Source organism: Pseudorca crassidens, chromosome 11 (assembly GCF_039906515.1).
Source record: "Pseudorca crassidens isolate mPseCra1 chromosome 11, mPseCra1.hap1, whole genome shotgun sequence".
Classification (NCBI taxonomy): Eukaryota; Metazoa; Chordata; class Mammalia; order Artiodactyla; family Delphinidae; genus Pseudorca; species Pseudorca crassidens.
Window position 1 is genome coordinate 95,996,169 of NC_090306.1, and position 263,534 is coordinate 96,259,702.

General features: G+C 53.9%; 12 protein-coding genes, 4 long non-coding RNA genes, 1 other non-coding gene and 1 pseudogene across 34 annotated transcripts; 12 read left to right on the plus strand and 6 right to left on the minus strand.

Annotated features, from left to right (window-relative positions):
- Positions 1-4,947: 4,947 nt before the first annotated feature.
- Positions 4,948-7,190, plus strand: H1-0 (H1.0 linker histone). The gene has a single exon (XM_067698024.1). The coding sequence runs from the start codon at positions 5,239-5,241 to the stop codon at positions 5,821-5,823; it is 585 nt and encodes a 194-aa protein (XP_067554125.1). The 5' UTR covers positions 4,948-5,238; the 3' UTR covers positions 5,824-7,190.
- Positions 7,191-7,672: 482 nt separating this feature from the next.
- GCAT (glycine C-acetyltransferase) lies at positions 7,673-13,897 on the plus strand. Its single transcript, XM_067698020.1, has 9 exons — positions 7,673-7,916; positions 9,400-9,530; positions 10,752-10,853; positions 11,330-11,476; positions 12,053-12,207; positions 12,343-12,425; positions 12,621-12,792; positions 13,175-13,296; positions 13,576-13,897. Exons 1-9 carry the CDS (start codon positions 7,718-7,720, stop codon positions 13,725-13,727), a joined length of 1,263 nt encoding a protein of 420 aa, XP_067554121.1. The 5' UTR covers positions 7,673-7,717; the 3' UTR covers positions 13,728-13,897.
- GALR3 (galanin receptor 3) lies at positions 13,177-20,437 on the plus strand. Of its 3 annotated transcripts, none has more exons than XM_067698023.1 (3): positions 13,177-13,296; positions 18,658-19,035; positions 19,659-20,437. In XM_067698023.1, the coding sequence occupies exons 2-3, from the start codon at positions 18,677-18,679 to the stop codon at positions 20,428-20,430; spliced, it is 1,131 nt and encodes a 376-aa protein (XP_067554124.1). In that variant the 5' UTR covers positions 13,177-13,296; positions 18,658-18,676; the 3' UTR covers positions 20,431-20,437. The 3 variants fall into 3 exon arrangements, with proteins under 3 accessions (XP_067554124.1, XP_067554122.1, XP_067554123.1); XM_067698021.1 differs by lacking the exon at positions 13,177-13,296 and adding an exon at positions 14,037-18,381; XM_067698022.1 differs by lacking the exon at positions 13,177-13,296 and adding an exon at positions 14,037-17,511.
- Positions 20,438-28,839: 8,402 nt separating this feature from the next.
- On the minus strand, positions 28,840-40,377 carry ANKRD54 (ankyrin repeat domain 54). 3 transcript variants are annotated; one of them, XM_067698026.1, is made up of 8 exons: positions 39,949-40,377; positions 38,247-38,294; positions 33,791-33,889; positions 31,371-31,437; positions 30,822-30,869; positions 30,627-30,751; positions 30,312-30,419; positions 28,840-29,974 (listed from the first exon to the last, which is right to left on the minus strand). In XM_067698026.1, exons 1-7 carry the CDS (start codon positions 40,271-40,273, stop codon positions 30,352-30,354), a joined length of 780 nt encoding a protein of 259 aa, XP_067554127.1. In that variant the 5' UTR covers positions 40,274-40,377; the 3' UTR covers positions 28,840-29,974; positions 30,312-30,351. The 3 variants fall into 3 exon arrangements, with proteins under 3 accessions (XP_067554127.1, XP_067554126.1, XP_067554128.1); XM_067698025.1 differs by having other exon boundaries at positions 31,371-31,442; positions 39,949-40,376; XM_067698027.1 differs by having other exon boundaries at positions 31,371-31,442; positions 33,791-33,884; positions 39,949-40,088.
- Positions 40,378-49,871: 9,494 nt separating this feature from the next.
- Positions 49,872-70,581, plus strand: EIF3L (eukaryotic translation initiation factor 3 subunit L). Of its 2 annotated transcripts, XM_067698028.1 has the most exons (13): positions 49,872-49,983; positions 50,530-50,578; positions 51,479-51,689; positions 52,989-53,068; positions 55,846-55,907; positions 59,112-59,181; positions 59,381-59,454; positions 61,997-62,168; positions 63,894-64,048; positions 64,820-64,990; positions 65,803-66,300; positions 69,083-69,163; positions 70,360-70,581. In XM_067698028.1, the coding sequence occupies exons 1-13, from the start codon at positions 49,951-49,953 to the stop codon at positions 70,396-70,398; spliced, it is 1,695 nt and encodes a 564-aa protein (XP_067554129.1). In that variant the 5' UTR covers positions 49,872-49,950; the 3' UTR covers positions 70,399-70,581. The 2 variants fall into 2 exon arrangements, with proteins under 2 accessions (XP_067554129.1, XP_067554130.1); XM_067698029.1 differs by lacking the exons at positions 49,872-49,983; positions 50,530-50,578; positions 52,989-53,068.
- Positions 70,582-76,040: 5,459 nt separating this feature from the next.
- LOC137202451 (uncharacterized) lies at positions 76,041-82,874 on the plus strand. The gene is made up of 3 exons (XR_010932623.1): positions 76,041-76,083; positions 76,945-77,038; positions 82,484-82,874. It is a non-coding gene; the product is annotated as an uncharacterized lncRNA (long non-coding RNA).
- Positions 82,875-84,903: 2,029 nt separating this feature from the next.
- Positions 84,904-84,976, plus strand: TRNAG-CCC (transfer RNA glycine (anticodon CCC)). The gene has a single exon. It is a non-coding gene; the product is annotated as a tRNA-Gly (tRNA).
- A 2,417-nt stretch (positions 84,977-87,393) lies between these two features.
- MICALL1 (MICAL like 1) lies at positions 87,394-115,533 on the plus strand. Of its 5 annotated transcripts, none has more exons than XM_067698031.1 (17): positions 87,394-87,897; positions 92,111-92,159; positions 92,601-92,742; positions 97,496-97,584; positions 98,706-98,848; positions 100,441-100,886; positions 102,462-102,519; positions 103,194-103,552; positions 104,984-105,393; positions 107,998-108,132; positions 108,748-108,874; positions 109,010-109,100; positions 109,247-109,320; positions 112,346-112,460; positions 112,631-112,677; positions 113,717-113,775; positions 114,836-115,533. In XM_067698031.1, the coding sequence occupies exons 1-17, from the start codon at positions 87,752-87,754 to the stop codon at positions 114,950-114,952; spliced, it is 2,607 nt and encodes an 868-aa protein (XP_067554132.1). In that variant the 5' UTR covers positions 87,394-87,751; the 3' UTR covers positions 114,953-115,533. The 5 variants fall into 5 exon arrangements, with proteins under 5 accessions (XP_067554132.1, XP_067554136.1, XP_067554131.1 ...); XM_067698035.1 differs by having other exon boundaries at positions 104,984-105,088; positions 108,044-108,132; XM_067698030.1 differs by having other exon boundaries at positions 87,396-87,897; positions 104,984-105,399.
- A 762-nt stretch (positions 115,534-116,295) lies between these two features.
- C11H22orf23 (chromosome 11 C22orf23 homolog) lies at positions 116,296-123,787 on the minus strand. 3 transcript variants are annotated; one of them, XM_067698043.1, is made up of 7 exons: positions 123,591-123,787; positions 123,180-123,290; positions 122,131-122,193; positions 118,457-118,639; positions 117,621-117,752; positions 117,338-117,438; positions 116,296-117,146 (listed from the first exon to the last, which is right to left on the minus strand). In XM_067698043.1, the coding sequence occupies exons 2-7, from the start codon at positions 123,280-123,282 to the stop codon at positions 117,075-117,077; spliced, it is 654 nt and encodes a 217-aa protein (XP_067554144.1). In that variant the 5' UTR covers positions 123,283-123,290; positions 123,591-123,787; the 3' UTR covers positions 116,296-117,074. The 3 variants fall into 3 exon arrangements, with proteins under 3 accessions (XP_067554144.1, XP_067554141.1, XP_067554142.1); XM_067698040.1 differs by lacking the exon at positions 116,296-117,146 and having other exon boundaries at positions 117,288-117,752; XM_067698041.1 differs by lacking the exons at positions 116,296-117,146; positions 123,591-123,787 and having other exon boundaries at positions 117,288-117,752; positions 122,131-122,228; positions 123,180-123,277.
- A 17-nt stretch (positions 123,788-123,804) lies between these two features.
- POLR2F (RNA polymerase II, I and III subunit F) lies at positions 123,805-135,453 on the plus strand. Of its 2 annotated transcripts, none has more exons than XM_067698045.1 (5): positions 123,805-123,961; positions 125,255-125,324; positions 130,479-130,609; positions 134,666-134,768; positions 135,273-135,453. In XM_067698045.1, exons 1-5 carry the CDS (start codon positions 123,942-123,944, stop codon positions 135,312-135,314), a joined length of 366 nt encoding a protein of 121 aa, XP_067554146.1. In that variant the 5' UTR covers positions 123,805-123,941; the 3' UTR covers positions 135,315-135,453. The 2 variants fall into 2 exon arrangements, with proteins under 2 accessions (XP_067554146.1, XP_067554145.1); XM_067698044.1 differs by having other exon boundaries at positions 123,806-123,961; positions 134,697-134,768.
- Positions 135,454-139,250: 3,797 nt separating this feature from the next.
- SOX10 (SRY-box transcription factor 10) lies at positions 139,251-149,664 on the minus strand. Its single transcript, XM_067698036.1, has 4 exons — positions 149,453-149,664; positions 148,444-148,955; positions 143,555-143,823; positions 139,251-141,167 (listed from the first exon to the last, which is right to left on the minus strand). The coding sequence occupies exons 2-4, from the start codon at positions 148,875-148,877 to the stop codon at positions 140,464-140,466; spliced, it is 1,407 nt and encodes a 468-aa protein (XP_067554137.1). The 5' UTR covers positions 148,878-148,955; positions 149,453-149,664; the 3' UTR covers positions 139,251-140,463.
- Positions 149,665-151,153: 1,489 nt separating this feature from the next.
- LOC137202458 (uncharacterized) lies at positions 151,154-203,216 on the plus strand. Its single transcript, XR_010932626.1, has 5 exons — positions 151,154-151,380; positions 188,386-188,589; positions 189,744-189,933; positions 193,371-195,472; positions 195,505-203,216. It is a non-coding gene; the product is annotated as an uncharacterized lncRNA (long non-coding RNA).
- On the plus strand, positions 151,386-153,037 carry LOC137202695 (uncharacterized; annotated as a pseudogene).
- A 7,118-nt stretch (positions 203,217-210,334) lies between the features above and the next one.
- On the plus strand, positions 210,335-227,296 carry PICK1 (protein interacting with PRKCA 1). 3 transcript variants are annotated; one of them, XM_067698039.1, is made up of 13 exons: positions 210,335-210,660; positions 210,911-211,008; positions 212,141-212,252; positions 215,734-215,862; positions 217,694-217,760; positions 219,061-219,150; positions 221,517-221,570; positions 222,326-222,388; positions 223,354-223,487; positions 223,880-223,972; positions 224,793-224,843; positions 225,849-225,993; positions 226,458-227,296. In XM_067698039.1, exons 2-13 carry the CDS (start codon positions 210,968-210,970, stop codon positions 226,730-226,732), a joined length of 1,254 nt encoding a protein of 417 aa, XP_067554140.1. In that variant the 5' UTR covers positions 210,335-210,660; positions 210,911-210,967; the 3' UTR covers positions 226,733-227,296. The 3 variants fall into 3 exon arrangements, with proteins under 3 accessions (XP_067554140.1, XP_067554139.1, XP_067554138.1); XM_067698038.1 differs by having other exon boundaries at positions 210,335-210,607; XM_067698037.1 differs by having other exon boundaries at positions 210,336-210,758.
- On the minus strand, positions 213,420-219,513 carry LOC137202457 (uncharacterized). Of its 2 annotated transcripts, none has more exons than XR_010932625.1 (3): positions 219,051-219,513; positions 214,507-214,956; positions 213,420-214,255 (listed from the first exon to the last, which is right to left on the minus strand). It is a non-coding gene; the product is annotated as an uncharacterized lncRNA (long non-coding RNA). The 2 variants fall into 2 exon arrangements; XR_010932624.1 differs by having other exon boundaries at positions 213,421-214,264; positions 219,051-219,508.
- Positions 227,297-229,248: 1,952 nt separating the features above from the next.
- Positions 229,249-234,732, minus strand: SLC16A8 (solute carrier family 16 member 8). Of its 2 annotated transcripts, XM_067698048.1 has the most exons (4): positions 233,625-234,732; positions 232,747-232,890; positions 231,684-232,505; positions 229,249-229,780 (listed from the first exon to the last, which is right to left on the minus strand). In XM_067698048.1, the coding sequence occupies exons 1-4, from the start codon at positions 233,836-233,838 to the stop codon at positions 229,464-229,466; spliced, it is 1,497 nt and encodes a 498-aa protein (XP_067554149.1). In that variant the 5' UTR covers positions 233,839-234,732; the 3' UTR covers positions 229,249-229,463. The 2 variants fall into 2 exon arrangements, with proteins under 2 accessions (XP_067554149.1, XP_067554151.1); XM_067698050.1 differs by lacking the exons at positions 232,747-232,890; positions 233,625-234,732 and having other exon boundaries at positions 231,784-231,888.
- A 1,120-nt stretch (positions 234,733-235,852) lies between these two features.
- BAIAP2L2 (BAR/IMD domain containing adaptor protein 2 like 2) lies at positions 235,853-262,962 on the minus strand. 2 transcript variants are annotated; one of them, XM_067698046.1, is made up of 14 exons: positions 262,799-262,962; positions 261,628-261,703; positions 260,836-260,922; positions 260,292-260,353; positions 251,587-251,658; positions 251,247-251,363; positions 250,280-250,426; positions 240,703-240,855; positions 240,243-240,381; positions 239,853-240,075; positions 237,584-237,742; positions 237,045-237,252; positions 236,537-236,580; positions 235,853-236,242 (listed from the first exon to the last, which is right to left on the minus strand). In XM_067698046.1, exons 1-14 carry the CDS (start codon positions 262,847-262,849, stop codon positions 236,104-236,106), a joined length of 1,677 nt encoding a protein of 558 aa, XP_067554147.1. In that variant the 5' UTR covers positions 262,850-262,962; the 3' UTR covers positions 235,853-236,103. The 2 variants fall into 2 exon arrangements, with proteins under 2 accessions (XP_067554147.1, XP_067554148.1); XM_067698047.1 differs by having other exon boundaries at positions 235,853-236,336; positions 262,799-262,959.
- LOC137202461 (uncharacterized) lies at positions 237,739-241,435 on the plus strand. The gene is made up of 2 exons (XR_010932627.1): positions 237,739-239,418; positions 240,826-241,435. It is a non-coding gene; the product is annotated as an uncharacterized lncRNA (long non-coding RNA).
- Positions 262,963-263,534: the final 572 nt, after the last annotated feature.

The following is a 263,534-nucleotide window of genomic DNA, read 5'->3' on the forward strand; positions in this document are numbered from 1 at the left end:
TTGTTCAGGTCCAAATCTGTGGGGTCCTCCTGGGACTTGACCACTTCCCACCCCCTCCACTGCTGCCACCTGGGCCAAACTACCATGATCGCTCACCTGGATTACTGCAACAGCCTCCCAACCCTCTTCTGTCTTTGCACTCTGCAGCTTCTTTTCCACACAGTAGCCAGAGTTGACTATGATTAACTATTTTTTAAAATAAATTTATTTACTTTTGGCTGCTCTGGGTCTTCGTTGCTGCGCGCGGGCTTTCTCTAGTTGCGGTGAGTGGGGGCTACTCTTCGTTGCGGTGCGCAGGCTTCTCATGGCGGTGGCTTCTCTTGTTGCAGAACACGGGCTCTAGGTGTGCGGGCTTCAGTAGTTGCAGCACGTGGGCTCAGTAGTTGTGGCTTGCGGGCTCTAGAGTGCAGGCTCAGTAGTGGTGGTGCACAGGCTTAGTTGCTCTGCAGCATGTGGGATCTTCCTGGACCAGGGCTAGAAACGGTGTCCCCTGCATTGGCAGGCGGATTCTTAACCACTGTGCCACCAGGGAAGTCCTATGATTAACTATTGCCTGGGTCCCACCATGTCCCACCTCTGCTCAAAACTCTGCAATGGTTCCCACTTCACTCAGAGTAAAAGTCAAAGTCCCTACAATGGTCCCCCAAACCCTACATGACCTGTGCCTCCTTTACTTCCCAGACCTTACCTTTTAAAAAACTCATCTCTTCCTACTGTCCTCCTTAATTCAGCCACCCTGTACACTCCTGCCATAGGGCCTTTGCACTGGCTGTTCCCTCTGCTTGGAAGATTCTTCCTCCAAGAATAAGAATGGCTCCCTTTCTCACCTCCTTTGAATCTGTTCACATGTCAGCTTCTTCTTCTCTGACCACCCTATTTAAAATTGCAAACACCCTCTCATCACTCACCCTCACCCGGCTCTAATTTTGTCTTTGCAATTATGGCTTTCCAACATACTATATAACGGACTTATCTTTTTTAAAAATATTTATTTATTTGGTTGCATCGGGTCTAGTTGCGGCAGGCTGGCTCCTTAGTTGCGGCATGCATGTGGGATCTAGTTCCCGGACCAGGTATCGAACCCGGGCCCCTTGCATTGGGGGTGTAGAGTCTTAACCACTGCACCATCAGGGAAGTCCCTATAATGGACTTCTTTATTTTATAAGTTTATTGATTTATTTTTGGCTGCGTTGGGTCTTCATTGCTGCACACGGGCTTTCTCTAGTTGCAGCAAGTGGGGGCTACTTTTCATTGTGGTGCGTGGGCTTCTCATTGTGGTGGCTTCTCTTGTTGCGAAGCATGGGCTCTAGGTGCGTGGGCTTCAGTAGTTGTGGCTTGCGGGCTCTAGAGCGCAGGCTCAGTAGTTGTGGCACATAGGCTCAGTAGTTGTGGTGCATGGGCTTAGTTGCTCCGCAGCATGTGGGATCATCCCGGACCAGGGCTCAAACCCGTGTCCCCTGCATTGGCAGGCGGATTCCTAACCACTGAGCCACCAGGGAAGTCCCTGGACTTCTTTATTTAGTCTATTGCTTATCTATCTTCTCCACTAGAATGTCAGCTCTACAAGGGCAGGGATCTCTTGTCTCTTGTTCACAGCCCTATCCCAGTGCCTATCCCAGTGCCTGGCACATATCAAGTGAACACCTTAGAGTTCCAAAGACCAGAATGAATGCATGTCTGCAGTGGGAAAGTCATTGGCTGGGGAGTCTGTCACCTGTCACCCTCCTTCCTCCAGGTTGACCCACCTTGGACAAGTCATTTAGCCATCGTAGACATCCTCTCTGAAAACTGGAGATGTTATATATCCCTTGAATGTGCTCAGTAAATGCTGGCACACTCACACATGCATATTAGTAAAAACAGGACCCCTGGCATTCTAGTACGATTTACGCTTTTCCATACAGGATTTCATTTCACCCTCACACCAACCCCAGATGTAGGTAGAGCCCCTTTCTGATAGGTGAAAACACTGAGGGCTCTTTTGACAAGTGAAAAAACAGCAGAGAGGCCTGGGCCCCTCCCTAAGTGAATGAACAGGCGATGTCTGACCCCCCTCCCCACGCCTGGGGCGGCCCGGCGTTCTGAGGCTCGAGAGGGTCCCAGGAGGGTCTCAGTGCGGGGCTCGCCATCGGGAGACTACATTTCCCAGGAGGAATTGCCCGCAGCTCTGCGGCTCCCGAATTTTTAAAGGGCTCGCGTTAAATGGGGCGGAGGGAGTTCTGCCGTCTGCCGGCCGGTAAACGGCTCTAAGCTGGGTGGGGACCCGAGACCGTCCTGCGAGGGTACGCGGGCCGGGCCGAACTCAAGAAGCCCCCCGAGTCTGCAGTGTCAGCGAGGCGAGGTGAGGCCAAGCCAATCTGGAAGCAGCCGGTCCTCTTCGTGCCCACCTCGGCCTCGGACTCTATGCCCAACTCCCGGGGAACCCCTCCCAACACCCCCTTCCCCTCAAGTTCTCCCGAACGGGGGGAGGGGCGGTGAATCTCATCGCCAGCAGGGAGAAGAGCTGTCCACCGGCGGTAAAAGCCCCCGAGACCCCGAGGCGACCCCTCCCTCCATTTCTGGCTTCAGTTCTGGGAGAGAATTTACAGGTTGCTGGGATGGGCGGGGACTCGGGATGTGAGAGCTACAAAACGAAGTGAAGGCCTGCGGGCGCCGGGAGCTGAGCCTCGCAGTGCGCCCCCCATCCGTCCTTCCTAGTCCCGTGGCCTCCACTGTAGATGAGGGTGATGGGGGGAGTGATCGCGTTACCTGCCTCCCCAGGCAGGAGGCGCAAAGGATCAGGAAACGGGTGGAGAGCGCTGTGCAAATAAAATGATTTCATCATGGTGCCACTGGACTCGTTCAGTCCTTATTTTTAGACACCCAGGGACCTGGGATGCGGGGATGACATGTCTCTGGGAGCACAGGGTGGAACGACATCTCGGACCTGGGGCTGACTATGTGGATGCCTATTTTCCCATCTAGATCTTAGTGGGAACCAGAAGAATTGTCTTTGAAAATAACCAAAACAAACCCACCAGAATGTTGTGTTTTCAAATCAGGAAACTTCGGGGTAATTGACAACATCCAAATAAGAAGGTTGACCTTTTAAACTAAACCTGGCCCTTCCTGGCTTCTCTTCCCCGCCTGCGACACCAAGATAAGCCCGGGAGAAGGCATCCCATACCGATACCGAGTCTCAGGACTCCCCCTCCCCTTTCCCAATCATTTGGATTAATCCATCCCTTGCTGTGTGTGTGTGTGTGGGGGGGGACCCATTAATTTCCCTGGCCTCAGAGACTCCCAAGTCCAGTAGGAGCCCTTCCCCCAACATCTCCCAGTTACGACCAGTCCCCCCATCTAAACCTTCCAACCCTTCCCCTCCCTCTTCCTCAATAGCTGGTGTCTGCAAACAGCTCCGGGACCGTACAGGAGAGCCGCCTTCATAATTTTGACCAGCTATAACCCCCCACTACCAGCGTATTGTTTAAGTGAAGAGTGGCCGCCTCTTTGCTTAGGGAATAAAAGCGGGTTGTTGTGGGAGGAGGCTCAGAGAGCGAGCATCCTAGAATCTCAACCCAGGGCCCCTGCCAAGCGGGACCCTGCGGGACCTTGCACGTGAGTAGGACGTCTGTTGCAGACAAGGGGTCCCAGGAACTCTGGGGTCCCATCTGCTGGCCTCTAGACCGCTAAAGCCCCTCTGAGCCCCCAAGGTTCCCTACAGATGGTGGCGCCCCTTGCTTTTCTCATCTATACCTGCCAAGCAGCACGGGAAAAGATGTATACATTTTAACAAAGACATCGCATCTTCCCAGCAAAATGGCGGTGGTCCGGGCCACGGCTCCCTGAACAACTCACACTTTCCGAGGATTAGTCAGGACTCAAGCAGCGCGACCCCCTCCTCGACCTCCCCGCTAGAGCCCCATTTTCCCAAGCTCCCAAAGCTCTCAGGGCCTCTCCTCATCCCAGGGGCCCCCAAGACAGTCTTTGGTTAGAGCCTGCGGGGCAGCTCCTTCATTGTGGACCGCCCCCCTCACTGCCTTCAGGGAGCCTTGGGAGGGGGACTGGATCCCCAGGCTGGGCCCTAGGGGTAGGGGCAGCGAGCTCTGTCTCTGACACCCCAAAACTCCTAGGCTGAGGGAGGACTATAAATGAATTCTCAGTTAGGACATATGGAGGATGTGGGGGTCTTTGAGGAGAAGAGGCGGCTCGGAGACCCCTCCTCATTCCCTCAGGGGACCCGGGCAGCATTCGGGGTTCGGTCTCAGGAGAGAACCTCGACGTAGAGGTCAGGGGGCGCGCTGGGGGAGCGAAGACAGAGGAGGGGGAAGGGACAAAGTTTGAAAGTGCCCTTCCAACTCTTCCAGGGAAAGTTTGCTTAGGGGCCCCATGGACAGAGAGAGGGTAGAGGTGCGGGGGGCCCGGTGGCGGGATGACCCCCGAGAGGTGACCGGACCCCGGGGGAGGGACCCCTCCCCCCTGTCCCGGCTCGGCCCGGCTGGGAGTCGCCCGGCTCGGGGCCGCGTGTGTTAGTTGGGGCCGCTTTCGGGCCGCTCCGCCAGGCTGGGGGGTCCCGCCGCGGGCCGGGAGCGGGGTCCCCGGTAGCCCCAGGGGGGAGCTTTGCTACGGGGGGTTTCCCGCACCGGGGCTCCCCGGCCCCGCAGAGCCAGCCCCCGGCAAAGGGGAAATGTGCCGGCGCGCCAGCGGTCCTTGGCGCCGTTTGGGGCGCGTGGCGGGCGCGGGGGGCGGCGGCCGGGCCGGCGGGACGCCCGGTGGGGGAGCCCAGAGAGCCAGGCAGCGTCCCCGGGCGGCGGCGGGGAGCGGGAAGGCCCGGGCCGGGGGGAAAGGTCGGATTTGCTCAGCGGAAGAAACACAGATGGCGGCGGCGCGGCGCCATTCCGGGCCGGGAGCAGGCAGCCAGCAGCCCTGTCCTCACCGCGGTCCGCCCGCCGCCGCTAAATACCCGGATGCGCCGCCCGAGCGCCAGACGCGGAGCTGGGAAAAGGGAGGCAGAGGAGGCGGAGGCGGAGGCAGACCCGGGCGCCGAGACCGACCGACAGACCGGCGAGCCTGGGCCACGCAGACCCGGCCCAGCGAGTCCCCCCCCGCGACCCGAGCAAGGTCCCCGAGAGACGGCCTCGGACTGGCTTGGGAGCCAGAGGCACCAGAGCAGATCCCGAATCAGGCTTTCCTGGGCTTCCGACGAGGGCTGGCCCTTTGGAAGGTGCCTTCTTCAACAGCAGGACCAGGCAGGCCACCATGACCGAGAACTCCACATCCACCCCTGCGGCCAAGCCCAAGAGGGCCAAGGCCTCCAAGAAGTCCACAGACCACCCCAAGTATTCAGACATGATCGTGGCTGCCATCCAGGCGGAGAAGAACCGTGCTGGCTCTTCGCGCCAGTCCATCCAGAAGTACATTAAGAGCCACTACAAGGTGGGTGAGAACGCCGACTCCCAGATCAAGTTGTCCATCAAGCGCTTGGTCACCACTGGGGTCCTCAAACAGACCAAAGGCGTGGGTGCCTCGGGGTCTTTCCGGCTGGCCAAGAGCGACGAGCCCAAGAGGTCAGTGGCCTTCAAGAAGACGAAGAAGGAAGTCAAGAAGGTGGCCACGCCAAAGAAGGCCGCCAAGCCCAAGAAGGCTGCCTCGAAAGCCCCAAGCAAGAAGCCCAAAGCCACCCCAGTCAAGAAGGCCAAGAAGAAGCCGGCTGCCACGCCCAGGAAAACCAAAAGACCCAAGACTGTCAAAGCCAAGCCAGTCAAGGCATCCAAGCCTAAGAAGGCCAAACCCGTGAAGCCCAAAGCCAAGTCCAGTGCCAAGAGGGCCGGCAAGAAGAAGTGACAACGAGGCTCTCCTTGTGGACACTCCTGCCTGTCTCCTATTTTCTGTAAATACTTTTCTCCTTTTTTCTCTCTTGATCCTCATCTGCAGCCCTTTGCCCCCTTTCCTTCTGACTTTATAAAGAGACAGTTTGTATTCCTCAGAAATTAGGGAATAATTCATTTCTCCTTAACCAATCATGCCAGGACAGCAACAACAAATCTCATCTCTGTAATGATGAGAATGTACTTATATTTTGTTTTGTTGATTTGTTACTAATATGCTTATGGGTTTGGGGATTTGGGTGGGTTTGTGTGTTTTGTTTAGTTAGATGGCTGGTTCACTCTGAAGGTCAAAGTCGTGGGGAGGGGGAGAATGGGCAAGGCAGCTTCTTGAGGCTAGATGACAGCGAGCCCAGGAATTGTAAGGTTTGTAGGAATACCTGTGAGGCCATCGAGTTTTCTTTAAGTTGAGCACTGCTTGTGAGAGTTTCAGAACCTAGGCGCGGAGGAGAGGGGTGGCAGCAGCTGGACGGCAGAGGAGGGAGGTGGAAAAAATACTCTCTCTAGGCTGGCTTCCACCTCCCGGTGGTGAGCAGTGGGGCGTCCAAATCCAGTTTCCTTGTCACTTCTGTTAAGTCTGCCCCAGTGGCCTCCCTATTGTCCTAGAGACGTGGAGGGGGTTGAAGTGACAGCTGGTCTGAGAAACTGTGGCTTCTCTCAGCTGGAAACTAGCCACTGGAAGTGGGGGGTGGGGGTGGGGGGTGGTCTTTGGCTTCCGAAAGTCTCCTGTTAAACAGGAGTGGAAACTTTGGGGGAAGGGTGGAGAGTCATTCAGCCAAGTGCCTCAGTGTGCCCTGTTGAAACTTGGGTTTTTCCACACAATTGGATTGTATCCTAGGAGGACCTTTTTGCTTTCCCCCTGATTTTTGGTTCCTCCTGTACAAGAGGTGGCTTTGCTTAGCAGTCTGGTGGGGCTCCAGCCCTGCCGCCCACCACTTAAAAACCTCCCGACCTCTTTACTTCTGAGTCTTTTATAAGTAGTTGTAGACGGGGGAGGAGGGGAGGGAGGGGAGTGGACAGTAAGACATACTGCAGTCGAGTTTGAATCGCTAAGTAGTTGTAGAGAGCTAGGTCTGTGTGATGTCTGTGTATATGTATATATACATATCTAGGGCTAGTACTTACGTTTCACACCCGGGAGCTGGGAGAAAAAACCTGTACAGTCGTCTTTCCCTTGTTTTTAATAAAACAGAAAAACGTGCAATTGCGCGTCCCCCCCCCCCCCGCCTCCTTTTTGTTTGTAAACAAGTGTTATTTGTGCCTGGAAGAATTTGCTGTCTTTGTAATTTTCAAACTTTAAAATAAAATTGAAAAAGAAAAACCTGAGCGATGTGTTTTTCCGTACTTCTAAGACTGGAGGAAAATGCGGAGCAATTGGACTGGCGATCAGTGGGGGAAATCGGGGGGCGTTTGCACCTGAGAACCGGGGAGGGTTCCAAGAGCTCAACAAAACCCGGGAAACGCTAGGGCCGGAGCGCACAGAATATGCCTCAGCCTGCTTCTAGGTGTCTGCTTCCGGCGTCCAGAGGGCATCCCCTAACCTTCCGAGAGGTGGGTGTGGAGGCAGGGCATGGGAATGGGGTGGGGGTCTGGTGGGCCCGGCCCTGACTTGCCTTCCAACCCCCGTCGCCTCCCCTCCCCCCACACGGACAGCTCCAGTCTCAACTTACAAATCAATTCACTTTAGTCCACTGCAGATCCCGCCAGGCCCCGCCCGCCTATCCCGGGCTCCGCCCCCCCTGCCCCGTAGCTGAACCCCTCTCACTCCTATTGGCTGCCGGAGCCCGGCCCCCGCCACGTGATCAGGCCGCGGCCGCAGTGCGCAAGGCCGGGAGTGGGCAGGCGAGGTGGGCATGATGTGGGCTGGCCGCGTCTTCCGCGCTGCGCTCTCCGGGGCCCCCCGCGGCCACCGCGCGCAGTCAGCGCTGGCTCAGCTGCGTGGCATCCTGGAGGAGGAACTGGAAGGCATCCGCGGAGCTGGCACCTGGAAGAGTGAGCGGGTCATCACGTCCCGTCAGGGGCCGCGCATCCACGTGGACGGCACCTCCGGAGGTAACTCCCCCTCCTGGGAATCCTCAGACCTGGCCGGGTGTTCGAGGGCCGTTCCGAGGCTTTCGCTGAAATGCGAGGTCCTGGAGGCAGTGGGCGGGCGGGAGCGCACACGTAGCCGCTGGACCGTTTCCCGTCTATCAGACCGACTTGCCGCTTCCCACAGTTAACTCTAACCTGGTTAGACCAGTTTCCACGGAGGCAGGTGATTTGCCCTTTGAGCACCTTTCTGGCTTAGAGGGCAGGGCTGGATCGATCCAACCCTATGAAAACGTGAGAAACAGAGACAGCTGGCTCCCACCGTACCGCTCAAGGAAGGGTGGTAGGAAGGTGGCAACAAGAAATCCCGCATTTCTGGAGCTGCTGCTTTGTTCAGGCTTCTACTAATTGCTTCACGTGGACTCCTGCAAACGTCAGAACGTGGGAATGACTAATCCCGTTTACAGACGAAGAAGCTGAGGCTCAGAGATGTGAAGTGGCTTGCCTAAAAGCCCCCAGCTAGCTGCAGGCAGAGCTGGGCTTTGGCCTAGATCTTCTGGTATATTGGAGCTGGAAGGTCAGCTAAATGGCCATAGAGACCAACCTCCTGGCCAAAATCACAGGGAGCAAGGGGCTCAAGGGCTGTTGCAGAAGTCATACCATGAATTGGCCCACCAGGCCTCCCTGGTTTCTGTCTCATCAGTGGTCACTGCCCGTCTTGTCTGTGCCAGACCCCAGGTGGGTGCTGGTTACAAACAGTCCCCCCCAAACTGCCTTCTGCCAAGGAAATAGGCATGGAATCCTTGGGGCTCTTGTGCTCATTTGAAAAACAGGGGCCCTAGGAATTCACTACCTTTCCCCAGGGAAGCTTGGAGCAGGGCAAAAAATGGAAAATTAGCAGACCTAGGTTCTCATCGTGTTTTTGCCTCTCCCAAGCTGAGTAAACCTTGCCCTCTTGAAGCCTTAGTTTCCTCCCCGGGTCACCTGTGTTCACTTTGCGCTTTATAATTCAAGGGTCAAGGTCTCAGAGGCAACCCTGCTGGGCATGCAGTTCTGTACCAGGCAGCAAAGTCAACTGTGTAGAGTTTGGGGACCAAGGCAGGCATCTGACGCAGCCCTCTTCTTTTACCCATGAGGAAACCAAGGCCCAGATGAGGGGTTGGTGGTGGTCTTCAGGGACAGAAGAAGCCAGTGAGGAAGGGCTGGTTCCTCTGGGTGAATGTGATCCAAAGCCAGAGTTTAAACTTCTCATCTTTCAAGGTGTAGCCCTGAGAGTCATTTTCTAACCCTCCCTCTCCTGCAGCTGTTGGATTTGGTGCTTCCGAGGGGCTCCCAGCTCCCCATCCTGGCCTCTGCCCCAGAACAGACTATACTGTGTAGTTGTTGCCTCCTCAAGGGTGAATCCAGGTTCATGTCCTCTCTGAGTCCCCAGGGCCTAGTACTGACACCTTTCCAGGCCCTTCTTGGCCCTGAGCTGCTGTGTCCGTTCCCCCGTCCTCCACCTCAGGAATCCTTAACTTCTGTGCCAACAACTACTTGGGCCTGAGCAGCCACCCCGAGGTCATCCAGGCAGGTCTGCAGGCCCTGGAGGAGTTTGGAGCTGGCCTTAGCTCTGTCCGCTTCATCTGTGGCACCCAGGTACACAGTAGGTGTTGCCCAGGCCGGGGATGGGCGGGGGAGGAAGGGGGGTGGTCCCCAGCGTTGGGCGCTGACTCCAGATGTCTGCTTCTGCCGTTAGCATCCCACTAGAGCTGTCCACTAGAAAGGCTGGGTTCAGGCTTCTGTTTTGCTGTGAAGCCTTGGGCAAGAAACTTTCCCTCTCTGAACATCCATTTCCCCACCTGCAAAACAGAGCTCCTTACACCTGTTCCTCCTTGGGAAAGGAAGAAGAGAAGGCAGGGATTAGATTAAGGTTTCCGGAGCTATTCTGCCTGATCTCAGTTCCCAGCACCATTTACTGGTTCTGGTACTGTGGGCAAGTGTCTTAACTTCTCTGTGCCGCAATGCCTTCATTGGTAAAGTGGGGATAGTTTTACTTAACAAAATTATCCCAAATTAAAGAGTTAATACGTGTAAAAATGCTTAGAACAGTGCCTGGCACATAGTAGTGCTCAGTAAATGTTGGTTATTCATTTTATTTTGTAAATGTTACAAAATGAACTTTTATAAACATGAAACTTACAGTGCTTGCTATGAGTCAGGTGCTATTTTAAGAACATTACAAATATTAACTCATTAATGCGTATAATAATCCTACGTGATAAGTGCTGGTTTTGCTCCTGTTATAGAGGTGAGGACACTGAGTCCCAGAGAAATTAAGTGACTTGCCCAGGGCTACACAGCCTGTTGTGGTGGGATTTGAACCCAGATGGCCTAGCTCAAGAGTCAGTGCTGCTGAGTTCTTGTGATTATTATTACTTGTCCTTTCAGAAAGGTGAAGGTGAAATGAATGGAACTCTTGACTCCCGTCCAGGGCACTTTAGACGGGACAGCTTTCAAATCTAAGAAATGGAGGCCCAAGTGAACCTAGAGTTACTTATGTAATCCTCTTTTTTGCCATTAAGCAACAAAGGCACTCAGTTTGATATCGGGGAGACACATCTTCCTTTGCCATTAGCACCCATAATTCTACCATCAACCCCCCATTATAAAACGAAGACCCAACCAGGAAGAAGGGCGCCTAGTGGGCCCCTAATTCCTCAGTGGGAACCATGTGCCAGACTCCTGTTGGCTCTGGGTGCACCTTGTGGTGCAAAAAGGAGGAGGAGGATCTGTTTGTGGCCCTGTGAGCCTCTGTCCCCAGGACTTGTCCCAAGTGGCCCAGAAGGCGTTAACACCTGTTTCACTCACTTACCTCAGAGCATCCACAAGGATCTAGAAGCAAAGATAGCCCGCTTCCACCAGCGGGAGGACGCCATCCTCTATCCCAGCTGCTTTGATGCCAACGCCGGCCTCTTTGAGGTGTGTGAGGCCACGGGTGGGAGTTGGTGAGACCTGCGAGGCTGTGGAAGGCTTGGGAGTGTGCAGTCCAGAGAACTTGGCTGGATGCCCAGTACCACGCCTAGAGGCTCCAGTCAGTGTCTATTTCTTATGGAGATCAAGGGTGGGCCAGTAGGTCTCCAGGAGGAATCCTGGGGCTTACAAGGAGGCCAGCTTCCAGGGCATTTGGAGGATAACCTACTTCAGCTGGAAGGCTGAGGGTGTTAGGGGCCACACATCCACCAAACATGTTCTCATCTCCTTTGGCTAGAGCAAAGGCCCTGATTCAGCCCAGTCCTGGGGCTCTGGGGACCAAGATAGAAGCAGAGGGCTCCTGGCCTCCCTGCCCAGGAGAATGCCCTGGTTGGCAGTGAAATATTGATTAAAGGGGAGTCATAAGGGAGGGAGAGCCCCAAGGTGGTTGGGTGATGGCTCTACTCCTAACTGCCTTCTGCCAGGCTCTGCTGACCCCGGAGGACGCAGTCCTGTCGGATGAGCTGAACCATGCCTCCATCATCGATGGTATCCGTCTGTGCAAGGCCCACAAGTACCGCTACCGCCACCTGGATATGGCCGATCTGGAGGCCAAGCTGCAGGAGGCCCAGGTGGGACAAGGCCTAGCGGTTCTAGGGGCCAGGACTGGGCTTATCCGCAGTCTTGCTGCTGCACCCAGCACTCCCCCCACCCCCACCCCCACCCCCCGGTGAAGGAAGCGAGGCTTACAGAGGCCAACTCCTCACTCACAGGCAAACAGCCTGAAAGTTCGAAACAACCAAGATTTGAACCCAAATTCTCAGACCCAAAGCTTTATTCCGTTGCATAATACTGCCTTGAGTTTTAGTAAGCACCTTATGCATGGCAGTCCCCTGCTAGGCATAAGGGTGGGATGAGCTTATGGGCAGAACTGGCCACACCCCATCCTGCCCTCTGGGAGAGGAGGCTGTGGACATTCTTCCTGCCCAGTGCTGAGTGTGGCTCCAGACTGCCCCGGAAGAGGTGGGTAAAGCTCAGAGAGGCCCCAGTGAAGGAGAGGATGTACCAGCTTCAACATGGTGGTGCTTATGTGCTCACCTCTGTGCTGGGCACTGGGCGAGCTGAGCCTATAGAGCCCCGAGCAGCGCAGAGAGTGAGTGGTTTGGCCCAACTGATGATACCGGCCACCTTCTGTATCTTCCCTGCAGAAGCATCGGCTGCGCCTGGTGGCCACCGATGGGGCCTTTTCCATGGATGGCGACATCGCACCCCTGCAGGAGATCTGTTGCCTTGCCTCTCAATATGGTGCCTTGGTCTTTGTGGACGAATGCCACGCCACTGGCTTCCTGGGGGCCACGGGACGGTGAGAGCACACGGCACCTGAGGCCTTGGGTTGGACTCCAGGGCGGGTGGGAAGCCGGGAGGCCAGCCCCCAAGCCCAATCCGTGATCCTGGGCCCTCAGGTGGCCAGTGGTGGCAGTGGCAACTTTCCTTGCAGGGGCACAGATGAGCTGCTGGGCGTGATGGACCAGGTCACCATCATCAACTCCACACTGGGGAAGGCGCTGGGCGGAGCATCAGGTGCCTACAGGCTTGTGCCCCTGGGCTCCCCTCATCTACGTGCAGGGCCCTGGAAGAGGGAAGGTGGGGAGGGGAGACCTGGGGCTGCAGGGAAGAAGACAGCAGGGACTGTCCTCTTGGGAGGGGCATGGGGTAAGCTCTGGCTCCTGGCCTCTGACTGCCCCCCTCCATCCCCACCTCTGTCCTTGTTCTCAGGGGGCTACACTACAGGGCCTGGGTCCCTGGTGTCCCTGCTACGGCAGCGTGCCCGGCCCTACCTCTTCTCCAACAGTCTGCCACCTGCTGTCGTCGGCTGTGCCTCCAAGGCCCTGGACCTGCTCATGGAGAGCAACGCTGTCATCCAGTCTATGGCGGCCAAGACCCAGCGGTGCGGTCTCGGGCAGGGTGGGGCCAGCGGGGGCGAGGAAGCTGGTGAGGGCCTGCCTTGCGTGCCTGCGCAGGCCCTAGCTCCCTGCCTACGGGTTCTGCCTCTGCCCACCCCACTTCCCCAGGGGGTTGCACTGGGACTCGGCTCTCTTAGCCAAGGGCTGCCTGCTTGCCCACCTCCCTCTTCTCTCTGCCTCTTCCTTCCATTTCCTGGCACATTTCTCTGCAAATGCTCCCCAGCTGCCTCTCTGGGTCTGCATCTCTGTCTTTGTTGGTCCCTCCTGCAGACTTGGCCACAGACCTTGGGTCACATGCCCATCAGGAGAGGGTGTGATTGCTCCACAGCCCTCCAGCTCCCTGTGACACCCAATTTGTGCCCACAGATTCCGCAGTAAGATGGCGGCTGCTGGCTTCACCATCTCGGGAGCCAATCACCCCATCTGCCCTGTGATGCTGGGTGATGCTCGGCTGGCCTCTTGCATGGCGGATGACATGCTGAAGAGAGGTAAAGGGGGCCGGGGCATGAGGAGTGGCTGTGGGTCCTAAAAGAAAAGGAGGGAACCCCTAGACTGTGAATACCCCCCCTTCCCCCTGCCCTACTACCCCTTTTAGACCAGCTGTCTGTCCAAGCTTGAAAACCCTAGGCCATGAGGCAGTCCCATGTCTGAGATCTTGGGCAGCTCCCTTCTCCTCTGTGGTCCTCAGAAAAGGAGGAGCTGTATATCATGCCCCCAAAGCCTGTCTGGCTCTGCTGAGCCCCAGGTTGACTCTCTCTACCCTCCAGGCATCTTTGTCATCGGGTTTAGCTACCCCGTGGTCCCCAAGGGCAAGGCCCGGATCCGGGTCCAGATCTCAGCGGTGCACAGCGAGGAGGACATTGACCGCTGCGTGGAGGCCTTCGTGGAGGTGGGGCGGCTGCACGGGGCACTGCCTTGAGTCCTGGGTAGTGACAAGCAGAGCCAAGGTCCCCCTCCTTCCACAGCGATAGAGAGGGGGGCCTTTGACCAGCCCAGGCCAGAGGCTCTGAACTTGTCAGTCCCGGGGCCGGGCTGGGGTGAGGCCTGTGCTTGTGGCTGTGAGTGTGAAGGAACAGTGTGGAAACTGGCTGTGACGCGTTGGTCTGCTTTATTCTCTCGGAGCAGCCCCAGTCCTGCGCTGGTCGAAGAATCGGCAGGAGCTGGGGCTCTGAGGGCCAGCCCCTGAGGACTGTAATAGATCTCAGAGCTGACCGCCTCCCCCAGAGTAAGATGGGACCCAGGCAGCTCGGGTAATAGAGGCTGGAGCCACTGTTTGGCTCCGTTGGATTCTTTCCCGCTGTAGAGGGCAGCTGAGCCCCAGCCCTGCAGGCCCCTTCCCGCGCCACCCACCCGCCTACTCTGCAGCCTTGGTGGACGCCTCGTCCTCTGCTGCACATCCAAAGGATGGCCTACAGCTGCCCAGATAAGAAGGGGCTGGGCACCCAAACCCATGTTTGGGAGAAGCAGAAGATTCAGCCCCAGAGGAAAGATTGTCTGTCGCTATTGGAGAGGCCCCCGATGGTCTGGAACTCTGTGTTCTAGCCCACTTTGTTCCTGCCTCTGTGGCCTTAGGCAGGCTTCTCCCCCGTGTGTGCCTCAGTTTCCCCCGCTGTACCAAGAGTGGCTGTTATATTGGTATCGGGGCCTTTCCATTTCCGTATTCCCGAGGCCTGCTGGTCTGAGGATCAGCCGCCAGGGGGCGTAGCGAGCTCAGGCTCTGCTATCGCCCCGCCCCCTCCAGACTTCTGGCCTCGGACTCAGCTGTTGCTACAGACCTGCAGGCAAGGCCCCACCCTGCCTTGTCCCCGACCATGGCTCACCGCTTCCCTGCTGAAGATGACTGTCCCCTTCCCGCAGTCGCAACCCGTGGTGCTTCTCTCTCCATTGCCCTCCCCACCTCAGCCTTACGGGCACCTGGTGGGGGTAAAGGATGGGTTCTGAGTCACCGCGCCTCCAGCCTCAGCATGTTGTGGGCTTGGGAAGCTCGTAGTTTGCTGGCGATAGGGCAGGGAGGATGAAAAGGCCCTTCTTCATTAACGATGGGACCATGTTTCTGGCGCCCCCCATCCCCAGCCCCCCCTTCAGCCTGGGTGTCTAGGGATGGACAGTCTGGGTGAGCTCTGGCGCAATCCATCAGGATCTTAATGCTGGGATTCTGAGAATCCTAGCCTGTGCTCCCGAGGAGCTTGAGGCTGGGGTCCAGGAGCTCGGGGTGCTAGGGGATGCAGCCCCATCAGGGGCACAGACACGCGTAGGGCATCTGGCACCAGGTGCACTCCTACAGCAGCAAGTACACACAGCCTGATGCCAGCCCCTGGCCAAGCCAGCAGCTTGACGTGCATGGTCTGCTCAAGCTGGCAGTCCTAGTGGGTGGCCATGAGCAGCCACGGGGGGACAAGTCGCAGTAGGTGAGGCTGAGATAAGGTGGACCTAGGTGAGGTCCATCAGCCAGTGGCGCACAGCGAGCGCCGTTGCGGCCTGTAGTTCCCAGGAGCCGCCGCTGACATTGTGGGGCGATGGCAGTGCCTCGACACCGTGGGCCAGCTTGTCGTGGTAGAGCACCGCGTCATCAGCCGGCTTTCGGCTCAGCATGTGGAGCTGTGCTGGCCCAGGTCCACCGCGGCACAGCCCCTCCGCCACCATCCAGAGGGGTCATAGGAGGTGCCAGCAGGTGCAGTGGCAGCTCTGGGCACACATGCTTGGGCTTGGGCACGTACTGGTCATCGCCAGAGGCCAAGACAGGCTATAGGGCCGAGGGCCCGTCGCGGACAAGCTGCACTTACACACCCTGCAGAGCCTGGGTCTCTGGGGACCACTCCCAAGGCCCATCATCTGTCATCTACGTTGGGTGCAGGGTTCAAGGCCACAGTCACCAGGAGCAGCAGTTGGAGCAAGGGAAGAGGGGTGCCTGGGGCCCGCTGGGACTCGGGCCATAGCGAGGCGCCCTTCCTGCCTTCCCCACAGGTGGTCTCCCTGGTTGCCACCATCCTCCCTCCTCCTCTGCTATCATATCAGCAGCTCAGCCTTGCTGCTGCTGGGAGCTCTGCCCTAGTACTGCCCCTGCCCATCCAGAGCTTAGCCTCCAACAAGGAGGGACATGGTGGGCTGGGGGCTCCCAAGCGGAGGGAGGACGGTGTGTCAGGGACCTCGGGGCTTTCAGGATCCAGGCCTGCCACATTTGTGAGTCCAGGCTTCTGGGAATCTAACAGTGCATTACTTTCATACAGGGTGGTTGTGGACCCCTAAATTCTTAAATCCCACCACACCAAGTCTGGATCCTACAATTCTGCTCTTCAGAGATCACACGATTCTACGATTCTAATTCCTTAATTCAATTTTGATAGCTCTGAATTCAGGTTTGGAGAATCTACGTATGATCCCTAATATCTTCAATTCAGTGAGTCTCTGCTTCCAGAAATTGGGGGATGCGCTGCATCTGGGATGGGTGACATGAGGCTTCAGAGGTGCCTGAGCACTGGTGAAAATCCCAGGGCCCGTGGGAAGCCAGTTCTGAAGAGTCTCTTCCCGGCTCCTCAGGCCTTGGTTACAAGTCCTGTCTTCATCAGCGTCCCCTCAGACTGTTTTCTCTCCCCTTTCACAGACTTCTTGACATTCGCCCCACCCTCCCAGCTTCTAGAAGGACACCACACAGTGCCTACCAGCTCTCCTCTCCCTTAACTCATTACAGACAGCATCCTGGCCCCACTACACTTGTCTAGTTTTCAGCAACCACCTTGTTGCCGAATCCAATGCACCTCACACCCCGGGTGCTGGCCTCTAACCCTCTGGAAGCATGTGGCCATGTGGCCCCCTCCTCCAAGAGGTCCAGACCAGAACCCCATGACTGAATGATACAGCCATTCACCGAGACCTGGTAACCTCTTCGGCTGTTGCCTGGACAAGAGGCTCCTAGTGGCTCACTCATTAAATCGCTCCCCTTCTATTCATCCTTTCAACCCCAGGCCGTAATAAACTAATTACACAATAAATGGGCAGGTCCTGTCCCTGCTCTAGAACCTCCTCTAGTTCCCCATTCCCCTCAGGCTAAAGCCAGACTCTTTGGACAGGCACATAAACCCTGCAGGCTTCGGGCAGACTGAACCCCTAGAACAATCTTAGGGAAACTGATGGGTCTCAGGATTCTCCGGGGCCAGGAAGAGTAGTTCTATCTGAAGTCTGCAGCAAAGGGGCTCCTGGATTCCTAGCATAGGACACCCCACTCAAGACTAGGAGTCCCGGGACTTCCCTGATGGTCCAGTGATTAAGACCCCGCGCTTCCAGTGCAGGGAGTGGTCGGGGAACTAAGATCCCACATGCCACACAGCGTGGCCAAAAAACCCACAAAAGACTAGGGGTCCTTTCTGAGCTTCGGTTGGAGCCCTTCTTGGAGCAGGGAGCAGAGACGATGGGGAAGCAGGACCACAGGAGGTGAGAGGGCCAGGAATGGACTGGGCCCTGGGCACAGAGGGGTTAACTACAAAGCGAGAATCTCAGAGAGCGAGATCAATGGGTTACTCGCTGCAGAAAGAGGCAGAAGCAACGCAGAGAGGCAGAGGAGAGCCGGACAGAAGAGCATGCCATCCGGGGGAAATCAGGGAATGAGGAGGAAGTGGCTACTTCTTCGGAAGGAGTGCCCAAGTCCAGCTCAGCAGAGGAAGGCCAAGGAGAGGAGGGAGCCTTGGGAGGCAGACCTGTACCTGCAGGTAGGCACCAAGGGGTGGCCACTGAGCCAGGAGGCAGCTTCAGCCTGGCCGGTTCGCCCAGGATCAAGCAGGAACCCAGTGCCCAGGGTTGAGGAAGGTGTTGGCCATCCTGGGCTTTGCGGGGACCTGCTGCATGCTGGGGTGGGAGACACAGATAATCACCTTTCCTTCCTCCTCCCTGCCTGGCTCCCTTGCCCTTAATACGTCCAGCCACCCCAGAGGTCCAAGCGTGTAGGGAGACCCCCAGGTAGCAGTCGATATGGGCCATGGGTGGGGCAGGGGTAAACAGTGAGCACAGCTTGCGTAGATGTTCGTGTGCGCACACACACGCGCGTGCACAGATTGTCAGAAGCGCTACCTGTTACAGGCTCTCAGATGAGTGCTCCAGCCTTGGAGTCAGGGTACCAGGGTGGCAACAGTCTCAGACCTGCCACTCAAAGTGTGGTATTGGCCTCCCGTGTCCCCTCTCTGAGCCTCAATTTCCTCATGTGTAAAAAGGGGGCAGTGACTTACATGGTTCTCCCAGCTGTGCCACTGTCATGCTCTCACTAAACTGGACTATCAAATGACTCAGGGACGTCACCCATGTTTGGCTGAATTTGACCTATGTCCCAAAGCCTTCCTTAGGACTTCCCTGGTGGTCCAGTGGTTAAGACTCCACCCTTCCAATGCAGGGGGGCGTGGGTTCGATCCCTAGTCGGGGAACTAAAATCCCACATACCGCTCCCACCTACCGCGTTGTGTGGCTAAAAAAAAAAAAAAGCCTTCCCTGTATTTCAGATCCCCATTGAAAAATCAGCTCCTGGGGTTGGAGCTGCCCCTCCCCCCACCCCACTTTGCCTGTGTCTTTACCTGCATCATCGGTTGAAGGTGCCTATCAACTACCTAATCAGCCCTTCATGCCCTGGGCTAGGGGTGTTCCCCAGGAAATTGAGAAACCCACCTTAGACACCAATGAGACTCTGTCAGGAGCTTGCACAGTGGGTCCCAGTGATAACTTTTGTCTCTGTCCCCACCCCCACCCCCATCCCCCACCAGCTTCCAGCCCATGGGACGTGACCAAGCCCAGGGTGGGGGACTAGACCCCTGAGTTGAGTAACCGGAGCTGGGGGCTCCTGCCTGAGGACTCCAGCTTCTCTTCCTCAGGTGCCTGTCTGATGAGGAGATGGCTGATGCCCAGAACGTTTCGCTGGACAGCCCAGGGAGTATGGGGGCTGTGGCAGTGCCCGTGGTCTTTGCCCTCATCTTCCTGCTGGGCACAGTGGGCAATGGGCTGGTGCTGGCAGTGCTGCTGCAGCCCGGCCTGGGCACCTGGCAGGAGCCGGGCAGCACTACGGATCTGTTCATCCTCAACCTGGCAGTGGCCGATCTCTGCTTCATCCTGTGCTGCGTGCCTTTCCAGGCCGCCATCTACACGCTCGACGCCTGGCTTTTTGGGGCCCTCGTTTGTAAGGCTGTGCACCTGCTCATCTACCTCACCATGTACGCCAGCAGCTTCACGCTGGCGGCTGTCTCGGTGGACAGGTGAGCTGTGTCGGGGACCTGGCCGGGTCTGGGCTGGGGAGGGAAGACCTGAACAGATTCTCATTGGCCTTAGAAAGGAGAGAATGGGGGACCAAAAAGGGACATAGGAGGGGGAAAAGGAACAGCTCCCTGGCCCCCACCAACCACTCCCTGGGCACCTGCAGGGCATGCTTGAGGGGATCATCCTGCCCTCCCCCCAACTCCATTGGGAGCTTCCGGAGAACATCTCTGTGTCCCAAGTGTTAGCTCAGGGCCTGGCACATGATGTTCTGTAAGAGTGAAATGAATGGCAAAAGGAACACACCAATGAATTCATCAGATATTTTATTACCGCCCACACCTGGCTCAGGTTGTGGTCAGACTGGCTTTCATGGCTTGAAACTTGGGGTCAAACCCAGGCTCACTCTCTAGCTGACAACCTCGGGCCGGTCACTTCTCTCTGAGCCTCTGACCCAGCCCCGCTAGGTGCCAGGCGCTGCTCTAAGCGCTTTGCGCGCTGACTCCGTTCATCCCCACAACCTCCATGCGAGGCCGGGCGCGCGATGCCCGCCCACCCCCGAGGTTCAGACACGGGCGTCTAGGCGGCCACCCGCCCGCCTCGCTGACACCGCGCCCGCCCGCAGGTACCTGGCCGTACGGCACCCGCTGCGCTCGCGGGCCCTGCGCACGCCGCGCAACGCCCGCGCCGCCGTGGGTCTGGTCTGGCTGCTGGCGGCGCTCTTCTCGGCGCCCTACCTCAGCTACTACGGCACCGTGCGCTACGGCGCGCTCGAGCTCTGCGTGCCCGCCTGGGAGGACGCGCGCCGCCGCGCCCTCGACGTGGCCACCTTCGCCGCCGGCTACCTGCTGCCCGTGGCCGTGGTGAGCCTGGCCTACGGACGCACGCTGCGCTTCCTGTGGGCGGCCGTCGGTCCCGCCGGCGCGGCGGCGGCCGAGGCCCGGCGCAGAACCACGGGCCGCGCGGGCCGCGCCATGCTGGCGGTGGCAGCGCTCTACGCCCTCTGCTGGGGCCCGCACCACGCGCTCATCCTCTGCTTCTGGTACGGCCGCTTCGCCTTCAGCCCGGCCACCTACGCCTGCCGCCTGGCTTCGCACTGCCTCGCCTACGCCAACTCCTGCCTCAACCCACTGGTCTACGCGCTCGCCTCGCGCCACTTCCGCGCGCGCCTCCGCCGCCTGTGGCCCTGCGGCCGCCGCCGCCCCCGCTGCCCCCCGGGCGCCCGCCGCGCCCTCCGTCGCGTCCGCCCGGCGTCCCCAGGCCCTGCCGGCTGCCTCGGGGACGCTAGGCCTCGCGGGCAGCTGCCGACGGGCGGCGGCTGGGGCGGGGAGCCGGGTCGGGAACCGGTCCGCGGCACAGAGGCTGGCCGGGCCCTACCTGCCCGAGGACCGGAATAAACCTTGTCTGCCTCCACTCTGCCGGGTGTACGTCTGTCTGTCATTCCCCTTCCCCCTGGACAGGACGCCCCTAGGGGATGGGGCCAAAGCCAGGAGCCCTCTGAGGAGGAGTGGCTGAGCTGGGGACAGACGCTAAGTCCACTGAGTGGACATCCCTGGGCGGTGAAAATGGTTCAGCGCAGCCAAGTGCAGGCCCTTAGCTAGGCAGCCCCGAGACGCTGTCCATAACCAGTCTGGCAGGAAGGAGGGCAATCCGCCGGCCCATCTGTATGGGGTGCTACATTTCTCAATCTAATTATCAAAACAGCTTTGCAAGGCAGATACAATCAATTCCACTTTATAGATGTAGACAGCAAGAATCAGAGAGGTTGAGTGGTTTGTCACATAGCTAGTGTTTGGCAGAGGTTGGGTTCAAACCCACTGCTGTTTAACTTTTTCTACTCAGTAGAACCGAATACGGTTTTTCCCTTTTTTTTTTTCTCCTCAGATCCCATGGTTTCCAAGGTTTTTCTTGGTTTTTCCTGATCCTCCATCAGCCCTCCTCCCCAAACCTGCAGCTCCCCACGCTCAACTGGATGCCCTAGAAACCTGAGAGGGCTCCCAGCCCCCTTCCTTAGGAGAGCTCTGTTCAGGTACAGCGAGTGCTGAGGGCTTCCCCCGGCCGGCAAGTCCTAGGTCCACTGCCTGACCCAAACCCCTCGCATTATTCTTTCAGCCATTTGGTGCTCCTGGCTACGGGGAGGCGCTGAGCCACACTCGGGCCCCAGCTGGCCTTCCAGCAGCCCTGATTACCCTGTGGCCCCCTCCCTACCTGTCCCTGCACACAGCTGGGGTAGTCTGTGGTGTGGAAACCTCCTAATTAACCAATAGATCAGCCTCAATGGTTGCGGAGCCACTCACTTCCTCCCTCACCATAAGCCAATAACGTTTATTAGCTTCCGGCTGAGTCCTGAGACCTTCGGCTTCCGCGTCTCTCCAGCACACCTCCCGGCTGCTGGGCACCCTGGGAAGGCCCTCCCTGACAGTGGGCAGCTGCTGAGACCTCATCACTGCCTGCCACCTGCCACAGACCCAGGGGTCAGGACGGCAGTCGTCCTTCTCAGGGGGAGGTTGAGACGCAGCTGGGGAGCGACTGCTGCAAGGGCGCAGCACAGGGGCTGACACCTGGTCCTGTGCTCTTTCTCCCATGTCTCTGCCAAGATGTCCCCGGCTGACTCAGGCTGCAGCAGTGGGAGTGTTTCCTGGAGGGCAGGGGGTGTGATGCTGCCGCTTCCGCAGCCCCCATTGTGGCCTCTGTCTCCCTGAGGCCATCACTCACACCTCGCCTGGCTCATCCGTGCCTCGTACCAGTACCGACCCCAGCAGGCAAGGGATATTATCTCTGTTTTCAGAAGTGAAAACCAAGGCTCAAGGAGATGAGGTACTTGACCGAAGCCAAGTGGCAAATTCGAGACAGAGCCAGGATTCTAACTGGGCGAGAGGGATGGCTCTCAGGGCAGCCCAGGCAGCACTGGAAGAACATCTAAGAGCATCTGACAAGGTCTGCTACACAACAGTGGTGAGTGCCTGCAAAATACAAGTGGGGAAGAAAATCTCCTGGGGTTGGCTTATGCTGTGGTTGGTCCAGTCACCCAGCTGGGGTCACCTCTGTGCGCATGGACAGGGGACCGACTGGGAACAGCCTACCTCTAGGATGGGCAGGAGACACTCGCCCAGCCGGGGAGTGGCAGATCCAGCGCCTGAACCTGCGTGAAACCCCAGGCCCAGGGGAGGGGTCGGTCGGTGGAAGCCCTCCACACACAGTGGCCTGGCAGAGGGACATTCATACAGCCCAGGCCCTTGGCTGGACCCCAAGGCCTCCTGCTTCTGAAGGGGTCTCTCTGGCCCATTGGAACCAGATAAAGAAGCCCAGACACCCCGACTAATGGAGGGCAGTACAGCCTGCCCAGGGTAGGCACACGGCCGGTGTTTGATACATGAGGACAGAGGTGCCAGGGAAGGAAAGACGTGACCCTCTCCTTTCTTCTTTCCTTTATCCCTGAAACGTTTGAGCGCCTGCCCTAAGCTACCCCTGAGAGGAAGCCAGAGACAGCGTGAATTTGGCCTGGTCTCTGCCTTCTGGGAGCTCTCAGTCTAGCCGGAGAGCCAAATACCAAAAGAAGAAAGGATAGCACTGTGTTATGGGGCCATAAGGGAAAAGTACACACAGTTTGAAAGGGCCCAGAGGAGGAAACTCCTGCCTTCCTGGGCGATCGAAGCAGGAGTCCCAGAGGAGACGACATTTAATGTGCATCTTCCTGGGAAGAGGTGGGAAGGGCCTGCCAGGCGGAGCAACAGCCTGTGCCAAGGCAGCACAGGTGGGAGCAGTGAGCGGGCTTGCGCAGCTGAAGCAGGGCGGGGTGGGGCCTGGGGAGCCCGGGAGGGTGGGTGCAGTGAGATCACGTGTGTCGCCTAGGCTAGCTGGGGGCAGGAACTTCATCCTTCAGGCAGGCAGTGATGCCATTGAGGGTTTTCAGGAGGGTAGGTGCCCTAGGGTTGCTGTGTACAGGCTGGGTTGGAGGTGCCAGGTGGGTAGCAAGGAGCCCAATCCAGAGGCTGCTCTGTGAACCCTGGGCCAGGAAAGCTTCCACCAAGGGCCGGGCCTAGGACTAGATTAGTTTTGCCGTGGCTTTGGCAGGAAGATTGATGGCCTGCTGCTGGGCTTGGGCTCGGCCCCTGAGGTTCCTGGGTCTGCTTCAGGGGGCTCATGAAATGCTTGGAAGAGCAGCAGATGGTTGTAATCCTTTGGTGGAGAGAGCCGAGTCCTGCAGGGCCGGAGGCAGGCAATGGGGGCCGGGGTAGAGGCTGAGCGAGCCCTGGCTGCTGCCTCATGGAGAATCCACCTGACCTGAGCCTCCTGCAGGGTCTCAGGCCGGGCTCAGGAAGCCTGGAGGTCCCAGGGAGGAGCTCCTCTTAGTTGGGGGAGATTTGAATTCTGCAGCCCTCTCACCCTCCTGTTTGTGCAGACCTCTTAGGGATGGGCCTGCAACATTCATGTCTGAATACCTACTGAGTACAGAGTTCTCCTGCAGGAAAGAAAGACAGAAGCACAGGGGATTGTGGGAGCCCAGAGGAGGGCCCTAACGAGCTTGGGGAGGCAGAGAAGACTTCCTGGAGGAGCTGACGCCCAAGCCAAGTCCTGAAGTGGGAGTTAGGACAGATGGGGAAAGGAGGATGGGAGAATACACACACAGGCCACCCGGGGTCCTCTACCTGCAGTCTGGCACGGCACGAGGAGCCGAGGGCCTGGGACAGGGTACGCGGGAGCCCCAGCAGGAAGTGAGGTGGGAGAGGTGGGGGGGTGGGCAGCCGCAAAGGATTCTGTAAATCCTGTCTGAAACCGAGACTGTACCTTGTCCTGAGGGCGATGGGGAGCCACGAAAAGGTTTTAAGCAAAAGAGTGACCTGATCAGATGTACTCTTTAGGGAACTCTTTCTGGCTGCAAGGCAGGCTTTTCCCGGGGAGGGAAAGCAGAATGAGACTGGGGGCAGGGAGACCAGTTAGGAGGCTGGTGTGAGAATCCAGAGAGATGAAGACATCCAAGGCTCCGGCAGTGGGTGGGGAGACGTGGACAGACGGGACAAACCCATACGAGGTGCAGCTGTCGGGACTAAGTGGTGATTAACTGTCATGGGCTAAGCGGTGTCCCAGATGACACCCAGCCTCTGGCTTGGGCTCCTGGGGGTGGCAGTGGGGGTGATGCGGGCAGAGGTCTGGGACGGGAGATGCTGAGCTCAGTTGGAACGCGTTGCGACCAGGGGCCTGGGGACACGGCGGGGGTGTCCGCGGGGCGGCGGTGCACTGGGCACCTGCTGTATCTCAGGCCTTGCACTTGCCTCTGGAAGTTGTGTCTCATCTGCCTCAGAGTTTTGAAGATGGAGAAACTGAGGCTCAGAGAGATTAAGTAACCTGCCCAAGATCACACAGCTAGCCTCAAACAGCTGGGGTCTAAATCAGGTTGGTCTGATTTCAGTTCCACGGTCTTTAGGGAGGAGAAGGGGCAGGTAGGAGTCTTTTGAAGGGGAGGGAGGAACCTGAACATGCAAAGGTGACCTCCACCCACAGCCATCCGCCCTGTATAGCAAGCGTGGCCCAGGGTGAAACTCAGCCCCGGGGAGGGTGGGCGAGCTGCGGCCCCCGGTACAGCCACGTTATCCAGCACCTCTCCCTGCCTCGGGCCGACAGGAACGGCACCAGCTATCAACTTCGAGCTGTGAACCTGGGGACACAAATACCAATTAACCACCCCGAGGTTTCCTATTAATGAACATCAGTCCTCAGCGCTGATGCAGGGCTCATTTGCGAGTCGCCAGCTGGATCCAAGACGGCATGAGGCCAGAGGGACAGGCTGTGCAGGGGTGGAATTGTTTCTGGCTTAAGAGGACAAGATTGATTTATTGAGGCGTCTGCTTGCTGCCACCTTGCTTCAGAGGCCTGGGCTCTGTGTAGGGGTGAGACTGAAGCAGGAGGAAGGGGGTGAGGAGGGGATGAGGGGCCAGGGGTGCCAGCCTGGAGTTCCTGGGGGTGCTTCGGACGGCTGTGGCGCTGGGGAGGGTGCCGGACTGGGCATCTGGTGGACCTGCCAGGTCAACTCAGAGAGGTGACGTGGTGCACGGGCTGTGAGTCACATCGTTGGGTTTGAATCCTGGCTCCTGCACTTCGTAGCTGACCTGTCTGTTCCTCAGGACCCGTAGAACTGAGCCATCTGAGCCAGGCTGCGTTCTAGGCACACTGCCTCGGGCTGCTCCCTGGTGCTGCCAGCTATATGCGAGGTTTCAAGGGCTCTCCCGGGCGGACCCTTGCCTCCACCAAAAACCCTCACAATCTGGGAATTCCCTGGCCGCCCAGTGGTTAGGACTCCAAGTATCCACTGCCAGGGGCCCGGGTTTGATCCCTGGTCGGGGAACTAAGATCCTACAAGCCACGTGGTGTGGCCAAAAAAAAAACCACCAACCCCTCACAATCCAACTGGGGAGGCGCGACTCACTGTCTCCGCCCCACTGGGCATGCTGACGGCCAAGTGCTTCTATGACACGTGCCGTCCTCCCCAACCTTCAAAGCAGGAGAGTCACCAGGCTGGCGTGGACCAGTCACAGAGACAAGGGACCACTCCGGCCCCTGGTCTGGGGCTTCAGGTAAGACTCCTTTGCTTCCCTGAGCCTGTTTCCTCAACTGTAAAGGGAACTGATCATATCTCCTTGCAGGCACCGAGGTCTCGGAGTTAGCTTGGGAGCCAGCATCAGGGGGTCTGGGCTAATTCACTTTGGGCCCTATTGCTGGGGGGAGCCAGGGACTTCGTTGGGATTATCCAGGCATCAGTCAGTCCAGCTTCCTGACCTCCTAACCCTGCCCTGGGCTCAGCGTCTGAAGCGATCTGGGGAGCTGGTGGGCTTTTGCCCGGAGCCCGTGGTGCCTGCTCTGGGTAAGGCTGCCTCTGATCTCCAGGGTGGAGGTGACAGCTTGCCTCACCTGCTGTCACCAGGGCACATCTTCAGACCTCAGGATCTCCGCAGCCTGGTCTCACCCCTCTCTCTGGCCAGCCCTTCACGCTCCCGGGCCCTGCATTTTTCCAGGCCATCTCCCGGCCCCAAAGCCAGCTTGTGCCTGTCCATCCGCCAGGCCTGGCTCATGCCGCTCCCAGCTCTCCCACCACCTCGGAAGGCCTGCAATAGTTTGGGCAGCCACCAAAGATCAGCAAAGACCATTCCAGACCCAGCTCAGTCCCGTCACCTCATACTGTCCTCTCTCTCCTCCAGGTGACCTGGTGCAGGCCTTGTCCACCGAGCACACTGTGCAATGTGCTCAGCGAGGAAAGGGCCCACCCCTCCCTGCACAGGGACAGAGACATTCACTCAGGAAGGTCCATCGGTTTCTACTGTGTCTCAGGAGCACTGGGGACGTTGGCACTTTGGGAACCTTGGCAGAGATTCCTGGGCTGGGCTGGGTCCTGCGCTGCTGTCTGACCCCAAGCGAGTTACTCTCTGCCTGAGCCTCAATCTTCTGCATCTATAGAATAGTGGGAGCAAGGGCACTGGCTACCCCTTTGGCTGCAAACGCTAAATCAAAGGGCTTGTGTAAAGGGCCTGCTGGCACACAGTAGGAGCTCAGCAAATGTTGTCGCCCTCAGTTTTAGGAAACTCTGCTTCTGAGAAAGCTCTAATTTCAGGCGTGGTGGAAACAGCACGAGCTTTGGGGGTGGGTCCAGGGTCCAGCCCAGCTGCCTGGTTGGGTCACCCTGGCAAACCTGCATTTTCTCACCCGTCCAAAGCACCAGCAAGGCCGGTTATCTCACAGCATGGTTGGGAGAAGTTGTGAACATCTCCCAGGCATTACCACCGTCTGCCATGGGCAAAGGCAGGGATTTTAGTTTGCTTTTCTTGTTCCCTGTTGTATTCCTACCTGGAACATTGCCCAGCACATGGCAAGTGCTTGATAGGTATTTCCAACGTGAATGAAATGGGAGGTATAAAGCAAAGGACCCTACCCAGCCGGGGAAATCAGCAAACAGGACTTCTTCTTACTGCCCCCCCAACCCCCTGGCCCCCTCCCTGCTCCCCCCACCAACTCGGTAGCTCCCAGAGCAGCTAGTAACAGAGCTAACTCCCGTGTGGGCAGTTCTGCATCCTGCTGTGTCCAGTTCTCCATCCTGCCCTGCTCAGCCCAGTCTGCTCAGGGCCAACTTGTGTGTTTTCTGACTCACCCTAATGTCAGGCTGACTTTAACTGGCTGGATCTTCAGAGAGATTTGGGATTGCAGGAAAAATCTTGGCCACAAAAGGATCGAGGCAGATTGGCTAGCTGCCTGGCCGTCTGGCAAGTGTCTGATGGCTGGCCCCAAAGCCACCTTCATCTGTCAAGCCTTTTGTTCACTGTCTGTAGGCCAGGGTGGGGCTCATAATGGCCCCCTCGCTTGCCCCAGTGGGCATCCTCCTAGTTCCATGGCTACAGGGCCAGGGACGGGTGGGCGGGGCACCACAGGGATGGAGGGTGCTGCAGGGAGGCGCCCCACTTGCCAGGTGGGGATGGCTTGGTCCAGGCCAAGGACTTGCTAGGGGTTAGCCCGTGAGTCTCCGAGGCAGGTTAGTTATCTTAGAAATGCGCAGTCATCTCAGGGCAATTTCACAGTCTCAGCACGCCCCACCTCCTCAGCTCTGCCAATAGAAAGCAGGCTGCCCTGGGGGATAACGGGTCCCAGAAGTGCCCAGGCAGTCCCCAGGATGCCCTGGGCAGGCCTCTCACCTATCTGCTCCCAAAGTTCTGCAGCAAGAGATCCTAACCTCTTCTGAATGTGGACCCTGCTCAGAATAAAAGCTATAGACCCTTTTATCAGTACATGCGTACTCTTCCCACAAAATCTTGCATCGTTTCAGGGGGTTCATACCTCTCTAATGGCCCACTAATTGAACCCCTTAGACCTGAGGTTGAGAAGCCTTGCCTCAAGGCTCTTTAGGGTGATCAGCCCCGGAGGTGTGCTGGAGGGAGGCCCAGAGAAGCAGGCTCACGGAGTTTGAGGTCCCTTCCCTCCCATCCTGCTTCTCCTCTGCCCCGGGCTCTTCCCTGCTCAGCCCCACCCCTGGGGCCAGGGCCAAAGCGGGGCTGTGTCCAGGCACAGGCCCCAGCAGAGCCCCCAGAGGGCAAGCGCTAGCGTGCCCCCTGGGCCTGAGGGGGCAGGCTCACCTGCGGGGGTTAATCACGTGGGCAGGAAGGAAGGGAGAAAGGCCGCCCCGCCCACCCGCCTGTCCCACTCACAGGTCGCTCCTCACCTTCCTCTGGCACACGGCCAGCCCGCAGCCACCCTGCTCACGGCGGCAGCAGCAGCTTGTGTTGCATGGACACACTTTACTGCTTCCTCTGCCCTCCTCTACCCCCAGTTTTGGGGAGGGTACCGTCCCCAACCCTGGCCACCTGGTGGGGCTTGCAGCCTCCCCTCTCCCAGGGTCCTGGAGGCAGCCCCGGGCCTGTACCTCAGCCCCACAGAGAGACCCTTTTTTTCCTTAGGGTCTAGGGAACAGCTGGGTCCCATGAGTTCAGTTCAGGTCTGATCGAGCTGGGATTTGGGAGGCAAGCTCCCCTCCTCTGAAAAGCAGCCAGGATGCCAACTGGGTGAGAGGGAAGGTGGGGCAGAGCCAGAGCAGACAGGGACTGCCGATCTGGAAACAGTCTGTCTTTACTCTGCAGTAGAATGGTTCCTGGGAGAGGGCTGGGCACAGCAGGCCCTCCCTTCAGGCTTCCTGCTGTGGCAGATCCCTTCCAGGAGGGGGCGCCGCCTTTGGCGTGTTGGAGTCCCAAGGGGAATAATGTCTGCTCCTATCGGGGCAGAAGTGGCAGGGGGTGGCGGGGTGGGGCTTCTTTGCAATGAGTTTTTGGGCCTTCAAACAACACAAATTTATTCTCTTATGGTTCTGGCAGTCAGAATCTGAGATCTCTCTGGGCTAAAGTCAAGGTGTCGGCAGGCCGGTCCCTTCTGGAAGCTCTGAAGGGAGAATCCATTTCCCCGCCTTTTCCAGCTTCTGGAGGCCGCCTGCATTCCTTGGCTTGTGACACCCTCCTCGAGTTACTCCGATTTCTTGCTTCCGTCACCACATCTCCTGCTTCCTCTCTGAGCTCCTACTTCCCTCTAATAAGGATCCGTGTGATTATATCAGGCCCGCCTGGATAATCCAGGACAGTCGCCTTGTCTAAAGACCCTTAATTTAATAACATCTGCAAAGTCCCTTTTGTCATTTAAGGTAATGTTCACAGGTTCCTGGGATCAGTACATGGCCATCCTGGGGGACACTCCTCCACCTACTACAACTAGGCTGCAGAATGGCGACCCCCTCCTGGTGTTTCAATGATTGGGAGAAAAAAGGCTGGGGATTCCCTGCTTTGGGTTCAGCCGGGCCCTTCCTAACCTTGTATTTCTAAGGTCTAGGCTTCACCAACCCCCTCCTTCCAACCAGAGAAACTCACTGCCATGTCTCCTTGAAAGTCCGGTGACAAGCCTAAATCTAAGTGCTGGTGAGAGGTGCGGGGCCAGCCCAGAAGCCCTCTAGGCCAGAGGGTGCCCGCCCTAAGCCAAACCCTGCTGGCCACAACGAGCCCACGGTTGGAGACAGAGAAGGGTCTGGGGCCTGCCGAGGGTGCCAGGGAGGCCATGGGACGAGTGAGGCCTGCTAGGATAGCGCGTCGGCCAGAGCTGAGTGAGGCGTGGCTGCGGCGCCGTGGGAGCCGAAGGAAGACGCTGTGGGCTGTGGTCCCGGCCTCCAGGGACGATGGAGACCGCGGCTGGGAGTGGCGCTGAGGTCAGTGAGGGAGCATCTCTGCCTCACAGCAGCTGGGGGCGAGGGCCTCGGCAGACAAAGTCCCAGGCACTGGGCTTTTCCTTTGTAATGAGAGGGCAGTGGGGCGGGGGAGAGCGGCGGAGCGGGAGGGCAGGGAGCCTCTCTTGCTACCTCTTCTCCATGTTCTGCATCTGCAAACTGAGGGAGGTGAAGCTGGCCAGCAGGTCGGTCACTTCATCCACCTGCGGGATGAAACCGAGGCTCTGTTATGGGGTGCCCCCGGGTCCCCCCAGCAGCACCACAGGCATGGAGGGCAGACACTGTCTCTCCCCGCAGGGCATGTGGTGGCTTCACCATGACTAGGGAGCTGCTGTCTGAGGCTGAATCCTTGCTGCCAGGTGGTCTCAGACCGCCCCAGAGAGAAGGGCCCGGGAAGCTTCAAAGGAAGTGGACAGAGGCTCTGAGGTCCACAGTGGGCGACAGGCCTGCAGCCACGCCTTTCTCCTGCGTCAGAGCAGGGGTAGGCTGGCCCTGAGGCTCCGGCCAGGGCCTGGGTCTGGACCTGCAGCTGCGGCTCACCTGCTCTTTGGTGCTTGTCATCTGGAGGCGGGTGCAGAGGTCATCCAGCCGCTCCCGCTGCTCGTGCCGCCCCAGGCGCTCCAGGTACTCCCTCAGCATCTGGATGATCTGAAACCGGAGGGTGGGCTGAGGGTGTGCTGGGAGGCACAGAGCGGCCTGATGCTGCTGCCGAGGGGCACAGTGGAACAGGTGCCAGCTGGGGTCCGCGTGAAGCCACCCAGGAGCCCTGGTGCCGAAGGCGGGCGTGTCTGTGGTTCGGGCAGCACCTGCCCAGGGTTTGCTCGGGGCCGCAGCTCAGCTGAGGGGGGCGCTCACCTGCTTCACCTCCAGCCGCACGGCTTCCAGGCACTGGGAGTGGCCTTCCTGCAGGATGTTGAGCTTCGACTTGGCCAGGTGCAGGGGCGTGCGGCCCGCTCGGTCCAGGGCATCTACCCGGGCCCCTGTGGGCAGGCAGAGGTGAGCATGCTGGGGGTGAGGGGGAGAGAGGGAGAAGGGGAGGAGACCACTCACCTCCTCGCAGCAGTGTGGTGATGACAGGGACGTGGTTGGTGCAGGCCGCTGAGGGAGAAGAACAGGGACTGAGAGTCCAGGACCACTGGGGCTTGGCCTGGGTGCCCACCGGAGGAGCAGGACTGTCTCTGAGGGTCCCGATGCCAGGTCACGCCCCCTGAGAAGGCATCCCCAAGGCAGCAACTGGGAGGGACTCGGTGATCAAATCCGACTCCCTCCCTGTACAGCTGGGGAAACTGAGGCTTGGAGACGGGACCTGCCTCACCGTGAGCCACAGTGTGAGTCAGCCGCAAGGCGGGAACCTCCCCTAACAGAGCTGCTGCTGAGTCAGCTCAGGTTGTAAAATCAGCTCTGCTCAGGGCACAGCCAACTGGTGATGGATGGGGACAGCCACGGGACACAGTCCGAGGGGAGTGTGGCCCTGGGGGCTCAGGCTCCCCCCAGATGACAGCAGAGCCTGCTGGGAGCCTGCAGGACCCCAGGCTCTCCATCAGAGGAGCCTGTCTGTGCTGCAGAGAAGGGTGTCTCGGCAGCTCGCCAGGCACTTACCCAGGTGCAGTGGTGTGTTCCCCAGCCCGTCTCGCTGATTGGGGTCGGCTCCATGGTCCAGAAGCAGCTGCACTGGAAACAGGAAAACCCAAGAGGAGCTGTTGGGGGCTTCTATGAGCAGCACCCTAACCCCACCCGTGACCTAGCTAAAGAGGCTCGCTCAAAGTGGGGGACACTGAAAGCTCACACAGTCCCCCACGCTGTTTCATCCACTCACTCACTGGCTCATTCGCCCCTAAGGCTCATGTGCAGGACTCTACGGCCAGGAACTGAGGATTCTGGGAGGGCCCCCTGGCCTATGCAGGCATTACGGGACTGAGACTCTAGGGGTTAAAGAAAGTTCTTCCAATAGCAGTGGCTGCTAGTGAAGGCTCTCAAGGGCATTTTCTGCTCCTTCCACAGCCAAGCACCAGAGTGGGAATTAGGCCAATAGAAGATGCTGAGCACCCCCTCCTCACGAGTCTATACGTCACATCAGGGGCGGGCTGTGGTGTCACCAGGGCTCACCAGTTACCCAGATGGATGTGCAGGCAGACTAACTCACATGAGGAGGCCAATCTGAGCCTCACAACATATACAGAAACTAATTCAGGAGGGACCATGACCTAAATGTGAAAGCTATAACAGTCAGGCCTGTAGAAGAGAACGGGAGAATATCTTCACAACCTTGGGACAGGCAAAGATTTCCGAAACAGGTCACAAAAATACTAACCATAAAAAAGAAAAGATTGATAAATTGGAATCATTAAAATTAAGAACTTGTGGGACTTTCCTAGTGGCGCAGTGGATAAGAATCCGCCTGCCAATGCAGGGCACACAGGTTCGATCCCTGGTGCAGAAGATTCCACATGCCGTGGAGCAACTAAGCCCGTGCACCACAACTACTGAGCCTGCGAGCCACTACTACTGAAGCCCGCACTCCTAGAGCCTGTGCTCCGCAGCAAGAGAAACCACCGCAATGAAAAGCCTGTGCACCGCAACAAAGAGTAGCCCCCGCTCGCCACAACTAGAGAAAGCCCGTGTGCAGCAATGAAGACCCAACGCAGCCAAATATAAATAAATAAATAAAAATAAATAAAATTAAAATTAAGAACTTGTGTTCATCAAATGAGAACATTCAGAGAACAAACAGGCAAGCTGAGAAAGTCATTTATATTTAATAAATGATTTATGTCCAGAATATATGGAGAATTTCTACAAATCAATAAGAAAAAGATAGGCAACTTGTTAAAAAAATGGACAAGAGACTTGAACAGATACTCCACAAAAGAGGATACAAAAATGGCCAATAAATACCTGAAGATGTGCTCAACATTACTGACCATCAGAGAAACGCAAGTTAAACCACAAGGAGATACCACTATACCAGAAGGGCTAAAATTTAAAAGAGATAATACCAAGCACTGCCAAGGATGTGGGAAAATGTGGAACTCTCTCACAGTGCTGGTGGGAGTGTACATGGGTAGAACCATCTTTGGGAAAAGTTCGGTAGTACACGCTAGCTAAACATGTGTGTACCCCAGTGACCCAACAATTCTAACACAGATAAGTGCTTATATCCATCAGGTCACATGTACAAAAATGTTCCTAGCAGCTTTGCTCCTCCTAATAGTCCAGACCTGGAAAAAACACAAATGCCCATCAATAGTAGAACGGGTGAACCGTGGTCCGTCACGCGATGAAACACCAGCCAGCAATGAGAGCAAAGAACTACCATTACTCACAACCTTCAGGGATGAGTCTCAAGAATATACTTCCTTTTCTTGTATTTTGGCCGCGCAGCATGTGGGATCCTAGTTCCCCGACTAGGGACAGAACCCTCCCCCATGCATTGGAAGCGCAGAGACTTAACCACTGGACCACCAGGGAAGTCCCTCAAGGATATAATTTTGAGTGAAAGAATTCAAGATACAAAAGAGTGCATATTCTGTGCTTCCATTTATGTGAAATTGAAAAACAGGCAAAACTAATCTATGGTGATCAAGGTCCACGCAGGGGTAAGGACTGGAAGGGGCATGAGGCAGGCTGCTGGGTGCTGAAAATATTCTATATTTTGATCCAGGAGGCGGTTACAGCAGTGTATACACACAGAAAGCTCACTGTTTATAAGTTATACCACGTCCAAAAAAAAACTTATAAAAAAGGGGGGGCTGTCCCGCTGCTGCCCTTAGCACTGAGTAAATGCTGCCTGAACGTCTTGAAGGACTGGTCCGACCTCAGAGGCAATCATATTCTTTCCCCTGGTGGACCCCTGGCCCGGTCTGGCAGTGCCAGTTCCACAGGCTAAAGGAGTGAGAGGGGCTGGGTCTTCCTTATATCCAGCACCCGGCTGAGCAGACAGCAGATCCTCCCCCAGCCCCTCTGAAGTGATGCTACTCGCCCAGCCTCCCTCCCTCCCCCTCCCCCTCCCCAGGACTCACCAATCTGGTCATTGCCGTTGCAGGAGGCAAAGTGTAGGGCTGTGCGGCCCTTGTCGTCAGCTGCACAGGGATCCGCGCCATCTTCCAGCAGCTGCTGCACTGACACCACGAAGACAGAGGGAGCAAGTGGAGAGAGCGGCAGTGTTAGCCAGGCTGCAGCCCCAGGGGATAGATGGGGATGCTCAGGGGCCCTTCCAGGCAAGGCATTGACAATGTTTGGGAGAGCCAGTCCCTCCTAGATGCTGGCCCCACGGGGACTGCCATGACAAGGGACTTGTTCTCCTGAGGACACAACTGAGGGCCCGTATTCTGGGTGCTCAAACTACGTGTCTAGGGATAAAACATCATAGAAGAATCTCGGCCCTCAGGGTCAGAAATTTGGGAGCCGTGGAAGTCCCCGGCGTAGACTCGGGCCCCGCCCCTCTCCCTGCATCTGGCTGCACATCCATTCCAGCTGGACACAGCCGAGCGAGCTGTGGGCTGATTCTTACTTTGCTCCCAGGAGGCAGCCCTTTAGAGTGGACGGAGCACAGGCTCTGCCACACAGACCAAGTCCCAGGCTAAACTAAGCAAAAAGGAAAGGAGTTCATTGCCAACAGCACGGGGCAGTGGGAAGGCCTAGATTTAGGCCCCCGTTCACCAGCGAATGGGAGGAATCTCTGCCCTGCTAACCTCCAGAGTTGCTGTAATGAGAATAATGGATGAGCAATTCCTTCCTTGAAAAGTACAGAGCCATTATAAAATGTGAGGCATTGTGCATTACACGTCCACGTCAACTGAAAGGCAGAACTTACCGCCAAACATCATTCAGAGCAAGAAACAAAATGCTCTAGTAAGCCCCCAGCAAAGCTCTCAAGGACTTGAGTCCTTCCAAATGAAATCCAGGTATCTCCTGCTTTGTGAATCTCTCTCATCTCCTCAAGCTGAGTGAGCTGCCCCCTCTCCTGCATCCCCATAGTGCCCTGTTCATCCTGCTACTCTCATATTCACATGCTGTGCTCTTTTAGAGTAACTACGACTGTAGACGGAGCACCAGCCAGGCGTCAGGTACCTGACTGCCAAACCCCTCAACCACTCAGCACAGTATCACATCCATGGTACAGATCAGGAGACAGACTCCAGCCCAAGCCAACAGGAGGCCAAGCTGGGATAGGAACCCAGGTTTCTCTGGCTCGAGAACTTACACCTCTCCAACTAAATACAGGACTTCAGTTTCCTCGGGTTTTTTTTTTTTTTTTTAGAAGTGGTGTTGCTTTATACTCTTCTTCTCCAACTATTCTGTAGGTTTTTTGTTTTGTTTCTTAATATCTTGGACCAAGATATGACTTGCCTGCTCCATGAATGTTGCTGACTGACTGAATAAATGAACGAATGAAGGTGGTGGGAAAGGGTTATGAGAGTGGAGGAGAAGGAGAAGCTTCCAGTCACCTCTGTGTTCATCACCAAACGAGGGCCAGTATCCAAGAGATAGAGCAAAGCTAAAATAGTCAGTTCCAGTTCTGTGATTTGTGCAGCTACAGGCTTTATGGAAAGCACTTCAGCAACATCTATCAGAAGCCATCAAGATGGGCGTATCCTTTGAGGTAACAACCCCATTCCTGGGAAATTATCTTAAAAATGAAAAGCCAGTGTGCAAACATGTGACTGACTAAATAACTCTTGCTTTGTCCCTCTGAAGGCATCGTGTGCGTCCACTACAAATTGTGGTTATAACTGAGGCATGGAATTGCAAGGTGATTTCTACTTTTTACTTTATAAGCTTCAAAAAAATTGTACAGCTACATATTCATTCTATAAATAGGAAAGAATAACGCTTCCGTTTTGAAAAGACAAATGGTTATGAAGACTATGAAAAATGTTTATGATACACAAAACATTATGCGGGCTACAAAATTGTGTATACAGCACAGTTTGCAAGCCCTTCAAGAAACTTCCTCTGTATAGGAAAAAGGACAGGAAGGATATTCACCAAAATATTAACAGAGATTCCTTTGCTGACATTAAGGATGTTTTTCATGAAGATTTTTCTAATTTTCAAAACATTTTAAATGCACATATTATTTTCACATTTAAAATCTTTTAAATGATTATGAATTCACAGAAAGGCACTTACGATTTAACGATAGCAGGGTATAAACTTTACATCCACTGTAATTGCTAACCTATACCAAAAAAACCAACAAACATGCAGAGCAAGATTAAACAAAATGCTAACCATACAGGAAAAGGAATGAAGAGGCCAATCTACAGCCACTTTCGCTGTCAGAGTCCTGCAAGGGCCTGGTAAATCTAAGAGCCACTTAGATTTGAAGATGGGTGTGTCACAGACTCTGAATGGAAAATTACAGCATTTCCACCAAAATAATAAAACCATCATGTGGACACCTGATTCAAGATAAACTAGATGTGGAACTTCCCTGGTGGCGCAAAGGCTAAGAATCCGCCTGCCAATGCAGGGGACACGGGTTCAAGCCCTGGACCAGGAAGATCCCACATGCTGCGGAGCAACTAAGCCCGTGTGCCACAACTAGTGAGACTACGCTCCAGAGCCCACGTGCCACAACTACTGAAGCCCACATGCCTAGGGCCTGTGCTCCACAACAAAGAGAAGCCACCACAATGAGAAGCCCTCGCACCACAACGAAGAGTAGCCCCTGCTCACCACAGCTAGAGAAAGCCCGTGCACAGCAACAAAGACCCAACGCAGCCAAAAATAAATTTAAAAAAAAAAGATAAACTAGAATATAGCCAGTATTTTATAATAACTATAAATGGAGTATAACCTGTAAAAATTGTGAATCTCTATACTGTACACTTGTAACTTATATAATATTGTACATCAACTATACTTCAATTTAAAAAAGAGAGAGGGACTTCCCTGGTGGCCCAGTAGTTAAGAATCTGCCTTCCGATGCAGGGTACGTGGATTCGATCCCTGGTCAGGGAACTAAGATCCCACATGCCACAGGGCAACTAACCCAAGCGCCACAACTACTGAGCTCACGCGCCTCAACTAGAGAGCCTGCAGGCCACAACCTACAGAGCCCATGTGCCGTAACCTACAGAGTCCATGTGCTCTGGAACCCGTGCGCCACAACTACAGAGCCCACGTGCCCTGGAGCTTGCATGCCACGACTAGAGAAGAGAAAACCCACACGTTACAACTAGAGAGAAGCCCATGCGTCGCAACAAAAGATCCCGCATGCCTCAACTAAGACCCAACGCGGCCGGAAAAAAAAAAAAAAAAAACTAATTAATAAATCTTTAAGTAAATAAATGTGAGAAAGAAAATAAAAGAAAATAAACCCATTTAAAAAAAAAAGATAAACTAGACTTTCTGTGAAACGGAGGTATAATTAAAATATTCTCTGGCCACACACTCAAGATATTAAAAAGAGAACACATCATCTTTCCTTGAAAAGCTATATAGGTTGCTACCCAAATATTCCACAATATTAAAGTTCATGGAAAAGAGATAAAAGTGGAGAGCGCTGGAAACCCCTCCAGTTTCCAGGCCTGCTCACTATGCTCTGCCAGGGATAAGGGACCCACTCTAGGCCTGTGTTTTAACGCCCAGCTCCCTGAGGGGAACGACCTTCTCTCCACGCCTGCTATAAACGGGCTCTTATCCCTCGGCTGACTTTGAAGATGAAGGTAGAAAACTACGAGGTGGAAAAGGCGGGGAAACAGATCTCCCTTGAGCCTCCAGAAAGAAATACAGACACTTTGATTTCAGCCTGGTGAGACCTGTGTTAGACTTCCGACCTATAGAACTGTCTGATGATAAACTTGTGTTGTTTTACATTATCTTTGTGGTAATTTGTTACAGCGGCCAAAGAAAACCCATATACCACTTTTCCCTGATTCACAGAAAGAATTGTCAGTGAACACAATTAAAATTTTTTTCCTATAGCTTGTCTTGTAGCTTTGATGCTGCTACTGCCCTGTCAGCTAGCAAATGGTGAAGAGCAACAACAAAAAACAAAGTGGTGTCCTGCTAGGAGCCTCTCCCATGCCTTTCAGATGTTCTGTCAACTAAAGTTTGAGAACCACTGACCCAACTACCACAAGGCCTCAGGGAGCAGTTGAAGGTGGTGGCTCTCCTGGCACTTCAAATAGACTGTTCATTCCCATTAACCACAAGTTCCAAAAAGCTCCTACTCTGCGGCTGGGTGCCAGGGATACAAAAGCAGACATGGTCCCCACCATCATGGAGCCCACAGGATGATAAACACTATGACATCAGGAAGTACAGGGTGACAGGGAAGCATGGGAAGAGTGAGCATCTGAGCCAGACTTGTCATCTGCAAGATGACTGCAGTTATACAATAAGTACAGCGAGCCTGGTCCTAGGGGTGAGCCAGCAGAATTCAAGCACTGTCTTCCCAGATGTTGGTTACCTGGATTCTTCCTTCCCCGACCAGACCCGGGAGCTGGACTCACTCTGCACACTCACCTGTTTCCACATCGTTGGCATTGGCTGAGTCCCTCAGCCTCTTCAGAGCTGTGAAGACAATAAGAGTGCCAGTTAAAAAAAAAAAAAAAACCAGCAATGGCCATGATGAAGCAAAAAGTGATGGCTTCCTAGCTACCCACCACTCAGCCACAATGGCATCTAAAGAGAAAGAGAGGGCTTCCCCGGTGGCGCAGAGGTTGAGAGTCCGCCTGCCGATGCAGGGGACAAGGGTTCGTGCCCCGGTCCAGGAAGATCCCACATGCCGTGGAGCGGCTGGGCCCGTGAGCCATGGCCATTGAGCCTGCGCGTCTGGACCCTGTGCTCCACAGGGGGAGAGGCCACAACAGTGAGACGCCCGCGTACCGCAAAAAAAAAAAAAAAAAAAAAGAGAAAGAGAGGGGCCAGGATACAAGTGACACTACCTCGGGAACCAGGAGAAACCTGAAAGGTGACACAGCTAGTGCAAAAGCCACATTTTGTAGCAAATCCTCCAAGGCCTTTGGAGGCAGATCTTGGCTCTGCCACTTGTCGGAGCTGGGTGACCGTGAACAAGTTAGTTAACCCCCTGGGCCTCAGGTCTATCACCTGCAAAACAAGGTTGAGCTCTTTCCTGACAGGCCTGAGTTGTTGCAAAGACCAAATGAGGTGATTTACACGGAAGCGCTCTGTGAGCTGGTTACACAGATAATCTTATACCCTCTTTCAAAACAGACCACTCCCAAATGACTTACTTAAATTTGATGATTCCTATGGAGAAACTTTTTTCTCCACAATGACACTACCTGTATATTAGAGGCTAATAGAAAGCAATGCCTTTATCATCAGAGAAATGGACAAAAATTGCAATTCATATATATAACGATTCCTTACATTCATATAGCACTTTCAAATTTTCATTTAATCTTCATAACACCACTAAGATACAAGTAGGTATTAAAGGGCCCCTAAAAGTCCCCATTCTTAAAACTTTCAGGGTTTCCATGGCATCCATAAAATGTAAAAGACAATATGGTAGAAGTACCAGAGCAGGAGTTCTAATACCAGCATAGCCAATTTCTAGCTATGTGACTTGGAGCAAGACAATTTCTCTGAACCTCAGTTTCACCTTCAGTAAAATGGGAACAGTATCTGGATCTCAGTGAGTTATGACGAGGATCAGAAATGATCAGAAACCACCCAACAGTGTTTGGCACACAACAAAGGCAGAATAATAACTATATATTCCTTACCTTACTTAATAACTCTGGCAACATCCCTGTAAAGCATACCATACCCATTCTACAGATGAGAAAACTAAAGCTGAAAGGTTCTACAGTTTGCCTAAGACCTAAATGAGATAGAAAAGTCCAATCCAGGTCTGTGCATTTAAAGAAGTAAGTTGGTAGGACTTGGCTCTGATATCATAATATTCTCCAGTATCCCATTTATTATCTACAAATAAACACCTGGAGTCAGGAAAAGTTTCTATTCAAGAACTACCAAATGTGAAAAGCCACCGGGACTGGTTCTGAGCGGGAAGACTACTTTTTTTACACTCATGGTCCTTAGCAGCTATAATTCTACTATTGGTACTGAAAGTGGACTCAGGGGTCACTCCAGGTCCGTAACTCAGACGTCGGAGGACACCATCCTGAACGGGCTGGGGAGATCAGGGCCCGATTCTCAGCCGAGGGCCAGCCCCGCCTCCCGCCGCGCTCCTCACCGTGCACCTCCTTGCCCGTGGGCCCGAGCCGGCGGTGGGGCCTGGCGGCGCGCTTCAGCCGTCCGGAGGGGATCTTACAGAGCAGCTCATCGCGGGGCTCCGCCTCCTGCTGCCACAGGACGTGAAGGTAGCGTAGCGGGGACTGGGCCCCACCGGCCGCTCGGCCCGGGAGCCCCGCGCCGCCGCCCAGCGCAGACCCGAAGTCGGCGAAGGAGAAGAGGCCCTCGGGGCCCGTCAACGGCTCTGGCGCCACCGCGCACTCGCCATCCGAGCTCGAGCGGCCAGAGCGCGACTCTTCGTCCGCGCCCCCGGCGGCGGCTGCCATGGCAACGGCTCCGTGCTGGCCTGGCCGCGGGAGCCTCGTGCTTGTGGGACCGACCGACCCGCTTCCCTCCGCCCTAAGGCTCGCTGTCAGAGGACAAGCGGGCGGGCCTGGCCTGCAACCACGGCAACCGAACGGGGGGCGGGCTCGGGCCGCAAGCGGGGCAGTTCCGGACCAATGAAAACCCTTCCAGCCTAAACCCCACCCCCTACAGCCAAACGGGAGTGGTACGGGCCGAAGAACTTGGTTCGCTGCAGCGTGACTGACGGATATAAGAACCAATCATAAATTTGAGATGCCCAAGTCTTCGCCGTACGTCCCTAAGCGGAGCCAATAAAACAGCGGAGTTTAAGACACTTTTTTTCTTCCCATTTCTCCCATCGGATCAAGGGAAAGATAACTGGCAGATGCCCTAGCCAGTCATGTTAAGATGATTTGCAGCCAATCACAAAGGAAAGTGAAGAAGGCAAAGGAAAGGGATTGAGAGATAAGAAAATGTGTAAATCAATGACCGTTAAAAAAAAAAAAAAACACAGAACTTCCCACAAATACAGAATGTAAGTAGGAAAGTGAGAATATGTTAAAATGTGGGGCTAGCAACACGAACTGTGGAGTGATAGTTTCTAAATGCGATAGATCCCGTTCGTTCTCTCGGTAACTCTGGGGTTGATCACTGATTTACAAAGAATTCTATAATTCAACACCAGAGCGACCGACGCTTGAGTCCGAGAGCCAGTCACTGACCCAGGTAATTCTCTGTGCTAGGTCCTGGACGCAGAATCAGACTCGGTGCCTTCTGAGACGCTCAAGTGGGATGGGAGAAGTCAGAGCCGGAAGCGGAAGTGTACCGCAAACAGCTGATGATGAGCTTAGCAACCACTCCCAGGTGCACTGTTTTGTAGAATTTTCACAACCCTGAATCCCACAAACACTTCTATAAAGTGAGCAAGGAGGACCATCCCTATTTTATAGACGAGGAGCTGAAACCAGAGAGATCACGGACTTGTTCATGGAGGCCCAGCTCTCTTGAGAGGAAGGCTGTATCCAGGAAAAAGTTGTTCCTTGTCATTCAACGCAGTGAAAATATAATCTTGGGCTTCCCTGGTGGCGCAGTGGTTAAGAATTCGCCTGCCAATCCAGGGGACACAGGTTGGAGCCCTGGTCCGGGAAGATCCCACATGCCGCAGAGCAACTAAGCCCGTGCGCCACAACTACTGAGCCGGCGCTCTGGAGCCCGCGAGCAGCAACTACTGAAGCTCTTGCGCCTGGAGCCGGTGCTCCGCAGCAAGAGAAGCCACCGCAATGAGAAGCCCGCGCACCTCAACAAATAGTAGCCCCCCGCTCGCCACAACTAGAGAAAACCCTGCGCAGCAGCGAAGACCCAACTCAGCCAAAAATAAATAAAGAAAATTAGAAAAACAAAAAGAAAATGTAATCTTTCTCTGACAGTTGAAAAACACTTTCAGATTTTGCAGTGTTCTCAGAACACCACTATGAGGTTTATCATTGTAATGTATGGAGAAAAATGTTTATTTGAATTCTTCTCCTCTGCCCGATGCGGGAGAAGGACATATGCCAACTCCACTTGTAGCTAGAAGGAAACCGAGGAAAGAAATAAACATTGAACGCGTACCATTTACCAAGTGCTTGATATGTATTTTACCATTTAGTTCTCCTTCACAAGAGTCTTAGCAGGTAGATATTATTATACCCACTTTGCAGATTAGGAAATTGTAGTCCCTAGATGTCATATGAATTGTCCAGGGGTACGGGACTAGAAATTTGGAGGACTGGGATTTGAACCCAGAAAAGTCTTCTCTTTCCATCACGCTGATCTCTTTAATGAAGAGCCTACTGGAAATCTGCCTCCAGAAAATTTAAGTGACATCTGGATATGTATACCTCACTCCTGCTGAATGTACCCTGAAATAACTTTATTATTCATTTCTCCTCTTTTTCCATGTAATAACCTCCAAAATAGTCGTCATTCCTCCAGTCCCTCTGTGAAGAACCAAAGGTGTACTTGCTGTCTAAAGTACAATTCTCTTCACATTTCTAGGATCTGCTCGCCCACTGAGCTCAGGCTAAAGTCCAAACCTTTTATCCTAGCAGTCAAGACCCTTGATGATTCTGACCCAGTTGTCTTTGCAATCAGTGTCTTTCTCCTACCAGTGGGTCTTCAAACCATCTGGTCTACAAAGATGTTTGCATTGTCAGAAATCTTTTAATTTAAACAGGATCCCTAAACATCTAGGGGTGACTGTTACTTCTAATTTTTTAAATCAACTTTGTTGAAGTACATAGCCCAACCCTCTGTGTGTTGCAAGAACCACTTGTTATTTTGGACTGGAAGAACGGGATGTGGGTTGAATGTGGACCCAGTTAGCCGCACCAGCAGGATTTTAGACTGGAACTTGGGTCTATGAAGTTGTATTCCCTCATAATGCCTGGCTCAGCAACTGGCACCAGCATGTTGTAGCTATTTGACTGACTGACTGACTAATTAAATGAATGAATGAGTAAAAATAGTAGCCCAGCGGTTAAGACCATGAGTTTTGTTGGTTTGTTTTAATATATTTATTTATTTATTTTTGGCTGAGTTGGGTCCTCGTTCCTGCACGTGGGCTTTTCTCTGGTTGTGGCAAGTGGGGGCTACTCTTCATTGTGGTGCGCGGGCTTCAGTAGTTGTGGCTCGTGGGCTCTAGAATGCAGGCTCAGTAGTTGTGGCTCGCAGGCTTAGTTGCTCCGCGGCATGTGGGACCTTCCCGGACGAGGGCTCAACCACTGTGCCACCAGGGAAGCCTCAGACCACCAGTTTTGAAGCCACAAATGAGTGGGTTTATAGCTTTGAGCAAGTGACTTTCCTTTGCTTATCTTCAGTTTCCTTATCCATAAAATGAAGGTAAGAGTACTACCTATATCGGACATCCCTGGTAGCGCAGTGGTTAAGAATCCGCCTGCCAAGGCACGGGACATGGGTTCGAGCCCTGGTCCGGGAAGATCCCATGTGCCGTGGAGCGACTAAGCCCGTGCGCCACAACTACTGAAGCCTGCGCGCCTAGAGCCCGTGCTCCGCAACAAGAGAAGCCACCGCAAGGAGAAGTTTACACACTGCAATGAACAGTAGCCCCCACTTGCCGCAACTAGAGAAAGCCAGCGCGCAGCAACAAAGACCCAATGCAGCCAAAAATAAATAGATACATAAATAAATAAAAGAGTAGTACCTATATCATGTGGTTATCACAAGGACTAAATAATATAATGTGAGTAAAGCACCTAGTACAGAGCTGGGTACAGAATTAGGGCTCAAAATATGGTAGCTATTGTTCTTATTATAAAAAGTTCAGATGCAGGCTAGGGCCCATGCAAATCCTACGCAACTGTGGGCACATAACACTGGCACGAACTTGACCTAAGGGTGCTGCAAGCGTGCATACACAAGTCATTTATGTTTGGTCAATTAGCAAATAGAACATGAAGCACTTAACAGGAGACAAAGAAAGTACCTGTAATGTTGCTTTGGGGGAAAAGCTTCTGCCTGGGAGTCCAAGAGCTTGTGTTCTAAGTCCTACTCTGCCGTGACTCACCTCATGATTTGGGGGCAACTGTTTCCTTTCTTTGGGCTTCAATCTTCCCATCAGAAGGTTTTGTTCTAGGTCAGCTACTGACACTGGCTCAGGCTGGCTTAGGCTTTCCTTTTATTCTTTCCCTCATCCTGTTGGCCTACACAGTATTTTATTTTTTTGCTTTTGTTTTATATTTTATTTCTTTGTATCAACAGGGGCACAAGAGAAAAGATCAAAAAGCAGGTTGTCCCTGCTGTCTCAATGCCACCAGCCGCTTCCTTCCCGTGGCTTCAGATGTGATAAAGAAAGCTGTGGCTTTCTGTAGTTTCATTCACAGTCCTTTTTTTTTTTTCCAAAATACCACAAATGTACTTTATTTCTTCCCATTCACCTAAAGCAAGTTAATTAATTAATCAAAATAATCAGTGAATTTTCTTTTTTTTAATGCCCAAATCACAGTTTATTATGTTTTTTTTAAAAAATATCTTTATTGGAGTATAATTGCTTTACAATGTTGTGTTAGTTTCTGCTGTACAACAAAGGGAATCAGCTGTATGTACACATAAATCCCCATATCCCCGCCCTCTTGCGCCTCCCTCCCACCCTCCCTATCCCACCCCTCTAGATGGTCACAAAGCATCTAGCTGACCTCCCTGTGTTATGCAGCAGCTTCCCAGTAGCCATCCATTTTACCTTTGGTAGTTTATGTATGTCTGCTACTCTCTCACTTCGTCCCAGCTTCCCCTCCTCCCCACCCTCCGCCCTCCCCCCCAGCCCCGTGCCCTCAAGTCCGTTCTCTATGTCTGCGTCTTTATTCCTGCCCTGCCACGAAGTTCATCAGAAACATTTTTTTAGATTCCATGTATGCTACACAATATTTAAGAGCAATTTGAACTAGTTGCCAACATATAAAAATTGAGAGCTTTAACATAAAACTTTTGATTTCCAGATTCTCTTAAAAATGAGAAGAGGGAATTCCCTGGTGGTCCAGTGGTTAGGACTATGCACTTTCACTGCCGAGGGCTGGGGTTCAGTCCCTGGTGGGGAACTAAGATGCCCCAAGCCGCGCAGTATGGCCGAAAAAAATAAAAAAGAGACAGAAGATATGGCAATACAGGACTAGTTGGCTGGAGCTGCACAGCAACTCTCCTCTTGAGATGGGGCGTGCTGCAGTCCCCACCACTCTCCACTCTCTGTTACCTCCACATTGAGGCCTAAATACAATTGCCATTTATCCTCATACTTTTCATACTTGTGATGTTGTTTTTCTTTTTTTTCTTCGCGCCACACGGCTTGTGGGATCTTAGTTCCCCGACCAGGGATTGAACCCACGCCCCCTGCAGTGGAAGCTCGGAGTTGTAACCACTGGACCGCCAGGGAATTCCCAGTGACGTTGTTTTTCTTAAATGGAGTTAACAGGAAATTAAAATATCGCTTGTCTTTATCAAACGTGGAGTAATGGAAACTAGTGTGGAGGAAAATTATTTAGTGTCTAAAAACATGACATACAGTGATTATGTGACTTCTTAATGTCATGCTAGAGTATTTCTAATAAACCCACATAAGGGACATCTGACTCTCTGGGGAAGTTTAACTTTGACTAACAATTGACTGGGACTCAGTGATGTCTTATAAATCTGTAAAGTTAGAAGTTAGCTTTTAGGAAACTGATAAAGTGCAATAATTTTTGTATGTCCAATGGAGAAGATAACCCCAAAGGTTATGGTTTTATTATTCTGTAGGGCAGGAAACAGATTTGGATCTAATTTAGTAATTGTATTTCATCCTTCCTTTGCCCATTAACTATTCTCAAATTCTTTTCAAGCCAGCTCTGTCATACTGTTGTTTCCTTTATTAATGATTAAATAAGCTCACTATTGGTAGGAGAATTACGTTTTTAATCTCTTAGTGGCATTAATCTTTTGTCTATTGTGTAAGTTCCAAAACTTTTTGGTTAGTAATTTGTTGTTAATTTTACTTATAATTTTTTTTATAAATTTATTTATTTATGGCTGCATTGGGTCTTCATTGCTGTGCACGGGCTTTCTTTTTGCAGCAAGTGGGGGCTACTCTTCGTTGTGGTGCATGGGCTTCTCACTGTGGTGGCTTCTCTTGTTGTGGAGCACGGGCTCTAGGCGCGCAGGCTTCAGTAGTTGTGGCAGGTGGGCTCAGTAGTTGTGGCTTGCGGGCTCTAGAGCACAGGCTCAGTAGTTGTGGCACACGGGCTTAGTTGCTCTGTGGCATGTGGGATCTTCCCGGTCCGGGGCTCGAACCCGTGTCCCCTGCATTGGCAGGCAGATTCTTAACCACTGCGCCACCAGGGAAGTCCCTACTTATAATTTTTAAATCAAATTTATTGAGGTATAAAGTATATACAGTAAAATCCACACACACACAAGGGGATTAAGTGCACAAGGCTGGTGATTTTTGACAAATGTATACACTTAGGTGACTATCACCCCAATCAAGATATATAGCATGACGATTATATTTTTAACAATTTGAGAATTGATCTATTGATCTTTTAGACTGCAGAGAGAGGGCACTGTATTTTAAGAAAAGTAAGTGAATATTTATTTGCAGGCAAGAACAACAGTCTTCGATATTCTCTGTGAAAGAAGGCTACAACTTAACATGCACTCAGGAAACATTGTTCTTTTCTATCTAGTGGATTCCTATACCAGATCATCCCTAAAGACACTTCTAGCTCTGATTTGTAAAGACTCAGCTACTGGCCTCTCAAGGCCTACATACTCCTGCCCCAAAAGGCAGTGAGCAGAGGCTTCTGAGATCATCTCAGGAGAGGGAAACAAACCAGACAGTACATGAACTACAAACAAACTAGAGATTCTTGGGAAGTGGGGCTTGAACTTTGAACATAGCTGAAGAACCCAGGACGACTATAAAACATAACTAATGGCTTTTCTGAGTCAGAATTTCCTGCCTCAAATCCCAAGCAAAAGAAGATCAAGAGAAATAGGGTAGCTTTTCAGCTGCTGAATCCTCTCAGCCAACTCTCCCAGGTAAAATTATTCCAGGAGTTTTGTTCTGCCCACAGTTTCTTTCCCTTTGAAGTTCTGGTTTTCCATTAACCAGGGAGACTTAGAAAATCAAACACCCGGTGATCAAACATTTCATAGTCTACAACGGGGTGCAGCTGCTCTCAGGTCAAAGTTGGATTTCTAAGCAGACTAAATGTGCTGCCAAGCAATGTCCGAAATTTCCATTCAAACGCAATTCTACAAATAGGGAGAACTGGAAGCAGGAACGGTGAGGAAGCTGCTACAATACAAATGAGGTGATAGTGGCTTAGACTAGAACGATAGCGGCAAGGTGGTGAGAATTGAGTCTGGGAACACTTTTTTTTTTTTTTTTTTTTTTTTTTTTTTGCGGTACGCGGGCCTCTCATGCTGTGGCCTCTCTCGTTGCGGAGCACGGGCTCCAGACGCGCAGGCTCAGTGGCCATGGCTCACGGGCCCAGCCGCTCCGCAGCATGTGGGATCCTCCCGGACCGGGGCACGAACCCGCATCCCCTGCATCGGCAGGCGGACTCTCAACCACTGCACCACCAAGGAAGCCCCGAGTCTGGGAACATTTTGAAGGTAGTGCCAAGCAAGGGCAGATGCATTGAATGTGTGCTGTGAGGAAGACTCAAGACAAGGGTGGCGGTTTCCCTGGTGGTGCAGTGGTTGAGAGTCTGCCTGCTAATGCAGGGGACAACGGGTTCGAGACCTGGTCTGGGAGGATCCCACATGCCGCGGAGCGACTAGGCCCGTGAGCCACAACTACTGAACCTGCGCGTCTGGAGCCTGTGCTCCGCAACAAGAGAGGCCGCGATAGTGAGAGGCCCGCGCACCGCGATGAAGAGTGGCCCCCGCTTGCCACAACTAGAGAAAGCCCTCGCACGGAAACGAAGACCCAACACAGCAAAAATAAATTAATTAATTAATAAACTCCTACCCCCAACGTCTAAAAAAAAAAAAAAAGACAAGGGTGGTTCTGAGTCTTTGGCCTGAGGGACTGAAAGAATGGAGTTGCCCTTAAATGGGGAGAACTGTGAGAGGAACAAGGTTGAGGTAAAAAAATCAGAAGCTTGGTTTGGAAGTGTTACGTTTGAGGGCCTATTAGACATTCAGATACTCACATGGGCCATGAGTCCACTTCATGGGTGGGGTCTGGGATGGAGATAAAAATGTGGGGAGTCAATGGCAGATGGAGGATATTTAAACTGGACTGGATAAGCCACCCAGGAAGGGAAGGTAAACAGAGGAGACCCAAGGACCAACCCCAGGGAGGAGGGTCAGTCCACTATTTAGTGATTGGAGAGGAGGAATCCACAAAGGAAAGTGAAAAAGAGTAGCCAGTGAGGAAGGTCCTCCCAGAGCCTTTACTATTCTCTAAGTTAGGGTATGCATTCTGGAAGAGGTAGAAAGTCCTAAATAAATAAATAAAATATATGTTAGATGGTTATAAACAAGGGATACATGTTTCTGGTGACTGAAGCTTACATGAAGAATAAAGAACAGAAAATGACAAAACCAAAACTAGGCAGGAAGGAGAATATTTATTTAGAACAAGAAATCACAACACAAATTGTGGGAGAAATCTTGCAGTTACAAACTGCAATTTGTAATTTGAAAAAGCTGACAACACAAACATCACAAAATCCAGAAACGAATTTAATTTTCTTGAACACGTCCATAATATATTTTTCTTAAGGTTACATTAACTTTGATCACCTCTTTAGAAAACAACAATTTCGTATCATTTTCCACAATGAGAATGGAAAGATAATTTAGTCTTTCCTCTAACATGTCAGATCAAAAATTTTTTATTACTGTATTTTAGAAAAAATTTCTTCTGAGTTCACAATTCTTTTCTAGTAATGTTATGAACATTTGGGGAGTTGTCAAAGTCGAGGGCAAACTGTATCAAATTTTTGTCATAGATTAACTGTAATTTCAGGTAATTTCAAGCCTTCTAGTGCCCTGATTAACGTTAAATACTTATTTCGTTGAAGACACTCATTGATCACAGCGGGCTAGGTGTATCTTACACACGGAAGGCCAGCAATAACTATTCACGCTAGAGTGTCACATAAATATATCCTACTAAACTCAAATGTTCCCAACAGGATTTCCTTTAGCTGAATCCCAAACGCCACTAGACACAAGGGGAAGTGTGACAGGGGAGAAATTGGAGTAGAGGAGCACGTTGCTGGGTTACCCTCCTTGCGCCGACGAAGAGTCTCGATGGGTCCTTAAGCTTAGTTCCACGACGGTTATCACCTCTAGGTAACAGACAACGAGGGAACGCAAAGCAAAAACGCGGTACAAGGAGTTGGGGCGTGGCAGTGCTATTCTAAATGGCTAAACTAAGGCCCTTGACCTACATATCGGTTTGTGTTGGTTTGTTTTATAACCCACTCCCTAACTCCAGGGTTTCTTCAGGAGCCCAACCCACCCCCATGCCCGATTCCGAACACCACCCACAGCGCTCAAGGCTGCACGAGAGGGTGGGTCCCACGACACTCTCCTCACATCACAGCTGGCTTCATCTTTGCCTGCTCCAACCTTAACGTCCAAAGTCGGCGGGCGCCTTTTCTCAATGCCCTCTCACTGTATTGGACTAAGCCTCAACTTTTACACCCAGTAAGTTTAGACTTTTGAGGGCGGAACGTTTGAAGACTTTTTTTTTTTTTGCCGCAGGCAAACCTCTTGCAGCTAAATCCACGATCAGGCCCCCCCATATCCGATTTTCCCTTCATGCGAGAGGGCGGCCGAGGAAGCTGTCAGCCATCTTTTGAGTGGCATTACTTCTTGTTCCAACTACTTTGCCCATCCTTTATTAAGCCGAAATATTTAATGTGTTTAATTCTAAATTTTTGCGAGTATTATAGAATCACCTTCCTTGTGGAGCCTCTATTTGAAGGAGGAATAATGTATGGGGTTGTTGCTTTCGCCCTTCCAAACATGGCTGCCTTAGATTTCCGGCGGCTTCGGAAGAGTTTCCGGTTTCCCGGCAGCCTCGAGGGGGCTGGACTTCCGGCGTCAAGAGGCAGGCGAGGCCCGCCTTTTCCGTTCTTTCCGGCCTAGGTCCGCGAGCGGTGCAGCCATGTCGTATCCTGCCGACGATTACGAGTCTGAGGTAATCTGGTCTAGAGCGTGTGCGGAGCTCCGCGACAGGGGCAGGGCTCTTTGGATGCTGGGCCCCGCGGGGAGACGGTGTCCGGGCCTCTCCGGGAGCACTCGCGGGCCGCGACCAGCCCCAGCCGGCCTCCCCGCTTGCACGTTCCTCATGCTGTTGCCACCCGCAGCTCCCGGCTCTTGATCAGCCCGTCTCGGCCCGCCCATCTCGTGTGTCCGGTCCCCTGGTCCTCTCCTTTTCCAAGTCCGGGAACGGAGGCTAGTTATAGGATTCTGTGTGTCTGTAACTGCACTCTGATTTCTAATGGTCTGGGTTCAGTCTTGTCAGGCCCCGCAGATTCCCACAGCCTCTTGTGCTTTGCTCTACCTTATTGCAGCCGTAACGCGGTATTGTCATTGTCTGTTTATTCTCCCTTTTCTCACAGGCGTGTGAGTTCCTCAAAGAACGAGACTGTGTCTTACCCACCTTTGTATCTTTAGAACCTAGAACGAGCATTTTGGATTCACGAGCTGGTGACTGTCTTGTGTGTGTCTCTTTCGTTTCTAGGCTGCCTACGATCCCTATGCTTACCCGGGCGACTATGATATGCACACAGGTGAGTCTGCAGGTTTGTCTGGCCGGCTTCTAGGGATTGACACCTTTTTGGATGTCTCAGAGCAGCTCTGACGGGCACCTGCTTAAAACTTGGTCTTGATGGTCCAGGTTTAGAGTCAGTTACTAGCTCTCACCACGAGAGCTATTAAACCAGGCCTTATTCATGGTCCACCTCAAAGTCCCAGAAGGGAAGGGTTACTGTCCTGACTGTGGTTTCCCTGTTGAAGCTATTAGTTGAAGAAGAAAATCTTGTGAAAAATTAAAGTAATTGAAACCAAGTCGAAGTGAAATCTTTTTTGGAAGGTTTTTGATGTTTCCTGAGTTGTTACAGTAACTTGGTTTGATTTAGCACTTATTAAGTGCCATGTGTTGTTCTGGGTACTTGGGGTGAAGTATTTCATTTACCCCTTACAGCAGTTCTCCAAAGACATAAATTAACATTACAGGTGAGAAAACTTGAGGACAGAGAAGTTTAGTTACTTGCACCAAGTCATATGGGTAGAAAATGGCAGTCATTCGTTTATTCAAAAAATATTAAGTGCCTACTACTTGCTGCCCTACGCACCGTTCCCCCCCGCCCCCCATAGCTGTTCCAGGTCTTGAAGGTACACCTGGGTGCAAGACAGACAGGGTTCTTGCTTTCATAGATGTTAGGTTCTGGTGCGGGAAACAATAAGCAAATAAATAACTTCAATAAATAAAATAAATAAGTAGTGGGAAAATGTTCTGAGGAAACAGGCCCGTGGGGATTGCGAGTGACCTGGAGAGGATTTATATTTCTGAGTGTTTAAAAGGGAATTGTACCCGATTTTATAGACTTGAGTTTTGTTTAGCGGATGGCCTTGCCCTTTTGTTATGTTCTGAATGTGGATTTGAAGTATTTATTGTATCTAATCTCTAGGAGATCCGAAGCAGGATCTGGCTTATGAACGTCAGTATGAACAGCAGACCTATCAGGTGATCCCTGAAGTGATCAAAAATTTCATCCAGTATTTCCACAAAACTGTCTCAGACTTAATTGACCAGAAAGTGTATGAGCTACAGGCCAGTCGTGTCTCCAGCGATGTCATTGACCAGAAGGTATATGAGATCCAGGACATCTATGAGAACAGGTATGGGCCACTGGCTGAAATGATCTCTTACTGGGTGAGACTGGCTTAGTAATGCAGTCTCTAAAAAGGGGTGATGTTTATTCATTTCTCTGTAAAGAGAGTGCCCGAGGGGTTTCTGTGATTCTTCGGGGGCTAGGGACATGTTATTTTGTTGAACTCATTGCCCAGAACTTGTACAAGGCCTAAAATAATACCATGACTATCAATAATTATAATAGCAATAATATGTATGATCATTACAGATCAGGCAATGTTCGGAGCGCTTTTTCTGTATTTACTGATTTACCCTTCCCAGTAACCCCATGAAGTAGGTTCTGTTGTTTTCCTCATTTTATAGATGAGAAAACAAAGCACAGAAAGGATAAATCTCATAGCTAGCTAAGTGGATGTGCTGAGTTTTGAACCTGTCCAGTCTGTCACCAGAACCTAATTTCTAAACTGTGCTGGACAACTTCTCAACACAAAACAGGGTGAGCTGAGCTCTGAGTGGTTGCTTCTGGATTTTATTTTATTTTTTATTTTGTTTGCTGTTCGCGGGCCTCTCACTGTTGTGGCCTCTCCCGTTGCAGAGCACAGGCTCCAGATGCACGGGCTCAGCGGCCATGGCTCACGGGCCCAGCCGCTCCGCGGCATGTGGGATCTTCCCGGACCGGGGCACGAACCCTTGTCCCCTGCATCGGCAGGTGGACTCTCAACCACTGCGCCACCAGGGAAGCCCTGCTTCTGGTTTTGAGGGGACGGCCCTTATGTAATGGGCGTTAGAAATGAGACAGGTCAATCAGAGTTGGATAGTCAGGAAAGACTTCATCAAGGAAATAGGGTTGTGAAGCATCTTGGGCATCAGTGTTTGCGTTGGATGCTTGAGGGCTGTTGTGGCATCAGACTGCAACAAATAGACTGATTTGCTTCCATGTTTGGAGAGGGGGAGGAGGCACAGTGCTCCAGGAAGTGGAAGGGGAGGTGGAAAGCTGAGGGAGGGGGGTGGGGGTGTCTAAAAGGTAGTTCTCAAGTCAGGGAACAGTAAGCAGTGGAATATGACTAGAGTTCATGATACAGAGGCAGGAGATGATCCTGAAGAGCTTGGTAGGTGCCTAGCTGATGTAAAAGAAATGTTTCACCTTATTAAGAAAGATTGTCTGGGGTGAGGAAAGTTGTAGACTTCGAGGCTCTGGCCCTGGCTCTGTTTCCGTGACTCCTTCCCTTTTCAGAGTTTGGGTACTTATTTATAAAATATGAGGATTGTCTCTTCTCAGATCCTTCCTGTTTTGGAGTTCTAGAATATTTTTTCTTGATTTTCAGCTGGACCAAGTTGACTGAAAGATTTTTCAAGAATACACCTTGGCCTGAGGCTGAAACCATTGCTCCACAGGTTGGCAACGGTAGGTGTGAGTGTTTTGTGTCCTGTGTGTTGGATGGGATCCTATGACTGAGGCTCATTAGAAAGCTCAGGACGATCTGTGTCTGTTTTGGTCGCCGTTTTATTTCCCCAGGGTTTGGTACATAGTAAATTCCTTAGTAAATAACTTGTTGAATGAAAACTGAGTAGATGAAGAGGGGACAGAGGTGTTTCACATGTCGTGAAAACTGAAGTTGGGATTTTTGTCTTGACTGGTTTCCTTTTCCCTCTGTAATTTTTGGGGTCATTACAGTTGCTCCAGAATGGGCTCTCTGGCCTCCTCTCACATTTCACTTTCTGATGGTGTCTTTTATATATGGTGTGAAGTAAGAAGAGCCAACTCATTCTTTTGCATGTGATTAGCCAGCTGTCCCAGTACTAATTTTCAGAAAGACCATTCTTTTTCCATTGAATTGTCTTGGCACTTCCCGAAATCTGTTATCATGTAAATGTAGAGGTTTATTTCTAGACTGTCACTTTGATTCCATTGATCTATGTCTGTCCTTATGCTTGTACCAACCACACTGTCTAAATGATTGTAGCTTTGGAGTAAGTTTTGAAATTGGCAAGTGTAAATCCTCCACCTTTGCTCTTTTTCAAAATTGCTTTGGGTCTTCTGAGTCCCTTGAATTTCCATGTGAATTTTAGGATCAGCTTGTCAATTTCTGCAAAGAAGCCAGCTTGGATTTTGATAGAAATTATGTGGGATCTGAAGATCAATTTGAGAAAGTATTGCCATTTAACAATATTAAGTCCTGTAATCCATGGACATGGATGTCTTTCCATTTATTTAGGTGTTTGATTTCTTTCAACAGTGTTTTGTAGTTTTTTAACGTACAAGTCTTTCACTTCTTTTGTTACAGCTAACATTTTTTGAATACTAAACATTAGCATCATCATCGTTACTCAGGTTTAGAACTCATTCTTTTTTTTTTTTTTGGCCACACAGTGCGGCCTGCAGGATCTTAATTCCCCGACCAGGGATTGAACCCGTGCCCCCTGCATTGTGAGTGCAGACTCTTAACCACTGGACCTCCAGGGAAGTCCTAGAACTCACTCTTTTTTTTTTCTTTTAATTTAATTTATTTTTTATACAGCAGGTTATTAGTTATCTATTTTATACATATTAGTGTATATATGTCAATCCCAATCTCCCAGTTCATCCCACCACCACCATCCCCACCACTTTCCCCCCTTAGTGTCCATAACGTTTGCTAGAACTCAATCTTAAATGTGTTTCCGTGTTGCTCAGACATTACGCTCTGTTTAATATTTTGCCTATAAAGAATATAATATTATGTATGTTGAGCACAACAGGAGTCCTGTAATACATGTTTTTAAACAGGTAAGGATTCACAGGACTCAAAGTATGAAAGATTTGGTATAAAAATCCCCCTCCCATTTCTATCCCAAGTTGTCTGTTTTTCTCTCTGGAGCCATCTAGTGTTCACCATTTTCTTGTTTATCCTTCCTCTGATACTCTATGCATATATAAGCAATTAGGAATAACTTTTTCCTTTTTTACAAAGACTAGATAGATGCTCCTTTCTTTCCATTTTTAAAATTTATTGTATTTTTGGAGAGTATTCTGCACCTCCAGGATTCCCAAGACCCTCCCCAGGTTTGATTATTTGCTAGGAGGATTCACAGGACTCAGTCCGACAGCTGTGGGGCTTTCTATGGAGCTACCAGAGCAGATCATTACAGACTCAATGTCCAGGCATTTTATTGGGGGCTGGTCGTGTAGGCACATCCTCTGCCTAGCATGTACTGAAATTCCAGACTCCCAGAAGGAAAGCAGGTGTTCAGTATAAACCATGTTGTTTGCACAAACAGTTTAGGGATAGCAGACCACCCTTATGAGATTGGTGGGAAACCCTCCTGAAATCTAGGTTCCCAGCTGCCAAGCAAGGACCAACTTTACCAGCAGGCCTTTTTAAGGCTAATAGTCTCAGACCTGTATGTTAACTTCTGCACAACATTGATATCCAAAGAGCTCATCCCTGCTTTTTTAAAATTAATTAATTTATTTATTTTTGGCTGCATCGGGTCTTCGTTGCTGCGCGCCGGCTTTCTCTAGTTGTGGCCAGAGGGGGCTGCTCTTCGTTGCGGTGCGCGGGCTTCTCATTGCGGTGGCTTCTCTTGTTGTGGAGCATGGGCTCTAGGTGCACGGGCTTCAGTAGTTGTGGCACTCAGGCTCAGTAGTTGTGGCTCATGGGCTCTAGAGAGCAGGCTCAGTAGCTGTGGCACACGGGCTTAGTTGCTCCGTGGCATGTGGGATCTTCCCGGACCAGGGCTCGAACCCGTGTCCCCTGCATTGGCAGGCGGATTCTTAACCACTGTGCCACCAGGGAAGTCCCCGCCTTCTTTCTTTTTAATGGTTGCATCATATCAATAGGATAAATTCCTTAAAATAGGATGTCTAAGTCAAAGATCCCCATGTATTTGCAGTTTTGATCCTGTCATATCGCCTTCCGTGGAGCCATTAGTATTTACATCTTGGTTTAAGCAACTGTATGGCAAAAATATCTAAGTGGTGAAGGGAAATGGGCCTGAATGAGATTAAGATGAGGTTGAAAGGATAAAGTGGGAGATGAAGTTTCTCGTTGCATGTATTCTTGGGGTGTAAGTGTTAGAATTTTGATGTTGTTTGGTTTCTGAAATCACATTTACCACTTTACTTCCCACCACAGGCTAAAACTGCCAGAAGACCCCGGTTGTCTGGTGGATTACTAAAGCACCCTCTGCCATCTCTTTCAGATGCCGTCTTTCTGATTCTGTACAAAGAATTATACTACAGGCACATATATGCCAAAGTCAGTGTGAGTATCTAAACGTTGCCGGCAGTTTTTAAACTATGCCATTTTTGTCCCTGGCAAACAGTTGCTAGTTTATATTGGTTCAGTGTCCAAGAGTGGTTGGCATGTTTTCTGAGCTTTCTTTTAAGAAAGGATGGAGGGAATGATTGAACCCAGGAAGCTGGGTGTCTGTTTCAGGCAAATGGTACCACTGCATAGCCTGTCCATCCTTTTTAATTTCTTTATCCCCACAGTTCTTGACTGGACACTTACCACATGCACTGGGTTGCAGGACGTCATCCTAAAAGTGTGTTCCCAGGTACCTTCGGATGCCTCCGCTTGGAATGCCCTTGCTTTTTCCCTTTAGTGCATTGCCACTGAGCCTCCTGCCCTCTGAGAAATACATACAACTGTCGCTGTGTGCCAGGCACAATTCTAGGCACTTGGCACACATCTGCATGTCTCTAGTCCTCATGGTGATCCTGCAAAGTAGGCAGACGGAGGCGCAGAGAGGTTGCTTTTTCTCAAATTCATGCAGCTAGTAAATGGCAGAATTCTTTGAAGCTAGGCCGGATTCTTTTCTTCCTGATTTCTAAATTTTAGAGTGCCCTAAGTCTCTTAAAATACTGTCTACACTGTTTACAGGCATACCTTGGAGGTATTGCAGGTTTGGTTCCAGACCACTGCAATAAAGTGCATGTCGCAATAAAGCCAGTCCCATGAATTTTTTGGTTCCCAAGTGCATATAAAAGTTATGCTAGGGACTTCCCTGGTGGTCCAGCAGTAAGGAATCCACCTTACAATGCAGGGAATGCAGGTTCGATCCCTGGTTGGGGAACTAAGATCCCACATGCCGTGGGGCAGCTAAGCCTGCGTGCCACAACTAAGACCCGACACAGCCAAAAATTTGTTTTTAAATAAATAATCTTAAAAAAAAAAAAGTTGGGCTTCCCTGGTGGCGCAGTGGTTGAGAGCCCGCCTGCCGATGCAGGGGACACGGGTTCGTGCCCCGGTCCGGAAGATCCCACATGCCGCGGAGCGGCTGGGCCCGTGAGCCATGGCCGCTGAGCCTGCGCGTCTGGAGCCTGTGCTCTGCAACGGGAGAGGCCACAACAGTGAGAGGCCGGCGTATCGCAAAAAATAAAAAAAAAAAAAAAAAAAAAAAAGTTATGTTACACTGTACTGTAGTCTGTTAGGTGTGCATATAGCATTGTATCTTTTAAAAATGCACATACCTACCCTGGTTCAAGGCATTATTATCTGTTGCCTGAATGACGGCATAACTGCTCACCTGGTGTCAGTTTCCACTCTTGCCCGCTTACGTTTATTGTCAACCTAGTAACCATGGTGATCCTTTTAAAACATAGTCTCATCAAGTCACCCCCTTCCTCACAATCCTACCGTGACTTCCCATCATACTTAGAATAAAATCCCAAGTCTTAGTCATGGTCCTGCTTGACCTGGCCCCAGACTTCCTTGCCAGTCTCACTTCCTGCATCTTTCCCTCCTTCCCTTGGCTCCTAGCCATACTATGTGACACTTCAGAGCACCTGTCACTCTCTGACATTGTCTTATTTATTTGGGTTTTGTTTGCTTCCCCCACTAGAGGGTAAACTCCAGCAGGGCACGGACTTTGTCTTGTTCGCTGCTCTAATCCAGTGTCTGATCCCCCACGTTGACACGTGAATTGTTGGAGCGTGTATGTGCGTGTGTAAATTAAAGAAACTGCCACCACAGTCTCCTTAGGGTATTTCCATCTAAAGAGTTCCCAGCTTCTCACACTCACTCTCATCCCCCTGAGGATGACTTGACCTGACAAGAGCTCTGGCCTTGGCCCAGGAGCCCCCCACCATCAGTGGCGGTAGGTGAAGGAGTTCTTGTTGCCAAAGTAATGCGGGGGGCCATGTTTTTCTGGCATCCCAGTGAGCTCTCTGACTACCTCATTTGATAGAAAGTAAAGATTCTCTTCTGTCATTGATGCTATGGCTCAGGTACTTTGCAGGCTGGGCTAGTAATCTAGCCAGCCTGTATAACATGGCTTTCGGCAGAACGTGGCATCAGAACCCATAGTATGGCTGGTTGCCACCTCTGATCTTTCCTCTGGTCTGTAGATGAAGATTCAGCAGAAGTTTGTTGACCCTGTGATCTCTTCACTAGGTACCAGATGGGGCAGTTTCACGTACATGATGGTGGGGAGTTGGAGGGGGAGGTTTTCATTGAAAGAGCATTTACTGTATTAGGCACTTTCACTTCATAATCTCATTTTTCAGAGGGATTAAGTACCTTGTCAGACCCCACAGTTAGTAAGCAGTGGGGCTACGACTCCAAGGCAGTGTTCTTTCTACTCCATCACAACATACACCATACATCACGTTGTTCCCCAGCTCAGAACTCTTCAGTGGTTCTGTTGCCAGCCACATGAAGTCTAGATCAGGGGTCAGCAGCCTGCTGTGTACAGGGCCAGATAGAGAGTATTCTAGGCTTTGAGGGCTGTAATGGTCTCTGTCGAATCTATTCAGCTTTGTAGCAGCCATGACAGTGAGTACACATGGCTGTGTGCCAGTTAAGGTTCTTATTTACAAAAACAGGTGGTGGTGGATTTGCTGACCCCCGGCTTAATTCTTGTTTGGCACTGTAAGACCTCTGCATTTCTGGCCCAATGTAGCCCAGTGTAGCATTGTCTGCCTTACTCCCTAACCTTCAAGCACCACTATTTTACTTCTTTGCCTTCATTAGTCCTGTTTTTCCTGAAACACCTTCCCCTCACTCTTCTGCCTTGCCCGATCTATATGCCTGATCTTTAATGGTCAGTTAAAGTTTTTGGTATAAAACTTGACCGTTGGCGTCAGGTATTCGGTGCCCCTTTGAACTGCTGTAGCACTTAACTATCTTCCCTGTCACTTGAGTGCTCTCACATGCTAAGAAGGGGAGAGCTGACGTCAATTCTCATATATAGTTGACCCTTGAACAACACGGGTTGGCACTATGCGGGTCCACTTATATGCAGGTATTTTCAATAAATATTTATAGTGTTATAGGATCCACCATTGGTTAAATCTGCAGATGTGGAGGGTCAACGATACATTATACACAGATTATACAGAGATTTCTGACCAAAACCCCTGTGTTTTCAAGGATCAGCCGTATTTGTTTTCAACTGTCAGTGGCAGGCCATGAGTAGAACGCATTTAGATTAAATGTGTCCTCCTTTCTCTGCTTTCTTTACAGGGGGGACCCTCCTTGGAGCAGAGGTTTGAATCCTATTACAACTACTGCAATCTCTTCAACTACATTCTCAGTGAGTCTGAGGTTATGATGAGACCTCGTATTGGCCTTCAGCTCTTTTTAGCAGGATTTTAATGTGCAGGTGGGGAGAGGGGGAAGTCTTGTGGTTCATAGTCCGTTTAAGAGAGAAATTACAAAATGCGTTCTGCAGCCTTACTGAATGGGCATATAGTCAGTGATCGAGTCTGACCTTTCTGTGGTCTCTTGCCCAGATGCTGATGGTCCTGCTCCCCTCGAACTTCCCAACCAGTGGCTCTGGGATATCATCGATGAGTTCATCTACCAGGTATCTGGTCACCCTTGGCCTAATTTGAAATGACTGGTCCAGACAAGGAGCAGCTGTTACCATTGTTTGTGTTGTTGAAAAGATCATGGTGTATAGCCACCCTAGGGTAGTGTGAAATACCCTGTGGAAGTGGCCTCTGTGTTGTGGTGTTTTGAATCAGTGAGGTCTAAGAGCTCCATTCTGACCTCAGAAGTCTGGAGAACTGAGCTCCTGACATTCACCACGTTCTTAACTGACCTTGAGAGGTGGTCTGGCAGGAAGAACACAGGTTTCCAGGCTTTGGAGTCAGCTAGGAGTGGGTACTTGTCTGGGGGCTGCTACCTGGTGGCTCTGTAGTGATGATGTGTTACTTAGCTCTCTGAGCCTCACTTTCCTCGCCTACAGGAGAAAAATTCTATATCTTGATTGTGGTGCTGGTGATGTGAGTATATGTTGGATCAGAATGAAAGAACATTTTTATCAAAAGGGAAAAATTACCTGTCTCAGAGTGCTGTTGCTAAAAACCATAAAATAATTGATTTTGGAAAAACATCTTTTCCATGTTTTACAGGGATGGCACAGTTCTTACTAGGTATTTCAGGAGAAATCAGTTTCCTAATAAAGCAGTTATTTGAGCCCCATGGATCAAAGAGACTTTGAGTACAGAGTGCTGATAAGTTGTGATTGGTGAGCTGAGGAAACCTTCCTAGGGCACTTTGAGAAAGAGGCTTCCTGCTCAAGACAGGCTTCAGTCCTTTATGCAGTGAAGGCCACAAACCACACTGGCCTCGTTTGCCCTCTCTGGCTCCTTGGCTTGTTATTTGGCGTAATTTTAGAAGATTGGCTGTCCTGTTGGCTAGCAGCAAGTCAGCGAGGATCATCTGTGCTAAGGTTCTTCATCCGTCTTAAAATAATCCTAATTCCCTGGGCTTAACTGGTGTTCTCTTAAGGAGTTTAAGTGCTCTTGCTTCTAACAAAGACTGGCCAGTGTGGGCCAGGTGTGATGCCACCAGCCAGTCTTTGTGAAAAGTGAGAGCACTGTAAGCCGCTTAAGAAGAAAACACCAGTTAAACCGCATGGGGTGAGGGGCTCTTCCCCACCGCTCTCTTCTTTATTCTTGTTGTTTTTTGTCTTTTTTAAAATTTAAAAAAAAAAAAAAATTTTTTTTTTTTTGCTCCTTATTCCCCACCACTCTTTCATTTATTTGTATTGATGCAGCAATATATGAACGTGTTGCTATTGTTGAGATTTTTTTTTTTAACTGCAGATAAAGTGAAAGTGTCTTCCTTCCTTGCCTTTACAGAGGCATCAATTACTCTCTGGAAAGCTAGTCATCGTATAGAGACCTGCCTTGTTCTTTCGTGCCATGTACATGGTGTACCACTCTTCTGGTGTATGTGTTACAGATAAAGTCTATTTCTAGGGATGATTATAAGTAGAATTGTTGGCTGAAGGATATTTGCTTTTAAAATTATTTTATAAATTTGTTTATTTTATTTATTTATTTTTGGCTGCATTGGGTCTTCGTTGCTGTGCGTGGGCTTTCTCTAGTTGCTACTCTTCATTGCGGTGTGCGGGCTTCTCACTGTGGTGGCTTCTCTTGTTGCGGAGCACGGGCTCTAGGAGCGCGGGCTTTGGTAGTTTTAGCACGTGGGCTCAATAGTTGTGGCTCGTGGGCTCTAGAGCGCAGGCTCAGTAGTTGTGGCGCACGGGCTTAGTTGCTCCGCGGCATGTGGGATCTTCCCAGGCAAGGGATTGAACCTGTGTCCTCTGCATTGGCAGGTGGATTCTTAACCACTGCGCCACCAGGGAAGCCCCGATACTATTTGTTTATTGTAAATTTGGAAACGTTTTCTCCTGCGCTCTTGGAGGAGGATGATATTTCAGAGTTGAAAAGTAATCTTAGGTCATCTAGAACCTAGATTCTAGGTCCCTGGTTTCCAAACCTGTGCATGCACCAGAAATCAACCAGGGAGCTTTTAATTCTGACAGAGTAACTAGGTCTCCTGTGCTAGTCTCTGGGTGACAGATGGAGCCAGCCCAGTGCTGGTCCCAGATAGAAACCCTGCCCCAAACAAATAGCTGTGGTATGTACCCTATATGTGCCTTACACTTGTCCAGGCTCTGTGGTTGGGACAGGGGTGACTCAGACTGGGTTCCTGTCACAGGTGAATTGATGGTCAGCTCTGGAAGGGAAGACACACATGCAGGTACCTGCCCCATCTCTACCACGTATGAGTAGATCTGTTGTAAGCCACCTGATTCTGGTGGCCAGGCTGATGGCACTGTGATGCCCAGAGACGTTAAGTACTTTAGACTATGTTTGACTCCAAATTGAATGTTTTTTCCCACAAATTACCTCTCATTTTAGAGCTTTTTGCTTAGCTGTGGAATAAGTAACATAGTAATGAACAAATCCGCAGCTTAATCAAAGATGGCTTTGAAAGAACCAGTAGTGCACAGACTGGCGTAGTGGGAGAAGTGGTAGCAGTAGCGTGTTGTGTGCTGTGCTGTCCCTTTGGCGTTAATGCCACTGCTGCACGTTTCCCTTCTTCCTCAACAGTTTCAGTCGTTTAGTCAGTACCGCTGTAAGACTGCCAAGAAGTCAGAGGAGGAGATCGACTTCCTTCGTTCCAATCCCAAAATCTGGAATGTTCACAGTGTCCTCAATGTCCTTCACTCCCTTGTAGACAAGTCCAACATCAACCGACAGCTGGAGGTGTACACAAGTGGAGGTGAGTGCTGCCTGCCATCTGTGCCTCATGAGTAGAGGCCGCGGGTAGTGCGGAGGAGCGACGGGCTGCTCCTCTTTGGTATTTGGGTGTGAACAGGAGCCGAGGGCTGATTTGGGGGCTGCTGGGCTTGGCAGTCTGTTGGCCGACAGACTGAACAAGCACTTCCTGAGAGCTGCATTTGTAAACACTTCTACTCCCTCTCCAGGGCCTTTGTTTAGATAAGCACTTCTCAAACTTTTTGGTGTGAGGACCACTTTACAGTCTTAAAAGATTAAGAATCACAAGTTTATCTATATACAGATCTTGTTACAGTGAGAAGAGTGGTGTTTTTGCAAACCTCTTTAATGTCTGGCTTCGTAGAAGAGAGCTGGAGTCTCCTGCTTCTTCACTCAGTCTGTGGCAATATGCTGTTTTGGTTGAAGTATCTGAGGGAAATCTGGCCTCACACAGATATTTAATTGGGACAGGGAAGAGAAACTCAATAGCCTTTACAGGTAGCCTGGCTCTTCTCTGGTTCTGCATCAGAAGTTGACAGCGGGTAGTTTCATACAGGTTAGTTGCAGTGTGGAATCTGAAGCCTTATCAGTGAACTTATACTTTGTTACATTAAAGTTTATCGGTTTATCCTGCAGCTTGAATGAATTTTTTTTACTCATGTGTGATTTTGTAAAATACTGATTCATTGAGCTATCAAGATTTTCTGAAAGTTGACACATTTTATTGTACATTTTTGTTGTTGTTGTTGTTTTAATTATTTATTTATTTTGGCTGCGCCAGGTCTTAGTTGTGGCATGCGAACTCATAATTGCGGCATGCATGCAGTATCTAGTTCCCCAACCAGGGATCGAACCTGGGCCCCCTGCATTGGGAGCTCAGAGTCTTACCCACTGGACCACGAGGGAAGTCCCAATTATACGGTTTTTTGAAACCACATCTGTTACTTTGACCATCAGCCTTATCAGATAGGTCTTCATTGGGGAGCTGTTGAGTTCATAGTGGCAGATAGAAGTTTTATGAAATTCTAATTTTTACTTAAAAGCTCAAGTTTTCATTGGCAGCAAACACTGCCAGTTGTTTTCATTGACATCTTAACAAGCTCACTGCACTCATTTTTGAGAAAATACCCATGTCTCTATTCAGTCTGTGTATCAGTTATTTTTTCAATTAAAAATGGGGTTTTGTGGGGAAAAGGAAGTGGCTGGTTCTTTGATTGCAGGTGAGTGGTGGTAAAGAATACAGCGATGACAGTAGAGTTTGGTGCCACTACCCGATTGATGCTAAGTTGTCCATAGTTTTACCCGCATTGTTTTTGCACCATCAGTGCAAATGTCAACTCAGTGAGAAAGGCAAATAGTGTCTTAGGAAGGTAAATAGGAACACACCTAAATAGTGTTATTAGGAAGATAGCTTTGATCTCATGGACTTCCTGAAAGGAGGGGCCTTGCCAAGTAACTCTTATTGATGAGAGGGGTCCCCTCATATTCTTAGGTGTGTATGGTGGGGGGGGCTGCCACACCCCTTAGGTGACTTAGAAATGTAAGCTTAGCATAAGGCCAGGCATGGTGTTGCTTGGTATTTTTTCTAAGGCAGTTATTCCCTATTGCAGGAAGCTTTAGAGACTGGCAGTAGATGAAGAGTTTACTGAGGGTAAACTTCAAGGGTCAGGCTTGCCCTCCTTCCACTGCTTCTGCTGAAGTGCTCACAGTGTCCGTGTGTCTCTCTCAGGTGACCCTGAGAGTGTGGCTGGGGAGTATGGACGGCACTCCCTCTACAAGATGCTTGGCTACTTCAGCCTGGTGGGGCTTCTGCGTCTGCACTCCCTGTTGGGGGATTACTACCAGGCCATCAAGGTGCTGGAGAACATCGAACTGAACAAGAAGGTAATTCATTCCCTGTTTCCTCAGGCCCACCTTCCCAGAGCCAGAAAGTCTGTCTGTCTGCTTCAAGAGAGACTCTGATCTATTATTAGGACAGATTTCATGGAGAATAAAAGAGGATTCCTCCCCAGGTCAGTGGAAAATTGAGACAAGAACTGGGAAAACCACTGCAGGGAAAATCTGAACCTGGACCAGGTGGTTTCTCTTTGGTGCTTAACAATTAAAATATTCAGCAGTCTTTTGATTCTGTTTTCAGACCAGACTGATGCTGGCAGATTTTTACTTTTCAACTTTCACTGAAGAATTAATGAAAGACTTACTTAGTTCTAAGGTGGCACAGGTAATGATACGTTAGCAGTGGTTGTTTTCCTAGCCACAGAAACTTGGTACGTTTTTGTTTGACGTGTGTGTATCTTATCTGTCCTTTTTCTTATAGGGCTATTTGGAAAAGCAAGGACTAGAAAGCAAGAAAGAATGTGAAAGTGAGGTGTAGATGATTTTAGAGCTGAAAGAAATTTTAGGGTTACCTGGTCCAGTCCTTTTCTGTTACAGCCAAGAAAACGGAGTCCTCAGGTCACATAATCAGTAAGTGGTACGATCTGCACTCAGAGCCTCTGACTTCAGAGCCAGGATTCCTCTGGGTAGTTCAGGGCCTCTGCAGGGAGCTCTCAGTGCTTCCACCTCAGCCGACACTAGGCCCCAGCAATTTTCAGATCCTACCTGGGATGAATTGGTCTTGAGATTCATGGCTGCTGCTTCTGCCTCCTTCCACAGAGCATGTATTCTCGTGTGCCCGAGTGCCAGGTTACCACATACTATTATGTCGGTTTTGCATATTTGATGATGCGTCGATACCAGGATGCTATCCGGGTCTTTGCCAACATCCTTCTCTACATCCAGAGGACCAAGAGCATGTTCCAAAGGACCACGTACAAATATGAGATGGTAAGGAGGCCTCTGACCACCTGACACACCTGTGCCAACAGTTTTTGGGTAAACGCCTTCCAAAATTTTGCTCTTCTATGTGCTTTTCCAACAGGATGAGTTTTTAATGGCTCGCCTACTTAAGTGTTTTCTTCGTTACACCTATTACTTCGGATATTAACACCCTGATGATAAGGACAGGATTTTTGTTTCACTTTTATTCCCCAGCAGTGCCTAGAGTGTTCACTGGGCTGTGGGTGTTTAAAATCAGTTAGATGTGGGTACTGCCCTCAAGCAGTTTGCCTGGAGGAGGGTGGATTCAAAACATGCATAGAATTGGGAGCAGGTTTCTAAGCAGAGCAGAGGTGTTGAGACTTGGAAGTGTGGTCATGTAGTAGCACAATAAATCATTTTGGCTAGAAGGCAGGAGAACAGTCCGATTGGGGTGTTAGAGTCTGGGGTGACCTTCACGGCCCAGCTGAAGTATTTAATCTTTATTCTGGAGGTGTTAAGTGCCAGCAGAGATTTCTGGGTGAATTGATCATACTTGGTGTGGAACGATTGACCTGCCAGTGATGTGTAGGGCGGATTGGTGAGACCGAGGCAGAGGTACCAGTAAAGAGTCCAGGAAACAACTACAGAGGACCTGGAACTAGGCCAGAAGTTCCGTAGAGCTAGAGGGAAGGTTGGAGGAGACATTGGGAAAGTTAGCTGAAGGGTGTAAGACAAAGGGAGAAGTCAGAAGGTCTGTACAGAGTGTACTTGGGAGGGTGGTGGGGACCTCAGAAAATCCATTCATTTGACCCTGCACCGGTCTCTCCCCCCACCCCCAGATTAACAAGCAGAATGAGCAGATGCACGCCCTGCTGGCCATCGCCCTCACCATGTACCCCATGCGTATCGATGAGAGCATTCACCTCCAGCTGCGGGAGAAATATGGGGACAAGATGCTACGCATGCAGAAAGGTGACCCACAGGTCTACGAGGAACTTTTCAGCTACTCCTGCCCCAAATTCCTGTCACCTGTAGTGCCCAACTATGACAACGTACACCCCAATTACCACAAGGAGCCCTTCTTACAGCAGCTGAAGGTGTTTTCTGATGAGGTGCAGCAGCAGGCCCAACTCTCAACCATCCGCAGCTTCCTCAAGCTCTACACCACCATGCCTGTGGCCAAGCTGGCCGGCTTCCTGGACCTCACCGAGCAGGAGTTCCGAATCCAGCTTCTTGTCTTCAAACACAAAATGAAGAACCTGGTGTGGACCAGTGGCATCTCTGCCCTCGATGGCGAATTTCAGTCAGCCTCTGAGGTTGACTTCTACATCGATAAGGTATGACTGCCCCTTGGGCTAGGTTCTCAAGGCACCCACTGTTCTGGGCATCTGGGACACATCACTGAACAAAATCAACAAAGATTTTTGCCCTTGTGCTGGTATTCTAGTGTTAAAAAAATGACAAAAAGCGTTATAATTAAGCAAGCATATAGTAGTTTGGAAGTTGCCACGTGCCGTGGAGTAAGTTGGGGTAATGGTGGTGGAAGGCACAGGCTGCAGTATTAAGTAAGGTGCTCAGGGTAGAGTTTGTTGAGAAAGTGAAACCGAAGCTAAGACTTGAAGGAGGTGTGGAAATTAGCAAGCAGATACCTGGAGGAAGAGCATTCCAGGTGGAGGGAGCAGTTAGAGCAAAGGCCCTGAGGCAGGAGCGAGCCCAGACAGCTGCAGTGTGGCTGGAGTGGCCTGAGAGGAGGTTGTGGTGGGAGATGAGGTTGGAGAAGAAGCGGGGAGGGTGCTTAGTAGACTGCTGGAGGTCCTTTAGTGGGTGGGAAGCCATTGTCCTGACTTGTACCACCCTAGATTGGTGCTGCCTGGTTTTGAACTTGATATAATGGGATTATGCAGTATGTGGTATTTTCTATCCAGCTTCTTTTGCTCAACATTGTATTTGAGAGAATCGCCATCCACCGTTGTCCTATGTAGCAGTAGGTCAGTCATGCTTATTGTTCTGTGATGTGTGATGGTCCAAATTCTACTGCAGTTACTGACCACGGTGTTTCCATTCTTCTACTGGTGGACATTTGGGTGGTTTTTGGCTATTGAACAGTATACATAACGGTGTTTTTTGGGGTTTTTTTTTTTGTTTTTTGGGTTTTTTTTGGCTGTGTTGGGTCTTCGTTGCAGCATGCAGGCTTTCTCTAGTTGAGCTGAGTGGGGGCTGCTCTTCATTGTGGCGCACAGGCTTAGTTGCTCCACGGCCTGTGGGATCTTCCCGGACCAGGGCTCAAACTCGTGTCCCCTGCACTGGCAGGCGGATTCTTAACCACTGCACCACCAGGGAAGCACCTATGGGGCAATTTTTTAAAATATCCTACATTTTTGGTTGCTTTCAGAAAGATGTTGGTCTACAATACACATATGTACACAACATCTCTTAGGGATACACAAGCCTAAGAGACAAATAACCTCACAAGACCTATACCATACATGTGTGTGTTTATCCATTGCTAACAACTACTTTTTATTTATTTAATTTAAATACTCTTTTTGAACAACGTTGTAAATCAACTATAATCCAATAAAAAATAATTTTTAAAATTAATTTTTGGCTGACAGTTTTTAATGATAAAATTTGCATAACAAACTTCACCACTTTAAAGGGTGTAATTCCATGATTATTAGTTTGTTCACCGTGTTGTGCAACCATCTCTGCTATCTAATTCCACATTTCCATCATCCCCAAAAGAAATCCCTGCCCATTAACAGCATTCCCCATTCCTCCTTTCCCCCCCCATCCCTGGCAAATCAGGAATCTTCCTGCTGTCTCCGTGGATTTTTCTATTCTTGATATTTTCTAAAAATAGAATCATGAAAGATGTGGATTTTTGCGTTTGATTTCTTTTATTGAGCATCTTTTCAAGTTTAATCCAGGTTGTAGCAGGTATCAGTACTTTATTCCTTTTTACAGCCAAATAACATTCCACTGTTTGGGTATACCATACTTTGTTTATCTGTTCATTAGTTCGTGGACAGTTGAGCTGTTTTCACTTTTTGGCTATTATGGGTAATGCTGCTATGAATTTTTGTGTACAAGTTTTGTGTGAACAATATTCTCTCGGGTATATATACCTAGTTGTGGAATTGCTTGGCCAGTTTGGGTAGTTTGTTTTTGGGAGCTCATCTTGCTAAACCAGATCCTCTCATTTTAGACTTAATGACTTTTTGAAGGCTTGGTGTTTGGCAGAACTTGGCTATCCCTGCCATGAACAGACTCACCAAAAGCAGAAACATGTCTGTCGGGGAAGTTTTTCAATGTTGTTTTTAAGTCATGTTTTTAAATATCAGAACTGTCTGTCCCCTGCCGTATCACGTCAGCTAACTAAAGTCCTTTTTGCATTTATTCCCAATGCCTGACATGTACACGTTCTGTGGCAATATCAGTCATTTGCTCCATCCCTCAATCCCTTTTAGTGGCCCAGCTGAACTGGTCCCAACCGTCTGGATGGTCTTTAATAAAACACTTCTCCCAAGATTTAGCAACTTGGTTATTACAAATAAAATTTTGCTGTGAGGTTATATTCAGGTTAAATTAATAATATGATTTAAATTTCCTACATGAAAATGTTTTTAATTGCATGTTTTTCTTATTGTTCCTTATTGGTTCAGGTTTGTCTTTGGCAAATTACTTTCTATTTTTTTTGCCTTTTTTCATCCTTGACTTGAAAAAAATCCTATCAAAGAGATTCAGAAAGTTCTTGGATCTTAACCTAGATTATGTCATAATTTACAAGTAAAATGGTGCTCAACAAAATATTTTGAGCTAAAAAACAATTTAAAATCTAGACTAATTTGCAACTTTATACTCATAAACAGTGTATAAGAATAAAATGCTATTTTAAATGTTACTATAGCCAAAAGATTCATGTTCGTTAAAAAGACTAGAAAATAAAATAAATGAATTAACAAGAAGAAAATAAAAATCAGCCATCTAAACAGAAAGGGCAGCTCTTGACTGGTAGTGCTCTTCCATAGGGGTCTATCTGGCACTTAGCATCACTGCTGTTTGCAGGCCCGAAAGCGGCTCTCCCTCACCGCTCCTGTCTGGTTGCTTTTCTCATAGGACATGATCCACATCGCAGACACCAAGGTGGCCAGGCGCTATGGGGATTTCTTCATCCGGCAGATTCACAAATTTGAAGAGGTGAGAGGTCTGAGAGAGCGGTGTGTGGGCTGGGGACAGAGGTTAGGAACTGGGTGGGGAGTTATAAATTGTTTATTTCTCATTTCTGTTTTCAAGAAAGCCTGAAATTGGCCCTTTAAGTTTCTGAGCTAGACTGGCTGGCTGCTTGGGGTTTGGGGAGTGGGGTTGGGCCCGTAGGAGTTGCTGTGTCAGCCTTCTCTGGAGCATCTCTTTCCAAGATCTCCCGCTGCGGGTGGCCGGCTCTCTTCTCCCTCCCTGGTATTTCCTAATATGGGTGGATTCACTGCCTGCTCTGACCCATCCCTCACCACTTGGCAGTTACTCTCTGACTTAGACAGGTCTGGCCAGTTTCTGCAAGCTGAGACCATGAAGCTCTGTTCTGACAGACTTGGTGCATTCCACATCCTGCCCTTAGAGAGGTCTTGTGGGTCACTTTTTGTGGCCGTAGCTAGAGCCACTGCGTCTTGGTGCTTTGAGTCCTCCAGCAGAGGTCACTGCTGTGCTGTGGTCTATGCTACCAGACTCCTCCTGCAGGATAATAATAGAGCCCTGACAAGTCTAGTCACCCTGGGTCCCTTTCCTGTCTATAAAACGGGCAGCGCAGTATGGGATGTGTGTTTGTTGAGTGTGAAGGGCAGATAGAACAAGCTGCATGAATTGTGTGACACCATAAGAATGTCAGGTGGAGGACCTAACCGAGCATTTACACATGATAGTAGACAACTCATGCTCATGTCAGAGGGGCAGCCTGGCCTGGTGATCGTGCACACTGTAGGGAAAGGTTTGGTGAAAAAGCCATATCTGACTGGGCTTCCCTGGTGGCACAGTGGTTAAGAATCTGCCTGCCAATGCAAGGGACATGGGTTTGAGCCCTGGCCTGGGAAAATCCCACATGCCGCAGAGTAGCTAAGCCCGTGCGCCTCAACTACTGAACCTGTGCTCAAGAGCCCACAAGCCACAACTAGTGAGCCCACGTGCCACGACTACTGAAGCCTGAGTGCCTAGAGCTCGTGCTCCGCAAGAAGAGAAGCCACTGCAATGAGAAGCCTGCGCACCACAACGAAGAGTAGCCCCTGCTCACCACAACTAGAGAAAGCCCGCATACAGCAATGAAGACCCAACACAGCCAAAAACAAACAAACAAACAAATTTTTTAAAAAAAGCCATATCTGACTTTGCTTTTCTTTCTCTTCTAGCTTAATCGAACCCTGAAGAAGATGGGACAGAGACCCTGAGTATATTCATACTTGACACTACTCAGGAACCTATTTTGATGTCATCATAGGTGGGGAGTGTTTTTGCCACCATGAAGCCTTTACCTAGCTCAGCCATCAGCCAGTCAACTGAGTTGAAGTTTATTTAAATCAGGGAGTGAAATTTTTTAAGTAGGTCTCAATAAAGAATCTTCCTTAGAGTCACATTTGTCATCTCACTATTGTTGGGGAGCATCTGTGGACAAGGGCAACAATATGTAATTTCCCATTTGTCATGAGATACTTTCTCCTGATGCATTCGTCATTGGTGTTTGAATTATTTAATCCCTGGATTCATAAAGCAGTATACAGGACATTTCCATATTCAGTATCTTATCTGCATCTCACAAGACTCCTGTGAGCATTAATGATCTGCCATAATTTGCGTGCATGTTCGTGGAAGTGCTGGGTTTCAGGAAGGAACTACTGAACACCTACTGCCAGGACTGTGCTGAAAGGAATCCATGTACATTGCCTATACTTCACAGCGCAGGTTTAGTGGGATCCCCATTTCACTGATGAGGAAACAGACTCGGGGAGTTAAGTGGCTTGATCGAGGTCACGTAGTTATAAGGAAAAGCAAAGAGTTGGCTCCAAACTCTGCTGTCTTCTGCTCCCAGGTCTCCTGGCTTTTCACACTGAAAACTTTGGTTTATGTCGTGGGCAGCCTCTCCCACCCTCAGTGAGGTTCGGAGCTACTGCTTGTCTGCCGGAACCTTCACGGCCAGTCACAGCTGAGTTGTGTCCGTTTTTCCCTCTCTCTGCCATCCCTCCCTTAAACAACCATATGGGATCTGCCATCTTGGGTATTTCTTTGAGATGGCATCTTCTGCATCCCCAAACCGAGCAGCCCACACTGTTATCAGAGCCAATTTCTAATCTTTTCTAACAAAGCACAGATCATATTGATCTATAATAATAACAAACTTTACTGAAACTGGTTGTCTCAGGTAACTCACACAACCTACCCATCAAAGATCAAGTGTTCCTGGAGCTGTAGAAACTTTATATTCAGGAGTAAGGCCCTCAGAATGGTCTGAACACTGTTCATGCATTGTCTCACTCTGGAGATGGGTAGATGTGGAATCCTGGTTTTATTGATGAGGAAAGTGAGGCTCAGAGTAATTAAATAGCTTGTCCAAGGCCAAAGCAGTAGGTAGTGAAGGCAGGTCTTTCGCTTCTCAAACTTGTGGTTTTCCTTTAGAAAGCCCTACCCTAAGACTGGCAGCAAGAGGTGAAACAGCAATAAATACCCCATCAAAAACTGCATGGTCGGGACATCCCTGGCGGTCCTGTGGTTAGGACTCCGCGCTTCCACTGCAGGGGGCACGGGTTCCATCCCTGGTCTGGGAAGTAAGATCCTGTGTGCCGCGCCGCGTGGTCTATATTAGCTCCAAAGCAAGGGGGTATTTCCTGGAACTTGGATGGGTGTGGCTGATGAGGTTGCTACCCCCCACCCAGTGACAGGGTTGCTGTGAATTCTCAAGCTAGGCTTTGTGCTGGTTCCTTTTGAGTTTTCTGGTTATAAGGGAGCTTGAGAACATGGAAAGAGCCGCTGGCTTGAAGGCATGACACCTAGATTCAAGTCTGAATTGTCTCACTAATTTACTATGTGACCTCTGGGCACACCTGAGGGGCCCTAGAGCCTGCAGCCAGGCAGAGCTGGGCCTGCTCCAGGGACTTGGCATGGGGATGGCAGTGGCTGGAGCTGGGTGAACTGGCTTCCTCCTTATCTGGGGTGTCACCTGTCACTCGGGTGGCCGCCAGTATGGCTCTTGGGGTGGAAGCTCCTGCTTGCAGGAGCCCCGTTCCTTGCATGTAAACAAGGATAGTAGAATCTGCCTTACTGGGCAGTCGTGAGGAATAAGTGAGATGCTCAGTTATTTATTTCTCCCCCGTGCTTGGAATTCATAAGCTCTCCTGTATCCTTGTTTCCTAGTAGTTAATGAATGCTGGTCCCCGAAAAGATACGTCTATGTCCTAACCCCTGGAACTTATCAGTGTGACGTTTGGATAAAGATGTGAGTTCAGGATCTCAAGATGAGTGCACTCTGGATTATCCAGGTGGCCCCTAAATCCAATGACAAGTGTCCTTAGACACAGAGACACACAGGGAGGAGGGGACCACATGAAGACAGGCAGAGATTAGAGAGATGCAGCCGCAAGCTAAGAAACGCCTGGAGCCACCAGAAGCTATGAGAGGCGAGGAAGTGCTCTCCCCTAGAGCTGACACCTTGATTTTGGACTTTTCACCTCCAGAACTGAGAATAAGTTTCTGTTTTAGCCACTAACTTTGTGGTAATTTGCTGCGGCGGCTCTAGGTGTCTAATAGAATGCCTGCTGTGTATCAGGCACATTATAGGATTTTATGCACGGAAGGTTGTATCCTTTTTTCTACAAGTGAGCCAGCCAGGCACTGCTAGGTGAGAGGGAAAAGGAAGTGGGTAAAAAACAAACCCCCTAGAAAACAAATAACAGTTTAATTTTTCAGTTATAAAGAAAAAAAGCCCTTGTCCTTATGGGACTTAAATTCTAATGAGTGGAGACAGGTGGTAAAGCATATATAGTATGTTGGATGGCGAGGTATCTTGTGCAGAAAAATCCAGGGTAGGAGTTACCCCTTTGAATTGGATGGTCAGAAGAGATCACACTAATTGGTATCATTTGGTCAGAGACATGCAGGGGGCAAGGAGGCCGGGGCAAGGAGGCCACATTGCAGATACTTGAAGAAAGTGTTAGGAAGAGGAAACTGCAAGTGCAAAGGCCCTGAGGTCAGAGCATGTTTTGTATGTTGAGAGAATGTAGTGAAAAGGCCAGCTGGAGCAGAGCTAGCAAGGGCGAGGGAGGAAGAGGCCAGAGACCAGTGAAGCTCCTGATCATGGGGAGTCATATAGGCCTTGTCGAGACTGTAAAGGCTGTGACTAAGTCTGAGTTAGGAGGCCATTCTCCACCAGGGAGGTTACACAACTTGTCCAAGTTCCCAGAGCTAAAGAGGACCCAGGACAGAACCCAGGTCAGCCCAGCTCTAAAGGCTGTGCTGTCTCTGGGATGCCATCCTTCCTCCAAAAGGAAGGAAAACGAAAAGCAGCCTCTTAGTTAATATGTAATAAGTCCAAACATTCATAGAGCTCTTGGTAGCTTTCCAGGCACTTCATCTGTTACCTTGCTGGAGTCTAACGAGTGGCAGCATTGGGATCCTGCCAAGCGTTTGGATCGCCAGGCCAGTGCCAGCCAGGCCTTACTGCACCCCCGCCCCCAGTGCCTGTGTACACCCTGGTTCCCTGGCCTTGTTAAGAATGGCCCATGCAGTACCGTCTCTTCTGTACCCACAACCAGTCCTGACATTTGGCACTGGTGACTCATAGGATATAGACGCACCTGAGCACCCCCGGTGTTAACTTGTTTTGATTTCACCACCAGAGTCTCATAATTCATGTCAGAGTCTCCTGTCTCCATCACTAAAATTATGCCAGGTCAAGGTGTGTTGTGTCTCACCCGGTCCCTCAGCACTCTTTTTTTTTTTTCTGCTTCTTAACAGTAAATTTTATTTTTAAATTTAATTTAATTTTTTTTTAGGTTTTGGGGAAAATATTTTATGTGCTTTTTTTTTTTTTTTTTTTTGCGGTACGCGGGTCTCTCACTGTTGTGGCCTCTCCCGTTGCGGAGCACAGGCTCCGGATGCACAGGCTCAGCGGCCATGGCTCACGGGCCCAGCCGCTCCGCGGCATGTGGGATCTTCCCAGACCGGGGCACGAACCTGTGTCCCCTGCATCGGCAGGCGGACTCTCAACCACTGCGCCACCAGGGAAGCCCTTTTATGTGTATTTTATTAATAAAATATAACATGCATTCACTTTTTTTTTCACACACGCACACTGCATTTTATTTTTACAAGAGATAAATAAACTGACACCAAGCATTGTAAGTGGATGACCACAATAAAAGCAACAATGATTGCAATTACCAAACATGAAACACACTCATACTATGTCATAATATTGACATTCAGTCCAGTAATCCTCCACTGTAACAGCTCCTTTACTTTGCAGTGAAAATTGATTTGTATATTTTTTGCCTCTGAGTCCTTGTGGGAATTTTTTTTTTATTCAAACAGAAAGTCACAAAAATTATAATCATCCTCATCAGTTCACTCAGTCCATGTAATTAATTTTTTTTCATCTTGATCTTTTGTTAGCATTTTTATAAATTCATCAGTTTTCCATTAGAGTTCTGAAAATGCTTATTCATTCAGTTCAGCAGTATGGTCAGTTACCAGAAACCTGTCCTCGTCAGAGTCTTTTCCATGAATTCCTTGAAGATGGAACCCTTTTATAGGAACATTTTTGCGAAAGCATCAGAGTACACCCAGAACTGTCTGTAAATGACAAAAGACTTAAAAATGACCACGGTTAAAGATTTGATGAAAGTTCATAATAATGCAATTGACAAGGAAATTTAGTTATTTCTGAGATATACATTTTAAAGTAATAACTAGAATTATGACTTATAACATTATACCAGAACATATAAGATTTTTAGAAATTTCATGTAATGTCTGAAACATTTATATTAACATATTTCCATACAAATAACCCAAAGAAAGTTTCGTATTAGTGGTTCTTTTGTTTGTTTGTTTTTTTATACTGCAGCTTCTTATTAGTCATCAGTTTTATACACACCAGCCTCAGCACCCTTCTTACCAGTAGATGGGCCATTTGAGGAGCTCAAGGTCACACAGAGCCAGTGTGTGAGAGCCTGGCTTGGGCCATTTCCCAGTGTCTTGGCCCATGTCCCGCGGCAGTGCTGGGCAGCCGGCAGCCCTTGTGAGGGGGCAGGCACAGCTGAACTCCGCCTGGTACGGCTTGAGGAACGCAGGGCTTTAAGCAGCTGCAGCCAGCTCGCAGGGTTTTTATTCCAGCTTGCCTGGAGTGGAAGAAGCAGGTTCATAATCCTCCCACGCATAAAGGGAGTGAGGGTTTAATTAGCAGGGAACGAGGAGCTCTGGGTGGTGCCAGTTACCAAAAGTTCCTGCACCGGCAAGAGAAGGCAGCACGGCAAAGTGTGTGGCTCGGGCTTGGCCAGACCTGGGTTTGAATCCCGACTCCACATACTAGCTGTGTAACCATGGGCCAAGTTACTTAGCTTCTCAGTGCCTCACTTTCCTCATCTATAAAATGGGGGTAGCATTTCACTTGATTAAATTATATAAAGTACTTAGCACAGCACCTGGCTGTAGTGTGTGATTAGCGAATGAAGTCCATTATTATTAGCTGGCCATGACCTTGGAAATCACAGGCATAGATTATATGGATCAGCAAGGCTACTTCATGGTGGAGCTGGGACTCGGAGCCTGCAGACTCACCCAGGGGTTTTCTCTACTCCCTGCTCGTTGGTGGACCCAAGGCAAGTCTGTGTAGGGACAGTGTAGAGACCAGTTCACAGAGAGGCTGAGACACTTGTCTAGAGCAGCCCAGCTGTAGAGGAGCTGGGGCTCGTGCAGAGTGTGGCAGCAGGGGTGGAGAGAGGCTGGAGAATTCAAGAGCCATTTGGGAGGTTACAGAGGGCAGGACTTGGCAGTTGGCCAGATATGCAGGGGCAGGGGCGGGGAGATGCCCAGTCTTCTGGCTTTTGCAGCTGCGGAGACAGTGGAACCACGATTGAGATGGGGTGAGTGGGCAGGTTTGAAACAGGAAGGATGTGAAGGTGGGTAGAGAACTGGGTTCAGACAGGAGTTCAAGGACCCTGTGAGACATCCAGGTGGAGATGCCCAGGGTGTAAGACTTGGGCAGAGGCAGTGAACAGCTGGGGCCGGAACCCTGCTCTTCAGACCCCAAGGCTGGAGCTGGTTCCTCGCCACACAGACCAGCCTCTGGTGGCCTTGGCTTCCTTTCCACAGTGTGGACTGGACTGCAAGCCCAAGATGGGGCTTCTCTTCCCGGAATGGCCTTGGCCTTCGGTGGATACTGACCACCTCCTCATCTACAAAATGAGGCACTGAGACCTGCTGTTGTCCGAAGGCTGCGGCCCTGCAGTTCTAGATTTCTGGGTAACATTCTAGGATTAAATGGGCCAGGATCCCCCATGAATGCCTGAGAAAAGGGAGGCAGCAGTTGGGAGCAATGGCCTTTGCAATAAAGAGAATTAGTTGAATGAATGAATGATGAAGGTACAAGGAAGTGAATCAATGGGGTTCATCAAATGAAATGATATAAGTGTATCAATAAGTGATGGTGTGCCTTAAATCCTTTCTAGAAGGCAGATGCATAGAGTGAATAAATGACGAATGTATTCACTCTTCAGCAAATGAAGAGTGTGGGTGTGCTGCACTGGCTCTTCCTCCCGATGGCCTTTCATCCCCGTGTCCACCTGCCATGCACACTGGAGAGGGGCCGGCCTGGGCTGTTGCTTGGGGTCAGGAGCCAGGCTGTGGGGTGGGGGAAGCACATCAGGAAGAGGTCGAGAGGGAGGCAGGGGGCGGCCAATTTGATCCAAAGCCTGACCAGCAATTTTCCTGATGTTTCTGAGAAGGAGGCGGGTACCGGAAGCAGCAAGTCATCCCGGTTCCCGGCTCCACATTCCTATCAAACCTGCGGCTGTATTCCTGGCCCCGCCCTTGATTAAGGTACCTTCCTCCTGTTCCCACCCCCACTCCCATTTCTCTCCCTGGGGCTGGTGGACCTGGAGGGTGGCCTTCTCCACTCTCTGATCAGGCGGGGGGCCTAGATACAAGTCCTGACACTGCCCTCTTAGAAGCTGGGAGATTTCAGGCAGGTTGCTTAACTTCTCTGGGCCTCTGCTTCCTCGTGCATCAAATGGAGTGAGTAGTTCTTCCCCACCTGCCTCCCTGGGCCCCTCTGAGCCTCAGCATATAAAGCTGTCGAGCATGATACAAGTGTTTGCTGTTACCCTTACCCGTCCCAGTTGTGTTGTATTGTGTCACCTGGAGATGAGGTTCGCCCTTGCTAACCTCTCTCTGTTCTATCTACCGGGAAAACAACTCACTCAGAGCTTCTGCAGGAAAGTCTCATGTTCTGTTTCAAATGGGAAGAGCTGCCTTGCTCACAGTTCCGTGTAGACAGTCAGGTAGGTGGGAGACAGACAGTCCTCTTCTAGTGTCTGACAGGTGGCAGGTGCTCTGACCTTCTGGCTGACCGAAATCTCTCCAGCCTGACAGCCCCTTCCTTGTCACTTGGTCCTCAGAGGAGAGGTGACCTTCCTGGGGTAGGGAGGCTCAGAAACTGTTTCCCACCTGCCTGCTTTTGACTTGCAGATCGGGCTGGGTTGATACTGAGGGGTAGTTGAGAGGGCTCCAGGCCCCAGGACCTCAACTGTAACCCCAGTCACCCCTAAAGAGTCCAAGCATAAACGAGGGCTGGCTTTGCAGACCCAACTCTAAGTCAGGCCCCTCTGGCCTCCCTCTCCCTCCTTCCTGCCAAATTTCTGCCCCTGAGCCCCACTGCAGAGCCACAGGAACCCAACTTAGGGCCTAGAACATTCCATCTGCATCTGAGCACCAACCCTGTTAGCCTTCCAGTACTAGTCCTGTTTATTGCCATCGGAAGTGAGCTGGGAGTGAAACAGGAGGGAAGGGGGCAGGGCACAACCTTTGTTTTTGTTTTTGTTTTTGCGGTACGCGGGCCTCTCACTGTTGTGGCCTCTCCCGTTGCGGAGCACAGGCTCTGGACGCACAGGCTCAGCAGCCATGGCTCACGGGCCCAGCCGCTCCGCAGCATGTGGGATCTTCCCGGACCGGGGCACGAACCCGCGTCCCCTGCATCGGCAGGCCGACTCTCAACCACTGCGCCACCAGGGAAGCCCAGGGCACAACCTTTGAAAGAATAACATAGCCCGAGGACATGACATAAACTGATTAAAACCAAATGGGTCCAAGAGAGCAGACAAGTCGACTTCCACTAGACGTTGAGCCTCAGTATATGCTCACCGTAACACATCAGCAAGCTAAAGACACATCCACAGGCGCCATGGCAGTTCCAAGATCAGCCATAAAGATCAAAAAGTGGGCAGTGGCCCACTTCCTGGAAATCCCCACCCCTTCCTGAAATAGCTGGAATACTCCTCCCACTCATTAGCCTATGAAATTACCCACCCCTATAAAAACTGACAACCCAGTACCCTGGTGCCTTTCTCACCTTCTGAGATGGCCCACGCTCTGTCTGTGGAGTGCATTTCTCTCTAAATAAATCCACTTCTTACCTACCACTTTGTCTCTCACTGAATTCTTTCTATGATGAGACATCAAGAACCTGAGCTTCATTAAGTCCTGAAACCAGGTGTGTGATCTCAGTTGGAACACTGTGGGTTTGGGCTGGGTTTGAGTCCCGGCTGCGTGGGTTCGAGTCCCGGCACGTAGGTTCAGGTCCCAATGTGAGGTGCACGGTTTCAGGAGCATTGCTGCCAGGGCTGCCAGGGGCTGCAGACATGGGGCACCTGGGAGGTTCTTGCTCACCAAACTCACAGGTACATAGCAGTGAATGAACTTATGGTGAAAACTAGGTATGCAGGGGTGAACCAGACACGATGCTGGCCTCAGTCCACCAGCGGCACATCCTTGTGGTGAAAGTTCTTTGTGAAGTCAGAAAGAGCCAGACGGCGTCCTGACCATATTTTGACAGCTGTGTGGCTTCGAGAGGGCTTTACCCTCTCAGAGTTTTATCCTTATTAGTAAACAGTGATCATGTGAAGCTCACAGAGTTGTGAGAAACCAGAGGTAATGCACATTAACAAGAAAAACACCACATGGGAATTCCCTGTACGTCCAGTGGTTAGGACCCTGTAATTCCACTGCAGGGGGCACAGGTTCGATCCCTGGTCGGGGAACTAAGTAAGATCCCACATGCTGCGTGGTGCAGCCAAAATTAAAAAAAAAGAAAGAAAGAAAGAAAGAAAGGGGATTCCCTGGTGGCACAGTGGTTGAGAATCTGCCTGCCAATGCAGGGGACACGGGTTCGAGCCCTGGTCTGGGAAGATCCCACATGCCGCGGAGCAACTGGGCCCGTGAGCCACAATTACTGAGCCTGCGCATCTGGAGCCTGTGCTCCGCAGAGAACAAGAGAGGCAGCGATAGTGAGAGGCCCGCGCACCGCGATGAAGAGTGGCCCCCGCTTGCCACAACTAGAGAAAGCCCTCGCACAGAAATGAAGACCCAACGCAGCCATAAATAAATTAATTAATTTAAAAAAAAAAAAAAGAAAGAAAGAAGGAAGAAAACACCACACACACACACACACAATGTCTAGCATACGGTTAGTGTCAGTAAAGGTTATCTATCAGTATATTTTTTTTAACATCTTCATTGGAGTATAACTGCTTTACAATGGTGTGTTAGTTTCTGCTTTATAACAAAGTGAATCAGCTATACATATACATTTTTAAAATATATTTTTAAAAATATTTATTTATTTATTTATTTAGTCTGCATTGGGTCTTCGTTGTGGCACACAGACTCATCGTTGCGGCACGTGGGATCTCTAGTTGTGGCACATTGGCTCTAGAGCGCGCAGGCTCAGTAGTTGTGGTGTGCAGGCTTAGTTTGCCCCTTTACACATGGGATCTTAGTTCCCCAATCGGGGAACAAATCCAAGTACCCTGCATTGGAAGGCAGATTCTTAACCATTGGACCACCAGGAATGTCCCAAGCCATCAATATTCCTAAGGATTGGAGACTTCCTGGTGGTGCAGTGGTTAAAATCCACCTGCCAATGCAGGGGACGTGGGTTCAAGCCCTGGTCTGGGAAGATCCCACGTGCTGCGGAGCAACTAAGCCCGTGCACCACAACTACTGAGCCTGCGCTCTAGAGCCCGCGAGCCACAACTGCTGAGCCCGCGTGTCACAACTACTGAAGCTCGTGCACCTAGAGCCCATGCTCCGCAACAAGAGAAGCCACCGCAATGAGAAGCCTTGAGTAGCCTGTGCACCGCAACGAAGAGTAACCCCTGCTCACCACAACTAGAGCAAGCCCGCACGTAACAAAGAAGACCCAACACAGCCATAAATAAATAAATAAATAAATAAAATATTCTTAAGGATCGGATCTCACAGCCTAATGGGGAGAGACACATATGCACAAATAAATGCCACGCAGTGTGAGCCACTGTTCAAATGCCGTTTCCTCCACACAGCCTTCAGGGATAAAGCCTCAGTCCCCGGACAGGAGATGAGAGGCTCCTTGTGGAAGTGCTATAGCACTTTGTCCATCTCTATATCACCTCCCTTGTCTTGTCTTTCTGTGACTGTTTTTTGTGATTGTTTACATGTCTGTCTCCCACACTGGCCTGCCAGTCCCTCCAGGGTAGGCATGTGGAAATTTCTCTCTGAAATTGGCAAGGATTTCCCTGTAGTTTCCATCTAATTCAAGGGTGGGAATCTGTAAGAAGACCTGGAGCTGTGGTTTCCATCTGGGCCTATCAGGGAAGGCTTCAGGGAGGAGGTGATGGCTTCCATCTGGGCCTATCAGGGAAGGCTTCAGGGAGGAGGTGATGTCTGGGCTGGGCCTTGAAGCCTGTGCAGGATTTGGAACAGCAGCAATACGTGTTTCAGAGGAAGCCAAAAGGGGCGGGGGACAGCGTGGCAGGCTGAGGCCTCCCAAGCATCCTGTAGCACGGAGAGTAAGGGGCTGGGGATGGGTTCAGCCCCAGCTCCCCCTCTAGCTGCCTCTATCATCCTGGGCAAGCACCTCCCCTCCTTGGCTCCAGTCTCCTGTATACTGAGGGGTTTTGCTAAATACTCCCAAAGGGTCCTTTCCAGCCTGGATATTTCAGTGGCTTCTCTGACCTGCCTCCCCTCCGGGGACAGACCCAGAAGGCAAAGTAGGAGTAACTCCCAGCTCAGAGAGAACCCTCCCAGTGACAGACAGCACATGGTCCTCTCTGCTCTGGAGGGTTTAATTGGAGAGTTGTTTCATTTTGGGGTAAGGATTCAAACTTGCTTGCCCAATCCCAGACCGATTTTCCAGAATGTGTATACAGTATGTGGGGAACAGTACGGTCTGTGGAGAATGGCTTGGCATAGCTGCCTATCCGCAGACATTGCTGGGATTCCAGGAAACCGAGGCTCATCCCGGCAGGCCGGGACGGGGGCGCAGGATGCTGTCCTGGCAAGCTCAGGGCATGCCTGTGGCGAAGTGAGGACCAGGAGAGCAGCGAAACCTCCCACATGCCTCCAGGCCCCAGCTTCCGAGGTCCCACAATGTTCCTATTGTCCACAGGGCCCTGCTCCCCCAGGGAGCAGCTCAGAGCCAAGGGCCTGTGTAGGGCCCTGAGAGAAAAGCACAGTGGTCAGACCCACATGGATCTTGGAGTCAGAGAAGCTTAGAAAAATGAAATCCTAGAATTAGAAGCTCACAGGTACTGAGGGTCCGAGCTGTCCAGACTGGAAGGATGGTCCACTTCCTAAAGTCCTGCTCCCTCACCTGTTATTTTTTTCATTATGAAATTATACTTGCTCTGCCTGACTTACCTGGATTTCTTGTCTTCCAGTGACCTGCCGTGGCCCTCTGTGTGAGCAAATCTCCTCTTGCTTATTTGGGGCTGCTTTTGTTTTAAAATTAGAGCCCCTTTCGCTTCTAGCACTGTTAATTAAACTGCAAACGATGTTGTGTTGGTATGAGAAAGTTCATTTGTTTTTTCAAGTGACTGGTTAAGATTATGATCAGAGCAAGAGTCTAAAATTAATCAGCAGCAAATATTGGATGATTCCACTTATAGGAGGTGCCTAGAGGAGTCAAATACACAGAAAGCAGAATAGTGGTTGCCAGGGGTGGGGCAGGGGTGGCGGGCAGGTATTGGGTGTGAGTGCTAATGGGTACAGACTTTGGGGGGTAATGAAAATATTCTAAATAAAATAATGGTTGCACGACCCTGTGAATATACTAAAAACCACGAATTGTTCACAAGAGTGAACTTTATGGTATGTGAATTATATCTCAAAACTGTTATTTTAAAAAGTTATGCCTGCTGTTGTTACAAATTCGGTCCATAATGACTTGTAAAAAGTGAATCTGGGACTTCCCTGGTGGCTCAGTGGTTAAGAATCCATCTGCCAATGCAGGGGACATGGGTTCGAGCCCTGGTCCGGGAACATCCCACATGCCACAGAGCAACTAAGCCCGTGCGCCACAACTACTGAGCCTGCGCTCTACAGCCCGTGAGCCACAACTACTGATGCCCTCTCGCCTAGAGCTCGTGCTCCGCAACAAGAGGAGCCACCGCAATGAGAAGCCCGCGCACCGCAGGGAAGAGTAGCCCCTGCTCGCCGCAACTAGAGAAAGCCTGCGCATAGCAACGAAGACCCAACGCAGCCCAAAATAAATACATACATAAGTTTATTAAAAAAAAGAAAAGTGAGTTTGCCACACCCCCATCTCACTCCCATAGTGAACCATTGACAGCATTTGGGTAGATTTTTTCCTTTCTTTATGATGTTTTAAAATTCCATATATCTGCACATGTACATGTTCATATACATAAGTATACATGATATATATGTTATATATATATAAATTTTGTTTTGCAAAAATGGAATCCTAGTATATCTGTTATTTTACAGCTAGCTTTTTTCACTTCTTTTGAGGATGTATTTCCATGACACTTGTTAAAAAAACTTTTATTGGGCTTCCCTGGTGGTGCAGTGGTTGAGAGTCCGTCTGCTGATGCAGGGGATACGGGTTCGTGCCCCGGTCCGGGAGGATCCCACGTGCCGCGGAGTGGCTGGGCCCGTGAGCCATGGCCGCTGGGCCTGCGCGTCCGGAGCCTCCGCGACGGGAGAGGCCGTGCTCCGCGACGGGAGAGGCCACGGCAGTGAGAGGACCCCGTACCGCAAAAAAAAAAAAAAAAAAATTTTTATTGAAGTATGGTTGATTTACAATGTTGTGTTAATTTCTGCTGTGCCGTAAAGTAACTCAGTTATACACATATATATATTCTTTTTTTTCATATTATTTTCCATTATGGTTTATCACAGGATATTAAATATAGTTTCCTGTGCTATACAGTAGGACCTTGTTGTTTCCAGGATATTTTTTTTGTGTGTGGCCACACCGTGGGCATGTGGGATCCTAATTCCCCGACCAGAACCTGCGCCCCCTGCAATGGGAGCGTGGAGTCTCAACCACTGGAGCGCCAGGGAAATCCCCCAGGACGCTCTTTTTAACAGCTGGTGGTCTTCTGTTTTCCAGCTGTATTGAAACTCAATTATGCTGTCCCTCATGAACATTTAGGTTGCTCCCAGTGCTTTGCTGTTAGCGAACAATGACCATCTTTGTATGTGCATCTTGGGGCCCCTGGGATAGTATTTCTGGAGGATAGAGTCCTAGAAACAGGCCTGCTGCATCCCAAGGTGGGCAAAGGCCCACCTTTTATAGATATTGACATTGAACCTTTGACAGGTGACATATTTATCCAGGGCCTCCCAGCAGGTCAGTGGCAAAGAGAGTAGGTGGTGAGTGAAATGGGGCCAACCAGGCATCACCTCCCACACCCAGGAACGCACAGACACAGGTGGACTTCTGGCTCTGAGAGAGAAGCGGCCCCCAGCCCCCGCCTCTGAGCAGGCGCAGAGTCAGGTGGGGACTCAACAGCCAGAGATTCCCAGAGGCAATGATGACATTCTTTTCCCCCTCAGCTTCTCCAGGTCCCCACCATGGCCATTCCTCTCCCTTTCATCTTTCTGAAATTTACCTTGAGATCTGTGTGTGAAAATAAGTGTAAGCTGTAAGTGCTGGTCATTCATTCACTCAGCCATTCCCACCAGTGCTCATTCGACATCAGCTTCTCCCCCCACTCCCCCCCCCACCCCGTGGGGTTTTTCTTCATTCTGCCTTTGCATCTCCCTCCATCACAGCCCTCCTGCAAAGCAGGCAGGCAGGAAGAATGGGAAGTGGAAAGTATGGCATCCTTTCCCAGACTAGTCAGGGCCCTCCTCTGGACGCCTGCTCTTCCTTCGGGCTTCTTTTTCCTTTGCCCCTTATCATTCTGGACGAAGAGTAGTCACTAGCCTGTCTCACTCACCACACTAGCCAGCACTTCCCTGCCAGGATCCTGCCTCGTGCTATTACTGGGAATAAATTAGAAGGATTCCAACTACCTGCAATGATCTCTCACTGGCTCGCATCCGACTTGCTTTCTTGGGGGATGGGTGTCATTCAGCTCAAATGTTCCCACCACAAAGAGGCCTTCCCTGGAAGCCCCGTCTGTTCCCATGGTTCTCTGTCACAGTGTCTTACTTTATTCTCTTCCAAGCCCCCTTCACCATCTAAAATGATCTTTGTTGCTTTATTTGTTCCCTGCCTGTCTTCTCCATTAGAATGTTAGTTCCATGAGGGCAGGGATCCTGTCTTGTTCACCCTATCTACCCTGGAGCTCCCCAGCCAAGGAGCAGGTACTTGGTCAATATTTGTTGAATCCATGTTTGAATATAAATGCATGCACAAGGTCTGGAAGGTTCGACTTCATACTGACAACCATGGGACTTCCCTGGTGGTCCAGTGGTTAAGACTCTGTACTCCCAGTGCAGGGGGCCCAGGTTCGATCCCTGGTCAGGGAACTAGATCCCGTGTGCATGCCACAACTAGAGACCCAAAGCAGCCAAATAAATAATAAATAAATAAATATTTAAAAAACAAAAAACTGACAACCGTGCCTACATCTTAGGAGGGGACTGGGGTTGAGGGAGACAGTCAAGTAGGAACTTTAGCTTTACTTTAAAATTTTTGATAAGGAGAGTGTATTTACTTCTTAACTGATAGTTAAAAAATAAACACACCAAACGAAGGGCCCAAATCCCTTCGTCCTAATCCTGATATTTTGGTATGATTTTGGGCTGGTGACCTGACTTGCATAGCTGTCTGTGGCTTCTGACCTCACCTGTAAACACGGTCCCACCTCCCACCTGAACCCTGGATTTACAGTCTGCACGGCATTTGTCCATTCATTATCTCACCGGATTACCCACAACCTTGGGACGCAGGCAAGGCAAAGATTATTATCCCAATTTTATAGGGTAAGAAATTAGGGTTCATAGGGGTGGAGTTGTCTGGCCTGTGGTCACACAGCTGTGGTCATGGAGGCCCTTACCTCCTATCATGATGAGCTGACTCAGATAATGAGTTTCCAAACCCCACAAATGGCTAATTAGGGCCCAGAGGCTGGGCTGGGTGAGCTACTATCATGGCAAAGGGATCAAGGTCAGATCTGAAACTGTCTTCAGGGACCTGAAGGGAGCCCCTTGGGCTGGTGAGGAGAGGAATATAATCCCTCCTGGGCTTTAATGAAGAGTACTGGTGGTCTTTGGAGGCCAAGGTGGGTGTGTGAGCCCAAGTCCCTGATTTAATGAGAGTACCTGGAACCCTCCTTTCTTAGAGTTGCTTTCCCACAGGGACAGGGCCGGAGGCAGCAGCGAAGGGTTGGTGAGGGGCCAAGGGGGCTGGCCAGGCAGCCTGGCTCGTGGCAGCCCCTTCCTAGGTAACCTGAAAGTTGGCGTTCTGGGCCAAGATGGTGGCCTCCCAGCTGTGGACAGATCCAGGGTGTGAGGCTGCCCCAGGCTGGCAAGCGGGGGTCCCCTGGGTCATAATTGTATTCCGAGCTGGGACTCAGTGAACCTTTGAGGAGGTGGGATTCCCCAAGTTGGCCTGTTTCCTCCATAATTTACTCACAAAGGTCCAAGGGACAAGCTGGGTACAAAATGTTTTCAATCCATTTTATCACATGTTTACCAGGCACCAGGTATCAATAGTTAGAGTTTATGAGTGAAGACTAATTGTAAGGCACATCTTACTCCTCTCAGCCACTTTGTAAAGCAGGAATTATCCCCATTATTAAGATGTGGCAACTGAGGTTCATGGAGGCACACGGTCACACGGCAGAGTGAGTGGGGAAAGCCAGGATTCGAGCCTGGGTTGGTACACCCCTGTTCTTTCCACTCCTCCAAGGGCTGATGGCTGACAGAGATGAGTAGGATCCCGCTCCTTCCTTTGGGGGGAGTGGTGCGACAGACTCATCCCAGCTAACTATTGCACTGGTCAGAGTGATGTCACTGCCACGGCAGCCTAGTGGAAACTGATTCATCCGGAGGTTGGGAGAGGCCTCTGGGGAGGGTGGCTAACCCAGGTCTGGAAGGGGGAGCAGGAGAATGAGGCTGCAGAGGTTCCAAGGCCAGACACCCAATGTCCCATTAGACAAGGGCCTGCTTCCCATAGGTCCTTCCCATGGGACCCCAACCCCCCCAACCCTAGTCAGGATGCCCCAGTGGGGAGGGGTGAGATCCCTGACCCTACACGGGGGGGGGGGGTAAGGAAAACTCTGCAGGACCCCTTGTCAGGCTCAATACATCACTGAGTGGACACCTGGACCACTGTGGTGGTGGTGGTGGGGGCGTCCCATGGGAAGGGCCCCGGGGTCCCATGGGTGGGAGCATGGAGTCTCCCGGTCCGGCTCTGGGGGGAGGGGAAGGTGGCAGACAGAACTACCTGTAGGTCAAGGGTGTTTTGGAGTGGTGAGACAGGGTGAATGAAGCTAGTGGTCATCTGGGGGTGCTTTGGGGTCTGCAGGGGAACTGCCTGATTGGCCGGGGGTGGGGAGAATGCCTCCGCAAAGTTTCAGGCCAGGGGAATGTGGGGGATTTGCAGGTCCTTAGAGTGGGAAGCACTCAGGATGGGAGGAAGAGGAGACTTCCCGGTGGGCAGCGTGGTGGAGGAAGAAGTCACTGTGGGGAAGGGCTAGTTTGCGGTGGGTGAGGGGTTCAGGGGCCATCCCAGAGTTCTTTGAGGAGTCCACGGCGGGGAGTGGGAAGGGGTGACCGGGATCGCCGAGGAGAGGGGCGGTGGGGTGCTGGGCACGTGAGGCGGGTGGGGGTGCGGGGTCCGCGTCTGGGGGGCGGAGCCACCGCTGGGTGGGGCGCCAGGCCACCGCCCCCTCCCCGCTCCCCCGCGGCGGCGGGCGGGGACCGAGACCAGCGGGACGACCGCGCCCGCGGCCGGCCCACAGCAAGGGGAGCGGGCGGCAGTGAGTAGGCGGCGGCCGGCCGGGCCGGGCCATTCGGGCAGCGGCTGCTCGGGCAGGTCCGGGCAGGGCCGGGCGGGAAGCAGGCAGCAGATCCGGGACCCCGCTCCGGAGCCCGAGCGAGGACTCCGAGGCCGCGGCCCCGCCTCCTCCCCGCCCCGCGCCCGCCGCTAGCGGGTCGCGCCCCGAGCTCCAAGCCGCGCCGGCTGGGCCGCGCCGGAATCATAGCCGCAGCCGTAGCTGGAAGCCGGCCCAAGCCGGGTCCAAGGGTGAAGCCCGGTCCCGGCGGCGCCCGGAGCCGGGCCCGAGCCCCGCGCGGCTCATGGCGGGGCCGCGGGTCGCGCTGCTGGCTTGGTGCCGCCGCCAGTGCGAGGGCTACCGCGGCGTGGACATCCGCGACCTGAGCAGCTCCTTCCGGGACGGCCTGGCCTTCTGCGCCATCCTGCACCGGCACCGGCCCGACCTGCTGTGAGTGCCGGGAGGGCGGGCGGCCGGCCGGGGCGCAGGGCGGCGCGGGCTCGAGCTGGGGACCCCCGCCCCGCTCAGTGACGCGGAGCCGGGGCGGCGGCACGCGCCGCCCCCGGAGGCCGAGACTCCCACTCTCCCGCGGGCCCCCAACGCCTCGCGGAGACCCTCTGACCCAGGGCACCCCTCCCCCACTTGGCCTCTTTGACCCCGCCCACTGGAACACAGCCCGCCTCCCATGCTGGTCTTTCTACTGACGCCCTGGCCCCGCCCACAGGGCACTGATTTCCGCCCAAGGGACACCGAAGCCTCCAAGGCCTTGCCTCTTTGAAGGAGCACCGAGCCCTCCTCGGGGACCCTGGGCCTTTCTTACACTAAACTCTTAAACAGGCACTCTGAGCAGCCCCCTCCACGTGGGGCATTGAGGCCTGTTCCCTCTGTGGGGCCCCCTTGCTTTGATTCCCCCGTGCGATCATGTTTCCAGGGCACTAGCACAGTTCCTGACACAGAGGAATCCCTGGGTTAATAGAGGTCAGATGAATGGATGTAACCCCCTCCCCATTAGGACACAGACCTGTCTCCCCAGGTGTGTTCTGCATGACTCTGCTGTCCTCAGTGGGGCAGGGAGGCTGAATGAATACCCCTGGGGTCTGACCTACAGCCCTAATGGGCTGCTCCAGGGTGTGAAATGGCCTCTTCTTGCCCCCAGGTGCCCAGTGAGGTTCCACGGGAAAATTTATTCAGACCCCAGAACAGTTGACTTGGTGTTTCTATCTCAGCTCCCTCTTCCTTGGGCCCTGGAACCTCTTCATTCATTCATTCATTCATTCATTCATAAAACACTGAGTGCATGTTTATCTGGCAGCTGCCATTCCTTGTACTTCCGGTCTCATCTGCAAACTGGGGACAAGAGTCATGGTCCTTGACTGTCTTGCTTACAGCCCCTCGGACAGGGCTCCCCAAGCCTGACAGGGTCTGGAGTCTTTGTGTGTCTGTTCCACCTCCTGTGCTCCCCAAAGACAGCACCTGGGAGGCTTTGATGAAGGAGGAAAGGAAGGGAAGGATTGCCTCAAGGATTCGATGGTGTAGATGCATTTATTCTGTACCATGTAGGTGGTGGGGTGGGCCCTGGAGGAGAGGGTTTTGGGGGGTGTGGATGCAGAAGCGAACGAGATGAGGTGGAGATGTAGGTGGGCTGCTGCCTCTTGTGGGGCCTGTGGCCCGGGGTAAGGGGGCTCAGGAGCCGCGCCTTGAAGGTTGGAGAAGGAGGGCACCCAGATTGGACCCACGCATTAGAGCGGAGGGCTCAAGGGGTCTTCTGTTTTGGCTGGGGGGCAAGTGGTGAGGCAGGGTTGGCCAGTGTGTGACAGGACTTAGGTGTCAAGCTAAGCCATGCAATGGACCTGAGCCTGCCAGCACAAAGGGCAGGCTGCTTGGTTTCCGGTCAGCTCCTCCATGTCTTAGGTGTGCAACCTTGGGAAAATCACTGGATACCTCCAGGCATCAGTTTCCTGGTCAGTAAAGGGGGGTTGATAATAAGACCTACCTCACAGGATTGTTGGGAGAAATTAAATGGGACAATGAACATTCAATTAACATTAGTTATTATAAGAAGTGTTATTAAGCAGGAAGGGATGATGAAAGAGTCTCATTCCTTCGTTTATTCCACAAATGTCTGCAGGGTTATACTCTGTGCTGGACACTGTGCCTGGTAATGGAAATAGCTACTAACCAACCAAGAGGCAAACCCCACACAGTCCCCCATGGCCTATGCGGGTAACAGATGTATAAGCAGTGCTGATAACTCCACGTGGGAAGTGCTGTATCAAAGGGCTAGGTTGGGAGGGCCTCCCAGCCGTCACATAGACTTCAAGGAGGTAGTAGGAGCTGGGTCAGGGCTGAGGGAAGGGCATTCCCGGCAGAGGGGACCACCTGAGCAGAGACACAGGCGGCACTGTTGGAGCCCATAGCACAGGGCAGGGAGGGCTGGGAGATGTGGCTGGGCCAGAGTGCTTAGGGCTTCCTGCTGGCTAAGGAGGGTGGATGGGGCCACAGGGAGGGATGTGGCTAGAGTTCGTGTGGAGCGGAGGGGGCTTCCCTCCTGCGAAGAGATCCAGAATCAGGTCCAGGCATTCATTTGCAAGGCAGGCCAGCATCTGGGCTGCCAGACCATTGCACGGGAGAAAAACCGAGGCCCGGGTCCTATATGAGGCATAGAGAGGACCTCGGTGATGGCTAGGGAGGATCTCCATGAGAGTAGGGCTGGGGTAGGGGCGAGGGCAAGCACCATCTTCTAAAGTGGTTCAGGCTTCTCGAGCTGTGGGCTCATTCCCCCTCCTCAAATCCAGGCATCTTTAAGCTCCCTTGAGGGACCATGTGGGTTTCATTTTTGTGCTCCTCACCTCCCCCAGAGCCAAACAGAACTTCCCAGCCTTCGAAAACTCTCAGAAAATATGTTTCCAAAGCCTAGATGTTGATTAGGGACGAAGGTAGGGGAGGGAGAAGTGGAGGAAAAATTGTAGTATCGTGGGGACCTTTACAGTTTTCACGCTGTTTCCAGCATTTATGCATTCAGCAGACATTTATGGAGTGCCTGCTAAGGACCGGGCACTGCGGAGGGTGTTGAGTGCGCGCCGTGAACAAAAGGTGACCCTAGCCTTCTAAGAACACTGCTGGGAGACTGAAATAAACGGCCCAGACAAGCTGCTTTTGTCTCATTCGGCCTCAGAACAAGCTTTTGTTGGGGGCTGGGCTGGTGTCATAGTGTCCCCGAGGTTTAGAGAGGTTGTGTAGCTTGCTCAGGGTCACACTCTTAGGCAGTGGCCAAGCAAGGGGAGGAGTTCGGGACCCAGCTGAGGGGAGAAAGAAGCGGTCTGGCCAGAGGTGGCCAAAGGGGCTGAAGTGCATACACAATCCCCTCCCCAGTCCACTCGGCCTTTTGGCCTTCGGCACCTCCTGGGGTTTGCAAACTACCCCTTCCTGCCTTGGCCCACGTTCACTGTACCTTGATCTCTGCCTGGAGAAGTTAGCAGGCAGCTGGGCAGGAGGAGGAGGGCTCTCTTGTGTCTGTGAGGCCGGCCTCTAACAAGCCTGGTCCTCCCCACCAGCCTGGGAGGTGGTACGAGGGCTTCCCCTAGTTTGCAGATGGGAAAATGAAGACCACAAGGACTGCCAACCCGCCCAAGGTCACACAACCTGACCTGGAAGAACAGGGCCTGGGACCCAGACTTTGGAGGCCGTACTGCCTTCTCCGGCCTCTGGGCCCAGGTCTCAGGCAGTCAGGCTGCAGTTTCCAGCCATAGAAGGACAAGGCTTGGGGCGGGTGCACCCAGGAGGCTGCCGAGCAAGAAGGCTGGGTCTCCTCTGCTGGTTTCAGCCACTCCAGCAGCTGGAGCCAGGAGGTGAGGCGGGGAATAAATAAAAGCTAGGTTACTCCGGCAGGCCCTGCCACTTCTCACCTGTCCCAGCTTAGGAACTAGGACACCCTTCACTGCTCCCTGAAGGATGGTGCCCCCAGGAGTGGCTCAGCAGGGTTGGCCGACCGTTCAGTGCCAGCAGCTCTGGAGAATGTACTATTTCCAGGCTGGTTCAGACTTGTTCTACTCCCGGCCCCATTGGAACAACGTTCCTCTTCGGCCTGGGTTAGGGTTTCAGCAAGTTGGTGTGGCTCTCCAGGTTTGTGACATGCAGTGGAAGGAACAGAAATGTGGATTCCCAGGGCGGCTTCCTCTTCCCGGGGTGGCTTCCTCTCTCTGGGCCTCAGTGTCCCTATCTGTAAAGTGGGGTGAATACGTGCCAAGTAGAGTTGAAAATAAATTCCAGACAGGAGCTCAGCCCAGTGCTCAGCGTGAGGCCAGCAATCTGTGGGTGTCCTCGTCGTCACCAGCACTGGTCCTGGTCTTAGTTTTGTCTTTGCCACTGAGTCAGGACATGGCTTCCTGGGGGATAAACTTGAAGCTGGGGCTTTTCAACCCCGCCCCTTCTGAGTGATTTCCAGCCTCTGCTTGGAGGCCCCCAGGGGCCATGTGCTCATTCTCTGCCCCACCTGGCAGCCCCCGCTCTATTAGCACACGTTCCTTGCCTCAGTTTCCTCCTCCACAGTCCCCTCCCCCAACCCTGCTGAGACCCAGGCTGGCTGGGATGTGGTCACCTCCACTGGTCACGCCCCTGCCCCAGCCCTCTCCTCAATGCTCCTCCCCCACTTTGTCTCTTGCAGAGAGTTTGATTCACTTTCCAAGGAGAATGTCTTCGAGAATAACCGTTTGGTGAGTCCCCCAGACAGATGGAAGCCCACGAGGCTGTGTGTTTTGGGAGGGTGTGTGTCGGAGGGCAGGGGTCTTGCAGGGCAGGAGCTGAGGTGAGGGGCTCATGGACCAGCTCCCAGAGCAGCTGCCTTGCACTGGGGCCCTGGCCGCTCCTCTCCCCACCCCCTGCTCCCCTCTGGCCCACTTGTGCCTGGAGCACCAGACCTTCCCCTTCTCCAGGTCACAGTCACCCCTGCCCTCATCGCCCTCATCCCGCTGAGCAAAGCTGGGTCTGTGCAGAGTGGCGCCCACTGACCCTGCCTCATCCTCCTCTTCCTGCTTGTGACTGCTTCTGTGCACCCCTCATCCTTCTCCCACCCCTGCACCTGCCCCCCACCCCACACGTTTCCCCCCCCCCCCCGCCTCAAACCTTCCCCCACCCTGGCATCTGCACGCCCCCAGGCCTTTGAAGTGGCTGAGAAGGAGCTGGGAATCCCTGCTCTCCTGGACCCCAGTGACATGGTCTCCATGAGTGTCCCTGACTGCCTCAGCATCATGACCTACGTGTCCCAATATTACAACCACTTCGCCAGCCCTGGCCAAGGTGAGAGGGGTGCAGCCCTTCAGGGAGGCTGGCTCTGGGGGCGGGGCATGTGTCACACTGTCTTCTGAGGTGCAAACAGGCACAGGGAGGCAGCTCATCATTCATTCACTCACTGAAATATTAATTGAGTAAAATAACACTGTGCTGGGCCCGGGGGGCACAGCGGTGAAGGAGATCGCTGCCTTCGGGGAGCTCATAGCCTGGCGGGGTAGACAGACAACAAACGCGTGAACCAGTAACTGAGTGAAATAATGTCAGAGGAGGGAATTCCCTGGTGGTCCAGTGTTAAGGACTCGGCGCTCCCAGTGCAGGGAGCACGGGTTGAATCCCTGGTCGGGGAACTAAGATCCCACAAGCCACTTGGTGAGGGGAAAAAAAAAAAAAATTAATAATGTCAGAGGAGACAAAGCAGGACGAGTTCATCCGCTGTCTGTGAGTTCACCTCTCTGGCACCCACCCTCACTTCCTGTTTGCAGACACCTCCCTGGGGTTTTTTTTCCTCCAGTGGGGAAGTGGTCCTGTAGGGCTGTTGTGCAGCATCTTCCCCAGCAGTGACCTTCAAGGCCTGAGAACTAAGAGGCTGGGGAATTGTGTGGGGTGGGATAGGGGGGTGGGTGTGGGGGGATGGGAGGCTGCAAGGGTATTTCTCGGCCCTGAGTCAGGTCACTGGGTAGCTACTGAGCCTCCTGCCTGGAGAGTCCCCATGTGGGAATCTCTCCTGGGCCTTGTCTTCCGCAGAGAGGAAATGGGCTCAAAGAGGGGAAGGGAGGAGCTCAAGGTCACACAGCAGGAAAACCAAGTTCAGGTGTCCCGACTCCTGCGCTGTGTCACTGCTGTCAGGGGTCCTCTGGGGGTGGGCACCTTGCCCCTCCACTGCCATGTCAGTCCTTCCTCCAGCCTCTGCTCTCCATTTGGACAATCTCAGCCCATCTCTTAAAAGAAAAGTATTCTAGGAAGTACCGATTTTCTTTTTCTTACTAGGAGTAAAACATGCTTACTGTAGAAAATTAGAACATAGAAAACATAAAAATTAAAAGATTAAAATAATCTGTTATTCCCCATCCCCCCCATAATGCTAGGCATTAATATTATAATTGAACAAATAACATTATATGTATTTTACTAGAAATAAAAATGAAAGTATTTCTCAACTGCCGAGTGTCTGGTGAGAGGCAGGTGGACTGAACGTTTCTGTGCTGCCATTTACTGTCTGGGTGACAGTGGGCCACAGGGTCACCTCTCGGCTCAGGGTCCCCTTTGCAGTGAGGATAAGAACAGCATCCGTCTTGCAGGGTTGATGGGAGTAAATGAGGAAGGATGACCTGTGTCTTGTCCTTATTGAGGACTCAAGGTTACTATTATTATTACTTTTTTATTCCATTGGTTAGAATTTAGCTTGCTCACCTAGAATCACAGTTCAGTCGTATCTTCTGGAGGGTTCCCTGTGGCCAAACCCCGATCTCCCTCTACTAAGCTCTTCTCTGGAGGGCCTCCTTCCGGGGACCCGTGGGCTGGGCAGGTGGGGCAGGGCCCTTGGTAATACTGTCAGTGGTGCCCACTTTGTTCCCGGTCCTCACCAGGCACCCTGGGAGTGAGGTCACCCTGGTGGCCCAGCGCCCCGTGTTCTGCCCGGGGCAAGAGCACCCCCTGGGCCTGTGGGGGCTCCTGGTGCTAAAGGCACAGCTTGTGCTGCCGTACGGCTTGGCCCCTAAATGCAAACCACTTTTATCCCACCTGCTGCTCAACCAGAGGGAATGCAGCGAGGTGTTCCAGCGCTGGAGGCGAAGCTGGCTCTTAGGCTCCCCCAGATGGTCCTCTTCTGTACTTTCTGGGTGAGGGGAGGGATTTCAAGGGTAATTTTGACCAGGCTTGACTTTCACTCTACTGGGTAACTTTGGAAGCTGGCTGTGGCTGAGACAACACCATGCCAACACCGTGCCGTGCTCTCCTTTCATCTCGTGCCAGGCTCCGTGGAGGCCGGTGACCCTGGGCATGTCAGCTGACCCCTGACCTCCAGGAGCCACAGCCTAGTCTGGAACCAGAGTGTGACGGAAGGAAGCCCAGTGGCTGAGGGACTCAGAGGAGGGGTACCTCCCCCCTACCAGGGTGACAGGGGTGGTGTCATCAGGATGAAGCCCAGTTTCTTAGCGGGGCCCCTGAGGGCCTCTCCCCACTTAGCTTAAGCCACTCACTGCCCCTGCTGTAGTCATACTGAATTTCTTGTGCTGCTTTGAATGTATCACATTCCTTTACTGCTAAGCCTTTCTTCTTGGTGATCCTCCAGTCCCTGTCCTCACCCCCATGCTCTGGCACATTCTTTCCTACTCATCCTCTCACCCCACATTTTGCCTCCTCCAAGCAGCCTGCCCTGATATACTCCAGGTGTTCTTATAGCCCCTTGCCCCGTGGTGAACATATAAGACTCTGGTCATAGTATCTCAATTACTCCCTCTCCCCTGTAGACCTGCTACATGACTCCAGCACCTGGCCCTTATTCATTCATTTAACAAATATTTATTTCGCCTCTACTGTGTGCCAGACACTGTGCTAGGTGCTAGGGAGAGAGCTGAGAACGATACAGACTCACAGAGCTTGCAGTCTAAAGGATGGGGGAGGGAGAGAGAGAACAAAGTAATTAATATAATTGCAGATAAGTCCGATAAGCAAACAAAATAAGGTAATGGTATAAAAAGCAACGAGAGGGGCTTCCCTGGTGGCACAGTGGTTGAGAGTCCGCCTGCCGATGCAGGGGACGCGGCTTCGTGCCCCGGTCTGGGAGGATCCCACGTGCCGCGGAGCAGCTGGGCCCGTGAGCCATGGCTGCTGGGCCTGTGCGTCCGGAGAGCCACAGCAGTAAGAGGCCCACGTACCAAAAAAAAAAAAAAAAAAAAGCAACGAGAGGAGGAAGTGGCTATTTCAGGTGAGTAGTCATGGAGGGCTTCTCTGAGGAGGTGACATTTGAGCTAAGCCTTGAACAAGGAGGAGAAGGAGGCCATGTGAAGATCTGGGGAGGAATATTCCAGGCAACGGGGCAGCAGGGGGCCTGTGTGCTCCAGGGGAGTGAGGGGGAAGGAGGAGGTGAGGCCAGGGTTGGGGTGGGGGTAGGGGGTGGGGGGGTGGGGTAGTGGTGGTGGTAGGGAGTGGGCCCAAAATTTTTGACCATGACTCATGGTAAGAAATATGTTTCCCATTATAATCCATGTTCATGTACACATATGTCACTGAAACAAGTTTCAGGAACCGATTCTTCCCCTTAAAACATGAGATGCCCGCAGATCTTTCCTTCTAATTCATCTTTACAATATGCTGGTTGCCATCCACTCAGTCGATTTCAGGGTCCGTTAATGGATTGTGACCTGAGGTGCTGGCAATGCTACCTTAGACCACAGTAAGGAATTTGGATTTTTTTTTTTTTTTTTTTTTGGCCGGGCCTCACAGCTTGCAGGATCTTAGTTCCTCAACCAGGGATCCAACACAGGGCCCCCTGCATTGGAGGCGCCTAACCACTGGACCACCAGGGAATTCCCTGGATTTTATTTTTAAGAATTAGCATAGGCTTCCCTGATGGTGCAGTGGTTGAGAGTCCGCCTGCCGATGCAGGGGACGCGGGTTCGTGCCCTGGTCCGGGAAGATCCCACATGCCGCGGAGCGGCTGGGCCCGTGAGCCATGGCCGCTGAGCCTGCGCGTCCGGAGCCTGTTGCTCCGCAACGGGAGAGGCCACGACAGTGAGAGGCCCGCGTACCGCAAAAAAAAAAAAAGAATTAGCATACAGTAGTATTGATTTATCTTTTGGTATACAGGTCTCTGAATTTGGGGGTTTTATTTTAATCACTGGGTACAGAGTAGGTGCTTAGTGGGTATTTGCTGAAGTAATGAAGGAGCAGAGTCATGGAGGAGGCGGGTGGGCTGGGCGGTGGGTTTCTTCTGGTTCGAGGGCGTGCAGGCAGGGTTCCGGGCTGCACCTGCCCACTTGGGCTTGGGTGGGGCAGCTTCTCGGCCCCAGGGAGCCAGCCCATCTTCCTGAACCTTCAGGCCGGCGCCGTGTGGTTCCTCTTCTTTCCTTCCCTTCACCTGTTCAGCCTCGTGGGCAGGAAGCTACCCGTCCTTTCACATGTTGGGTGCTGATGGTTCTGTGCTTGTCCTGGTGCCTTATTTTATTTTTTAAAAATAAATTTATGTATTTATTTTTGGCTGCGTTGGGTCTTCGTTGCTGCACACGGGCTTTCTCTAGTTGCGGTGAGCGGAGGCTACTCTTCGTTGTGGGGCCCGGGCTTCTCATTGTGGTGGCTTCTCTTGTTGCAGAGCATGGGCCCTAGGCACACGGGGTTCAGTAGCTGTGCCTCGGGGGCTCTAGAGCGCAGGCTCAGTAGTTGTGGCACATGGGCTTAGTTGCTCCGTGGCATGTGGGATCTTCCCAGACCAGGGCTTGAACCCGTGTGCCCTGCACTGGCAGGCAGATTCTTAACCACTGCACCACCAGGGAAGTCCCTGGTGCCTTATTTTTCACGCTGCCCTGTGTGGTGGGAGTCACTGTTCCGCTTTGCGGAGGCCTGGCAGGGTTGGGTAGCTTGCCCTTGGCACTTAGTTTGGAAGGAGGCATCCCCCGCCTGTGTGAAGTGGGAGCCTGGTCCCACTGCGTCGGTGGTCTGCCCTCAGGCGGTAGCCATGGAGCTCAAAGCTCAGGCCAGGTTGGGCCTCCTGGACCTCCAGGGTCTCCAGCTGCCTCAGAGTCTCTTTCTGGTCTCCTGGCAGCCGGGGTCTCATCACCCAGAAAGGGCCTGGCAGCATCCTCCCCGCCATCCAAAGCACCCACTCCCGCGGAACCAGGAGACAGGGCTCAGGTAGGCAGATGCCGGGTGTGGGCAGGTGGGGTGGGGGGACAGCTGCCACTGCCGCGTTCCGCGGGTGTTCTTGGTCCCTTTCCCGTTGGCTTTGGGACTAGATTCTCACAGGCCAGGCCAGGGCGGTAGGGGCAGGGGATGGCAGGCCTGGGAGGGGCCCAGGGCGTCCACAGCACTGACTCCCCATCATGGGACTCACAGGACTCGCCCATGCAGTACGACAAATTCTCCCCTTGGTTCCCGTGAGACAGAGCTTAAACTTCCTAGGGTGATTCTGCTTAGTCCCCTCAGCAACACTGGGAGGTGGGTATTGTGTGTCCTGACGTACAGATGAGGAAACTGAATCTCAGAGAGGTTTGGTCATTTGTTCAAGATCTCTCAGCTGGGAAGTGGGGGCCTCACTGCCAGCCCCCTGCTCCAAGATGCTTAGGGAATGACACCAGCATTTCACATCTGGACAACACTTCACAGTGTGCAGAGGGCTTTTCCCACCTGCTCCCAACTGCGCCTTGCTGGAGGACCTCTTGAGGGACAGGGAGCCCAGCCCACGGTGGGTGTCCAGTGAGCATGTGCAGGGCTGAGACAGGCAGGGGTTATAGGATTCCATTTGGCAGGTAGGAACCCAAGGCTCAGAGACGGAGACAGCTTGCTCAAGGTCACAGTGCTTAGAAGCTGCGAAACTTGGCCTTAAATCTGCTTGGTTCTAGTTGGGGGGACAGAGAAGGCAGACGAGGTGGGCCTAAGAGGGCAGCCACCTGTCAGGCAAGGCCCACCTGTGGGGACGGGAGCGGGACAAGAGCAGCTCAGGCGAAGGGGTTATACAGCCGGAAGCTGCCTTCTTGGCGGACAGGGCCCCAGAAACTGGAAGTCTGGATTTTTGTGTTTCCATCCTGACTCAGTGACCTTGAGCAGGTCTTTCCCCCTTTCTGGACTTCAGTTTCCTCATGTGCAAAGCAGTGACAGTCCCCACCCTCTGCCCTTCTGGGGCTCTGACGGAGTGTGTTAGCACTGCGCACTCTTGGGAGATGGCCACCTTTAGAGCGGGGAACAGGGAGTGTTCTTGAACAGAAAGGCTGGTGACCCCAGCCCCACCCCCAGTCTGCCCACCCCATTCCCTGCAGGGCGATGAGTGCTCCTCGGGCAGCCTGTCAGAGCAGGGCGCCCACCGGACCCCCAGCAGCACGTGTGCGGCCTGCCAGCAGCACGTGCACCTGGTGCAGCGTTACCTGGCCGACGGCAAGCTGTACCACCGGCACTGCTTCCGGTGAGTGGTGGGGACCCTGGGGGGGCGGGGAGCTCCCCTAGATGCAGCACCATGGTGTGCCAAGCCCCTTGGCAGTCTCGTCATACTGGAGCATAAGGCCTAGTGAGGGGAGAAGACTCGGTCAGTCACAGAATTAGAGACAGAAATGGGGCCAGAGCTCTTTGAGACTAAGTAGCTTATGATTAAGGAGCAGAATGTGCTCTAAGAGCTGTTGAAAAAAGAAAGCATTTTCAAAATCTTATTTTATTTTTTTCTTCCTTTTTTTTTTTCTAAAGAAAGCAGTTAAAAAAAGAAATCATAGTAACAACTTGTTTTCAGTGTGTGGTTCCCAGGGGAAGCCAGGTTTAAGAAAAATGGAATAAGAGGCAGGGAAGATATAAATAGCTTAGAGAATGTATGAAAACGTTTTATATGTTAGAAAAAAAATCAGCAAAGAAAATTGAATAGTCCATGGAAACCAGTGACTGGGAGTTATAGTGTGTATTCAGTTGTGGTTTAGAGTATGTGTGTGTGTGTATGTGTGTGTGTGTGTGTGTGTGTGTGTGTGTGTGTGGTGTGTGGTGTGTGGTGTGTGTAGGTGTGTGTGGTGTGTGTTGTGTGTGTTGTGTGTGTGGTGTGTGTGTGTGGTGTGTGTTGTGTGGTTGTGTGTGTTGTGTGTGGTGTGTGTGGTGTGTGGTGTGTGTGGTGTGTGTGTGGTGTGTGGTTGTGTGGTTGTGTGTGGTGTGTGTGTGTGTTGTGTTGTGTGTGGTGTGTGTGTGGTGTTGTGTGTGTGTGTTGTGTGTTTGTGTTGTGTGTGTGTTGTGTGTGTTGTGTGGGTGTGGTTTGGTGTGTGGTGTGGTGTGTGTGGTGTGTGTGTGTGTTTGGTGTGTGTGTTGTGTGTGTTGTGTGTGTGTGGTGTGTGTGTGTGTGCTGTGTGTGTGTGGTGTGTGTGTGGTGTGGTGTGTGTGTGTGTGTGTGTGTGTGTGTGTGTGGTGGCTGGACCTGGAACCCCAGGCACCTGATTGCAGAACTGAGGTGTCATGGGGAAAAATCTCGAGGAAGGAAACCATTGCACAGTCACGTCTGGCCATCAGGGCAGTGTTTTAAATACTTTTTATGGTGACATACGTTTGACACTGTGACCGTTGTAAGTACATCCCTGAAATCAAACTTGTATGAATAGATGCACAACTGGAATTAGAGTTTCATAAAACAAGTGTGATACATTCTGATATATCTTATTTTATTCTATTTCATAACAAAACAAAACAAAAACGTCTGGTTGGTTGAAAACCACTAAATTGATTTCTTGAGCCACTAATGAGTGGCAGCCCGCACACTGGATGGAACCTCCCTAGGAGCTGGGGGAACCTTTGCTTCCTCTTGCAGCAGAAACTGAAGGCGTGTTTCACAATTTATGTTGCTGATTTCACATGGTTTTATTGTTGTGGTGTGATTCTGACATTTACCCTTTTTCTTTTCCGCTGGGAAGTTCTGGGTACTGAGACGGGATCCAGGCTGGCAGTTGGGAGGAGGGGTAGCCAGCACCCTGGGCCGGGCTGCCTGGCTAAGTTGATCCCCCCATCCCACCCCACCCCTGTTTTCCCTGGCAGGTGTCAGCGGTGCTCCAGCACCCTGCTCCCCGGAGCTTACAGGAGTGGGCCAGAGGAGGGCACCTTCGTGTGTGCAGAGCACTGCGCCAGGCTGGGCCCTGGTGGGCGGTCAGGGGCCAGGCCCACACTCCCCCCACAGCCAAAGCAGCAGCAACTTACAGAAGAAGCCAAGGATGTGGAGAGAGGCGGCCCCAGCCCTAATGCAGCTGCAGGGCCCGAGGTGGACGTACCCAAGGCCAGCCTTGAGGGCCGACCCCAGATCCCCACCAAGCCCCAGGTTCCCGGCAAACCACAGGAGCTGGCCAGCACCCCGGGCAGCCGCCCCACACCTGCCCCCAGGAAGGCCTCTGAGAGCACAGTCCTGACGCTCCCCACGCCCCGGCCCCGGTCCAGCCTGCAGCAGGAGAACTTGGTGGAGCAGGGAGGCGGCAGCGGCCTGGTGAATGGTGAGCAAGGGCCCGGCTGGGCGCTTCCTGAGGTGTGCCTGGCGTCTAAATGTACACGTGCCTGGGAGTATTCATGGGGCCGTGCTGTCCTTGCCTGTGTGTGCTGGGGATGTGCTGGGGACGACCGTGGTGCTGGGGTTATTAATTCACGCAGCAAACAGTTACTGAGGCCCCTCGGTGCACGCTCTGTTCTCCATGCTGCAAGGACACAGACCCCTGCCCCATTCTGTGTGCCCAGGATGTGTGTCCTTTTGTGTCCATCTTGTGTGCTTCAGTTTCGGGGTGTAGGGAGTGTACATCATGTGTGCCTGTGTCCCGAGTGTGTCTGGTTCTGTGTCCACACTCAGGTGACCTCCCCTCCCAGGCCCAGCCTGTGTGCTTGTCCACATCTGGATGTCTGGCAGGGGACAGCTCAGGGGCTGGGGGTAGGGGAGGGTGTGTCCCTGGTCAGATGGGCCCCTGGGGCGCTCCCCAGGCTGGCCTGTTCTGTAGTGGAGACCCCTGCCTCACCCCTCATTGTCAGACCTTCCCACATGACCTCCCTGGGCTTCCATGAGCTCATGGAAACATGGTTCCTTGTAACCTGAGACGTGCTGGGCAACTCTTATCAGAGGAGGCCCAGGGGAGGGAGACTCCCAGGGTCTCCCCCTGGGACTTGTTCGTTCTGTTCCGCACTTGTGGAGGCCCGTTCCTGAGCTGGGCACTGGGGATAGAGATACTGTTCAGACCTGTTTGTGCCTTTGAGGTGCTGCCAGTCTCGAGGGAGAGATGGACACAGACATGAGGATTTTGGTAGAATGTAGACGTCTGTTAAGATGGGGGAGCAGAGGCTATGGTGGGGTTCACGGAGGACACTTGGGAGTCAGGGGAGGCTTGCAGGAGGAGGTGACCCTGGGGCTGAGTTGAAACAATATTTCCTGTCTACTTTGGGGAAGTGTCAGAGGGGCACTTGGGTTCCCCCTTCTTTTTGTTTTAAATAAATTTATTTATTTTTGGTTGCCGCGCATGAGCTTTCTCTGGTTGTGGCGAGTGGGGGCTACTCTTTGTTGTGGTGCGCGGGCTTCTCATTGCAGTGGCTTCTCTTGTTGCGGAGCACGGGCTGTAGGCGCGCAGGCTTCTGTAGTTGTGGCTCGCGGGCTCTAGAGCACAGGCTCAGTAGTTGTGGCGCACGGTCTTAGCTGCTCCGCGGCATGTGGGATCTTCCCAGACCAGGGCTTGAACCCGTGTCCCCTGCACTGGCAGGTGGATTCTTGACCACTGCGCCACCAGGGAAGTCCAGGGTTCCCCCTTCTTAACTGAAATACGAATGGGGTCTCTAGGTGTCCTGGCCTTGCCCCTTTGACCTTCTCTACCTGTCACCTTTGGTGTTTATCTAATCTCCCTGAGTGCTGGGCTGGGGAGGTAGGAGGGTGCTGGTGAGGTTGCCGTGGCCACCTGGAGTCCATGACCTGCCAGGTGGGACGGAAGGGCATCCTTGGTAAGGCAGGCACTTGGGCTGGCTCCCTTGGTGCCCCACCGTGCTGCCTGGCTCACAGCTGCCCGTGAAGACCTGTTTCATTCTCCTTTCCCATCTAGGGAAGCTGCATGAACCCCCCATCCCCAAGCCCAGAGGGACACCCAAGCTGTCAGAGAGGTATGCTGGCCCTGAGGGGTTTCAGGGCCCTGGTAGGGGGAAGGGGAGTACCCTGGGGTCTGGGCGGGTAACAAGGCCATGTGACCCACCAGCACACCCTCCCAAGAAGGGGTGGGGCTCATCCCTGGGGGCAGGAGCCTGTGCCCACATCCCCTTCCCTGTGGCTCCCCTGGGACCCCCTCTCCTGTGGGCAGCAATGGTGGTGGAGACGGCTGCCTCTGGGGTCCCTTCACCCCTCCAAGCCTCCGCTGCCTGTGGAACGAGGGAGGCCTAGGCCTCGCTCCTAGAGTCGTCGTGCGAATCAGCAGCAGAGTATAGAAGACCCAGCAGAGCTCAGCGGTACACCTGGCTCAGATCCTCCAGCCCTGGGACCCCGTGTCACAGGCGAGGACATCGGTTGCCAGCTCTTGTTTGGGAGCTGTGTTTCCCCTGTATGGTCCATGAGAGAGAGGGCCGGGGAGAGAGAGCCAGAGACAGAGGAAGGGGAAGGGAGAGGCCCCCTTCTTTCTGTTTCAGCTCTGGGCCCAGACTGGCCCCACTGGGCTGGGGTGGGAGAGGAGAAGGGTGCAGTTTCTCATCCACCCCCTTTGGGCTGCACTCAAGACTGTCTGGGGAGAGAAGGACATGCCCCCCTTGCCTCCTAACCGTTTCTGCTTCTTCCTGCCTCTGTCCAGGACACCAGCCCCCAGGAAAGACCCCCCATGGATCACACTGGTGCAGGCAGAGCCGAAGAAGAAGCCAGCCCCCCTGCCCCCGAGCAGCAGCCCCGGGCCGCCGCCCCCGGGCCGGGACAGCAGGCAGGTGGAGAACGGAGGTGTGCATGAGGTGGCTGGCCCGGAGCCCAAGCCCTACAACCCCTTCGAGGAGGAGCAGGAAGAGCCCCCAGCTGCACCCCGTGCAGCCACCGGCCCTGCCCCGACTCACCCGGAGTCCACACCCAAGTCCCTGCACCCCTGGTACGGCATCACCCCCACGAGCAGCCCCAGGACAAAGAAGCGCCCCGCCCCCCGAGCACCCAGTGCATCCCCCCTTGGTGAGTGCCGTTCTCGGGAGCTCTCCTGACAGTTGGGACTCTGGGGTTGGGCACCTGGGTGAGCCCAGGGCCAGGGAAGGGCACGTGGTGCCACAGGATCCCCTCCAGGCCAGGTGCCGTGTGTGTCATGTCTGTCCTCAATCCTTGAGCAAACCTGTGACGTAGGTATCATACCCCATTTTGTAGGTGAGGAAACTGAGGCACAGAGAGGGTAAGTGATTTGCCCAAAGCCTCACAGCGCTTAAGCAGTGGAGGCAGGATTTGAACCCAGACTCCTGACTATACTCTTAACCCTTTGTAACCCACCTCACAGGGCTCTTGTGAGAATTAAACGTGTTATCCATCAGTGTGCATAACACCAAGTTAGGCTTGTGGAAAGCGCTGGGCAGGGGTTAGCTCCAGCCCTGCCCATCTAGTCACTCTCCTCCAGTTGCCAGGCGCCTCGGGCTCTGACCTGGCTGCGTGGCACGGGTGCTAGTGGCTCTGAGCAGTTCCTCCCCTGTGTCTGTCCTCCGTCTCCCCATCCGGGATATGGAGGTGGTGGGCCAGCTCCCAGGCGCTGTGCCTCCCTCCGCCCAGCCCTCCCTCTCGCCGTCTTGCAATCTTCTCGGGCCCTGTGCCTGGCCACCTTCCACCACGGCTGGGGTCCAGCTGCCTCTGAGACCTCAGTGGGAGCCCCTCAGACAGTGGGTCCGAGGGCACATTAGAGATGACCGGAGGCCGGTGTTCAGGTGGCCCAGGCCCCCCTCTCCGGCCCCTGCTGGTGCCCTGGGACCCTCCAGCTGAGCGTGGTGGGTCAGTTGATTGGAGGTGATTGCCGGGTGGGAGATGCAGCCAATGGGATGAGCTCTGAGTCGGACACAGCTTGGTCCAATCCCAGCCCTTCTCCTCTCTGAGTCTGTTGCCTCCTGGGAAAGCGCAGATGATACTCTGAAGCATGGTGTCCCTCAACGCATGAGGATGAACCTGGCACGGGGCAGTGCCTGGCCTGGCGCCGGCCACCGCCAGGGCTGCCTGCTTCTCCCTCCCACCTCTGCTCGGGTCAGAGGCAGAGAAGGCAGACAGAAGCAAGGCTTTTTTTTGGCCTTTTCAGTCTGGCTTTGCTTTGGGTCACATCAGACGTGGGAGGGGAAGTGGAGGCTGCAGCCACGCTGGATGGGGAAGCGAGGGCCGTAAGGAAACCAGGGCTGCGACGTGCCACGAGGCGCACGCCGGGGCCCGAGGAGCGCAGGGTGACTTGGGATGATTTGTCTGCCAGTGACCTTGGTCCAGTCACAGCTTTGCTGTCCTCTGGGCTCTTGCCTGTCTGGATGTGGAGGACTTGGGTTGCCAGGGCCTGCAGCTCTGTCGAGAGTGGAGCGTGTTAGGTGAGGCCGGAAAGCCTGACTGTGCCCCCTCATGTGGCACCCACTTGTGTGTGTGTTTGTACAGCTCTCCACACCTCCCGCCTGTCACACTCGGAGCCACCCTCAGCCACCCCGTCGCCAGCCCTCAGCGTGGAAAGCCTGTCGTCCGAGAGCTCCGGCCAGCCCCCAAGTGGGGAGCCTCTGGAGCCACCAGTCGTGCCCAAGAGCTCCTCAGAGCCTGCTGTCCATGCCCCGGGCAGCCCTGGCACCTCGGCCAGCCTCTCTGCCAACTCCTCCCTGTCCTCCTCTGGGGAGCTGGTACAGCCCAGTGTGAACCGGACACCTCAAGCCAGCCCTGGCCTTGCCCCCAATACTAGGGGCAGCCCAGGTCCCCCTCCAGCCAAGCCCTGCAGTGGCGCTGCTCCCACCCCTCTCGTGCTGGTTGGAGACAAGAGCCCTGCGCCTTCCCCTGGAACCTCATCCCCACAGCTCCAGGTAAAGGTGAGTGCCTCACCCTCGCTAAAGGCTGCTGTCCTGTCTAGTAGCCGTGGGCCTGGTCTCAGGGCAGGGTCTCTGATCCTTCCATCGTTGCTGGCCCTGACTTGTTGGGTGACCTTGGCTGTGCCCATCTACCCATTCACCACTGCATTCATTGAGGCACGGCTCCCCCTCTCCATCCTTTCATCCATTAGCCAGACCTCCTGTCCATCTGTGCATGTCTCCACTTGCCTGGCCTTCCATGTCTTGAGGCGTCTAGCCCTTATTTACCTGCCTAGCACATGCACGTGCCCATTTGGGACGCATCCACTAGCCACCACTTAACCCACACATCCTTCCGTTCACCCTTCCATTCACTGAGGTCCTATTTGTGCCAGACCCTGGCACAGTGGCGTTGAGACCTTGTCCTTGCCCTCTAGGGGCTCACAAGCTGCTCAGGGAGACAGGCCTAGATGATTGTTCTACAAGGCCGCCTGGGGTAGAGCACAGAGGGGAGGGGATGACTCCCTTCTTGGGGTCATTTTCCTTCTCCAGAGACCTCAGTCTCCCCTCCTGTAGAATGGGGCAGATGGTGTTCATTGAGTCCCTCCTGTGTGTATGGGCTGGCCTGGGCTCCAGAGGTGAGATGACCGTGGCGATCCCTGCCCCCCAGGTGCTCACAGGCAGGTCGGGGTAGGGTACTGGGATGACTGCGCCTTGTGTAGAGTTTGTTTTTGGCGGGGACGGGTAGAGGAGGGGTCGGCCCTCAACAGGCAGAGGGCCGAGGAAACAGCTTTCCTGGGTGCTTCTCTTGTGTGCCACTGCAGGGGTGCGGACAGCCCGTGCTGTGTGCTCCCCTTACCAGGCCCCTTCCCAGGCTGACCCCGTGATCCATCCCCTCTGGGGGCTGCAGTGGGCACGAGGAGGGTCTGCTGGACACCCATCCCTGGCAGCTCATTTTCCACCTGACCTCTGTGGCTGGTGAAGCACTTGTTTCTCAGTGTCACGCCAAGAACCAGGGGTCACCAGGGGTCAGGACAGTCCTCTGGGCACCTAGTTCATGAGGGGGCCTCTCCTGCCACCAGAGTCCCTTTGCACCACCAGGTTCTGATTCTACCTTTTTTCCCGTACTCTGCAGCCCTCTGAGGGCCCGGCTGTAGTCCTGGTCTGACCTACCTGACAGAGGATAAGTCTGGGGAGGAGCCTGAGCTGTTGGTCTGTGCACCTTTCAAATGCCACTTAACCTTCCCTGGCCTGGGCAACTGCCTCCTGTCCAACTCTATCACCACCTGCTGTGTGACCTGGAGAAGGCCCAGCCCATCTCTGGGCCTCAGGATGCTCTGAGGAGCCCCAGGGCTCCTTGCTGTGGGAGGTGGGGGAGGGAGTTGATTTTGGACGCCCCTCCCTTTCCCCCTACAGGCAGCTGCCTTTCAGTCTGTTTCCTGTCCTGAGGTCTGTGAAAGGTTGGTCTGAAGGAGTTCCGTGGCTGAGAACCCTTGAGGGACTCAGGGGCCTTTGGGCTGTTTGGCCCTGCTGGGCCCCTCTGGGTGTGACTGTGGAGGGTGTGGGCAGAGCCCAAGAGGACTTCCTCCTGGGGTGCCCCGTCCCTTACCCTAACCCCAGGATTCGGGGAGAACCCGAGACACTGGGGACAGGAGACAGGCAGGCCCGTTGGGCGGGTGCTGCCCTGTGGGGCCCAGACTATCACCTTGCGGCGCCGGTGGCCTGGGACTTCCCTTGCTTCAGATCCCAGAGCAGCCGCCAGCCTGAAGGATGGCAACCTGAAGGCTGGCACAGGTGAGGTGAGCGGGCTCCTCCCTCCCCCCAGCTGTTGGAAAGCCCGGTAAATACTCCTGGGAACACTCCATGGCCTCCAGTGATGCCTGGGGAGGGTGGTTGGAAGGTGCTGGCACTGCCCACGTGGCAGGCAAGGCCCGTCCCAGTGGGGGGCCTGCCCGGCTGTGCTGGCCTCAGGACAGGGATTACCCCAGAAGGACAGAAAAATGCAGAGCTAGGGCGCAGCAGAGGATGGGCAGGGGGAGCTGGGCAGGAAGGGAGCTACCTTCCTCCTCCCTCTACTGATAGTGGGTTCCCTGTTTTTGCTTTTCCTGGCTGGGGGACCCTGGGCAAGGAGCTGAACCCCGGCATCCCCGCTGGAAAAGGGGTGGTTGTGAGGCCTGGATGAGCTGCTATAGCTCTGTCCCACCCTACACTGCATGTCCTGACCACTGCCCCCAGCGCCGGAGGGCTGCCCCAGCCCGAAATAGAGTCTCACTGCAGCTTGGGCCCTTGGGAAGAGCGTGACCTTGAGCCAGTTACTTAACCTCTCTGAACTCGAGTTTACTCAGCTGTAAAATGGGCACGACACTACCCACCTTGTGGAGTGGTTGTGAGAATTGAACAGGAATGTAGAGAAGTATCCAGTGCGGCGGCAGCACACGGGAGGCGCTGGGAAGTGGAAGTGTTTGTTGAGTGACTGAGTTCCTCAGAGACTGGCTGCTGGGGGATTCTGTCTCTGCCTGATTCCTACCGCCCCGCTTTCCATGGTCCCATGTGATCAAGCTGCCTGGGTCTTACTGACCCCTCCCTGACTTATCTTCTGCCACGTCTCCCTGCCTTTAGTCTTCCTGCAAGGAGAATCCTTTTAACCGGAAGGCATCACCCACAGCGTCCCCAACCGTAAAGAAGGCCACCAAGGGCTCCAAGCCAGCGAGACCGCCTGCCCCAGGACACGGCTTTCCGCTCATCAAACGCAAGGTACAGCTGGGAGCCCCAGACAACTGGCTGCCTGGGCCCCGGCCCCCTCCCTTGGCCGCCTCAGGCTTCCCGTGGGACTCTGCCACAGGATGGGCTGCCTGGGCAGCTTCCCTCAGATGCTGGAGGGGGGGCATGCTTGGGAGGCCCAGCTGGGAGATTTATGAACTTGCAGCCAGGGGGATTCTGAGCAGATTAGCTGCTCTGACCAAAAGCATTGGGTGATGCATTTAAATTGTTACTAATAATAGTTCAAGGATCTGAAGCGTTCACGTGACAAACAGCTTAGAGTGTTCTCAGGTTTCTCTGTCTAATAGGGTCACTTTCGCACGTTGTGATATATTTTCTCGAGTGGCAGAGGAGGGGAGGAAGTTGCCAGAGAGAAGCAGGAAGTTGTATCGCCCTCTGGGCATGCCTGTTGGAGCTGGGACCAGGGGCATGGCAGGGGCGTGGCTGTCCCTACACCCATCCCTTGCCACACCGGGGTGTGGGACGGAGCCAGGGCGCAGGGCCTGTGGAGGCCAGTGCTGGCCGGAGAGAAGAGGGAAGCTCCTGTTCCTGGCGGCCAACAGGTGGGAGGGCGGGCTGACCTTCAGATAACTGGGCGCTGTCGGGCAGGTTCAGGCTGACCAGTACATCCCCGAGGAGGACATCCATGGGGAGATGGACACCATCGAGCGTCAGCTGGATACCCTGGAACACCGTGGGGTCCTGCTGGAGGAGAAGCTGCGCGGTGGAGTGGACGGTGCGGGAGCTGCCGGGGGCCTGGCGGGTGGGACTCGGGTAGGGGGAGCCTCTCTTCCAGGGTAGGAGCCGCCGTGGCCCCTTTGAGGGTGGGGACTGCCTCCAGCCCTGGCCTCAGTGGGCATCTGGTTTCCAGAGGGCCGTGAGGATGACATGCTGGTGGACTGGTTCAAGCTCATCCACGAGAAGCATCTGCTGGTTCGACGGGAGTCCGAGCTCATTTATGTGTGAGTCCTTGCTCCCCTTGGCTCCTGGCTCCTCCCCCCAGGATCCAGAGAGCTTAGGACCGGGAATCTTCACCTTCCTCCCTTATCAGTGACAGCACGGGGCAGGCAGCCGCAGAACTAACAGTCACCTTATTCCCACCTTCCAGCTTCAAGCAGCAGAACCTGGAGCAACGCCAGGCCGACGTGGAGTATGAGCTCCGGTGCCTTCTCAACAAGCCAGGTGAGTGTGGCCACACCCACTCCCCAGACACCTGCGCTGGGGCCTGGTGACATGGAGGAGTGGGCTGGGGAGTGGACAGACCGGGCCCTGATGGGGATGCACGGGCAGAGCCTGGGAACAGGGCAGGGGGTGCTGCCTGGGTCATAACAGGTGAAAACTAAGCTCAAGCCACGACGGGAGAGGGAACGGCATGGCCAGCGTGGGGCTGTGACGTCTGTGGTGTTGGGATGGCAGGCCTGCAGAGAACACCAAGACCAGGAGCAGACTGGCTTGTTGTTTTTAGATGTTGGGGATAGGAGTTTATTAATTAATTAATTTATTTTTGCTGTGTTGCATCTTTGTTTCTGTGCGAGGGCTTTCTCTAGTTGTGGCAAGCGGGGGCCACTCTTCATCGCGGTGCGCGGGTCTCTCACTATCGCGGCCTCTCTTGTTGCGGAGCACAGGCTCCAGACGCACAGGCTCAGTAGTTGTGGCTCACGGGCCCAGTTGCTCTGCGGGATGTGGGATCCTCCCAGACCAGGGCTCGAACCCATGTCCCCTGCATTAGCAGGCAGACTCTCAACCACTGCGCCACCAGGGAAACCCCCTTTTTTTTTTATAAAGTAATTTTTTTAAATATTTTTTTATTTTTTAAAATTTTATTTATTTTTGACTGCATTGGGTCTTTGTTGCTGCGTGTGGACTTTCTCTACTTGTGGCGAGCGGGGGCTACTCTTCGTTGCGGTGCGCGGGCTTCTCATTGCGGTGGCTTCTCTTGTAGTGGAGCAAGGGCTCTAGGCGTGCAGGCTTCAGTAGTTGTAGCACTCGGGCTCAGTAGTTGTAGTGCACAGACGGGCTTAGTTGCTCTGAAGCATGTGGGATCTTCCCGGACCAGGGATCCAACCCATGTCCCCTGCATTGGCAGGCGGATTCTTAACCACTGTGCCACCAGGGAAGTCTCGATTGGCTTGTTTTGGTACCCTCCTCTCCTGGAAGGTGTGGGTGGGCTCCTGGCGGGGAGGGGTCAGGCTCCAGGGCCCAGGGCTGCCTTGCTGCGCGAGGCAGAGCAGGTACCTGTCCAGAGGCAGCTCTGGGCTCATGGCCGTTAGGCCAGAGCATGGCAGGGCTCTGCTGGCGGGGGGAGGGACAGTGGAAGTGCCCCTGCACAGCGTGGCTCAGGGTGACTCTGGGAGGGAGGGATGGGATGTGCTGAGAATGGAGCGGGGCCATGGGAGGATAGGGTGTGGAGTCACACGGCCCTGCGTTCTGCAGCTAACTTGCTGGGGGCCCTTAGGCGGCTTCCTTAGCCCCACCGAGCCTCAGCGGCTTCATGTGTAAGACAGGGATGAAGGTGCCCGCCTGGGAGGGTATTCTAAGGCCCAGGAGCCGGTGCATGTGGAAGCACTCTGTGCCCTATGAGGGGCTGATGGCTGATGGTTTTTATGTGGCTGAGCTGGGGTCTGGCCATGACATGGGGTGAGCACAGCTGTGGGCTGAGAGAGAGCACAGGACTGCGGAGTGTCCAGAGGCTGGAGCCAGGGCTTTTGACCGCTTCCTCTGGCCCAGGTGGTAGGAATCATTGTTCCCATTTAACAGAGGAGGAAATGAAGAGCCCGAGAGGCTGAGAGTCTCGCACATTGGTGGTGGAGCTGGGCTTCTAGCCATGTCTCTGACTTGGGCATGTCCCTGCACACCCAGCCCCTCCTGCCGGCTGGGACAGTGGCCCTGCTTTTCCACTGACCAGGGAGCTTGGGAGGCTGGATGTGACCCAGAGGCAGGAGTGTCCCTGAGGAAGTCACAGAATGTCCCAGCTCTTTGCTGCCACCTATGAATCACTGCCAAATCTCTGGAGGCTGGGGCGTGGCCGCCGCTCAGAGGAAGCCGCAGCGACACCTTGTGGTCGAAATGGGGACAGCACCTCTGTACCCCAGGCCAGCCTGGCCCTGGGCTTTTTGTGTTGCTTCTCCAGTCCTCTGTGTGGTGGCAACACATCGGGGCTTGTCATCCTGTCCTGGTTGTTGCCTTTGGAGGGTGAGACTGGCTTATAAGGCCCCAGGTGGGCTGGAGATCCATAAGACACTGTAAGGGCTGTAGCTTGGATCAAAGCATTCCAAGGCTGGCCGGGTACAAGCACTGGCTCCACCCTTGCTGTGTGACACTGGTCAAGGACTTAACTTCCGCAAGCCTTGGTTTTCCCACACGTAGGTCGGGGACATAACTTACCCAGGCCCCAGATTTGGGAAGCAGCAGAGTAGGATTTGAACTGGGGTGGTGGCTGAAACCCATGTTGTCCCCAGAACTATGCTGGGTCAACGGTTCCAGTTTTGGCAAGAGGTGGTGGTAGGGGCAGGTGTTGCGGAGGGAAGGTCCAGTGTGGGCATCCCTCCCCTGGGAGCCTGTGGGCTGGGTGAGAGGAGTACCGGGGTGCAGGTGGGCCTCTGAGGGAGGTTCTGTAGGATAGCTCAGGTTCTTGAGAGGAGGCTGGAGGGGCAGCAGGTGTCTGAGACATCAGGGACACCTCCTGGCAGGGCTCCCTGCCCCCAGGGACCCCTCTAGTCCACCCTCCTTCATGGCATTAGATGAATGTCCCAATATGCCCCTTGGGTCACATTGCTTCTCCTGCATGAGGACCCCTGGGGTTCCCTGTTATCTCCCCACCCCTGCCCCACTTTGGCCAGCTCGCCATTGGAGGCTCTCAGCAGACCCAGCCTGAATCCTTCCCCCAAGAAACCATCTAGTGAACATTTGTTGAATGAGTGCATGAACATAGCAGGAAACTCTTTGGCACGTGCTCTTCTCTGTTCTCAGAACACGTATTGTGCTGGACCTCCCGGAGCCCCCTTGGAGAGTTTTTTTGGTAGGCAGACTGGTATCCTTGGTCTCTCCTATGACAACCTTCATTTCTCCAAAAATTTGTAATCCCCACCCCTCTGGGCCCCCCTCCCCAGAGTGTCCAGCGTGGGGCTGGTCTGCAGCCACCCTTAGCACTTAGACGTTAGTTCCTCGCTTCCTGGGACTCATGTCCCCAGCTTTTCTCCTCGGGCAGAAAAGGACTGGACAGAAGAGGACCGGGTCCGAGAGAAGGTGCTGATGCAGGAGCTTGTGACCCTCATCGAGCAGCGCAACGCCATCGTCAACTGCCTAGATGAGGACCGGCAGAGGTGACGTGGCTGGGGGAGGGGTTCCCCGGGGCTTCCCGGGGGCGGGGCCCTCACTGCCAGTCATCCCAGCGCCGCCTGCTCAGCCTGCGTGGACTCGGAGTCTGGAGGGGCCTGAGAGATTACCTCGTCCTTCCTCCCGTGGGACACTCAGCTTCCCTTTCTCATTTCAGGGAGGAAGAGGAAGATAAGATGTTGGAAGCCATGATCAAGAAGAAAGGTGAGGCCCCTCCTGGGGTTCTGGCCCACTTGAACTCCTGGAGGGTGGGGGGTAGGTTGGACAGAGGGTTGGAGTGGGCGCTACAGGGACGGTGTGTGCAAACTCCTAGCCCCTGTTTTGCCAAGAAGGCCGTGTGTAGCAAGGCAGGTCACCCTACGGCCAGGAGAGTGGGCGTGGGATGCCCTGGTGCCCACAGGGAGGACGGTGGCATGTGGGAGCATTTACCAGGGCGCGTCTGCCTTAAACTGTGCGTTCCTCCTTGAGATCTGCAGCTGGTGCAGGAGGGGTCTGTGGGACCAAACAGCAGGCCCTCCCGCAGATACGATAGTGCCCAGCATGGTTAAGAGAGCACTGGACTGGGAGGCATGAGCCCTGGGCCTAATCTTGGTTCCACCAGTGACTCATTTGGCGGCCTTGCGGTTAAGTCTGGGCTCCAGTTAGACTGGATTCCGGTCCCAGCTCTGGCACTTCCCAGCGGGGTGGCTTTGAGCCGCTTCACCCCTCTAGGCCTCGCTCTCCTTGTCCGTGGAATGGGGGACAAGGCACGCACCTCCCGGGCATGTGCTGAGGATGACTGAGGTAGTGTGTATAAGGCACTTAGTCCAGGGCCTGGCCCCTGCATAAAGCTCGGTTGGTGCCAGTCTGTTTCAAAACTCCCATTTTCCTCGTCCATAATAAGCTAGGGGCTGGGCGAGATGATTTCTGAGGTCTCCTCTACCTCTGACAGTCAGTGTTCGTGTTGTAACCCACAGAGCTGTGAGCACCAGCCTAGGGGAACCAAGCCCTTTAGAGATGAACGTCTGCCACGCTGTAGGGCTCCCCCATTGCTTTCACGGGCGCTCGTCTCCCGATCCTGCCAAAACACTGGGAAGGGGTAGGGTCTCGTCCTAGAGACAAAGAACTGGAAGCTCAGAAAGGTGAAGGGGCGCACGGTTCCAGGAGAGGGGGTAGCGGTGGGCTGAGCCTGTTGGCCGGCGCTCCTAGGCCATCACCACCACCCCCCGGCCTGCCCCGATCGACTCTCCTCTCCCTTCTGCAGAGTTCCAGAAGGAGGCTGAACCCGAGGGCAAGAAGAAGGGGAAGTTCAAGACCATGAAGGTGCTGAAGCTGCTAGGAAACAAGCGTGATACCAAGAGCAAGTCCCCGGGAGACAAGAGCTAACAGTGCGGGCTGCCAGCTGGGGACTCCACCGCTCCTGACTCGGCCCCCGGGCTGTGCTCTGCCAGGGACGCCCAGCTTCCCTGCAGGATCAGTCGAGGGGAAAGATGACTTAAGGGGAGGGAGCCTCTGGGTGATGGCCTCTCCCTCCTCAGGGTCCTCTGGCTCGTCTGGGCCAAAGAGTTTTCTTCCCTCTCCTCTGAGCCACCGGCAGCTGCGCCTCAGCCCTGCCCAGCCTGGCTGTGATGACCCCAGATGCTGGGACTGACCCAGGGAGCGAGCTGGCTCCTGGGTCCGGGGAGCAGCCGCAGCCGAGCACACCCGCCCTCGTCCCACCCAGCACCTGGCCTGCCGTGCCGGGCAGCTCCTCGGTCCCTCTTCCCTTCTGTGCCACGTGCAGAGGGGAGCCTTACCTGTCAGAGTCTCTGGGTCTTTCTGCCCACGAGGTGGGCCCGGGGTGGGCCTCTGGCCTGGGTCTCCCGCCCCGGCCCTGGTTCTGAGTCTCTGTCTTCCTTTCGGTGCAGGCGGCCCTGACTCTCTTTCTCCTCACTCAGGACCTCTATTTATGAAGTCTCTTAATTAAGTTCGAGGTAGTTACTGTGTCCTCAGACACGAATGGGCCTGGACAGATCCCTCCCTGTGTTGCTCGGAGTTCTAGGAGCTTCCCTCGTCTCCCCTCATTCTGTAGGAGGTCTCTCTGTCCAGGACACCGTGCCGGGGTGGGTGGGAGCCAAGTGCTGAGCCCCCGCAGGGAGGGTCCCGGGGACGCAGGCCCCAGCTGCGGTTCTGGCCCCGCCCCTCGGCCAGGTCAGCAGCAGGCGGGGCTGCTGCCGTAGGTGCTAACCCTGGTCCTTTACCGCACTGCGGCCCGGCCCCTCCTTTAGGGTCTCCCCGCCACCCCAGGGCTGGGGTGCAGTGGACCCACTCCGGGTGGTCATCGCCAGCCTGTCTTCTCACACTCGTCTGTTGTCTGTTCTCTCCCGACTTGTTGCTGCCGAAGGACTCATGGTCGCTCGGCCCCTGGGATGGCTGTGGGAGCGGAGGAGCCGATGGGGGCCACCACCTTCCCCCCACAGAGTGTGCCCAGCAGCTCTTGGTCAAAGCACTGTTGCTGTAAGCTATTTCCGGGGTGCCTCTAGGGCCCCCTTCCCTCAGCCCACCTGTGGGGAGAGGTTGTACTGTATTAATTTGAGAGGGTTTTCCTCCCCGACAATAAATGGAGACCACCTCAGTCGCCAGTGCCCTGCAGCCTCGAGGCGCCTTCCCCTCGCCAGGCCTGCCTTCTTCCCTGCCTCTGCCAGGACTTGAGGCCGGCGTCTCTGCTTGCCCAGGAGGGCGTGGAGGGGCTGTCCACCGCTGGGGGCCCTGGCCCTCACTGCCTGCCCCCCGAGCAGGACCCCTTCCTCTGCAGGGACAGGTGGCTCCCGCGCCTGTGCAGCCCGCGGCCGCCTCCTTCCTGACATGCCTGTTGACCTGCAGCTGGGGTCACCAACTCCAGCGGCAGGTGACGCACGTGAACCGGGCTGGGTGTGTCCTGAGGGACGGCCCCGACACCCGGGTGGTGGGGACTGGGGTGAATGGGGGTGGATACGCCACAACTAGAGGGGAAGTTCTTCCTCATTTAAGTCAACTGTAGCCTGTGGGATGTGGGCCCAGTGGGGCCAGATCTTTCCATTTTTCAAGAGAAACTGGAAATCCCGATGGTGCGTGTGTGTGATTTGTAAATGTCGGCAACCGATGCGAATTTAAATCGAGGGCAGGCTGCTGTGGTGTCATGGGGGGGCCGACTTTGTCCCGGGCTGTCCTGGGTTCTCTGGTTTGCTGCCCCTGGGCCACGTGCTGGGGCCTTCGAGGTGGAGGGCGGCTGTCCTCGTCATGTTGCACCCTTGGCCCTCAGGTTCTGGAGGGTGTGTGGATACAGCTTCTCATGGAGTGTTACAGAGCCCAGCCCTTGGTCTGGTCCTCTCTGTTTGTCTGTTTGAGGCTGCAGGGCCGTGTTTATTCTGCAAACCCAGACTTGGGTCATGTGGCCTGAGAAGATTATATGAATCCCTCCAAGTGGGATGGTTGGTTGAAATTTCTGAAATACTTTGATTTATGGGGACAGAAAAATGACAGAATACTGGAGACCATAAGGCTTGTGGTTGTCAAGACACGGGGACTGCCGTGTGCTGTGCGCCAGGCCTGGGGCGCTGCTCCTGGGGGCGGATGTCTCCTCAGCAGCCCTTTGAGGCAGGCCGCACAGGCGAGCCATCGGAGATGAGGCTGCTGGGCTCAGACCGCACAGGCTGGGAGTGAACTTCCAACGCAGGACCCCTTCCGTCTGGGTCCCTCCTACCCCTTTGGGTTTCTTTCTATGGGCTGTGCGTTTGGTGGAAAGACAGAAAGCTAACTTTTAATCCTGAGTAGGCTACTTGCTAGTTAAATGACTCTGGTCATAGCATCTTGGTGAGCCCCGGTTTTCACATAGGGATAATGTACCATCACAGGCATTTATTGAGAATCAGCTGAGAGTGACACCGGCACCTGCCGTCGTGCCCGGCCATGGGGTGCTCCAGGAGCCTTCGTTCCATTTTCACTTGAAATGTGCAAAGCAGCTAGAAACCAACTGGGCTTGGAAAATTCTAACCCCTTGAACAAATAAGGTTTATCCCTCTGAAAACAAAATGGTGTGTGTAATGACCTACGTTAAATATGTTTTATTAGCCTGTTAATCACAGTGGTTAAATATTTGCCCAAAGCTGTAAGAAGTCAAATAAGTAGGTCCTAAGACAGGTAGGAAGAAAGGAATCATATTCATTACTAAGTTCTGAAAACCTAACGTGCCAGACACAGGGACACGCAGTGGGTGAGGCCGTGGGAAGGGAGCCCAGTGGATGCCCTTAGACATACACCCAAGATGGTGAGACCTGGATCCTTGCTTTCACTGTGTGTGTGGCGCTTTCCCCAAGAAAAGACTCTGTGTGTGTGTATGTGTCTGTACCTGTGACTGGTCTCAGAGGCTCAGCTGACTGAGGATCCCTGGGCAGAGTCTCAAGGAGAATCAGCTCGTTTTCTGAGACGTGGTCCATTTTCTAGGGTGCTATGTGCAGGGTGCCCTAGGTGGGGGCAGATGCTATACAACCATTTACATGGCTGAAGGCTGGGGTGGGTGGGCTGACCTGGGGGTGACCCTGCTTGGCAAGGGGGTGGGCTCCAATGGTAGAGGTTGGGCTCCCCCGCCCCCCTCCGGAGGCAGATTAAGTGGTGGCAAGAGCCTTCCTAAGTTCCTCACTCCTCTTGTGGTCAAGGTCTTCCATTTCCTGTAGTTTCTGCAGAGGGCATCAGGGAAAGCTGGGGATCAGGGAAGGAACTCCAGGAGCCATCGCAGATGGGAGGCTAGAGCCGGACTCCCGAAATGGCCGCAGCTGACCCTTTATTCCTGCTCACATCTCGTCCTCCACACTCACAGGGGTGCATCGCCCCCTCCCCGCCGGCTCCATTTCCCTGTTGCTTCTCCTACCTGCGAGATTTCAGTAAGGATGATCGCTTGGTACTGTCTGCCCTGCCCTAGGGCCTCCATGTCAGCCAGGAATTCTTTCCTCTCCTGGATTTCCTTTACCACTGGAAAGGGAAAGGGCCGTCAGTGTACAGGGCAACGGGGGCCCTCAGGCTCCCAGGAGGGATGGCAGGGACGGCAGGTTGCTTTTCTTGGGAACAGGAAGCAGTTCTGCGGTTGCCCCTCAGGGATTCCCCCCTCCACACACACTCCCCTCCCCAGCGTAACTGGCCCATCAGGGGCTCACGTTCTTCAAACCGGTCCAGCTCAGGGGCTGGGTTCTCCTGTCGCACAGGAGGGGGCTTTTTTTTCCGTTCCACTGGCTCCTTCCCGGTGGCAAAAATATTTTGGAGTCTTCGCTTCTCCTTCTCCAGATCTCCTGTTGGGCCCGGACATGGCCTAGTTAAGGCGTGAAGAGCACCCCCATTCATGGTCCGTGTTCCCAGTTGGGCAGGCTCGCTCCAGGGTAACGTGGGTAGGGCTTCTGCAAACCCAGCACCTTCTACCCTAGGTGCCCCTGAGCTGGTCAGTCATGATAGGCAGGAAGGGGTTGAAAGGACCCACAAGAGAACTTCGTCAAAACCCACACGTTGCCCGGGCGCAGAGCAAGGCTAAGAAAACTCAGTGACTGCCGCAGTGCAGCTGGGATGGGGAGGCTGCCTGGGAGCTGTCGGAGGGGCTAGCCCAAGAGCCATGTCAGGTGCCAAGTAGAAACGGGTGGGGGGGAACGACTCCCTGAAATAGGCTGCAGCGCAGAGGAGCCCTGGGTTCCAGGCACCGTGTGAGCTTCAGAGAGCAGTGGCCGTGATGCCTGACCGCCGAACATTCATCAGAGATGGGCGGAAACCAGTTAATGGTTAAAGAGAGTTCTGGAAAAATGTATGAAAACGAGCACCTAACTGGTTTCCCGTGCACCCTGAATGCCCCCAAGCTAACATGTGCTGAGGTTCAAGAGCATCGGTATAAACAACGTGAGAATTTGATTAGCTGCCCGCTCCGCGCTCTGCGGGCTGCAAGTCTCCCTGCCCCCTACCCCCTCGGAGGGCGGTAGGAGAGGGGCTCTAGTGGAGGCCCCTCACTTACGGGTGGCTTGGGGCTTGAACCGCTCCCGGCTGTAGGCCCCGTTGGCTTGGCACATGCTGGCGGGCCGGAGGTGGGACCGGACGGCCAGGATGGGAGGCAAGTAGATGGCTGGGGCCGGCTGCTTGGAAGGCAACACCCTCTGGCTGGAAGTTGGACTGCACTGTAGGGGGAGAGTGTCTCCTCCTGCGGAAGGAAGGGTCAGGGTGGGGGGGCCCTCCTGGCTTTTTTTTTTTTTAGTTTATAAAAGCGGTCCCTACCTGTTATAACAAGTCAAACAGTACAGAAGGGTCTTCCCTTCTCCCCTCCGAGCCCCCCTCTACGAGAAGCCATGGTAACAAGTTGGTGGTCTCGGCCCATTCTTTTTGTTGCTTACATAAACATGTTCAAAGATACGTGTGCATATGTAAGATTCATGTTTCAAACACTGGATCATACTGTATTCTATTCAGTAATAGACTCTTAACAGTCTATCATGGACATCTTTCCAGATCACTCCATTTATATATAACTTATTTTTTATAGCTGTATACTAGTCCTTAGAAACATTATTTATTCAATGAGTCTCCTAGTTTCAGAAATGCAGGCAATTTCCAGTTTGTTTTTTTTTTAAACTATTTCAAACAATGATGTAATAAACATTCTTGTACATCCAGCCTTCGTCCTGGTGCTTTGGTTTCTATAGACGGATCCCTAAAACCTGCTTGCTCCATGGGCAGGGAGGGGTGGTTTGGATGGTCCCTCCTGTCCATCCCCACTGCCTTGACCCACCCAGACCTGGGGCTCCTCCCCCAGGCCAGCCAAATGTGTCACCTCCTACCTGGTTGACTGGCCCCTCCTCTCAATTGCCTTAAAGCCCAGCTCAGCACAGTCCCCAGCCACTGTTCTGATCTGGCCCCTGTCTACTCCCTTACATTTCCAGCCTTCTATCATCCATCTGGCAAATACGTATTGAGCGTGTACTCTGTGCCAGGCCCAAGGCACTGGGGGTAAAGTGTGAGTAAGATGAAGCCCTGCCCTCGTGGCACGCACATCTGGGGTGTAGATGATGATAAAACAAGTAAAATATATAGTACGTTAGTGACAGTACAGCGATGGAGCACAGGGTGTGTCGGAGCAGAATTTACAGTTATAAACAGGGTAGCCAGGGAAGGCCGCACGGAGACAGAGACATTTGAGGAAAGACCCCAAAGTGGTAAGAGGCCAGCCCTGCAGGTGTTTCAGGGAAGAGCATTCCAGGCAGAGGGAGCGGCAAGGGTAAAGGACCTGAGGTGGGAATGTGCCTGGAGTGCCTGAGGAACAGCCAGGAGGTTAGGGTGCCAGGAGCGGACTGAGCAAGGGGTGGGGTGTAGTGGGACTAGAGGTCAGAGGTCACGGAGGGCAAGCGACATACCGGGCCTCGTAGGCCTCTGGAAAGACTGGCTTTTACTGTGTGTGTGGTGGGAAGCCATCGGAGGCTTCTGAGCAGAGGAATGACATGAGCCCTTTAGCTGCCTTTGAAAATACAGTGTTGGGACTTCCCTGGCTTCCCAGCGGTTAGGACTCTGCACTTCCACTGCAGGGGGCATGGGTTCAATCCCTGGTCCAGGAACTAAGATCCCACAAGCTGCTCGGCACGGCCAAAAAAAAAAAAAAAAATACAGCGTTGGGGGTCGAGGGTACAGGTAGTCACAGTCAGGATATGGTTTGAAGGTCAAGCAGACAGGACTGCTGATGGGTTGGATGTGGGGTCTGGGAGAAAGAGAAAGAGGAGACAGGATGTCTCTGAGGTGTCTGCCCTGAGGAACCGGAAGGATAGAGCTGCCATTATTCCCCACTACCCTTCCCTTCTCACGCCCTCTACCTAGGGCCACACCATGGTTTATCTCTCTTCTCTGAAGAGATGCTGTGCTTTCTAGAATGTTCCTCCTACTCTCTCTGCTATTTCTACCTGTCCAGTACCAAATGCTACCTCTTCCTTTGGCTCAGTCTCAGTAAATAATTATGGCCCAAGTAATTCTGGGAGTTCAGGTGAAGGAGAGGAATTTGTGGCTTGCAACAGAATTTGAACTAAGCCTCAAACCAACAAGTAGGACTTGGTTAAGAAGAGAGGAATAGGGCTTCCCTGGTGGCACAGTGGTTAAGAATCCTCCTGCCAATGCAGGGGACACCGGTTCGAACCCTGGTCCGGGAAGATCCCACATGCCGCAGAGCAACTAAGCCCGTGCACCACAACTACTGAGCCTGTGCTCTAGAGCCCACGAGCCACAACTACTGAGCCCACGTGCCACAACTACTGAAGCCTGTGCGCCTAGAGCTCATGCTCCGTAACAAGAGAAGCCACCGCAATGAGAAGCCCGCGCACCACAAGGAAGAGTTGCCTCCGCTCGCCGCAACTAGAGAAAGCCCACGCGCAGCAGACCCAACGCAGACAAAAATAAATAAATAAGATAAATTAAAAAAAAAAAAAGAAGAGAGGAATAGAGAGATGATTCTAGGAGAAGAAACCAGACTCAACACCAATGCTTGGAGGCACTATTTTAAAGAAAAAACTTTTAAGGAGAGCAAAACTTCCAGGCAAACCGGTGACTTGTGTTGCCCTAACCACTAATGCAATTAGTCCTTCAACTAATGTTGAGCACCTAGGAGCCAAGGTACCATGGTGAACAAGGCAGACCCAGTCCTTGGTCTCCTGGTACTTACTTTTAGTGGAATTTCTAGCATATTCTTTGTAGTCATGTTATAGGGGACCCCAAGTGATTAGTAGATTGCTGAGTATGGAGATTGAGTTATGTGACTCAGCTGTGTTGTGGTGCTAGGCAATGGCGGCCTGAGTTGTCCTTGTCTACAATGAGGAAGGAGATCTGACTTCTGAACTGGTCTGACGGAGCCTCCCTCCCTCTGCCAGTGCTGGGCAGGCACTGTCGATATTTGTCCCTCTGACTTTCCCATCCCCGTGCCTCTGTGGTTGACCAGATGCCTCCTGATAGGTACCTTCTTTCTGGAGAGACGGCAATAGCTATTGGTAGATTCAAGTGAGATTTGGCAGGTTTGGACCTTCTGGCATCCTCTTAAAGGTAACTCTACAGATCTCTGTTCTGATCCACTACGTGTTGATTCAGTTAAATCTCAGAAAGCAAGGTTGTTTTTAAGATCTTAGAGAGCACCTTGTTATTGTGCCCATGTACATTCACTTTTTTGTTTTCCTTGAAAATAAATAATACAATGTGTGGTTAGAGGTGAGCTGTGGAAAGGTTTTGCATACTTTTCCTAAGTTGGAAGCCTGCCAGTAATCTTGTTCCTGCCAGCTAAGCTATGAATGAAAAAATCTATGAATGAGACACACACAGTCCTCTCCTCTGGCGAGCTCATATGGTATGTGTGTAAGAGGGCGGGATTAGTTTGTAGACTTGACAGCGTTCAGAGTATTTGGCTGGGCAGGAAGTCTCGAATGGGCTGTGATCTGTTGGGAAGGTTGGCTGGAGCCAGACTGCAGGAGGGGCTCATGTGCTGTGACCCACGTCGGGGGAAGAAGCAAAGACCCTGCAAAGTCAGTTCCCCAGGAGCAAGAGTCAGAAATACTATTCAATTTTTTTTTCTCTTTTAAAATGAGGTCCCCTACTCCTTAATATGGAGAAGCATGAAAAATGTGGCATAGGATCCCTCTGCCCTGGAAGCTTCTGCAGATGGCCTCTTACGTTTCATGGTGTCCATGATGTGGCGCCGTTGGAAGTTTGTCAGTTTGGATTCCTTCATCATCACTGCAGGACAAAGCACTTCAGTGAGGCTTCCTGAGCTGCAAGCAGATGCCTTTATCTCACCCCACTGAAATTTAACATTGTATCACCTCCTGCCCCCATTCAGCACTTGAGTACTTGGCCGCCCCCACACTGCGGCTTGTGGGATCTTAGTTTCCCGGAACAGGGATTGAAGCCAGGCCCCTGGCAGTGAAAGCGACGGGTCCTGACCACTGGACCGCCAGGGAATTCCCTTCCTTTCCTGCTTTGTTTTTTTTCTATAGCACTCATCACTACCTAAGTTCTATGTACCTTATTATTTGTTACCTTCCTACTAGAATATTAGCTCCATGGGACCAAGAATTTTTGCTTTTCTTTTCTTTTTTTTTTTATTGCTGTATTTTCAGCACCTAGAACGATGTCTAAAGCACATAGTGGGCTTAAATTTTTGTTGTTGTTGAGTGAATGAAGGAATGAATGAACAAGAATTCATTAAGCATGTGCCAGGGGCTGGAGCTACAATTGTAGCTACAAATGTAGCCAAAACAGGCATCCTGTCCTGATGGAGTTCATGAACTAGAGGGGCAGATGGATGTTGATTCAATGTTAATTCAACGGGACACACTAGGTATCTGACTACAGGTTGCCAATGAAGGAAATTGACTACTAAGTATCTGACTATTAAGCCCACAAAGGAAAAGGTATTTGGTAGAGTGCTGGCGCCTAACAGTTGGTTGCACTGTGGTGGCGGGTGGGGAGGAAATAAAGCTTCCCTGGGGAAATTGAACGTGTGATCTAAGGGACGCAGGGGAGTTAACTACTCTAAAATTCTTAGTTCTTTGACTTTTGGCCACTTCCAAGTTGTAGGACCCCTGAATCTTTCTGAACTCCAGGCTTCTTATATGTAAAATGGAAACAGCAATTACTAAACCATAAGTCATGCAGGGGAGAACTGAGTTACAGAGAGTAACTGTGACCGCCGCTCTTCTTGTGTCCTTTAACGCACTGACCTCTGAGCAGCTCGCAGGTCTCTGGGGTGTAAGTGGCCGGCTTGGGGCAGCGCCAGAACCCTGCTCCTTTGGTCACTGTCTCCACCCTCTCCTGGGAAGCCATGGAGGGCTCTGAGGAGGGAAAAACGCAACGACACACCCACTGTCTCCCAGATCCAACCTCTGCTCCCACACCCCCAACACCACCCATAGTTTGGGAGCAGGGATCGGGTCGCAAGAGAATCGTGATGCCGTCTGTGAACATCGCGACAGTGCCCGATCCTCCCACCCAGAACAGATCCACTGGCAGATCCACACGCGTACAGAGACCTCAACCTGACCTGGCGCCTGTGTCAGAGAAGTCCCCTCGGGAGGAAAGGGGCGTTAGGGTAACCGTGCCCGCTGGGTGACACGCCTAAACGGAAACCTCACCCTAAAGTAAGACCCCGGCTGAGTGGTCCCTCCCCACAGAGAGCGGAGGCTGCGCTCAGCAGATCGTAACCAGGGCTCTGAAGCAGCACCCGCGCCGGGGCGCCGCAGAAATACTTTTGAGATCTCAGCGACTAGAGCCCGCAGCTAGCCTGTCTGGCTACCATGGTAACGCGCACGCGCCGCTCGGCGCATGCGCACATTTATCGCCGCGCCTGCCTCCCGGAAGTGATTACCTCTAGGTCACGGCGCAGGCGCAGAGTACGCTTGGCGTCGAGCGAGGCGGAGGCGTGCTCTTTGCTGGTCTCCGCTCGGGTCTGGGGCGCAGAGCCCGGTAGCTGTGGCGCGGGTGTCATGTCAGACAACGAGGACAAGTGAGTGCGGGAGCGAAGTGACTTTTGCGGAGCCTCGCAAGGGGCGGGTGAAGCGGGAGCCTGGGTCGAAGGAAGTTGAGGAGCCAGGTGTCGGGGGGCAGTGTCTGAGGGCACTGGGGGTGCTGAGGGGGCCCGCGGAGCTGGAGAAGGGTAGGGCGGTGAGCCGGCAGCATAGACCCGGCCAGAGGCTGGGCACAGAAAGACCCTGGCTCGAGGGTCCAGAGAGGATCACTGAAAATGGTATCTTTCAGCAAACTTCCGCTGAGTCGGGCTCTCTGTCAATACCTAATAGGTGTATTAGGTATAGTCTCTGCTCTCCAGGTGGGGTCCCTTTCTAGAAGAGGGGACAGGCCCATAGACATAATGCCGGGTCGTGTGAATTGCGTAGTAGGTCTGTAGTATAGAAGTAATCCCGAGGAGGGTCTGGGGAGACTTTGAGGTCGTAAAGGTCTGGGAGGCTTGCAGTAATCCAGGTGAGAAAAGGTAGTGACTTGCACTAGGGTGATAGTAGTAGAAGTGGTGAGAAGTGGTTTTGAAGTCTGGATTTATTTTGAAGCTAGAGCCCAGGAGATTACCTGACGTGTGGTGTTGGAGGAGAGGTCTATCCTGAAGATAAAAATAGGGGAGTTCTCAGCATAAGTATATTAGTCAAAGCTGAGAAACAGAGGAGATCCTCAGGCGGGTGTCAGTAGAGAAGAGGAGATGTCTGCGTGTCAGAGCATCCCAACATGGAGTGCTTCGGGGGAAGAGAGGAGAAACCGGCAAAGGAGACTGAGAAGGAGTAGCCAGTGAGGTGGGAGGACACCAAGAGTGTGAGGTGTCCTTGCAGTCAAGTGAGGAGAGTGTTTTGAGTGAGACGAGTGGTCCTGTGGGCCAACTGACACATCAGGCTAAATGAGAACGAGAATAGTCCATCACATTTAGCAATGTGGAAAACATGAACAAACTTGAAAGGATGGTTTGGGTGGAATCATGGAGGTGAAAGGCTTTGGAGTGAGATGATGACAGAATGGGAAGAGAAGAATCGGAAACAGTGAAGATGGACAACTCTTGCAAGAATTTTGCTCCCAAGGGGAGGATGGAAATAGGGCTCTGTGAGGAGGGAGTAGAAAAGTAAGCTGTTTGTTTTTTTAGACGAGAAACTCAAATGACTTAATGATTTATTAAGTGATTCACTTATTAAGTAGATATTTATTGAGTGCCTCCTATGCTAGTAACTCAGATGAGACACAGATCTCTGCCCTCTTTGATTCTACTAAGTCGTGCTCTAACTGGCTTCTTCTTCTTGTACAGTTTTGATGGCGACGACTTTGATGACGTGGAGGAGGATGAAGGGCTAGATGACTTGGAGAATGCCGAGGAGGTCAGTATCTAGCCTTGGGCTCCCCTCTCTGCAGCCCAAGCTGCTGCATAGCCCAGCCAGTGATGACTGACTGAATGCATCTGCCTCCCGTTTGTGGTCAGGGCACCGCCAGTTAGAGTGAGGAGAGATCTAGTCCTGGGTAGTGGAGGAGCCCCTCAGGGTGGGCCTGAAGGCTTTTGTCCACTTGGAGCACAGCGCATGGCTTCTGGGGCAGTTAGCTTACTGACAGTTGAAATATTCCCTTCATTCATTGAGCAAACATGTGCTGAATGTTTATTACGTACCAGGAGCTCTGCAAGGTGGGGCTACATAAAGAGCAAGGGGGAGAGTGACCTGGGGTAAGGCTGGAGAGGTAAGGGCCAAGACCAGACAGGATTTTGTAGTGTGAAGGTATCGGGAAGCCACTGACAAGTTTTGAGCTGGGGAGCGGCATGATCCAGTGAGGAGTGAATTGGGGAGGAGCAAGGGTGAAAGAGAGCCCAATTAGGGAGCTCTCATAGACCTCCAGGTCAGACCTGTAGCTTGCACTTGGGTGCTGGTAGTGTCGGTGATGGGAAAACGGATGAAAGAGCTATTTTGGTGGTTTGGATATGGGGCTGAGAAAGTGGGAGATGACAGGGATGACTCCCATGTTTCTAGCTTGAGCAACTAGGTGAATGAGTTACTAGCGTCATAGATAAAGTAGGGCTTTCTGTCCCTTGTGACTGATGGAGGGAGAAGTGCTTTATGTCTCTTGGAGAGAGAGTGATCCCTCGATTTTTTTTTTTTTAAGGCTGGGAAGCTGAAGGCCCTCTTGGGATTTCCTGTCTGCCTGGCACTCTGAGGTTATATGTCTCTGAGTCAGAAACCTCCTTCTCTGTCCTTCTGATCCCTTTCCATCCCTGTCCTATTGATTCTGCCTCCTCTGTGTGGTTCGGTCCTGTTTTCGTTTCTCCATTCCTCGTGTCTCAGCCTGGTTTGGATCTTCATTGCTTTTCACCCACGTTACTGCGGAAACGTGTGGCCGGGTTTCCTGCCCTCAGTCTGCTGTTGCCTCTCTGCTGCCAGAGTCGTCGTCTTCCCCTACCACGTGATTGATGACTGTTGGTCTTCCTGAAAGGTCTCTCTGCTTCTGCCCTTTCCACCTACGGAATATTCTCAACAAGGTATCCAGAGCGATCCTTTTAAATCTTAAGTCACTCTGTCTCTCCTCTGTTCAGAATCTGCATCCAGTGGCTTCTTAGCTCATTCAGAGGAAATGCCAAAAAGATGTACAAGGTCCTCCAGGATCCGGCCACCTGCTCCCTCTGGGACCTTATCTCTTCTCGCTGTCCCTGTCATGCCAGGGAGACCCCAGCTCAGAACCTTTGACTGTGCTGTTCCCTCTTCCTTTTCCTTAGGTATGCACGCGACCTGCTCCTCAGCCTCATCAGGTCTTTGTTAAATGTCACCTCGGTGGGGCCTTCCTGACCACCCTGTTTAAAATTGCCACATTAACCCTTTCCTCCAGCATCACCACCCTGGCACGCCCTGTCTTTTCTCTGTTTTTATACCACACATTGTACTTAACTAATTTTGTTTACTGTTTGTCTCAGCTCATTATAATGTAAGTTCTATAGGAGAAAGAATTTTTATCTGTCTTACTGCACTATCCCAAGTGCTTAGAATACTATCTGACATGTAGTAAGCACTCAGTAAATATTTGTTGAGTTAATTCTTTATTATAGAATTTATTCTTCTGCCTATAACCCTGTACACACCTTTTGCTCTAATCACACTCCACAATTAGGTGTCCAGACCTAGTACATTCTCTCCCTCCTCTGTGCCTGTTGCGCATGCATTTCAGCCTGCCTGGAATGCCCTTTCCTTCCTCGTTAGCTTGGCAGCTCCTACTCATCCTTCTAGACCAGCCCAAGTCTCATCTCTGGACTGTATTCGTAACCCCCAGTATGAGGTAGATGTCTCTCACTTTCTTGTTAAGTTTGTGGCACACTTGCATACTTTTTTTTTTGGTTAATTTTTTTTTGAAGTGCTTTGATATTCCATTTTATTTATTTAAATACACACGCTCACACACACAATTACAACTCTGTAAATTAGTGAAATGGCACTCATTGGATGAATTAAATTACAACCAGTAAATGAGTGAACAGGAAAGACAGAGTTAAAGAAGATATTTGCAAAACATATAACTGAGAAAGTACATCTATACAATGAATTCTTACAAATCAATCATAAAAATGCAGAAAATCCAATACAAAAAGGGGCAAGGGATTTGAACAGGTACATCACAAAAGAGAATATCCAAATAGCTAATAAATATATAAAACAGATGCTTAACATCATTAGTCGTCAGGAAACTGGAAAGTAAACCACAAGACACCACTCCACACCCACCGAGATGGCTCAGATTAAACCAGACAAAGCAGACATCTCACAGTGACAACACCAAGTGAGAAGAAAGATGTGGAGCAATTGGAGCAACGTTTATATTATTCTGGTCCGAGTGTAAATTGGGCCAGCGCTCTGGAAAACTCTGTGGAGTTATGTACTAAAGGGGAGTATAGATGTATATTTTTTAGGGACCAGTGATCCCGCTCCTGGGTGTATACCCAACACAGATGCATACTTATGTTGACCAAAAGACATGTACAAGAAAATTCATAGCATAATAGCAAACTAGTCCAAATGCTCATTATAATTGAACGATTATATGGATTGTGGTATATTCCAACCATAAAATCCTAGATGGCTGTGAAAATGAACAAAGTACTGGTAGACACAACAGAATGGATAAATCTACAAATATAACACTGAGTGGAAGAAGCTATATAGAAAACAGTACATAAGGTGTGATTACATGCACAGGAACTTCTTTTTTTTTTTTTAATTTTTAAATTTTATTTATTTTTTTATACAGCAGGTTCTTATTACTCATCAGTTTTATACACATCGGTGTATACATGTCAATCCCAATCGCCCAATTCAGCACACCACCATTCCCACCCCCCCCCGCAGCTTTCCACCCTTGGTGTCCATATGTTTGTTCTCTACATCTGTGTCTCAACTTCTGCCCTGCAAACCGGTTCATCTGTACCATTTTTCTAGGTCCACATACGTGCATTAATATACGATATTTGTTTTTCTCTTTCTGACTTACTTCACTCTGTATGACAGTCTCTAGATCCATCCATGTCTCAGCAAATGACTCAATTTTGTTCCTTTTTATGGCTGAATAATATTCCATTGTATATATGTGCCACATCTTTATCCATTCGTCTGTCGATGGGCATTTAGGTTGCTTCCATGACCTGGCTATTGTAAATAGTGCTGCAGTGAACATTGGGGTGCGTGTGTCTTTTTTTTTTTTTTTAAATAAAGTTATTTATTTGTTTTTTTTTTATTTTTGGCTGCATTAGGTCTTCGTTGCTACGTGCAGGCCTTCTCTAGTTGTGGCGAGTGGGGGCTACTCTTTGTTGTGGTCGTGGGCTTCTCATTGCGGTGGCCTCTCTTGTTGTGGAGCATGGACTCTAGGTGCATAGGCCTCAGTAATTGTGGCATGCGGGCTCAACAGTTGTGGGTCACGGGCTTAGTTGCTCTGCGGCATGTGGGATCTTCCCAGACCAAGGCTCGAACCTGCGTCCCTTGCATTGGCAGGAGGATTCTTAACCACTGCGCCACCAGGGAAGCCCGTGTGTGTCTTTTGAATTATGGTTTTCTCTGGGTATATGCCCAGTAGTGGGATCGTTGGATCATATGGTAATTCTATTTTTAGTTTTTTTTTTTTTTTTGCGGTACATGGGCCTCTCACCATTGTGGCCTCTCCTGTTGCAGAGCACAGGCTCCGGACTCACAGGCTCAGTGGCCATGGCTCATGGGCCTAGCTGCTCCGCGGCATGTGGGATCTTCCCGGACTGGGGCACGAACCTGTGTCCCCTGCATCGGCAGGCGGACTCTCAACCACTACGCCACCAGGGAAACCCTATTTTTAGTTTTTTAAGGAACCTCCATACTGTTCTCCATAGTGGCTGTATCAATTTACATTCCCACCAACAGTGCCAGAGGGTTCCCTTTTCTCCACACCCTCTCGAGCATTTGTTGTTTGTAGATTTTCTGATGATGCCCATTCTAACTGGTGTGAGGTGATACCTCATTGTAGTTTTGATTTGCATTTCTCTAATAATTAGTGTTGTTGAGCAGCTTTTCATGTGCTTCCTGGCCATCTGTATGTCTTCTTTGGAGAAATGTCTATTTAGGTCTTCTGCCCATTTTTGGATTGGGTTGTTTGTTTCTTAAATATTGAGCTGTATGAGCTCTTTATATATTTTGGAGATTAATCCTTTGTCCATTGATTGGTTTGCAAATATTTTGTCCCATTCTGAGGGTTGTCTTTTCGTCTTGTTTGTGGTTTCCTTTGCTGTGCAAAAGCTTTTAAGTTTCATTAGGTCCCATTTGTTTATTTTTGTTTTTATTTCCATTACTGTAGGAGGTGGATCAAAAAAGATCTTGCTGTGATTTATGTCAAAGAGTGTTCTGCCTATGTTTTCCTCTAAGAGTTTTACAGTGTCCGGTCTTACATTTAGGTCTCAAATCCATTTTGAGTTTATTTTTGTGTATGGTGTTAGGGAGTGTTCTAATTTCATTCTTTTACATCACACTTACATACTTTTATAGCACTTGTTGTTTTGTTTACTCTTGTCTTTTTCCCCAGACTATGTATTCTTTGAGAGCAGAAACTCTTAGCTTTCTGTCTCAGCACCTATTATGATGTCTGGCACATGACAGATGCTTAATAAGTGATTGTTAAATATATGAATATGTAAAGATGGGGTGCTTGTTCCTCTTCCTCTTAGGGTGATTTGTTGTCTGTGCTCAAGGACTTCTCTTCTGGATGAGGCAGCTGGCTTTGGACTCCCTGATCATGAGTCCTTTTTTACTAGGTCTGAGACTTTGGCCAAGTTAGCTAACCCTCCAAGCCTCTAGAATGGGCATTGTAATCCCCACCGCATCAGGTTATTGTGAGGATTAAATGAGGTGTTAATAAGGCAGTTGCAGGTCACTGGCACGTAATAAGCAGTAGCGTAGCGGTGGTTATAATCGCTGTCGTCGTCATCCTGCCCCTCACCCCCGATAATGCATCCTGAGATTTTTCCCTCTTTCTTCCTTGGTGTCCAGGAGGGCCAGGAGAATGTTGAGATCCTCCCTTCTGGAGAGCGACCGCAGGCCAACCAGAAGCGAATCACCACACCATATATGACCAAGTATGAGCGAGCCCGTGTGCTGGGCACCCGAGCCCTTCAGATCGCGTGAGTATGAGCCTCCTCACCATCTTTTCCATCAGACAGGCTACGGGGAACCTGCACGCTGTTGGTGCGGCTCAGCCTGGCACCTGACCACAGACCTTCCCTCTTCTCACACGCTGAACAAGGGTGGTGCTGTCCCTGTGTGCCAGGCACTGTGCTAGACCCCCTGCCCGCAGAGAGTTTGTGATCCAGTGGAGAAACCGGACATAAACATCTGAGAAGTCAGATAACAGTACAGTAGAAGAATAGTGATAAGAATACAGAGTGTAACGAGTGCCTGTCAGTTAGGGAAGCAGAAATAAATAAATAAATAGAATAAGATCAGCCCTCGACCGTTGTGGGCTGGTTAGTTGGGGGTGCTGCGGCAGCACCCCCCTGGGCTTAAGGTGGTTCTTAAGTCGATAGACAAGGGCCAGCCCAGAGGAGTGGGGGAGCCCTCCATGTAGAGGTCCCGCTGGAAATGTGAAAGCACAGAGCAGTGGGGGGGGCGTTGGGGATTGGAAATTAGCAGCCTTTCCTTTGTCTCCCAAGCTTGGAGCTAGTTGAAGACGAACAGGATTCAGGAGCTAGCAGTAGGCAGGTGGGGATCGCAACGTGCGACGCTTCCGTGTCCACCCCAACAGCCATGGGCACTGCCGCCGCCAGCGGCCCTGTGTGCAGGTGTCAGCCTGCCTGCTAAGCTTGTGGGCATCGTGGAGGACAGGTCAGGCGGCTTTGAGGAAGCAGGGACTTTTGAAGAGGCTGGACCACAGATGCGTGCTTTCCCCGCCAGGCTCCCTTGTCAGATGAGTTCCTCCTCCGTTGTGGCGAGAGTAAGTGGGAAGACAGAGAGGGAACGGGCATGTTACTGTGGCTCTCGTGGAACATCCTCCGCGGGGAAACGTGATGCCGGGGAAAGGAGCCCTACCCCAGACCTCTTATAAGCTGCTGTGGGAAATGGTGGGTACCTAGAGGAGAGGGTGCTTCAAGTAGGGAGTAGTCGAAACTAGGCTTGAAAGAAAAGCTGGGGCCAGACTTGTGGGACGACGCATGCTGGCGGAGTGGTGATGCTCAGTCTATGCATCCGTCCGTCCCCACCCCGCCCAGGTTTTTAGACAGCATTGGGCTTCATCTCCTCCAGTCTCGTGGAGTGAAGGTGGCCACCGTGTTCACCTCGACAGAGGGCTTTATGGGCGGGCAGCGTCGTTCCTCACCCACTTGGCAGCAGTAGGCGTCCTGCCAGCCTGGTTGTGCTCCTTGCTGGTCTGGGTGAAATGAGAGCTGCACTCAGTTTGATGATTTTGGTATCGCTGGGGTCAGGATCCTCTAGGCCTGCACCGCAGTTATGGTTGCCACTGGCTACATTTGGTCTTTTAAATTTAAGTAAAACTAAATAGAAGTTCAGTGTTTCGGTCTCATTAGCCACACTTCATGAGCCCAGTAGCTCCCTATGGCTACCGTAATGGGTAGTACAGATAGAGGACATTTCCATCATTGCAGAGCACTGATTGGGCAGTGCTTACGTCTGCTAAACATGATCAAGCAGAAAGAATAATTCATAAATTATTTTTCAAACAAACAGACTGTATGCAAGTTAAAGTCTGTCAGCATCGAATAAGATCTAGTGCTTGCACCTGTCGGGGGTGCAGAGATGATCACAATTCCCCAGGTGTCTAGGTGTTTACAGTCTGGTGGGAGAGATGGACCCGTTCTAAATACCCAGAACCCAAGGCGGATGGGATTGCTGCTTTACAAGAGAAACAAAAGAGAGAAGGGAGTAATGGCAGGGGTGACTGGGGAAGCCTCACGAAGAGATTAGAATTAAAGCGAGGTGGTTTTGAACGTATCCCAGGTGCCAGAAACAGTACTAGGAAAGGTCCAGGTAGAGGCAGGCATGTATGGATTGTAGTGGGGGAATGGCAAGTAGCTTGGGGCGCAAGACTGGAAAAGATGTCACTGGTTCATTGAGTGACAGGTTCAGATGGGCTTGCATTTGGTGGACAGTATGGAGCAGGCATTTCAAACACTACCGAGGCCCAGGTCCTGCTTTCCTCGGGGAGCAAGCCTCGGTCTAGCTTAGTCTAGTCTATAGTGCTCTTTCCGACTGAGGGCTAGGGTGCTGTCTGGTGGTTCCCCGGCTGCTGTAAGCCCTTGGACAGCCAGGGCTGGAGCTTATCCTGAGTACGAGGCCTGCAATTCTGCGCTTAGTAGATGCTGAACAGATGTTTCTTGGATATTTGTGGATGAAACCTCTCTCTGGTTCACTAGCCCCACCTGGTGGCTGAATGGTTGCCACAGGTGGAGACGTTCCGGGCACACTCTCACACTTCCTGTGCACATAGTAGGGCTGGATGAATTAATGCTGTTGAGTTATTCGTATCTTGAAAGAAATAAGGCATATGCAGATCAGGGAAAGCATTTTGCCCCATTCTTTAAAGGTTTACATTTTGGGGAAGTTCAAATAATTATTGAGAGAGGATATAGAGAAAGTTAAAGAACTTGGTCTCTGCCCTTGGGAAATTTTCAGGCTTTGGGGAGTAACAGACATCAGAATATTTAGCAATGAAATTAGTAGATTATTTAGTGTGAACTGGTGGCTGTCAGACTGGCTGGTTATGAGAAGCACCTGGGGAGCTTTGCTAATGCAGGTTCTCAGGATCCTTCACTGGAGAGTGAGGGGGAAGGGTCTGGGGAAGGACCTGGGAACCTGTATTTTTAGCATACTTTCCCAGTAATTTTGATGATTATTAGGTTTGGGATCCATTAGTGTAAACTTGAGCTGGAATCAATAAGTGTGGCTTCCTAGAGGAGGTGGGCCTAGAACTGGCCTGTTTGTTTCTAGAGCCTCTGCTGTGGGCCAAGTGTTGTGCTAGGGCTCGGGGTCCTGGGCCACCAGGTCTCGTTGGAAAACTTCAAACACGTAGTCACAGTGTAGTGGTAGTGGTGCCAAGAGAAGCGTATGTAAAATGAGTCAGGGCACTGAGGCCTCTGCAAGTGCTTTCCCGAGTGGAGACATCTGAGCCTCTTGCAGGCCTGTAGGGAGAGGAGGAGCTTGTACGAGGATGCAAAAAAGGAAACAACAGGGTATGTCTAGGGAACTGTAGTAATTTGGTATGGCTGGAATGTGGGGTAAATATAGGCAGGTAGCATGAGAAGGTACTAGAAAGGTAAGCAGGGGCCAGGTGAGGTTCTGCCTGCCTGATGGCTGTGGGGTGTCATGGAAGGGTGGCAAGGAGGTGAGCGCCCCACCACAGGCCCTGTGTAGAGGCTGGAGGAGCAGGACCCTGGGGGTATTGCCAAGTCAGAGAAGGAAAATGAGGCGAGCTGGGCCCCGAGGCAGGGCTGGGGGGTCGAGTTAGAGTGGTCAGAAGGGCGAGCTTTTGCACGTGCGGGTCCTTTGTGCTGGAACACTCTGCTGTGGCTGCAGGCTCAGGAGTCTGTGATGGGCCCTGGGGGAGGCCCGTGGCAGGGGAGCTGACATGACGCACGTCACACGGCCCAGTGATGAAAGCCCACACTTGTCCCGTTCACAGTACCGGGCTTCAGTTTGTGAATCACCAGCTTTTAAAAATAATGGGAGGTGGTGGAGCACAGTAGGGAGGAGCCTTCGGGGTTCAAACCTTGGTTCTACCACTTACTGGCTGTGTGTCCTTAGGCAAGTTACTGACCGTCTGTGCCTCAGTTTCTTCATCAGTGAGACGGAAGTAACAAGCGTGCTCACCTCAGATACAGTACTCTGAAGGGCTGAGAGCAGCCATGCCACCTGCTCTTTGCTTGTTCCAGTAGTGCTTTAGCATCATTGTTGTGTGGGCGTGGCAGGGCTTTTTGTCTTCATTTTCAAATGAGGATAGTGAGATTTGGGGAAGAAACTCAGTATCTTTGGAGGCAAAGTTTAAGTCTAGCGTACAGGCTCCCACTCGCATACCCTCGCTGTCAGTGCCCTGGAACTGCCGCTCCGCATCCGCTGTGCCCGCCTCCCTGGAAGGTGCCCTTTCTGGGTGAGGACTGGGATGCTGATCTGATCCTGTTTGTGAAGCTCCCCCCCGACTTCATGCTGGGCCTTTCTCCCTGTGTTTGTAGTCTCCCCCAACACCTGTCCCTGTACCTACAGGATGTGTGCCCCCGTGATGGTGGAGCTGGAGGGGGAGACAGATCCCTTGCTCATCGCCATGAAAGAGCTCAAGTAAGTCGCCCAGATCATGGTTCACTGCCCCAGAGCCCTGGGAGGCAACCCTTGGGTTCTCTGCTGCTCACCCTTCCCCCACTTCCCTGATGGGGAAGTGTGGTTCTTGTTCCTGTAGACCCTTAGTTTGTTTGGGAGTCAGCCCTGCAGGGAGGAGGAGGGAGGGGGAGGAGGGGGCAGGCAAAGGCGGAGGGGAGGACATTGATGAGACCTTTGCTGTCTGTCCGAATTTCCCTGTTCCTACTGCAGTTGGCCTTACCAACATCCCTCTACGTTTCCCCCTCCTCCCTTCAGCCATGGGATGGCAGAGCCCTTCCAGACTCAAGTGCCACACTCAGAGATGCAGGAACTTTTTTTGTTGTAATTCCTTTCCTACAAAGTGCATTCATAGTCTCAAGAGGATGCTGCTGAGACTTCTCTTGCCTTGCATTCTGCACATCTGTCCCTCTGCTGCAGGGCTGGGGTCACCAGCCCTCATGTACCTTGACTTCTCCCCTGCCACAGGGCCCGAAAGATTCCCATCATCATTCGCCGCTACCTGCCTGACGGGAGCTATGAAGACTGGGGGGTAGACGAGCTTATCATCACCGACTGAGCCGGAATCGTCTTCCTGACTGTGCCTCAGCCCCAGTTCCTAGTCTCATATTCTTTATTCGTGTAAATAATAAATTCTTCAACATTTCAACCCCTCCGCCTCCAGCTGCCTGGGAGGCCTACCCACTTCTTCCGCCCTGCTGCCTGGAGGGTGCACCCATCCCAGTGGCCCTGCGACTGTCAGCTCTTTAGGAAGCACCAGGGGCCCTGACCCCCTGTGGCTCCCCCACGTCCCTCCCTCCATCTCGTAGTCCACCAGAGCAGAGGCTGCTGCAGGAGACACCTCAGCTGCCTTCCCAGCAGACAGACAAGCCTTTGTGCCCAGGGAGCTGGTTGCCACGGAAACCCCCAATTTCCTTTCCAGTGGGGACTGGCTGCAGGGGCTTCTCCCTTCTCAGGAGTATCACAGAGCAGGTCTCATCAAGCCACCCATTGTTTCCTAAGGACCTGCCTCGAGCCTCTTATCGTGGGCTCGGATCCCCTTTCAGGAGCCAGTGCCCCAGCAGGAAGCTTGGGGATGCAGTGATCTCCTGCCCTCCCCGAGAGAGCCCTGCCGGGCAAGTCAGCAGCTGGACCAAGGGCCGAGCACCTGCCCACCCCTGCCTCCCCTCCCCCGCCCCCCCCTCGATCCCCGCTCGTCAGGCCACTCCCCACACACCATCCTTCATGACCCACCTCTCTGGTCTGCCACACCCATACCCTCTCCTTCCCAGCTTCTGGAAGATGTCCTTCCCCTTCTGTGTGGGGCCCCTGCTCCTCCGAGGCCTTCACTAGGATGGGTGCTGGGATGATGGTGGGCAGGGGAGCAGGGCTTCTGGGTTCAAGGCGTGACATTAAATCAGGACTGGAGCTCCCCTTTCTCTGCCCTAGGTTCTAATGGGTCCTGTTCTCTTCACTCTGCTTACCCAATCAATCATGCTGGTTCCTCCCTTTCTCGGGGTTGGCGGGTGGGGGGAACAAATGACAGGGAGAGGGTGTATACTGACACCAACAGGGATAGAAGGGAAAACGGGCTTCCTGAATATTCCAGCCTTGACCTCCCTTCTGCTGCCAGCTCCCCTTCCACGAAGAGGAGGAGCTTGCCTGACCTCTGCAAGAGGCAGGGACCCTGGGTGTGGGTGCCCCCTGGACAGGGTGGGAGTGATGAGCATCCCCAGGAGCGGGAGGGGTGTTTGCTGCTCTGGAGAAGGGTTAATTTGGGGGAGCAGTGGACTTCGCACCCCCTTCCACCCTCCTCCAAGCCTGTGGAATCCTTTAATCAAGTTGGGTGCTGAAATTTCAGCTCTGAAATGCCGCCTTTGTGCTGGCATCCAGGCGGCCGCCCCAGAGTGCGGGGGTCACTTTCTTGGCCCCGTTTCTCTAAATGGTCTCTTTGTTCCTGCTGGACCGCTCAGTATCAGATGTGATTAAAGGGAGATGGGGCTTGGGTGGAGGAGGAGAGAAGCGGCTGGGAGAGGGAGGGGGTTAACCCTTAGGGGATAGGGTGTAGAGGAGTTGGAGAGAGGGGTGTTTTTCCTCCCATTTCCCCCTTCCCATTCTGCTGCTCTTGCACGGAGTCAGCCCCTTCCAGCTCAGCTGGCCAGGCCAGGGCATGGTCCCCTCAGCCCTCTCCCGATACACCTGCCCCTTCTCTGTTTACATGTGGAGCCGCTACTGAGGCCTGAGCTCATCCAGAAGCTCAGGTCTGAGGCATGAGCACAAGCTAGGTCTCCCGACTTCTGTCGGGTTATTTGTTCTTTTGGGCCATTTCCCCTTCTCCCGTATCCCCAGTGACTTTCCAGTGAGCCTCACGAGGTCCTGGAGGTGGTGATTTCATCTTCTTGATGTAGCCCCTCCCACCTGCCCTGCCAGCTCCACGTCCACAATCCCACTGAGCACAGGAGAAGACTGGAAATACTGAACAGACCAGAAATGGACTAATGTCCTGCTTGTCAGTAGAGGGAAAGGGTGGGTTGTAAGAATTATGAGCACATAAGGTTGGTACTGATTGATCCCTAACAAAATTCTAGAATAGGCTATTGCATATTTGAAAACACTTGGATAATAAAAGGATCCTGGAGCTAGCATAGGGTTTCTAAGAATATCACCAAGTGAACCAAATTTTCTGTTTTCAATGGTTACTGGTCTGGTAGGTTGGAAGAATGCCACAGGTACAGTGAACCTTGATTTTAACAAGGCATCAGGCAGTCTTTCTGTGCAGCTGTGATGGAGAAGTGTGTACTTCAAGGTGATAAAATTAGATTCAGAATTGATTGGACAGTCTTTTCCCTAAGAGTATAGTTAACAATGGATGGAGAGGTTTTTAGTGGTGTACACAGGGCATGTCCCTCTTCATTCCAACCTTTTTTCATTAGTGACCTGAATGAGGATGTTCAGGTTTCAGACATAAAGCTCAGGAAAACTATAAGCTGGACTCAGAATTCTGAAGGTTTAGTGTAGGTGGGGAAATGGTCAGACGCAACAAGATGAAATCTGTTAAAGATCAATATAAAATCCTGCATTTATCTGCAACACACAACATCAACAAAACTAGAAAACCACTTGTATACAGGTGGCCTCACTTGGCCGCAGCTTTTATCTACGAGAGCAGGGGTTTGCAGTTACCACTCCGCTTCGCGGGAGCCAGCGGTTTTGGCGAAGTGGCCTGAAGAGCTTGCGTGACATAGCTTCCAGATGGCAGTCTGGCCACTCGGGAGGACTGGGCTAGTTCTTGGTGCCCCCTACCCCGCCCAAGGTCCTGACTAGGAGGTGAGGGGCTGGAGCCCACAGACAGAAGAAATAGATGCAAGATCTGGGGATGCTGGCCTGGAGCCGTGAAAGCATCATCGCTTTAGATTACAAGCGGAAGTAGGGCAGGTGGAAGAGATGGTTAAGGGCGCAAGCTTTGGAGTCAGCTGGCTTCAAAATCTGCATGAGCACTTCTCAGCACCCACCTCGCAGTGTCAGGTCCCCATCTGGGAAATGGGGATAACGACTGGACCCACTCCCTCATAGGCCTGAAGGATATAAAGCACTTGGCCAGGGAGCACCCAGTACATGGTAGCTATTACTGTTACTATGAGCTGAGTGCAAGGAAGGACTTCCAACCATTGGAGGTGTCTATCAATGGAGCACGGGGAAGAGGGGAAGAGATTTCCCTGTCCCTGTGGTGGAGGAGCTCCTGGCGCCAGAGTGCAGGTTGGAATTCCGTTGAGGAAAGAGCTTTTGGGGAGGAAACCCTGAAGGATTAGATGGCATGTCTGCCATCCTGGTTTACACTTAGACACAGGCACCTGCTACGAGGACTCGGCTAGATCCTGGTGTTGGACAAGTTGTGTGTGTGTGTGTGTGTGTGTGTGCGCGCGCGTGCGCCTGTGTGTGTTATTGGACAAGTTGTGTGTGTGTGTGTGTGTGTGTGTGTGTGTGTGTGTGCGCGCGCGCCTGTGTGTGTTATTGGGGGAGGTGGCAAGTGGAGGGCACAGTGAGAGAAGGCCCATCCACCCATCCTAAAGGACCAGGCCTGCTGACTGCAGACAGCAAGACATGAGGCCTGATCTCCCTTTCAAATACTTGTTCCTTGAATTCTGTGCAAGGCCCCTCTCCGCTGGGCGAGAAAGGGCTGCTTGCAAGGCGCTCTCGCTGAGTTCCAGCTGGGTCAGCAAGTGGCCCACCTGCAGTGTGGGCACAGCTGGGCTGGGGGCAGAGCTCGCATCTGAGGCCTCAGTTCTGAGCACACACTGACCCCACTGTGATGCCAGTTGTCCTAACCTGCTGCACTGGGAGAGAGGAGACCTTTGGATTGTCTGTTCTTTGCATTCTACCCCTAGCTACTTTCAGAAAGTGTTTGAAAAAGCACAGGTACAGGGATAAGAGACCAAGAGACAGGCCAGGTCAGGCCCACCAAGCAGGTAACCAGAACCTTTAATTTTATTATGTAGAATGCTTAATGCAGAGTTAATAGGGGCTAGAGTACCTAGCAGAGGGGAAGGGGGAGAGGGAGCTACTGAGATAAATAAGAGGGGGGCAGTAATGAGTTACATGTGGATTGGGGGGCTGCAGAACAGGAAGATAGGGGCAGAACAGAGCTACATACTTTATTCAGATACCATTGGGAGGCAAAGGGCAAAAGGCCAGGGCAGAATGTACATGTCAGGAGTTTAGTGTCTTCAGCCTGCTGCCAGCAACCTGGGTGCTGGGCCCTGGGTCTCCCCCTGGAGCCGAGGGTTTGGGCCTGAGCAGCCTATAACTCTGGGAAGCCCAAGGAGTTGGGGCTGACAGAGCAGGGGCCACAGAGCCTGGTGAGGGGAGAGGGAGTTGGCGGGGAGCCGGGAGGAAGGCTCTGTGAATTGTCTCCGAATCCTGGGGTCCCTGCCTCCTCATCTCCTGGGATGTGCCTCAAGATCTGGGAGCTTGTAGTGGAGTAGGACCTGGGTCCTCTTTCTCCATTAAACAAAGAATGAGGTTACTGGCATGAAATTGGATCTGGGGGCCTCTGTGCCAATCCCTTCCTGTGTTTAGGAGGGGAGGGGGCACTGAAGGGTTGAGGAGACCTCCCTCTGAGCTCCCCCCCCACCCCCTCTCCCTCGAGGCTATTCAGAACTGTCCTCGGCCCCTGCGGGGCAGACGGAGCCTGCTGCAGGCGCTGACGCAGGTCTCTGGCTGGCCTTGCTCTTAGGCACATGGCGCAGGTGGCACGGGTTATGTCAGTCCCCTTATTGCCCACGAAAGAGGAAACATGGGCACAGGAGTGGCAAGGCCTCCAATTCCCATCTGACCCTGGATGCTTCCCCTCCTCCCAGAGGAGGGTGAGCGGGGCCTGCTCAGATCCTGGGATCGAGGGTCATTCCTGGGGGGAAGGTGCAGCCCCTCGTTTTTCAGTCTGGGGCAACAAGCAACCTCCTTCTCCTCTGCCCAGCCGAGTAGCCCAGGGCTGTGCCTGGGCTGGAGTCTGGATAGGACGGGGTGGGGTCATCAAAGGCAGTGGGCCAGACAGAAGGCCTTCCCTCAGCTGTCAGCCTCTGCAGCTGCCTCCACAGCCGCCACCGGGCCTGAGATGGGCGAGGAACAGGGCGCGAGGGCTGGGGGAAGGGGCAGGGCGAGGGTGGTGGTGACAGGGCCTTCTTTAAGGCCGGGACAGCGTCGTATATACTGGCTGCTCCCAGTGTGTGGGGCTGTGGGACTGGGGCCCTGAGGGGCTGGGGTCAGAGATGGCCGTGTAGAGGGGCCGCTGTGAGGGCCCCATGTAGGAGAAGGCCGAGTAGAGGCCAGAGGCCTGGCCTGAATGGCCATAATAGGGTCCTGAGGGCTGATGGTCAGAGTAGTCAAACTGGGGGCGGGAGATGGAGGGGAAGGCGGAGCCATAGTGGGGCAGACTGAGGGAGGTGTAGGCGATCTGCGAGGTGGACGGCTGGTCAGTGTAGTGCGGGGGCCCCTGGGGCCCCGCGGTCTCCGTCTTCACCTGGGCTTTGGCATCCACACCAGGTGGCGAGACCGTGGGCAGAGCCACACCTGGAGGCTTGGAGATCCAGGCAGAGTGTCCACTGGCCACAGCCAGGGCGCTGCCCAGCCCATAGCCAGCTGCCGAGTAGCTGCCCACATGGCCCGGGTGCCCGTTGGGCGGCAGGTACTGGTCCAACTCAGCCACATCAAAGGTCTCCATGTTGGACATTACCTCGTGGCTGATCTCACCGATGTCCACGTTGCCGAAGTCGATGTGAGGCTTCCCGCCCTCCCCCATGGAGCGCCCATCCCGCTTGGGGTCTGCCTTGCCCGACTGCAGCTCTGTCTTTGGGGTGGTCGGAGGGGTGGGCGGGCCATGGCTCTGGCCTGCAGGGGAGGGAGACAGAGAGAAAGGAAGCAGGAACCGAGGTCAGAGGCTGCTGGATTCTGATGGTTCACTTTCAGACAAGATGCCTCCAGAGGCTGAGGACTGATCACTGCGTGACCCTGCAAGTTTTACACGTTTGGGCAGCCCGAGGTGGCATGTAATTATGTAATGATCTTGGGTTGATCTCCAGTTATTTATGAAGTGCCCCAATCTTAGGAATGAGTCCTGTCTCCTACCAAAATAGGACTCCCGCGTCACCCACCTCCTGGAGAAGCCTGCTTCATTCTGCAAAGCCCTTCCTCACACCAGCTGAAGTCGGCTTCCCTGCCTGCTCCCATTGTTCCTTAACTGTTGAGCCCGATGGGGTCTGGCCTGTGGGTCTCGGCTCGCCTGTTCTCTCTTAAGCACACTCAGCCTCTGCTGGCCGCTCCCTCTGCTGACCTCTCCCGCCCTCATCGCTTTTGCTGGCTTGCCTGGGCCTCCTCCAGCCCTGGGCCCTGAACAGCGATGTGTCACCTCCAACCCACTCCTTCCTCCCAAGGCCACCTCAAGTGCCCCTTATTCAAGGAAACCTTCCCTGTGACCCAGTGCCCCCGACCATGCTCTCAGCTCCCATCACACACCGCGCTGTCCCATTGTTCCTCCAGCTTTCTCCCTGCCTGTTCAGGAGAGCAATGAGATAAGTGACCTGCTCTACCCCGTTCCTTTGTCTGTCCATTTGCTCATTCACACATTCATTCAGCAAACACTTAGGGGGCACTGCTAAGTGCCAGGCACTGTGCCAGGCGTAGGGGATACAAATGTAAATCAAATGGGTCCTTGTCTGCACAGCTCCTAGTCTTGGGGGAGATCCAGGGACCCACACATGGCTAGAGGGCAGCATCCGAAGTGCTGTGATGAGGGGATGTGTGAAGGGCTCAGGGGACCAGCGCAGGAAGCTGCTCACCCTGCCCTGGGGACGTGGGGAAGGTCTCACTGAGGAGGAGTAGCTGAGCTGTTGAAGGGGAAGAGAAAGCCCAGGCCTACAGTAATATAGTGAACTGGTTGTTCTGTACAAGGTCCAAGGTCTTCTGGTGTGTCTGTGTCCCTGAATCTCCAAAGGAGTGTGAGGGCGGAATGGCTGGATTGAGGACCCCATCGGAGAGAGAACATGTTCATGGTCTCGGAAACCAGACGCTCCTCGAGGGCAGGCCTGTACCTCCATCAGACCAGAGGCAATGCTGAGTCCTGTGCTGGCCAGAGTGTCTAGACTTTGAGTTTGAATCCTGGCTCTGCCACTTACTGTGTGACCCTGGGCAGACCCCCTATCTTCTCATCAGTTTCCTTATTAGTAAAACAAAGGTGATAGCAAGCAGCTCAGACATGGCCTCCTTCTGGAAGCTTTCCTTGACCAGAGTCTGGTGGGTAGCTGGGTATCTCTGGAGACCGACTGGGTGGACAGGTCGATGCCTCCTCCCTAGAGGTCATGCCCCCTTATGGGCTTTGTGTGCACTTGTTTCATCCTGTACTTAATTCAGTTGTTTTCATCCCTCTAGAGTGGGCTCCTGAGGCCAGGGACCGTGGCTTCTCGTTTGTATGCCTGGTGTCTGCTTCCAGGTCTGGCACAAAGGAGTACTCGGAGCGTGTCTTCTGAAGGCAGAGCTCTGCTCACTGAGACTTGCCAACGTGCCTGACCCCAAGCACGGTGTTCTGTATGCTACGAACACAAGTGAGGCAGCTGTGGTGGAGCAGAGGCCCCGGAGCCAGACCACCTGGGCTTAGACCTCAGCTGTGCGGCAAGTTACTCTCAGTTTTCTGTAGAGTTTTCTCTCTGTAAAATGAGAGTGATTTGCCAGAGCTGAGGTCTGACCCCAGGCAGTGTGACCGCCTCATCACAGCTTAGAGTGATTGCATGTGTGCCTGGCACACAGTAGGTACTCAGTTAATGTTAGCTGTTATCATCATTAATGAGAAGGAAACAGGATAGATACCCTGTGTCTGGCTCATCCATGGCACGTGCTCAATGTCACATGCCGTGTCTCCCCCATCAGACTGGGAGGTGGGAAAGAGGCAGTGATCTCCCCTTCATCTGCTCTCCCGTTTCTCAAAATCGTCCTGTCCCACTTTTCTTTGGTGTAACTCCCCCACTGGCCTCCATGGCCTCCTTAACTGGTCTCTTCACCCCAAAGCAGTGCCTCTTCTATCAGTCCTGGTCAGAGCCCTCTTGCCCAGCCGCCTCGCCTGACACCTGAGTCCCCACTGAGCTCCCTCTGGGCCCCTGCACCCTAGCTGGGCAACCACCCAGTCGGGCCAGCCCTTCCCAGAGCCTCGGGTCTCAAGCCAGCCAGCCTTTGCCTCTCCCCACCGCCCAGCCTCCCCCAACCCAAGCTCCCAGCTCCGTGCTCACCCGAGGGGTGCTCAGGGTTTCCATCTGACATCGGGGAGCCCTCGCCCGGGTGCCGGTGGTCCAGGTGGGCGCTCTTGTAGTGGGCCTGGATGGCAGCAGCACTGCCCTGCTCGGCCTCCCCGCCTGGGCACTCTGACTCTCCCTGGGCCGCCTTCCCGTTCTTCCGCCTCCGCGGCTGGTACTTGTAATCTGGGTGATCCTTCTTGTGCTGCATCCGGAGCCGCTCGGCCTCCTCAATGAAGGGGCGCTTGTCACTCTCATTCAGCAGCCTGGGGTGGGGTGGTTGGGGGAGGCAGCAGAGGGGGAGACATCATAAGTGTCTGCCCTAGAAGAAATGAGGCCCCGGGACGGGGAGCCCAGCGGGCAGGGGGCTGTGCCGTTTGATTTATGGACTGGAGGATGTGAGCCCAAGGCACCACAGCCTCAGGGGGCAGTGATCGCTGCCCCAAATCTCTCGGGGGCTGGAGTGTGAGAGAGGAATCAGCCTGCTGCTCCTGGCAGCCCCTGAGCATGGAGTTAGAATAGAGCTTACAAGAGGCATAGAGCTTCCTTCAGTTCAAGGAAGAGAAAATGTTTCTCGTCATCAAAGCTGTCTGCAAGTGGAGCTGGCTGCCTCGTTAGGGGGTGAGCTCCCTGGGACTGGAGGTGTGCAAACAGAAGCAGCATGGTCAGGGGGAAGAGTCCAGTGTCTGCTACTTACTAGCTGAGTGACCGTGGGCAAGTCACTTCTCTGAGCCTTAGTTTCTTCACCTATAAAACGGGGATGATAATACCTACTTCACCAGGTGTGGGATTGGCCAAGATAATGGCTGTGAAGCGCTGTGCACGAGACCTGGGGATGGGGGACTGGCACCTTGAGTAACAGGTGCAATTCTAATGCTGCTTGTGGGGTGGGTGGACAGGAGGACCTGGCGTGGAACCCCTCAACTCTAGAATCTGGATTTTTGTGAATCCCAGTGTGGTGGGGCCTAGGGGGCAGGATGTGAGTGTCCCTTACTATGTAGGAGCCACTGCCTCCTGGGGGAGATCAGATCTCCTTGTCCAGGGGGGTGACAGAGGGTAAAGGAAGCTAGACTCTCTTCTGAGACCCTGGACAGGGGCAGACAGACCTCCTCCCCAGTCCAAGCCCAGCCAATGGAAGGCAGCCCCTGAAGACAGTACCCCTGCCCACTTCAAGCAGGGGTACTCCAGCCTCAGGCCAGGGCTGGGGCAGGGGGAGTTCAGGGCTTGGCTGCTCAGGGTGAGGAGGGCAGGATGGGGTACCTCAAAGAGGGGCTCAGGGGAAAGAACACACACTCAGACTCCGAGACATAAGGCACTCTGTGGGAGCAGCTCTGTCCTTTGGCCCAAAGGGCCTCTCTCTCCAGCTGCCCGCCCCCCCCCCCACAGTGGGCGCCCTCTTCACCCAGTCAGCAGAAGGCTGAGCCCTCCCTGCCCAGGATGGGAGGGGGTGGTCATACCAGGCACCTCCTAGCGGGCAGCGGCATTCCTCTGCAGCTTAGCCTCCCCTGGCTGCCCTCCCCCTAGGCCACCCGGCCCAGCCCTAGTGCAACTTTCACTTTCCAAGGGTCCCTCTAGCTGAGTGATGGGATGGAGACCCCAGACCAAGGCCTCAGGAGTGAGGGAGTGGGATGCGGCCTTTTTCACCCCAGCTGTGCCCACCCCCCACCCCCAGCCAGCCTAGGGGAGTCGGTGGGGCAGGCCCAATGGTGTGTGTGTGGTGAGGGGAGAAGCTGCATGTGAGAGCGCCTCAGCCAGCTGTGGCCCCGGCACAGAGGCTCCCAGGATGTCTGGGGACACTGCACTCCCTCTTCCACCCCAAACCTTCCCTGTGCCCTCTGTCCAGCTGGCAACCGGATGTGAATCAGCAAGAAAATGGCAGGGGGCACGGAGCCAGGGCACAGGCCAGAAGAGAGGGAAGATTCCAACACTGCATCCCATTGGCACCTCCCATGCTAGTTCCCAGCAGTACCCTAACCTCGATAGAAATCTAGCCCGGGGGCGGGGTGGGGGGATGGCCAGCTTTAGCCCAATGCTAACCTCACCCCCAAACCACCCAGCCGCACCCAGACCTTCAATCTCGGCTCTTTTCAGGCTCTCTCCTGACCCCAAACCCGCCCTGCCCCACCACGTAAACCCAATCCCAAACTTCATCTTGCCTCCAGCGCCAGCCCTCAGTCACCACAGCTCTAACTACAAACCTCATGCTCATCTGCACTTCGCTTCATCTCTGGGTCTCCGAGGTCTGGAATAGGGATGGGGAGGGGGTAGGCTGGTTCCCCACCCAAACTGGAACCCCATGTGGGGGGCTTCCACGGTGGGGCACTGGCTGCCACTTCACCTGCTCCTGTCAGGGAAGGGACCTGGGAGTCGGGAGAGGCTCCAGCCTGCTGTAATTATTCTCTCCAGGCAGGCCAACCTGTATACCCCCAGCACCACGTGAACAACATCTAACAGTCCTTTCCCAGGCGGGCACCGAAGGTTAGCGTGACCGTCGGCGCTCCCCCAGCCATTTAGGAGCCAGGACCCGGACGCTGGTGTGTCTGACCCCAACCCCCTTACAGCACCCCACACAGTCTGTATGCATGTCTTTCTCTTCTCAGGTATAGGGCCCCTGATTTCCAGTTCTGCCCAGATAACCATACCCCTTCCTGACCTCCCCAGCCTGGGAGTACCCCTCCCCAGCCTGGGAGTCATGAGCCTGGGCCGGGGGTGGGGGGGATTTCAGGAGGAGCCCCTGGAGAGACTGGCCAGCCCAGTGCATATACAGATGTCTCCTGGGGCCCCCACCCAGGCTCTAGGTAGCCCGCCCCCTGTTGGCGTAGCCTTTGATCCTTGCCATTTTCTGGGGTTGGGTCCTGAGTAAGCAGTGCCTGCTTTCCTGATTGCCCCACCCCAGGTTGGCCCCTGGGGGGCACCCTGGGACCCTGTGCGCACAACTTGAGTGGCGGCCAGGAACAAGTCCTTCTGAGGTAGCCCATGCCTGGGCTAAGGGAACAGGGACAGACAGGGACGTTGGAGGGTCCAATTTTAAATCCTTGGCAATGGCATGGGGGAGAAGCAGGGTGTCCATCCTTGCTTTGATGCCCTCACTGTGGTCTGCTCGTGGTCCCAGGGCCTGTTTTGTCTGCCTGTCTCCCTCCTGGTTGTCCGTCTCTCACTTGCTCTTCTCTGTCCCATGGCACCAAGGGTACTGGCCTGGCTGAGCCCTGCCACAGTGCGGATGGACCTTGGGCAGAGGAGCTAGCTTTGACCTCCGCTCCTGGGCAGGGTTAGACCCTCTGAGTCCATGCAGCAGGTTGGCCACTGAGCCCAGCGCCTGCTGGGGTGAGCAGAGCGCTGAGAGCGGGACGGGAAGGAGCCCAGGCCTTAGCAGACACATGGCCAAGGACGGGGCCGGGGGCTGGATGGGAATTCCTCTAGGTCTCTCGGGGGCCCTCCCGCGCCTTCCACCACCTTAAGCCTTTGGCCTTCTAGGCCAATCTGCACTGTGCTGGGGCCAGCAGGGGGAGGGCAGCGGCAGGAGGGTGGCAGGCCCCTCTGACAAAGCCCAAACTTTCTGCAGCTCAGAGGCTCCTCGCTCCTGCTCTCCTCTGCCCTCACCCTCCCCACCTCCTGACCGTGTCTTAGAGTGCAGGCGTGACCCACTTCTGTCACCAAGGATGGTGTGTGGGAAGACCACTGGACGAAGAGCCAGGAGACCTCGGTTCTGGCCCTGGCTCTGCCCCAAGCTGTTACGTGGCCTTGGTGGTCCCTGTGCCTCTCTGGGCCTATCTCTTGGGCAGTCCAGTGGGGAATCAGGTAACCTCTGCAGACGCACATCTTCTGGAGCCCTTGCTCTCGATCTGAGCTGCCCAGGACTTCTTGGGGGGCGGGGTTGCCCTGGTCAACAACATATTCCCAAGGGGCCAGCCTAAGCCCCAGACCTGAGGTGAGGCCGCCTGCCTCCTCGAGGGCTGTTTTTCCCAGAGGTTTGGGCTGCTTCCAGAGAACCTGGGACTCTGAGGGACCCTGGGTAGGCAAGGCACCAACGTTTCCTCCTGGCCAGGGCTCTCCGGTCTAGGGCTGGAGGAGTAGGAGGTTACTGCTGGGTGGGGCCCTGGAAAAGAAGATGGCGCCTGGACTGGGAGAGGGAGGGAGGGGAAGAGTCGGGCCTGGCAGCTCTGGGGCCGGGTGGGAGGGGCAGGCTTCTTTCCATGTGTCCCCTTCCCTGGGGGAAGAAGAAGCCCCCGGCCTGAAGGAAGGGTGGTCAGAGGGCACAGAGAAGGCAGCTGGGGTAGGACAAGATCCTGCAGTGGCCGAGTTGTCCTCAGCAGTTCTCCATCCCTCACCCTTTCAAAGACCTGGATCTGAATTCCTTGTCTGCACCCCCCCACCCCACCCCATCTCACTCCCCCAGCCCTCCACCTGGCTGCCTCAGTTTCCCTGCCTCTCCAGCCTGGCCTTCAGTTCCTTCCCAAGCGTTTCCCCCGAATCCCCCTGACCGGCGGCAGTGGCACCCTTGAGTGGCTTGCCTGTGGAAGGGGTTAGTGGAGCCCCGTGGTGTGGAGTCCTCCACCAGCCTTCCCTCCCTTCCGCCTTCACTCTCGCCCCAAGAAACCCAGGCCCGAGCGCCTGCCACCGACAGAATTCCAACCGCGAGGGGGCGCCTTCCAGCCCGCTGCCCCGGCTGGGGAGCCGGGCCTAGGCCGCTGGAGATCCGAGCGAGCGCAACCACAAAGGGGTACTGGGGGAAGGGCGGGTCCGATGCACCCAGCTGGCCTTCCAGTCCCACCATCAAGGCGGTGGCTGCCCCAGGAGAAAGGCTCAGGCAGTGCCCGTCTAGCCCGAATCCACCCGCAGGTAGGGGGCCCGCGGGAGCTCCCCGGAGGCGGGTCGGGGGCGCTCACCTCCAGAGCTTGCCCAGCGTCTTGCTGAGCTCGGCGTTGTGCAGGTGCGGGTACTGGTCCGCCAGCTTCCTGCGCGCTGCCTGCGCCCACACCATGAAGGCGTTCATGGGCCGCTTGACGTGCGGTTTGCTCTTGCTGGCGCCGTTGACGCGCACGGGCATGGGCACCAGCGTCCAGTCGTAGCCGCTGAGCACCTGGCTGACGGCCTCGCGGATGCACACGGGGAACTTGTCATCGTCCGCCTCGCCGTCCTGCTGCTCCTTCTTGACCTTGCCCAGCTCGCCGGGCCCCGGGCTGGCTCGCAGGCCCGATCCGCCGCCTCCACCGCCGCCGTCGGGCCCCAGAGAGGGCGCGCTCCCCGGGGACAGGCAGCGCGGCTCCTCGGAGCCCACGGGGCTCAGCTCCACCTCGGACAGGTCCTGCTCCTCCGCCATGTCGCCCCCGGCTGCCGCCGCCTCGGCCGCCTCCCCGGGGCCCGCCGCCGGGGTCCTCGCAAAGAGTCCAACGCCCACCTGGACGGGAAGGCGGGTGCGATGGGAGGAGTGCGCGCAGCCCCGACGGCGTCGCGGCGCGGGACGCGATGCAGGCACGGCCCCGAGGTGGCGTCTGCCCGGCTCCCCCTAAACCCACCACAGACCCTGGGCCCCGCGCACATGCTAGACCCTGGCTCGGCCTCCTAGCTCCCGCCTCCGTGTCTTCCCGCCACCTGGTCCCAACCGTCTCTTGGTGTGGGTGGGTTTGGGTTTTTTTTTTTTAAAACCTCCTCTTGGGTGGAGGTTTGTTGATGGAAAGGAAGAAAAACGGACTCTTTATTCTGCTCTAATCCTGGCTCCTGGAATTTCCCACCTTTTCTCTCACCTTTCCTTCTTCCCTTCCGCCTGCCCCGACGGTGCCTGGAGGAGCTGGGTGGGGGGCAGATGCGGGTGTCAGCCTCTCGCCACCCCACGCCCCACCGCAGGGTCCCAGGCCTGGGCCCCGGAAGGGAGGAGCGGGCTGCACACTCACTCACCTCGGACCTCTCCTCCAGTCTGGGGCTCGTCCTTAGGAAGTGGAAAACCGTGTCCCAAGGTGTGCGGTCCAGCTCGGGGCTGGGTGGGGGACGCTGGTGGGCTGGGAGGGAGGGGCTGGGGGCCCTGAGCTTCAGGCCACGGCCTTGTCAGGACGGAGCCTGAATCCTCACCACCAACCACCCTGGCCGGACAGCCTGAGACTGACTGAGCGCTGAGCTGCTGCCGAGGGCTGGGGAAGGAAGGAGGGGGAGAGGGGGAGGGGGAGGGGAGGGAGGGAAGGGCAGAAGGTGGAGCCTCCAGCGCTTTCCTTCATCCCCAACACTCAGGGCTCCTCCGCCAGCCCCCCCCCACGCCCGCTCCCTGCGCTGCTGCCCCAGGCCCATCCTGGGAGGTGTAGGAGTGGGGTGGTCAGGCCAGGAAAGCCAATGGATGCAGGTGGGCAGGGTCACAACCTGTAGCTTGAAGGAAAATTGGGCTCAACTGGGACCCCCCACCTCTGCCTCAGGTGGAGGGATGGGCAGTTGGCAGAGGATTGGGGAGGAATGAGGAGAAGGCAGGTGAAGCCTCTGTCACATGTGGGGTGCTGGCCTGTGTCGCTTCACCTAAGACCTCTCGTTGAGTGCCAGCCCGTCTCACCCCACCTCCTGCCCGCACCCGGGCTGCCCTCTCTTTCTCACCTTAAACAGAAAGAGAGGAAGATTGCAGGTCCATACCTGGTGAGGCGGGGAGAAGCTGCACACCCCCTGCCCAGTGCAGATGCCCCAGCCCCTGGTCCCCTCTCACTGGACACCCAGCACCGCAAGGGCTGGGCTGGCTCAAGGTAGAGGGACAGGACTAACGTGCAGGAGGCTGGGCCTGAGCTGGGCTGGGGTCCCTCTCCAAGTAGGTCTGAAAGGCTTCTGGGGCCCCACTTCCTGGCACCCAACTCCCTCCACCCTGGTAGGGTGAGTCTCAATCCTGGTTATCGTGATGTTCCCCCCCCACCCCGAGAAAGAGTGGGGAGTCGCCCTGCCTCTCTCTTCCTCCTCTCTGCTCCCTTCTCCCCTCAGCTCCGTCCCCAGCAGGGTGACCCCTCCATTTTTCTGTCCTGCTCATCATCTAAGGCTTCCCCAGGCCTCTCCTCCACAGATCGCAGCCCCTCTCTCTTCTCAGAAGGTGGGTGTTGAGGCAGAGGTGAGGGTGTGTGTGGAGGACAGATGGAGCCTGGGCCGCACTGGCGACCATGGATGGCTCTGAGCTCCTCAGCAGCTGGGCGAGGCCCCAGGCCCACCCCAAGGGAGTCCTGTGTGGAGTGGGGCTGGGAAGGGGGCCTAGGCAAGGCCTCATGCTTGGGAAAGGCCAAGGGGGTGGGGGGGTGGGTAGTGGGACACAATGAGGTAGTCACACGAGGCGAAGGCATGTTGGGGGTGGGAGGAGCGGACACTGGAACACACACACACACACACACGCTCGCACACACACAACCAGCCAGACAATCGGGCCAGTGTGTCTGGGCCCTCGGAGCCCAGTGAATTAGGAGTTTGATAAGGGTTTTCTCTTTCTGTCGCTCGCCGGCCTTGGACAATCTCCCCCCAGTTTTCCTCGACGCCACCCCCGGCGCTGCCAACCCTCCTCCCCCCCCGTCCCCCCCACCCCCCCGCCTCCCTTCTCTTCCCTGTGCCCAGACTCTTGTTCGGGGCCTTGAAACAGTGAGCTGTCTTTGTTCGAAATACAGGTGAACGGCAATCATGTGATTAACACACACACACATAAAAAGCTTTTTAACAGCGCCCGCCTGGCCTCAGAACCGCCCAGAGAGGAGCCGCCCTGGATGGACAGAGGGACAGAGGGACGAGCCTCCAGCCGGTCGTGTCTGGCTACCCTCAGCAGTCTCCGACACCCGCTGCTGCCCGCCCGCTGCCCGCCTGCGTGGCATCTCTCGATCCCGGTGGGTCCCCGCTCATCCTTCCACCCCTCGGTTCCTCCTCTCGAGGAGGTGTGGTGCCTGTGGCGTCTGTGACTCGGCCTGAGACCCCCTGGGGCAGGGAGGGGTGGCTGTGGAGGGTAGGAAGCCAGGTGTGGGGTCCCACAGCTCCCCTTTCGACTCCCCGCCTCCTCCCCTACCCTCCTTGGCCCAGCTGTGCCAGGATGGGGGTGGGGGGGCAGTGGGTGCTCTGGGTTTGCAGAAAAGCCACACTGGACAGAAGGGGCCTCTCTCTTCCCTTCCCTCTGTCTCTCTCTCCCTCTGTCCCTCTCTTCCTGTTTCCACAGTGCTATGTGGGCTCTCTGCTGAGAGGTGCTGGATGAGGCAGGTGGGCCTGCAGGGGGGCAGGGGTACAGTGCCGTGAGATGCCCAAGGCTGTGCGTGGGTGGGGTACCCCGTGCTGTGAACACACTGCCCACCATGCAGGCAACTCTGATCCCCTCCATCTGTTGCAGGCCCCTGGGGCCCAGCTTTCTCCAGCAGGGGAGGGTGAAGGGTCCATGTGCATCCCTGGAGAGCAGGGAGTTTGGAGAGGGGGAGGGCTCCTGGATGAGGATGGCGGTGCCTCTGCCCTTACCAGAACAACCTTCTGGTCAGCGCCTGCTTCTGCTCCCTTCCCTGCTCGGGGTGGGAGGGGTCCTTTTCCCCCTCATTCCTGACCCTTCCCCAAGGATGCTGGTGACCCCCTTGCCCCACCCTGAATCCCACCTGCCCATTCCGGGTGAGGTGTGATGCCTGGTGCACTCTCTGGCCTGTTCTCTCTCCCCAGCAGGGAGGGCCCAACATGAGAGTATAATGGTGAGGTTCAGGCTTCCTTCCCTGGGCAGAGGCCTTTCAGGAGTATCAGGGTTTTTCTGCGATCCAACCTGGGCTCTGTGAAGCTGGTCCCAGATTTACTCCTCAGATGGGCCCCTGGAGGAGGAGAGCTAATGAAATTCTGTCAGTCAAACGTAAAGCCCAAAGCCCGCTGATGCCCCTGCCTGGCGGAGCTGCTTTGGTTCGCTGTGACCCTTAGCTCCCCGAGTCCTCCTCTTGGGGCACTGGCCCTGCTTTGTGGAAGGCCCACCCTTGGCTCCCCGTCCTGGGTCCCAGTGGCTCATCTGTCCCCTGGGGTGATGAGCATCTTGCCTGGCCTGCCTCTCAGAACACCCCAAGGTGAGACGGTGAAATCTCCTGTTCAGCAGAGCCAGGGCTGAGCAGGGAAGGCACTTTCCCACCTCTAGGCACTGTGAGGGTGAGACCTGCGTGGGCCAGGCTGTCCCCTCACTCGTTCCTCAGGCCTGGGCCCAGCTCCCCGTTTCTGACCAGCTCCCAGCAATCGCCTTGAGTACCGCTTCTAAGTCTCGCTCCACGTTAGGGTCACTGTGGAGTCTTAAAGAAACATTGAAGCCTGGATCCCCTGCAGACTGGCTAATTCTGAATTTCTGGGCATGGGGTCCAGACATGTTTCCTTTTTGAAGCTCTCTGGGAGGCCTTGCTTTCCCTTACTGGGGTCTTTGGAACCCCGAGGTGGCGGTGACCCTCTGCAAGTCCCAAAATCTCCAGGGAGAGGGGAGAGTGCTGGGCTCTGGACCCCAGAGCTGGAGACCAGAACTGCAGTGACCCTGGGGTGTGCAGGGAATTGTGGGGTGTGGCAGGGGAGGGGCTGTGCATTGGAAAGGGGGAGGGCTGAGGGGCACAGGTCAGGGTCAAGGGTACAATACTGACTGAGACAAAAGCTTAGTCTGGGTGAGTGTACGGTGGGGGGGTGGTGGGAGCTCCCCCACCTCTGGACAGGTGTGTTCTTCTGGGTTCGGGTGCAGTAGAAAGAGCATTGGTCTTGGAGTCAGGAAATCCTGCCACTAGTATCCAGATGGCCTTGGGTGGATTATGCTTTTAACCTCTCAGGACTTGCTTTTTGCATGTATAAAATGTTGATGATTTTATATATCACCGTATCCCAAGTGGATGGGAGAATTAAATAAGAATACACAGGGAATTCCCTGGTGGTCCAGTGGTTAGGACTCGGCCCTTTCACTGCTGGGGCCTGGCTTTGATCCCTGTTTGGGGAACTAAGATCCCACCCCATGCAGGGAGGCGAAATTAAAAAAAAAAAGAAAAGAACACACACACATACACATCTGGTGTGGAGTAAGTGCTCCGCAGTTAGTTAGAAAAAGTAGTTTAGGGACCGAGAGGTGGGGAAGGCTCACTTCGGTTCAAGTGCACAGGTGTTCACCTCAGGAGTTTGTAATCTGCCTGTTGAATGCCAGCATCAGACCAGGGCGGTGCGTGATAACCTCCTCACGGGCAGGCCTCTCCTGCTGTGCCCCTCAACAGCGAAGGCCCGCCTTCCACAGCCCCCCTGTGGGCCGGCCCAGCTCCGGGCCGCTCTGTCCCCGGAGTCTCAACAACTCTCTCAGTAGGTGCTGTCATTATTCTCCTTCTAGGAAGGAAACTGAGGCACAGAGACGTTCAGTGATGAGCCCGGGCTCACCTAGCTAATGATGGGAGGGCGCGGCCTGGTGCCCGCAGTTTCCCTCGTAGCCCAGCCTCTGATCATATGCTGCTCTACTGCCTCTGGACCCCAGGCACGGCCCCCCACCGCCTCCCAGGCCTTTGCACTTGCTCTGCGTTTCCCCTCCCCGTCGTCACTGCTTGCAGCCCAGCTCAGAGGCCCTCTCTTCAGGGACGCACTCCAGGACACGCCCTGGTTGGAATTCTTTTCCTGTATTACTTTCCCGTGGAGGAGAGGATGATGGCTTCATAGCTGCCTCACCTCCTCACTGCGCAGCGAGCCGGGCATCCAGGCCCGTCTCCCCTTCCTCCTGGGAGCTCCCCGAGGGCAGGGCCACGCCTTCCTCTTGGTCTTGGCCTCTCGAGGCCCCAGCACAACCTCAGGGAGTCTTCCCTGAGTGGAGTTGCCATCAGAGTTCCAAGGGGAGAAAGATCAGGAAGGTTGGGGTGGGCAGGAGTGGCTTCCTGGAGGTGGAGGGCCTGAGTGCTGGTGGCAGCCGGGGGGGGGGGGCGGGGGGGAGAAGGGGGGAGGACAGCATTCCAGGCCTGTCCCGACAAGCGCTCTCTCCCGTCCCTGTTTCTGGTCCAAGCTGAGGGTTGAGGACCTGCGCCAGGAAGGCAGCTCCTGGGGCCTGCGTCTTCCTTCCCTCCCAACCGCACCCACTCCGGGAACAAGGAAGCCGGGGCCAGTGCCCAGCGCTGCCTCAGGGCAGTTGGCCTCTGCCCTCTTCTTAGAAGCCCTGAGCAGAGACTGCTCCTTCCTGTCATCTGAACCCAGCTGCCGGAAAGCCCTTCCTGGTGTCTCCCCAAACCTCACGCTGCAGTGAACTTTTGTGAATGTGCCCTCTGTGCGGGGCACTGAGCCAGGAGCTGGGGTAGGGAGGTGCTGGAGGCCAGACCTTGCTTCGAGGAGCTCAGACTTTGATGAGAGAGACCTGCATGGAAACCCAGAACCCTGGCACGGCCGAGGTCCTCCATGGCCAAACGGGGGTGAGGGAGGTCAAGTCCCAGCCGGGCTGTGGGGGTCCTGTGTTGCCTCTGTCGCCTTCTTCCCTCTCTAGGCCTCAGGTTCCCAATCTATAAAATGAGAGGCAGGCTAAGTTATCTCCGAGGGCATTTCCAGATTCAACAGCCTGTGAATTTTATTTCAAAACAAGAGGCCAATGCCTGACCCAGTGTTTCCGAGGTGCTGCCTCAGGGCCCTCGGTGTTCCTTAGACATTGATCGGCATCTCTTGAAGAGACAGTTCTGTGGTCTAGTAAGTTTGGGAAATACTGCTTTCCACTTTGTCTTGTTAAAGATGCAGGGCCTTTGAGGGTGTTGAAAGTTCTAAGTGCTGCAGATAAGAAACGATCTTTGTTTGTTTGTTTGTTTATTTTTGGCTGCGGGGGGGTCTTCGTTGCTGCCTGCGGGTTTTCTCTAGTTGCGGCGAGTGGGGGCTACTCTTCGTGGCGGTGCGCGGGCTTCTCATCGTGGTGGCTTCTCTTGTGGCGCACGGGCTTAGTTGCTCCACGGCATGTGGGATCTTCCCAGACCAGGGCTCGAACCCGTGTCCCCTGCATTGGCAGGCGGATCCTTAACCACTGCGCCAACAGCGAAGCCCCAAGAAATGGATCTTTGTTTAAAATACCCCAACTCCTCTTCCTCCTTATCCTTCTCCTAACGCCTTTCCTCTGACTCTGGTCCTTTTCTCTCCTCCTTCCTTTCTCCTAAGAGTCGAGAAGAAGGTGGCGTGCTCCCGTGAGGAGCCTGGGTGTCCCGTAGGGCATGGTCCTCAATTCCCTGGAGGGCAGGGAGTTTGGAGAGGGGGAGGGCTCCTGGATGAGGACACCGGTGCCTCTGCCCTTACCAGAACAACCTTCTGGTCAGCGTCTGCTTCTGCTCCCTTCCCTGCTCGGGGTGGGAGGGGTCATTTTCCCCCTCATTCCTGACCCTTCCCCAAGGATGCTGGTGACCCCCTTGCCACACTCACTCCCCTCAGTGCAAGCACAGAGCTCCACCACCCCCATGCCCCCTTTACCCCCGCCCTTGACCGAAACTGCAGCCACGTCTCCTCTCCCTGCCACCCTGTGTGGCCCGAACCCCGCAGGCCAAGCCCCGCCCACAGGACGCCTTGCCTGTTGGTCGAGGCATGGAGCCTCCCCTGTGCCCTGACTCCGTCACCTTTCCAGCAGGACATTGTGCCTGCGGGGCTGTGGGTCTGTGAGCTGTCTTTCTCACCTTCCTCTACGGCGCCTGGCACACAGAAGGTGCACAGTGATGCAGATGAACGAGTGCCCTGCAGGTCGATGAACATACACAGGCAGCGAGGTGTGGGGCTCTCGAGTCAGGCAGCTCAGGGTCTGAATCCTGGCGGCCCCGCTCCCTAGCTGTGTGTCCTTGGCAAATGCCTTAATGCCTCTGAATCTCAGTTTCCTTCCAAGTCAGGGTGAGGATTAAGGCAGATCATGTGTGTAAACACTTAGGACAGTGCCTGGCACATTATGGGGCTCGGTAAATGGCAGCCATTGTTATTAGCATCTCGGGGATCTGCCTCAAAGCGTGGCTGTCGGTTGACCTTGGGTTTGATAGAAGTCACTGCTTCTTGTCCCGTCCAAGCGCTGTTATTAGATGTTCTCCCATCGGCAGGTTCATCATCCCACTAAACAAAAGCAGAAAGGGAAGTGATTGGCTGAGGTCACATGACCGTTTGGTCTTGGAACTTGACCTCTCTGCCAGGACTTTTTGCCCCAGGTTTCCTGAAGACCCACCCTCGGCTGTCTGTGAGGTAATAAAGAGAGGCGAGCGCTCAGCTTGTGTTCAGGGAGCTTGTGGACGAGCTGGGAGTCGGTTCATTCATTCAGACTTTCCCACACACCTATTAGGCAGACTTGAGTGAGGATGAAGAGAGTGGAGACGGTGGAGGAAAGAAAGGATGGGTGAGGAGGGCTGAGGGTGGCCTTTATCAGATGGGACTCCTGGTGTTGTCCCTGGAGGGGCTGCTGCTCTGAGCAACAACTGGGCAGCTTGTGGGGAGGGGCTTATCCAGGTTTGCCAGTTTAGGAGGTGACTGGAAAAACCCGAGTCTTCCCATTCTGGATTCCCTGTCCTTTTTGTCCTCCAGGGCATTGCCCAGGACCAGGCTGTGGATGCCAGATGGCAGGGGACTGGGCTGGGTGTACATGGAACCAGGGATGCCCGTTTGAGGTTGGTGCTGTGAGTGCATCCCTGCTCTCGCGAGGTTACCTCTGTTCCCTGAAAGTGAAAATGGGTGATCCGGTGGGATTTCAGTGTTTGTGTGAGCTTGGAGGACAGCCTCCCCACAGTGAGATGACTTTATCCTTTGTCGATGTCACTTTATAATGAAGAAAGGAGCTGAGTGATGAGAAGCCTGAGACCCAGAGCCAGAGAGACCAGGGTTCAAATCCAGTCCTTGCCCCACTAACCAGCAGCGGGCTCGCGCCAGTCCTGTAATCTTCCTGTGCCTCAGTTTGCTCATCTGTAAAATGAGGATAACACTGCCTGCCTCATGGGAATGCAAAGGTGAAAGAAACAAGGAAGGGCGGGTGCTTAGCACGGTGCCTGGGACGAAAGGCAGGCCTTTTGGTCATTGCCTTCTCTACTCATCTCAACTGCTGCCTGCTGCCCAGCATTTTCCAGGTCGTGTCAGGTAAAATAATGCCGTGGATATAATGCACCCAGGAAAATCTCTTCCTTTTCTAGGGGCGAGAGTTGTACTTACTGCGATAAGAGCACAGGACTCGGCACAGCCCTGGGGGTGCTCTGGTTCGAGCAGAAAGTGTAATATATCCTTGAGGCTGCCAGGCACGGGGATTTTGTGTCCAGGTGGCAGGCTGAGAAGTCAGAGTTTGAAGATCTCCTGTTGGGGCTACAACCCTGAGTGGAAGTCTCCGTGCCTCAGCTTTGGCAGGTGCAGTGGGAGGAGCTGCTTCTGACTCTGCCAAGGTCTCCACTCTTGCTGTGTGACGTTGGGCAGGTCAGCCACCCTCTCTGGGGCCTCTCATTCCTTCATCTGTACAATGCAGGAGTTGGCCTCTGAGATATCTGGGGGTGCTTTCAGATTTACTGTCAGGGGTTTCGGGATTCTATAGGAAAATGCTCGTATCTGGTTTTGTCTCCCTGAGGCAGCTGCTAAGGTCTGGGCATGTGAACATATAGCAGGTGCTCAGTGAGTGCTAGTTGAATCTCATTGACCGGGGAGAGAACTCACTGACAGCCCCGCCCCACGTCTCCTCTCCCGAGAGAGCCTGTCCACTGGCCTGCATCCCAGCATCCTGTTAGCCCTTTGCGGGCAGGACCCTCAGTTCACTCTCCGTGGTCAGCCATTCACCCATTTGTTCTAATGCACATAGATGCCACAGACACACGTGCACGTAGGGGAATAAAACCTCAGATTGCAGATGGATCAAATAAATGTTTCCTTCTCATGGCTCCTAGGGTCAAAATCCCAAACCTTTAGCCTGGTCTGGCATGACCTGGCCCCACTCTCAACCCCAGACTCCAGCCAGAGTGGCCACCCTCCACCTCCCTAAACTCAGGCCTCTGAGCCCCCAGGGATGCCCTCCCTCCGCTGAATGCGCTTCCACCATCACCTCGTTGGCTTCTCCTTTGGGCTCAGCCTAAAGGTCTGCAGAGTCACCTCCCCAGTCCTCCAGTGTCAGTTATCCTTTCTGACAGCCCCCTGTTGAGTCAAAACCCATCATCTCTTCACTCCCTGTCCTCACCCCCACCCCCACCAGTTAGACAATGAGACTAGACAGAGCTTCACGGGCCATCGAGGCCAGCCCCTCACTGCTCAGATGGGGAAACTGAGGCCCAGAAGGGCGAGAGCACGGCACTCACTGCAACTTATGATCATATATTTATTTATTTATTGTGAGATTATTTCTTCTTCTTCTTCTTTTTTTTTTTTTTTTTGGTGGTCTGTGCCATGGCTTATGGGATTTTAGTTCCCTGGCCAGGGATCAAACCTGGGCCCTCGGCAGTGAGAGCGCAGAGTCCTAACCACTGGACCTCCAGGGAATTCCCGAGATGATTTATTCATTGTCTCTCCTCCCACAAGGATGTCAGCTTCATGAACCCCTGGTGATCAGCTGAGCGCCTGGCACACCAGAGGTGCCCAGTAAATGAATGAATGAATGAGTGAACAAACATAGCCTCATGGGGAGGATAGGTGGGGAGAGGACTGGAGAGGTGATGAGAGGGGAGAGGCTGCGGGTCAGAGGAGGAGACTCATCCAGGGTCTCTCATGTGATGGAGGCAAGTGTCTTGATTCCCAGGCCAGTGTTCTTCCTCCTTCTGGAACGCGGGGCGCCTGGAGGGTCAGGCTAGGTTTCGTGGGACACCTAAAGCCCCTGAGGATGTAGGGAAGGGGTGGAGGGGATGGGGCATCTGAGCCAGTTTCCCAGCCAGCTCCACCCCTTCCCCCAGCAGGCAGGAAGGACAGGGCAGATCTGTCAGCTTCAGACACCACCGCTCCGGGGGACCCAGCCCTGAGCCCAAGGAGGCTGAGGGAAAGAGCGGAGGGTGTGTGTGGGGGGGGGCTGGGGGGCAGGAAGCACGCGTGTCTTCTCCCCCTCCCTCCTGCCCCACCCTCCACCCCCATCTCTGGCTAGAGCTGGCAGCCCCAGGCCTTGGCACTAGGGGGACGGGGGCAGGGAAATGGGGGATAGAAATCCCATTCTGGCCCAATGCCTTCCTCTCCCCTATTTGATTTCTGGGTCTGAGGATGGCGACTGCCCTGGCTACCCCTGGAGAGTTGGATCCAGAGCCTTGAGGCTAGAGGGACAGAGGGAAAGGGAGAGGGCACTGCCCACTTCAGCCCTTCCTGTGTGCCTGGCACTGTGCGGACCACCCTGTGACCCCGGGCTGGGACCGGGGAGGCCTCACTGTGAGGCCCGGCTCTGCAGGGAACTGTGCTGTGACCTTGGGGTGGGGCACAGCCCCTCTCTGGCCACCAGCATCCTCCTCATCTGTCAGTGTGGTCCAAACCTGGCGTCGCTGCAAGCTCATTGGAGAGCTTGTTGTAAACACTGATTCCTAGGTCTTATTCCAAGTCGTAGATTTGGGTGGGATTTCCTTTTGAAAGTTCCACTGTGATTATGCTGCAGCTGGTGGGGGAACTACTGGAAGAGATGGTCCCTAAGGCCCCCATCCTCAGCCTCAAATCTCCAGCCTCTTGGGCAGGCCGCTCCTCTGGACTTCCGTGGTGCCCTCCTGCCTGCTGTGTCCTGAGAGGCTCGGCTCAGGCCCTCCAAAGCCAATGGCCGAGTCCTCCTGCGTGGCGCGGGAGCACGGTAGGTGTGCAGGCTGCAGGGGCCCATGGGGGCTGTGTGGACCTGCTAGAAACGCAGAGGAGCCTGGGAGGGGCCTGAGCAGCGCAGCCAGGGCTGCCCCCACTGCGTCCGCCCCTCCTCTTCCTCCTGACCTTCGCTTTCTCCCTTTTCCTCTTCTGTCACCGCCTCTTGTCCACGGCCTGGTTTTTCTCTCTGCTTTGACTTCCTTCTCTCCCTCCATCACTTCCACTTTTCTTCTTTATGTCCGCAGCCCGCCCCCTCTGGGAAGCTCCCTCATTTTGAACCTGCATTTGGTGGTTCTGTCTTGGCATCCTTCCCTTTCCGGCCCTCTCTGCCCCTGGCTGGAGTTGTCTATGTCCTCATGCTCTCTCTCCAGCCTCTGGGTCTGCTCTCAGAATCTCATCTTTCTGTCTGTCTCTACCTCTCTGTTTCTCTCTATATCTCTGGCTCACCCCCCTACCGTCCCTCACCTGCCCTATCGCTGTCTACCGGGAAGTCTGGGGAGGCTGCCAGGGAGTAGAGGGCCCTGGGAAAATGAGAAAAGTGGGGAGAGGCGACTTAGAGAGACCGAGATTTGTGCGAACGAACGCGGCAGAGCAGCTCTCGGGGCCAAGGGTGCTGGGCTTCCTGCCCCGACCTTCAGGGTCCTCCCCGCCTGGCTCCAGCCCACCTCTCCAGCTTGTTTCACCCCAGGCCACCTTGCCCGGTCCACTGCCATGCCCTGGTCCCCCTGTTGCTCCCTCGGGTCTGTGCCAGCACCTCGTCTCCCTCTTTCTATTTCCAGCATCACCGCCGCTGCCTCTGAGGCCTTCCCTCCGCCCCACCCCTACCCCCTGCCCCGTGCTCCCACAGCACTGAGTCTGGGTTGGGGCCAGGCAGGAGATGAGGCCAGAGGATGAGTTCAAGCCTCCCTGGGACGGTCCTCATTGAGTCAGACCCAAGGATCTGTACCTTATTCTGGGGCAAGAGGCAAAGGTTGCAGATATTGGTGGCAGAGCAGGTCTTTGGGTTCCCTTTGTGCGTGAGTTTTCCAGCGCCCAGAGAGCCAAGATGATTTGCTCAAGGTCGCACAGCAGGCCTGCAGGACTTGGACAGCAGCAGGGGAGGGTGGAACGTGGAAACGGAGGGAGTATGGGGAAGGAGACAGTGTCTCGGTCCAAAAGCCAGGGACCTGGGGACGGGGCTGTGCTACAGACTTGCGGAGGGACGGGGACCGTGCTCTCGCCCTTCTGGGCCTCAGTTTCCCCATCTGAGCAGTGAGGGGCTGGCCTCGACGGCCCGTGAAGCTCTGCGCAGTCTCGTTGTCTAAGCTGGTGGGGGTGGGGGTGAGGACAGGGAGTGAAGAGATGGTGGGTTTTGACTCAACAGGCCAGTTCCTCCCTGTCCTCCAGGCTCAGAGGATCAAAAGAGGCCACGGGCACCTCTTGTCTCTCCTCAGTGACCTGCCCGGACAGGTGGTGTCGGGCGGGCCTCTGGTCCTGTTAACCCCCTCGGGGCCAGGGCGGGGCCAGGGTGGGGCCGAGGGTCCAAGCCTCCCAGCTGCCCCTTGAAGGAGCGTCTCAGGGGGCCAGAGACATCAGGCTGGCCCGGGGGGAGGCTGTAGGTCCTGGGCCTCCCACACTGCGGGGGAGAGGCCTTCTGGCCACCAGGGTCTGGCGAGAGCCTCAGGCTCCCCCGGGAAGGTGAGGGTGGCCCTGCTCTCCCATCGCGGGGACTTCATTCCAGGAGCTTGGGCTGGAGGGGCCCCTGTTTCTCCTAGATGCCCTCTCTGCACCTCATCCCCTGCTGGCCCCATGGCCCCGGGTTTGGGGACATGCAGAGGAGTGGCCAGGAGAAGGGTTAAGTCAGGAACTCTTGGGATGGCTTTGGGCACGGCTATTCCTCCGGGAGAGGAGAACAAGGGGCCCATTCTCTGTGTGGGAATTAATAGCAAAGAGTCATCTGGGGTGTCATTCAAGCCCTGATCGGCTCCCAGAGGAATGCAAGAGAGAGAGAGAGAGTAAAAGAGTTGGGGTGGGGGTGGGGGGAGGGGCCTGAGGCAGAGATGTCAGAGGAAGGGCATCGGGGTCCGCTGGGAACAGGAGCCCGCCCTGGCGGGTGGGTCCATGGCCCTAAGATGAGTGTGGCTTTTCGTCACACATGTGCCCCTGCCCCACTCGGGATGGAGACCCCGTCCCGTCATTCCCTCACCAAGGGTCTCCTCCTTCTGTCTTCCCTCTTTCCCAGAATGGCTGCGCCCTCCATCCCCACGTGACTGTCTTCCCTGAGGCCTGGAACTCTGCCTGGGCTATGGGCCTGTCAGGGCGGGCCATCGGCTTTGCTCTCCTGGGCGCCCCCAGTCAGAGTCCGTGTTTGCCTAAGGGTCCCTGGTGTTCCCTCTGGAAACACGGACTGCCAGCCTGGGCTCCTGACGTGTACCCTCTGTCCCAGGGTCCAGTGTCCTGGCTCCAGGTCCAGCGCAGACACATTCCTGTCTGGTGACAGCAGGCACCTTCAGCTGTGTGCTCGTGGTAGGCACTGGGACGGCTGCAGCCACCACGAGGCCTCAGCCTCCCCTCGCTGTGTCAGCCTCGGCTGTAGCCCGTGCGTGAGGTCCTGCAGGCCTCCGAGGCCTCTTGAATGTCACGGCCTAAGGACGGGCCTTGGAGAAGCTCCAGGTCAAACTCCTGTTTTTGCAGACCTGCAGGCTGAGGCCCAGGAAGACACTGCCTGCCCCCGGGTCATTTGTCTCTCAGCCCAGTGCCCTGACTCCACCCCACTGAGGGCGTCCCAGGCCACTGGGCAAAGGTTGGGGGCTTTAGGGCGATGGGAGCAGGGCTCCTGCCTCCTGCCTGTGTGACGGGAGTGGAGCTCGCTAGTTTCTTGAGCCCGCGGGGGGTGGGGGGGTCTCGTCTGTAAATGAGGTCATGTAACACTCAACTGGCAGCTTTGTTGTGAGGTAAGAGAAGGTAACAGGTGTACAGTGCCTGACACGGACGTAGGCTGCGGAGCGCTGTTGCGATTTGTATGGCGATTATCGTCATTATTGGAGGTCTGGGCAGCGTCCGCTGCCCTCGGACTGAAAGGCACACCTGCACACCGTTTGCCTGAATCCGCTCCGGGCGGGCTGTGTGCTCTTGGGCGAATCGTAGGAAGCCCATGGTTGCTGCTCCTGGGCTGTGGTTTCGGTGGGGGTGAGATTCCCAGCCCCCAAACCTCCTGGTGTCAGCATCATTTCCACACCTGGTGACCCATCCTGCTGGTCCTTCTAGAACTTGGTGCCTCTCCCCCGATAGCCTGGTGCAGGGAAAGAGTGTGCAGCCATTCTGGGAGCTCTGGAAAGCTCTAGGCCTCCGTTTTCTCCTCTGTAACAGGTAGACTCTGGGCATGTTGAAGCTGAAGGGATTTAGAGGTTGTCCAGTCGGATCCCCTCATGGTAGAGATGGGGAACGGAGGTCCAGAAAAAAGAGGGGCTTTTCTGAGGTACTGAGAGATGAGAAGAGCTTGCAAGCCCCTCTGCACTTGGCTGGAGTCTAGACTCCTGGGTCCTGGTCCAAACTCTGCCTCGAGCAGCCAAGTGGGCCTGGAAAATTCCATACCCCCAGCTGGGATGGAGAGAGGGTCAACTGAAAGAAAGGAGAGGGAGCCTTTGGCAAACTGTCAAGTGCTTGTTATCTGGGGGGTTATCAGGAGGGCCCCTTTGGGACCCCGCTGGCCTAGAGGCCCTGGGAGGACGACAGCAGTTGGCCAGGCCTGTCCCCGTGCTCTTCTACAAACCCCGTTTAGGGGTCTAGGTCCAGAGACTGCTGGACTGAGGCCCCTCCCAGAGGGACAGACTCAACTTGGGTGAGAGGTGGAGGCAGCCCAGGAGTTCCCTGCCCAGCCTGGGAGGTGGGCCCCGTGTTGGAAGGTGACATTCGCCAACATCCTCAAAGTGAAGGGCAGGCTGATGAGGTCCCACTGTCTCACTGCTCTGGGCTCAGTCCCTGCCCTTGAGGAGCTCATAGCCTGGTGACCTTGGCACTCGTTATATTAGCTCTAGTTCTCAGCCTAGCGCTTGGGACGTGGTACTAGGGAAACGTTTATGGGATTGAATGGGGTGATGGTTGAGACAACCCCGCTGCTGGCAAGATGAAGTGTACAGATGGAGGCAAGGTCCGTGTCCTGCCTGGAAGCAGAGCAATGGACGTGGAGTAAGTGAGGAGCGATGGCTGGGCCCTGCGGCCGGTGGGGGGTGGTGGTGACGGTGGGCGGGGTGGTGACGGAGGGTGGGGTGGTGACGGAGGTCGAGGACAGGGAGTCAGGCAGTCCTGAGTTTATGTCCTCACTCTGTGACCTCCTACTTGCAAGCTAGTTCCCTGCTCTGAGGCTCAGTTTCTTTATCTGTCAAATAGGGATAATAGGATCTATTTCAAGGTGTTGTCCTGAGACTCAGCAAAGGTAAAACATGCGTGTTCTCAAGTGCGTGCACGCTGGGCACTCACACAGTGTGACATGAACAGAGGTCTTTGGAGAGAACGGATATAAATTACAGAAACATTTTATAGAGACACAGTTGACAGATACAGAAATAAATACAAGTTGCATTGTCTTAGATTCATAGAGACGAAAGATAGATTTTTAGGGGAATTCATGAATGTACTCATTCTGTGGACAGTGCCTGAGTGCCTGCTCCATGCTGCCTGTCTGCTGGCCACCAGGGATACAGAGGGGAATCAGGCACTGCCCCTTGACCTTGAGGTTCATGGTCCTGAGGAGGAGATGGTAGACAAACACCTAATTCATTGTACCCAGTAGTGGTCAGCCTTGGGGGCTGACAATACCAGGGGGTATCTTCTTAACTTTTGGCGGGGAAGGCTTTTCATTGACCCCAAAAAAGTTTGAGAACTAAAGAAAAAATCACTAGCTTCAAAGTATGTGAAGAAAATGGCAAAATAGAAATTAATCAAAATTTCAAATGAAGAATCACAAAAGTCCTTTAAAACTTGTTTAAAGCTAAATGATTATATTTATTGGGTTGGCCAAAAAGTTCATTTGGGTCTTTCCGTAACTAACATCTTACAGAAAAATCGGAATGAACTTTTTGGCCAACCCAATATTATGTGATGTGAATACATTTTAATGTGTTTGATATGATGCAGGATCAGTTTGGTACCCTCTTATGAAATGATTCTACACACCAGGGACTAAGAGTGCTTAGCAAAGGGAGCTGTGCCTGTGGCAATCAAGGAAGGCTTCTCAGTGGAGGTGATATTTGGGGGCAAACCTTAGAGAGAAGGGGTTGAACAGAGGGAAAAGCAGCCTGATGACAATTGAAGTAGAAGCAGCCTAGTGGCAACTGAAGCAAAGGCACAGAGAAAGGGAAGCACATGGAGAATTTGGGAGAAGAGCAAGGTGTTTTGGACCTGGGGTATGGAGAACAGGGGAGGGTCCAGAGTGACACTAGAAAGGTTGGCAGGGGACTTTATCTTGAGGACAGTGGGGAGCCATGGAGAAATTTTAAGGAGAGGGGGGTGGTGACACAGTCAGACTTGTTCACTCTCAGAGCATCATGGAAGATGCATGCTGCGGGGGAGGAGAGGGAGGTGCTGGAAGAGACTGGAGGCAGGGAGGCCAGTTGAGAGGCTGAGGTGTTAATCCCAGTGAAAGATGATGAGGACCTGTGCTGGAACAGGGCCAAGATGGAGAGAGAAGGGGAGGAGAGATTTAAGAAATAATCAGGCAGTGGTTGGAGTGAAAGATGCTGCTGGAAACAGGTGGTGATACCAACACCTGCTATTCCCCGAGTGCTCTCTGTGGGCCTGGCGCTTTCGTGACGTATCTCCTGGCTGAATCCTCATAACAGGAGACAGGTTTCACTTAACGGAAATCTGCATCGTGTGATCCTTCAACTAACCATAGTCCTAGGTGCCCTGCGTTTAAAAAAATGTTGGGGAATTCCCTGGCGGTCCACTGGTTGGGACTCCATGCTTTCATTGCTGAGGAAGAGAGTTCAGTCCCTGGCTGGGGAACTAAGATGCCGCAAGCCGCGTGGATGGCCAAAAAAGTCAAAAAACATGTAACTGAGATATAGACAAATTAGGAAATATAGAGAAACAAAAAGAAGAAAGTAAAACTCACTCTTAATCCCATTGTTCAGAGAGTGGTAACAGTTTGATGTAAATGTTTCCACACTTTTATCCCTGCGTGTGTGCAGCTATGTGTACATCTGAATGTGTCTGTGTGTCTGTGTGAGCAGTTCAACGCACATTAGATGAGCTTGTCTCTAGGTGGAGGACATAGTAGATGTTTGGGGTTTATCTGTGTACATGTGCGTATCTGAGAGTTTGGGTTTACATCAGCTTCACGGGCAGCAAGCTGTTCTGGTCCTTATTTTTTTTTTTTTAATAAATTTATTTATTTATTTATTTTTGGCTGTGTTCGTTCTTTGCCGCCGCGCGGGCTTTCTCTAGTTGCCGCGAGCGGGGGCTACTCTTCGTTGGGGCACGCGGCTTCTCATTGCGGTGGCTTCTCGTTGTGGAGCGTGGGCTCTAGGTGCGCAGGCTTCAGTAGTTGTGGCACATAGGCGCAGTCTCAGTAGTTGTGGTGCAAGGGCTTAGCTGCTCTGCGGCATGTGGGATCTTCCCGGATCGAACCCGTGTCCCCTGCGTTGGCAGGCGGATTCTTAGCCACTACGTCACTAGGGAAATCCCATGGGTTCTTATTTATTTTTGCTCACTGGATCTGTCAGGGACTGAGAGAAGCTGGCTGAAGTCCCCTATTCTTAGCATGCTTCAGTTTCTCCTTGAATCTTCTCTAGTTTTCACTTTATCGATGTTGACACTATGTTATTTGGTGCATAAATATTTATATTTTTATATCCTTATTATGTTCAGTTTTAGCTTTATAAATTTCACTTTCTCATCATTGTTAATGCTTTCTGACCTAAATTTAACTTCGTCAGATCATAAGGTTGCAAGCCCTGGTCATCGGTGTTTTCTTGGTATGCCCTCCCCGTCAGCAAACAAATACACACTGTAGATATTTAAACGTTTGAACTCCAGAGGCCAACAGAACTGAGTTGGAATCCTGATTCTGAGATTCACTGGGTGTGTGGCTGGGGGTGAGTCCCTTAATATTTTGAATCTTCAGTTTCAATGAAAGAGACTAATAACCACTTCACAGCGTTATCGTGACTAGAGGAGAAAAGTCTTGCATTAAAAATAAAAGGTTGTTGGGACTTCCCTCGTGGTTAGGACTCCCCGCTTCCACTAAAGGGGGCCGGGCTCCGTCCCCGGTCAGGGAACTAGGATCCGGCATGCTGTGCAGCATGGCCAAAAAATTAAAAAAGAAATACAATAAAAAAAAAGGGACTTCCCTCGTGGTCCAGTAGTGAAGAATCCACCTTCCAATGCGGGGGACGCGGGTTCGATCCTTGGTCGGGGAACTAAGATCCCACATGCCACGGGGCACCGAAGTCCACGCACCACAACTACTGAGCTCTCGAGCCTCAACTAGAGAGAGAAAACCCACACGCCACAACTAGAAAGAAGCCCGCGTGTCACAACTAGAGGGAAACCCCGAGCGCCTCAACGAAGGGACCGCGTGCTGCAACTAAGACCCGATGCAGCGAAAAACATAAGGAAAAATAAATAAATAAAAAAATAAAAGATTGTTACGAGTGGGCACCCGCTGTCTGCAGGACCTTGTGCTGTGGGGAATTCGAGGATTTCTGAGTAGCCGCTTACAGTGTTCCTGGGTTGAGAGCACTTTCCTATGCAGAACTGAAAACAGTGCCAGGTGGGGCACCCGATTTCTGCACAAGTGGCTGGGAGAAGGGCTGCTGGAGCTTGGAGGATGGAGACAAGAAGCCCAAAAGTCTTTGGGGAAGGCTCGAAAAATCTGGAAGGAACTTGGATTTTACTAGTAACAAGAGCTCCATTTTTCACTGAATAAAACCAAGAGGTCCAGTGAGGGTCAGGGACGAGCCTGAGGTCACCAGTGGTGAGCTCAGCTTGGGAACTTGAACCTGACTCCTGACTTGAGGTCCAGCACACAGTGCCGGGCACCCTGGGAGCCTGCGGGGAGCAGTAAGACAGCAGTGACTGTGTCTTTGGCCGGCCCCCACCCCTTCCTCACTGGGTCTTCTGACAGCACCTGCCCCAGACTGCAGGGTAGGGGCACCTCCTGAGAGGGCAGGGGGCGGAGGGAAGCAGGTAGACCTATGCTCGGGGACATAGCAGACCCTGAGGGGTGGCAGGGTGGCTGCCGGGCAGGAGGGGGCACCCAGCTGCAGGGACCGGGGTCTTAACCTGTGAGGATGAGCCAGAAAAAAGAAGGCCCTGGGCTCAGAGGAGGTGGGGAGAGGGGCAGGAGCCATGGTTGCCGTGGTAGCTTCCTCCTTCTTGGTGGAGAAGCCGAAGCGTCTGGTGGTCAGAGGCGGGGGATCAAGCTGGGCCGTGCCTCCAAGCCCCGCTTCCACAACTGCTAGATGAGGGTGGGAGTGATGCCTCCCAGGGGTTCTGGTGGGGGGCAAACAACAGAGCTGGGGCCATGGGGCCTCTGGTTCCCAAGAAGGCGGGCCTGGGGCACTCAGCTCCTTACAGGTGCCGTGCACACGCAGCAGGCCCTGTAAATACTTGCCGAATAATGAACAGTGAACACGTGAATGCCTGAGTGAGGGAGAGAGGGAACTAAAACTAGTTGTAGCTGAGGCTGATTTCTGTCCTGAGAACATTGTGAATTACAGTATTGTCGGCTCCCTGCGACCCGCTGGCAGGATCACGCCCCACTCAGAGTGTGGTCTGCGTGTTACCACATTCCCCCTTGTCTCTCTCTCTCTAACTCCCTGCCGCCCCCCCTCTTTTGTTTTGGCCAGACCACGCAGCATGTGGGATCTTAGATTCCCAATCAGGGATTGAACTTGTACCCCGTGCAGTGGAAGTGCGGAGTCTTAATCACTGCACCACCAGGGAGGGCCCCCCTGCCCCCTTTTTAATGAAGCCATTTGTATTTTATGGACCTTTCTACTGTCTCTCTTGGACCAAGGCAGAGAGAACACCAAGAGGAAACCAGGAAGGTTCTCGTTGTTGTTGTTATAAGATCTGGTTCAACCTCTGGAATTGGGGTAGGGGCGGGGCCTGGAATCCAGTGGTTGGGAGGAATCGGGGTGTAGCTGTCAGGTGTGACCAGAAGCTGAGACCTGGTGACCCAGTCCCTGGGGAGGAGATGGCAGAGCACACTGGTTAAGAACAAGGCTCTGGAGTAACCCTGGGCACGCTCAACCTCCCCGTGCGTCAGTTTCCCCATCTGTAAAGTGGGGAGAATTACAGTGCTCCTTCTGGAGCTCACTGTGATCTATGAAAAGCACTTAGAACACTTGGAATACAATACACATTCCTTTAACAAACATTTATGGAACACCTGCTAGGGGCCCTCAGGCTACATCAGTGAACAATAACAAAAACACAAACTCCAGTTGAGGGAAACAAACAAAACCCAAAATAAGTTAATCGTATATGATGTAATAAGGGGGGAGGTCAAGCAGGGAAAGCAGTGTCAGGAGTGGAGGGAAGGGTGGCTCACAGCTTTAATCAGGGTGATTAAGGTAGGCCTCACTGAGTAAAGACCTGAGATTTTTGGGGTAGTTGGGCATAGGGGTGTCTGGAAAGAACATTTCAGACGGAGGGAGCAGTCAGGACACAGGCCCTAAGGTGGGAGTGTGTCTGGGGTGTTGGAGGGACAAGAGCAGTGAGTGAGGGGGCCTGAGAACCGCCTGAGGGGCTGGGCAGGAGCCGGGAGACCAGTGAGGAAGCAGCTGAGGTAATTCAGAGGATAGGTGGTGGCAGCCATGGCCAGGGTGGCACCAGTGTGGCTGTGAGTGGTAGGCAGATTCCTGGCTGTGTTTGTTTCTCCTTTGTAAAAATTACTATTTTGGGGGCTTCCCTGGTGGTGCAGTGGTTAAGAATCCGCCCGCCAATGCAGCAGACACGGGTTCGAGCCGTGGTCCGGGAAGATCCCACATGCTGCGGAGCAACTAAGCCCATGCGCCACAACTACTGAGCCCACGTGCTGCAACTACTGAAGCCCGCGCGCCTAGAGCCCATGCTCCGCAAGAAGAGAAGCCACTGCAATGAGAACCCCGCGCACCGCAACGAAGAGTGGCCCCCGCTCGCTGCAACTAGAGAAAGCCTGTGCGCAGCAACGAAGACCCAACGCAGCCAAAAATGAATACATAAATAAAATAAGTTTATAAAAAAAATTTTTTTAATTACTATTTTTAACAGCTTTATTGAGGTATAGTTGACATACAATAAACTGCACATATTTAAAATGTACACTTTGATGAGTTTTGACACATCTGCATACACGTGTGAAACATCACCACAGTCAAGAAAATAACATATCCGTCACCTCCTAAACTTTCCTCCTGTCCCTTGGTCATCCCTCCCGCCACCCCCACCCCATCCCCAAGCAGCCATGATCTGCTTCATTCGCTGTAGATTTATTCACGTTTTCTAGAGTTATATCTAAATGGAATCACACAGTGTGCACTCTTTTTTTGGGGGCTTGGCTTCTTTCACTCAGCATAATTGTTTTGAGTTTATCCATGTCATTGTGTGTATCAACAGTTTATCCTTTTTATTACTGAAGAATATGCCATTGTATGGATAGACCACAATTTGTTTATCTGTTCACCTGTTGATGGACACTTGGGTTGTTTCCAAATTTTGTCTACTACGAATAAAGCTGCTGTGAACTTTCATGTGAGGTCGGTGTGTACATATGATTTCATTTCTAGAAGGTAAATACCTAGGAGTGGAATGTCTGGGTTGTATGCAAGGTGTATATTTAACTTTTTAAGAAACTATCAGGGCTTCCCTGGTGGCGCAGCGGTTGAGAATCCGCCTGCCAATGCAGGGGACATGGTTTCGAGCCCTGGTCTGGGAAGATCCCACATGCCGCGGAGCAACTAAGCCCGTGAGCCACAACTACTGAGCCTGCGCGTCTGGAACCTGTGCTCTGCAACAAGAGAGGCTGCGATAATGAGAGGCCAGCGTGCCGCGATGAAGAGTGGCCCCCACTTGCCGCAACTGGAGAAAGCCCTCGCACAGAAACGAAGACCCAACGCAGCCAAAAATAAATAAATAAAGAATTATTTAAAAAAAAGAAACTATCAAACCATTTTCCAAGGTAGTTGTACCATTTTACATTCCCACCAGCAGTGTATGAGAGTTCGACTTCCTCCACAGACTTGGTATGGTCAGCCTTTTTAATTTTAGGCCATCTAATAAATGTATAGTGATTTTAATTTGCGTTTCCCTAATGACGAATCATCCTGAACATCTTTTCATGTACTCATTTGCCATCTGTATATCTTGTTTGGTGACGTGTCTCTTCAAATCTTTTGCCCATTTTTAAAATGAGGTTGTTTATTTACTTATTATTGTGTTTTGAGCGTTCTTCATTATTCTGATCGGAGTTTTTTGTTAGGCGTCCAACTTGCAAATATTTTTCTCCCAGTTTTTGGCTTGTCTTTTCATTATTTTAATGGTGCCTTCAGAAGAGCAAAATTTTTAAATTTTGAAGAAGTCCAATTTATAAATTTTTTCTTTGACGGGTTGTGCATTTAATGTTGTATCTAGGAAATCTTTGCCTGGCCAGGGTCCCCAGGATTTTCTCCTATATTTTCTTCTAGAAGTTTTATAGTGATCTGTTTGGAGGTGATGAGATGTTGTTTTTTATGTTTTTTGTTTTTTGCATATTGTGTGAGATAAGTGTCAAGATTTTTGTTTTTTTTGTTTTGCCTTTTGTTTTTTGGGGGTTTTTTGCAAGTGGCTATTCAATTGTTTGAGTACCATTTGTGGAAAAGACTCTCCTTTCCTTGATGACGTGTCTTTTGCACTTTTGTTGAAAATCAGTTGACCATATGTGTGGGCCTATTATTGAGCTCTCTGTTTTTTTCCATTCATCTATATGTCTTTCTTTATGCTAAGGCCACACTCTTGATTATTGTAGCCTTATAATAAGTCCTAAGATCAGGCAGTATAATTCCTCTGATTTTGTTCTTTTTCAAATTGTTTCCACTGTTCTAGATCCTTTGCATTTCTATATAAATTTTAGAATCAGCTTGTTAATTTCTCCAAAATAGCTTGCTGGGATTTTTATTAGGATTCAATTAATCTGATAGAGCAATTTTGGGGGGGAACTGATATCTTAACAATATTGAGTCTTTTAATCCACGAACATGTTATATCTCTCTATTTATGTCTTCTTTAATTTCTTTTTCTTTTAAAATAAATTTATTTATTTATTTTTATTTTTGGCTGCATTGGGTCATCGTTGCTGCATGCAGGCTTTCTCTAGCTGCGGTGAGCGGGGGCTGCTCTTCGATGCGGTGCGCGGGCTTCTCACTGCAGTGGCTTCTCATTGCAGTGACTTCTCTTGTTGTGGAGAACGGGCTCTAGGCGCGGGGTCTTCAGTAGCTGTGGCATGCGGGCTCAGTAGTTGTGGCTCGTGGGCTCTAGAGTGCAGGCTCAGTAGCTGTGGCTCATGGGCTTTGTTGCTTCGCAGCATGTGGGATCTTCCTGGTCCAGGGATCGAACCCGTGTCCCCTGCACTGGCAGGCGGATTCTCAACCACTGCGCCACCAGGGAAGTCCTTCTTTAATTTCTGTCAACAGTGTCTTACAGGTTTCACCTTTTGTCCAGTTTATCCCTAAGTATTTTTATGCTATATTAAGTGATAAGGTTAAAAAATTTTTTAGTTTGAAATAATTTTAGACTTACAGAGAGTTGTAAAGACAGTACAAAGAGTCCTTGTATACCCTTCATCCAGCTTCCTCTAATGCTCTTTTTTGTTCCAGGATCCAAGCCAGGATCCTACATTGCATCTAGTTGTCATGCCTCCTTAGTCTCCTCCCATCTGTGACAGTCCCTCAGGAGTCTTTCCTTGTGTTTCATGACCTCAACATTTTTGAAAAGTGCTGGCCAGGCATTTTGTAGAATGTCCCTCAATTTGGGTTTTTCTGATATTTTCTCATTATTAATCTGAGGGTATGAATTTTGGGGAAAACCACTGCATAGGGGATGTCTCCTTCTCATCACCTCATATTAAGGGGAACATGACATGGATAGGCCTTATTAATGGTGATGTCAACTTTGACCATTTGGTTAAGGTTGTGGTTGCCAGGTTCCTCCACTGTAAAGATACTATTTTTCCTATTCGTACTCTATCTGTTAGAAGTGAGTCACTAAGTCCAGCTCACAGACAAGGAGAGGGAAATTGAGCTCCTCTTCCAGCACCACAGGGTTTATTCTAGGCTTTCCCCATTGCTTATTTGTAATTTCTTTCTCTAACAGTGAGAAATACGGCTCTCATTATCTGTAGCATACTTACCCATTTGTTCAAACTTAGTGTACATATAAAATTGCCTCAGAATTGCCAACCCAGGCCTTGTGAAAAACTAATTTACCAACGTATAATATTTGTATACAGTTCCTTTTGTTTCTTGCTTTACAGTATCTAGGGAAAATACCATTGTACAACGTTACTTAGGTCAGGTCTTTTCTTCTCTAGCCTCTTAAGTCTTATTATATCATGCATTTTTTTAATGGAGTACTCATTTTCTTTCTAAAAACTTTTAAAATTATTTATTTAGCCTGTGCTGGGTATTAGTTGTGGCATGTGGGATATTCGTTGCGGCATTTGGGCTTCTTAGTTGTGGCATGCGGACTCTTAGTTGCGGCACGCATGCGGGATCTAGTTCCCTGACCAGGGATCGAACCCAGGCCCCCTGCATTGGGAGTGTGGAGTCTTACCCATTGGACCATGAGGGAAGTCCCATGCATTTGTAATATGAATTTATCCCTAAGTATTTCACATTTTATGGTTTTATTTTAAATGATATGTAAAAAATTTTAACTTCTGCTTTCCCAGTATATAAAAATATAATTGTTCTTTTGTATATTGATGTTGTATTTTGCAACCTTGTTAAACTCACTCATTTTTTTATAGTAGTTTTTTTTTGTAGATTATTTAGGATTTTCTATATAGATGATTATGTTGCTTGTGAATAAAGGTAGTAATCCTTCTTCCTTTCCACTCTGTATGGCTTTTATTTCATTTTCTTGCTTTATTGCACTGGCTAGCACTTCTAGTACAACGTAGAATAGAAGTGAGATTGGGCATTCTGGATATATTTTGAAGATAAAGCTAAGGTGATTTCCTAAAGGATTGATATTTAGTGATTATTATGAACACTGGCTTTCTTCTGCTGGAGGAATAGTCAGTGCCCACAGAAGGAGCCTGAGGCCCCAGCAGGAGTAGTAGGGATGGTTTGTGGGGGGCAGGAATGGTCAGGGCGTTGTCAGGAGGTTCCTGCTTAACAGAGGTGAGAGGTGGGTGAACAGGAGACTTTCCTATGCATCTTACTTCTTCCACTTTGGGCTTAAATGTGAAGGGACTAAGAGGATTCCATGTGATTTTTTTTTTTTTGAGGGAAGACGGGCTGAAGTTCATTGTGGGATTAGCTCCCAAATAGGTCGTTTAGTACTCCTCTGTCCCATAATCCCAGATTCCTAATTTGAGTGTCCATCCCAAAGCAGTTAAGTAGGCAGGATTCCTGGATTTGGAGTATGGAAACTTGGGTTGGAATCCTGGCTCTGTAAATGCCAGCTGTGGTCCAAGGGGAGTCCCAGCCTAAGTTGCCCCATCTATGGGACCATGTTATGAGGCTCAGGGTGGCTGTGAGCACCACAACCATCACCACCACCAACAGTAATAAAAATGGTCACAGCTATTGAAACTTACTGCTTTGCGCCAGGCTGTTTCCTAAGTACCTTATTTGGATTAATTCATCTTCCCAAGTACGCTGCGAGATGGGTATTTTTCTTATCCCCAAGTTGCTAACAAAAAAGCTGTGGTAAAGTGGTGGAGGAGGGTGTCTGATTCCCAAGCCCCGCTGGGAGCTGCCTGTCGTGCCGGTGCTGCCTCCTCAGCTCAAGCATCACCTCCTCCTGGAACTCTCCCTTGACTGTCCTCCTTACTACCTGCCGTGCACCAGCAGTCTCAGGCCCACTTCCCTGGGCTCCCACACACTCATCACCTGTGCTTCCCCAAATTAGGGACTATGTCTGGCTTATCCTCACATCTCAGCACCCACTAAGACATCAGAGAATGAATCTTTTGCCCTGAATGCACTACTCAGGCAGCAGCACAGGTTGCCATCTTGTAGACCCAATTGTGGCTCTGGTCACAGCCTTGGGGGGTCACTAAGAAGAAGGCCTCCACCAATGAGGCCGTGACTCCAGACGAAGCCCCTGGCCTGAAGGCATCTTGGAGTCTGCTCCTCCTCCCTTTGCGCCAGCCAACTCCAGGATGCTCCAGGAAGTACTGTGCATGACACCCGCCCCCACTCGCCACCTCCCAGAGAAGGGACCATTGTGTCCGAAGGGTTAACGAGGGATGGGAGGAAGGGGCCCTTTAGCCATGATGCCCTCTGACCTTTCATAAATCAGAGGGGCTAGGGGACGAGGGGGCTGCTTGGCAGGACTTGGTGGGGTGGGGGCTTAGAAGCAGCTGCGCGCGACGTTGACATTGTTCCCACCATTCTAAGTGCAACAAATCCCTCTATTGTGTTCCTGGTTTATCTGGTTCCTCTTGTTTATTAGCAGGGCTCCTTTGGCAGTGGTTCCAGCCCTGGGCGGGTGGAAAGAGTGCTGGCACGCACCGTGGGGGGAGGGGGCCGGGAGGGGGCCCTCGTCAATGCCCGCATTGTTCCCGCGCTTTTTGTTTCTACTGTAATGACATGTTGGAAGAGAGAGAGGAGGGAAAAAAAGACGTGAGTTGGGGAGGGAAGAGGAGGGCAGAAGAGAAAGAGGGAGCAAGGGCCCTGGTGTGGATTGATGTCTGGGCTTGGGCGGATGTGCCGGCAGCTGGGCGGCCGGTGGATGGAGCCAGGCCGGGGTGCCTGGGGGGCGGTGGCGCAAGGGGCCATGCAGCCCCCCATGCCAGCCTCTGCCGCCTGGCACCAGGTCCCCCCACCATCCTCCAATCCTCTTGGGGCAGCTGTGGAGCCATGTGAGTGGGAGAGGTGCCAGGGTCTGGGGTCCACATCCTGATGTGCCCCTGCCTCGCTGTGCCACCCAAGGCAGGCCACTGAGCCTCTCTGGGTCTTGGTGTCCAAGGTCTACAAAATGAGGATGATGGGGGAGAAAGACTGCTCTGGCATTTTGAAAATGGTGGCATGTCCTCCCAGTCCTGGGTGTGTACTTCTGAGCCTGTGGCGGAGTGGGGACTCACACTGGGGCAGAGAGCCTGGCACTGCCCGAGAATGACAGTGCCTGATGCCAGCTTGGCAAGGTGGGCCTCATCTCCCATCTACGCCTGGTCCAGACATTGTAGAGGGCTGGTGAGAGGAGCCTGAGCAGGGGAGGGTGGAGCTCTGGTTCCACCTGGTTGGGCTGGGTCTCTCCCTCCTCAGATGGTAGGACTCTGGGCCTTCCAGGTGTGGCCACCTGGGCTGTATCTAGGGGGCTGCTGGGTTGGGAGGAAGAGTTCAGAGCCTCTGAATGAGGCATGAAGCCTCCTTGACATCTCGGGGCTGGAGGGGCCTCCACTTCCAGGCCTCTCCGTAGCACCAGCCAACAAGTCGCCCACCTCTGCTGGCACACCCCCAGTGACACGGAGCTCAGGCCTCTGCACTGGCTCGCTCTGTCCTTGCCCAGCCCAGAATTTTGGGAAGTTCTTTCTGAAACGTGTCTCCCTATAGCTTCTGCCTTTTGGTTCCAGTTCTATTCATTGGAACCACAGGGAACAAGTTAAGCCTCCCTGAGAATCAGTTTCCTTGCCTGTAAAATGAGAAGGATCGTCCCTGCCCTCCTGCCACGTGGCAAAGGCTGTCATGTGGCTCTTGTGGAAAGTTCTCCAGATTTTCCTAGGCTTCATCTAGGGTTTCCTGTCCTTGGGAAAGGAAGGTGGGGCCGTTGCTTCTGTGAATAAAGGCAGAGTTTTCTGAGAGGACTAGCTCGGGGTGAGGCCCCAGGCTTCGGTCAGGATCCGGGCTAGGCTGCAGTCAGTCAGGATTAGCACTCGGTTCGGGGCCAGGGTCAGGGCTCAGGCTGCAGCTGGGGTGAGTTCATTCTGGGAGAGGGTAAGGGCTCCGTCTGGGGTCAAGGTCAGGATTCAAGCTTGACCCAGGATAAGTGTTCATTCTGGGGTCAAGACCAGGATCATTATGGCTTGGAACAGGGCTCAGTTTATAGATAATGTCTGAGCTAGTTTATCCTGGAGCTAGAGTAACGGCTCAGTCTGGGGTCAGGGCTCAGGCTGTGAACAGGGGAAGTGTTCGTTTTTGGTGTCAGGATGAGGATCCAATCTGTGGCCAAGAAGGCTTTACTAGCATCCATTTGGGGTTTAGAGTCAGGCCTCTGGTTGTGGTCAGGGTCAGGGTCAGGCCTCAGGCGCAGGCTGGGGTCGAGGCTCAGACTATCACCCTGGTTCGATGGACGATCTCTAACTGGAGTCAAGGTTCCGTCTGTGGCTGTGGGTCAGGACTCAGTCGGAGGCTGTGTTTCTTACTATTAGGTGACATTGTTTGGGGCTGAACTCTTGAATATGCATTTTTTTTTTTTTTTTTTTTTTTGCATCTCGCTTTCTAATGGCTCAGCTCACCAAGGTTTTTCATGGCAGACGCCAATCTCCAGAAACCGTCGCCAGAGCTGGCAGCACCAGGGTGCGCCAGGAGAGCACAGCACAGGGGTTGCCAGTGAGGCAACATCTCTCCATGCAGCCCACGGGAGAAGACCAGAGTGCGATTGATACCTGTGAGCAGGGGAGGCTGGGGGTCAGATACGGATCAGGGTCAAGATGGCCTGGGCAGGTGAATCCTCCCCAGGCTCTCCAGAGGTGTGAGAACCAAGCCACTGCCCTCAGGATTTCCAACAGATTCTTGGGGGTGGTTGGGGGTTGGGAAACATGGCTGACGTGGAGAAGAGTGGCCAGGGTGGGACGGGGTGGAAGAGGGTGGAACAGGAGAGAAAGAGCAATTTCAGGGGCATCTGGCCCTTCTTTCTGTGCAGACGTGCCTTGCATGGTGAATCGTGAATGTGTGTGTAGACATGTGTGCAGGTATGTGGGCTGGGAGTGTGTTGATGGGGAAATACTTGTGCCTGTGGGCTTGTGTGTGTGGATGTGCCTATGTCTGGGAGTGTGATGGTAACAGAATGCACATGTTTGGGGGGGCACGTGTATGGCTGTGGGTGGTGTCATCATGGGGGTAGGGTGACACTGTCCTCCACCCTCTACATTCCCTCCATCCCCAAGCTGCTGGTGCCCCTTCTTCAGCCCTCAGCCTCTGCATCCCCAGAGGGTCCTGGCCATCCCACATGACTGGCATCTGAGCCCTTGACAACCCATCAGCTGAGAGCCCGTGACCCACTGTCTGGTAGCAGGAAGCACTCCAGGAGCAGCCCTCTCTGGAACAGTCCATGACCTTGCCAAGAACATCCTCAGGAGGCGGTGGGGGAGTGAGACTCTCAGGTTATGGGCCCTGGTTATGACCCTGTGGACCACACACCTCCCAGATCACCCAAGCACAATCTAAATTCACAGGAACCTGTCAAGGGAAATAGACCAGCCCAAGGCAAACAGAGGGAGTCCTATGGGAGGACAAGGGTGGGCACAGAGTGGGGGCACCAGCTGAGGCCAGGCCACTGTCAGGGAGGAAGGTGGCATCCCTTCATCACGTGGGTGGGGCAGCTCACCGCAGCCGGGATCTTCAGTGCCTTTTGAGAAGGTCAGGTGGGGTCTGAAGGTCTGCTGCTTATCCCCCCCTCCATTGCCACTGTTTTCTTGGTTCTTTTTTGCCATCACCGTCCAGTAGCCGAATAGGTGGAAGATGGCCCCTGGACGTTTCTATGCCCTCGTCCTCTTGTGTTCTCCGTATCCTTTTTCTTAGCCCCCTTACCCCCCAGATCTCTGGGGTTTCTTTCTCATCCAAAAGTCAGCTGCACATTCACTTACCTTAGGGTCATTATAGGGTGTCATTGTCTGAAGGGACTTGAGTGCCACACCCACAAGGGCGGGGCCCCGAGTAAGAGGGCTGCTCTGTGTATGTCACTCCTGCCCCTTCACTCAACCACTCACTGAGGCCTGTCGTGTACCAGGCCCCCGGCCAAGCATCCAGGGCACAGAGGAGGATCCTCGGGGAGCCCACTGCCACCTTGGGGGACAACAGCCAGCAAGGGAGGGCTGGGCTGGGGGACTGCCCAGCTGGGGAAAGGCATCCTTGAACCTTATTCAGGTGTGCAGATAAGGAGGAAAGTCCAGGCAGGGTGTGTGTGTTGTCCGGGAGTGGCCCAGAGCTTGCTGATAAAGAGGGAGCTTGGCCTCGGGGCTGCTTTGCCGATCTCCTCCTCATGGTTCGTGGGGAGGAACTCCAGAAGAAATAGTATAGTTCAAGGGTTAGACCCAGGTGATGCTTTCTAGCCTTGTAACGTTGAAGAAGCTAATGAACCTTTTTTTCTTTTCTTTTTTTAAAAGATTTATTTATTACTTATTTTATTTATGTTTGGCTGTGTCGGGTCTTAGCTGTGGCACGTGGGATCTTTCGTTGCAGCGTGCGGGCTTCTCTCTAGTTGTGGCGTTCGGGTTTTCTCTCTCAAGTTGTGGCGCGCGGGCTCTGTAGTTTGCGGCACGTGGGCTCTAGCTGAGAGAGCGCGGGCTTAGTTGCCCTGCAACATGTGAGATCTTAGTTCCCTGACTAGGGATCGAACGCTTGTCCCCTGCATTGTAAGGCAGATTCTTTACCACTGGACCACTGGAGAAGTCCCGCTAATGAACCTCTCTGAGCCTCAGTTTCATTATCTATAAAAGGGCATAATGGCATCTGTCTCCTGTGAGAGGTGTGAAAATGACAGTCTCACCTCTTCCATCCTTTAAATGGGGCCACAGACTTCACTACTCTAATGGTCCAGGCAGCTGTCTCTGACTTTTTTTTTTTTCCACGCCGCACCGCACGGCATGCAGGATCTTAGTTCCCAGAGCAGGGATGGAACATGTGCCCCCTGCAGTGGAAGTGCAGAGACTTAACCACTGGACCGCCAGGGAAGTCCCTGTCTCTGACTTTTTTGATTGTGTGTCCTTCTCAGTAAAAATGTGGGGGGCACAATGTCCCAAATGTGTACAAATATTCCTCACTATCAGAATCTGTCTGGCTCCTGAGTTTGAATGGCAAGAATCCAATGCCAAGTTTGATTACTGAGGCCATTATTGAAATACGTTTGGTTCCTGAGTTTGGGGTATGAAAGAGATCACAGAATCTATTAGAACAGAATCTATTCAGTTCCTAAGTCAGATCTCAAGGTGTACCTGTTTGTTTATTTATTTACAAATTATATACGTGTACTCTATATTAAACATATGCAAAGTAGAAGTTTCCAAAAAATGAGCCAAAAATTTTTTTAAATTAATTTATTTATTTTTGGCTGCATTGGGTCTTCGTTGCTGCATGCAGGCCGTCTCTAGTTGCGGTGAGCGGGGGCTACTCTTGGTTGTAGTGTGCGGGCTTCTCACTGCGGTGGCTTCTCTTGTTGCGGAGCACGGGCTGCAGGCATGCGGGCTCAGTAGTTGCGGCTCGTGGGCTCTAGAGCGCAGGCTCAGTAGTTGTGGCACACGGGCTTAGTTGCTCCGCTGCATGTGGGATCTTCCCGGACCAGGGCTCGAACCTGTGTCTCCTTCATTGGCAGGTGGATTCTTAACCACTGTGCCACCAGGGAAGCCCAAGAGAGTCAAAATTTAAACGGAAAGAAATGCTAATATTTTCTTTCTGCACCCCACTGGGTCATTTTGCGTTTCCCCTGGGGTGCCTTACCCCTCTTGGAAGATTTCTAGGCTGAAATGAGAGGTTTTGAGGGGTAAGGACGCATCCAGAGTGGTTATCCCAGAGGGTCTGAGGAAACCTAGTCATAGAAGCCGTTGGTTACCAACACACTTCACTGTGCCTCTGTGCCACCCTCACCCTGTGCTGGGCCTGAGGTGTCAAGGAGGAGACACAACATCTGCCTGAAGGGAGCTGGTGATGTCTCTTCATCTTTTTCTATTGCTCTTAACAGGTTACACCGGAAGAAAACTGTTTCTCTTTTTTAAAACTTTATTTATTTTTTAATTGAAGTATAGTTGATTTACAATGTTGTGTTAGTTTCAGATGTACAGCAAAGTGATTCCGTTTTATATATATATATATATATATATATATACACACACACACACACGCACACACACACATAAATTCTTTTTCAGATTCTTTTCGCATATAGGTTATTACAAAATATTGAGTACAGTTCCCTGTGCTATACAGCAGGTTCTTGTTGTTTATTTTACATATAGTAGTGTGTATATGTTAACCCCAAACTCCTAATTTATCCCTCCCTCCCACCTTTCCCTTTTGGTAACCATAAATTTGTTTTCTGTGTCTGTGAGTCTGTTTCTGTTTTGTAAATAAGTTCATTTGTATCATTTGTTTTAGATTCCACATGTAAGTGATATCATACGATATTTGTCTTTCTCTGTCTGACTTACTTCACTTAGTATGATAATCTCTAGGTCCATCCATTGTCTCTCTCTCTATATATATATATACATATACATATATATATATATATATATATATATATATACACACACACACACCACATCTTCTTTATCCATTCATCTGTTGATGGGCATTTAGGTTGCTTCCATGTCTTGGCTATTGTAAATAGTGCAGCAATGAACACTGGGGTGCATGTATCTTTTCGAATTATGGTTTTCTCTGGATATATGCCCAAGAGTGGGATTGCAAGATCATATGGTAACTCTATTTTTAGTTTTTTCAGGAACCTCCATACTGTTTTCCACAGTGGCTGCGCCAATTTACATTCCCACCAACAGCCTAGGAGGGTTCCCTTTAAGAAAATGGTTTCTTAAACTCTAAAAAGAACTTCCTTGAAAAACTGTCTGTGCCTGGTGCCTTTTTTTTCCCAGTGGTAAACTACACATGACATAAAATTTACCATGTTAACGATTTTTAACTGTACAATTCAATGCCATTAAGTACAATGTCGCACAACCGTCACATCATCCACCTCCAGTACTTTTTCACCTTCCAAACAGAAACTCCACCCATTAGACAATAACTTCCCATTCTCCCCCCACCCCACAGCCCTTGATAACTACTGTTCTATTTTCTATCTCTATGAGTTTAACTACTCTACGTATCTTATATGAGTGGAAGCTAACACTATTTTTCCTTTTGCGTCTGACTTCTTTCACTTAGCATCACGTCTTCAAGGTTCACCACGTCGTAGCATGTGTCAGAATTTCCTTCCTTTTTAAGACTGAATGATGCTCCGTTGTATGTATAGGCCACATTTTGTTTATCCATTCGTCTGCCAGTGGACACTTGCGTTGTTTTCATCTTTTGGCTATTGTCAATAATGATGCTATGAACACAGGGGTACAAAGACCTGTTCGAATCCCTGCTTTCAGTTCCCGGTGCCTTTTACAGAGAGGATTCTTTGACAAGTTTTCCCGTGGTTCTGGGTCCAGTGATCCCAGTTTTGTAAATTACAGCATGCCGTGAGGCTGGTCACAGTTGTATGTGGGAGCACAAGACGTTATGAGGGCGCAGGAAGGCAGACGAAGGGACAAGTGGGGGGTATGGGCACTTGGTGGCTGACTCAGGATTCCCCAGGCCGACGGTGTGGGGAGGGCGGAGCTCGGAGGGTGGATGGAAGGTGGTGCCTCTACGCAGGGCACGTGAATCGACCTGGCTGCAGAGTGGGGAGAGCGGGGCAGGGACCAGGCCATGGAGGGTGTCGTCGACCCTTTGAAGAACCCGGGTTTCTCCTGGATGGAAGAGAAAGCTAGGAAGATTCTTGGATAAGCTTGGGAGGGGGACCTAGGTAAGACTGTTCCACCCCAAGGTCAGGCTCAACTGCATGTGCCTCCCTGAACCAGGGGAGGCCGGGTGGAGGGGAGGCCTCTGCCCCACAGTAGGTTTCTCCCTTCTTGGTGTCTGCCGGCCTCTTGCCCACCCACGGGGCCTGGTCTCCTTTCTGGTCTCTCCAACCGCCTTGAGAAGACATTCTCCGGCTGCTTGATCTCTTCACGCATTTGACATTTCAGTCTTGCCTCAGTCCCCTTCCCCAACAAGCATCCTGGATGTGATTCTGTCTCTGCAGACACTTGTGCACGCACACTCACTGTGCACTTGCACACAACAGCACCACGCGCACACGTGTGTGCGCACACTCACGACACCCCTCACTCCTACATGCCCACGTGCACACACACACACACTCACACATAAACACACTCTCTCATATGCGTGCACACATGACCGCAACACTCACACACACACAGTCTCCCCTCTCCCACTTCCTCCCATCTCTCTTGTTTCCAGACTTCTGGGGGGGTGAGGGGGCAGAACCAACATTTACTGAGAAACCACGGGGTGTCAGTCACTGGGTTTGGCTCTTCCCATGTCTCCTCACGACGGTCTTCCTGGGTTGTTACCATCCCCGCGTCGTACAGGTGCACGAACACCTGGGGAGCTGACGGTCCCCCAGGAGCTGCCGGATCCGAACTCTGCAGACCCCCGCGGCACTTTTCACGGCCAGCTCAGGGCTTTTCCCTGTCATAGACTCACCTCGTCAAGTTGACCCCAGGGTCAGAGCCATGTACTCTCCTCTTGTGTCTCCTACGTGGGCTGGAACTCTGAAGATGCTCAATAAATTCTCTTAGGACTTCTCTGGTGATGCAGTGGTTAAGAATCAGCCTTGCCACGGCAGGGGACGCGGGTTCGAGCCGTGGTCCGGGAAGATCCCACATGCCGCAGAGCAACTAAGGCCGTGCGCCACAACTACTGAAGCCTGCGCGCTAGAGCCCTCGAGCCACAACTACTGAAGCCTGCGCGCCTAGAGCCCGTGCTCCGCAACAAGAGAAGCCACTGCAGCGAGAAGCCCACGCACTGCAACGAAGAGTAGCCCCCACTCGCCGCAACTAGAGAAAGCCCACATGAAGCAACGAAGACCCAACGTGGCCAAAAACAAACAAACAAACAAACAAATTCTCTTAAATCGATGATTCTGAATTCTGATGTCAAGGGGTGGTCTCAGGAGCCTCAGCTGTGTCCTTGTGCTGTCCCCACTGCCTGGAATGTCCCCCCATCCCACTCTCAGACTCCCTTTCAGGGCCCGGCCCTGGGGCCATCGTCGGGAGACGCCCGTCCCTATCCTTGTCCTCCACGTTTGCGTCGTTCGGTTTGGGCCTCACCTCCCCATGGGACTCTTTCATGCTAGTGGTTTGTTTATTCATCTGTCTCCCCCATGGGACAAGGAGCTCCCTGGGGACAGAGCTGTCTCGGATTCACCTTTGGGAGCCCGGATGCTCCTGTGGACCACACAGAGCAGGCTCCTCGGGAACGTGCCTCAAGTGGGAGAACAAGGCAGGATCCCGAACCTTCTCTGAACATGCATGTGGTTCAGGTCCAGACGAAGGGGGCTTCTCCTGCCTGCTCTTGGGACGACTTTGGTGGAGGCCTCCCTACAGGTGCCACTGCCTGAATCCCCCATCGCCCCAGGCATGCTGCCTTCAGATGCACCAGGTTGGGGAGGAGGTGGGCGTGGTGGGTGCCCTTGGCCATCCTCCTGGGCGCTGAAGCCCCGAGTGGTCAGCTTACGAGCAGAGCCACCCAGTTTCTTCCTCTCTCCTTCATGCCTAGGGCAGCCGGCTTGGTTCACCTTGGGGACCTGGGTCCCTTTCCCTTCCAGCATGGACAAGGCAGTGGGTACAGATGCAAGAGTCCAAGGGACTTGGGATCAGCCCTTTCTCTGCCACCAGCCACCTCTCTGGGCCTCAGTTTCCCTCTCTACCACTGGAGGGGGTTTCCCTGACCCTCGGGCCCTCCCCAGCTGTGCCCTTCTTCGACTGTGAGATTCTGAGAGCAGAGGCGGGAAGGAGCGATGGCCCCTCTCTCCCCACCACCTCTCCCTGTCCCTCAGGGTCACCCCAAAAACGCCCCCTCCCCCGGCTCCCTGGAACTTCCCTGCAGCTGCAGGCCTGGTGAGACAATTGGGTGTTTTAGAGAAATACATTTTTGGGCTAATTTGCCATGCATAAGTGTTTCTCTTACCCTTTAAAGGCGGAGAACAAAGAGGCCTTTCTGCACCCGGGCAGGCTGCTGGGGAGGGGACCGCAGCTGTACCGGGCCGAGACCCTCCTCCCTCCCTCATCACTGCGAGCGCCCCGCCATGCCGCCCACCGCCCCCCAGGAGAGACAGCCTGGACTTTCCCAGCCTCCCCCAGCCCCCTGCCCCCACTGCCTCTGAGGCCCCTCTGGCCCTGCCCCTCCCCCGCCCCCACCCTCCCACCAGCTGCCCCAGGCGAGAGGGAAAGTGTGCTAGGGTGGGAGGATAGATGGGGAGGGGGCACGCGGGGAGAGAGCAGCTTTCCACGTGGCTTGCTGGCATGGTGATGGCCTGGCGGGGTGTGTGTCAGAGTTCCTGCGGCTTATGCCCTATGGTTACAGGGTGCATGATGGTGTCCGTCATCGGGTGACTCGCCAGTGTGTAGGGGGACACGGCATCACTGCCTTTGTTCAGTCGTTCATTCGTTGGTTCATTCATTCAGCTAATCACTCTTGAGTCCCCACCACGGGCAGGTCTCGGGTGCGCCTGTCCCAGAGGGATAGAGAGGCCCCGACGATTACACTGAAGCGCACTAACTTCACATGCTGCCTGGAGGAGGTGACACCTGTGGGAGGGGGCTTCGTGATCGCAGGTGCAGAGGCATGAAAATAGGTGTGTCGTCCTGCGTGGGGATGGGGCCCTCGTGCACTAGGGGGTCAGGAGCGGCCTCCTGTGCTGGTGGTGATGGTCCTAGAGCCGCGGGATTCTGCAGCACGCCCTCCCTGACCAGAGGTCACCATCTGCACCTTTGCTCAGGCTGTTCCTCCACCTGGAACCCCTTCCTCTCACTCCCCTCTGTTCTGAGCCCACACCTCTCCTCCTGGTCCCTGACCCTCCGCCATCAGGGCTGGCCCCTCAGCTGTCCCGGTCTGTCTCCCTGGCACACCCAGAGACAGCCTGAGAGCTGCCCTTTCCCTGTCTGCACCCTCCCCCATCTTCAGAAGCTCACGGAGGGCACGGCCTCGGGTGTCTTCCCAGCACCCAGCACAGGGGCTGTGCTCAGGAATGGAGCAAGGAGGGCTGGGCGGCCCACTTCTGTACTTCTATCAGCAGCGCTGTTTCCTGAGCACTTACTGCACGCCAGACACCAGATGCAGGCACACCTGTCAATTCACTCAGCTGTGACAGCTACATAAGGTAGGCGCTGTGACCTGCCACGGCTCTACAGATGGGGAAACTGAGATACGGAGAGGTTAGGATTATGCTAAAGATCATCCTACTCCCAAGACAGGAGGCATCAGAGTCTGGGCTGTAGACCCTTACATCAGCATCGCCCAAGGGCCACCGCTCCCTGGAGCCTTCTGGGATGGACTGGCCCACACTGCGTTCTCCTTCCCACGTCCTGTGGTTTGCTCTGTTCGCTTCATCCCTGGGCCCTGACTCTGCCCCGTGTGCCTGTGAGAGACTGTGAGACGCTGCGTTGAGCTGCAGGGTGTCGCCCCACGAGAGCCGTGAGGGGCTTGGTGACTTAGACAAAGAGGCAGGGCCAGGGGGGGAGGCTTGGCTGCCTTAGGGGCAGGGATAGCCTTTGGTCCTTGGATTTCAGAACCAACAAGGGATTCAGAGTCCCTTCTAACAATCCCATCTGGTCCTCTCTTGCTCAACGTGCCCAATGGCACCACTCTGTGCTCCAAACGCCGGCGCAGGTTGACCGCTCTGTCGCTTCAGGACTCTGAGTGTGTGTGCGCACGCGCGCTCTCGGGAGGTGAGGAGAGGGCAGAGAGTGAGAGGGACACTGGCTCCACAGCCACCTGAGTGCTCTGTGCGGGCTGGGGAGGAAGGGGCTGGCATGTACCCCACCCCGCCAACACAGGCACTCCCGGATGCACGCACCCTATGAAGGTCGGAGCAAAACAGGCAGAGAGCGGGATGTGGCTGTGGACCCCCGGGGGCTCCAGGGGAAGCCCGGCTGTGAGGGGCATGCAGCTCCGGGCCTGTCTGAACAGGGGCGCTGAAACTAGCCACAGGCCTCGCAAGTCCTGGCAGCTCCATCACGGCCCGCTGACTGGCGCTCCTGGATGCTGACTGCATGCCTGGCCTGTGGGCAGGGCCCGGGGTGGGTGCGCAAGGCCCCTGCCCTTTCAGAGAAACCCCTGGTCCGCAGGAAAAGAGCACCCAGGAGGATGGAGTCCAGGGGCCTGAGCCCGAGCCGTGTGTCGGCTGCAGGGTGTTTGCGGGGAGAGGCGAAGGCAGCAGAGGAAGGGGTGTCACCCACTGGAGAACTAGGGAAGGAAACTAGAAGGTGAGAGGCTGATGGGGGGCAGGAGGGGGATATACTCACAGACCCTTAGAACGTGAGAGGTGGGTCCTTGGAGATTACCTCGTTCAAGTCTAGTTCATACGGGGGGAAACTGAGGCCCAGGGAGAAGAGGGACTTGCCCGAGACAGCGACAGACCCAATTCAACAAGCAGTTCCTAAGCCTGTGGGGCACCAGGCTGAGAGCTCAGCCTTAAATAAGGGCCTGTCATGCCTCAGTTGGCCGTGGTTCAGTGGAACACTGGACACACAGACAGATAAGCACTGCCCAGAGCCATGAGCGTGACCATCAAAGAATGTACAAGGCAGAGGGGTGAGGGGGTGATGGAAGACTATGATCTGGGCAAGACCTCTTGGCAGAGGTAACATCTGAGTTGGGCTTTGAAGGATGAAGAGGAGTTCAAAAGGCTGAACAGGGAATGAAGGGATTCATTTCTAGGTAACCTGGGTGGTTTAAGTTGATTCTTGCTTTTGCCACCCCTGAGGGCAGCAACCAGTCTGTCCTCCGTTAACACCCCACTCCGCTAGAGACCACAAGCAGGCTGGGGGTGGCAGGAGGGTATTGGTGTGTTTCTGTCCTGAGGCAGGGGAATGGATTCAGCGTTTCCCAGAGCCCCAGGCTCTGACAGAGTAAGGAGGACTTCAAGAAGCAGAGATGAGGGAAGGGCATTCCAAAAGAAGGGAACAACATAAGCAAATGCCTCTTCAGCGAGGATCATCTGTTTCTCTGTAGCTGGAGCACAGGGGCAGGAAGGGAGCCGTCCAAGATACAACATGAAAGATCGGCTGATGCTGGCACTGGATGCCCTGTGGCAGGAAGGAGATCCCACGAGATTTAGCACAAGAGCAACTCCCCCAAGAGCCCAAGACTGGGCTGAGAGGACCCAGAAGCCTCCAGGGAAGCCAGGAGGTGGGACTCCTGGACGGTGGTGTGCTGGTAAGTGCTTAACAACCAGCTCGGTCAGGGAGGGGGTGGCCATAGAGGGATGAATTGCCAGTGTTCACACTGTAAAAACTCCCACCGGGGCCGACTTCAAGCTTCCAAGGTGACATCAACAGGCTTGGAAAATTCCAGAAGATTTAGCAATTGGCTCTCACGAGCTGGTAGGGGCTGACGCCAGCACACTACTGCACCCTGAGTTTTAAGCTGCAGTTCCAGTGCTCAGCCCTCCTTCTCTCCTGGTTCACTCCCAAGGTGACCATAAGGAGCCCAAGGATGGAGAAGTACAGAAAGGGACCACGCCGTGGTTTGTCCAAGCTCAGGGGCTCCGCCACAGTCTGACACCCCAGGCCCTGTGGGTCTGAGCCTTAGCTCAGCTGCTCACATGCTGGGTGACTCAGGCCAACCCCTCCCTCCTCTGTGCTGACTCACTTTTGCAGGATCACTCCTGGGATGAGAAGATGGCGCAGTGGGGAAGAGGGGATGGGGCAGGATTGGGCTGTGAAGGCCATGGGAGCAGGGGCAACGGTTCCCTGGGGATAGGGGACAGGCCCACCCCCAACCCCTCTACCCCCAGCTCATTTTCCTGACAAATCCATCAGATCACCAGTAGGGGTTGGCACAGGTGAGGTCCTGTGAAGTTAGGGGCTTGGGAAGGGGGGTGGGGAGCAGGGTAGGAGGCCCTGGGCGAGAGGTATGAAGGTGGGCTTACAGAACAACACCTCAAACCCTGACAATGGAAGGGTGGGCTCCTGGGCCTTGATACATGTTGGTGCCTCTGCCTGATGCCGCCCCGTCCCTTTCTGTCACTTGGAAAACCACTCACCCATCAGGCCTCAGCTCCGGAACACCTCTACCAAGAAGCAGAGCTTAAGAGCACGAGTCTGGGCATCATCAGACCTGTGAGGCCCTGGACCATCTGCTTAGTTTTCTCAACCTCACCTGTAAAATGGGGACAACGAGGCTAGTAGCTTGTAGGATGGTTGCAAGGGTTACATGAGATGCACCTGGCACAGGGGCCCCACTTCTGACAACCGTGATATTATTATTCCTTGTTACTCCCCCTTCCCCCATGCCCTCTGCATCCCCACGTTGCCTCGTGGATACCCCTTCGATCAGGTTGCAATTATGGACATGTCTGTCTCTTCCAGGGGACACCGAACCCCTGAAGGTGGGGACTGGGTCTGATTTGCCTCCGGGACTAATCCTGGCCAGGTCCCCGGCCTTGGCCGTGACATCGACCCATGCAGTGTCCCGGCCAAGTGGCTGCTCCTCCCGGAGCCTCCGTTTCCTCACCTGTGACCTGGATGATCTCTGAGGTTGCGTCCAGCCCCAAATGCTGTTAGTCTATGTCCCAAACCCAAGTCACCACCCTGCCCCCACACCAGCCCCCACCCCGCTTCCCCGCCCCATCAATGGCTCCACTGTTCTCCAGCGACCCCGGCGTGAAACTTCAGAGTCATTTTCGACTCATCCGCCCCCTTCATCCCCCCGCAGCTAATCAGCAGCCACGACAGCTTTTCCTTCAAAACGCTGCTCACATCCGTTGTCCCTCCCTGGTAGTCGAGTCCCCTCCGTCTGAAGTCTGGATGATTTCGTCCGCTTTCTAACGGGCCAGTGTCCCCTCACCTTCCATCACACCCAGCAGAGCTCTGGAAATGCCACAAGTGCGCTCCTCCTAGGAACGCACCCCTGTGAGCCGGCATGGGATGAGCTGCCCTGACTGTCAGCGAGGGCCCGGGGGAGGCTGGGGTCTCGGTCTTGGGGGTAGAGGGAGCCCCGGGTGGAGTCTGGGGGTGCACATAGTAAACGCCGACCCTTCCCCGTCATGTCCCGAGTGGGTCACCTCCCGAGACAGCCCTCCTGGTGCGCACACGCATGTCCACGCACACGTTGGTTCAGTCACACCTGTTGACTCTGCTCTTCGTTACGCGTAGTGCTGAGCGTGTGCAGGGGCTCCAGGATGGTTAAGACGTGGGCTTCGCAGAGGAGGGGCCGTTCAGCTGGGTCTTGGAGGACGGGGCGTAGTTCGGCTGAGCAACAATGCTTCCGGTGGGGCAGGCAGCCTGTCCATGGCGTGCGTAGAGGGGCTGGAAGGCACTTGGCATGGCCAGTGCTGAGAGGGACCGGGTGGGCCAGGGACGGGCTCCCCGCTGCTCAGGGGTGAGCAACGGCAGGGACCCCTTATCGCCATCTGGAATTCATGTCCCCTGAGCGGAGCTGACTCCCCCAGCCACGGAGGCAACTCCTCTGTAAAAAAAATCAAAGTGACAGTGTGTGGGCCTGACACTGGACAGTTTACACAATGCTGTCCTTCCCTAGGCCCTTGTCTCTCTCTCCCGTGAGGGGGCTGGGCAGGGCTTGTTGCGTGCGTTTTACAGATGAGGGAGCTGAGGCCCACAGAGGGGTAGGGGCTTGCCCAGGGTGACCAGCTGGTCTTGGGCAGAGTCAGGCCTGGAAGCTCCCTGGTCCTGGATCCCAGAGTCTAGAGGTCACTGGGAAGGGAGGGGGCTCAAGCCTGGTGCCCCAGGTCCTCCTGGGGAGGGGCAGCCTCTGTGGGACTAGATGGGCCGATAGGTCCAGCTGCTGGGAGCCCCGGACCGAGGATCGTGCCCACTGGGTCTCGCCAGGGCAAACCATGCTGGTCTGGCTCAGCCTCTGCCATGGAGCCCCCTTCTGGGGTGCGCTGGGGGCAGGGGTCTGGCCCGAGGAAGCGGGAGGGACTGGGTGGCGGATTTGTGTTTCCACTTGATTTCCTCAGTTGTTTTCCAAGAGCGGTGGCAGGATCCCCAGGGGCGGGGTGGAGGCGGGGAGGCCACCGGAAGGCACCACGGCCCTGCTGCCCGCCCCCAACGTGACTCCCCTGACTGACGACAGTACCGCGTGGAAGCGCCTCGAGGCTTCCGTCCTGGCGAGGGTGTGACGTGGGCCAGGGCACTGGGCCCGCGCTTGGTGACTTCCCGCGTGACCCGCAGCATCTCCAGTGCTCTTTCCACTGGGCCCAAACCTTAGACTGTGAGTGCCTGCGACAGCCACCTGACCCCGCTTGCAGCAGAACCCCATAGCCGGGCACCCAGGACCCCAGTTCTCCCAGTTCCCCTCCGACCTCTCCAGCTGCCCCTCTCAGCTCCATGGCCAGTACCCCTCCTCCAGCTGCCTTGCCACAGGCCATCGGTCCCCGACTGCCCCAGCCGGGCCACCCTGGGCTCACGTCCCCACTGGTTGTCTTCCCTGCCTTCCGGGGCTGCCCTCGCTCCGGTCCCTGGCCTCAGGCCTGGCCTCTCCCCTTTCACTCCCCGCTGCGTCCTGGGCCTATTTGCACCTTCTCAGACTGGTGGCGAGGGGTGGGGTCAGCTGCTCCTGGCTTCAGGATCCGCTCCGCCACCTCCTGGCTGAGTGGCAACAGTTGAATTGCAGCCCTTCTCTGTGCTTCCGTGCTGGATCTAAGGAGACAGAGGTGCTTGGCACAGGGCGGGGTGGGGGAGGTAACGCAAGAGTTCAAAGGAGCCAGGCTTCTCCCAGCGTTAGAATCCCAGCTCTGACACCAGCTGTGCACCCCTTAACAATGATGATGACAGCTCCCTGAGCCTCAGTTTCCTCCTCTGTAAAATGGGTATAATAATAGTTCCTTCCCATTGGGACCCAACGAACTACTCCCACAGGCGGGATTCTCAACCTGGCTAGGGAAGGCTTCCTAGAGGAAGTTGTGCCATACAGCTCTGAACAGTGGGTCAGAATCAGCCAGAGACAAGGGGGGTGGGTGCTCCACAGGGAGGGCAGGGCTTGAGCAGAGGCTGGACATGGAAACCGGGAGCTTTAAGCCCGACGCTGGAAGGGGTGGAGGTGAGACTCGGAGCTCTGGCCTAGGAGGGGCTGGGGCTACCCAGGATCCCACCCCAGCCTCCCCACCCCCCCTTGCCAGCCAGGGCGCAGCCCTCACCTTTGCTGCTCTCCCAGCTGGTTCCCTGCTCCGTGCCTTTATTATGCTGGTCCTTCCACAAGCCCTCCGGTGCCTCCTGGCCTATGCAAACCCTACCCATCCCCCATGATACGTACAACTACAACTTGCTTCCTCCAGGAAGCCTCTGGGCCCCCTGCCATGGCCATGCCCCTCTCCTTCCCCCACGCCCTCTCTCTCCTGCTCCTGTTTTCTCTCACTCCTCTGCAGCCCTGCCTGTTGCACAAATCCACCGTGTTGACCATCTTGTAAGTGGTGCACAGGCCTGGAGCCCAGCAGGACCCCGTGACCATTAACCACCATCAATGGTGCCTCCCTGCCGCCTTTACACCCACCCCAGCGCGCGCACAGCTCTCACCTCATCTGATCCTCACCACCACCCTCTGGGGCCAGAAAGGATGAGGTCCATTGGGCGAATGAGGATGCAAAGGCTTGAGAGGCCTGGGCTGCCTACAGCAAGTCAGTGGGGGCAGACAGGATCACAGGGGTCTCTCTCTCGCCTGGCCCACGGTGCCTACCATGGCTGGGGTGCTTTCTGTTCAGTTGGAACCCCCAAATCTGTCCTGTTTTGTCCCCCTGGGCCTCACAGCCTCCCTCTCCTACCCACTGGCCCCTCTGTTGTCTGAAGCCCCCTCATACTGTCACTACTTTCTGTAGCAACTGCCCCGCCCCATCTCACAGCTCTAGGCGCTTGACAGGGCTGAGCTGGGGCCACAGGTGCATCGGGACACACAGAGGTGCAGGGAAGGGCCTAGCATTAGGGGTCGGGAGGCACTGCCCCTTCGGCTGGTGACCATCTGCCATCTCTCACCTCTTACAGCCTATTTCCACCCCCTGAGGACTGATCTGTACCCACCAGACCTGCGAGGCGCACGTGGTCTTACAGATGAGGAATCTGAGGCTCTGGGAGGCCAGGGACCTGCCTGAGGTGGAAGGCAGGGTGCTGAGCCCTGCTTTTCTGGGCTGTTTGCTGATGTCACAACACAGTGGGGCTGGGGGGGGGGGGCTCCCGAGAGCCCTTTGTGAAGCTCGAAAAGCTGCCCGAAGAAGAGGCTTCGTTCTCCGACCAGGGGTCCACAGGCAAGGATCGCGCTCCAGCGGGTCCCCTTCGGACGCCTGGGACCCCACCATCTGTGAGCCGCCCCCCACCCCGGAGGTGGGGGAAGCCTTGCTCTCTTTAGGGCCCTGCCTGGCCCAAGGACCATGTGACCCATTCTTAGCACCTAGAAAGTGCTGGGCCAACACTTACTCAGAGAACGGTTGCACCTGTGATGGGAGGGTGGGAAGCCGGGGAGGAGGAGTGCGAGAGGGGAGCACGCAGGGTTAGGGGCTGTGGCAAAAGTCCTGCTGGGTCTCCAGCTCTCGCCCTTGACCTCTGCCGTCTATCTCGCACACGGCAGCCAGAGAGTCCTTGTTGAAATGGAACTCAGACGACTCGAGCCCTGCTCCAAGCTCCCGTGGGCCCTTCACACCTGGGCCCCTCCAGCCTTCCCGGTGATCTGACCCCCGGCTCACTCCAGCCACTCTGGTCTCCTAGCTCTTCCGAGACTCACAGCGCAGTCCCTCTCAGGGCCTTTGCAAGCGCTGTACCAACTGACTGGAATATTCTCTGCCCAGATGTTCCTCCTCTCTCCATTCAGATCTTTGTCGAATAGCACACCTTGCAGGGGCCTTCCCTGACCACCATTTCTAATGTGACCCCTCCTGTCACTCTCTCCCTTTGCCCTGCTTTGTCATCATCGAGCTTGTAGCCACCTGCCATTAGCCTGTTTACCTGTTCCTCATCTGCCCCCTGAGGGCAGGGTGGTCTGTTTGGTCCACTGCTGAGCCCCAGAGCCGGGTCAGCGCTGGGCACAGGGCTCCATGTGTATTTGTGGAGGAAGGAAGGAAGGAAGGATCTCTTTCTCCTGCTTATTCATGGGGTGCCTCCCACACGTGGCCCAGTGTCAGGTGCTTTTAGAACGACGGGCATCAGCAGAAAGGACCACAGCTCACCTCAGCCAGGCTGGCCGCGAGGTACACGTGACGAGCCCAGAGCACAGTGGCTTCTTCCGGGCTCCTGTGCCTCATAACAGATGCGGTCTCTAGAGGCCTGAGAACCCGGGCTCGTGGGTCGAGGTGGGAAGGGGAGAAAGCTGGGTGGGGCTGAAAGAGATTTAATTAAAGTTTGAAAAAACTTACAGCAAAACTCTGCAAAGATGGAAGGGACTTCCTCAGGAGGAAATACACCGCCTGTCAGCAGAGGGAGGCTGGTGGAGGCTGGGCAGCCCTGGAGCCGGGACCAGCCCTAGGACCTGCGGCCGTGCTGCCAGGACTCGGAGTGGAGGGGTGCCCTCGGGGTGGGGTGGGCCGGCCCTGAGGCTGGAAGCAGGCAGGGGTCACACGTCTGGCCGGGCCCAGGCAGCGGAAGCCACGGCTCCAGTCCCCCGTCTAAAGGTAGCTGGGCCCCGGCCAAGCGGCCATCTTGGGGCTCTGGGCCCTCCGACCGCAGACCAGGCCTGGGAGACAGGAAATTGCGGGCTCGGGGCCGGAAAGCCCCCCAGTGGGCCCTCGCTCCCTCCCGCCTCCCGAAGTGGCCTCGGGCTCCTGCGCCCCGCGCCCATGGGGTTAACTCTCTCCCTGTCTCTCTCTCTCCAAGTTGTTTTCCAAGCGAGGCAGAGAATGGTTCTCTTGTTACCAACATGGCTTCTGGGCATTGGGTAATGTGCGCCTCTTCTCCCGGCCGCTCCACAAAGGGACCTTTTGTTCCCCTCCCTGCCCCTCTCTCTGGCTCTTCCCCGGCCCCCCACACACCCACCCGCTCCGACTCCCTCCTGCCCGCGCCTCCCGCCCTGCACGGCACCCCCGGGCCGCCAGGAGTGACCGTGGCCTGGCCGTGGCGCCCTCCGTCCCCTGGCGCCCCGCGAGCGGGCGCAGGGCCTGGTGGCCGAGGCGACCGCGGTGCGGGCGGCCAGGTGGCTTCTGGGAGGCCACGGGGGGCAGGGTACGGGGTGCCTGGGGCACCATGTGAGTTCTTGTGGTGCACCTCCTGTCCCAGGGAGGGGACCCTCCGCCCCCCACCCCAGGCCTCTTCCCTGCCTCGAGACAAGCTGCCCCTCCCATCCACCATCCCACTCCAGCGGCACAGCAGCCTTGGGGTGGGAGTGACGACCCATCTATCCCCCAAGGTGGAGGCTGAGGCTCGGAGGAGGAGTGTCCTAACCAGGTGCTGCAGCTGGACCCAGCCGTGTGCCCCTCCCCCCCAAAACCTCCCTGAGAAAGAGCCCTCAGGATGCACCCCGTCCCACGGGAAACACCGGGATGGGGCTGAGCCTCCAACGAAAACCTAAAAGCAAGTGTTCTGGAATTTTTTGGAAAATGAAACAGAATGTGTCCAAGACGGGAGTGTCAGGAAGCCGGTCGGTATTGAAGTGCCCGCTCTCAGAGAAGACGGCCTCTGCCTACTGTCCCCTCCCTTTCCCCTCCTGGCGGCCCTGCAGGGCAGGCGAGGATGGGCTGGCGACGCACTTTTCAGATGAGGAGACTGAGGCACAGAGAGGCTGCCCAGCCAGGACTTGGGGCTCACCCAGGCGACTCCTGCCCTGGGCATCTCTCTCCAGCGCTAATGCCCACCCACCCCTTGAGAGGTCTGGGGCCTTGGGGAGGGGACTTAGGCAGATCCCAGCAACCCTGGTTCCCTTGTCTGGAATCGCAGAAGCCAGAGGCCTGAGGAGGTTGTGCTCAGATGCTCCAAATAGTCACCAATTCCTCCATCTCATGCTGTCCCCGAATTTGCAGTGACGTGAAACAGCGAAGTGACCGCTCGTGGAGCACCCGCACGGTGCTAGCAGTGTGCAGTCACCTGTAACCTCAGTGCTGGGCTGGGGCCTTCGGTCCATGGCAAGAAGAGGTAAAATCTGTTGACATGGTGATGGATGGGGTGGGGGGGCAAGGGGGCCAGAGGGAGAAGGAGGCCCCTAGTCCTGCCCTCAAGGAGCCGCAGTCCAGGAGGAGTGACATATCAGTAAAGAGCCAGCATGTTGCAAGACAGGCAGCCTGGGAGCTCATCACCAGGCTGGGAGGTGGGGGAAGGAGGGCTTCCTGGAGGAGGTGACTATGCATGGAGCCTCAAAAGATGAGTGAAAGTTCACCAGGCAAAGAAATTGGGAGAGAAGGTGGGGACGGAGCTGGTGTCGGGGGTGAGGCTGGGAAGACGGCGAGCGGTATGTGTTGGTGTGGGGAGGCCCCACTAGGCCCGTGTGCTGGAGCAGAGCGGGAGCAGGGAAGGTGGGAGAGCTGGGCAGAGGGAAAGAGCCGTGTGGGATGCAGAGGGCAGGGAAGAAGGGCTGCTGAAGACTGCACTGGATCCTGAGGGCAGTGGGGTGGTCACTGACGGATTTTAAAGGGGTCGGATTTGTGTTCTAGAAAGATCTTATGGGCTGGATCTATGCCAGTCTGGTTTATGACTGTTTTCCCAGCACCCAGCTCAGTAACGGGCACACAGTAGGGGCTCGATAAATGTTTTCAATCAATACGTGAATGCCAACAGTGTACCACGAGGCTGTGGTTGACTCCAGCACTGGGACCTTGGGCCCTCAGTTTCCTTGCTTGTAAAACGAGGGTAACAACACCTGCCTCTTGGGAGGTGAAAGGAAGTAGCACGTGCAAGGCGTCCCTCGGTGTCCTGCACGTGGTCAGCCCGCCACGACCCGAGCAGCATGTGCTGTGGGCAAGACAGAGGCAGGGACCCGGGTCAGGAGCGGTGGAGTCACCCAGGTGAGAGAATAATATTAACAACAACAATAATGTTTATTAAGGGCTTAAGTTCTGGGACTCCCTTAGTGGTCCAGTGGTTAAGATTCTGTGCTTCCATTGCGGGGGGCGTGGGTTCGATCCCTGGTCGATGAACTAAGATCCTACATGCTGTGTGGTGTGGCCACAAAAAAAAAAAAAAAAAGGGCTTAAGTTCTTTACATATTTTATTCATATAATCTTCAAGACAAGTGAATGGAGAAGGCAGTATCTTATAGGTCATCCCAATTTTATCATCCAGGAAACTGAGGATCAGACAGGTGAGGTGACTGGCCCGAGGCCCTGAGGCCAGTGAGTGGTGGACAGAACTGCACTGGACACCAGAGCCCAGCTTGTGACCACTAAGCTGGTGATGGAGACAGGTCAGGGCAGCCACCAGGGCAGGGAGAGGTGGGGGGACAGAGTCAGACTGATGGATCAGATGGTGGGGGCAGGCCTGGGAGAGGGAGGTATCAAGGATGCCCCTAGCTTCTGGCCTGGATGACCAGGTGGAAGGTCATTCCATTTCCTGAGTGAGGGACACAGCGGGATAGGCAGGCTTGGGGAGGAAGGACACGCTGAGTCTGAGCGGCTGTTAGGGTGTCTGGGTGGGGATGCCCGGGAGGTCTGGAGTCTAGGCGGGGTGGTCTGGATGAGGGCAAAATGAGCTCATAGGGCAAGTGGAAGGCATGTGGGTGGGTGGAGGAGCCCCAGCCCTGGAGGTGATGTCGACAGCAGACGTTACACAGCGTTGACTCTGGGCCAGACATGATCCTAAGCCCTGGTATTATTTCAATTCTCCCAACAAACCCTGCGAGGGAACACCATTACCATCCCCATTTTATAGATGGGGAAACTCAGGCAAGAGACATTCCGTTTGGAATGTCAGAATAGGTACATCTGTAGAGACAGAGAGTAGAGTGGTGGTTCCCTAGGGCTGGGGAGTTAAGGGATGATGTCTAAAGGGTACAGGGTTTATTTTGGGGGGTGATGAAAATGTCCTAAAATGATTGTGGTGATGGCTGTACAACTCTATAAATATACTAAAAAACATTGAACTGTGTACTTCAGACGCGTGAATTACATGTCAATAAAGCCAGGGGAGAGAGAGAGGCGCCCAGCCAGTAGAGGGAAGCAGGGCTTGAGGGGCAGGGGAGCCTCGGGAGCGGGAAGGAGGGCGGTTTGGGTGAGAAGCTGGGGGAGGATGCTGTCTGCAGCATGAGCTGCTCCCGACTGGTCCAGGGTGTGAGACCTGGACGTTCCTTGGAGTTTGTCAGTCCAGGTTCCCTGGTGACCTGGTCCACACTGGTTGGGGACCCGGCCCTGTGGGTGGACGGGCCCTTCTGGCAGGGGAGATCGCAAGAGGAGTGCGTCATCCTTTGGGACCTGGATGGAGATCTCTCCACCTCAGGAAGCAGTAAACCCCCAACCAGGAAGCTTTGGAGGCTTGCCGCCCCTGACTTTGGGTGGAGGCTGGGGAGGAATGAGGGTAGGAAAATGCCTCAGTTGCTCTTCCTGAAAGAGCGAGACCCCAGGCAACAGCTCACCCAGAAGTTTCGCACCTCAGCTTCTCCCACAAGAGGGCCCCGGAGTCTGCTGGGGGTCCAGGAGGACGGGAGGGTGTGAAGGGAAGGCTGGGGTATGGCGGTCCCCCTTCCTCCCGGCACTGATGCTGGTCACTGCCAGGAGCACATCCAGGCCTCCCGACTGAGAATGGCTGCGACCGACCCATGGTCCCAGCCAAGGATGGGGCTGCGCGGAGAGGCTCGAGGGGCCCCCTGGGCGTGTGAAGAGCAGGAGATGAGGCAGCTCTGGGCAGCTCCCCAGGCCTTCTGTGGCCACAGCCGCCGTGCCCCTTTTGTTCAGGGTTCATTTAGCCCCCTGCACCCCCGCCCCATGCTTCAGGACTTGTCTCCGTGATGCAGGAGGCTGGCAGGGAGACTGGGCTAGGCCTGCGCTCAGGACCTCCATGGGGCCAGGATCCCGAGAGGGGGGCGGAGCATGCGTGATTCTCTCAGGAGGCTGAGGCTCAGAGGGTCTTGCTGGAGTCCCTACACCCCCATCAGGCACTTCTCCCTGGGGAGCCCCGCACGGCCCCACTCAGAGCCCATTTCTTCTCCTTTATTTCTATTTTTATTTTTTGTGTTACGCGGGCCACTCACTGTTGTGGCCTCTCCCGTCGCGGGGCACAGGCTCCGGACGCGCAGGCTCAGCGGCCATGGCTCACGGGCCCAGCCGCTCCGCGGCATGTGGGATCTTCCCGGACCGGGGCACGAACCCGCGTCCCCCGCATCGGCAGGCGCACTCTCAACCACTGCGCCACCAGGGAAGCCCCTCTACTTTTTGATGCAGTTGTGGTGCTTCGATTTCCTAGATCAGAGCAGAAGAAGATCATTAGAAACGTGCATGGAAGGAGGGAGGGAGGGAGGGTCCAGAAAGAGGGAAATAGTTGCTAAAACTCAAAACATTTGCTGAGAGGGTCTGTCTTATATTTAATTATTCTTATCATAAAACAAACGCAAACCACAGTTGCTGACTTGGCTTTAACAACATTTGTAGCGCACTCTAAGGGAGGACCAGAGCCACTGTATAACCACAGGCCACCTGTGGGCACTGCCGGGCGGCTGGCCACAGGACCCATGGATGCTGTCCTGGCTGTCACTGCTGAATGCCTTGATACAAGTGGGGGCTGCATTTGTAGGGCATTTTGTTAAAGCAAGCTAGGTATAAATAAAGACTTATGCCCACAGATGTCTACTGCAACTCACAGAATAGTGAAAACCTGGCCACTGCCTCAGTGTTCAGCACTGGGGGCTTGGGGCTTGGCGAAATGAATCACAGCACCTTCCTGTGACAGAATGTGATGCAGCCACTAAAAATGATGCTTATGAAAAATTGTAATAACATAGGAAACGCTTTTGGTATAAAACCAGGATACAAAATGGTATTTGCATATATATTACATCAATAAAAAGAGAAAAGGAAAAACTAACTGCTGTGAGCTCGACTTCATTTCACAACATATAAGGAAAAAACAGAAAACACAAAAACGCTCACCTTATTTATTTCTGGATGGTGGGATGTAGAGTGATTTTTAAATTTTTAGTACTTTGTCTTTTATTGTATTTCCAAATTTCTACAATAAACACTTTCAAGTTTGAAAGTTATTTGAAATAAAGGCAAAGAGTGTATCCTGTATTTAAGAAAGAGTCTTATTTCTCTAGAAAATCTTTTTATGTGGGTGTGAAAGATCTTGGACTGTATTTAATACTCTGTATCTTCCAGCTTGAGGTAAGGAGCTTGAATCAGTTTAGGAATGCATCGGACTACAAGCAACAGAGAGCAGGCTGGTTTTCCCAATAACAGGAGGTCCCTGTTAGGCCAGCCAGGGCTGATGTGCTCAGCGATGCCGCTGTGGAAGCAGATGTTTTCCACCCAGAAATCATCTCTTTCAAGCTTCTGTCCCCCATGCCGTTTCTCAATATTCTGTAACTAAGAACAGCTTATGCACATGCTGCCCCACCCCAGCCCAGTGACATTAGGATGTTAGAGAACCTCGGGTGGACCAGGCAGCCCAGGTCAGGGTATGCTTGTGGGAGGCTGTTCCTGAGGAAGTGACCTGTCCAAGGTCACACTGCTGCTCAGTGAGCTGAATGACCAAAGGATGGATGGTCACATGGAGGCCGGATTAGAACATGGCTCTTCCCCAAACTGCCAAGTCGAACCATTTGACGTGGCACATGAGGACCTGGAAAACCAGGCCCTACGGACCTACTTACTCAGCACTGAACTGCTGTGGCTCACAGACACCTCACCGGTTTTACTCTGAGCCTTTGCTTATACTGTTCCTTCTGCCTGGAATGCCTTTCCCTACTGCCCCCACCCTCTCTGGTCTAACTCCTGGAAGCCCTCCTGACCTCCTGGCTGGGCTAGTGGCACTCTCCCGGCACTCACAGTGCACTGTGCTTGCTGCTTCTACTGCACTTGGTTATACTTTTCTGTTCACGTGCTGGCTCCGCTCCCCACCAGCCTCTAGCCCCTTGAGGGAGGACTGTGTCTGATTCATCTCAGCATCGGCCTGGCCCCAGTCTGGGCACATTTGAGTAGGAAGTCATAGGACTGGCTCTCCCTCTGCTCCTGCAGGAGGCTTGACAAGTCATAGCCCCGTTTCCCTGCCCCAAATGTGGGGGAGTGGGGCTTCACCAGGTCCCTTCTGAGACCCAGTCATCCTTAAGAAGGCAGGGCTGTTGGTGGTGCCCGAGATCCAGTGAGGCAAGGGGCCCTCGGTCAGGATGGACGTCCCCTGTGGCCACCTGCCCTGCTTAATGGTAGGGACGGGTTGGGGTGGAGGGCTGCATTCTGGGCCTCAGCAGACTAGACTCCACCAAAGAGGCTGGCCCTGTGTCCCCGCATCAGGGAGGGCGGCCCCCAGCACTTATCAAAGGCCAGCAGGGCCCCCTCCCTCGGAGGATGGCTGGGAGGGGGAGGGGATCTCCCTGGGGCTGCTAAGGCTGGGCCACTGCCACTGACAAGCCGGCCATCCGTCAGCCTGCAGCACAATGCGGCCATTAACCCCTGCCCCCTGCCCCTTTTTAGCCACTTCCTCTGGAGGGCTTTCCCCCTCCCCACAGAGAAGGGAGGGGAGGATTTCTCTTAAGCCTCCCTCTTCAATGAGGGGCCCAGGAGCTATGGTCCCTTGGCTGGTTTGGGGAGTCGCAGCTCTGTGTCCCTCCCAAAGCTCAAGGTCCCAGGTTTCCAGCTCCACCTTCTGCAGCCACCTTGGGGGTCAGGTGGTTCCTCCTCCCTCTGCCACCCACGGGAGTACCCGCGAGCCAAAGCAGTGTATATGAGGAGGGACAGAGAGGGACCCTGAGAGAGACAGGGATAGGGATGGAGAGTTTCTGCGAGACACACTTGAGACTCGGACGGCTCCTTTCCATTTACACAGAACATTCAAAGGGCCGTTACAGACAAGTCCCGCTTGTGAAATTCAATGCGAGAACCCTAAGTAGGATATTAGCGAAACAAATCTGCAATGAATAAAAGGTATATATACCTCATAACGGAATTTTGTTTATCCTAGAAAGGGAACCGTGGCTTTACATTCGAAAGTCTATAATGCCATTCATCACGTTAATAAATTAAGGGAGAAAACTCACATGATCATCTAGGCACCGGCAATAAATCTCAACATCTACTTCTGATAAAAATGTTTTAGCAAACTTGGGATCGAAAGGAATTCCTTCAACTGATAAAGATTACCTACAGAAACCAGCACAAACATAGTTCTTAAAGGGCCAACAGTAACATTCCTTAAGTCAGGGACAAGTCTGCCCTCATCCATGCATCTATTCAACATTGTACCTGAGGCTCTATCTGGGGCAGTAAGACATGAAAAAAAAAAATAAACAATAACAACAAAGTATAAGGATTGGAAAAGAAAGAGTAAAACTGGCATTATTTGCAGGTGATAAGATTGACTACATAGAGAATCTGAAATAATCTACGGGCAAATTATTAGAACTATGAAGGAAATGTCACAGAGCTAGAGACAGGATCTTCCTATATCAAATCAATAGCAAAAACCAATTGCAGGGACTTCCCTGGCGGTCCAGTGGGTAAGACTCCGCGCTCCCAATGCAGGGGGCCGAGTTCAAACCCAGGTCGGGGGACTAGATCCCACACGCCACAACTAAACATGTCGCAGCAAAGATCCCACGTGCCACAACTAAGACCTGGCACAGCCAAAATAAATACATTAATTACTTTTTAAAAAATTGCAGCTACAACATGTGGATGGATGAACCCTGCAAACACGACGCTAAGTGAAAGAAGCCAGACACAAAAGGCCACATGTTATGATTCCATCGCTATGAAACACCTAGAATAGGCACATCCAAGCAACGGAAAGTAGCTTAATAGTTGCCAGGGGCAGGGGAGAGGGGGGAGATGGGGAGTGGCCGCTAACGGATGTGTTTCTTTTTGGGGGTGATGAAAATATTCTGAAATTAGATAGAGGTGGCGGTTGTACAGCCTTGTGAATATAAACGGAATTGTACACTTGGTGAATTTTCTAGTGTGTAAATCATATCAATAAAAAGTAATTGCATTTATAAACAACAGAGCAAACAAAATATAATTTTAAAAAGTCCTCCACTTACGATAATAACAGAAATTAAATATAAGAAAATATTTACAGAGAAAAGCGTAAAATATTACTGACGTATAGCCACGCTGGAAAATAGTTTGGTAGTTTCTTAAAAAAGAAAATATCTTCTAACCATATGACCCACTTCTGGGCTTTTATTATAGAGAAACAGAAGCTCATATCCACGATGACATATGTACATGATTGTACACGGCAGCTTTATTGGTAATAGTTAAAAACTGGAAGCAAACTAAATGCCTTTCAGTGAGTGAATGATTAAACAAACTGGTACCTCCAGACCACAGAATACTACTTGGCAATAAAAAAGAATTAACAATCAATACATGTGAGGATCTGGACGGAGCTCAAGGGAATTACGCTGAGTGAAAGAAACTATCTCGAAAGGTTGCATGCTGTGGGGTGACGTTCTCAAAACAACACTGTAGAGGTGGAGCACAGATTAGCGACTGGAGGAGTTGGGGAGGGGAAGGGGGGATGGGTGTTGCTATAAATGAGTAACATGAGGGGTCTTGTGGGACAGAGTCCTGTGTCTTGATTTTGGGGGTGATTATATGAATTCACACAGTTGATGAAATTGCATATGGACCTACACGCACACACACACACTCACACACAGAGGAATGCATGGAAAACTAGTGAAATCTGAACAAGGTCTGTGGATGGTACCAACGTCAATTTCCTGGTTTGGGTAGAGTGCCATGGTTATGTAAGATGTCACCATTGGGGGAAACTGTACTATTTTTGCAACTTCCTGTCAATCTATAATTCTTTGAAAACAAAAAAATTACTGGCAGACATTAATGAAGACCTCAAAGATTGGCTGGGAAAAAAATGAATGCTGGGATGGGAGTGGGCAGGATTATGGCTGAAGATGCAGTGGTTGAGAGGTTTAATTGGTAAAGCTTGGTGCTGGGTAAAAAGAGCTTCGTTATCCTTTTTTTTGTCTAATCTTGTGCATTTGAAATTTTCCTTAATAAGAAGTAAAAAAAGAAACTAAAATAAATGCAGAGAGACAGCCACTAACTTGCATAAGGAGATTCAATATATTAAGGATGTCAGCTCTTCCCAAATTAATGTCTAGATTCAGTTCAGTCCTGATCAAACCCCAACAGGGTTTTGGTAGTGCTTGTCAAGCTGATTCTAAAAGCAGTAAGAAAGGGCAGAGCACTAAGAATAGCTGAGAGGGGCTTCCCTAGTGGCGCAGTGGTTGAGAGTCCGCCTGCCGATGCAGGGAACACGGGTTCGCACCCCGGTTCGGGAAAATCCCACATGTCGCGGAGCGGCTGCGCCCGTGAGCCATGGCCGCTGAGCCTGCGCGTCCGGAGCCTGTGCTCTGCAACGGGAGAGGCCACAACAGTGAGAGGCCCGCGTGCCGCAAAAAAAAAAAAAAGAATAGCTGAGATACTCCTGAAGAATGAGGTAGGGGCACTTGCCAGCTAGCCAGGCTTATTATAAAGCTCTAGTAATTTGGCCAGTGTGGTATTTATTGGAGAAAGATGGACAGCTAGACCAATGGGACAGAACAGAGAGCCTGACACAGACCTGACACGTATGGATCCTGAGGGCGGGGTGGGGGGCAGGTCAGAGGGGAAAGAAGGAGAAGACAGAGTCACAGCTGTGTCACATGCCATCCCCACACCTTCCTGTGGGGCTGGCTTTGCTCTTAGCATCCCAAGATGCCATTTCACACTTGGTGGAACTCAAAGAGGGCCAGGGATGCCCAAGGTCTTCTGGCTCTGGTCCCAGTCTCTTTCCAAAGTGGGGTCCTACCAAACCTCTCAGCCCCGTGTCTGAATCACGGGCCCCCGTGCTGAACCTGATGATTCATATAATCTCTGGGGGGTGTTCCTGGAACTACATAGGTATTAACTTCCCGCTTGAGACTGAGAATCCCTGACCTGGAGAAAGAGAAAGAGAGAGAATGACAGAGGGAGAGAGAGAGGGGGAGAGAGGGGGAGAGAAAGAGTGAGAGAGCAAAAGTCAGTCCCTCAGCAGCCAGCATGGCTGCGCTGCCAGGGGCGGGGAACAATCAGGCACTGTCCGCCTCCCTCTGCCCCCCGGGCTCCCACTGGCTTTCATCACTGACCTAACCCGGGGGGGCAGGGCACTAGGCGGGGGCGAGAGGGGAAGGTCAGGGGTCAGCCCATTACATGCCAAGCAGAACTAGGAATAGAGCTGCTTTGGGGGTGGCTGGGGGAACTCGGGGCCCCACGGGAGCCCACATCCCACCTCTGGCCAGAGGCAGCCGATTGGAGGAGGCAGGTCGGGAAGAAAGGTGAGAGCTGCCCATGGAGTGAGGGCCATGGCTCCCTCAAAGCTGGGAACGGGCCTCTGGAAGGATGCAATCTAACCCCCTTTCCACCCACTGCTGCCCTTGTGGGAGAGGTTTCCTTGTCCCTAAGGGGATCAGGCCCCCACCAGACCAGGACTCCCTTCTGCCTCCCCAGCCCAGCTTACCAGTCAGGCCACCCCTACAGTCTGATTCCCCACCTCACTTCAGACTCCGGGAGGGGGAGGCGATGCCCCCGCCTCCACGACAGGCGTCTCTGGCTCCCTCAAGCTGCCGCTAGTGGCCTGTGCACTCCAGCCAACGCACAGATCTGACTGTTCTATCCCTCCTCTGCTAGTCTCCTGCGGCACCTCAGTGCCAGGCTGATAGGGTCTGGGGTTCTGATTCTGAAATTGGAGACCTCCACTACCTCTGACCACTGCCTGGTCTCTGGGATCCTAGTGACACAGTTTTTCATTCATTCATTCATCATCAGGGATGCATTGAACGTACTACTTGCCAGGCGCCATGCTGAGTGCTGGCGATAGAGGTGTGACCGAAACAGGCCAGGTTCCTGCCCTCAGGGAACTTGCAATTTGGAGAGAAAGACAAGAAGCCAGTTAACAAGCAAACAAATGCATAACCCAAACTGTGCTCCATGTCAGGTGGGAGATGGATGTTCTGAAAGAGACTAGCCAAGGGCTGTGCTTTAGCTGGTGCTCATCGAGGGCTTCCTGGAGAAAGCGACAAGGTAACGTGGAAGTAGAGATGAGGATGAAGTGAGGGAGTAGCATACCCGGGGGAAGAATGTTCCAGGCAGAGGAAGCTACAACAGTAAAGGCCCTCAGGTGGAAACATTCCAGCATGTTCCACGAACAGCAAGCCGCCAGAGGCCCTGAACAGAATGAACAGGGAGAAGCAGCCAGGCCCAGATCTCTAGCTAAGGACCTGAACTTCATTCTGCCTGTGACGGAAAGACATTAGTGGGGTTTGGGCATGGGGTGTCATGGTCTGACTTAAATTTAAAATCAGCACTCAGGCTCTTATGTTACCCATTTTACCCATGGAGACTAAGGCTCAGAGAGGTCAAGGGACATTTCTGGGGTCACACAGCTGCCATGGAGCCAGTGCTCTGTCCAGCCCATCCACCAGCTCCCACGAGTCCAGTTACACCCTTTCCCATTGGGCTCCCCTTTTATTTTGGGGTCTTGCCCAGTGCTCTGAAATGGGGAATGTTACCTGGGTCAATGCCTGCCACTCCCACTCATGTGACCTCTGGCAGGGCAGGACCTTGCTTCTCTTGCCCCCTGATGTGGAAATGGCCAATACATGTTAGCTTCTAGTATTACTGCTATTATCTGTTTGCTTTAAAAACCTCATGCTCTGGGCTTCCCTGGTGGCGCAGTGGTTAAGAATCCGCCTGCCAATGCAGGGGACACGGGTTCAAGCCCTGGTCCGGAAAGTTCCCACATGCCGTGGAGCAGCGAAGCCCGTGCGCCACAACTACTGAGCCTGCGCTCTAGAGCCCACGAGCCACAACTACAGAAGCCCGCGTGCCTAGAGCCCGTGCTCCGCAACGAAGAGTAGCCCCCGCTTGCCGCAACAAGAGAAAGCACGCATGCAGCAAGGAAGACCCTACGCAACCAAAAATAAATAAATAAAATAAATAAATTAAAAAAATTAAAAAACAACCCATGCTCTAAATCTCTATGCTGATGATGAATTGAACTGAATTCCACCCACCCACCCCTGGTTCCTTGACCTTTACAAGGGCCCATGAGGCCAGGGGTGAGTCAGTAAGGAGTCAGGCCTTGTTCTGGGGCCATGGCAACACTGAGGGGTGGGCACGTCAGGCACAGCTCAGCACCCATTGCCCACAGACTCCAAAGACTCCTCAGCCAGCCCTGAGATAGGCGGGGCAGTAATAGTGACAGGAATGGTGGGGGGTGGGGGTGGGACTCCGGTGCCCCAGGAGGTTTTTCTCCCAATGGCCACTGGGTGGCAGCACTTCCCCAGGAATATGGGATTGTGGGGGGCGCAAGCTTTTTCTGATTGAATCTGAGGCTCAGAACCCAAAGGTTAGAATCTTGGAGGAGACCTAGGCCCAGAGAGGACTTGCCTGGGGTCACACAGCTTTCAGTGGCCGGGCCAGGCCAGGGGTCACCCTCCTGCCTGGATGGACTCTGGAGCAGCAGGAGGGGGAGGGGTAGTTCTCCCTGTGCTCTGGCCAGGACTTGGTAGCCTGATCATGCCTGTCACTGGCCCCACTGTCTGTCTCTCCTGCCACACTGTGATTCTCTGAGGACAGGGGACTGTGCTTTGTACCCACTGTCGCCTGCACCAGCTATGTCCTCTGCCTGGGTCACCCTGCCCCTCTTCTTGACCCGGGTCCCACCAGCACCTCCTTCAAGACTCAGCTAAGATGTCAGTTCCTCCAGGAACCCTTCCCTGGCCTTTGTCCTGGGCAGAAGCCCCTCCTATGGGCCCACAAAACATCCTGGGCTCCTCCTAGGTGGTGAGGCCCCCAGGGCAGAGATCGTTGGTGTAGCTGAACAGGCCCACCCTGAGGATGCACAGACACTGTACATTCTGAGCCTGTGACACAGTGGTCCTCAAGCTGCAGGAGACATTGAAGCCACCCACGGAGCTTTGTGAAAATGCAGCCTCCAAGATTCCCCCTTTCCCCGGAGACTCTGATCCAATAGGTCTGAGACAGAGCCCAGGAGCCTCCATGTGAGCTACTTCCCAGGCGAGTCTGAAGCAGCGGCCCGAGCATCCTGAGGCCCCCGAAGTGTGCCATCAGCCCTGCCCTCTGAAGTGGTTGGGCAAAATGACTATAATGAGGAATGACAATAAAAACCTCTGATGTCATTAAAAAGTCTGCAAATAACAAATGCTGGAGAGGGTGTGGAGTAAAGGGAACTCTCCTGCACTCTTGGTGGGAATGTAAGTTGGTGCAGCCACTATGGAGAACAGTATGGAGGTTCCTCAGAAAACTAAAAATAGAATTACCATATGATCCAGCAATCCTACTCCTGGGCATATATCCAGACAAAACTATAATCCAAAAAGATACATGTACCCCTATGTTCATAGCAGCACTACTTCTGCCTGCGAGAGGTGGATTAGAGCCGGGCCTGGGAGATGGGGAGAACAAGGAAGAAAAGAGGAGGCTGGGCATCTTGCCCTCACCTGGGGAGAGGGACTGGAGTGGGCTGGGTGGGGGCTGGTCAGGAGGGTTGAGGGACATCTGTGTCATGTGAATTGTTTACAAGCACTCATACCTGTTTCTCCTTTTTATCTTGATCTTTGGGAGAGTCATTTTCCCCAGTCTACAGATATCTGAAGCTCAGAGTCAGGTAGTGACTTGCCCAAGATCCCCTAGCTACAAGATGGCAGCATCTGGGCTTGATCTAGGGCTACTGTGAGGTGGAAGAACCACAGTCCATGTTAAATTATCTGGGTTTGGAGACTGCTGATTTTTTAGAGTCGAAATTCTGGCCTGCAAACAGGGCTTGGAGGTCCCAGCCCTAGCTCTGCCGCTGACCACGTGAGAGACAAGGGGAAGTGCCTCTCAGTTTCCTTACCTGCACAATGTGGCTGACAATACTTGTTCTTCTCTCACAGGGTCGAGGTGAACTTTGAAATCCTGTGAAAGTGATCTGAACAGCGGAGCAGTGGGTACATGGGAAAGTTGTCGCTGTTGTGGCGTTCTGCACAACTGCTGAAACTCAGATAGTTCCCTAAGGAGGGGGTGGGGTGCAGCTCCCATCAGGCCATGGGATATGTGGATAATCATCCTTCTGCATTTCTCCTTCCTCTGCTGCCCCTGGGAGGAAGCTGGACAGGCCTGGGCCTATGCTGCCTGGATGAGGCAGATGCCAGCGCTGGGTCCCTGGGAGTACCAACCCGCTCCGGGAAACTTACTTTACACAATACCAGTGGCAGCAGAGGTTGTTGGGGAGATGAGGTTTGGACCCTTCGGCTGGGAAGCACTGATGGCTTTCCCTGAGCCTCAAGTACACAGGGGCTGTTACTCTCAAGGGGACCCCAGGGGAGCTGCTCAAGACTAAGCGGGGGTGTGAGGAGTCTTTCACTAAATATCACAGAAAGCATCTGCCTCAGTGCTCTTAGTTTGCATTGGGAGAAAGGAGGCTCGTAAAGGAAAGGGAAGGGAATCCAATCTGTCAATAGCAGAGCCGCTGACCACAGGTGTGCAGGTGTTAAGACGGGCACTGAACTAGGTGGCAGGAGTCTCAGGGTCGAGATCTGGATCTTATATTAACTGTGAGTGGCTCTGGACTCTCTTCCCCTCTCTGGCGCTTAGTTTCCTGGCCTGCAAAACTCCTCTTAGGCTGGCATCTCGAAGTATCCTTCCAGCTCGGACACTGTCATTCTAGTAGAGGAGTGACGGCACCCTAGGACGGGGTGCTGAAAATGTGAAAGGGAAAGTGTCGGGGTTTGTAGTCCACTGAACTTCTCTGGAGGTCTCCCCGCCTACGGATGCTTCCGTTGCCACGGCAACCAACCAGGCGGCTTGGTCCCCCGGCGTCCCGCTGAGGAAGCTGGGAAGAACCCTGACCTTACCAAGATGGCGGCGGCCACAGGGCAAGGGGCGGGGTTGAGCGCCGTCGGCCCGTCCGGACGTTTCCTCTCTTTCCGCTTTTTCATGCTAAAGGAGACCTTCCGTCAATACTTGTTCTCCTTCCTCGTTCTGGGAACCCCGGGAGGCAGGGAGGGAAGGGTTGCCTGTAGGGACCCAGGCAAATATCCAGTGCGGGAAGACGGGACTTCCGCGTCCCCCCGGAAGTGACGCGACAGTCGCGGCCGCCGACAGGTGGAACGGCAGGTGGGTTCAGGTGCCAGCCTGGCCCGGACCCGGCTGTGGTACTGACGCTTCCGGTGAGCGACAGAGGCGAGCTCCCAAGGGCCTGGAGACCCGTGGGGCGGGCTCTGGAATCTGAGGCTCCGCCCTGGCCTGGAGTTCCCCCCTGTACCTAGTAAGAATCACCTACCCACCCCCCACCCCGGGGACTACCCCCATCGTCCGGAGGGGAGTGGGAGGGCCCGACTCTCCCAGATCGCCGGGGTTGGGGTTGGCATTTAGGCACTGGTTCCCTAAGCTCTAAGCTCTTTTCTTTCCCGGATCCAGTTCCCCATTCCCCTGCCGAGCTGGGCAGTTAGCCAGCACACTGAAACTCTCGGAACCATGTTTGCAGACTTGGATTATGACATCGAGGAGGATAAACTGTGAGTATGTTGTTACCCCAAGTCCCACTAGTGCAGGAGCCCCAGGTCTCTCAGGTGCCTGGACTTACCAGTTCCACAGACCTTGCTTCTCAGCAGAAGATTAGGTCTCGTACTGTAGCAGAAATGAATCCTGCCCTTCCAGGAGCTCACCATCTGTAGGGGGCTGTGGACACATTGATGGATAAATACAGTTCAGGGCCATAAGGGTGCTAATGGAGAGTGACCTGGCTACACGAGGAGAACCGAGCAGGCCAAGCAGTGCCTTTTCTGGGGTGTTCAGGGAAGGCTTCATAGAGGAGGTGACAGTTGAGCCACATTTTGAAGGATGAACAGGAATATCATAAACATACTTTCCTCCCCAGCATAGATGATCAGTGGGGCAGATTTTCAAAAATTAAGTTAGTTTCCTTAATAGAATATATACTCCCGCAGAGCAGGGACTGGGTCCAATGCCTTTCTGTGTCCTCAGCACTTAGTACGGTGCTCAGCATCAATAGGTTGTTAGCAAATGTTTATCAAGTGAATAAGAGAATAAATGAGAATATTTACCACAAAACATAAATCAGTGCTAATGTATAGTGAAAACTGAGAGGTAATTGAGTACAGCAATTGACAGATGGGTGATGGATCGCTTAACAGGAGAAGGCTTCCTGGAGGAGGTGGCTGTTATGTTCCATATGTGCCTGAGAAGGTGACAAGGATAGAGTCTGACTCAAATCTTAGAGAGAGAATGAAGGAAAGGGAAGGGGGACCTATTTTTACGGAGTGCCTGCTCTGGGCTGGGGTGGTATTTAAGTGCCTTCCATGTACTTTCTTCCAAGAACTTTGGTAAAGTGGCCATTTTTAATCCATACCACTTTATGGATGAGGAAACTGAGATGCAGAGAGGGTGACTTACTTACCCAAGTCCCACAGCTGATAAATGGCTGCATTGGGATTGATCCCCCATCAGCATGGCTCCAAGAGCTCTGTGACGTTCCAGCACAAAGTGCTGTCTTTTTGGCCAAGTGAGAAAGAGAAAAGGCTGTGCAGCACTTGGAGGCTCTTGGGAGTTTTAGAAGGTCTGTCTGTCCCCGTCCCCTCCAGTCATCCTTTCTCCAGGGGACTCAGCTGCACGTGCTTCTCTCTCCAGCGGAATCCCTACCGTACCTGGGAAGGTGACCTTGCAGAAGGATGCTCAGAACCTGATTGGGATCAGCATTGGAGGAGGAGCCCAGTACTGTCCCTGCCTGTATATTGTCCAGGTATTGAGTGCTTTGGAGGTGGAAGGGAGGTGCTGGAGGGGGCGAGCCACCTCCCTACTTGGGCGTGACAAAGGTTCATTTCTCCCCTCTGCACAGCTGACTCCTCATTCTCTTCAGAGGGGCTTCCCCGAACACCCACTGTCAGTAGGTCCGCCCTTGTTTTCCTCTATCATTTCAGTCTGTTCTTTTCCTTCTCAGCACTTATCACCATCTGTACTCATGGATTTGCTCATTAGTTCTGTATCTAACTTCTTTTCCAGACTCTTTGCACTATGAGGCCAGGATCCCAGTTTGCTTTTTCACTGCAGTCAGCACCTTGTACAATGCCTGGCAAATAGCGGACCTTCAATAAAAATGTCATCAGTGAATCAATAAAGTCATCAGCCTTTGGTACTAACACAAGTGCAGCATAATGGAAAGACTAAGACTATGAAATAATAATGGCCTGAGTCCAAGTGCAAGCTTCCCTGCTTATTAACTAGTTACTTAAGCTCTCTGGGCCTCAGTTTCCTCACCTGGAAAATGGGGATATAAAATATGTAGATCTGGGCATCTGGGTTGTTGTGAAGATTAAACAAAATGACATCACACAATGTCCGGCCCTTAAGCAGCACTCCCTTGATAGCAGCTGCGATTATTTTTATGACAGTTCACTTTCCCAGGTGATCTGCCAGCGATACTGAACAGTTCTGTGGTCCTTATAAGAAGGGCTGCCCTGGTGATATTCTGTCAGCTGGGACGCAGGAATGGGGACAGGCCTCGTTTATTATGTGGCTGGTCAGAGTCAGTGATCTTTCTGTAGCCTTGGAAGGAAGCTTGCCCCCCTCAGACATAAACTTGACCTGGATTCCAGCTATGTTTTAACCTTCTCAGCTAGGTAGCCATTGGTGGCAGATGGGAAACTGCAGTTTCTCTGAGGATCTTGAAAAGAGTCACTCCTAAGGCCTAGAAGATGGAGATTCCCTGGATCTGGTCTTGCCTGCTTAGGGTGTGGCCTTTACAAGCGCTTTGGCTTCCTCTGGCCCAGGAGGTGTTAGGGAGGCCTCCCCCAGGCCTGGCCTCCTTGCCATCTCCCTGCTCAGCCTCCCCTGCCACCTCCCCCTCACCACCTGTGGGGGGCCAGGTTTGTTCTTAATATGAACTGTGATTATAAAATAATAGAATTGATTTTTTTCAAAAGTCAATTTTATTTTTAATCAAAGGCTATCTGACTTGCTTTGAACAAGTCAAGAGTACTAAAAGGCTAGTGTCAAATAAGCAATCCTCTCTGCTCGCCGCCTTCTCACCGCCCTTCCCCCACCCCAATCCCGGAAGCAACGCCGCTCCCCACCCTTTTAGCTGTTGATTCAGGTATGAGGTCCCATTTTTCTCAGTAAGATGCTTAGCCTGTTAGTTTTTGGTCTATTGCTTATAAACATCTGTCAGCTTCTCTCAGTCTAGGAGCTAAAAATTTAGCTTTCTTCCAAAACCTATCTATCTATCTTCCCAACATAGTTATCGTGTCAATTTTGGTTAAATCAGTATCAGTACAACATATTATGTTCGGGAAATATTTTCTGAGGGCCTGGCCAGGCTCTTTCGTAGCCACTAGAGATAAGAAAGCAAGAAAACGGAGACCCTGCCCTCAGAGAGCTCGGAGCATAGTAACATGCCGTTTTTTTGTCTTTCTTTTTAAATGGCATAGTGTTTGCATATGACCTCTGCACATCCTCCCGTATAGTTTATTATTATTATTTTTTAAAAAATAAATTTATTTATTTACTTATTTATTTTTGGCTCTGTTTGGTCTTCGCTGCTGCACACGGGCTTTCTCTAGTTGTGGCGAGCGGGGGCTACTCTTCGTGGCGGTGCACGGGCCTCTCATTGTGGTGACTTCTCTTGTTGCGGAGCACGGGCTTTAGGCGCGCCAGCTTCAGCAGTTGTGGCACGTGGGCTCAGTAGTTGTGGTACACGGGCTTAGTTGCTCTGCAGCATGTGGGATCTTCCCGGACCAGGGCTCGAACCTGTGTGCCCTGCATTGGCAGGGGGATTCTTAACCACTGCGCCACGAGGGAAGCCCTCGTGTGGTTTTATAGGTGAGCAGACTCAGGCTCCTGGCCCAGGTCCCTAGCCGGCTGAGTGGTAGAGACCAAGTTAGAAAGCAGATCTGACAGGCTGCAAAGCATCCGCGTGCTCTCCTGCTGTACCAGATGGCACCGCCTGAAGACTCTAGAAATGCTGGTCCCTGCCCGCCCCCCCCCCCGCCCCTGCCCACCTTAATCCCTGCGGCTGCTTCGGGGGGCCCAGAGGCTTCATTGCAGATCGTCTGCCAAAACCCGCAACGGTCTGGGAAACGTCTGCTGCTGAAGCTCCAGCAGGATGTGGGCAGGGAGGCCAGTGGCCGGCGCTGAGGTGGTGGCGTTCCGTGTCCTCCGTGTTCCCTAGAGAAGGGGTCGTGGAAGGTTGTGTCAGTGGGGAGGGAGCCTGGAGTTGAGTCTGTCCCCCTACTTTCTGCCTTGCCTTCCACCCACCTACAGATGTTTCCAGAGGTCTGTTTCCTGGCCTGCCGGCACTTTCCAGCAAAGACTAGCTCTCTTTCATCAACCCCCTGTGCAGGCCCTTGGATCCCCGCTGTTGCATCTTCCGGAAATGGCTGTATATCTTTTATTGTTGTGATCTCCTTTACCATTCTTTTTCAAATAATTGTGATGTTTTTATTGTGATTCTGGAAGGTAGCAGAAAGAAACATTTGTCTTAATTATTTCATTTTTTTCTTATAATATTAACGTATATGAAACATCATGAAATATTCTTTCTACGTGCTTTGCATAGAAAACTTGGAAACTAAAGATAAGTTATAGGGGAGACAGCTAATAATTTTGGCGTCTCTCCTGGTGGTTTTTGCCTGATGTGACTTTTGTATTCTTGGGTCCGTCTCTGCATACACTTGTGTAGCCTGCTCGCCCCTCGCCCTGAGCGTCCCCCATACATCTGTCCTTTAACAGACACATTCAGCTGCACTCAGCCAGTGAGTGCAGACCCTGTGTTAGGGGTCATCTTGGGAGAAGGGGCTCACACGTGTGGCGGGGCCCTTGCTCCTTGGAGACAGAGATGAAGTGCAGGAACTGATAAGTGGTGCGTTGAGGCTCTGAGTCAGCTCAGTGCAGTGTTGTTGGAAAAAAATCTCAAGAAATGGCTTGGGAGGAGCAAACACTCCTGTGGTCGTGTAAGGTTTTGTGTATTTGATACCAGAAGAGGAGAGTCTCATCAGTCTCATTTACCTCCAGTTCCCCCTTCCCCTCCCCCAAGAATGTGGGTCACTCGTTTCTGGCTGTTAGGGTGCTGTCTCCCCTTGCCCTTCTCCAGCACCACTTAAGGGATAGAGGGCAGAGACCAGGACAGAGCCGGGTGCCGGTTGGAGTGGAGGGAATGACTGTCCCCCACCAGGTTTCTTCCCAGCTTTCCTTTTCTCCCCCACCCGCCCCCCCTTATGCACCCACAGGTGTTTGACAACACCCCAGCCGCGCTGGACGGCACCGTGGCAGCTGGCGATGAGATCACCGGGGTCAATGGCAGGTCAATCAAAGGAAAAACTAAGGTGGAGGTGGCCAAGATGATTCAGGAGGTGAAGGTAAGGGCTGCTGTGGGCCCTCCAGCCTGCCCGAGGGCCTGGAAGGGGGGACCGGCCCTTTCACAGCTCCCTCCTCAGTGCAGCAGGGTCTGGGTCACATCCCGGCTCCGTGTTCATTCAGTAGATACTATTCATGATCCAGGACTTGTGCTGGGCCTTGGTGAGAGAGTGGGCACCAGGACTGAAAGGTCCCCGTCCTCGAGCTCCCAGGGGAGCTGTCAGACGGAATCACTCCTCAGGGCGGGCCAGTGTGTCCCCAGTCAGGGCTGGAGCCGAAGCTGGAAGTCTGAGGTGAAGCTACCTGGGTCAGTAGACATCCAGTAAATGTCCACTGGGCCATGCTGGGCCCAGGAAGTTGTAAGAGGGAAAGAGGGGCCCCTCCCTACAACCCCCGTCCCTGTAGGAACTTTCAGTCCCCTGGGCCCTGGGGCAGCTCCTGGTCCAGCGGATGGTCTCCTGTTCTGCAGACCACACTGCACTCTGCCTGTTCCCGGCTTCCCCCTCCCTGCCCCCGCTGCTCCAGGCTAAGGCCTCTCCCCACAGGGCCCCTCTCTCCCTGAATGGCAGGGAGCATTCTGGCCAGTCCTGGAAGCATGCAGCCCTTTTGTCATTTCCTAGAGATTTTTGCTGCTAGTAGCTCTTGGGAAACCAAAACAGTGAAGGAGGTGCAAAGCCACAGGATGACTTAAAAGTCTGAGAGTCAAGCGTCCCAGCTGTGTGTTGAGCTTGGCCGAGAGTTTGAGCTCCCTCACCCTATCCATCCAAACCTCTCCTCACCTCCCATCCGTCCTCCGTGTCCTCTGTACCGTGTTTCATTCTGGTACAGAAGTGGGGTGCGTGTGCCCCCTCTGGATCCCCTCCCTCATCCCTACTCAGCAGAACCCTCCTCGTCCTCCCAGGCCTGTGTCGCGCCAGCCCCTCACGTTGCCCACGAGAACAGCTTTCGGCGTGTGAGCACAGCCTTGCCATTGCGCAGGGACTCCGCAGCTCCCACGTCTGGGCGCCACGCAGAGATACGGCCCCTACTTTACCGGTGCCCAGAGTGGGGGAAGGACTTGCTCGCGGTCGCACAGCCGGACCAGAGCCCAGGTCTGACCGCCGCCGCAGCGCCCCTTCCCCCCAGCTGCTCTGCACACACTGTGCTGCGGCCCGAGAGCCTTTTGCATCCGCGCCTGATTCACTGCACGGGGTCACTTAGGAGGCAGTCTTGAAATCCTGTGCGTGTTGCGTTTGAATGGATTCTGTCCCAAGTTCAGAGGTCTTAGGATTTCGAGAACGGAAGAGAGTGACGAGGGACGTGGTCGGGGCGGCTTCTCAGGAGGAGCGCCACCTCTCTTCCAGTCACTAGACTGCAATTCATGTAATTTCCCTGAATTGCTTCGGCCTCCCTTGCTGGCCTCAGGCCCTTGGGGGCTGGGGCTGCCCCTGCACCTGCTTCCTCCATCCCAGCACCAGGCACAGAGAATGTGCTGGGACGGTTTGTGGAGCGAATGGAGGGAGGATGGGGATGGTTTAGAGCACGGGAGAAGATCCTCTGCGTGTCAGGAAGAATGATGTCGCAGCGCTTTGGAGTGTGGCCGTGGCATGGGGGTGGCAGGGGCACAGGACATCAGAGATCGCCAGGCTGCGAGCTCAGTGTCAACAGGGACCTTGTCTGCCCCTGTCCCTGCTGATTCTCCAGGGCCTGGCGGGTGGTGAGAGAAGGAGGGACCTTTTTCCAGGGCTCAGGACTTTTTCATGACCACAAACTCCAGTGAAAACAGGCCTCTCCCGGGAAGGGGCTTGGGGTCTGGGGGACTCTGTCACCACTCTGCTCGTCCTGCTTTTCCAGGGGGAGGTGACTATCCACTACAACAAGCTGCAGGCGGACCCCAAGCAGGGCATGTCCCTGGACATTGGTAAGCTGAGCTGGGGCAGTGGCGTCCAGTGGCCCCATAAGCCCCTGTTCTGCCTTCTGACGACCATGCGTCAGCACTCACATGGATGTGGTCTCTGACTCTTCTGACCAAGCCGATGCAAAGGGCCTGGGAGGACCCAGGGTGCTCCCCCTGCAGCTGGTCCCAGGAGCCTGTCCCTGGTTTCTCCCTGCCCTGTGTTTACCCCCTTCCCCCAGCCACCTCCTCGAGGACCTTGCCGCCCTAGGGTTGTCCTTTGTACGGCAGCCCTCCAGCTCACCAGGCCCAGTCCCTCACCCTTCTGAAAGGGAGGGCAGCCCAGCCCTGGCCTGGTATCTCATGCCCACTTGCATACCCCTCCTCAGCCCTGGCCCTTTCTACGCACCTGCTCCCAGAAAGGCTCAGGGTCTGAACTGGACCTCAGCTTTGGGGCAGAAGCCAGCCCTTCTGCCCATAGCATGCCCTGGGACATGTCGCCTCCTGCTAGGGGTTCTGGGCCTTGGTTCTGTGGAAGCTTCAAGGCTCAAGAGCTGGACAGAAGCTTCAGGGTCCTCTGGGCCAGACACTTCATTCCAGATCAAGGCCCGAGATCCAGAGAGACGCTGTGTCCCTGGGTGAAGGCACACCCAGATCTCCTGGCTCTGGGGTCCAGCACCCTTTTCCTACACCCTTGGGCCACAGCCTCCTCCTGGTTTTTAAGGAAAGAGGCTAAGGGCAGATCAAGTCTGTCCTGGAGGTTCTTCCTCTAAAACCCTCTGGTCCCATCCTAGTCCCCTTCCAAGGACCGAGTATGTGACCACATATCATCCTAGTCCCCTTCCAGGGACCGAGTATGTGACCACATATCATCCTAGTCCCCTTCCAGGGACCGAGTATGTGACCACATGTGCAGCAACCGAGTCTGGGGCCTGAGGCCGGTTGTCACTGATGGTGCCTCTGCTCCCGGAAGTGGAGGAGAGGCGGAGGAGAGGTTCTCTGCGGTCGGCCTGTCAGCTGGTATCAAGCCTGGGCAGCTCTGGGCTCTCAGTGGTAGCCAGTAGCCACTTTGAGTGCCAGGCCCTTGGTTAAGCGCTTTACATATTTACCCTTCCAGGCTCCCAGCGCCTCCCTCAGGTAGAGAGTGAACAGGGCGGGGGCCCAGAACCCCTCACTGGGACCCTCCCTACTTCACAGTCACGCACACACCAAACCCCGGTTCAGCCCCTTCTGCCCCTAGTGTCGCTCCCAGTGAGTCGCGATGGGGCGGGGATGGCCTGGGGGCCCAGACTCTACCTCACTGAGTCCCTTTCTCACCTGGTCCCAGTGTTGAAGAAGGTGAAGCATCGGCTGGTTGAGAACATGAGTTCGGGGACCGCAGATGCCCTGGGCCTGAGCCGGGCCATCCTGTGCAATGGTGAGTCCCCTCCTTCCACCCCCTGACCCTCGGTCCCGGGGGACTCAGGCCCAGGCCTCAGGGGCGGGGGCACCATGGCTGCCCACCGGCTGCATCCTTGGAGGCCTCTCCCGCTCCCAGAGCATTCACAGTAGTCAGCGTAGGCATCTTACAGCCAGTGTCTTCCATTCCCCAGCAAGGGTTCACAGGCCCAGGTCACAGATGAGACAAATTCATGGTGGGGAGGTGCCTCCCTCCAGCTCCCCAAGCTGGTACCTTCGCCACTGCCCCCAGCTGCTCTCACGCAGCCAAGGCCTCCCCCCACCGCCCCACGCCAGCCCAGTTCCACCCTGTGCCCTCTTGTCACCCCAGCATGCACTGCGCTGCTCCCACACTGCCCGCTCTGCCCCGCCTCTCTCCAGGAGGTGGCGCTGCTGCCCGCATCCCAGGGCTGGAGGTGGCTGCCCGCCTAGGGCTGGGGGAAAACCGCGTACACGCACATGCGCGCGCGCGCGCGCGCGCACACACACACACACACACACAAACACACACACGCGCTCTCTCCCCAGGGGGCCAGCGAAGCACTCGGTCCTGCTCCTGCTGTCACCAGCCTGAGTTTATAAATAGCAGCAGCTCTGCTGTGTACGTGCGGGGACAGATATAAATACCTGCGTACATTGTAGGCTCAGCTGGGCACACTGGGCTTTATTGGCGGGGATGCAGGGGAGGGGGGTCTGAGCTTGTTCCAAATGGGGTACAAAAGTGGCGGCTGCTATTTCCAGCTTCTTGGTGTCTATAAATCCCTGTTACTGTAGTTACCATGCGTTGGGATGAAATTAGAACTGGTTGTTGTGTTTTTCCCCCCAGACCTTGCAATTTCCCGAGCCTTAAATAGGGTTTCTAAAATTGAAGCTGTCATGATGTCCCATGACCCAGCTAAAAACAACAGCATGGCGCTTACGTGGCTCCTTCCCTGCCAGGCTGGCCAGGGGCCAAGGCTCTGGGGAACCAGGGCCTGGAGGCCAGCCCAGTGGCCGAAGCCTCCTGAAGACCTCCGAGGCGCTCCCTTCCAGCCCCCAGAGCCCGGGCCTTCCTCCCTGACAGCCCAACACACAGCCGCCTTCTCTGCCCAGAGAAAGGCCCAGGCCCGGCTTCTGCTACTCCCCTTCTCTCCTGCCACTCTGAAAACCCTGGCCCAGGTCAGCACAGGAGCCTGGGGGCAGAGGGCACCCCAGCCTGCACAGCCCTCGCTGTGTGCCTTTAGGCAAGTTGCTTTACCTCTCTGTCCCTCGATTTTCTCTATAAGATGAGCAAAGTAGTCTCTGCCTCCAAGGCTCATGTGGAAGGACTGAGCTGCGGGGAGGGCACTCAGTAAGGCCAGGCCTCGTCTAGGAGGTGCCGGGCAAGGAAGCCACCGACATGGGCCCTGCCCTGCATTTGCTGCCGGTGCCCCCGGTGGGGAGTTGGGGGTGGACCTCAGCCCTGTTGGAGTGGAGGAGGGTGCCACTCGCTGCTGGTGGGAGTCCCACCCACCCCGATCTGGAATGCGGCCCCCTCCCTGGCAATCCACGTGCTCTCGTTTTGAGCCCTTGAGGTGAGGCAACTGCCCCTGCCTCTCAGCTTACAGCCCTTACTGCCCCTGCCCGTCATGGCCTGGCCACTGTCGCTGCTGGACTATAAGCCTTGAGGGCACAACTCAGATTTCATTCACCGCGGTCATTCCTGGGCCTGACGGGGTCCGGCGCACAGCGGGTGCTCAGTAAACTACCTGTGAAGCCAGCGAAGATGATCACCAGGGCCGCTCCCGTGCAAGGTCCTCCTCGAAGCCCTCGCTGAGTTTCTCTCCCCTCCCCGGTTGCTCTCGCCTCTGAGCCGGTGGCGGGGGGTTGCCTTGGAGCCCACCTTAGAGTTATTGTCGAGGTGTCCCGTCTCTGCTGCTTGTCCCTGACTGCCTTGCTCCTCGGCCATCAGCAGGGAGTTGTTAGAAGTCCCAGGGCCTTGACTGCCAGCCATGGGCCTGCCTTCTGCCGGCCATGGGGAGCCACCCGCGGGCTTGGCCTTGGGAACGGCCCAACTGGTTTTCACTCCTGATTTCCGGAAGTACCCGCATCCTCTTCACCTTTCTGCCCCTTTGCTGTGTCCCAGCCTGCTGGGGTGGCGCTTATCTCAGGAGCATCCTGAGGGCTGCCCTGCCTACCTCCACTTGTCTGGGTGTGCCAGGCTCTCTGCAAAGCACCAGTGAGCCCAGCTGACCCTGAGGTGCCAAGTCCCCCTCCCTGGGACCACGTCCTGTGCTGCTCCTCTGGGGGCGACCTTGCCCCTCCCAAGCCTGGCTCAGGTGACCTGTGGGTCTCTCCCCTGACCCTGTGGCTCTCTGATCCCCACAGATGGGCTTGTCAAGAGGCTTGAGGAGCTGGAGCGGACCGCCGAGCTGTATAAAGGTGGGCAGGCGCACCCTCTGGCTGGCAGCCCCATGGTGGGTGGGGTATCCCAGTCTGGAAAGTGCCTGGCACTGGCTCTGCCCTGGGGTGGAGCTCTGGAGCCCTGCTCTAAGGATGATGGCAGTGGGGGCAGAGTGCGAGCCTGTGCAATTCTGGGACCATGGCCGTTAAATATTCTTAAGGAAAAAAGTCTTAAGACATACTTCTTTTTTTTTTAAAATAAATTTATTTTTGGCTGTGTTGGGTCTTCGTTGCTGCTCGCAGGCTTTCTCTAGTTGCAGCGAGCGGGGGCTACTCTTTGTTGCGGTGCGTGGGCTTGTCACCGTGGCTTCTCTTGTTGTGGAGCACAGGCTCTAGGCTTGCGGGCTTCAGTAGTTGTAGCACGCGGGCTCAGTAGTTGTGGCTCGTGGGCTCTAGAGCACAGGCTCAGTAGTTGTGGCGCACAGGCTCAGTTGCTCCGCGGCATGTGGGATCTTCCCAGACCAGGGATCGAACCCACGTCCCCTGCATTGGCAGGCGGATTCTTAACCACTGTGCCACCAGGGAAGCCCAAGACATACTTTTTCTGATTGTAAAAGTAATACATGCCCATAAAAATCAAATAATGGCACATGTAAACCTAGCGAGAAGAGTCTGAAACCCAGGAACAGTGAGGGCCTCGGGGTGGGGTGGGGTGGGCGTTTGGAGGCCGTGTCCTCGGCCAGTGTGGTCCCCACCATGTGCCCCCAGCCCCCTCGGTTGGGTCTCTCCCACAGGGATGACAGAACACACCAAGAACCTCCTACGGGCCTTCTATGAGCTGTCGCAGACGCACCGGGGTAAGGATGCCCCAAACCTGCTGCGTGACCCTGGAAAAACCCTTGTTACCCTCTGGGCTCAGCACCTCCCCTACACCCATACAGTGAGGGTGCGGCCAAGCTCCTCCCTGGGGCCTTTCTCGTGCCCATGCTCAGGCAGACACCGCAGCATCTGACCTCGGGCCAGGTTTGGGCTGGGCACTGTCTAGATGCTGGGGTGTAGCAATAATGGGGCCAGCGGGGAGCATGTAGACCAGCTAGTCTTTTTTTTTTTGGCCGCACCGCACGGCTTATGGGATCTTGGTTCCCCGGCCAGGGATTGAACCTGGGCCCCCTGCAGTGGAAGCGCAGAGTCCCAGCCACTGGACCACTAGGGAAGTCCCCTAGACCAGCTTGTCTTGTGTGGGGCACAGTTACTCCTCCGGGCCCTGTCCCATCTATCTGTACTGCCGCTTACAATGTACGAGGCCCTTCCTTATTCGTGATCTCGTTTCCTACAAGTTTGTTATTAGTTGGGCAGGGCAGCTACAGTTAACCCCGTTTTGCAGTTGGGAAAACAAAGCCCAGATAGAAAAAGTGGTCGTGCAGCTCCTTAGGGGCGGAGTTGACCTAAGGCCCAGATTCCCAGACTAGTAGTCTGCCCCCAGACAACTTCCCCTCCTTCAACCTTGACCCAGCCTTCTGCACGGTCTGGTCGCTGTGGGGAGTGAGGGCCGGCTCCCTTGGAGGTAGGCCCAGCTTCCTCAACGTGTAGACTCGGGTGTCTACGCCGGAGTCTGCGCTCCTTGGGGGTGTAGGTCCGACTCCCTTGGGGGTATAGATTCACCTTTCTTGAGGTGTAGACCATCTCCCTTGGGACGTGGACCTCGGGCAGACCTTGGCCTCCAGCCTGCCACACCCCCCGCCTTGCTTCTCCCCAACAAATCCCTGGCTTCTCCGTTAAGGGGTCAAGTAGGGGCAGCCTTCAGGACAAACTTGTCACGCAGCCTTTGGGGACGTGTTCTCCGTGATTGGGGTGCGGGAGCCCCAGCCAGCTGCGAGCGAGGCTTTCGTGAAGTTCGCCGACGCCCACCGCAGCATTGAGAAGTTCGGCATCCGGCTGCTGAAGACCATCAAGCCGGTGGGTCCCGTGGAGCGTGTGTGTGTCAGCACGTGATGGGGGAGGGGCGGTGTGGCGAGCGGAAGGGGTCCCGTTCTGGACTCGGAGCACCGGGGGGCCGGCTCTGGCTTGGTGTCCTACACAGCTGACCATGCGTGAGGCACTCCTCCTCCGCGGCCTCAGCATCGACCTCCAGGCTCTTTTCTGGCCTTGGCTCCTCCGGAGTTACAGCTTGCCCGTGACCTGGTCTGTCTTCTTGTCCTTGAAACGTACAAGGCTGTCCAGGAGCCTCTGGCTGTGACACCTGAGTCCACTAGAAGCATTGACACATCAGTGCCATTCCTTTCCACCCTGGCCAGCCTGAGCCCTCTGCCCAAGGGGGCTTAAGCGTCCGCCCCATCCTCCCCTTCCAGATGCTGACGGACCTGAACACGTACCTCAACAAAGCCATCCCAGACACTCGCCTCACCATCAAGAAGTACCTGGACGTGAAGTTTGAGTACCTGGTAAGTGGTCTCCAGCCTCTGCGGGGGTGTGGGCCTGGCCTGCTGGGGTCAGAGCCCACCTGGAGATTTGCCCCTCCTCGGTCAGCTACACGGTGGCCAGCAGGGCAGGGCCAGAGCCTCGGTCACATCTGATTGAGGAGGTGGGACCAGGGGCCTAGGGGGTGCTGGGGAATCAGGCAGCAGCCTAGGCCCTGCTTCAGCTGTTCGGAGGAGCCCCTGGGAGCCTGGGGTGGGTAGAGCCCTCACTCTGGAGCACTCTGACCCCATGGGAATCCTTTTGGTCACTTTTAACAATGGATTAGACTAGGTCAGTGGTTATAAAGTGGGTACCAAGGGATGTTAATGAGTTTTATGTTCAAATAATAATTCTGTGGTGAAAGGAGGTGAGGGAAAATACTCCATCAAAGAGGCCAAGGTCCTTTGCTTGAGGACTTGTCAGAGCCTTTGGTAGGCGCATACGCACCACGGGTCTTCAGGGGCCTTCCCAAGCTCTTTGGACCGTGGAGCCTTTTTTCCCAGAGCACCTCTTGGGACCTGAGTGTGGTAAATGCTGGGCTGTCTCTCAGGCCCTTTCCACCCTCCTAGATGAGTGCCCTGTCCTGAGCCTCCCAGGCAAAGGCCAGTCTGACTGAGGGGCCAGCCTCTGCCTGACACGTCTCGGCCCATCCCAGCTGAGGGTGCACAGGGCCCATGAGGCCTGGCACACCGGCTCCTCTGGGTGGCCGAGGGGTACAGCATGGCATGGGAGGAACTGGGGACATCAGGGTGGGCACCCAGGTGGTGCAGCCCCTCTGACAACCTGGCCTCACCTGTCCCACAGTCGTACTGCTTGAAGGTGAAGGAGATGGACGACGAGGAATACAGCTGCATTGTGAGTGCCACGGGGGGAGGGGGCGTGGCTGTGCTATTGGAAAGGCTCGGGGTGCACAATCGTCCCCTGCCTACCTCACAGAGCCCCAGGAACGGGCTGGGTCTGCCAGGGACACCAGGTGGGCCAGGCCAACCCAGGAGAGGCCTGGGGGTTGGCCAGGCTCTTGTTTCTGGAGGTTTGGGGTGATCCCCCCACCCCTGGCCCCTCCGGGCCTCGGAGTGCTGGCCAGCTTGCTGTGGGACACTCCCAGTGCCTGCTCCCAGACCAGCTGCCCGTCAGACTTTGTGGGGCTCTTGCAGGGAAAAACTGACTTTCCTCACTCCTGAGAGGTGGTGTTTTACTTCTTTTTAATTTTTTTTTTATAGATTTTTAAAAATTTTTAATTTTATTTTTATGTATTAATTTTTGGCCGTGTTGGGTCTTTGTTGTTACGCGTGGGCTTTCTCTAGTTGCAGCGAGCGGGGCTACTCTTCATTGCTTCTCATGACAGTGGCTTCTCTTGTTGCAGAGCACAGGCTCTAGGCACATGGGCTTCAGTAGTTGTGGCGTGTGGGCTCAGTAGTTGTGGCTCGTGGGCTCTAGAGCGCAGGCTCAGTAGTTGTGGCTCACGGGCTTAGTTGCTCCGCGGCATGTGGGATCCTCCTGGACCAGGGCTCATACCCGTGTCCCTTGCATTGGCCGGCGGATTCTTAACCACTGCGCCTTCAGGGAAGCCCGTTTTAAATATTTTTGGTATCAGGGTCCATCTAGGACTAAATATTCATTTATTTAATATGGCAAGGGTTTGGATTTTAGGTTGTTTTTTTCAACAAAGCTATCACTAAGCGCTTCTAGCAGTCCTGGCGCCTCAGCAATGGGGAGCCATGGTAGCTTTGAAGAGTGCCGTGCCGTGCAGGGGTGTGAACCCGTGGGTCGGCTCTGCAGCCTCCCTGCCCCCACCCCGCTCTGCTCCAGAGCAGGCTCCCCACCCCGCCCAGGGTCCCTGACGTGCTTCCCCTGCCCCAGGCTCTAGGGGAGCCCCTGTACCGCGTGAGCACAGGCAACTACGAGTACCGCCTGATCCTGCGCTGCCGCCAGGAGGCCCGCGCTCGCTTCTCCCAGATGCGCAAGGACGTGCTAGAGAAGATGGAGCTGCTGGACCAGAAACATGGTGAGGGGTGTGGGCTGTGGGCAGGCGCCCGGCCCACGGGCCACACCCTGCCTCGGGCAACCCCTACACCATCCTCTCCCCATTTCACAGCTGGGAAAACTGTGGCCCAGAGAGGTACAGTACTTACCTGAGCTCCCAGGGCCAGCGCATGGCAGAGCTCTGAGTCAGACCCAAGATGGGGGCTTCCCGGAGCCTGGCCTGGGTGGGACTGGCCGTGCCCCGTGGGCTCCTTGGGGTGTAGTCCACCATCCCCCCACCCTGGCAGGCCTCCTCCACTGCCTGACTGGGAGCTGGGAGGCGGCCTGGGTTCTGTGCAGGGCTGGGCAGCCCTGGCCTTGCCCCCTCCCGGGGCACGAGGGGTCAGTGAGGTGCATGATGGGATGGCCAGGAGGGCAGGGAGGGTCTTCTCCATGCGCAGGCAGCCCTGGCCCACTGGCGCCCGTCTGCCCGCCCTCCTGCCCCAGTCCAGGACATCGTGTTCCAGCTGCAACGCTTTGTGTCCACCATGTCCAAGTACTACAACGACTGCTACTCAGTGCTGCGTGACGCCGACGTCTTCCCCATCGAGGTGGACCTGGCCCACACCACGCTGGCCTACGGCTTCAGCCAGGATGAGTTCACTGACGGCGAGGATGAGGGGGAGGAAGACGAGGAGGACACAGCAGCCGGGGAGCCGTCCAGGGATGCGCGAGGGGCTGCCGGGCCCCTGGACAAGGGCGGAAGCTGGTGTGACTCCTGAGTGCCCCCTTGGGGTGCGGATCTGGGGGGTAGGGCGAGTGGGAGGACGGCAGCATGGGAGTGGGGGCAGGACTGCCGCACAACAGGGTGACGCATAAAGGCCTGCTGGCTTGGGGCGCCTGCCTCCCTGCTCCTCTGTCCCAGCACAGCGAACCCCAGCACCCGCCCAGGAAAGGCACCGGGCCGTGGCCTGGGACCTGGACGCTGGCCCCTCCACCTTCCCTCCCCACCTCCCCGGCCAGCTGGAGAGCTTGGTCTCTGGACCTGCCATAGGAAGGAGAAAGAGGGCAGAAAGGAAGAGGGGCTGGAGGTGGCGGGGAGTCCAGGAGCCGTTCCTTGTGGGCACCTCCACTGGCCCCCCGGAGACCTGCCAGGAGGGGGCGCGGGTGGACCGCTGAGCTTGGGACCAGGGTTTCACGCGCACCCTCACCTTGCCCTAGGCTGGCCCCGCCCCAGTCCACACTCACCTCGGCGGCCTTGATTAGTTTTATTCCCTCGCTCAGCCACTTCCCTGGGGAGGGGCTGGGCGCTGGGCCTGTACTGAATAAACACAAACCCAGATGGAGCCGGGCTCTTTGCAGTGGCCTCAGACCCTCTCTCCCCTCGACGTCCCCCTCTTCTGCCCCCTGATCACCAAGGCAGGGCAACAAGGTTTACTGACATTCCCTTTATAGCACTGACTCCTCACAGCAATTCTGTGGATTAGCACTACTGTCCCCATTTACAGATGGGAAACTGAGGCTCAGAAGAGGCTTGCCCAGGGCCACATGGTGTACAGGGACAGAATGGGATCTGGACTCGGATCCATGAAATTCAGAAGACTGCACTTTTCCCCCTGCCTCCCAGGCTTTCTGCTCTGTGGAGCCTCTTACGTCCTCCCTCGTCTTTGATCCTTCAGTGCTTCTGGCCATGAACTCAACCTTTATCTGGGGAAGGGCAGGGCAGATACTGGGTCAGGAGGACCCAAGGCCCCAAACTGGGGAGAGTGTTAAGGGGGCCCCGGCCATTCCAGGTCGCCTGTTCTGCCAGGGCCAAGGGGAGAAGCCCAGTGGGTGGTACCACGCTAGTATCCCAGGTGTCCAGCTTCACCTGGACAGTCCCAGTGCACACCTGTGGTCCTAGTGTAATTATTAATAGTGGCCCTTTTCACTCTCAAAGTGTCCCTGTTTGGACAATGAAATATGTGCTCGTCCTGAGAATGGGAGGGGTGCAAGAGGGTGTGAGAGGTGGGCAGGGTCCACGATGGCCGGGGCGGGGGGTCCCGGGCAGAGACCTGAATGGGATCCTCAGGCAGGATTGGGAGTGTGGAGAGAGGGATGGGCTGTCACCACGTAGATCCCCTAGAACTGTCAGACTATACCACCTCCCTGAAGGGGCAGCCAGTGTGGAGGCCAAGGGCACAGACTGGAACCGACAGCCTAGGTTCCAGTCATAGCTTCTGTGACCCTGAGCTACCTCCTCACTTCCTGTGCCTCAGTTTCCCTATCTGAGTGTGGCTAATGAGGGTACCTACCTTGGGTCCTTACTGAGGATTAGATGAGTTAACATTTGTGACGGGCTTAGCACGGTGCCTGGCACAGTCAGGCTGTGAGGATTTGTTAAAATAAGATGTAGTCACTGTTGTAGTGGCTCAGGGGAAAGCACAGACACGGTGTAAGTTGGCCGGGCATCTGCAGGGGCTCCCCACACCTTCCTGGGGCATGGATGGAAAATGAGACTAGTGGGGAGGGGGTCACCAGTGGAATGGGCTCCCCTGAGGAGTACGGATGAATGGAGTCAGGGTCTGCGGTGGGAAGGCTGCTTCCTCCACTGGGCCCGGGTCACCAAGCTGGTGATTTGGAGGGAGGGAGGCAAGGAAAGGGGTGTCTAGTTTGTGGGAAGAGAATGAATACTTAACAGATCCCTAAACCTTCCAGCCAGGGTGAGACCTGGAGCTCCCTGCACTTGACTCAAAGTGCCATTGAGGAGCTACCCCTGGGACTCCACTGGTGGGCGGCGGAGCAGATGCCAGGGTCCGCAGTGGCGTCCGTAGGGACACGTGTCCAGAGCAAAGGTCCCAGGACACCCGAGTTTATCCCCTAGAGAGAGGAGACCCAGAGCCGGGCTGGAGGAGGGTCCCTCTTAGGAAGGTGAGGGGGCAGGGCAGGTGCCGGTCTCCCCTCCGCCACCCCCCTGCTGTCCACAGGATGGAGTCATAGAGTCAGGTGCTCTCCACCTCCAGTGTGTGAGAGGAGCCCGGGGCTCAGGGCCAGGATCCAGCCCCAGCCCGCCACTCGGACCTGCGCTCTTTCTCTGCTCTGGGCTGCTCCAGCGGCAGGTGCTGCCAGCGAGGGCTTCAGTGTACAGCTCCGAGCAGCGGGGCTGGAGCTGGGACACTTTCCCCTGCCGTCCTCCACCTCTGCCACTTCCTCCCCAACACCCATGGGGTGGGGGGTCGGAGGGCCCCAGGGGGAGCCTCTCAGACTCCCTGCTAGCCCATCCCCCAGGTAGCAGCCAGAGGCGCAGGAACAGAAGCTCTTTCAGCTCAGCTTTATGGACTTAAGATCGACACAGGCCCACACCCTGCCGTGCCAGGGCCAGTGGGCAGATGAGGGGGGCAGCTCCCTGCATGGACCCTGGCGGTGACCACCGGAGCAGCCTCCCATGTGCCAGGCCCTGTGGGGACAGCCGGGGCTCTGAGAGGGGAAGCCCCATTCCTGAAGTCCCTGGCCACCCCACCTAGTGCCCCCGCGCTACACAGACTCGGAGTCTAGCCCCGGCTCTGCCTCCATCTCGGGTTCCGAGGGCCCAGTCCCTGGGCTCGGCACCGCCAGGGCTTCGAGGCCACCGGGCTCCTCGGCGCTGGTAGGCAGGGGCTCAGAGTCCACTTCGGCCTCAGCATCCTCCGTGTCGCTGGCCCCGCCCTTGGTGCCTGGGCTGGGCGTGGCGTCCTGAGAGCGGCGCAGGCAACACTTGGTGGCGACAGCCATGAAGACCCCGGCCAGGGCCACCTCAGAGCCTGCCAGGTAGAAGATGATCTCGTAGTTCTTCAGCGCGTCCACCAGGCGGCCTGCGGGGAGGGCGGATGGGGAGGTGAGGGCCTGCGGGGGAGCCCACCCTTCACACCCACACCGTCAGATAAGGGCAGTGCTCTTGGTGGAGCTCACGGGTAACACACACACACACACACACACACACACACACACACACACACACACACACGGAGACCAGTCTTTGTTCCCATTTTACAGATGCAAAAATCCATGAGGATTCTGCCATTTGAGATCTTAAAACTGTCACTTCACCTCCCTGGACCTCAATTTCTTAAGTGATATGGGGCCTTTGGTGAGGCAGCACTTCACAGTTTACAAGGGACCTCCTGTCCTCGGGATTCCAGCCCCACATGTACCCTGGGACTTGCCCAGCTGGGGGTATTTGACCTGGGAGTGGGGACAGCACTGGGCTTAGCCCTGCTCTCCTGGGGGCCCCCAACTCTTGTTCTTTCCACTCAACCTCCTTGGTCTTCAGGAGCCTGGCTCAGCTCTCCCCGCAACCCCCAGGCCTCCCCCCCTCCCAGGAGGCCCCGTGTACCCAGGACTGAACTATCATTAGCATGGGGGCTGGGGACAGGGCTTGTAGAACTCTTGTTTCCTTCTGTGTATTTTCCAAGTTTTCTATCACAGGTACGTTACTTTCATACTCGGCAAAATCTTTTAATTGCAAATATTTCCCCTAAAGTGTGGTTCCTCAGTGGGCTCCCCCCTCTCTCGGAGGCATCCTTGTGGCTGTCCACACCAGGCTGTGACCTCTCAGTCTGTATCTCTGAGGCCTTGGGGAGGTTCCCTGGAGTCCTCCAAGCCAGCTGCCCGCCTGAGCCCCTCTGAGCAGTACCCCAAACTTGCCTTCCTGACCCCTGCCCAGCCAGCCAGTCCTGCCCCTTCCACACACAGCCCTGTGGTGTCCCTCACCTTCTTCTCACCCCACGTGCCTTCTCTGCCTATTAGATCCACCCCAGGGTCACCCAAGAAAATGGAAGATGGGTCCCTGAGCCTCTGGCTGGTTTTATAGCTTTTGGTGGTTGGGTTTGGGGGCTGCTCACACAGAGGTTCAGGTTCAGTGCAATTCCCACTGCACTGAAGTGGAAATTCAAGGTCAGGTGAGGTGACAAAGCTTGACGGCACTCAGCTAGCCCAGCCCTGGAAGAATGGGCAGCTCACCTCATCTCGGGTGCAGCCTGGGCCCTAGCAAAGGCGGCCCCCATCTTTGCTCCATCCTACAGCCTGACCTCAGCTCTCTCCTGCTCACAGGCAAGCTTCCTGCTGTTTCAGGGATAACTTGACAACCCAGCAAGACCCTAATGTCCCCCACCCCCACCTTTCTGATCCTAGCTCCTGCCTTACTTGTATAGGAACAGTGTCCCCCAAACACTCCCTGTGCCCTCTCCTGGGGGGTCCTGCCCTGCCCTGTGAGACTGCCTTTATGCCAGCCCCTGCAGGAAGCCTTCCCCTACCACCTTGTCATGAGGATTTCCTATGATGTGTAGAGCACCCAGCAGGCGGTGTGCACGGTGGAAGCCTCCCGTGCCCGCCTCTCTGTGAGCGTAATGAGCCCTCCCACTCTGCTCCTGGTTCCCCAAGGACTCTCCCTACTCCAGTCACCCTTAGAAGCTGGGGACACTAAAGCACTCAGATACAGTGTTTCAAAGGTATGGGCACTGAGCACTGGGCAGGGCCCCGCTCTGATTCTGGGACTGCAACCTGTACTGGGCCTCTGTTGGCACCGCCTGGAGGGGAGGGAGGCTAACTGGCCATGGTAAGGGGAGTCTACCCCACCGGGCTGTCTCTCCCCCCTCCCCACCCACCATGGGTCCCTTCCCCTCTCTCATCCCTGGACGTTCCATCTGGGATAGGGAGGGGCTTCCCTTGGGCTTAGGGGCACTAGGCCGCGTCACCCTCTCCTCCTGTGGCGCGCACCGGCAGAGGGCGGTCCGATGAGCACAGCCACAGCCTCGAGGAGTAGCACTAGGCCCAGCGCACTGGGGAATCGGGCCGCACCCACAGCCGCCATGAGCACCTCGAACTGCAGGGCGCCCACCATGCCGTAGGAGAGGCCGAAGGCGACGCAGAAGGAGACAAGGGCGCCGTAGGTGCGCGCGCGCGCGCTGCTCAGGTCCGTGAGCCCGTTGGCCATCAGGGCCAGGCTGAAGAGGTAGGCGACATGCGGCCGCAGGCGCGCCAGGCCGGCCAGGGCGCCGCACGCCGGCCGCGCCACGATGTCTACGAAGCCCACGATGGAGAGCAGGAAGGCAGCCTCGGAGTCAGGCACGCCCGCGTCCTTGGCGTAGTTCACCAACAGGATGGCGGGCACGAAGAGCCCGAGCGCCATCAGGAACTTGGTGACGGCGTACACCGCGAAGGCGCGGTCGGTGCACACGGTCACGTCCAGCAGGCGCCGGCGGGTCCGGCCACCAGAGGGCGCCTCGCGCAAGCGCAGTCCCGCACTGTCCGCCTCCGCCTCCCCGGGAGCGTCGCCCGCGCTGTTCCTGCGCGGCCGCGGCCCGGGTGGCGGCCGCATGACGGCGCCGCACGCGCAGCAATGCAGCAGGAGGCCGCCGAGCAGCAGGAAGCCGCCGCGCCAGCCGAAGTGCTCGAGCAGCTGCTGGCCGAGCGGCGACAGCGCCGACAGGAACACGGGGCTGCCGGCCGCCGCCAGCCCGTTGGCCAGAGGCCGCCGCCGCTCGAAATACAACCCCAGCATGATGAGCGACGGCTGGAAGTTGAGGGCCAGGCCCAGGCCTGTGGGCAAGGCGGTGCTGTGGCGGGCTCCCCGAGGGTGCCCCCACCCCAGGCCCCGGCGGGAGGGAGGGGCGAGGTCCCGACAGGGTGTGCAGACCCCGGGGTGGGGGGTGGGAACGGGGCCGAAGGATGAGGACCGCCCCTCGTGGGGAAACTGAGGACAGGAGGTCTTGCAGCAAGGGCTGCTGACCCCCACCTGCACCCCGACCCCCACGAGGAGGAGAACAGTGGGCGCCCTCACCTGTGAGCACCCCAGCTGTCAGGTATAGCTCCAGGAGGCGCGTGGCAAAGGATGCTAGGACCATGCCGGCCGAGGCCAACAGTCCACCCACCAGCATCACCGGGCGACAGCCAAAGCGGGTCACGAGGATGCTGGACACTGGGCCTGTGGGCAGGGCAGGATCACCAATCAGGCTGGACCCCTCTGTGGCAGACACTCCAGGCTTTGTACCTCCCAGCCTTGAAAGACGGCTTGAAGGAATGAGGTCACCCCCGGTTCATAGAGGGCAGTGTTGTGGCCAAGGTCACTAGCTTGGCTGGGACAGACCAAAGAGAGCCATATGGGGGGATGCAGGGGAGGAGCCTCTATACTGGTCCCCAGCCCTCCTGAGAACACGGAACATAAAGCAGAAGGGGCGGACCCCATTCGCTTTATTAGCTTCACAGCTGGAATCACAGCTTGAGCCGCCTTCCTCCCCAGGCTTCCCCCATCCCTCTCCTCCACCCCTCCACGCTGCCTGGCCAGGATATCTCCAGCATCTCCCCCACTCCACAGGTGGTTAGAGCTTTGGGACTGGGAATCTTAATTAGATCTTAGTTTTCCCACCTGTAACACAGGCGGGTGTGGGTCTTTTGACAGAAATGGAGGGGCCCTTCCAGGTGGCCAAGCTTGACAGGTCAGCCACCTGGGTGCGGGCTCCACCTCTGGCCGCTGCCACCCTCCTGCCCTCTGCTCCCCTCTCCGGTGCTAATGTTTCCACAGGAAGGAAGGGGTTTCCATGCCCACCCCGAGGGGCCTGGGGGAAGATGCTCAAGGGGTCGGGTGTCTCCTGGTCCCTGATCCCGATTCTCAATCCTGGGCCTGGGGGAGGGGGGAGGGATCCGCGAGGGGGCGCTGACCTGTCCCGTAGAGCATGGCGAGCATGATGGAGGATACCCAGGCCGTGTCGCTGTAGCCCGCGCCGAAGTCGCGCATAAGCGCCCGGAAGAAGACGCTCACGGCCTTGGGGAAGCCATAGGCGAAACCGGTGACCACGAAGCAGGCGCCCAGCACGGCCCAGCCCCAGCCGCCGTCTGGGGGGCCAGGGCCCCGCCGGGGGCCTCTAGTGCCCATCGTCACCGCCTCTGCTGGAGGAGAGGGGACAAGAGGAAGCGGCGAGGATCTGTAGCCCAGGCAAGAAAGGGGGATGGAGACCCCGGTGTGGGAAAACTGAGGCACAGGGCTACCCACGGGAGCCCTGCTCGGGGAATGGAGCCAGGAGGGGAAACCGAGGTAGGACCTCACCCCGAATCTCCCCTCCTCCAAGGGGCGTGAAGGATGAGGGGTGGGTAATAGAGTCGTTCCCACCTGAGTCTTAACTTCAGGAAGACTCCCTCTGGAGGATACTCCTTGCCCCTCAGGACCTAGTAGTGTCAGGAGAGGGGGTTCGGATGAGTGGGAAAGCCGACAGCCAGTGTGTGACCGGAGGCATGTGTGGGCACCGGCAATGTCCCCAGGGTGTACATGTGAGGGTCTCAGGGCAACGGAACAAACAAGGAGTGGGGTGGAGGGGGAGACAAGTGCCGGTGGCAAAATGGGTGGAGTTCGTTTTCCTCCTTGGCCTTGATTTTTGGTACCTGGTTTTTCTCAGTGATCAGGAATGTCTATTGTCATTTAGAAAATTATGAAAGGAAAACCAAAACATGTTGTAACAATGTTAGCCTCGTCCCAGAAGCCAAGGGAGCTGAGTTCCAATTCATCCCAGCTTAGCCATGGATTTGCTCCGTGACTTGGGCAGCTCCCCTCCCCTTGCTGAGCCTCAGTTTTCCCACCTGTAAGGTGGGTGACTGAACACCCCAGACCAGCTGGGGATCTTGGTGTGGGGAGGGTCAGATCTCTGGCTCCACTGGACAGATGCAGACCTTTGAGGGGGCACTGGGAGAGAGACCCTCTGCCCTCCAAACCCTTAGCAGCCCCCAACACCTCCACATTTCCAGAGCTCCACCCAGGGGTTCACACAGCACCCCTATTGCCCCCATAACAGACCAGGAGGGGGGCCTCACAGGCAGGATAGACCAGCCCACAGCTGGAGCCTCCCTCCCTCCTGCAACTCCTCTGCGCTGGGGTCTCCCGCCTGGCCTTGGGCAATGCCAAGGGCCCCGTGGGACTCTGCCCCTGCCCCACCAGGACCAAGTTCTGGCTTGGTCACCACAGCTGCAGCCACCTGAGGACCAGGACAACAGGTGGTCCCTGACAGCCGTCGCTGCACACTTACCTGAGCCGTCCCGTGGGTTTGGGTGTCCAGCCTCGCATCTCCTGAGGCCTGCGGGGAGGGGCCGCCCCACTGGCTCCCCTGTGAAAGCCTAGCCCGATGGGGGCCGCAGCTGAAGACTCCCAGGCTTCCCGCAGATCAGCCACTCAACAGCTCGCTCCCCCAAGCCTGGGGCTTAGTGTTCCCCACCCCCATCCCCTCTAAGAGGCTTTCCGCTGGGAGGGGAGAAGGGCCAGGCAGCCACCGCAGCACAGGGCCAGGCTGGGCCGCGTGGTGGGGGCCCCCGTCCCAGGCCCATCCAGGGAGAGCTAGAGATAGGGGGGCCCCTTCACCGCCTGGAGTTTCGGGCAGAGAACACAGAGAGCCCTGCCCTGGGGGGTCCGAGTGGTACAAAGGGCACAGCCCTGCCCTGGAGAGACCCCACCAGCCCTAATCACCTCAACTCCTCGCCCGCCCTCCGCCCCCAGGCCACATTCCAGGAGGGGCCTCCATGGCTTTCCCCTGGATAAGGCTAATCCAAGCCAGAGCCTGGGACTGAGGGGGTGGGGATGGGCCGGAACAAAGGGTGCTGTGTCCCAGGGCACCCGAGGGTGACTTGCTGATGGTCCCAGGCCTCAACTACTGCCATCCGTCCGGCTCTAGGGAACCCACAGCAGAAATGAGCCTGGGCCAGAGAGGGGGGGATCTAGCTTGCAGGAGTTAGGCCAGACCTAAAGACTTAACTTAAAATGAGGGATGTGAAGGGCTGGGAGGGAGTGAGGCCTCCCAGGGAACTGCCAGTGACATTTAGAACCTTCTGGACTCCCTTCTCAGTGGGAGGTCTCCATCCCCACCCTGTCCCACCCTGTACCCCAAGTCAGACTCCACCAGTCCCGCTGCCGTGTCTCACTTGCTTTATTTCTCACCGTTTACAAGAGTTAAACAGGGGAGGTGCGTGGGGCAGGGGAGGGGGTGTGCGAGGGGCTCCTCCCCAGTGGGACAGAGAAGGGGGAAAGAGGTTGGGGGGCATGAGGCAGGCCCCCAGGGAGAGTCCGGGGCCCCTGGAGGGGAAGAAATGGTTCTGTCCCCCACTTCCGGCTGCTTTATTTTGAAGTCCCCAGACCCCAGGCCGGTGCCTTTGGAACTGCTCAGGCTGGGGCGTGGTCTGGGGAAGGGCAGCTGCCCCCGGTACCAGGGCCCTGGCTCCTTGGATCCACTGCTGCTGCTTCTGCTGCTGCCAGCTCTGGGCAGCCCCCAGGCAGGTGTCGGTGGCACGACCTCAGACCCCTGGTGGAGGAAGGCACCTCAGTGGATGAGGGGCGCTGAGCGGTCATTGGTGACAGTGGGACGCAGCTTTACGGTGGCAAAGGGGTTTGTGCCCCTGTTGGGGGAGAGGAGGGGGTGAGAGGGGCCCAGGTCCCCAGCTGGCTGTGGATCCAGGGAAGGCAGCTGGGCATCTGAGCCAGGTGTCCCCCCTACCTCCTGTCCCCGTCGGTTCACCTCCACTCACGCCCACCTTTGTCTCCCCTCCACAGCCCTCTGCTGAGCCCGGCCCCCTCTGACCCTCACTCAAGGACTCACCGAGGGAAGAGCTCTGGGGGTTGCTGCTCCCAGGACATGAGTTTCTGCAGTGAGTGGGGAGGGAGGGCCAGGTTTGGGTGGGAAGGAGCAAGAGAGCCCCTGCCCCACCCCCCACTCCCCAATCCAGCAGGGCAGAGCACTGGACCAGAGGCCCCTGCAGCGCCAGGCTTCTGGGAAATGAGGCCCAGCCTTCCGAAACCCAAGATGCTGTGAGTTTCAGACTTGAGGAGCCTCTGGGCCAAAGTGCCACCTCCCAGGGCCAACACCGCCCCCAGGGGAGGCCTTTCCAGTGCTCCCAGCAGGGGCCCAGGGCTCCCAGCCACTAGAGGAATGCATTCCCCCCACCCTCCACCCCACACTCAGAAGCCCATCCCACCCCTCCCGGCACAGATGGGCAGACTGAGGCTGGACAGAGCCAATGGCAGGGCAGGGAGGGTTACCTGGTCTCCAGTCTTCCTGCCCACCGGACCACCCCAGGGTTGAGGGCAGACTGTGGGAGGGGGCTCACCTTGATGTCACTGGCCACCCCCATGCTGCCCATGCTACTTCGGCGGCTGCCAGGCAAGGGTGTAGATGCGGGGCTGGGGGTGCGGCTCGGGACCCGGCTCGGGGTTCGGGAGCGGGACTGGCCATCCCAGTAGTCTGAGGATGCTGTGGAGTTGCCTGGCCGGTCCAGGAGGTCATCAAGGCTGTGGCTGCCCCGGAGTGGGTAGGACCTGAGCCCAGAGAAAGGAGGGACGGGAAGGGGGTCAGGGGTCAGGCCCTGCTGCAACCCCACCCCCACCCCATCTGCTGGGCCCCTGAGCACCCTACATCCTCCTCCCTTGCCCCTGGGTGAGAGGAGACTTGGCTTGAAGGCAGTCCTGAGAGGAGGCAGAGGGATGGACACATGACCTTCACACGTAGAGAGATGGGGGTGCCCTTTCTCCAGGAGCTGAAGGAGGTTGGGCTAACTCCGGACTGCAGCTCAGAGATGCCCTTCCTGGTGGCTGGGGCCACCCCCCCCTGGAGTCCCCGCCCCTGCCCCATCTCTGACCACAGCGGTACCTGGAAGGCAGCTCATTCATAGGGCTCATGGGGTTCATGGACGTCACTGGGTTCAAGGGGTTCGTGGGATTCATGGAGGTCACGGGGTTCAAGGCGTTCAAGGGATTCATGGGCAGCTCCTCCAGAGGCTTCACATAGGCCTCGGGGAACCAGCCGCTCCTGTGGGGTGGAAGCAAAAAGCCTGACAATGGTGGTCAAAACACCGTTTCTAAGAGGAGCAGATGATTACCGGGCACTGCTGTGTGCCAGGCCTGGCTCTAAGAGTAACTCATTTCATCCTCTGAAGGAGGTCTTTGCTGACATTCAAAGTCACTCATCCAGCCTCATGTCCCACCAGGGGCTGGGGCGCCTTAGCGAGGAGGAACTGGAGATCCGAGAAGGAAAGCATTGTATCCAAGGACATGTGGTGACAGCTTCGTTCCCTACTTGCTGAGTACCCACCACACGAGGGTCCACGGAGAGCCAGATGCAGTCCCTGTTCCCCAGGGGCTCCCAGCCAGCCCGGGGGCGGGGGGCAGACAGACCCACAGACAGATGATTACAAGGGTGAGGCAAAGGGGACCGGTTGGGGGGACGAAAGGCAGCTGTAGGAGCCCAGAGGATGGGGAACCAGAGTCGGGGATGCCTGGCTACCAACCCTCCACCATAGGCCCTCTGGTCCCGGTGACCCCAGCCACCCTGCTCTTGGAGTCTTTGTCTGGCTGGAGGCTCATTACTGCATCTTCAGAGCAGCCAGGGATGAGGGAGAGGCACTATGATCCATGTTCCTTAGCCTTTTCAGACTCCATGGAACCCATTAGATTCTTGCAGAACATCTGGGAAAGTGTTCTCCAAACAGCCACCTTACATCCCCAAACCCGATCAATAACATTCTCACCTGTAGGTAACTGGAAGCTATTTCAAGTCAAACTGACAGAGTAAAACCATTTCAGATCGTTTTACTTCTGTCTTCACCATAAAGTGCCTACTGATGAAACCTGCCATTGTTTTCCCTAACCTGAGTCACAGAAAGAATAACGATGTCCCAGGAACGCGGTTTGAGAGCTCAGATCTGGGTGGTTTTATAATCAGGTCCCCAGAAGCTTTGCTACACACCTGTTTTGGGGACTTTCAGGGAGGCACCCTGCTGCCCTCTGATGCGGGTCTGCAAAGCAGGTGTTTTTTCCACTACTCGTGTTCTTAGTCGCGTCTCTACCCACCGGCTCCTCTTTCCATTCCTGATCCATGCGGTCACCTGCCATCCACCCATCTATCTACACGTCATCCCATCCATGCATCACCCATCCATGATCCATGTGGGCAACCACCCAAGGACCACCAATCCACTAACCCATCCATCAGCACTTGCCCACCTGCCCGCCTCTCTATCATGCACCCCACATTGTGCATCCTCCCATGCCCCCTTCCATCTACCCATCTGCTCACAGGAGCATGCATCCACCTGCTCACCCCATTACGCCCTCATCCATCCTCCACCTGTCCAGCTACTAATCACATGACCATCTCGGCAAGCGCCCTCACATGCACTTGCTGACTCCCCTGTCGACGCTCCATTCATTCATCCCCTCTTCTTGTCCTCATTCATTCCTCTCTCCTTAGCGTGAGTGGGCGTGGGCACCACACAGTCTCTTGCCCATAAAGCCCTGTGGGGGGCATTGCCCGGCTCCAGCAAGCTCCCACCTTCCCCTTTTTCTTTGGCAGAAAGAGTGATCCCTGCTTTCCTCCAGGCTTACCGCGACTGCAGTGTACTCCCTAGCCTCCCCCTTCTACTCATGGTGTCAAAAGCAGCCCGTTTATGTTCTTTAAGGATTTCCACTGCGCCTGACTGCAAGGAGGTGAGCACACTCAGCTTGCAAGGTCCCAGCACCGCCCCTGCGCCTGGCCCCCCTCTCTGTCCATTCCCTCCGTCAGAGCTTGGCGGACTCCCTCAGGGTAGAAGGCAAGCTGCCCCCTCTCTTAGTGTAAAGCGCAAAGTAAGTGCTCAAGCAATAGGGTTTCTGTATTGTTCCCACTTGTGAGAGAACCTTCCCATTCCCCATCCTCTACCACCCTCTCAAGGAACACCACCCTGAACTTGATAAAGAGACTCTTCCTACCCTCGTTGAATGGATGAGGAAACTGGTGTGGGACGAGGAGGGGATGGGGGATGGGGGATGGGTTGTTCGAAGGCCCAGGGACAGCCTCCATCCTGGAAGACTCAGTTGCAGCTGAAGTCCAGGCTTTCCGGTCCTCCTTCCAACCCACCCTGCGCCCCGAGGCTCCTACTCACGTGGATGAGCCCTCCAGCTTGCCATAGAGCCAGCCGTTCTGGGCCTCCGGTACCAGCACCTCCACAACGTCTCCGGCCGAGAAACGCAGCAGCGTGTGGTTGGCGCCCTCCGAATGGGAGACCAGGGCGCGGACTCGCCGGGCGCCGCCGCCGCCCCTGCAGCCCGGGCGCTCGCCGAAAGAGTTGGAGCGCGAGCGCTCAGTGCTGATGCTGTAGAGCGAGGCTGCCGAGGGGCAGGAGAGCGCCGCGGCACGTGGGTGGGAAGTTCTCCCTGGCGTCTACCCTCGATCCCTCCTGCTGCAGCGCAATCTCGGTTCCTCTTCCCGGCCCCGGGTCCCCAACCTGGGTACCTGGCCCTCCCTCTGCGCTTCGGGCGCCGGGGGTACTCACAGGCGGACGGCGTCCGGGGCAGGGACCGGCGGTCTGGCTCCAGCTGGGACGCGTATCTCGCCTCAGTGGGCTCGGGGCCGTGGGAGCCGGAGCCGTGCCGGCTGCGTGGGGAGCCGAACTCTCCCAGAGGCCTCTGGGGCTGCGAGGGGAGACGGGCAGGGGAGGGTGGGGCGGGGAGGGGCGGGGCCGCGGCGCCCTAGTCCAGCCCCCACCCCCAGTCCCAGGCGTCGGCAGCGTAGGGGTTCTCTGGCCTGCGGCCGAGCAACCACGGGGGCGCCGAGGTCACGCTGGAGCGGAGGGGCCGGCCGAGGGGCGCTTCGAAGGACGGGACCCTCGGGGGGAGGAGGCTCCAGGCGGAGGGCCTCAGGCCCCAGGGCCCCGCGGAGGGTGCCGGGGGCGGCGGGGGCGCGAACGGCGGCGGGGGCGCGAACGGCGGCGGCGGGGGCGCCCAGGGCCTCACCATGTCCAGGCGGGTGGGCGTCAGGCGGCCCGAGGGGTAGGGCGGCCCCAGCAAGGGGCCCAGCAGGCCCGGGGAGTGGGCGCGCGACGGACTGCGGCTGGCCTCTGACTGCTCCTTCCACAGCAGCACGCGGTTCTGCAGCATCCCCCGGGCCTGGCCGGGTGGGGACACGGGGGTCAGCGAGATCCAAGCAGACCCCAGAATCCCGGGGACTCAAAACTGGCATCCTAGACCCGGGAACTCGGGCCCTGCAAGCTGAGGATGACCGGACTTTCCAGCTGGAAGGAACCAAAGATCGCTGTGGTCACTTTGGGTTCACCCACTGGCCAGCCCTCCCGGTCTTTTGTCAAATGCCCCTCACTTTTCCTGGAGGAGTTTCCCCTGACCCGTCTCTCAGTCTTGTGCTTTGACGGGGGCTCTCCCACTGTCTGATGCAGGGGTAAGGGTGCAGTCCAGGCTTGGCTACAGAGATGGAGTCAGGTATGTGCACCTACCCAAAAACTGTTACCAAAGAACCCAGTCCCGGAACTTACCCTGGAACAATCTGGAAAAATATATTCTCTCACCTCACGGGGTTTGCTAAATGGATAGAGCGAAGCCGGCATAGGACACTTCAACTAAGCAACAGACAGTGGCAAATTTCTGATGACATCTTGTGTGCTCCTGGATCCAACTGTACCTGAAACCCTTGAACTTCCCAGTGACTAAAATAATAAACATCTTTTCTGTTTAAGCCAGTTTGAGTAGTTTTCTAAAAGAAGACATCCAAATAGTTTTTCCAGTCCGTTTAGTTTACATAAGCATCCCTTTTCTAGTATCCCCAATACACGGGCATCTAACTCTGCCTGAATACCTTCAAGGACAGGAAACTCAGCCGCTGACCACATAGTCCATAACGACTTGGGGTGGGAAGGTTTTAAATGTTAGACCTGCTGTGTGTATTAATCATGTTTTTAATTTTCTGTACTTCATGATGCTTTGACATCGTGGGGCCTTGTCAGTCTGAAAAGACTGCACCTCACAGGGCCAGATAATTCCTAGAGATAGTAAACAGTTTGCTTGGAGCACACCTTTCATATGCAAACCAACCAACCCAAAACCCATATCCCCAATCACCTCCTTCTAATTCACACACCAAACCAAAGTTTCCCCTGCCCTAAATCACCCAAGCCAGGTACCAGACAATTAGAATAACCCCTATAGCCCAGAGCCCACTGAAATTATTCAAACCATCCAATCCTAAACTTACTTAAACTTGCTTACCCTTCTTTGCCCATTCCTTCCCATGGAAACCATAACAAAGGTTCTGGGCCATGCTTTCCCCTGGCTCCTTCTGCCTCTTGACCATCCCCCAGTACGACTCCCATGTGGCCCTGCGTAGTGTGTCATGACCCTTTCTCTTGGGAAGTGTGATATGTAATAAAACTTCTTTCAGTGGCATTGACCTCTCTGTGTTGTCGCTCAGGTCATCCTAGGTACAATCAAAACACTCTGCTCTCCAGTTATCAGTGTCTCTCCATTTTCTACTCCAATACTCGATCCCTCAAGGCCAAGTTCAGGACTGTCACCTTAGGAATAATAAAAGCTTCCCTTTGCTGAGCATTTACTCTGTGCCAGGCCCAGTGTTAAAGACTTTACCTCCATTATCCTATTCGATTCTCCCAGGAGCCCTGCGAGGTAGGTGCCATTATTATCCCCATTTCATAGAAGAAGATGCTGAGGGTCAGAGCAGTTAATGACTGGCTCGAGGTCTCTCAACCAGTAAGCAATGGAATGGCCTGTACTCGTCTGTCTTGAGGAAGCTTCCTGTGACTACATTTCCATGATTTTTCCCTTCAGTCTGGCCCAGCTGCTGAAAATTTGATCTCAGGCAGCAAAACAGAAAGCCTCAGTGCCTCAAGTCGCAGGAGGAACTAGTTCAGTTGGTGGCTAGGTGGCCGCCCCCTCTGTTGCCTTGCATAGTTAATTAGCAAAACAGCACAAAGACAAAACTCCAAAGGCCTTCGTGCACTTGTTTCAGAGGCAGTAAGCAAAGTGAGACCATTAAGTTTTGCTTATCGTATTTAAAAAAGGGTTTTTGTCCAATTTGAAAGTGCCTGCCAGGGTGCTAGGGGGTTCTCGGAGTAATGGCCTCAGCACTGAGTCTTGGCCTGGACGGCACTCAACTTCACTGGCTCCCCTCAGCCCTGCCTTTAGGCAGTTTAGCCAGTGGTTGGGAAGAAACATAGAGGAGACCAGGGGAGAATGTTAAAAGTATTTACAGAGTGGAAAAGCCATTCTGGGACTTCCCTGGTGGTTCAGTGGTTAAAAACCTGCCTACTAATGCAGGGGACACGGGTTTGATCCCTGGTCTGGGTAGATCCCACGTGCCGTGGAACAACTAAGCCTGTGCACCACAACTACTGAGCCTGCGTGCCGCAACTACTGAAGCCTGTGCGCCTAGAGCCCGTGCTCTGCAACAAGAGAAGCCACCGCAATGAGAAGCCCGCGCACCGCAACGAAGAGTAGCCCCTGCTCGGCGCAACTAGAGAAAACCTGCATGCAGCAATGAAGACCCAACGCAGTCAAAAATTTAAAAATTAAATTAATCATGTAAGAAAAATATTAAAAAAAAGAAAAGCCATTCTAAGTATGATACAAACCCCCTAAACTATAAAAGACTGATAAATTTGACTAAATAAAAATAACTTTTTTTACCACGGCAAAACTCACAATAAGCAAAATCAAATGATAAAGAACAAACTGGGAAAATAATTTGCAACTCATCACTATGAAAGGGCTAATTTCAGTAACATATAAAGAGCTCGTACAAATTCATAAGAAAAATGGAGGAAAAGATACTGACATGTCACAGTAAAGAAAATCAAATGGCTCTGAAACGCGAAAAGATGTCAATCTCATTTATAAGACAAGCGTAACAAGTGTAAAACTACACTGAGATACCATTTTTATCTTTTTGATTACCAAAAATCAAAAAGTTTGCTTGCATACTGTTGTCAAGGAAACAGGGAATCTCCGCCATTGCTGGTGAAAGTGTAAATTGGTACAGCCAATGCTTATATCCCTGGACTCACCAATCCCATTTCTAGGCATTTATCCTAGAGGTATACTTACACAACTGCGATAAACCCAGAGAAGCTGACGGTGAGGTAGAAAGGCGTGTTATTGACTAGACTTGGACTAAGCAAGGACCGATTATTGGAGGCAGATGAGAAAGACACCTTCCTGTGAAGAGTTCTTTAAATCTTGTGCATTCTGCGTACAGATATACTTAACAGGTAAATATTTATGCTTCACTGTCTTAGGAGTTAGATCGTGTATGTCCTAAAGCCCAGCTGGGTCAGACAACATGCTACCTATTCCCCTGTACCTAGGGGAAGTCTGGTTCATTCAAACCACAGCTCCCTCCTGAGGGGGCGATCACTCAGCAGGAGGCGGCCAACGGAGGAGTCAGCTCTCCTCTTAACGTTGGAGGCTAACTGTTCAAGACACAGGCGGAAAGGAGTTTCCTTCCAAAGATGTACACACGGCCAGTGAGTACAGGAAAAGATACTCAGCTTCAACAGCCATCAGGGAAATGCAAATCAAAACCATAATGAGATACCACTCCACACTCACTCAGATGGCTAGAACCAAAAAGACAGACAGTCACAAGTATTGGCAAGGATGTGGAGAAATTGGAAACCTCATAAACTGGTAGTGGGACTGTAAAATGGTGAAAGAGTGTGGAAGTTCCTCAAACAGTTAAACATAGAGTTACCATACAGTCCGGCAATTCCACTCCTATATACCCATGAGAAATGAAAACACACGTCCACGGAAAAACTTTTACGTGGATATCCATAGCAGCACCATTCGTAATAGCCAAACGGTAGAAACAAGCCAGGTGTCCATCAGCTGATGAATGGGTAAGTACATGTGGCACATCCCGATGATGGAATCCTATCTGGCAATAAAAAGGAATGGTGTATGGACACATGCTCCAACACTGATGAACTTGAAAAACATGACGTTCAGTGAAAGAAACCAGTCACAAAGGACCACATATTGTATGATTCCTTTCGTATGAAATTGCCAGAAGAGGCAAATCTATAGAGACAGAAAGTAGATTAGTGGTGGCTTAGAGCAAGGGGGAATGGGAGGATCAAGGAATGACCGCTAAGGAGTACTGATTTTTTTTTTTTTAGCAGTAATGAAATGTTCTAAGTTGACTTGAGGCAATGGATGTGAATATACCACACCACTTTTTAAAAAATATTTATTTATTTTGGCTGTGCCGGGTCTTACTTGCAGCATGTGGGACCTTTTAGTTGCAGCATGTGGGATCTAGTTCCCTGACCAGGAATGGAACACGGGCCCCCTGCACTGGGAGAATGGAGTCTTACCCACCGGACCACCACGGAAGTTCCTATACTACACCGTTGAATTGCACACTTTAAATGGGTGAATTTCATGGTGTGTGAATTATATCTCAATACAACTGTTTAAAGGAAGAAGCAGCAGCTCCTCCCTGAAGGATCACTCAGTGGGGGTGGGGTAGGGTGGGAGAAGGCGGAGCCCTGAGCCCGGGGCTGGGTGCGGTGGTGAGAGTGGGAGAATGTCAGCCGGGGCTGGGATCAGTCACTGGATCCAGCCACGTCTCCCACCTCTGCTCAGCACCAGAGGGTCCCTGGGATCAGAAACAGAGACTCAGGGAGGACCTGGCAAGGTAAGGACCCCGAGGTGGGGAGGCGGGAGTCGGCTGCCGGCTGTTGGGGGCAGCTGACTGCAAGCACTCGGGTCTCCTGAATGGGAGCCTTTGTTTTCATCTTTGGAGGGGAGAGAGCAGGGGCAGGAGGACCTAATCCCGCTGGGCTCCCGCATAGGCCAGGCTCCACCATCGCACCAACCTTCTGCTGGGGCGATTATTTCCCTCCTTTTCCAGATAAGAAAACGAGACTCAGAAATGAAATCACTTGCCAGAATTTGCAGCCAGGGCACAGTATTTGGGAAACTGAACAAGAATACAAAGAAATAGAAAGTAATGGAAAGAGCAATGAGGCTGGGGGAGGGGCAGCGGAGCCCATGTTTGTGGCATCAGGAAAGAGAGGCTGGCTGGCTGGCTGGGTCTCTCTCAGATACCAAATAGAACCAGAGCCTGATATGTCATCTGGGCTCAAAGACTATGTGTTCAATAAATGAATGAATGAACAAATGACATTGGAAAAATGCAAGGATTTTTAGGGAATGATGGAAGGATGGTTTCCCAACAGACCTGGCCCCTCCCCTCCTGCAGATTCCATCATCCCCCTCCCCAGAGGGGTCAACAGCTGGGCCAGGCCAGAGAGGTGGGCAAGTCCACATGCAAGAAGGGTGACTGGGAGGATGTGGCCCCTGTTGGACTTTCACAGAAGGCAGGACAGAACTTTGACCACCAGTGGGCTGGCCGGGGCCTGAGGATCTGTAAGTGAGAGGCCAGGCAACAGGGCTCAGGGGCCTGAGCAGTGCAGTCACAGAGACACTTGGGTAGGGCAACATCAAGTGTCCCTCCTGAGTGTGCGCTGAGAGGGGCTGCTGGCTTTCCTGAGTTCTAGCCATCCATAGGCTTGGGCAGCTGCTAGCCCCTAAGGTACTTCTTTGTAATTTAGAAACAGATGTTCTGTCTGGATGGACACAGCCTGGTGGGTACACATTTGGTGAGAGAATGGCCTCTTTTTTTTTTTAATTTTCTTGATTTTTTTTTTTTTTTTTTTTTTTTTTTGCGGTACGCGGGCCTCTCACTGTTGTGGCCTCTCCCGTTGCGGAGCACAGGCTCTGGACGCGCAGGCTCAGCGGCCATGGCTCACGGGCCCAGCCGCTCCACGGCATGTGGGATCTTCCCGGACCAGGGCACGAACCTGTGTCCCCTGAATCGGCAGGCAGACTCTCAACCACTGTGCCACCAGGGAAGCCCTTCTTGATAAATTTTTAAAAATTGAAGTATAGTTAATTTACAATGTTGTGTTAGCAAAGTGATTCACACACGCGCGCGCACACACACACACACACACACACACATATACATTCTTTTTCAGATTCTTTTCCATTATAGGTTATTACAAGATATTGAGTATAGTTCCCTGTGCTATACATTAGGTCCTTGTTGTTTACCTTTTTTATATATAGCAGTGTGCATATGTTAATCCCAAACTCCTAATTTAACTCTCCCCCCACCCTCTGCTATCGCCTTTGGTAACTATAAGTTTGTTTCTATGTCTGTGAGTTTATTTCTGCTTTGTAAATAAGTTCATTTGTATCATTTTTTAGATTCCACATATATGATATGACATATATATCATATGACATATATATGTGGAATCTAAAAAATGATACAAACGAACATATGATATTTGTCTTTGACTTATTTCACTTAATATAATAATCTCTAGGTCCATCCATGTTGCTGCAAATGGCATTATTTCATTTTTTACGGCTGAGTAATATTCCAGTGTGTGTGTGTGTGTGTGTGTGTGTGTGTGTGTGTGTATCACATCTTCTTTAGAGGATGGCTTCTTTAGAGGATGGCAAAGGTAATGATGCTCCTTTCTTCAGGCAAACACAGTCTGCACCAGTATGTTCAGCTTGGAGAGCAGAACATAGCTCTAGTCTCAGCCGGGCTTCCTTGTGCAGTACACAACCTGTACAACCTTCCCTAGAAGCCCTGTCTGCTGTGGTTCTCCACATGAGAGGCTGAGTGACAGCTGATGCTTGCAAAAGGAAGACCTGGGGCAGAGTGGGGTCCCACTGGGTAGAGATTGCTCCATTCTCTTGCCCCCCCCCACATTTGCCAGCACCACTGCCTGAGCCCTCGCAGTTCAGCTCAACCCAGAGTGGGAACAGGACCATGAGGAGGCAAAGGAAAGAAACAAGGCATCTAGTGGAGGACCCAGTGGTCAGCGAGGAGAACACAGCAAACCACCCTGGCAGCTGAGAGGAGGGAGTGACAAGCTTAACAAGGACTTGATAAGGGTACTTACTGCAAAACAAAGACCTTCTTACCCAGACAAAGCATGATGTTAAGATTTAAAATTGAACAGATGAACAGTCTGGGGTGGGATAGGGAGGGTGGGAGGGAGACGCAAGAGGGAGGAGATATGGAGATATATGTATATATATAGCTGATTCACTTTGTTATAAAGCAGAACCTAACACACCATTGTAAAGCAATTATACTCCAATAAAGATGTTAAAAAAAAAAAAAGAGAGAGAGGACAGTCCTGTTGAGAACAGAATCAGTCGCTTGCAGATCAAGGAGGAGAAATATCTCAAAATACTGAGCAAGAAGAAATGAAATAGACATAGTGGGGGAGAAGATGGTCATAGATGTGGAGGCTCAAATGATTGGAGTTCCAGCAAGAGAAAAGGTAATGATGGCAGAGAGATAATAATTAAAGAAACAGAAGAGGAAATAGCTCCCCAGACCTGAAGAAAGACTTGAGCCTGCAGGCTGAAGGGCCACTGACAGGCACTCATCTAGGTGGTACCGGGACAAGCTCCGAGTTGCAAGGACACGAAGAAAATCTCCAAGCATCCACAGAGAAAGAGCCTGTTACTTAAAAGGGAAAGGAGACAGACCAGCACCTGACTTAGCACCTACAACACCGAGCACTAGAAAACAGAGGCAAATCATCTTGGACCATGAGAAAAAAGGCTGCCGCTCCTTCAACCAGCCGATATGCCCTCACCAGCAGGGTAAAAGTGAGACATTTGCAGAGATGCAAGGATTCCGACAGTGTATATGCAGAAAATACTCATGCAAGTTCTCCAGCCATGCCAATTCATCAAAACAGAAACCTCAAGACAGCGGGAGGTGAAAAGGATTGAAAACAGTGGTAAGCATTGTATCTGATCCTATGTGTGGTGAAATGTTAGTGGACGATGGTGGTGCACTGGCCATGGTAATATATGTAATAAGTACAGATTCTTGAAATAGAAGGGCCATGCTGCAAAGAAATGACTAGTGAGGGTCTGGAACTAAAAGTCCTTTAGTTTCTTGGCAAAACCAAGAGGTGGTGGTTTGGAAGGATTAGAAGAGGAGCACAGACGTTACAAGCCTCATCTTAGAGCATCAGGGAGGGCAGGAAAATCCTTCGCAACGTCTCCCCTTATGGGGTGAGGGGAGCAAAGGACCAAGTAGTGTGTTTGGGGGGGTGGGCATTATTTTTTGAAAAACATAATAGACAAATATATATGATTATGAGGGTCACAGAGTGAGGTCATCATGAGCAGAGATGAAAAGAACAATAGGCTTTCCAAAATAATAAAGGAGAGAGGGATGTGGAATTAAATAAATTAAATGACTCTCAGCTAAAATTGGGGTAGGGGCAGGCCTGTAGGGGGAGCTCACATACCCTGCTACGTAGCCTCAATTATTCCAAGCAGGAAGAGAAGCAAGCCCACATCTCCCACAGGAAGTTGGTGCCTACTTTGTTATCCAGCAGCAGAAGAAAACTTCTCCCCCAACCCCCACCCCTGTGACAGCCCAGCCAATCAGACTGTAGCAGCCCAACCAATGAGAAACCTCCATACTTTGGACTCCCAGCTTCCTCCAATGGACTCTTTGGTTATTACAGCCCCTCCCAACTCCTCTCTTTTCCCCATAAAACAAGCTGTCAGTCCCTGTTCTCTGGATTTGCGCGTGCTCTGCCATACTTCACATAACGTGAATTGCAGTTCCTCTGACTGTTCCTGAATAAGCTTGCTTTTGCTGGTAAAATAACTGGCTATTATATTGTTAAAGTTGACAGAGGAATGTATATTTTATCAAACTGACGAGAACAAGAATGGGAGAAAAAGAGGAAACGACAAAGTAAATAGAGTTAACTCAAGTTATCCAGAAAGAATAGGGCAGGTATACCAGTTGTTCAGTTAAACGGGAATGAACTGAATTCTCCTACTGGAAGACATAGACAGTCAGACTGGTCAAAAGTCAAAACTGAGCTATATCTTTGTAACATAAAACACTTAAAGATAAGAAAAGAGAAAGTAGGAAGGGCAATATTAATGTCAAAGTGGAATTAAAAGTATCAGACTGGATTATGAGATATATTATATACATAAATGGCAATATTTACAGAGAAGGTATAATAGTCAAGTCATAAACCCCACAGCACTAAACAACATGGCAGCTAAATGCAGAAAGCAAAATCCACTAGAAATACAATAGTCTAGCAGATCAGACAAAGCAAGACCATAGAAGATTTAAATACCATGAGAAAATTCATAGACAGTAATTGAATAAACCTATAAGTTAATGATTTTGTGAATAGTGAGTGTATGTAAACAGGAATGAAAAAAATAAATGGTCCATACATGAATGAATAAATGCAGGGATTAGCTACTGAATGTGAGAATTTTAAAAAATCATGACAATAAATGAATGAATATGTGATGATACGAATAAAGAAATAGATGGAGAGAGTAAATAAAATAAATATCTCCAGGGTGGAAGGAAAGAAGGGAATGGGGAGGAAGGGAGGGGAATTCCCATGCACAGCCAGCTCACAGAGTGCACAGCCCCCAGAAGGCTTCATGTAGCTGTCCCCCAGCCCCAGCTCACCCGGCCAAAAAACTGCAGGAAGGTGTTGGAAAGCAGAAGGTGCTTCTCAGCCAGGAAGCGGTAGCGCCGCTTCTCTTCCAGTTCAGCTGCCCGCTGACTCTCAGACACGAAGGCCTGCATCTGCGCATGCAGCCGGTTCACGCTCTCCTGGGGGAAAAGGGGATTATGGCTGGAGGCAGGGGGTGTGTCCCTCATCCCACTCCCACGAGTGCCAGCTGTCTGAAGCCTCTCTCTCCTTCCTGAACCAGCCACCTCCTCTCGGAAGCCTCCCCTGAGCACCCAGCCTGCCCTCGCTTCTGCGCCTGCCCTCTCAGGTGTATCCTCATCCTCACGAGCCTGGGTTCTGCCTGCCCTCTGGCCCGGGCACTTCTCCCAGGTAGGACTGGTGTCTGAGCCATCCTTCTGGCACAGGGCCAAGCACAGAAGTGAGAGAGTTGGTTTAATGAAAATGCAAATTAATTGATTAATAATCCCCTACTTGGGAGCGAAGATTTCAAAGAGGAGAGACATGAGCTTATTAAAGGAGCCAGAAGAGGAGGCAGGAAAGGAGATAGAGGTCTTGAAGGCAGAGGCCAAGGATGGGGCCCTGAGCTCGGGAGGAGGGGCTGGCCTTAGCCGGGGGGCAGGAGGGAGGGGGAGGGTGGCGGGGCTGCTGGTGGATTCTGCCTTTGCTACCTTGATCAGGAGCAGCGTGCTGAGGGCCTCAGGTTTTCTCAATGAAGTAGGAGAAGCAAGGAGGCCAGGGGAGTGTGGGGAGGGCCAGGCAGTGACAGGACAAGGAGCGGCGCTGAGGGTGTCCCTGAGACAGTGATGCCTACGCGCCAGGGGCTGGCTGACCTCTCCAGCTATGCTTGCCACACAGGGTGGGGCGGGACACGCTCCTGGAGGTGGGCCAGTGCTGGGTGGGAGAGCTCCAGCGGGTGTTGGGGGTCCCCTCGGAGCCCCGTGTCGCCCCCAGCCCCTGCACCTTCATCTCCCGCGCATTCTTGTCCCTCTTGCGCTCCATACGCCACAGCTGGGACATGCACTTCTCCAGGTTGGCGGCTCGGTGGCGGTACTCCATCTCGTAGTGCTGGCGGCTGTCCTTGGATGGGGTGGAGAGAGGAGGGAGACCCCCGTGTCAAAGAGCTCAAGGCACCTGGCTTATGGGCCAGAGTACTGGACAGGGGCAGGGACTCAGCTGGGAACGTGTATAACCTGGGGCCAGTCAATGCCCAGCGCTGGCCTCAGTGTGCCCATCCCTCAAAAGGGGAGAGACGGTCCTGCTGGTGATGGGCTGTGGGGCCAGGATGCGTGGCCAGACTCACTTTGATGAACTGCATGTCCAGCTTGGTGTTCTTCTCCATGTGCTGCAGCAGGTCTCCATGGAATGTCTGCACCTGTGTGGAGTGCAGGGTGGGGGTGATCAGGGCGGCCCTATCATCCCCAGGCCCCAGAGTTCCTTGCACTGCTCACTCCAATACATTGCCCACTGCATTCCTAACACACCAGGCACCTCGCCAATCATCAGAGAAATGGGTAAAACAAGAGCACCTATTTGGATGGAGGATTAAATGGTTAAACATACAAAACATTTAGTGCAGTCCCTGGCTTGAAACACATCTTCCATAAATGTGTCGACATCTTCCGGTTCTTAGTCTCAGTCTGTGCCTTGATTATGCCTGGAATTTCCTACCAGTCTTCAAATACCAGCTTCACTGCCCCCTCTGCTGGGAGGCCCCCCGACTCCGCAGGCAGAATTCATCACTCTCTCATTTTGTTTCTGGCATGTGTACAACTTGTTTGTTCACTGTTCGTTCCTCCAGCCATAAGATGGAATTTCTTGCTGGGCCCCTGGTCATAGCCTGTTTGTATGGGCAGCATGAACAAGATCTGTCCCATCTCTGTGGCCCCAGCACCGTGGGCTGGGCCTGGCCCAGCAAAAGAGCTCACAACTGTTGAGGGCTTCACTGGGGTGGCAGGTTCCCGTGACAGGTGAGAAGGAGGTGGCTGACCACTTGGGTGACCAGGAGGACCAGGAAGGCTTTGGGGCTCAGGCTCAGAAAAGCTTCGTTCTAGCCGTTTTGGTTCTGCCTCCAATTTGCCTTGTAACTTTGGATGGGTTGCTGCCCCTCCCTGGGCCTCAGTTTCCCCATCTGTAATAGGAAAGTTTTGCCCAGATGGTCCCTAAGGTCCAGCCCTAGAACCCAATGAGCTTGATTCTGTGGGCCTTGGTGGCCAGCTGGCATGTTCCCCTGTGTCCCCCATCAGTGCTCCCTGGGTCACTCCGTGTTGTTAGGACATCAGACCTAAATCCTTCCATCTGTACTCTTTGCAAAGAGGAGCATCTCCCATCCTGCTGCCGCCTCTGGGGACACTTCCAACTCTGCTCAGCCTTCTCTGTCTGCCTGGCCTTTCCCCTCAGGAGTCCCGGCTCAAGAACCCTCGGTGGGGGACTTCCCTGGCTGTCCAGTCGTTAAGACTTCGCCTTCCAATGCAGGGTGTGCAGGTTCGGTCCCTGGTCGGGGAGCTAAGATCCCACATGCCTCGCAGCCAAAAAACCAAAGCATAAAACAGAAGCAATATTGTAACAAATTCAATAAAGACTTTAAAAACAAAAAAAAGAACCCTGGGTGGATCCTGCCTCCTGCCACGGGCGTCCCCAAGCTGTGCTGTGGGAGCTCTGTCCCTCAGGAAAAGGAATGCTGGTCGTCAGGAAAGACCAGTAAATTATAAAAGTTCTCAGTTTTTCTTCCACAGTTGTTTCTGAAACCTTGCTAACTGCTGGTCTATAAGGGAGCTTGGATGTGCCCCCCTCAGGACGAGCCGGGCCTTAAACCCCTGAGTGTGGCTGCCAGTGTGTGTTTTGGGGGCTGGCACGGGATCAGTGTTACACGCCTCTCTGAGTCCCCATTTCTGCCCCATGGGGGCCCTTTTCTGCTGGATCCAGGCAGTAAGGAAGTGAGCCTTCCTGACCTATACCTGCAGGACCTCCCGGTTCAAGGTTCTGCTCCAACACAGGACATATGTTCCTGAAAACTGCCACATCCTGCCAGATCGCCCAATTAAACAACAGGGCTTATGGAAGATGCAGGGTTGGGACTGATGCTCAAAACCCAGGCAAACGTGGCAACCAGAGCATTAATAGAGACGGTGAATGGTACCTGGAGACATGAACTTGAACCACGCCTAAGGCCGTGGAAAATATTTAAAATGCACAAAACCAATAGAATGGACACACTGGCAACACCTGAATTACTGCAGAGCTGGCTTGTTGAAGTGATTCAGGAGGAGGTGGGGCTGTCATGATGGTGGAAATGGGAGGCTGCGACACCCAACCCCAGCTGAGAGACCCAGGAGGCTGGGGGGGTGCTTGTCCTCCCCAGGGAGGCCTGGGTGCAGGAGCTCTTTTAAAATGTTCTTAAAATACAGCCTGGGGCTTCCCAGGTGGCGCAGTGGTTGAGAATCCGCCTGCCGATGCAGGGGACGCGGGTTCGTGCCCCGGTCCGGGAAGATCCCACATGCTGCGGAGCGGCTGGGCCCGTGAGCCATGGCCGCTGAGCCTGCGCGTCCGGAGCCTGTGCTCCGCAACGGGAGAGGCCACAACGGTGAGAGGCCCGCGTACCAAAAAAAAAAAAAAAAAAAACAGCCTGAAGGGCTATTGCTCTCAGTGCAGCAGACAAGCTGGGGGCTTTACCCTTCTTCCTAATTCCTAACTTTCCCCTCCCCTCGCCTAGGAAACCTCACTTATGAACAAGCCACCTTCCATGTCATAGGGTATGGCTCCTGCTTCTAGTCGCGTAGGGACTATGTCACGCCACGGAAACATGCATTAGAGCAGGACAGGATTAAAGCAGGTGGATTGTAATTCTTCTCATTACCAGGGCTTGGCTGTGATCGCCAACAGCATAGAGGACACAGACCCAGGATGCCCCAATCAGACGGGGCCCAGGCATCAGTGGTTTAATGGAAAGTCATTGTCAAGCTCTCGAAGAAATTGATCTAATAAGATGTTGATACTTGAAGAGAACTTTGAACTCTTGCTGTGGGGGAACCACAGGACTGCCTATAATTAGCCGGTGGCTTCTGAAACAATGAAGTCACAAAACCCAGGGCAGGCTGAGGAATTCCCAGCAAGTGAGAACAGAGGCTGCCGTGCCCTGCTCCCCTCCCCCTGGGACACGCTCCATTAGCGGGGTCCTGTGAGCCCCTCAGTACAGAAGCTGAGAGCAGACCCACTGCTGAGAACATGCACTGTAAGTTCTATGTATCGAGTTATTCCAGTAACTTGAGAAATCCTTTTGCTTTTGATTCAGGAAAATCCCTTTGAAAGAATTGTCTCTGTGGGCTGACCCCAGCTCCTTTCTTCCCATTTGCTCTTGAACACCCTCCATCAGGCTCCTGCCCCACCACGCCAGAAAGAGTGTTGTTCTCAAAATCCCCGAGACATGACCTCGCTAAGCCCCATGATCAATTCTCAGGACTCACCCAACTTGCCCCTTCATCATCATTGGACACAGTTGGCCACTCGCTCCTCCTGAGACAAGTTCCTCCCTCAGCTTCCAGCCCACCACCCTCTCCTTGTTTTCCTCACATGCCCCAGCTGCCTCTTCTCTGTCCTTTGCTCAGTGTCCCTCATCTCCCTGGTCCCCGAAGGTTGAGTTGCCCCGGGGCTCAGCCATGGGCCTCTTCCCTTCTCGATCTACACCACTCCCTTGGTGAGCTCATGCAGTCCACTGGCTGATGCCTCCCAGATGTATGTCCCAGCCCAGATCCTCCCCCAAACTCCAGTCTCATCCATATGACAATATGGGGTCCATTCAGCCAAGAGGAAGAGACAAATACTGAAGACAGGCTATGAAGGTCTAACACACAGATAATAGGAGTCCCTGAAGAAGAAACGCAGAGAAAGAGAACAAAAAAAAAAAAGTCTAAAAATTGTAATTCCAGACAAGTTTCCTGAAATTAAAAAAAAAGAGAACGATTTCAAACTACATATTGAAAGAGTATACCACATAACTAAGAATATTGTCCCAGACTAACCAATATCAAGAAATAGTCTGGAAAAGTTACTAGATTTCAGAAAAAGAAAAAAATTGGGCATCTAAGGCAGAAAAAGCAAGTGATTTACAATGGAAGAAATAGATTATCAGACTTTTCAACAGCAACATTCAAGATGAAAGAAAAAGAAAGAAAAAAGAGAAAGAAAGAGAAAGAAGGAAGGAAGAGAGGGAGGAAGGAATGAAATGTGAGCCAAGAATTTTATACCCAGCAAATCTGACTTTCAAGTATAAGGAGAACAAGCTGTTATCTTGGTGTCAGAACTCAGAGAACATTGTTCACACGAGCCCTTCCTGTGGGGACAGTCAGAACAAGGCCAAAACGACGAGCAAGACATGGACACGTGGTTTGAGGCGAACATTAAATATGTAGTTACTTGTAAACAAAGATCAATGAGGGTGAAAGGGGAGCAAGCAAGGCGCAGCAGCTCTGGGTCCTGACAGTGTGGACAAGCGCAGCTGCACATACTGCGTTTTTCACACGTTGAAGATTTGTGGCAACTTTACGTCGAGCAAGTCTATCGGTGCCATTTTTCCAACAGCATTTGCTTACTTTGTGTCTGTGTCACATTGTAGTAATTCTCGCAGTAGCTCAGACTTTTTTATTATTGTCATAATCTGTTACGGTGATCTGTGATCAGTGATCTTTGATGTTACTATTGCAAAACATTACGACTTGCAGAAGGCTTATATGATGGTTAGCATTTTTTGGCAATAAGGTACTTTTAAATTAAGGTATGAACATTGTTTTTTTGACATAATGTTATTGTACACTTAATAGACTGCAGTATAGTGTAGACATAACTTATATGCACAGGGAAACCAAAAAATTTGTGTGACTCTCTTTATTGTGATATTTGCTTTTTTGCGATGGTCTGGAACAGAACCCACAATATCTCCAAAGCATGCCTGTATTTTGAAAGTGGGGAGATGCTGGGGAGAGCAAATGCAAAACAGATTTTAACAGTTCTCAGAAATCATATTGGTGGTGGTAGAATTACTGTCATTATTCAGAGACTGTTGTGTATATGTAACATGAGATAAAGCAAACGGTAACTATGGGATATTCTTATTCTTTCATTCTCTGTATCCTTAAGAATCAGGACTTTTTTTTTTTTTTTTGGGCTGCGCCGCACGGCTTGCAGGATCTTAGTTCCCCGACCAGGGATTGAACCTGCACCCTTGGCAGTGAAAGCATGGAGTCCTAACCATTGGACCACTAGGGAATTCCCAAGAATCAGGATTCTTGATGTGAAACAAAAGAGATACTGGTGGAATAGGGAAGAGGTTAAGTAAAAATCTAGTGCTGAATCTGAATTGGAAGTATCAGTATGAATTTATGAAGTGTTCTATCTTTAACTATATATATTGTCACGTATGTATGTGTATATATATGTTTGTACAAATGTATGTATGTATCTATGTGTGTATGTATCTAGGTATGTATCTAGGCATATATCATGTATCTAGGCACCTGTAGCATATCTATTATATGCACATGTGTATGTATGTATGTCTGTATAGCACTGGCCACTGAAAAAGCCTAGGAGCAACGATCAACCCAATGGACACCCCTAGTGCCCAGATTATGGTCTTGAAATACCACTTTCCACTAAAAGCAAAAAATAAAAACAGGGCTTCGTGGAGAGATGGCTGATTCTACGTGTAGAGCAGCAAAGTACCAGATGAGGGCAGAACATCTCGTCAGGCTGGATAGCAAGGAGACTGTCCGAACCATGAGAGTTATGCCAAAGGGCTCGTGCGCCAGACTGAAGAGGCTTCTGCTGGTCAAAGCGGGGACATTTTCAACTTCAGTGAAATAATGATTGCAAAGGAGTAAAACACAACAAATATGTTTAGATCTATGAGACTGACTAGATACTAAAAAATATGATACTAAAAAATATTATAATGATGGTGCTAGTAAAAAAATAAAGCTAACTGGTCACCTTCAGAGGATGACAGGGAGAAAATTCATGATCTTGGAAGCTGACAAGGCGGGAATAAGCCTTTATCCTGTCTTTCCCATAAGAAGCGTGCCACTGGGTAAGAAATAGCACATAAGAAGAAACGTCTCTTTAGAGAAATATTCCAGTTCATAAGTGAAAGAGCAGAATAGCAGCATCTCGTAACTCCACGTACGAGTGGGTGCGGACACACAGCCTCCATTGCTGTTACCGTCACAAGGCGGCAGGAGCCACATGCCTCCTGATGGAAGAAGCCAGCACCCACTCTAGTCTTGCCAAACGGATGGAACCTGAGTCTGATCAAGCTTCTGGGTCCAGAGGACAGAGGAACAAGCTGAGCTGCATGAGGAGTGTTTGGAAAACCAACAGGTCAAAAGGTCCCAGGCCCTTCACAGATAAATGGTAAGGAAAAGAAAGGGATGGAGGGGGAGCCAGTAGATTAAAAGAGACTCAAAGACATATTTAAAAAAAGAGAGCAAGACAAATTCTAGCATCCAGGGACATACAACTGGGTGATCAATTACGAAGAAACAGAATTCTGCTTCTAAATTCTGCTTCCTTTTGGAGGAAGAGGGGGTCTGTGATTTGATGGGGGCATGTAGAAGGGCTCCAGGAAAGGCTGGCAAAGCTCCTGACCGGGGTGGGAGTTTCAAAGGTGGTTTGCCTTATAATGATACATGAAGCTCGAATTTGTTCAGTGACACTTTCTATGCCTGTATTTTAGTTTACAATAAAAAAGGTTTGGTTTTGGAAAACCTAACTTGAGTCAGATCCTGTCATTCCTTTGCTCAATACACGCAGAGGCATGGCCGGAGTTCCGACAATGCCCTCAAGGCCCAGCCCCTTTAGCGGCTGGTCATCTCCACGCTGGCCTTCACTGCCTCCACTCCGGCCACGTGGGCCTCCTCAAGCCTTCCCATGTGCCGATCCCTCTGCCCAGGACACTCTTTTTGCAGGTGTCTCCCACTCACTCCCCACCTCCATCAGGCCTCTTCTCAATGTCACCTTTCTAGTGCCTTTCACCTCGAGCATCTGTTAAAAATTGCATCCCTCCAATACTTGCTACCCCCCTTCCCTGGTCTATTTTTCTCCATAGCTTATTTTGCATCTAACCCATCACATCTGTACTCACTTACTTGTCCTGGGTTTTGTCTGGTTCCCCCTTGGGGAGAGCAGGGGGTTTTGTCTGCTGTATCCCCAGTACCCATAGCAGTACCTGGCACAGGGCAGTAAATAGTTGTCGAATGAATGAGCCCAAGGGGGAGGTGGCCTCTGGCGTGTTCGGCTCAGTATGGCTCTGGCCAAGGGCCCTGCCCTTTTGTCACAGCCAAGACGCTGGTACCCAAAGAAGGCAGCTCTCCTTACAGAGTAGGCCTGGGTGACACTCGTCCGCGTCCAGCCCAGGTGTGCCACAGGTGACATGGAGAGCCATCAGACACAAGGACAGGAAGTTGCAGGCTGCCAGCGTGACCCTTGCTCTGTAACTCCCCGCCCAAGCCCCAGGAGGTGGCACGGGCTTAGCGCTAAGCCTCAAAGTGCCTAGGAGAGGGACCAAGGGTCCTGGTTTTATCGAGTGTAGTGGATGCATGTTTTCTGCTGGTGAATTTGTTCCCCATTTCAACATGGTTACCAAACTGATGAGTACTTTATGGTGTCCCCAAAGAGTATCCAGACCTCTAGTGGTCTCCCACACACACGTTTGAGAACCGTGCACTTCCACGATTAGTTGAAATTTCCTTCCGGACTTTCCAAGGTTCCTCACACCCAGCCCCGCCCACCTTTCCCTCTCTGCCTGCCTCCCATCCCCAGCTCTCTTCTGCCCGATGCCATCTCTGCACCTGCTCAGCCCCCGGCAACCTCTGGAAGGCCCTCTCCCTCTGGCCCAGCCCCGCTCCCTTTTCAAAGCTTATTCTTTCCTTCCCAGTCAGTGAAGCCCTGCTTGGTCCCAGGTCCCTGTCCCAGGCCCTGGAGTTACAGAGAAGACCACGTCCCAGCCCTGGCACAGCTTCCAGTCTTGGCAGGGATAGAGATGGGGGTAAATTCTGCTTCTAATGATCATAGCTAAGGTACATAGAAGGCTACAGCTGCCAAGGTCAATAGTTTATACTTATTAATACAATTAATGCTCACAAGAATCCCGCAAGGCAGTTATTATGATTATGTCCATTTCACAGACAGATACACTGAGCCATAGAGGTTAAGTAGCTTGTCCAAGGTCACAAAGCCAGTAACTGGTGGAGCTGGGCTTTGAACCCAGGTGCTCTGGCTGCAGAGCTGGTTTTCTTCACCACACACTTGCTAAGAATGGATAGAAGCATCTGTTGAAGTCCAGAGGGAGGAGAGACTGAACTTGCCCAGGAGTCAGGGGAGGCTTCCTGGAGGAGGGGGTGACTGTACTGGCCAGCAGGGGTGGGGGTGGGTGGGTCCTAGGCTGAGAGAACAGCGTGACAGCAGCCCATGGTGGGGACGCCAGGCGTGTCTGCAGAGGGCAGCTCTTCCGGCTGGCTGGGCTGTGACTGGAGGCGCCAGGGAGGCTGCTGGCTCAGCAGGACCTGGAACCCCTTAGCGAGGGGCTGGGTTTAGTTCTGCAGGTGGCAGGGCCGTGGAAGGGTTTTCTCCTAGGTGTGTAAGGTCAGATCACTGGCTGCTCCCTGGGGAGGCAGGTAGGGGCAGGGCCTGATGCACGTGGGTGACGGTCCTTTCGCTTCCTGGCTCCTCCACTCACTCTGGAATCTTGGGCGAGTGGCTAGATCCCTGAGACTCAGTTTCCTCCTCTGTCAAATGGGGATAGAAATGGCACCTGCCTCCCAGGTTGCTGGAGCTTGAACAAGATGTGCAGGTAAGTGTGCCCAGCAGAGCTGGGCCCTGGCAGGTGCCCAAAAGGGCAGCCGCAGTTGTCATGTCACCAAAGTCCTCTCTGAGGAAGGGTGTGGAGACCCTCGTCCCCCATAGAACGCAGCCCACTCTCCCAAGTGACCCCTCCAGGCTGTGGGTTCTGGGACTCACCACCACCTCCAGGTCAGAGTTCAAGTGCCGCTGGGTGTCGGACATCTGCACCAAGATCTCACCTGGAGGCACAGAGAGCAGCAGCTTCAGTGCGGGGACCTACCCTGCCCACCCTCTTCCCACCAGCAGCTGTCAGAAGGGCCTGCCCAAGGCTGGATTTGGGGACCAAATTCCAGGGGTTCCCCATACGACTCAGGGCCTCTGGCAGCACCTGTCCCAGCCATGGCAAAGTCCTGCAGGGAGGGGAGCGGAGGGGCCCTGGCTCCAGACGAGAGTCTGGGCTCTGGGCCTTGCGCTGCAAGACCTGTGTCTTTGGGGGGGACTTCCTGGAAGGGCCAGACTGTAAAAGGAACCCTCTCTGGGACCTGAGAATGGGGGCCAAGGCCGGTCCCGGGCCTGAGGGGAGGCACCAGGGAGGCAGGCAGAGGGGGGCCCGGAGCCTGGAACACAGGAGGAGGCCGGTGGGGGGAGGGGGGCTAGGAGGAGTGTCCCCCAGGCCTAAGAAGATGAGTGGGGGAGATGGAGGGGAAGAGGCGTGCCTCACCCAGAATCTGCGAGGTGGAGCTCTGCAGGGCCTGCTCCCCGATCTTCTGGATGGCGTTGAAGTACACCTCTGCCGCCTCAGACAGAGCTGCGTGGAGAGAGGAATGCGTCCAGCCCCGGAGCCCTCCTCCGTGTGCCCCTCCCCACTTCTGGAGGCCTCTCCTTCGGGCGGGAGAGGGTGTGGAGGGGATGCCTCGGGCTCTGGCGTAGGTGTGAGTGACAGGGATGGGGTGCCCTGGGCAGCGTGTGTGGAGAGGGGGCATCGGCCAGAGGAGGGGGGGTGAAAAAGCGGGGAATGGGCTCTCCCTGCGGGGCAGGGCGCAGGGCCTCGGCCTGTTTCTGTCTGGGAGGGGGCGGGGTGCAGGCATCTGTGTGTGCCCGGGAGGGCGTGGGCAGGTGTGTTGTGAGGCATCAAGTGGGTCTGGGGGTGGCACGGGCTGAGGTCACTGCTGTGAGGACTCTGAAGTCCTAAAGGGCGGGGAGGGATTGGGTGACACTCAGCTCTGGGTGTGTCCCTGGCTTGTCCACCCGGCAGGTGGCTCACAACCCTCTGCTGATTAGCTCTGGGGGTGGGGCTGTTGCTGGGAAATGGGGGAGATGGGAGCTGTTTGCACAGGCGCTGAGCGAGTGGTGAGGTCTGGCTGTAGGTGGCTGGAAGTGGGGCAGGTCAGGGTGCCAGGCTGGGGGTGCAGAGGTGGCCTGGGTATGGCAGTGGGCTCAGTGGCAGCATCAGGGTGACATAGAGACGTGTGTGTCGTTGGGGTTTTGAGAGCCTGCAGGGCCTGGCACTCACCGTGGAAGGCCCGGAGGTAGTTGTTCCCCAGGTACACCAGGTTCTCCAGGGCGGGGTTGAACTGCTCCATGATGCTCTGGAGTCCAAGGGTGGTGGGAGGGTAGAGATGGGGAGAGGAAGACGGAATGATGGGCCTCAGGATCAGGGCACCCCCAACCCCCGTGAGAAGCCTGACTCAGGGGAGCCCGCCTAGAAACCTGGAGTCACCCAGAATTCTGGCTCTCGGCTGCAAGGACCTCAGAGGCCAGGATCCAGACCGGGGTCCCCTTGGCCGGCTCCAGATCACCACCTGCCCAGCAGGAACTCGTGCCTGGAAGGTTCTCCTCCCACTGGCTGAAGCCTGTGGTCTGTCACAGCGCCCAGCTGGGCGTGGCTCAGCGCTGCCTTGAGTTCAGCCACCTCAGGGGCAAGGGCAGACCTTGCCCTGCTCAAAGAAGAGCCCCTGGGGAGCAAGGCTGTGGCCGAGGCCCTTGGGCCTCTGCAGGCCATGGCCAGCTGGAGAGCACCCTGTGTAGAGGACTTAGACTTGGGTCTTGATTCAAATCTCAGCAGTCCCTCTTCTTCCCTTGGTGACTTTGAACTAGCTGTTTAGCCTCTCTGGCCTCAGTTTTCTTATCTATCAAATGAGGTGATTATTTTTTACCTCAAAGATAGGGCGTTGTGAGGTTTACATGTTGAAAGTGTCCTGCACACAGTAGGTGCTCAGCAAATGTCTATGGAGACGGCAGCAACCCCCCTGGAGTCGAGTAGGAAGTTTGAGTGAGGGGCTCAGAAACCAGAGAGAGACAGACAGGGAGACACAGAGAGAAAGAGACAAAGAGAGACTCCCCTACCCTGGGGCAGCCAGGTGGCTCTTCGGGCGGGCCCCCTGCTCCCAGCTAAGGCCACCTTGGGCGCTGTCCTGCCTCATCCAGTGTTTGCGAGTCTGTCTCAGCAGTCCTGTCACTCACTGGCTGAACCCGTGCTCTGGGAGCCTCAGGTTGGGGCTGGAGTGGCCGACTGCCCCCAGGGACCCCCACCCCCATGCCCACTGCTCAGCCCAGCCTGGTTCTAGGCCTTCTTTCCTGGAACACGCTGCTGCTATGCTCACTCTCTGTCCTCCAGAGCTGGCCGACCTTCAAGCCCTGGGAGCGGGGGCGGCAGCCGGGGCCTGGGCCATGCACACACTCACCTTGTAGATGGCCATGGTGGACCTGTAGAACTGGTCCATCTCGGGGGCCATGGAGTGGGCGCACCCGGGCACTGAGTAGAAGGCTGGTGGCACTAGCAGGCCTGGGAGCACCGGGGGTCGGTACCCTCCAATGCCCACTGCTCAGCGGGCTGTGAAGGAGGCTGCAGAGTGGGACCCGGAGATGGAGGGCTGGCCAAGGAGGAGGTGGCAGCTTAATTATTCACCAGCCAGGGATGTCAGAATGCGATCTGGGGCGTAACCAGACCCGGCGGGGAAGGCATTCTGTGACGCGGGCGGGTTCGTGTGACCTGCGCTTCAATTATTTACCCCTCTGAGCCGCGGACCGGTGGGCACGCGTGGATGGCCACTCTCCTGGGTCACCTCCTCTTCAAGGAAGAGCCTTTCCCAGGCCAGCAGGGACCCCTAGCTCTGGGGGACCCCTGCCCTCCCACCTGCCTACACTGGACAGTGCCCACCCTACTGGGCTCGAGCTGTGCAGTGACCACCCCTGGACCCTCCCTGGAAGTCCGTCCCTGCAGGCGGAAGTCACCCACGGCTCGTCACTGTTCTCAGGCCCCCTCTCTACCCTGAGCCCCTCAGACCTGCAGCCCAGGGGCTGAGGCTCCTACGCCCGCTGCCGCCCACCCAGAGACGGGACAGCACAAACCCTGGAGTCGCACAGACCTGCGGGCACGCTCTGGCCCTGGTCGCTTGCTGTGTGACGGTGCCCGAGCCC

Coding starts and splice junctions, on each gene's coding strand:
- H1-0 (XM_067698024.1), top strand. CDS start 5,239: ATGACCGAGAACTCCACATCCACCCCTGCGGCCAAGCCCAAGAGGGCC.
- GCAT (XM_067698020.1), top strand. CDS start 7,718: ATGATGTGGGCTGGCCGCGTCTTCCGCGCTGCGCTCTCCGGGGCCCCC. Junction 9,531..10,751: donor GCTTCATCTGTGGCACCCAG/GTACACAGTAGG, acceptor CACTTACCTCAG/AGCATCCACAAGGATCTAGA. Junction 13,297..13,575: donor GGATGACATGCTGAAGAGAG/GTAAAGGGGGCC, acceptor TCTACCCTCCAG/GCATCTTTGTCATCGGGTTT.
- GALR3 (XM_067698023.1), top strand. CDS start 18,677: ATGGCTGATGCCCAGAACGTTTCGCTGGACAGCCCAGGGAGTATGGGG. Junction 19,036..19,658: donor GCGGCTGTCTCGGTGGACAG/GTGAGCTGTGTC, acceptor GCCCGCCCGCAG/GTACCTGGCCGTACGGCACC.
- ANKRD54 (XM_067698025.1), bottom strand. CDS start 40,273: ATGGCAGCCGCCGCCGGGGGCGCGGACGAAGAGTCGCGCTCTGGCCGC. Junction 33,890..38,246: donor TGCCAACGATGTGGAAACAG/GTGAGTGTGCAG, acceptor TCGTGGTGTCAG/TGCAGCAGCTGCTGGAAGAT. Junction 30,870..31,370: donor GAACACACCACTGCACCTGG/GTAAGTGCCTGG, acceptor CTTCTCCCTCAG/CGGCCTGCACCAACCACGTC.
- EIF3L (XM_067698028.1), top strand. CDS start 49,951: ATGTCGTATCCTGCCGACGATTACGAGTCTGAG. Junction 55,908..59,111: donor ACATATATGCCAAAGTCAGT/GTGAGTATCTAA, acceptor CTTTCTTTACAG/GGGGGACCCTCCTTGGAGCA. Junction 64,049..64,819: donor ACATCGAACTGAACAAGAAG/GTAATTCATTCC, acceptor CTCCTTCCACAG/AGCATGTATTCTCGTGTGCC.
- MICALL1 (XM_067698030.1), top strand. CDS start 87,752: ATGGCGGGGCCGCGGGTCGCGCTGCTGGCTTGGTGCCGCCGCCAGTGC. Junction 103,553..104,983: donor ACCCAGTGCATCCCCCCTTG/GTGAGTGCCGTT, acceptor GTGTTTGTACAG/CTCTCCACACCTCCCGCCTG. Junction 108,133..108,747: donor TTCCGCTCATCAAACGCAAG/GTACAGCTGGGA, acceptor GCTGTCGGGCAG/GTTCAGGCTGACCAGTACAT.
- C11H22orf23 (XM_067698040.1), bottom strand. CDS start 123,282: ATGGCTTCCCAGGAGAGGGTGGAGACAGTGACCAAAGGAGCAGGGTTC. Junction 122,194..123,179: donor GACCTGCGAGCTGCTCAGAG/GTCAGTGCGTTA, acceptor TTTGTCCTGCAG/TGATGATGAAGGAATCCAAA. Junction 118,640..122,130: donor CATCATGGACACCATGAAAC/GTAAGAGGCCAT, acceptor TTCCTTCCGCAG/GAGGAGACACTCTCCCCCTA.
- POLR2F (XM_067698044.1), top strand. CDS start 123,942: ATGTCAGACAACGAGGACAA. Junction 123,962..125,254: donor ATGTCAGACAACGAGGACAA/GTGAGTGCGGGA, acceptor CTTCTTGTACAG/TTTTGATGGCGACGACTTTG. Junction 134,769..135,272: donor ATCGCCATGAAAGAGCTCAA/GTAAGTCGCCCA, acceptor CCCCTGCCACAG/GGCCCGAAAGATTCCCATCA.
- SOX10 (XM_067698036.1), bottom strand. CDS start 148,877: ATGGCGGAGGAGCAGGACCTGTCCGAGGTGGAGCTGAGCCCCGTGGGC. Junction 143,824..148,443: donor ACGCTGGGCAAGCTCTGGAG/GTGAGCGCCCCC, acceptor ACCCCACCCCAG/GCTGCTGAATGAGAGTGACA. Junction 141,168..143,554: donor AAACCCTGAGCACCCCTCGG/GTGAGCACGGAG, acceptor CCTCCCCTGCAG/GCCAGAGCCATGGCCCGCCC.
- PICK1 (XM_067698039.1), top strand. CDS start 210,968: ATGTTTGCAGACTTGGATTATGACATCGAGGAGGATAAACT. Junction 217,761..219,060: donor GGGCATGTCCCTGGACATTG/GTAAGCTGAGCT, acceptor ACCTGGTCCCAG/TGTTGAAGAAGGTGAAGCAT. Junction 225,994..226,457: donor GCTGCTGGACCAGAAACATG/GTGAGGGGTGTG, acceptor CTCCTGCCCCAG/TCCAGGACATCGTGTTCCAG.
- SLC16A8 (XM_067698048.1), bottom strand. CDS start 233,838: ATGGGCACTAGAGGCCCCCGGCGGGGCCCTGGCCCCCCAGACGGCGGC. Junction 232,891..233,624: donor CGCCATGCTCTACGGGACAG/GTCAGCGCCCCC, acceptor CCCTGCCCACAG/GCCCAGTGTCCAGCATCCTC. Junction 229,781..231,683: donor CATCGGACCGCCCTCTGCCG/GTGCGCGCCACA, acceptor CCCTCCCCGCAG/GCCGCCTGGTGGACGCGCTG.
- BAIAP2L2 (XM_067698046.1), bottom strand. CDS start 262,849: ATGGCCCCCGAGATGGACCAGTTCTACAGGTCCACCATGGCCATCTAC. Junction 260,354..260,835: donor CTCCACCTCGCAGATTCTGG/GTGAGGCACGCC, acceptor CTGTGCCTCCAG/GTGAGATCTTGGTGCAGATG. Junction 237,253..237,583: donor ATGAATGAGCTGCCTTCCAG/GTACCGCTGTGG, acceptor CTCTGGGCTCAG/GTCCTACCCACTCCGGGGCA.